This window comes from Vanessa cardui, chromosome 8, assembly GCF_905220365.1.
Source record: "Vanessa cardui chromosome 8, ilVanCard2.1, whole genome shotgun sequence".
NCBI classification, from domain to species: Eukaryota; Metazoa; Arthropoda; class Insecta; order Lepidoptera; family Nymphalidae; genus Vanessa; species Vanessa cardui.
Genome location: NC_061130.1, coordinates 5,324,176 through 5,571,374, shown reverse-complemented (window position 1 = coordinate 5,571,374; position 247,199 = coordinate 5,324,176). Strand labels below are relative to the sequence as shown.

The following is a 247,199-nucleotide window of genomic DNA, read 5'->3' as shown; positions in this document are numbered from 1 at the left end:
CAGAAGTCCCATGAGTATAATCGGCCCCTGTGTCTTATATGAGAAGGCCTTTGACTCGGTTGAAATCTGGGCTGTTCTGGAGTCCCTCCAGCGTTGCCAAGTTGATTGGCGATACATCCAAGTGATGAGATGTCTCTACGAAGCTGCCACCATGTCCGTCCGAGTACAGAATCACCAAACAAATCCCATACCATTGCATTGAGGAGTGAGACAAGGGGACGTTATTGTTCACTAATGCAATGGAGGATATGTTCAAGACGCTGTACTGGAAAGGACGTGGCATTAACATCAATGGCGAATACATCTCTCACTTGAGATTCGCAGACGACATCGTCATCGTGGCAGAAACGCTGCAGGACCTACAACAAATGCTGAACGAGCTGGCTGATTCTTCTATGCGTATCGGCCTACGGATGAACTTGGATAAAACCAAGGTCATGTTCAATGAACATGTTCTACCGGAACCGACTACGATACACCGTACCGTCCTCGAAGTTGTTCAAAAATATGTGTACCTCGGGCAGACTCTGCGATTAGGTAGAAACAACCTTGAGGACGAGGTGAATAGAAGAATTCAACTGGGTTGGGCAGCGTTTGGGAAGTTACGTCGAATCTTAACATCGTCGATCCCACAGTGCCTTAAGACGAAAGTCTTCAATCAGTGCGTCCTACCCGTCATGACATACGGAGCCGAAACGTGGACACTCACGACAAGGCTGGGACCAGCTAAAAGTCGCTCAGCGTGCTATGGAAAGGGCTATGCTCGGCGTTTTTTTAAGGGATCGCATCAGAAATGAGGTGATCCGTCAAAGAACCAAATTCATCGACATAGCCTACCGGATTAGTAAGCTGAAGTGGCAGTGGGCTGGTCATATTTGTCGTAGAACCGACAACCGTTGGGGAAAACGTGTTCTAGAGTGGAGACCGCGTCTCGGCAAACGTAGTGTAGGACGTCCTCAGACACGGTGGAGTGACGATATACGCTAGGCGGCAGGCAGGAGCTGGATGCGAGTAGCCGGAGAAAGACCACAGTGGCATGCACTGGGAGAGGCCTATGTCCAGCAGTGGACAAAAACGGGCTGATGATGATATGGGATTTATCAGTTACAATTATTAACAATGTATTTGTCGGCTCCTTATATAGCTATCATCTTTAATAAATGTGTACAACCTGGTTTTTTTCCTGATATGTTAAAATTAAGTAAAGTAATCCCATTATTTAAATCCGGTGATAAAAATGATCGAAATAATTCTAGACCGATCTCTATTTTGCCAGTATTGAGTAAAATTTTTGAGAAAGTCATGCTTAATCAATTGCTATTTATTATACTTTAACTCAAATAAGCTATTACATCCTCAACAGTTCACTAAAGGTCACTCGACTACTGATGCGGGTGTAGCATTTGTTGAGCACATTTATGATGCGTGGGAAAAGTCACAAAACGCTATTGGAGTTTTTTGTGACTTATCGAAAGCTTTCGATTGCGTTAGGCATATTCTTCTAGAAAAGCTTAAACATTATGGTATCAGGGGACCTGCATTGAAATTCATTTCCTCCTACCTTAATGAAAGAGTTTTAAAGGTTGTGGTTAATGGTGCAAAATCAAATGACGCTGTGGCGCAAATGGGTGTACCACAGGGTTCAAATTTGGGACCTCTATTGTTCTTAATATATATAAACGATTTACCTTATTTTGTAAAAAATACTTGCGATATTGTACTGTTTGCAGACGACACATCCCTTATTTTTAAACTTGACAGAAAAATAAACAACTATGACGTTGTAAGCAGTGCTCTGACGCGGGTTCTTGGTTGGTTTGATATAAATAATTTAGTACTAAATGCCATAAAAACTAAATGTGTTTTGTTTTCCTTGCCAAATGTCAAATCAAATTTTCTGCAAACACTTTGAAAAATGAAAGGCTTGAGTTTGTTGAGTCAACGGTCTTTTTAGGGATAACCCTTGACTCCAAATTGCAGTGGGGCACCCATTTGTATGCCATAGCAAGGAAACTAAGTAGTGCCATTTATGCAATAAAAATAATTAGAAAACTTACGGACATAAGTACTGCTAGACTAGTTTATTTTAGTAATTTTCACAGTCTTACGTCATATGGAATGTTGTTATGGGGTAATGTGGCAGACATTGAAGTTGTTTTTATTCTACAGAAAAGAGCTATTAGATCTATTAACAATATTAGCTCTAGGACATCATTACGCGAGAAATTTAAAGAAATTGGTGTATTAACGGCTGCTGAATGCTGTGAATCTTAACCTACATCAGCTTCTTGTAATCGGTATTAAAAAAAAACCGGACTACTTGCGACAATATTTTGTTTATTCCACTGCACTGTTACCCAAAATATGTGTCTATAAGTCGATAGGACAATAATATAATTATAATCGTTGCCACATTCATCGCTGACTTTATAATATGCAGGCTGGCTGTAACTGCCGATGACTATGAAATCTCAAACGTCTATCGAATCCGTAAGGGCAGGATCCACTGAATCTTACGAGGTATTAATTTGTGCTTAAAATTCATCTTGGGTTCGACAGTCTTAAATCTCAAGTTAAAATCATCTTCAGCAACACACATTGGAGCAGTGCGTTAGCCTCAGGGCCGCCGTAAGCGGGGGTGCGACGCGTGCACCGCACGCGGGCGGCACGTCCAGGGGGCGGCAAATTGAGTAATACATCACGTACCTAATTCAAGTCATTATTATAATTCCCACAAATCCTTAAGTAAAATAAATTATTCAAAGCATCGAAAAATATCGCACTCAGTAAAGTTAAAAGTACGTCGTCTGTAATCCTATGAAAAACAATACCGTCGAAGTTAGGAGAATCCCCTTTAAGCTTCCTTATCAATTGGTAGATTAGGTATCCGTTACTTGTAGTAGGGCGTTGTCGTAGGGCGGCTTGAAGGGTATCACGCCGTAAGTTATATTGGTGGTCGCTCGAAATAGCAGAGCTACGGGCACCGTTAAACCGGGCGCGGAGGGCATACGTTCGCTGTCGCAGGCGCAACGTGCTCAACGTTAACTTAGAGGTACACCTGTGGGCTGCACATCGTCAGTTGAAAAAAGAGTTAGAAAAGGCGTTAAGTAAACAGAGAGCAAAGGGGCGCCCCTATCGTGGTTTGCGAGGGAAGCTCCGAACATACGGCGCTCCTGTTACGGAATAACTGCCAGATCTCCTGCGACTGATCGGGGAGCTATTTCCGGGAAAAAGGGCGGGTCATTCAACCATCGATGCCCTAAAACACCCTGAAGACCCGGACAATGGAGGCGGTGGTCCAAGGATACGTAGACCTAACGGTATCACCGGACGTGGCGAACGACTTCAATAGTCTTCCTTTCTTTTTTTCTTAATTTAATTTACGGCATCCATGGGCTCATAGGCCCATGCCTTTTTTATATTTTACATTTATACACTTTGGCGTTTTATACTTTATATTTTTACTTAACATCAGCAGATATTCGCTAGACTTCAAGCTCGCCGTCTTCCTTTCGAGACCATAGGACCATTTCGATATCACGAGTTGCCTTCCTATCTCAGAAGGCCGTTGGGGTATACCTCCAGGATCAGGTGATCCTTTGGGAGGGGGCAATGGACGACTTGTCCGGCGTTTGAAGTTGGTTTGACTGGCTCCTGCGGGCACCGACCTCGCCCGGGATGGGTGTGTTGTGTCACGGTGACGGGGCGAACCTTTCAGATGGCGGCCCTAAAGTCGGAGTGTCGCTCACGGTGGATCGAATCGAGATGCTGGTCTTGATGGTTTCTCTAACTAAAACGGAGGGCCTCCTAATCCACGGTCCTTCCTGAGGTCTCCTCGAGGAGCGTCTACCGCCCTCCAAGAGACGGCAATTAAGGCGCAGACACATATGAAGGATCAGGGCCTCATCCTGGATGGAGCTTCGTGCAATATTTTGTCCAACTCAGCCTAAAGCTCATCAATGCCAACGTAGGAGGTCCTCCTACGTTGGCATTGATGAGCAAACCAAACACCTTGCCTGCGTGCGCTCTATGGCATTGTATTTTTTATTTATTGTAAATAAATAAAACTAATCTATTCCAGCCCATTTCCGGTCACTGCTGGATATCTCCAGTCCTCTCCAATTGCACGCTACTGAGATCGTTCTTGGGCTACTCGCATCCAGCTCCTACCAGCCGTCTTGCGTAAGTCGTCACTCCACCGTGCCCGAGGACGTCCTACACTACGTTTGCCGAGACGTGGTCTCCACTCTAGAACACGTTTTCCCCAACGGTTATCGGTTCTGCGACAAATATGGCCCGCCCACTGCCACTTCAGCTTATTAATCCGGTGGGCTATGTCGATGACTTTGGTTCTCTGGCGGATCGCCTCATTTCTTCTGATGCGATCCCGCCGAGAAACGCCAAGCATAGCCCTTGCCATAGCACGCTGAGCGACTTTAAGCTGGTGGACCGGCCTTGCCGTGAGTTTCCACGTTTCGGCTTCGTATGTCATGACGGGTAGGACGCACTGGTTGAAGACTTTCGTCATAAGGCACTGTGGGATCGACGATGTAAAGATTCGACGTAATTTTCCAAACGCTGCCCAACCCAGCTGAATTCTTCTATTCACCTCGTCCTCAAGGTTGTTTCTATCTAATCGCAAAGTCTGCCCATGGTAGATATATTTTTGAACAACTTCGAGGACGGTACCGTGTATCGCAATCGGTCCGGTAGAACATGTTCATTGAACATGACCTTGGTTTTATCCAAGTTCATCTGTAGGCCGATACGCATAGAAGAATCAGCAAGCGTTTGCAAATCTTAATCTTTAATCTTAAGTGAGAGATGTATTCGCCATTGATGTTGATGCCACGTCCTTTCCAGTTCAGCGTCTTTAACATATCCTCCATTGAATTAGTAAATAATTTGGGGGAAATAACGTCCCCTCGTCTCACACCTTGATGCAATGGTATGGGATTTTGACACCTATTTGGTTGGACTCCCTTAATGCTCGTAACAAGGCTCTTATCTTACGGGACCGGGGGAACAGTGCTGCTGACCCGCTTCACCAAAGAAGACCATTAGAAGGAGTCTTCGCTATGGATGTCTTCTCCTCCCGCCATAAGTGTCCCGGGGTTAACGGTTTCTGTACCCTGAGAACTCCTTAGGAAGTGGAACTCCGCAGAGGTGAGCCTACCGTTAGGACGTCACGGTAGTATGCACAAAAGATTTCGTAACATCCTCCAAAAAGACAGAGTGGGTCGCATACGTTGGTTTTTTAGCAGGTATACCTACACCTCGCCCCCCACCTCATGTGGAGGAATAGTGGTATGCGTTTTTGCAGCAAAAAAAGGGTGGCATAATAGGTATTGCACGCGGGCGACAAAACAGCTAGCGGCGGGCCTGGTTAGCCTTTTAAACTTCTCCTCAAAAATAGGCCTTATTCTTCAGATATTCTGGCAGAGTGATATTTGCAGGTTGTCTCAAGGAATATTTTAGCGTAATCAATAAAAAAAAATATGCATAATAATATTCAATAATAAATATTCAAAAATAAAATAAAGTATGAAATGATCAGACGTGGCGATATCTAACGAATACTTTTCATAAGTACTACGCGTCAACGCGCATGATCCCCGTGACCTGCGTTCGCACAAGAAACAGCTGATAGTTGGTGATTACTAGTTTTGTTATCCTTATATTCTTCATATTACCTGAAATAAACAAAAAACTTATAAGTATAAAATATAATGAAACCTTAAAAGTTAAATTATTTCACACTAGCCGCCCGATCCAGATTTGCGTCCACTTTGCTTTGCTATTGCGTGGGTGCAATTTATTAAGAAAGATAATTCATTCAATACCTATAATTTTCAATTATTGCATTTTATTGTATAATATATATTTTACTTAGTAACTATAAACAGAAGACCCGTGTCAATAAAATGGCAATGATTTCCAAGGCAACTATATTGTTTGAATCAAAACGAGCTAGTGAGCAGAAAATGGATTTCTGTAAACGAGCGCCAGTCCATTAAACGTTTATATATTTATGTATTTGTGATGATAATATAATTAATTTTTGTTACATTTTAGGTATAGGGAAAAATGATACGATAAAATGAATCTTTTTTTATTATTATTCTATGATGCCTGTTCATACTTTTAATACAATGAGGTTATCTGCATGTATAAGAATCTCATATATATAATAATAAAAACCGTGCAAGTCAGGAAGTTTATAAAACTTTTGAATGTTGTAATGCAATGCGATCCCAGGAGCAAATTAATCATATTTATGTTGTGAACACGCGTTTTTCATCATTTTTGTAATTTTAACAAAATATACTAAGTACTATATTTCAACTATTGCTTAGTAGTTTTCTAAAGAATAGCATAAGTTGTGATTGAGAATACACTCAGAAATTTACCTTTAGAAATACAACCACAGCAAGTTTCTGAATATAAGATCTTATTATTAGATTTATCTTATACCGTTTAGGCGTTTAAAATTTTGAAACCTGAAAATTCTTGACCCTTTTTTATTTCAAATAACTGATTATATTTTTAGTATTATAATTATGAATTTATATATACATACAAAGCATACTTATAATGATTTTTTTTTTCAATTATGTGATAAAGTTCTCAAGAAGTCAAAAAGTCAATCTATTATGAGCTCGCTAATATGGCGCGCTGTATACATCCGACTTTTGTTGCAGCATGTGTCATTTCAATTTTAAAAAGGAGAAGTATTATTATCAAATTACACATTAATCTTTTTTTGTTTCATGGGAAATAAGATATATCGATGGTCTTCTGTTACATTTTATTTCAGTGCTGTTGTTATCGACACTTACTAAATCCGCAGCAAACATCATAGTACACGAATATGTGCCCAAACATTGCACCACTCTCACCAAACCCAATGGAACAGGAAACCGACACGATGGGAGATAGATCAGACACAGGACTAACGGGCATCATATGACGGAATTTGTTCTCAGAGATACGCACTTAAATATTATATAATCATTGTTATACGTATATATCTAAGACCATAATTGTTTTCGTTTATTTTGATAAGGCATTAATTAAAAATGACAAAAAAATCACATTTAATTTGCGGTAACAACATTGTTCTGGTTTATGTATTGTGATAAAAAACATTTTTATTGTAATGTTGATTGATGTATCATTTCCATAACATTTCCTTTATCCTAAGTGGAATTAATACGAGCACCTTAATCCTATGTAATTGTAAGTAATTGTGTGTTGTATTCCTTTTATTCTTAGAAAAATATTTTATAATAACTTTGCCATAGCTGTGCTCAAAAATCTAAAACACACCGTTCACGATATTAGTAACATTAAAACAAATTGTAAATGTATTCAATCTGTTTTATTCCAACGAAATAACATATATCTTTCATATTGAACACATTATGAAACATATCTAAAGACATAAGTAGTACATAATAATATTTTAATTGTTTCAATTGTCGTCCTATAACGTTGTTAATATATATTACATAATTTTCAATTTTACAGGTCGCTATTTGAGTTTGCGACTCTTCGTTTTTTATTACTCACTGTCATTATTATATATTGCATGAGAATACCTTACCTATTGGGTGTGTCAGGAATTTCATAAATTAGACCAAAACTGGGAATGGAAATAAAATATCTTATGTACTCTACAAGTATAGGTGTCATTTAGACTCATTTACGTACCTATATAGATACGGAACAGGACAAGGACGAAATGATAGAAAAATTATTTCGTATCACCTTAAAAATATTTTTTTTACTAAAGTATCGCTTTAAATTTGTGGATTTATCAAATATAGTAGGTATTAAAAGTAGTATTGCGCCCCTAGAGATAAACATGACCTGCAGAGATAACGGGTGGAAGGGTCTCGAGCGGGCGAGCGCTGGCGATTGCGAGACGGACGGTGACCGGCCGGTGGACTGCTCTGGATAATCACGCTTCACATCCAAGAGGCTGTATCTTAGCGTTTAACCCATACTTCCAACAATATGTTTATTGGTATAACATCTAGTGGAGACAACGTCAATTCACACTACGATTATTTGATTTGAACAACAAATACAAGGTAAGCATTCATACTTTATTCTTATCAGGGGTCGTTTTCGCCATCTTCTCAACAATAGTTTATAAATACGTATACAGCTATTGATAGCGAATGATACTGTAAGTTTGCCATACGCTAAGCTTTTGTTTCGTCAGCGGTACGGCGATATGATACCAGTGCGAATATTATTATGATTACCTATTCAAATAAATAATATTTTACATTTTTAAGTACATATGTATACCGCAAACTAATATGTTTTAGCTAAATAAATTATTTCGTTGCAGATATCATTCATTTAGGATAATTTCATTTTTACTTTTAACTACTTGAAATGGCCCTGGACTTCATAGCTGGATGCATTGGAGGTAATTTATTCTATTTTGTACCCACTTGTCGTCTTCTTAATTCAGATTTTGCGCCTATTACAAATTATGTAACATTAAATAAACAATTAAATATATTTTATAATACGCATAATTTTTAATTGGTATTATTTCAGGTTGTGCTGGAATTATAGCTGGTCATCCACTAGACACATTGAAGGTCCACGTTCAATCGGGTAGAGGTAGCGCATTGGAATGTGCTAAAGTTCTATTTAAAGGAGGAACACTTTCCAGTGCTTACCGTGGAGTGGGAGCGCCTCTAGGAGGCGTAGCAGGAATAAATGCAATAGTTTTTGGAACATATGGCAATACCAAACGGATGTTACCGAATCCAGACTCTCTGATGTCATACGCAATAGCTGGTGGGGCTGCAGGAACGTTACAAAGCTTTGCGTGCGCTCCAGTTGAACTTGTAAAAACGCGACAACAGCTTGCTACCCCTGGACAAGGAATGCCAAAAGGAGCATGGGCCGGAGCGCGCCATATTATTCGAACAGGAGGATACAGAGCACTTTTTCGAGGCTTGTCAATAACGATAGGTCGTGATAGCTTATCATTTGCGATTTACTTCACATCATACGAAGCTATGACTCGTGGACACCAATCCGCAATGAAAGTTTTCACAGCTGGTGGCTTAGCAGGAGTATTATCATGGGTAATTTTGTACCCTGTAGACGTTGTCAAATCAAGAATTCAAGGTGACGTAGTAGGACGATATACAGGAGCATGGGATTGTTTTGTGAAGTCGGTGCGAGCAGATGGTTGGCGTTGCATGGGACGTGGGATCGGTGCTGTAACAGTACGTGCATTTATAAGCAACGGGGCTTGTTTCACAGCTGTTGCGTGGACGGAACGCGCATGGCAAAGAATTTTATCTGGCGAATCTTCGACAAAATCCCTAGTTCAGGCAGCTACACGAAACGAAGCTGTAAGGTGTGACACCACAGAGTATCAATACGATATATAAACTAGTTACATAACTAATTTGTAAAATGTGATTGTTTATAAAAAAATAATGGAAAGTATATGATAACACTATTTTGATTCCGTTACTAAAAGTCGGTGTACGAGTATATATTACAGTGAGTGTACATTGGTGACAACTGAATTGTAACGTGATCTTTTCAAATGGTACAAAGAGATAATTTTCCAGTGATTATAGAATAATATATTTAATACTTAATCTATGTTGTAAAAAATATTAATCTCTAAATTAAATGAATGTTATAACACGATGAGTGCTAATTGTGTAGGCCCAACTTTTATTAGCAACATTATATATTTTTTTAATAATATACTTATTGTTATAGGTTTCCTTAAAGAAATTAAACTATTGATTTGTCAATAACTTAAGTATTTTATCACCGGTAACTTAAACTATATAAAATTAGGTATTTAATAAATTTACTGTTTAATTTTGAATATTAAAAAAATGTTCAAACATAACATGTTGCACGCCGTACGTAGATAAGACGAATCTATTGCCGAAAGAAATGGGTACATTTTATTTCTTTATCTATACTAATATGCGAAAGTTAATCTATTTATCTGTCTGTGAGTCTGTCTCTATCGATGCGTCTGTCTGAATATGTCTGTTGCTCTTACACGGTAAAACCAAATTAAATTGGTGAAATTTGGTACGAAGCTCCAAATAACTTTTTTTATGCCTTTTGCCTGATGACCAAGCCTTAAGCGCGTAAAGCCATATTTATTTATAAAATATATATTTTCTTATTAATCATAACGATTATTTATAACTTTGTAATTATGTTCTCATTAGTTAGTTACAAATTAGTAGCAAATAAACTTATTCGGTTTTGACAAATAAAGTCAGAGATTACAAAATAAAAGATAGATAAAAAGATGTTGTATCGTTAAATATGTTGTAATGTAACATTAAATAAAACGACAAATTATCAACTTAAAATCGTATACTTGTCCGAAAAATTTAAAACATTTAAAAAAAATACTCCAAAATACAGAAATGATTCACATTATGAAAAGTCATCATATTAAAATATGCCAAAAGCGCTAAATATGTGTAAATATTGTATAAATAATAATCTTTAACATCGTATTAATTCCACAAGAATTTTACTTATTGATTTCTAAATAGCTTCATTCCAACTTCGAACTATTTAGGTAAGATATTTGTATATCGATATGCTAGGTGTGATCTGTTGAAAAATATAGTTTTTAGCATTAAATATAAAAAAAAACTAAATACATACACTATAAACTTCAAATTAAACTCCTGTAGTAGTAGAGTCTGATTTGGGTATAATAAATATTTAAATAATTCATAATTAAAATTTACGGTTAATATTTAATGGCGTATTAATGCCTATCCTGCTCCATTGGCTGAGGGGGTGGCGGCGGAGGCGGGACAGGTACATCGTTGTTAGCTTGGTTTTCTATCAGTCCAAGTTGCTCCAGCATATCATCATTGTCTTCGATCAGATGTACCTGTCGAGTATATCTTACGTGATCTTTATCAATCTTCTAAAAAAAGTTTTATTAATCAAGTAAAATAACAATGAATAACAAGAAAATTTAAGTTTTATTTTTAATTATCTTTTTACTATTATTCTTTTAGGAAATTCCACGAGCAGAAAGTAGTTGTAAGATAAAAGATCACGACGAACATTATGTTATGTTTTGTTCGACCTTTGGAGCAAATTTATCACTACGCCTTTGTTTAATATTTATAATAACAAACATGATGAAGACAAATCATAAATCTTACATAAATATCATACTTTTTGTGTCTGAATGAGCAAATAACAAATAGAAGTTACAACGTTGAATAGTGCCTATTTTATGAATAAAGGTTGAGTACCTAGTCTACAAAAAAAAAAAAAACTAGAGTTAAGAGTACGTATTCTGTTTATATATGCGAGCTTAAAGAAATAAATATGTCTAATATTTAAAAGAAATGATAAAACTGAGACAATTTTTATTGATTAGGATCTTTGCCTCAAGAATTCAAAACTAAACAAAACAAGTTAAGTAGTCAAGTTTAAAAAAAATCAAGTCTAAATTTTTTTCCTTGAGTAATGATACTCTTAAATATATTAATTAGTAATCCAAGCAGCAGTAAATCAAGCAGCTGGTATGCAAATACGGCTATACTCTTCAGAAATTTTGACAACAATAATTGATGTCGCTTACAACGCATTTGATTCTTGTAGTCGGGACTTAGATGTTAAAGTATTTTTTATTTACTTTAATGAGGATAACTACGTTATTATTACTACCAAAATGTTTACATTGTTGTTCAATAAAAATAACAAAATATTCTAACATCGGGTAATGCGGTGCGGTGCTGGCCGTGGCGAGCGGTCTCTGACAGTAAGATCTTCTGGCGTTTCTCCTCCATGAGACGCTCGCGATGTTTGTGGATGTAATCATAAACGTTTGGAAGTCCCATGATCACACATGCTGATAGTGCGGAGCGATAGATATTCATATCAGTTGCTTCATACCTACAAATATTTCATATATCATTTAGTTTGTAATCAGGGATGTTATGGAGCTCTATGTCATGTGTGACCTCAACCGGAACTATCGGATATCCGATAATGAGTGTTTTTTACTTTACTATTTCTGAATAATGTCATAAACGTAACCGAATTTATCAGAAAATAATCGGATAATCCGTAATAATTTCGTATCTGAAACCGATAAAATATTATATCTATATATACGTATCCATATTCAGATCCGAAATGAGATCCATAACATCCCTGTTTGTAATAAAACTCATTAAATATGTTTTTTGAAAGCATAATTGCTTCAATCACTACTTGCACAATCGACCGAAAAGTGTAAAGAAGGTTAGCACATTAAAATTGATTTTTTATACCTCAACCGTGGAACGTATATTTTTGCGATTGGGTTAGGCACACCCTACGATAGGACGACCCTATACGACCCCACGGTGACGACACAACACCCTAGGCTCTAAAACTCACCATTCATTAGTTCTCTCATCGTAACACTCGACGTGATAAATAGTGGTGACTCCATTGAACCCGCCAATAGCGAAAATCATATCGTCAATGACTTCGATGGCGAAGTTGCTTCGTGGATTGTACATGTCAGGAACCGGAGACCATGTGTTCGTGTTGGGATCGTACACCTCGCCGCTGCACATCCTCGAGATGCCATTGAAACCGCCTATCACGTATATCTGTTTAAGTTATATATCATTAAAATATAAGATTTTAAATGAAAATGGTTATTTTTATTAGTATTACAGTTGCTTAAATCAGGACATTTACCATGTTTTATATTTTTATTTAAGAGACTCTAGACATTCGTAGATAATGTAGAAATATCGAGCTCCATCAAATTAAAATAAAAAATATGATAAATATCCCGTTTAGAATAACTGTAATGTAAAATATTTTTTGAATTTGCCAAAATTTTTCAGGAGGCAAATGACGTTCTATTTTGTGGTATTCTTGGTCAGTCTTTTTATTCTTTAAGTACGATAAACTTTCTCCTACGTATACTTACTTTTAAACTTTTAAACTATCTTATAATCTAGTCTTATAAAATAGGGTATTACTGTGTCAAAATACCTTATTGTGGTAAGCAATACAAGAGACGCCGGAGCGGCGCGAGCGCATAGGCGCTAAGTTTGTCCATTGATTGGTTTCAGGATCATATACTTCCATGCTGTTCATGCAATCTTGGCCATTAAAACCCCCCGTTATATAAATTTTATCTGTAATATTTGTTGTGTTTATTGACATTGCAATAGGGATTTTTATCAACCAATAATAAGGGTTTTATACTATTAGATCATGTGGGATACTATAACAATTTTTCTATGAAGATTGTCCTGCACTTACCTTTCAGTTTAAGACAATATTGGTCTCCCAGGGTTTGATTTGAACCCTGCCAGACCAATTTTGTCAAACTACCAAACAAATCAGAAATAGGTATATATCAAATCACAAAATTAAATATTTATATATACATAAGTACGTCTGTTAAAGCTGGAGATTGGACTAAAATAAATAAATTCTAATGATTTTCAAGGCTTATTTGAATTAATAATCAACAGACTTATATTTATAACGTATTAATAAATTGAATATTTTCAAAACTAAATCCTTGACTTTGTTTGGTTACTCTCACTATCTAAAGCTGCTGCACTCGCATCTGATCTCTGAGCATTCATGGGCGCCACCAATGACCACTGATTGGTCCTGTGATTGAATCGTTCTGCTGTATTCTGACGATGATGACCATCATAACCACCCATTGCGTATATCGTTTCGCCCAGCACTGCCACAGACACGTAGCAACGACGCGCATTCATGGGTGCTACCTAAAATATATTAACTATATAACGATTGTAAACTTGAAACCAAATTCAAATACAATATTGAAATAAGATGTTTTAATTGAATTTGAAAATAATCAATCTCGTTCATGTATTTCCGATTAGCCTAAAATATGTCTGTTTAGTAAATATCATTGGACATTTAGTTCGACTTAATGTTTTCTTAAATTTTCGCGATTATTACACATTTAAATAAAACTAGTTATAACGGATTTTAATCGCGTATATTAATTATATATACGTGGTCAGTCTACCCGTGACCACGAACGCTGTAAAGTGCTCGAAACGGGATGTCCAAAATAATTAATATACGCGATTAAAATCCGTTATAACTAGTTTTATTTAGTTCGACTTAATTATATTTTTAAGTAATTAATAAATCAATCTTGCTATTAACCTCTCGCCAGTTTTTGGTAACGGCGTCAAAGCAACGACAAGAATTGAAGTAGTCCATTCCGTCGAATCCGCCTATGACGTAGATACAGTAACCCAACACAGCAGTGCCGTGGTAAGCACGAGGACCAGCTGGGTCCACTTCTTCTACCTTAAAAATATACAAATTATATGAGTTCCAACTTCCATTTGGAATCACTTAATAAAAACAAAACAAAACAAAACTGTCCTGTTAACCTAATTGTTAAAGAATTACGAAAGATAAATAAATAAAATATTTTAGTGAATTCCATTATTAAACATTAATAATAGCGTAGAATGAATTACACACCATTCGTTGATTACAAGACATGCAAAATGATAATGATAATTAAATAATTAAGTCGAAATAACGTAATGACCCTAATTAAACAATCATATGATTAAAAATTAGGTAATAAAAGCCCCCGCCCACAAAAAAGTTTATCAATCCTTCTATGGAATAAAAATGATAAACTTGTTTGTCAATATAGAAAAGCAAAGAGAAATTAATTATTTGTTGTCCGATAGTATCAAGAATTGACACAACAACAACAACAACAACAGCCTATAAATTCCCACTGCTTGGCTAAAGGCCTCCTCTCCCTTTGGGGAGAAGGTTTGGAAAATATTCCACCACGCTGTTCCAATGCGGGTTGGTGGAATTGACACGATGATCGTCAATACTCGATCGACATCGATGAATTGACTAGCCAACTGACATATACTGGGCGCTAATTCTACTAACAAGTTGTAACGTTATCGCAATCGAAACGAAATTTTATTTTTGCCATCCAGCCCTTTTCTTATACTACGAACACAACGACGTACTTGCCGTTCTGGTCGAATCAAACATCGATTGACCATTATTTAAAGTGAATTCTCTATGAAGTTTACTTAATATATATCCGATTTATTAATATATTACATCATCCTGACCAAATTATCGCCCATACACGTGATCTTTTTAAAATCTACGACAATAATTAACCTTAAGACGATTTACGTATTTTTTAAAATTGGCACGTGGTTTGAACCTTGAGCATCAAGGTCTGCGGCATTGAGCTAGCCGCTAGATTTAATATAATCTTGCAGATCATTACCTTTATCCAACGGTCTGCTCTAGTGTCATAGGTCTCAATAAAGGCCGTCGGCGACCCGCCACTCCATCCGCCAATTGCAAACAATACCTAATAAATAACATTCATATTGATTTAATTTTACATTATAATTACTATTATAAGTATTTTACAAATGGGGCACTTGCAGAAACATAAATAAAAAAAATCAATTGGTAAGTTATTCAAGCGATGCCCTTGAGTATCTACTCCATGATGCAATGCACTTGATGGACACTTAAATGAATCTTTGAGACCAGAATAAAGTCTTTGTCTTATCTTATCTTATATAAATCTCTCGTAGGTCAAATATAGTTAAAGGTGCTCTGTTATAGAGATAAACTTTCTGATTGAAAGTAAAAAGCCCAAATTTCCGAGAAAACAAATATAATAATATTCCGCCATTAAGTAATCTATTCAAATATATTTCCATCCGCGTCAAATTTAACAAAACATATTTAAAAGTAGCATTTTCCTATCCACTAAAATCATTTTGAAATTTTTGAAGGATGAATGTTTTTAAATAACCTCATGTGGAACTCGCGGTCGAGCAATTTCTGGTGTCGCCACTTCACCGTCTCGCTGAGCGATCATTTCTAAGTCGTAAAGGAACTTTAGAGTTTCAATAATAATAGGGCGTGAGCTTTCATTTCCCGTCACATATGGATGATCCTTAACGTTTTCTAAAAAGAACTGAAATAAATAGCCTCCATTAGTTATATAAAAGTGATCAGATGAATTTATTACTCAATTTCTCACTTGTGTATCCAATAAGCCAAGTCTAATGCTGCCCATAAGTTTAACGGTATGATGCCAACGTATATCAGGATCATAGTTGACCCAGCGTAACACAGCTTCCCATACAACCTCCTCGCTCTTAACATTCAATTCATCCTCAAGTATGATACTGTTTAGTTCATCTATTGGCAGATGAAGGAACTCGTCGCTCTGGGTCGCTACAGTCACAAAGTAACGCAACAAATATCTACGAGAATCGGCCTCTAACTTATAGCAGAATACCCGTCTGAAACAAATAAATAATAAAACAATTAGCTCTACTGTGTTCACTTAATTTTAATAATATTCCTGCAATGGAATAAGTTTATTAATATTTCATCACGATTAATCAGTAAATGCAGCTAAATTAATGCAGCAGGGCAAGGATAGCTTATTTCAAAAACATACCGCATACTAAAATACGCCAGTGTCTCAATTTACGAATAACAAATAAAATCTACAAAAAATATCAAACCTGGCAAACATCATAATACCCAGGCAATTTTTAGGGTTAAGAGAGCCTCTGAGATGATCGCAACAGAGCTGAAGCACTCCAAGGAAGGCGAGATAATCGGCTGTCATGAGGAGCTCGTACACGTTGATGTCAGTAACTTCAATACGCCGAAGGTAAGCGTATTCGATCAAAAGTAGAAGAATTTCTGAACCCACGCCCGATATTAGCACATCGCTTTGCTCGCGCGAGTGTAGGGTTGTTGTAAAAAGTGCCCTGTTGGTATAAAGATTAATTTTTAAAAATATTTCAGACCTTTTCATAAAAAATTTATGTTTTTATATTTATTTAATTAATTATGAGACGTAACCCCTTTATAAATATTAAAAATTAAAAATTGAAATCGATAATTAAATGAGCACAAATAATCACATTTAGGGAACATTAATAAGTAAATTGAATAATGTATGGTAATTAAAGGAAAAGAAGAAAAATCCTAACAAAAAGTATGGACTGCAGGCCGAGAGTATGGCGCGGTGGACTGGAAAAGCGGCGCCGTCATCCGCGCGCACTATCGCGTCGCACAGCAGCCGGCACTCGCGCAACCGGTGTAGCGCCTGCATCGCAGCCACCGACATACATCGCCCAGTCTCGCGACCCGCCGTCTTAACATTTACCAAATATGCCGAAAAAATACAATGCAATGAAAAATATTACACTTTAAGCAGGCTTCGCTTCTGGTTCAATACAACGGCCTCTCCAAAATACTTTCTACAAAACAGCTATACCCGCTGAGAACAGTAACAAAACTCGCAACAATTACATAAACAATTTAGAAAACTACATTCATGTTTAATATAAGAAACTTAAATTAATGGTCTTTGGTTAGGACATAAAATTGTGTTTTCACATTTAAGTTTCAAGTGATAATTAAGATATCTGACAAATTATGCTTAAGTCGAAAAGTTACATTCCCTACTCTAGTACTTACTGTGTTATTCGGGTCGTTTTCCATTTTATTATGACTAACGTAAATTCATCATTAAAATATTGTCGCCCGATAAAAAATATAAATGTTAAGCGATAGGTGTCGCGATACAAACGAGATTTAGTGTAACGAATTTGTAAAATTACCGTAAAAAATAACTAAAAAAAACAGCAAAATCAAGTCATTTGATAAAACATTTTAGGTTAGCAAAAAAATGATATATGAATGACAAACATGTCACACCTTTTTCTTCCAGGTGACATTACTGGATAACAATATTTTCATATTAGCGGTTGTCTTGTGGATATCAAAAATATTGCTCATAATAATTTATTATAAAGGCTTTACTATCCATAGCCAATAAGTTTTAATTTTGTAGTGATAGTCAAACTCCTTGATTGTTTTTAAATAACTTGAAGTCACATTGCAAGTACTTACAAGTAGAATATGTGTATGTGTAAAACATTTTTCTTTTTTTGTTCATATTAGTATTAGGTATACTAAAATAAATAAACACAACTATTAAAATCACACTTTATTATTTTGTATCACAAAAACAATTTCAATGTTCACATTATATTAGTACATACATTATGCCTGTTTTTGGAAAGTTTGATAACTATTTTCTCCTCCAGCTTAGCATAAAGCTTGTCTGAAAATCGGATATTTCAATAGCACAATAGATCAGAAATGAGGTTCGTACCTGCATTTGTTATATTTTTATACGACCCGTATACCATTGAGCTATTGGAGATTTAAGCTGTTTACTTAAAACTCTAACATATGTATAATATAGTATTGTATTCCAAATCACTTCACACATTACATCCCTTAGTTCACGCACTTTATAATTTAATCGTGTGCATTTCACCGTACTACGTCATATCTTATACAAGATTTGTAATAAATATTAACATAAAATACTATTAAACATATAAAATATATAAGTTTAATTAGTTTTACTATTCAGTCAGTCAACTTATATCGATTAAATATGTATATTATTTAACACTTCAGTTCAAAGGCCTGATAACTTCTTTTGCTGTGATACCGTCAGCTCGTAGCCTGGACAGAAGTGATTTATATACGACGGGAGCAAACGGCAGTACGACACCTCTTTGTTGAATTTCCCCTGAAAATAACACATATTAACATATAATACAACATTATAGTTGGTTTTGAAGTATAACTTTTATATTGGTATAAATTAAAACAAGTAAGTGAAATTAAGGAAGGTATACCTCTAATCGAAATCTAACTTTGTACAGGAAGAGAAAATAACATTGTATACCGTACATACATTTGGTTTTAATTTGTAGACATTGTGTCAAAATAAGCGACCACAAGCGAGATGGCCCAGTGATTAGAACGCCTGCATCTTAACCGATTATTGCGGGTTCAAACCCAGGCAAGCACCGCTGATTCATGTGCTTAATTTGCCTTTATAATTCATCTCGTACTCAGCGGTGAAGGAAAACATCGTGAGGAAACCTGCATGTGACAAATTTCATAGAAATTCTGCCACATGTGTATTCCACCAACCCGCATTGGAACAGCGTGGTTGAATATGTTCCAAACCTTCTCCTCAAAGGGAAAGGAGGCCTTTAGCCCAGCAGTGGGAATTTACAGGCTGTTGTTGTTGTTGAAGCGATCACTAATCTAACGACAATGGAGTCGTTGTAAGTAATCGAAATAAAAGCCAGAATAGATATCATTGTTAGGTCTTACCATCGAGCACCATCTTCGCAGCGATGGCGGTGGGCAGTCCTACGGTCCGCGCCATCGCGGTGTGCGAGGCGGGGTCTCCGCGAACGGTCATCGTCACCTCGCGTCGTTCCTTCCTGCCATCACTCCATGTCACACCGATCTCGTGTCGAAGGACTACGAAGTCAGTTTCGTCTTTTTCTGAAAAAAAAAAGGTTTTATTCATATTATATTATAACAGACATAATTCTTTATTTCCTTTTAATAGAAACGTCTCCTGTGGCCTATATTATTATTATCATTTATCATCGCAAGTATTATTTCACTTTCATATAATCTTCCCATTATATTTTAGGTCACATGCAAAAGAGAAGTATATCGAGAGAGCTGGTGTGTTACCTAATTGCAGCTTCTTCCCTAGGTAATGTGAGACGGTGTCGAGAGGCGAGCCGCGCTTAACGACTGGCTCATCGTCTAACAGGCCGAGTGACTCCAGCGCTTGCGCACCCGCGCTGCCGATGCGCTCCGACAGGCGAGTCCTAAGATTCCCGTAGAATATCGACGAGTCCATCAACCCGAGGAGCTCACATGCAAATTGCCGCTATGAAACAAATACCAAGATTAGTTTCCATAGAAATCCGTAAAGTATACGTAATAATGATACAAAATTTACCCATGTTATTTGCGGTCCTTCGGGGTGTAATGTAGGATGAGGATTCGGATCAACGAATCCAAAAAGTTGCATAGCTTTCATCGTTTCGGCGAAACCTGAAATATCTTATAATTAGTATTTTCCCTTAAATCACAAATTTATAATGAAAAATAAAATTAGAGTCTTAATTTAAATAACGATTTCTTTACAGTAAACAAATAAACAAGTAAACAAATTGTACTCAAACAGACCTTTGTAGCGAAGTGTTCCTCTAAACATGGTGTGAGCATCTTCAATACCATACAGTGATGAATATATGGTGCTGTCTCGGTTGGGAAAACCTTCGAAAGCAAAACCTGGTAGGAAATCAAGATCCCGCGCGACTGACATCAACTCGCCTCCACTGAGAACCTCCACCACCTAACGAAAACCAAAAAAATATACTTCATTATATTTCTTCATCAAGACGCATTATGCATACAGTTATGGCAATACTTAATTATAATTGATGTTTTAATTTGATACACCTAGTTATAATAGAGTTTATATTTTTTCAAATTAGCTATTCGATCTTTTACAATCTTTAAAATTAATAATTGGCATAACTTTTTCTATACTTTTCGATGAAAGTTTTTTTTTTTAATTTTCATCACAATAAAAAACATATTAAGAAAATAAATTAAAATTATATGTTACCTGTCCTTTGCTGAGGTACTTGGCCCCAGAAATAGTGTTAAGTAAAACACCACGTGGGCTCCAAGAGAATTTGTATCTCAAGGCATTATCACTGTATTCTGGCGCAGGTAATCCTTAAGGAAAAATATTATCCCATTAAAAAATTATAATGTCTTAATTTTTAATACATTATTTATTTTTAAGTTCTCACCTCCACAATATGATACGAATGAATCAACTCTACCGCCATGGTTCTGTACATCATGTATGCATTCCAATGCCAACAAATGGTCAATACCAGGATCTAAGCCTACTTCATTTAGCAATGTCACTCCGGCATCCTTAGCACTGTAAAATGTTGATGAAAAATTAAGCAAATCTTACATTTAAAAAACGAAAACATGTATACTATATTTTTTTATTGAAAATAACATTAATATATTACAAATGAGACTTAATTTAAAAAGTACTAAAAGATTAAAACCAAAAATGATACACATAAAATCGATACGCCCAATAAAATTATCACTCATTAAATAAATTATCTCTGTGTCAATTAAAAGCTTAGGTGTACATTTATCGCGTTAGTATCGCTGAGGTGCTAGAAATATTCTTATCAAATCTTATCACAGAAAAAAAATGTAGCTAATGTAAAAATGTCCAATTAAAATAAAGCGATAGAACTCACGCCTCATGCAGCTCCTGCACCTCAGGGCGCACGTAAGAGGCCGTGACGAGGTGCACGCCGGCACGCACACACGCGCGCGCCACTGTTCCGTGCAGGTCATAGGGCAATAACGACACCACCACGCGAGACTGGGAAACCAAGCTATTCAGCGCTGACTCGTCGTTCGCCTCCAAGTACTCCGACCGGATGCCGTACCGCTCCGCTAACGCGTCCGCTTCTTCTTTAACTTGTGACGCTGCACATCATCATAATTTAATAAATAAGTATTACTTCTGTTAATTTACAAAAAAGAAATGGCATAATTGTAATATAGATTTTTGGATTAGTAAATCTTTACTAAACTGTATTATGAGAATGTGTTTTACTAACCAATAGTTACGGCGACATTCTTGTCTCTTGAAAGATATTCAACTACAGGCGCGGAAACAAGACCACTGCCCAAAATCACAACTGGAGATTGCTGGTCGTTTCCTTCCACCTTATGGCGTGAACGGCTAGAATAAACAAAGTTTATAAGTATATAAATGGTATATATAGGGGTTATTTTATTACGTTTTAATTTTTATCAAGAACAGCTAACTTATAATAACAAGCTCTTAGAAACTCACTTATTTGCCATTCGAAGTTCGTTGATGTATTCAAATGAAGATGTAAGTTTTCCGTTGCTGGTAATGATAGCCTAAAATAATAAATACATTTTAAATAAGTTCAATGGAATCTTTTTTTTAAATAATAAATGGACCGAAAGTGAGATCATGTTTTTATTGACTGGTCAATAAAATTATGATAAAAACTTACTCCTTGTACAACAGGAGAGAAATTATGTTCTTCCAACGGCCGAGTTGCATCAGAACTCATAATATCTTCAGCGTAAGGGTAGAGCAAATCACCAAAGAAGTCCGTCGATTCACGAGGTAGTTGCGTGGGCATGTTGTCAATAGAACAAACTAGCACACCCGGCCCTTTGAAACTGTGGAATATTTAAATGAGCATACTCACGTGTTTATCTTGAGAAGACATAATGTCCTATGATTTTATGTTCTTATGTCACTGCTATTTTCAGCGAGTTTCGCTTTATTTATGAGTGTTATTTATTCTATATTACTGTGAATAGTTTATTACGAATGTAATTATTTGTTCTTATTGTTACAAGAATTCAATCTCGTGTGTTTATAAATACTTTGCATGTCGGAGCAAATATTCAATAGCAGAAAGATAAAATATGCCCTATAAAACTAATATTAATCGGACGATAACCTCACCACTTCACCTATTATCTTTTGATGTACTTGTTATTAAGTAACCTAAAGTATATCCATCAAGATATTTAAATTGCACTTCATATACACATGTACGCGAACTATGTGTGTGTGAGATAAATAAAAAATATATTATCACATACGATTTATAAAAAACTTCAGCTGAATATCTCGTTATGGAAGTACAAAAAACGTTAAAGATGTGTCACCTCTTTGTGTCCTTATTTCTGTCGGCGTCGTAGAGACAAAATGGTGTGTCGATAGTGGTGCACTCGTTCATAAACTCGATGGAACCGCCGGGGTCTGCCGAGATGTCGCAGATTGCCAGCATTCTATCACATCAAATAGCTTTTTCATAATCAAATAAAATAGTCATGGGACTTCTTATAATTTACACAATACAAAATTAAAATCAAATATTGTATGTACCCCACTAAAGCAAGTTTCGCAAACAATCTATTAATACCCTACAGCACATCGAAGGAAACTTACGTATGTATATCTACGGATTGTAGTCGAAGTTCTGAGTGAAATTCTGATCCGTATTCAAATTCAAAGACAAAATTTTTAGGTGATTATCATTCTTAACGAATACTAATCAGCTATCAAAAGTTATTATAATGCCTAAGTGCGTAATCCTCCACTGGTGCTTTTTATTCTGTCTTTCATAATTCGATGGAATCGCAATCAAACACGATCAAAAAGCGTTCAAGAGAATCTTTTTACGCAAACCGACTTGTACAAGCCGTTCGGGTCCGGATCATTTGAGTGTAAGCATATATCGTATAAAAAAAAAACAATTTATGTAAGTAGAGCGTTATAAGGTAGCTATAGTAGTATCGGGAAATTAAAAAGAAAATAAATGAGTAAGAATTTTTTTTTTTCTTAAAAATATCGCCATTACCTGTGTGGTAGAGCTGGTGCGCCAATACTCTTAGGCAGCCACGGGGTGTGTGATGGCATAAGCAAGTGCTTAGCATCTGGAATCGTCAGTAGTTTAGGGCTGTCCACAGCCCAGTAGATGCAGTTTACCAACACCGAAGTGTACGGAGCTATCTGTTCAATCATATTGAAATATTTATGTTATAATTCTAAAACGTAGCCATAGTTAATCCGATATATCGCTAATAATAATAAAATGTTTCCCGACTATACCATTTTTTATGAATAAGAATAGTTAAACGTTTTTCATTTTTAAATTTAATACTTTTAAAAGTAATGGTAAGATATAATACCTGTATATATGTTATTGTTATTGTTTATCATACTGTATGTATTATAACAATTAAAAGTAATGAAAACCCATGTGACAATTTTCTTTACCAAGAGGAAAATATTATGTATTTCAAGATTGAATTGAGATTTAAAAACAAATTAAGCAAATTCACTTTTGTGGCATTTGCTTCAATACGAAACCTTCGGTTAGGAGTCACGTGTTCTAACGATCAAGTCGTATCTATATATGTATGTGTCTTTCGTGGTATTGAAATTAATAATTAGGCATTTAGAAATTCTAAATTAGCTAAAGGTTAGAGTTTAAGAAATAAAAAATCTTAAGAAGAAGTACTCGCCTTTTGTGCGAAAACAGATATGTATCGTTCTGGGTGCTCTTCATACTCCTGAGGGTCGTAACCTCCTCCATTTTTTCGGACTAAGTGGTGCCGTCTTCGAACCTCACAACCATAAATTTTATTGGGACCTTAAAGAAATAATTGAAACTTAAATATATAATTTCAATTATAGCGCATGCAGCAAGCATTGTACTTGTACACAATACGAATTTTAATAAATACTTTTGAATAGAACACAATTAGCATTTCTGTTTCATCGAAACTCACTTCGTATTTTTATTCATTAATTTGTAAAACCTACTCAAAGCGATCCGCTGATCACCATATCCTCAAAGATACTTAGATAGACTTTAGGTTTATATATGAACATTTTAAATGAAGGTTTAATTTATGTAGATAATTGACTTTTACACTTTTTCATTTAGTTTTACTATAATATAATAGCTCAACAGATGAACTAATAAGTAGTAAGCCGGAACATTAGTGTTTTATTAATTAACATATATTTTTAAATGGTACTTATAATGCGATTGTTCTGATATTCAATGATAATTGCAGTTAAGGAGTCTTTACTATGCTATTGGTTGGCGGACGAGCATATGGGTCACCTGATGGTAAGTGGTCACCACCGCCCATAGACAATGGCGATGTAAGAAACATTCATCATTCCTTTCATAGCCTATCTACCACCAACCTTAGGAACTAAGATGTTACGTGCTTTGTACCCGTGTAGGTTACACATCTTTAAACCGGAACAACCAAGTACAAAATATCTGAATATATTTGGTATTGGCAGTCAAGTTTTGAATATAGGTACTTGGCTTTGTATCAAATAGAAGTGTCAATAAGGATAACGTTACAAAAATAGAATCATTAAAACAACTATATAAAGAACTTTTCCATGACTTGAAGCTTTTGGTTGAAGATATATTATCGAACAATGGTCTTTCTCAAAAAATAGTTCTTTTTCTACCTTATGATTATAACCTAGATAAATAGATTTCAATATACTAAAATTGTAACACCCAATGATTTTTTTTATATGTACCTTATAATAATATACAGCGTGAGTTAAAAAAAATAATATAGATATTATATAATAAGGAAATCAATAATTGTAACACTAATCTAAATCCTTATCAAATGTGCCATGATGTATATTTTTGTTATTCTACTTATCACAGTTTTATCTAAAGATTAATTGGACTGTTTTCTTGATTTGATAGCTTTAACTTACTGCCGTGCTCCGCAACTTTCCTTAACATTTCGGGTGGAACGTATTCATGCGGTAACTCATGAAATATTTCTTGACTGCCCTGAAAAAACAAAATACATTTCTTCCTATTATAAATATGATTAACAATTTATAATTAATTTTATAGAAAGCTTAACATTTTAGATAAGATATCGATAATATTTGATTAAAAGTAAAGTAACAGCCTGTAAATTTCCCACTGCTGAGATAAGGCCTCCTCTTCCATTAAGAAGAGTTTGGAACATATTGCACCACGCTGTTCCAATGCCGGTTGGTTGAATGCACATATGGCAGAATTTCGATGAAATTAGACACATGCAGGTTTCCTCACGATGTTTTCCTTCATCGCCGAGCACGAGATGAATTATAAACACAAATTAAGCACATATATATAGTGATGCTTGCCTGGGTTTGAACCCGCTATCATCGGTTAAGATGCATGATGATGTTCTAACCACTGGGCCATCTCAGCTCATATTACAATATTTGATTAATATTATTTTAAATATATGTTAATGTAATATATATATATATATATATATATATACTATACGTAATAATCAAAAACAGTTTTATCTTAAATAAAAACTAAAAACAATATTCGATAACAATCTATGATTGATTGTTGGTGTAAGTTTTTCGTTCATTCAATAATTTCTTCTAGTATTAGAGTTAATTTTATTATGAATAATCCTGACCTGAGAGACATTTCCTGATCCAGTAAAGACGAAAGTAAGCGGTCCAAGTGACTTGGGCATCATACCAAGTGCGACTTCGTAACCTGCGTCTCGAATCGCTTGACGAGCCATGCTTGAGCTCCGGTAGTTGTGGGCCGGACCTATATGCTAAATCAAAAAGTTTACAGATAAAATAAAATAAATAAATATTGGACAACATCACATACATTACTCTGATCACAATGAAAGTAGCTAAAGCACCGATTATACGCAAATACAAGGTGTATTTAGTATTTAATTTAAATATAATATTAGCCGAAATAGTGATGCTTTTCCTAAAAAGGTTGGACTGAATGCCTGAATAAGAGGCCTGACTCCCATACCCCCTTATACCTCTTCATGACCCTTAATAAATATATTAATTCGTAGCTGATATTTTATTCGTTAATTAATATGTTACGTTTTTTATACGAGCAATTGATAGTAATAAATTAAACTTTATCTTTAGATACACTATCTCTTTTTGAAACTAATTTTTAAGTCCCGATTAAAATTCTAACTATTTTTATAGGTTTTTAATCCAAGAGAGATCACGTAGTATATTATTAAAATGATAGATGATAGTTGGAAACACTTATCTATTTTTTTGTCTATGGTGTAAAATATTGAAAGTCAAAGAATATTTAATAAAAAAAAACATGATACATGTACTCTGAGGCCGAGTGAAGAAGCATCTTAGGCATTAGGTGACTAAGGTACCGAAACGGTAGAAAATATTAAAACTTTTAAAACATACTACAGAAATAAGCAGCGCTGTCTAGACCGATCGAGTTTATTTATAGATATCATTGTAAGTATTATTTCAAGAACCATAATAATTATTATTTTTATAGTGACGTTTATAATATTTATATTACTGGCGCTTAAAAGGCAGTGTATGGCGTATGATAAGATATACCGATACAGAGTAAGCTGACTGGGGTATGGTAGATAAAACTTGGCCCAATAGATACTGATTTGTACTATTAACTCAGGACATTCTTACTATTACTGATGCAAGAATTACCATGAACGGTGTATGATGTCCCAACGCGAGCAACCGTAATCCAAGTCCGTGCAAGATGTTAATCATACCGGCTACTCCGGCGTACTTTCCAAATGCTACGACACGGTTACCCGCGTCATCCATTAGCTTCTCATAGTCTATTAAACGGATGTTCTGAAATAAAGATAAAGGACTATGTAAAACATAATTAATTTTCAATATAATATATGGAAGTGATAGCGTTTAATTTTGCCATTACTGTGCCCCAAAAATGCCTTTTGTCTAAATTATTAAGTAACAAGTTATATTAAAAAAAGATATTCTAGTAAAAATTAAAAATATTGATTAGTTTCGTATTCACTATTTCATAGTAAAACCTTACCTTAGCCAATATAGCATCCAACATTGGCATGTTTGCTTCTTGAGCCTTGATTGTGTGTGAAAAGAAGCAATAAGTTTTATTAGGAATCAGAAGGTCAATTGGGGTTTGTTTAACACCAAATATTACACTGGCTTCGCTGATGTCTTCTCTGACTATTGCTCCCGCATTTATATATGACTAAAATCAAATAATTATAAATTACTAATTAATACACGTACTAAAAAAAATCATAATCATTTTACGCATAAACGGTTTAGGATAAATAGGAACAATAGATGTACTTGTTACAGAGGGTCTTCAAAATTTGAAGGTGATATGCGAATGCTTATAGTGCATTCTATGAAAAAAGAAAAACATTATTCCGTAACATAATCAAAATGGTAAATTAGGATTACCTTTCAACGTACTGCATCACAACATTACGAGTTTTCAAAGTGTATGTAGTCGATTAGTTTTTGTAGATATATGTATATGTAATTATTTATTTTTTATTTTATCATACTTATTTCGTTTTGTAATTAAACTAAAAGAATCTATTTTTAAAATTCCGTAGCATATAAACACTACCAATTTTAGCTTTTGACATAGATCTCATTTCATTTAAAAATTGCTACGGAGTTATTGAATGCCTAATATTATTGTAACTAAATACTAAAATACTACTCCTGTGATAATATTTTGACAAGTAGATGAAAACACAAAAATTCAAATTTTATTGGTTTTCTTGTTCAGTAAATAAATGTAATTCGTAAATGTATGATATCGTTGTTATAGCGTTACATACGAGATATGTTTTGTGAACCTACAACGCATTTATACATACGCAGTAATCAGTTTGTTTGAGTTTATTTAACAAGTGAAATACAGTCTTGTAAACATAATATTTACAAATGTTCTATTAATACATAGCCAATTAGTAATATAGGACGTAATAATAGCATTGTCATAGTATATTGGTTGTTTTATTTGCTTAGTTTAATAAAGTTATTTCGTTTTTTTTACAATAATAATAAAATGTATATGTACTATTTAATAAGACCTATAATAATAATAATTGAATCTACCTGCATAGGATACGCTCTCCGATTGGAAGGCTGCACAATAACTTTAACGCCATTTCGGACTAGACGATTGACATTCGACGGTGAGAACGGAGCTCTCCTTTCCCACACTGATTGATCTTCTCTGCGAATTGCTATTATTCTTCGATGCTATGAAAATAAAATGTTTTTAAATTAAATTTTACAATATTTAAAAACAGATATTTTCAATGATATTCTAATAAACAGATATGTTATATCCATACTAAACAACAGAAAAAAGTGTGCCGCGCCGGGGACCGTTTATTTTAGTTTATTTTTACATTTCGTTAAAAGTAAAAAGGATAGCTTGATAAAAACAATAAGTAAAAGGGATAACTAGATGTTTTAATTACGCAAAACGTATTACTACGTAATTATGATGTATTATAACGTATTACTACGTAAAACAACTAAAGGCAAACGTCCCAATTAGGACGTTTTCTAGTCTTCTTTCTTATCTGTTTACTACAATATCATTGGATATGTTCTAATAAATTCATACTATCATCATAAAAAGGTAGCAAGATATGATGAGTAAATTTCTTAAAGTTTACATTCCAGACTTCGATACCAATTTCACTGTTTACTTGATTAATAAGTCACGCCTCATCTCACCTATCGTATCTAACGATCTTCGAGTACTTAATAGATAATTCATTCATTCCATTCATTCAATTTTGATGTCATGATAATAATCTTTTAAAAACTTTCGTACGACGGAGACACGAACATCACCACCAACCTTTGAAAATAACTAACTGTGGTCACCCACATTTAAGGAATGTTTACAAATAAGCAATGTTTTTTGTGCTAGTTAGTAACAACCCGAATATGCTGAGTTCTCTTTTGTCGTGGAAGAAATGTAGAGTTTTTTTTTACTATTTGCTGCTACATTAGGGGTAGTGAATATAACTGGCGTATTCTCCGAGACTCAAGAAGATGTGTAACAAACACTTTTTGGTTTTTTTTTATTTCCGTAATTTTATGCCACTAATTATCTTGAATATTAAACAGAGTCTAAAATTGTGCTTTAACCAGAGAAAGTTTGTATAAGATATTTCTTACATCGACCTAAAAGTTAGAGCAATATGAGCTTAAAACTTAGTGGTTCACGCTGTTTCCTTAATTTTCTAATTAGGAGGAACTACATTTTTACCACTAAAACAAATATTAGTTTTGTGTAAGTATAATCAATTTTTTTTATAAAATAAATAATTTGCCCCAATCTTTATGATTATAATATTGAAATGTATATTTTCAAGTATAGCGATACATTGTATCTGCCAAAGGTAGGGCATATATATTTTTTTATATTATTATATTATATTATTATATTATACCTTTCGTCAGAATGGCGACTGTTAGTAATGCCGAGCTGACTGAGTCGTTCACGTAGCTGCTATATTCATAACGGAATTCTTAAACTTTGTAAATCTACAAAGCTTAATCAATTGAGTCTTGCTAGTATTATAAGTGCTCCTTTTATTACGACGTTTTTTAAGAAACTGATATAATATTAATCTATTGCACATTTGGAGATCCATCATAATAGTTCGTAAAAATAACAATAATATGTTTTTTTATTGCTTAAGTGAAACTAATTGAACATGAAATTTACTTATCATTAATCAACACTACATATGGCATAGGTGACAAAATTGCATCATGTAGGTAGATCTTATCATCTACATCTTCATGATACAATTTGTAAATAATTACAAGAAGTCGATTGTTTTATTCGTCACTTTTCATAGTGACAAATCCATCAAATATGATGAATTAATAAATGAGACTGTACGCATTGTTTTTGAGAATGCTTAGAATATACTCTTTGTAAATTTATTTATAATAATTTTACTATAACTGTATATAAATGTACCTTATAATGTTATTTATCAAATAATAAGCGTTATGATATGAATTTTATAATAAATGAATGAGTTTAAAAATACGTTAAGTTTTGTTAAAATATTAATTAACAAAACTTAAGCTAATTAAAAAATCGTTTCAAATTCCCTTTATTTTAGGAAGTTTCGAAGTCTTGAGTAGCGGGCCTTTGAAAATATCACAACAGTCCGGGACTCTACTCGAGACACACTTGATTCTAAGAAGTGAAGTTTAGTTTTTAAATAACCTTTAATAAAACTGCTAATACATTTGTAACTTTCGGTTACGCATTACATAATTATGAATTATTTTAAATTACACCTGAACGACGTTGAAGACCATAATAATAAACAAAGATAAATGCTGATTAAATAAACTATTGTTGCCATCGTAATACGTTTTTTTCCTTTAAGTTAGGTATTTATATTATTAAAAGATAACGTGTTTGAAATTATTACTGATTAATTATATTTATCGTCTTATCATTTATCAATCGTAAGACATAAAGTATCCACGTTATACAGTAAAGCATGGTGTTGCTAAAATATATAAGAAACTACAAATCACATGTATATATATAATATATATAATTCCCAATACATATATACCATATGTATTGGGAATTTTTTTATCAAGCTTAAGACTGTCGAAATTATTTTGTATTATAGCTGGAAGAACAACTTGCCCATAGATACTCCAGTTATTGCTATTTCTCATAAAGATTTAAACGCTGGATTTTATTGTCAACTGTAGCTTACGCTAAGTATTTTTACAACATTAATTAAGTTATTAAGTACTTATCTTTTAGTTCATGACCCACTTTCCTTAATCTAACATTAATATTGCAAAATATAAGCACTTATTTAAAATAGAAAATTATTTTCTATTAAAGTAAATTATAGCATAAAAAGTTAATTTATAGTTCTATAAATTTCTTAAAATACAGATTTACAAAAATATAAAATAAAAAAATACGCATTCTTCGTTCTCAAATAATTTAAAAAAACCTATGTATAACGATTTAATTTTTTATATTGTACCTATAATAAATATCTTATCTTATGATCGGCTATTCCATTTTTATTTAAAAAAATCCTTTAACGTAAGTTATGAAAAGAAAGCACAATGAGTAAATAATACGTACCCTTGAAGTTGAATAATAGGCGAAGTGCTTTACTACCTGCCATTTTGAACGCAGCGCTGCAGTTTTATAAAACATTTTATTTACATATATTATAATTCTCGATATAAATGCTACTTAATTATAAGAAAATTGATAACAGTAAGAGACGGCCGTTACACTCGTAATGATGTATATGAGTAATCTATTTGTGTTTTATCGTCCCGATATCTTCTCATTCTGAACAGCTTTCTGAAAACAATCGTAATTTCGTTTATCTGTACATGATTAAACATTTATTATTTACTACGCCTATTAAGATTATTTTGTTGATAAAAGAAGAATCAGTATTTACCTTATTGATTTTTCACACCCACTTTATATACATACATATATGTTACAAAACAGCTGTTACCCGCGGATTTGCCCGCGTAGTAAATGTGAATATATTTTCACAAATTAACATAAAATATTACATTGACGTGAGATCTCTTTGTTTACAAAACTTTTTTCCAATTGAAAAGTAGCCTATGTCCTTTCTCAGGCTCTAGACTATTTATGTACCAAATTTCGAGTTACGATATTATGTAAGTATTGATGGATGTTCGCGAAGTTAAGACACTTAAAGATATAAGTAGAATTATGAAGAATAAATCTTTATGGATCTCAAATAACAAATCCATACTGAAAAAGTTAATAGCGAATTATTATTTAAAGAAAAAATTTAAAATACTGCTACTGAAAATGTTCTGGAATGGGCGTACATATTTCGGCGGCGGCTTCTAACACAGGACCTCATAATCAGTAGATAACTATGCACGCTACCCATTAGACCCACGAGACAATTACTATTAAATATAGACAACAGTCATGTAGCGCGACCTCAAAACTTAGTCAAAACAGCGAGTATAAGAATAAAAACTTTAATATGAATATTTAAAATAGAATAACTAAAGAAATACTAAACAGCTAGCTATAGCTTATAACCCAATACTGTACTTTGATAATGTACTTAGTATTTACTACGTCATATCTTTGTTTAAGTATGTCTCTAAGCCCAAAGATATATTAGGTAAGTACAAAATATAAATGTAAGGACAAATTCTTACACGCTAAGGTCAGAAATCTATGTACCCTATGTACAAATTAAACAAATATTACTATTAATTAGTAGTCTTTTGAAATCGGATCAATACAGTCTAAGATTGCAAAAAACATAAATATGTAAATTATTTTTTTGTGTATGTTCTAATCCTCATCATCATCATCTTTGCGTAAAACTGTTATTAGATTTAATTTAGTGTCAAAAGGTCGGATAGGGGCTGAAATTTAGCCTGTAAATGTGTCCTATAAACGTTATCCGTTCTAAATGCATTGAAAAAATATATAAACATCATTATATTTTTTTAAAAACCATGCTTTGACGTTCTCACGTGCATTGGTATAGAAAGACAATAACTGAATAGAATTTTAATGCATATGTAGGCCTGTCGACGATATTTTTTTACACAAATTGAAAATGGTGTAACATTTACAAATAATAACTATCTAATATATTATTCTAAGTTGACAGAATATTATAATTTATTATTAGTGACACAAGGAATAAAACTTGACCTAAAATTAATTAATTAAAATGATTGGAGTGATTTAATGGAACTTTCAGCAGACCTTTAAAAAGGTAGTTATTCTAAAATAAATATATTATATATATATATCTTTACGAAAGGTCATGATAATGATAAAAAATTGATATTTATTATTTATATTCCTTATTTTGTATTTGTATTTTCTCTAAACTAAGTACATGAGATCAAATTATTATAAATCATTTATTATTTTTTTGTTGAAATTATAAATTCACTATATAAACATATTGTTTATGGTTATATAATACTTTTCCTCAAATTAAAAAAGAAATAGCTTAATTCTCAGTGTCAGAAACGATTTAAAAAAAAATACGAAAGTCGAAAATCCTGACAATTGTGAACTGACACTTGACAGATCAATATGACGGTGGTCGGTGACAAATAACTCACCCATGTAAAAAAGCTCTAAGGCTAGTAACAAGACATGTATAACAACGTTCAACGCATTTAGAACGGATAACGCAAGTAGTATTTATTGAATATTCAGTGCTTCTATTTCGTAGTTCATACTTCATAATTTAAACTTAATTGATAAGTAGTTTGAAGTCCAATCGTAACAGTGGTAATGTCGCTACTTGGAAATGACTTGTTAATATATTTGTTAACACAAAATTAACTACATTTATGAAAGAAATATCTTCAACTGCATAGTAAAATCGGTGTATTTTACGAAGAATTTGTATCTTATTATTTGAAATGGCTCGCTTCTTATCAAGGGATAAACTGGAAGGGTTTGAAAAATACAAGGTTAGTATTTTCTTTTATTATTATTATTCACCGAACATACATTTCATTTTCTTATTTTTTATTTAAATTTTTGTTTTGAAATATATGTTTATGTTTTGAAATAAAATGTTAAGAAAACGGCAAAGTAATTTATACCGGCTCTGAACCTAACCATGTTTGTGCATTATTAATTTTTGGTTATACATTTACTAATTTATTTTCTACTTTCAGTATAACTCAATTGATACAAGCATATTAAGTAATTATGTGATGCACCCCTTTTGGAACTGGTGTGTTCAGGTAAGCGAAATCATTTCATATTATAAATAATCACATTTATTATATAGTTCTAAGTAATGTTATTTAAACTCTTATAAAGTCTTTTTTGATAAGCAACATATCTTGCAGATCTGTTTCAATATATAGCATTAAGTTTTCAAACTAAAAATAAAATATAATAGTAGTAGAGTACTTATGCTCATACTATAATTCACAAATACATAGCCAATAGTTGATTTCATTAACATGTATTGTATTAGTGTTAATATTATATTTAGTGTTATCAGTATTAGATTAACACATGTCGAGGCCTAGAAGCTATATTTCAAGGCCTCTCTTGTTCTAACTTCCTTACATGTATATTTTACTGTATACAATTTTTCTGATAAACATTTTTAAATTAAATTTTTTTTCATATTTAGAAAAGATTTATAGCAGTTCATACCCATAGTCAGTTTTATATATTATTTTTTTAAATGATTGATCTTGTGTGGCAGTATTAATTTGTGACGTAAGTAATATACATAATTTTAAGTGATGTTTAAGTTCATTTTATTTTTACTTTTGTAGTAAAATAAATGTAGCCGCATGTGAATGTATTTAAATAAATATTAACACAAACTGAAATGTTGCAGTTTTGTCCGGTGTGGGTGGCACCAAACCTTTTAACATTTTCTGGCTTCCTACTGACAGTCCTTAACTTTTTATTGTTCTCCTACTATGATTATGGATTCCATGCCCTTACAAAGGAAAATGCCACCAATGATCATATACCCAGCTGGGTATGGGCAGTCTCTGCAGTTAACTTATTTGTGGCTTATACACTTGGTGAGCATTATAATTTTAGACATTATTATTCCATCTAATTAACTATACAACATGAATGAATATACATAATATATTATTTTATTACACATTAATGATGCTATTAGTATTCATGATATTTATAAATGTGATATATATTTTTGAATTCTTTTAAAGTTGTGTTTTTTTAAAGAAATTTACAATGACAAATAAAATTCATTGAATGTAATCCAGATTCATAAAAAATCTCATGCTAGTATTGTACATATACATATATTATTTTTAAATTATGTGTGCATAATGAACCCTTCTAAAATTGAAATACTACTATTATGAAAGTATGTATCAATGAACATATAGACCATGAAGAATAAACAAGCAATACAGTTACACTTATTTACCAATAAAATTTCATATATTGACCAAGTAATAAATATTACATTGTTAGAATAATCAATAATATTGCTCCAAAGTAATGTATTTGTCTAATAAGGCAATCTCTCATTCTTAGTTGCCCTTTGTTATCAACATTATAATGTCTTACATTGATAACTATAGTTAACAAAACATTGCATCCTCTTCCAGTTTTGATAACAAATGTTACTAATACATATTAAACACATACTAAAATTGATTTCTTGAAATAACTCTTCTTATTACAAGAATGAAAATTATTCTTTAAACCAATATTTTTGGTTTCTTTTATTTATTAATGATTTTAAAACTACAAGACGAAATATTTATTGTAACATTTTGAATAATATTTTACAATATTATAAAACTTATGAATACATTTTATGATGAGATTTAAATGTGTTTATTTTCGTAATGTGCAATACTCTATTCACACATTAATATTACAAAGATGCAAACATATATGACTTACAAAGTATTATTTTAGCCATGTCATTAAAAGTTAAAAATAAGAACTGACCTTTATAAGATCAATAAAATAATTACTATAAAAAATAATACTTACAAAATCTGGCTTGATCAGTTAAATAAATTATTTATTTTGGTCCATTAAAAAAAAAAACATTTTTATTGTCAGGGATGGTAATTAGTTTTTGACGACTAAGATAATCAAAATATAAACATTTCAGATGGTATTGATGGTAAACAAGCTCGTAGAACAGGCAGCAGTGGTCCATTGGGTGAACTTTTTGATCATGGTCTTGATTCATACTCTACAGTTCTGATACCTACATGTTTATACAGCATTTTTGGAAGGTATGACCAAAAATTATATACTTTCATATTGATTTTTTTTTTTTTTAAATGAATTCTGATCTTTAAATTTATATTTGTCTTTGTTACAGAGATGAGCTGAGTCCGTTAAGATTTTTCTTTGTAATATGGAATATATTTTTGAACTTCTATTTAACTCATTGGGAAAAGTACAACACTGGTGTTATGTTCTTGCCTTGGGGATATGACTTTACAATGATTGTAAGATATCCTTCTATTGTTTAAATATTCTATATATATACTCTTCTTTTGTTGCTGTTATTAAAATAATGAATTCAAAATTATAATATAGTCTATATATAAAATAGCCGAAATGGTCCAGTGGTTAGGACGCGTGCATCTTATCCGATAATTGCGGGTTCGAGCCCAGGCGAGCACCGCTGTTTCATGTGCTTAATTTGTCTTTATAATTCATCTCGTGCTCAGCGGTGAAGGAATACATCGCGAGGAAACCTGCACGTGCCTAATTACATAGAAACTCTGCCACATGTGTATTCTACCAACTCGCATTAGAACAGGGTGGTGGAATATGTTCCAAACCTTCTTCTCAAAGAGAGAGGAGGCCTTATGACAGGCTGTTCTTGTATATATAAAGCTAATGGTATCACATTTTTTCAACTTTGAAAAATTGACTATGTTGAAGTGAGTGTTGATTTAATCAGTCCATATTAATGTAACGACACATTTCAGGGCTCCTGCATCCTGCTATTGGTGACGTCGGTGACGGGACCCCGTGCGTGGCACGTGTCATTGCCGGGAGGGATCACTCCTGGAATCGTATTCGAAATTGTCCTCTACTTCTCTGCGATGATTACCAGCCAGACTATCATATTGTGGAATATTTACAAGTATGTTTATTAAAGATATTGGATGTTTAGTATATTTACAATATCTTTGTAATGTGTTTTTTGTTTTTTTTAACTGTTAAAAGAAAGATACGAATACTCGTTATAAAGACGACGGTCGCCATTTTTAAATGTATTGCGTTGATTTTATTCTGTATTTTTATCGATGTCTTGACATGACCAATAAATTTAAAAAAAAAGTAATGAATTGTATAGTACTTACACAATAGCCATCCGCGTTCATAGGTCATACGTTATAAAATATATTGCAGTTTCGATTTCGAAGTGTTTAACCCACTTACTTACTCCATATAAAAAAATAAGGGAAACATTAGTATAGTAATATTAGTAATCTACGTGATTCCACCAAGTCGCATTGGAACTGCGTGGTGGAATATGTTTCAAACCTTCTCCTTAAAGGGAAAGGAGGCCTTTAGCCCAGCAGTGGGAATTTACAGGCTGGTGTTATTGTGATTCCTTGTCAAAAAAGTTAATTAATATGAATGAATGAATGAATGAAATATACTTTATTGTACACCAAGGAAAGTACATAACATTTTAAAACAAAAAAAAAAAAACAATGTAATAGAGTATACAATCGGCGGCCTTATCGCTAGAAGAGCGATCTCTTCCAGGCAACCGGTATTAATATTCATAATAACTTCTATAAAATAAAAAAAAAGAAAATTACTACAACATTTTTTCATTGTTTTTATTTATCTTCTTTGGGTCAATGTCGATATGTACTGCCGCGGATTATACCACAAAAAACAACCTTTGTATATAAGATATGTGTATTGCTCATTGTAAAGTGAACTGTAAGGTTCTTTATGGGTAATAAAGTTCTTTAACCTGAAATAAGTGTTAGAGACATCCGGTCACTCCAGTCCCAACATGAAGCATACAGCATAAATATAATTATTGTTGTGTTAAATATTAATTAAATAATTTAAGATACTTAAAGTGGGTAAATGGTTATTAAAATCAATCATAAAACTAATTAATGTTATTATATAGATTTTGTTTATCAAATATTGTGAGGGTAGTAGTAACTTATTTTCTGGGTGGGACGATTATCAAAAGTTATATAAGTTATTACAAATTAGATGGAGTTTAGTTCAATTTGTTCATGGAGTGCTTACTAAGTAGAAACGCTGTAACTATAATTATAGTGTAATAAAAGTAATAGAAGTTTGTGTGGACTGTTTTATTGGAAAAAGAACTTAAAGTGAACAGTGAGAAGTGACATTTATTAACATAAGAGTTTTCGTTCCAGATCGTATCGCGACGGTACCGGCAAGATGCGTCCGTTCATGGAGGCTGTGAGGCCGCTCGTACCGCTGGTGTTTTTCTTCTGCCTGAGCACTATATGGGCGTTGTACTCGCCTACCGACATCCTCAGTCGGAGTCCGAGGCTGTTTTACGTGCTCACCGGGACAATTTTCTCCAACATAAATGTGAGTTATCATTAGCATAAAACCAGAGTCGGATTTAAAGGTGTGGAGGTCCCAAGGCCACAAAGCAGTGAGGGCCCTAGACAAACAGAAGCGTGAACACCCTAATAATTATATTATTATGAATTAATTAGTTTTATTTATTTCAATCAGTAAGCTATGAATTGTTTCGTATTTGTATCGGTAACTTTTAAAATATTAAATGGTAACATTATTATAATTTGACTATATCTCAGTATTTGTTAACTTGCTGAAAACTGTGGCCCCCTCTCATGTGGAGGCCCCAGGGCAGTTGCCCCGGTTGCCCTCCCTTAAATACGGCCCTGCATAAAACAAAGTTGCATACTACTGTCTGTCCCTATGTATGCTTAGACTTTTGATACTTCGCAACAGATTTTGATGCGGTTTTTTTTAAGAGTGTTTCTAGAGGATGGTTTTTGTACATAATACACGGTTCGCGGATATATATCAATCGATTTTTTCTTGTCTTCTGAAATACAAATTTTGTAGATTTATGTTTACCCTGGCAACACGTAGCGAAAAACTATAATTCAGAATAATTTAGATTGTTTCCCAAAATGGCAACCTCATTTAAAGTAGGGGAAATTCCATTTAACTTACCAGTACGGCTAGCTTTTTATTTAAAAAAAAGGTACTTGTTTTTTAAGTGTTCATTAAAATTTTCTGTCTCAAATAGATAGGCACTTATTCCTTTGTTACTCTTTTGTAATAAAAAATGTGGAATTTCAACGCTTGTATTTCACATTTTTAAGTGTTTACAAGATGAAATCCGCTTCGTTTTCTTAGCCTGGATATATATCTGATATATATCCAGAAAACGAAGATGATATATCGGATTTATATAAAAAAATCCTATTTTTCAAACCCTGATATAATATATTAAAATATAGTAAAATAATACTGATAATTTTCGAAGGCTCTAATGTGACGTCGTAAATAATCAAATTCTGTAGCATATTTCGTATAAGCATTGCATCCTTGCGAAGCCGTGCCAGGGCGCTAGTATTAATATAAAATGATTTTATGATTTATTGACGGTTTATACATACAAAATACAAATGTATAGCCATCAGGCTACAGATTATAATAAGAATATAAATTATTCTACTGCCAAACACTGCCTATTGAAGGAAGAGTTAGCCAGGTTTACTCTTATTATAAAATCGTACAAGTATCGTACAAATATATAGTTGTGAAATCAATAAATAGCGGACAATTTGCTTTAAAGAACCTTACCTAATTAATAATGTATAGTACGACACAACTTAGATGTCGCATCGGCAAATTTCGTAAAACCGATCACATCCGAATTAAGTACGCTATCCCAAATTATCAATATTTATTTCTCATGCGAATATGATCTTTGCACAAACGTAATAACTTGTAATATCATATGACCTAATATATTCGTCAATTTGACGCGTCGGTTTACATGCACTTGTTTTCTCTGACTCTTGAATCTATAGCGACGAATAGCGTCGAATGTCGCGATAGGGAGCTATTTGTATTGGTCGTGTAAATCGTCAGTAATCGGTTTTATTTTCATTCCATTGCATTTTCCGATGCTACATCTAATTTGTGTCGTACGACACAATGAATACGACAAAAAGGTGACCATTGAAAATCAGCATTGGGTTTTTTTTTTAGGACCCATATTTCGCTGAATGGTCCGCCTGTTTGGGACACGGCATATTTGCAGGCTTTCTATGTGTACATGTCTACGCACATAATTGTTTTTGGATTTATTGTCATAGTTTTAGTTAGTTCGTAGATTTTTTTTGTTTCTCTTGTTCCTTCTTTATTGTAATACCTGTGCCTGTGTTTCAAATAAATACATTCTACATTCTACATTCTACTATAGTCATGTGTACATGTCGAGCTAAAGCTATATCGTGAGCGATATCGTCGGCAGTGCCGTCTGATCGTGTCGCAAATGAGCGACACGCGCTGCGAGGCGTTCAACGGGCTTTTGGTGCCGTACGCGCTGGCGCTGTGCGCCGTGCTAGGACTGCGCGTGTCGCCCGCCTCCGAGCTGCTACTGCTACTGGCGCTCACGGCAGCCGCCTCGCTCGCGCACATCAACTACGGCACCAGAGTGGTGAGCACACACGCCCCTCCCTATAATAATAATAATAATAAATTATAGACATAGCAGTATGCAACACACAGAATCTCCTTAATACATACACTGAAAAGATAACAAAATACTTAGAACTGGCTAGTGAGATTAAAAGGCAATGGCAAGTAGATAACATAAAAATCTTGCCCATTGTGATATCTACAACGGGCGTTGTCCCGAAAACTCTATCGAATAACCTAAATGCCCTGCAAATGCCCTCATCCACCATCAGACTCATTCAGAAAGCAGTTATCCTCAACACTTGCCGTCTCACTCGTAAGTTCTTAGCATTATCAGATCCTTAATTTAAAGGCCGATACACTTGGCTTAGGCTCGTGTATCAGTTCCACTACCCCTCTAAAAGGGAGAAAAAACAGAAGAGAAACATAAATAATAATAATAATAATTTATTTCAGACCATAATTTACATATACTCTAGCCACATTCGATCTGGAATTTTAGTAAACAAACCATGTGTCATCATAATTAGGGTTGATACACTCTTAATAAAAAATAATAATTATTATAATTACAACTATATTCATTATAACACAATTTCCTGTTTCAACACAAAAAATTGAATTTAATACAGAATCCAAAAATTTTATTTAGCCGGTCAATACATAATTTATATGAAAATTAGCTTAAAATAAAAGTTTAAAATTTTTTAATTACCACTATAATATTACTACAAAACTAACAACCCTATATTTTAAAACTGACGTAAAGAAATCGCAGGTTAGTAACATTTGGAGTATTTTTTAAGCAAGTGGAAGGTAAAATATAATAGCGATACAAGCTCTTCGTAATTGGTGGTGTATATTTTTAGTCGTATTATAATGGTAGTATAACCACAACAGGTTAAGAATTTTAACATTACACACAACGTTTCATTACACATAGATTAAAAAAAGACATCTTGTTTTGGCTAGCATAAATATAGCACTAAAATCACTGTTTCAAATTAATCTTAATGAGTCCTGTCGTTTGGGAGGCGATAGATAAAGTTAATAAAGCGAATTATATAACTACGAGGTAATTTCTGATATCATTTTAAAATTGGAGGTATTAATGCGCTTAGTCCTTTGTCTTAAATATTTTATTATTAATCATCAAATTTAATTTTTATTAACATCAAAAATAATTGTTGTACATATTTCTAAAAATGTTTTGAGCATCTGTCTGACATTGGTTGCTAAGCAACGCTTTGTTATTAAACATTCCACATCGAATTTGGCTGGAGTATAGATCCATATAGTGTTAGTAAAAATAAATTAATTAATCTTAATACCTAAATTGGTTAGTAAGTTCACAAAAGCAATTTTACTTAATTATTTATGTATGACATTTTTTTTAAACTAATTTTAAACTATTCTACTGGATATAATAATAAATACTCTTTATTGTACAAGGCAAGTAAGGCAAATGGGTAACATGTTGAGTAGATGTACAGGTGTCTTATCGCTACGGTAGTAATTTCTTCCAGACAAACTTTGAGCATAGGACTGAAAAAATAAATGGAAGCAGTTTGGATGCGTACAAAAGTTATAAATTATTTCTGATAGCCAGCTATTCGCAGGGCATTTTGGCAAGTGTCGTAAAACTACCTATATACACTGTTTAAGAGCTCCACTTCTTGGATGGAACGTAATACAATCAGTTATCTGTCCCTCATTTAGCTCGCTCTAGTTTAATGTATGTATTATACACACGAAAGAAATACGTATACTCTTAAATAAAACTAATTATAACGGATGAATCGCGTATATTAATTATTTTTAAACATCCCGACGTTCCGAGCACTTTGCACTTTTTTTTTCTCACGGAACGTTACTCAAGATATCAATTGAGAAATCGTTGGCGGTAGTTGTTAATAATATTTCCTTTGTTCTTCAAATAGACAAATGTCATATTAGTCTACCCGTGACCACGAACACTGCGAAGTGCTCGAAATGTCGGGATGTTTAAAAATAATTAATATACGCGATTCATCCGTTATAATTAGTTTTATTTAAATTTATATACACTGTTTAGGAGCTCCACTTCTTGGATGGAACGTAATTCAATTAGTTATTTGTCCCTCATTTCCGATATTTTGCTTTAGTTTGACGTATTATACACACACAAAAGGAATACGTATACTCCTCTCCTACCGTAGCAGAAAGAGCCAAATAAACAGCATTTGATAATAATGAAAGTGGCTATAAGAATTAAGATATATTGATCATAAACTCTTACTAGTGCAAGATATAGCCGAGTTATTAGCAAATCGCTTGAAATACGTAAATCCAAGGTTTGTTTACCTTTATTCCCACTTCGATTTGACGAGACTATTAATGACGTATGTGTATTATAATAATTAAATGTAATGAGCGCACTGCAACACTTTTATATAAATGACTTATAACGCCTATAAAGCTCATTACACAATGAAAATAAATAAGATATAAGGAACAGCGGAATCCAGCGATGGCAACACCGTTATTCAATTCATAATTTAAAAAATAACGAATAATAAATCCTTATTCCTTAATAAGAATAAAATTTCCGTCGCGGTCGGAATTTATTTCTTATTTCTAATAGCCAGCTATTCGCAGGGCATTTTGGCAAGTGTCGTAAAACTAACAGCAGCACCTAACTAGTGGCAGGTATTCAATCGCTGTGATTGGTTGAATATTGCAGCCTATCGCGTATTGTGTTTTGGTTGCTGTGCTATTCCTTATCTCTTATACCTTATTATTTTCATTGTGTAATGGGCTTAAGAGTTGCATGTTAATTCTGTTGCTGGGCTGATTTTGAGGATAATGAAAGTCACTAACTGGTTCACGATTTATTAACGAGACGGTACAATTATACGGACTGTGACGCACTTGATAGACACTCTGTTTTTCATATGCAATGCTTCGACTTTTATACATGATATATGCCAAAGAATGTGAGATACACAGATGTGAAATATTTTAGTCATAGAATATGTAACTTTACTAACTGTTTACTTTAATACCTATATATAATAATTTATTGACCTAACTCATGCTATGTATTTTGTTTCAGGTGCAGGAAATGTGCGAACACTTTAAAATCTCATGTTTCCGAATCAAGCCAAAGATAAAATAAGGTTAAAATTATTGTTTTTACATTTAATGGAATCTGGTCGTAAATTAAATTATTATTACTTTTTTAGATCATCTGCTATATGATATATAAGATGATTTGATTTGTTTAAACAATTAAGTAAATTATTTATCAATAAAAATGAAATTTAACAAGTGAACGCTTTGTTCGGTTTATTGTTACAAATTATTTTATTTGTAGACTATGTAGTCCTACTGTAATATGCAATTATTTTGTGTGTCAGATTTGCTGCGAGATCTATCAGTGTACAACTGGTACACTTTGTTCTATTACGTCTTCGAAGCAATAAAAACGACTTCCTACTAATTAGCAAAGTATAGATAACGTTTACCATACCAAATCAAAAAATGTAGATGTTTCATGTGTGTCGTGGTAGATTTGATGTTTTTCTTAATGTTATACCTCTGATAAGAATCTCTGCATTTAAAAAAATCTATGTGTAAATGATAGTTATTTAACCACTAGTCATATGTATATATACAACATATCATAGACATTTTTTTTTAAGAAAAATTTGTATATTAAACTTGAAACCAAATAAATAAGTGATTCCGGTGTTTTGTTATATTGTGATTTATATATTTTATTGTTATTTATTATATTAGAATATGTCAGGGCAAATGGAGTATTGTTTAGAGAAGCAACCATCTATGGCAGCTCAAATTGTATAACATTACATTAACATAACTGTGGGAAATACTAACAATGATACAGTTATTTGTATTTTGATGCGGGTTTATACGTTTTAGGAGAATATTTAAAAAGAAAATGTATAGCAATACCATGTATAGCATCGAATTTGTATGACCATGAAATAATTAATTATTTGTATTACATTTTTAGTATTTTTTTAAAACCAACTTTTACGTTTGATTTACTTGTAAAGTGGTAACATCTTGCCAACTATATGTAGCCAAATTGTAAAAGGTAAAAATGTTTTATTTTTAAGTTACTCTTGCTTGACTCTAAACATCCAAAATAGGGGTCACACTTTTAACAACTAACTTATGTATAAATATGAAACTGGTTTTATTATATTTTTATAGACCGGATAAGTTATAAACTAACATATCCAGTGTTTCGTAATATTTTTGTCAAAGCTGGACACATTTACGAACACTTATATAAAAAAATCTGGAAAAGGTTATTGTTACAATTTATATTATGGCTAGGGAGCTGTTAACTGTCTATGTCTATTAATGATGTCCGATAAATTATCACATGCTAGATATAAAAACCCTTATTTTAGAAAAATGAAACAAGAATCCGGGGATTTCTATTAACTGTTAATCGATAACGCAATGCTGCCATGCCAAAATAACGGTCCTAAAAGTGTTCCCACACGAGGCAATCGAGTCATTCAAAATTTGCTCGCCTGCTTTATAATCACTAGATTCTAATTTTTATGTTTTTCAAAATTTCTTAGTTGATGTAGTTTTAATATTTATAAAATTTATAAACCTACATTAATCAAGACTATCAAAGATTTTTTCATTGATTTGCCACTCATAAATGTAAATATTTTTTTCTGTATACAAAACAGGTTAGGGTACTAAAAGTGATTATAGAACTATTGACTTTTTTTAAGTAGATGCCAATTTTTTTGTAACCATGTTTTCTAGTAAATAATGTTAATATTAAATAGTAAACTTAATGTATAACCTATTTTCTAAATTCTATATCATGTGCAACTAAATAATTCAGGGCATTTGATTAAGTCTTCGAATATATAAATTTTTGAAATGAGGGATATTAGTGTTTTCTTAATAAAGTGTATTATATTCTTGAAAAGGATTTGGGGATTTTTGTGTGTTTTATAATATTTTACTGGTGTTTATTCGATGCTCTAATTAGAACTCTTAGCTTTTTAAGGTTAGAAATGGAAAAAAGGTCAGAGGTCGCCATGTGTTTTTCTTTTCATATCTTATGTTTCAATATATGAATATTTCGATGTATGAATATCACCTTGTTAAACTTTTAAACTATAGAAGTAATGACAAAACTGTTTTTAAATGTAAAATACGTACGAAACGTATTGTAACGAAAATAACGCTGAAAATGGTGTAACAATCGAAAAATAAAAATAAAAACACATAGCGACTTTTGCAGCAGTAACGACGAAATGTATTTTGATTTATTTAAACTTTATATAATTTACTGGTTTCGGTTCAAGCGGTGATGTATTAATAATATTATTAATTTAAATTTTAAAATTCATTTTCATATCCAATTAACCTTTAGAAAGATACATTTTGTATAAACTGTAGAAAACTACTTCATATACTTACATGTAAAAAGTATAACATTTTTACGTTATCGCTTTGAAAGTAAAGCCGGAAAAGACTGTCATTTGTTTTTAAGAAACAACTTGAAGCTGATTGTATTCGTAATTCAATTTACACTAAAAGCAACAAATTGACTATATTTTAATTACAACAGGCCATTTCAAATTGTTAATGCACAAAAATGACAAGGATTTGAAAGTTTTGGGAAATATTACTGATTACTTTTTAATAAGTTAAATGTTAACAAATATGCAATGGCGGGTTACGATAAAATTTTATGTCGATATGATCGGGCCCATCTTGCCCAATTCCGGAGCCCTAGAAGTTATTTAAATAAACCATTTTTTATTAATAACAATTCAAAAATAAATTATATGTAATGACACATAATATCGAAAAAAATTATCTTTGATACCCACCCTTTTCTTACTTTAAAAGATATATGATTTACAAAAGTGAGGTTAACATATCCTTAACAGGTTATTTTATCCTAAGCTTTAGAACGCCCTTTAACTACCCGATCTGGCCTTACGCCGCTACTGCAAATAGGTGTCTTTTTTAGTGTATGCTATTGATCATATGCTCAATATTAAATGTACCTGTTTATTTTTTAAGATTTCTACAAAATATCAAAAGTTATGAAATTCTGTATCTTGTGCTTTAGATATAAATGGATTTTCATTTGTAAATTATTTCCTAATACCTACAGATTAAACAGTTCCTAACTTGTTTGCTGTCAGTCTTAGTCTGTTATTATTGTTCATAGAAGCAACTTTAGGTAAATTTTGGTGTTGATTAAGTATACTCTAATTTAGTCTTACTAGATAGTACCTGTATACAACACAGGTTATCTGATTTTGGTAATCCATTAATATACGTACATGATGTTATAAAAAATCTTTTCTTTTTTTATTCCTTCCTATCACAATTTAATTTTCTTTGACCTCTTTATTAAATAAACTTATAATTAAATGTTTTGCATTACTGAATTTGTATACTGAATTTCAATAAATTCTGTAATAACTGGTTAATTTTATAGTTATACAACAATTATGGTAACACATAATTAATCCCATCTACAATTGAACTGCTGGCCATATCTTCAATTAGTGATTAGACTTTGTGCAAGTATCTGTCTAGGTAACCCCTCATCACATATTCAACCCTTATCAGCAATATTTATTATTTTTGGGCTCCAGTTTGAAGGGTAAATGAGCTAGCCAGGGGACATAACTTCTTATTTACAACAGTTGCTGGTGCATTCGTGAATTAAATACAACCATCCCTGGTTAAATTTCAAAAGTCTAAGAACAGTTATTTAGTAATAGCATTATCAGAAAAATAAAGATAATTTGTGACTTCAAAATTTAGTAACTCACAAATTATACACATGAATCTGTTAAATCTTTAGCTATCAATTCATTGGTATGTTTTTCGAATTGTTTTTTACTTATCAGTTTTCACAGATGGTCTTAATTACTGCATAACTATTTTACAACAAATTATTTTAGTAATTATGGAAACAGTTTTCATAAGAATGAAAGAGAATAGAATATTAAATCATTTTATTTTTAACATTAATTGAATGGTTCTTCTTAGCACATCGAACTAATAGTTTCATTAATTTCATCTGATAATGACAAAAGTTTCCGCCACATATCAGGTGTCATGCTAATTCCTTTTTTTCCTGGTAATAATTCCCCATTCTTTTCATAAAATTCTCTTATATCTATGTAAACTTTTCCCTTAAATTCACGAATTTTTACTAATTTCTTTCCTTGTAAGACCCAAGTTGGTTCCTTATCATCTGTTCTTGAACCCATCTTGGCCTTCTTCTCTGGGGGTTGATTTTTCTAAAATCATTACAAATTAAATTAAAAAAAGAAACTAACGAGTTATACGAGAGATTCACATTATTTGTATATAGTAAACTGATTAAAACTAAAATTTTAGGTTACAAAAACTACATACGTCAACCGGCCCATCATCGCTATCACTGCTGGAACTTTCTGCTTTTTTCTTATTTTTCGGCATTTTTGTTCGTTAAAAATAAAAAATGCAAATAACTAAATGATAAATTTACACAAATATTGACTTATTAACATATTATTTCAAAATACAGCTGAAATAAAATTCTTTACTGTTATGTTTTCGGCTTTCCGGTTTCACATAAACTTCACTTAACAGTTTTTAGTTTAGACTTGTCATTGTCAACGATAAAGAGGGTAGAGACAAAGTATATAAACTTCAGCATAGAGTATATTATAGATAAACGAAAAATGTAATTTCTGCATAAAATGGGCATCCTTCATAATATTTTAAATTTGTATTTTTTTTTTATTCCAATGTTTAAATTCGAATTAATAAATATTAATTTCAGGTAATACTTCAACCAATGGCACCAATCTAGGAGTTTATAAAACCCTATCTAAATTTAATTAGATATTGTAAAAAAAATAGCTCATGGCAGCCCTGATTTTACAATGTCAAACTGTCAGTTACATACCACAGCACAGAGTTCCATTGTAGATTGTATTGCTGTATTAAATACTTTTAAGAATATCAAAATTCTACTCCGAATCAATTACAATTACCAAATGGAAAGGAAATAAAGTATTTAATTACAAAATTGTCCAGGAACAAGATAAGTATTTAGTAGTAATCTTGCAGTAAACATGTAATCATAATACAAGGGCTTTTTTATGTACGGTGTTATGGAAAACATCAGTCATGAAATACTTTTGTATAATTATTCTTTTTGTCGTCTCACATGAAAGTCAGTCGTCGATTTTTAATAAAACGGATTCATTTTCACTTCTTAAATCAAACTCGTCCGATCAAAAAGGATGGATCATAAAACTTGATATCTATTTCGCCAAAACACTTCCTACAGTGTTACAAAAATTACCTGGAACTGACGTTCGCTTTAAATGCGAGGCAATAATGAATTTTACCAAAGTAGAAAAATTTACTAAAAACAAAGAGGGTATAGAAACATCTTTAAAAGAATTTCCTCCAGATCATATTCAAGAAACTTTGATGAAGAATGTCAAAGTATATTGGTTGAAAGATAACAAAGTTTTGTTAGAAAATCAAAGACTCAAAATTCTTACTAAAATAGACAAAACAAATGGCACCATTGGTACATATCTTAGATTAAAAAATTTAAGCCCTGATGATACAGCAAACTACACTTGTGTTATTAAACAAAATTATGAAAAAAAGTTGTCAACAAGGCTGATTATTGAAAATGATACTTACAACCAGTTGACATATCCTGCAGTTCCTACAAGTGCTGGCAACAACAATGAGATGGTGTTGAATATCAAAACAACACCCAATTTAGTATCTGAAGGTATGATAGCAGAAAATGAAAATAGTATAACTAATATTACAGCTATTCCTCAAAAGCTAGAGCCAATATGTCAAGAATATGTGGGAACTGTTTGTAGTTCTCATTTGAAGGGTCATTTCGTTTACATTCCATATGGGACTTCTCAAGCTGCTCTTGAGAACAAACTTATGAAAGCTTTTCAGGTGACAAAATACTCAAATGATATAAGCTCCAATTGTGAACGGTATGCTCTTCCTAGTTTATGCTATTCCACTTTCCCAATATGCAGAAACCCTATAAAAACAAATGAAAACTTTTTTAAGGAAGTTAACAACAGTTTTAAAGCATACACTGAAATGAACAAGCAACAGATAGAAAACTCAGATAGTCAAAATGTATCTAAAACAGCTGATGCACAAACATCTCGTTACATACAAGTACCCCTTATTTTAAATAATTTATCCAAAGATTTATTCAATTATCGCTACAATTCCACAATACTGCGACGTGTATGTAAACAAGATTGTGAAATATTAGAAAATGAACTCTGCCAAACAGAATATGCCATTGCTAAAAGACACCCCCACATTGGGCAACAGCTGACATTGGAGGAATGCCAGGATCTGCCGGAGGATGATCCAGATTGTCTTAAGATAGGCATTGGCAGTCTGATGGTTTCAGATGATGAATGTTACTGGGAAAATGGAGTTGGATATCTTGGTAGAGTGAGTGTTGCTAGTTCTGGTATGGCGTGCATAGAATGGTCTAAGCAGCTGTATTTAAAACTATCAGACTATCCTGAATTAGCAGGTAGACATAGCTATTGTAGAAATCCTGGTGGAATCAAAACCCAACCATGGTGTTTTGTTGATAATGATGGAAAAACAGATCAACTATGTGACATTCCAAAATGTGCTCACAAAATATGGATTTACATTGTTGTAATTTTTCTTCTTTTGTTGTTACTGGTTGTTGGATGTATAATTTGCCTCTTCTATAGACACAAAAATAAAGGAAATGCTGCTACTATTAGGGATATTAATCTTCCAAATGCTGATAAAAACATCTATGGAAATTCAAGATTGAACTCACCTATAGAAATGAATGAATTACTAACTAATCAAAACAGTGGCAGTCAACCACATCTCACAACTTCAACACGAGGAAATGGTATCCTACGTATACCTCAATACTCATTATCACAAATCAAATTCTTGGAAGAATTAGGTGAAGGTGCTTTTGGTAAAGTTTATAAAGGAGCATTGAAAAAGAATGGTGAAACTCAATATGTGGCTGTTAAAGCATTAAAAGAAAATGCTTCTGCTAAAACAAAAGCTGATTTTAGAAGAGAAATCGACTTAATTTCAGAATTAACACATGAGAACATAGTATGTATTGTCGGAGTAGCTCTCAGAGAAGAACCACTATGTATGCTGTTTGAGTTTATGGCCCGTGGAGACTTGCATGAATTTCTCATGGGCCGTGCACCTCCTTCTGGCAAGGGCTTGCCTTCAATGAGACTACTAAACATTGCCAATAATATTGCATCCGGTATGCAATATCTTGCCTCACATCATTATGTGCACAGAGATTTGGCTGCAAGAAATTGCCTTGTGTCTGATGATTTTATAGTAAAAATATCAGATTTTGGACTTTCTCGGGATATTTATAGCTCTGATTATTATAGAGTGAGTATTTGTATATAATGGTTTTTGTTTCTTGGTGATACTAGACTATAAGATAAACTTAATAATCCTTCTCCTCGTTTAGGTGCAATCTAAAAGTCTACTACCGGTAAGGTGGATGCCCCCAGAGTCAATACTCTATGGTAAATTCACTACTGAAAGTGATATTTGGTCCTATGGAGTTGTATTATGGGAAATCTACAGCTATGGATTGCAGCCTTACTATGGGTAAGACTAACATTATAATACTGAAATTATTATTATTATTTTAATTATAAAATCTTTATTAACAACCAGCTGATGTAAAGAATGATTTAATTTTTAATTCCTTAATGTTAAACCATATATGCAATTCCTAATCACTACTTATTTATAGATATAGCAATCAGGAAGTGATAGCAATGGTCCGTGCCGGTGAACTATTGATGGCTCCTTCAGGATGCCCAACAGCCATGTACACTCTCATGATGGAATGTTGGAAACATACACCTCAAAGGAGACCAAATTTTGAAGAAATTGTTATGAGGTACACATGAGAGTCATATTTATATTTAATCTTGTATATCTATTTGTATACATGTTCAAATGAATATAATATCTTTATATTGTAAATTATATCACTCATTGCGTTACGAAATAATTTAAATTAACCTTGGTGAGCATGCCATTTGAACCAAAATATCCATACCAAAATTTATTAAAACATGGTCAATATCCCATTAGGATGGTATAATTTTATGATGACTTCCTCCTAACCGATTTCTATCAAAGCTATTCTCAATGGAAAATTACCAACTGTGCTGTAGATGTTATGCTTTAATGTTTTTATATATACACGACCTTAAATCTTTTGCCTGAAATGACCAAATTTTATTATTTAGACTACAGGAATGGATTCAAATGGGTGGATGTCCAGACACTGCTCCTTCTGAATCTGGCAGTAGTTGCGGGCACCGACCTACAACGTCTACAAAGGAATTCCAAGAGCGAGTCCCTCTTCTACCGCCTCACTGTTCCTCCTCAAACGGCTCACTTGCAACTGGCAGCCTCAAGAAATTCAGTGCAGCAGGATCTAGTTCTAAAGTGACAGATGATAATTTCTCCACGTGTAGCGAAGTACCACCTCTTGCTCCAAAGACTAAAAAGTACAGTTCTGGATCCCTCATAGACACGGATAAAATTGGTACCAAGGACACTGTTGTTAGAATACCTAACAAACACTACGGCAACGAAATATAACCACTGCTTAGATATTACTAGACATTTGTTAAGCTTAAAGTTTGCTCTCTCCTTGGTGAGTATTAATATAGTTGTAAGTAAATTATTGGCACTGCTAGGATAAGTAACATCATGATAGTTATAGATGGCTATGCACACTCCGCCTTATTATTTATTAAAAGACAATACATTTTATTTATTGGAAGAAATTTTAGTTGTTTTGTTATTTTTGTAGTTCAGGGTAAGTAAAAAAATATTTTGAAAGATGTACATAAAACATATTTGCTCAAGGTCTTCAGGATGTATCGATACATTATCGTACATATATCATAAGTACATGTAGATGTGATTGATGATATAGTTGCAGAAAATTAGGTACTTTTTGCTTAGTGCATACTAAATATTTTGAGTCTTTACTGAATTTTATATGTTCCTTAACATAAAATTAAACTTGATAAATATTTAACACGTTCAGTGCCAGCGACACGCCTAGCGTGTTCATGCGAATTTCTTTAGCCACGCCGCGAACACGCTAGGCTAGTTCTAAGAATTTCAGTGATATCTTAAAAACTAGGCTAAATTATTCATTCAAACTAATTGTGTGCAATCTTCAAGCGATAAGCTACTGAGTTTTTAAGTGGCCCGTTAAAAATAATATTTTTTTTTTATTTTACAAAAAAATGTCTTTCGTAATGCCGGCGACACGCTAGGCTTGTTCACTTATTAAGGATAATCATAGATTGTCAAACTGTTTTTTCAACAAACCACATTTTATTTATGGCTTATTACCAATTTGTTGAAAATTGAACTAATTTTGTTATTGTTTTCTCAAATTTGCGGAACTTTGTTACATTTTTTTTTTGTACAAATATCTATTATTATAAAAATTTTTACACCTTTGTAGTATAAATAAAAATTTTAACAAAAAGAAAAACCGACTTCAAACAAAACACTATTTTAAAACAAATTAATATGCAAGAAAAAGTAATAAAAATAATTGCGTATTCAACATATTTTTTAGAGTCTTCCTAAGTTAAATGAAATGAAAAATATTAGACTACTTAAAAGTCGATTTACGATTATATAATGTAGTTATAGTTATTGAATCGAATTGATAACCTCCTCCTTTTGGAAGTCGGTTGAAAACTATATAAGCCGTAATTCTGCCATTCCTATTTAATGACAAAGTTTATACTAAATTGTCTTACTTTGTGTTATGTTGATACTGATTATGTATTACAAGTACCTATATGTTAGTTCGATTAATCATTAACTACCACATACATACACCAAATATATAAAATTAAACACTAAATAAGGCTGATTTACCTTAAAAATATAAACTCATGTCAACTTCAAATTCGTGTTACAAGAATTGAAGTAATGAAACAATAAAACGAGTTTAGCTTACAAGAAGCTTGATTATTTTTTAATTATTTGTTTATTAATTATTACTTATTTAATTGTTCTTTATTATTATATCAAGACATGTGCACCGAATCGATATCCTATGACCTTTGAACATTTCTAGCAACTAATAAGAAAGTGAACGAAACAAGTGAGATAAAAATTGATTTTAGAAATTAATAAGTATGTATTTGAGAAAACAAAAAAAGAAGGTGGATTTTTATGGACACTTTATGAAGCGAAATTTAAACTCTGTTTTAATTTGTATTGAAAGTTCTATTTTATTTTATTTGATTATACCTTGCTACTTTCAAACTGACCCGCGTCCTTTGCAGGGATACAACAGTAGATAACAGGTAACAGTATATATCATGAACAATTTTTTTATTGAAATACGAACTAAATCATAACGCGATAAAAAGTATATATCAAATTCGACACCAATATAAATATGATATGTGGGAATTTATTAAAAAGTTTTACAACCACTGATTACATTATGATGTTTACTTACCATAAAAGCGGTTTTTTGTCATAATTCCAGGATAAAACACTGACAACATTATTCTAAACACCTTAATTATTGCATAACACAAGAAATATTAACTAACAAAGACCGTTTTAAGAAAAAAATGATAATTTTTTTGTTCCTGTGCCAGTGGACACGCTACGCTTGTCCATACAATTTATCTAGCGATGCCGGGGACACGCTTACCGTGTTCGCGGCATTATGTATGGCGGCATCGCTATGAGCATAGGAAAAATTTAGGTGGCAGTGAACGTGTTAAGTAACCCTTATATTTATTTTTTTATTTGTTACAAATCAGGCAAATATATTGCCTTAACTAAATTAGTTTATTGTCTATGCCAATTCATACAAGTTTATTTCACCTTTAGTGTTGATTACTATTCTTAATTAATTGCATACAATTTTGTATAAGAACCTTGCTTTGTTACGATTTAAAGTTTTGTATTAATTTTAACTTTTAGCTTAAATGTATCCATTACGTAATTTAAATAACTAGATACTTTTGTGTAAAATTGTTTTTAGATTTTTTTTAGTAAATTCAAACTTTTTTGCAAGTTATTACTATAAAGTTAAGGTTTGCGTAAATATAAGTAAATAATTCATATCTAGGAAACTTTTTGAAGCTTTATAATTTTGTTAGAGTCAACCTTCGTTCTGACAAGCACTAGGGATATTTTAGTTCTGACCAGGTTATATATTAGGACAATAAAATATTTGTTATTTCAATCAAATATAAATAGCATTATTATCCGTCTGTTACCTCCGTTTTATAGACACTTGCCAAATCTTTACCCGATTACAATTACTTGCGCATATTAAGCATTTATCACTTTCTTGAGTAATTTATTAAAAAAAAAATTATTTATTTTTCAATTAGTACCTGCAATTTAATGTAGGACTAAACGATACTTGCCTAAGTTTTTACTAAAATTTGACACTGCCAATTTAAAAATTTGTATTATTATAAAAAAAAAGTTTGTATCTAAGTATTTAAAATAAGAATTTTTTATTCACAGTATTTATCAAAAGCCATTTATTGTTTATTATTTTCATAGAATACAAAACCCAATCAATGGCATGGACATTCAATTTCGGCGATAAAAATTAAGAAACATACATTTCTTAACCGTTTATAATCTGTAACTGCAAGATTTTGATACCAATTTTATATATTTCAAAAATCTTAGTCATAAGAAAAAAATGTTAAACTAATTTATTGCTGCTCCGAATGTCCAATCTTTCATACTAATTGTAATTTTAAGTCTATGTCTATGATTAAATTACGTTATAAGCGGTCGAATGCACTTTAAATAACGGTCATAGGTGTTTCCCAGCAAAAGATGTAACGTTTCCATACTAATAAAGCATTATCAACTATTTCACAATACATATTTCTATATCGACCACAGCCCACATCTTTCTCAATTTAAAGTAGATTGCTTTTGCCTTTAATCCGTTACAATAAAGCGGCATTTAGTTATCCATATTTCGCTGTGACTTTTTATTATTTGGTTCAGCATTCGTGTATTCAAGTGTGTTCGACTCTTAATAATAATCGATCTATTCACCCACGAAGGCACCTCACCTCTTTAAAAGTTAAATTAATTATTTTTAAAAATTAAACTTTGTTGTTGTAACCACGTGTGTCACTTATTCATACTAATGCACGAGAATAATCGATCGTGACGGGTGCGTCTTCGCGAATGAATAGATCTATGTCGATATCGATTCGATAATTTTATCGATAAGATTTGTTACCTCTTTTACGAGTATCAAGTCACTTTAATACAACTTTATTATTTTTTTAGGATCCTATAGTACATATTCTGTTGTACTTGCCAAAGACTTTTTTGTATGTGATATGTTTATTTACTTTTTTACTTGAATGTAAACTGTATTTCTAAATTAAACAATTTAGGTATATTATTAAAGTGTTTTATTTTCAAAATAATGACTTTTTTTTTTCATTTGTAACATTATGTTACTGCATGCAATATGTTTAACAATAACGATGTTGCACTTTATTATTTTTTATGCCAAATGAGCAATACTTGGCTTTGTTACCAATACAAAAATAAATATTATGAAGTATTTCATTCATATCACCAGCTTACTATTCGCCTTTTCTACATCGTTTTGAACTTTTTTCGCAATCACGTATTCACCGTGAACACGCATGTGTACTTTGAGATTGTTATTTCCAGTAAAGGCCTTTTGACATATTCTACAGACATATGGTTTAATACCTGAAATTAAAAAAAAAAAACATTGCTTTAAAAATTTACTGTTACATTCAATGCGATAGGTCTGTTTCAATTGTTATTAGGATATAGCGTATTCGAGTTTATGTTTGGGGTCAAATAAACAAACAAGAAATAGAAAAAAAATGGAAATTAATTATATCAATTAAATATTGTAGTAATCACATGTCTAAAATTAAGGGGACTACAGGAGCTAATTGCCCTTGAGAATCACGCGCACACATACATACACTAACGAGTCTAACGACAAAAACGGCATGTCCCCCCGCGCACTACGCTTAGCGAGGCGGCGAGGTTACGCCTGAATATTCCAATAGATGGCGCCAAACCGCCGCGCGCCGCACCGAGCGAAAGCGAAGCGAAGTCAATTCTATCAATTCTATCAATCATAGATTTCATAAAAATAGACAGGACAACAGAATTATTTTAATTTCTTTGTGTCATTTAAAAAATTATGATAAAATTAAACAGAATTAATTAAACTTAAATTATTATTATTTTATGTACAAAAAATAGTTAATTTAAACATTTTTTTCTTTAATTTTTACTGTATCAATTCAATTAGTTGTAATACTAAATATTAAATCGTACCTATTTTTAAATTTTATAAGTTTGTTAAGCGATTTATTAAATAAAATTGGAACTGTTCGTAATTTGTACACTGACAAAAAGCGTAGAGTTTGTTCATTTTACTAATATCGGTACACAAAGAAAAAAAAATAAGTTAAAAAAGTCAGCATCAAAAAGTTACTATAAAAATAATATCGTCAAGTCGGTTTAGTAGAATTATTGGTTAACTCGGTCAATCACAGTGGGTTTAGTCATAAATCTCATAAAAATAGTTTGGATATTAGAATTATTTGTATTGTTTTTGACTGATATTTGAAATAAAACTGATTCAATTAAATTCAAATATTTTTATTTATTTTTGGTTTAACAAAAAAACAAATAAATTTCGTTTCAAGTTTTTTATTACAATATTTTTTTTTTAATTATTCGTTCGTCGTCGTTCGTTATTAAAATATCTTGGATACTTGCAATCAATATTTCACCCACTTTCACTGAAGCTACGAGCTAAAATTTTTCAATTGATACTATTTCCAATCTTTAAAAAATATTGAATTACGTATATGACACTTCTAAATATTTTAGTTCTTTGGTTCACAAAAATTACATATTTCAAGATGGCCCAGTGGGTAGAACGCGCGCATCTTATTGCGGGTTCAAACCCAGGCAAGCACCACTAAATATTCATGTGATGTGCTAATTTGTATTTATTTATTTTTTTTATTATTAAATTTCATCCATACATAACTATATTTCCTATTATACACAAAATTGATAAAATTAAACTCTAACGTAAAATAGCTTCCGTGTTATTTTTTTTCGATTTTCTTAATTCTGAAAAAATAAATGCATAGTTGTTAGGAATTAAATTTTAATAATTATAAAATATATGCATATATTTTTAAATATAGTCCTTTAAAAATAATAAAATTTTAGTTCAGAGTGCGGGGATCGAACCCGCACATTCATCTTGGACTTGCTTGCATTGACCAAATACTCCATGGTGACTGTAAGAAATCTGTCGAAAAATCTGATTCTATGCGAACTAATTGCATTGTTTTTAATAAATGTTTCCAATAATCATTATTTATAATATATATATGTTTACTAATTAAATACTCTTACCTTTTCATATTATCTTTCATATGTTCGGCTTTTTAATTTATATGAACGTTTTTTAGTTTTCTTCACAGATTGTACTTTATTTCCCATGTTTACAAAATTAAACTTTATAAAAAATAACTTAACAAAAAAATAAATGGCTAACTACAACTAGACTATTTTAACTTAATATATTTATTTACATAAAAGAATAATATTCGACAATTAATTTACAATTAAAATGACACAAAAATAAAATCTACGAGATTTTATTCGCAACGATGCGGTGAAAAGAGCGACACGTCTGTATAGCAACAGGCCTCGGCCGGCAGTGTCTGTACGAGGCGCTCACGCACACATGCTTACGCATTTTGGTCGAAAATAAGAAAATCTGATTTAAAAAAAATCTATTGATTTTACTAAATAATTATGATAATAAATTTTTAGTATATTGTTTGTAGAATAATCTGACAAAAGACCAAAATTATTGAAGGTATATAAGTGTAGTTAAAAAACAAAAAAAGACTTTTTTAGAGGTAACTTTGCGATTTTTTTCTATCGTACCAAATTAATTACATCATGTTTTCAACACAATTAATAACTAGCGTCTATCCTGAAGATTAACATATATTTTTTTCATTTGGTTTATTGCATTGGATTATATACTTTTTGGCATTTTAAAACTTGCATTTAGCTCATGTAGTCCCCTTAACGATGACACAGTTAATACTTCAAATGGGAACAAGGTGGGTATAAAAATGAAAGTATCAATATTGAATAGCAATGTCGAAAGATAAATATATCTTATCGTTTTTCGTGGAAAAATATGAAACACGAATGAGAATAGTTAAAAAATATGAATCATCAAATTCTACTTTACTCATGACAATCTCCTTTGAAAAAAAGGCATGTTACATTATCATCAATTTGCCTATTGTATATTATTAGTTCTGGACAACAAACCAGATAACAAATTGCCTTAGATAATTTTACAGTAGTTCTTACACTAGACTATTATCTGGAAGGCAGGCAAACAACTCTTGGAGGTAGAGGGCTTTGTGCTAGTCCGCCTGGGTAGGTACCACACACTCATCAAATTTTCTACCACGAAATAACTGTACTCAGTATTGTTGTGTTCCGGTTTAAAGGGTGAGTGAACCAGTGTAACTGCAGGCACAAGGGACATAACATCTTAGTTCCTAAGATTGGTGGCGCATTGGCGATGTTAGGAATGTTTTAATATTTCTCACAGCGCTATTGTTTAATTTGTTATTTAAATGTTAAAAAAGAGTAACTACTGAGTTTCTTGCCGGTTCTTCTCGGTAGAATCTACTTTCCGAACCGATTCATTTAATTGTAAAATGACGATTCAAAATTGCTTGTAAAAGCCTACTTGAATAAAGTTTATTTTGATTCGATTTGATTTGTCTATTGGTGATGGTCCATATGCTCGTCCGCCAACCTACACCTAAAAAGACATGAATTTAAAGGTCATGCGAGCTGGTCTTCACTTTGGGAATGAAACGATCGCCTCCTGGCTATTTCTAATCATATACTACTATGTATCTTATTAATTTGACAAAAAAAAAAAACCCGCTGAGTTTCTTTCGCCGGTTCTTCTCAGGTCAGGGTGTTCCTTTTTCCGAACCGGTGGTAGTGTTTATTTGACAATCAATAAGTAAGTGTAATGCTTCTATATTGAATAAAGGAGTTTGAGTTTGTGCCATTGTCTATTGGTGATGGTGATTAATTACCATCAGGAGGCCCATATGCTCGTCCGCCAACCTACACTTTAAAAAAATATTTAAAGGTCGAGCTGGTCTCGTGCGTGTACCCGTGTGCGTGCGTCGGTGCTTGATGAGCACGGATGTGGTGTAGAAGCTCTTGGGGCAGTACTCGCAGCGCTTGGAGCGCACGCCGTCGTGGCGGTCGCGGTGCGCGCGCAGTGCGTCGCGCGTGCGGTACGCGGCCGGGCAGCGCTCGCAGCGGTGCCGGCCCTCCGCCTCGTGGCACGACATGTGCCTGCTGAGCTACACCAGCATGTTGACAACGTTTATTTATTTATTTATTTATTTAAATACTTTAATGACCAACAACATAAGTTGTGACAAAACGCGGACTTAATGCCTGAAGGCATTCTCTACCAGTCAACCTTCAGGCCAAACAGAAAGTCATGAAGGCGGTAACAATAATTTTTACAATAAATACGATAGTAATAATAATATAACAAAAACACAGATAAAATATTATATATATGCATGAGAATACAAATCTATAATTATATATACATATATGATATAAAATAACAGAGACGTAATAGAAATTTTAAAAACACAGCGTAATGAGAAAAAAAGGAGAAACTTAATAGAGGTTTTTAATAAGATGATCCTGTAAACGACGCTTGAAAAATGCCTTAGTAGGAGCCTTTCTAATTTCAACCGGAAGTTTATCAGAGAAGTGACTGGGAGAAGAGAGAAGGAGAGAATCAATAGAGCGTATCTGTCGATCGTGATTGTCAGAAAGAAATTTGAATTTATCCTTTAAGTAAACAGGGGAAAGAGGGTCAAAAAGAATAGAAAAAGGAGAACACAGTAGCCGTAAATCTCTGCGTTGGCGGATAGGGAGCCATTTAAGTTCGGCCCGACAGTGGGAAATGGAAACGTTGTGTGCTCGTTTGGGATAAGTCATTTATGACGTAAGACTAATCGCTAATTTGTGACCTCTCCCCCCAATTACAAGAAAAATAAGAATAGGCCAAACTCCACATGCGCATCCCCTTCCCTCCTCCTCCCATTTGCGCATTTTTTTTATCAAACGTAAGAACTATCGAAACTCATTCCCACGCCCTTGTAAGAAAACATAAGACATGGTCAACCCTCTCCCCCCTAAAACGTGTTACGTAATAAATGTAAGGCCCCTTACCAGGCTTAGTGAGTGAATTAAAATCATATTACTTGCCTTTGATATTTTGAACATATTTCAGATTTTATAGTATTACTAGCTGTGCCCGCGACTTCATGCGCATTTAAATTTAACAAAAAAAATTATGTTGTAGCCGATGTTATTTCTCATTACATAATCAATTTGCCAGTAAAACTCCCGTCAATATCGGCAAGCCGTTCCAGAAATTAGCCGGAATAAACAGAAAAATTTAAGAAAAAAAAAGATTTTCGTATATGTATTGCGTACAAAAAGGGACACTACAACTTCATTATATGTATAGATATAATATTAATTTAAATTTCTAATATTTGTCCCCAGGGCAATGGTGATGAATGTTCCTTATCCCATATACTGTTCTCCTGCCCCAATCTCATACATCCTATATACGACGTTCTCCCTCCTAAAGTCCCTCGCCCTATTAACGTTGAATGTTTGTTAATGTTTGTGTTTAGTCCATTTTGTAAATTTCTATGTAAATGTATTGAACATAATAAGATTAAGTTTATTTTGTGATTGTTGTTATGCATTTTAATAGTAGTTGCCTTATTTTATTTACTTTTTATGTAATTATTATTGTTGTGTTGTTTTAGGTTATGGGTCTCCAATTCGTCTTGCTATTATGCCTTTAAAATTTATTTGAGCATGTAATCTCGACCGAACCGATCAATCTCCATCGTGTCTTCTCCAACGCACGTGACATTGGCGAAATAATCTGTGCCTTTTTGGCACAAATAAAAGCCACAAAAAAATGGTGATGAATAAATATGGAAGAATTCAACAAGTATGCAGATTTGTTTCTTACACAATTTAATCGTGATTTCATAACTTACCTGCCTAGACCCTTGAAATGTTTTACCGCACGTCGAGCACACTAACAACATCTGGACACATTTATGGTTGTCATGGATGAGCTGGTTGCCGAAAACTCCATTACATTTATTACAATTAACTCTTTTAGGCGTGTGTCTCCTTAATTTGTGTCTCTAAAAATAAAATTACAAAAAACATCATTGTGTGCTGTGCAGGACAAATTGTAGTTAGTCCATAATATGGACTATATATAGTACGACACAAGTTAGATGCATCATTGAGTACGCTATCCCAAATTATCAATATTTATTTCTCATGCGAATATGATCTTTGCACAAATGTAATATCATATGACCTTATATGTTCGTCAATTTGACACGTCGATTTACAGACACTTGCTTTCTCTGAAGCGAGAAACTATAGCGACGAATAGCGTCGACTGACGCGATAGGGAGCTATTTCTATTGGTTGTGTAAAACGGCAGTAATCGGTTTTAATTTCATTCCATTGCATTTTCCGATGCTACATCTAATTCGTGTCGTACTTATACCTAACTGTACCTGCATGACCACTTAAAATTGTACTGCCGAATTTCGCAACATAAGTTTGCTGTTATATAGCTTAATTCAGGGACGCAACTAAAGACTATGCTATTAAATACTTTAAGTAGATCATATGTGTCTAAAATTTGCGCAAAATTTGATCATGTGTTAAATTAACATCAAAATTAAAGATGGCAATGTCCTCCTGACTTGTTTATTTATTTACTTACACCGCCATTATGCAACCTATTTTGGAAACAGTATGTTTTGTCAGTGTTACCACTGGCTTACTCACTCTTTAAACCTCACTCAGGAACACAATCAAATGGTGAGTACCCTACAACCAACTAATTTAGCATGGACGTCTTGAGTTAATTCGAACATTTGTGTATCATAAAATAATTTCCTGTAGGTACTCACTCACATTTAGATTTCCAATAAATTTACAAGAAAATTCACATAGATCACAAGCAAAAGGTTTGTTTTCCAGATGCACCACCATGTGTATCCTTATTTGCTGTTTACTCGTGAATCTGTAAAGACATTCATTATTAGACCGGGAGATGATAATGACAAAATATTTGGTCATTTGTACCAGTATGGCGGTTCTTCAGGGGTCTTATCACGTAAAGAAAAAAAAGGAAAATTATGGTCGTAGCACTCGCACCGGCGCCCCACTCGCGTGGGCGTTAATCAAACGCGTCGGAAAAATAACGAGTGTCGAACGATTTGTTCCACAAAAATGCTTGTATTTTCAGATAGTCGAAAAAAAACGAAGTAGGCGGTAGCGTATTGCCATACTTCTCGGGTGTGGCTTACTGCCCGCCATACCGACGCGAATACGTCAATTTTAATAAAACAATTCAACCATTTGTACCAATTTTTGCATAGCTTATTATCGTCGAGGAGCCATTCACGAAAATCACCTTGCCATACTTTTCCGACTGTTCCCAATGGCCGCCATACCACTGCAAAGGAGTATTTTTTTTTTATCGCCAAACGATTTGTACCGCCCTGAAACTTTTTTTTACTGGTACAAATGACCAAATATTTTGACATTATCATCTCCCGGTCTGCCAATGTGTCAAACATTTTCTTATCACACTAAATGTAAAATACATCGTGTATCAAAAATATTTTACATGTATTACATCTCAGAGGAATTTTAAACTCAATAGACACAATGACAAAATTTTACTTACTCTTTGGAACAGTGATCACAGATAAATTTCTTATTGGAATGACATCCCCAAATGTGTTTTCGTAATTGCCTTGGTGTATTATAAATTTTGTAACATTGAACACATCTTAACTGAGTTTTCTATAAAAGATTAAATGACATATATATTTCATATATATAATAAGTATGTAGGTATGCTTAAATTTTGGGATTGAAGAAATATAAAATTGAATGAATTGTCAAAATATATCTGTGGCCTGATTTTAAAAGGTCCAGTAAATTTTTGAGTGAAATATAAGCCTCTTTCATTATTTGCAAAATCTTATACAAAATGCATTGTCCATACTTTCTATTCTGATCACCAAAAAGAAGACTCGCCATAAGGTAATGGCCGTTTTAGTACCAGCCCGCACATATAATATAAAATTTGATTTTTAGGGACTAAAAAGAATATTTATCCAAGATTTACCTCATCAGGTGAGTGAGCATCTTTGTAATGGTGCTCCAAATAGATAGATGATTGAAATCTTTTGTCACAAAGGTGACATGTTTTGTCTCTCCAAGGCAAATGTTTCAGTCTATGAGAAAGTAACTGCTGCCAATCACTAAATCTCTCTGAACATAGTGAACATATCTTATCATATTTATTTCTATGTATATCTAAGTGATTCAATAAGATACTTCTATCAGCAAATATTTTAGTACATAAACCTATAATACAAATAACTCTCAGATTATTGTGTTTTAAAAATTAAGGAATTAAAGTAAATTATTATTATAAATGGATATACCACAAGACAAACTGGGTACACTGTGACCGGTGACTTCTTTTTTCTCCTTACTAACATTAGCTAGAAAAAAATCAAATTATTAAAAATTACATGTATCAATAGTAACAGGGCAAATTTTAGCAAGATTGCTCTGACTAGGTTTTAAAGGATTTTCTGTAACTAATAAATCATTATAACTTTAAGTAGGACACATCTAGTCTGCAGTTGATTATTTTACTTTATATTATGTATTAAGTTTCCAAATATTTATACAGACTTTCCATGTATTTATTCAAATTCAACATACAGTATGCATTTCAAAATTGATATAAGTAGCTAACTAACCCAGATTATTTATATTGGTTTACCTTGGATATTTTCGCTTTTTATGACTGTTTCAAGTAGATCATTTACTGAATGATCCTCTAAATCTATACGATCGTGTGGACTCTCGTCATCAGAACATATATCACGATTGTCATCTGTTTCTATTTTAATATTATTTTTGGTTAAATAATTTCTTTCATCATTTTCGTCTTTATATTCGTTTTCGATTTTTGTCTTCTGTAATATTTAAAATGCATATTTAATAAACCATTATTTTTATAGTATGAATATTAATAGTTATTGAATACTTTACCTCTTCAAAAACATAGTTATTTTGGAAAGCACTATGTGCTTCTATGCATTTATTTCTAAAATCCACGAACAAGTTCAACATTTCGAGGCAATATTCACACATTTGCTCTCGCATAACATCACAAAGTTGAATCTATAAACATATATTATCACGAAGCATTTTTATTTAATGTTTAAACTTTAAATGACTTTAGTAAGTAGTAAACAATTATGATTTTTTACCTTTAAATTGGTTAATAAATTAAAGTGTGATACATATTTTTCATTAAAATAAGTCATTTTCAGCGTATCGCTAGATCTTCGACAAATTTTGCACTTTATCATAGTTTTAGAAATATTAAATATAGATTCCTTCAATCCTAAGTCCTAACTCCAAACAATAATAAACTAGGGTTGGCCTAATTTATCGATATATGAAAATAATGGTTTTTTGAAGCTCGATATCGATATTTATCGTCATTATTGTAATCGATACATTTATTTTTTGTTTAAATAGATTGTTTAAATATAATGAACCTTAATAACACTTAATCAAAATTGATCGAAAACTAAGACATCGTTACATTTTTTACAACATATTCTATAAAAGCATCGAAATTTCTGAGTGGGTATGGTTAGGGTACATCATATCGAACGACATTTTAAAGTCCGAAATTCTGTAATATTAAATAACCTGGGCTTTTAATAAACGATTTCGGTCCCAGGTTTTATAAGAGGTATTGAATAAGGGTTAAACAAAGGTAAATTGAGCATGAGGTACTATATATTAAGCTCCTGAAACGTATTTGTGGAAGTTCAATGTCGAACAAAAATTGATATAATAGATTTACGAGAATTTAACCTAAATATAGAAATTTAACATCAGGCTCTAAGAAAAGGCAATAACTTAATGGGCTCCAAATAAATGGTAGCACATCAGTCTACCGACAGATGCGAAGCCGCGTATTAACATTTTAAATTAAGCAGTTAAACATCATTCAGCTCCGACCTCCGGGTGTGGCCGTAATGCCGTGGTAGCATGATTTGGAACCCCACGTTTTCTATTTCAACGGCCCAGAGGAGGACATAATTCGGAATGGTCTCGTACTGCCGTACGCACTAGGGATGCGTAGTCTGGACCCCCGTCTCCTTCCTCCCCAAAAGAGAGCTCCGCTGAGCCACGATCCGTGCAGTGGTACGGGAGGCTGCAATCCTGAACACTTGGTTTTCTTTGTCAGGTTATCTCAGAAATCTCAGTTGCAAATTGTATTTAACCTAAAATTCTAGCAATTTTTTATAAAGTTTGCCCGCCACGGAAAGGTCAGATTAGTTTCACACTAAAATTACAATTAACAATCAAATATTTGGTGGGCCGAATTGTTATGATTGAAACAAATAAGCCAAAATTTTATTTATTTAAAATGTTATTTATACAGTTATTTATTATATATATGTTATTTATACAATATCAACAACAGTTGCGAACTTCAAACGAACGACAATTGTTTTTATAGCCAAAATTGGAATCATCTTTGAAGTTGGGCGATTTATTTAATTTTTGTAATAAAACATGAATATATATTTTTTATATTTTTATCTCCTCGATTCATTCTTAGTCAAACACTAGTCATATCTGTCATGTGAGTCATTTACCTACATAGGTATCACTATTTTACAGTGACAGACTGACAGTCTGACAAACCTACACAAAGAGTATTTAACCACTTATTCACTTGTTTGTTTCCAGTTTGACAGCTGATTTGACATTACAACATATGATTACATTTGTTACTTTTTAACTACACTTACATATTTTGTCATATTTATTAAAATATGTGTAATGTAGAGCAAGTTGCTGATTGTGGTGATATTTTAACACTAGGGAGAGCTCTTTTCATTCCCGAAAAAGAAGGCAAGCGCATTTATTGTTGTTTTGTAATTTATTTGTCTGTTGTTACGGGCTGATATTTTCGTGTTTAACAATAATTTTCTGTCTTGTTCACGTTTAGATGAAACCTGGCTCTCTAAATGTTCAGTATCATTGTCATCTTGTGGGAATTTGTTGGCTGTAGGGTATAAGAAACGTCTATGTTTCCTAACTGCTCAATGGATAAGTTCTATTGAAAGTAACACTTACTTAGTTTCATGGAGTGGTACTCTTCCATCGGAAGTAACATCTGTTTTAGCTTTATCCATTTGTCCCTCACAACAGTCATCTCAGGTAATAATTTAAATTAATAAAAATATTTTAATATTTCTCCTCAACTTAAAACACTTAAAGCACTAAAGGAAAGAAACCAAATTTGTGATGTGATCAATTGTCCTGTGATATTTTTAGACAATACATAGATTTATTCCATTTTAAGAAAAGTTAAACCTCAAAAAAATATATTAATAAAAGGACATTAAATGAAGATATTTGTATAATATATACTTTATGCATTTTTTCCTATTGAGTTCTTAAAATAAAAAAAATATTTCAGTTGGTAGTTATTTTTGGCATGCTTTTTATAATTTTTTTTTTATCTAAAAATTATGTGCTATATAAGATTATTAAATAAATGTGTATGTATTGTTTTGTAGAATGGTCCTGATTGGTTCTGTATAGTTGTTGGATTTATAAATGGAAGTGTGGGATTTTACACCAATACAGGGCATTTATTATTACTTGAAAAGCTAGAGGAGAAGCCTGTTTTGAAAATATCATGCCATACAGGGACTTTTGGAACACTGCCTGATGATATACACATATTCTTTCAAAGTGCTGTTTGTCTGCTCTCTGGATCAAGTTTGTTTCAAACACTAAGAAATGCTAAGGTTCAACTAGCTAAAGGTAAGATGTTGAAAATAAATTCACATTTTTTTATAGTCAAATAAGTCCAATCTTTTATTGTAAGATCAAACATACAACATACAAGATGATTATTATAATATCTCTATGTAATGCAAGTGATCTTTTTGTAATTGCTTGTTTTTATTTTTTAGTTCAAGCGGGTATCTTAAGTGAGTATTCTATAGATAGTAAAAGTATCCAAATTCGAAAATGGATTTTTTCTGAACAAGAACAAATTAATGATGCTGCAGTTGTTGGCCTTGATTTAAAAAATTCGTATGAACATTTCTTAGCGGCTTCAACTTACGGAGGATATGATACTTGGTATACAATTTGATTTTACTTTACTTTTAACAAACAACTTCCCTTTTCATTGGCAGGTTCACATACTATTCTGATCTAGTTTTCTTTTACATGACCTATTCTATATTTTATCCTTTGAAAATATATATGAGATGTGATCTAAAGCATATGAAAAACTAATAGGTTTATTTTGAAAACTTTTTTTTTAATAAAAATCAATCTTCACCTAATGACAATACAACTATTATTATGTAATTATACTTACTTTTCTAAATTATAATCTATTACCTTTCTTTCAATTTTTTTTATTTTGTGTATACTAAAATGTAACAATAATAAAATTAAAAAACTTTTGCTTATTGTTATAATTTATCCTTATTGTAAACATTTTAGGTATCGATCTATTCCTCCATTAAACACTTTAATTCTTGCATCTGGGATTGTGCCTTATATTGGATTTCATTATGCTGTGGAGGGTGGAACCACCCCTCCACTTCAAGATGTTGCTAGAGCTGTTGCCAATAAAATTAAGTCTGCTCTACCGTGAGTGTTTTTCTACTAACTGTAGCTAGTGGAAGTTTCATGTTTGGTGTTGCTATATAACTTATATTAGCCAATATTACTGGCAAACATACAATTAAGCAATTTTTTAATTTTTAAATATTTCAAACATAATAAGTATTTGTGCAGTATTCTTATAGCTATAGTTTTTGTGTTATAATGTTAACTATCTTAATGTTTTGTAAATAATCATATGTAGATTAATGTAATTTTAGTACCTATGTTAAACTAAGGTTTGATACTTACCAGAACCCTTACAAAGTGCAGGCATTTGTGAATGAACTGTAAGAGGAAGGCAGCTGTGTCTGTAACACAGTTCATACTAGTACTGGACACAGACATTCATTCTGTCTCAAAAATGTATATCCTACCTATCAAAATGGTGTTTTATTGCAAATTGAGAGGGTCATATTGTAGCTGGTTGAACGAAATAAAAAAAATATGACTATTATATAATGTATAATAGAATAAGCTTAGAGGATTAAGTAATGGGTATTATAAAGCTTTTTACAATTTCAGAGGATGGCTTGGGGGTTCGACTGAAAGCGCACCATCGAATACTGAGCCTGTTATAAGAGCCGAACAGCTGTCTATGCGGAATGGAGTGTTTGACTCGCAAAGACAAGGCACCTTAGTTGCGATATCCCCGGACCGCCGCTTAGCAGCTTTCACAGATAATTTGGGACGAGTGGCTGTCTTGGACGTTACGAAAGGCTACATCATAAGAATGTTCAAAGGCTGCAGAGATGCTCAGTGTGCTTTCATACAAGTATGTTTGTTGTTATTATTCTGTTTTTAATTTTTTTATACTGCACTTACTACTACTCTCCGCTGGTCAGGGCTGCCAATGTGTATTCACCTAATTCCCCAAAAATCGTAGCGAAATTCCCCAAATTGGGAAAAACAAATGTCCCAATTCCCCACACAGAAATACAGGAAAAAAATCATGTTATTGTATGTTTGTTTTTCATTTCCTAACTAAATTTCGTCAAATCAGACTACTCATGGTTACTTGACGACTTTTTTTTTCGTTCAATCAGACTAGTCATGGTTACTGTCTATATATAGTGTGTATTTGCTACCATGCTAACTAATAATCGACTACAATTTTAATTTTTGTACCAACTAAACAACGGGTAAACAATCAATTACCGATCGTTTTGTTATAAAACGCATAAGTATAAATTCCCCTCATTTTCCCCATATACGACAATCCCCACACCAATCATAGATCGACTTGCCCCGCAATTTGGGGGATTCTCCACACATTGGCAACGCTGCCGCTAGTACTGCTCCAGGAACATATTTTTTGTTACTTGTCATTATAGTTGTATCCAAAGGATAATTATAAATATGTATAATTTGTAAATTTTTAAATCATTCGTAAATAAAATTTTTATTGCACTGTATATATAGATTTCGATAATGACCGCCATACATTGAAAATAAAAAAATTATGGTTCACTTTATGGTCATTTGTCATAGTTATGTAAGTCTATAGCATAAAACGGGACAATTAAATGCGGCACAAAACACATAAAATGAGAATTGAGGAAATACTAAACTATTATTTTAGTTTTTTTGTTTTTAAATTATATTTTTCCATATTTGCCGTAAATATTGTGTCACTGGCTGAATGCATGTACTCGAATGCCTCTTATTGTATATAGATCGCTGGATATTTCTCTTTAACCATTTCCCTACGGTACATTTTATATCACACGATCGATCACACTAATTTTTTCCTTTATTTCAATTATTAGTGTTAAATCCAGTGCCATTCGTTCACTCAATTTCAATTTTATTAGAGTCGGCTCTAAAATACAAATATTTTATAAAATATATGCCTTTCACAAATCTATAAATATATAACATCGAACTGCATATTTGTTTTGATCGGGACAAGCGCATAAGCAAACATTTAACATATAATAGGCTATGAGAATAAAGACTAAGAATAAAGATCTCATTCCGCATATTTTATTAATAACTGTTTTTGATTTTAGATTTTTGATGCCGAAAATAAGAAACCTCAACTTTCCATGGTTAAAGAAATGCGTAGAGCCATATTTCTTATAATCTATAATCCAAAAAAGGGTTTAATTGATATAAGATTAATGCAAAGAGGGACTAGAGTCGCAGTTTTCACAGCGACGAAAAATGGGAAACTTTTGTACAATACTTGCGGTTTAATAGGAGCGGAAAAAAGTTATACTCATAAGAAGCTAAACTTGCCCGAGTTTCAATGTGTACTCATTGACCCCGATGGTAAATTAAAAAAGTTTAACATTCCATTCTACTACTCGCTTGGAGGTGAACATTTGGAAAGGTCAAAAGATCTCCACGTACTAAGGAGCATCCGTGACGTCATCAAAAAGACAACAAAATTATCAGAAGAAGCAAAGCTAGAAATTATAGAAAGTGTTGAAAAATTAAACACTCTCGAGATAAAGAAACATTGTTTGGAAATGTTAATTAAGTCCTGCGAGTCTGATATACTGATCGCTTGTCTAGAACGGATTTGGGGCAGTTTGTCAAGTGATGACGTAATTAACCAATATAATGAAAAATTTAAAAATTACTTTGGAAATTTAGCACTGGTAACACTTTTTCATAGACGTATATGTAGTGAAGATGTTGATGACATGCAAGATTTAGTTGTTAAAGTACGTGAAGAATTCGACGCTGGAGATAAACTTGATGACGAAACCGACGATCAAGATGAGAATCTTGAATTTAATCTTTTGGAAGATGACAACTGTATATTAGAAAGATTATTCATTTTGGCTCAAGAAAGAGACTTTAAAGAGCATCAAGCTAAAGTTACCTTCGCTGATAATCGTATCAGCACGTACAAAGATTTTGTATCTTGTTTTGAATTAGAACAGAGAAATAGATATATCTCACTGAAACAAGATATACCGACTGAGAAATTCAATAATTTATCAAGCGATATTTTTAAATCTATTATACGTTTAAACGATTACTCCACGCTGGGTAATTTCGTCAAAAGCAGTAAAGTCGATCCAAAAGAAATCGTTAAACTTGTCATTACACATTTGATGAACATGCCACTTGAACAAATCAATGTAGATTTAATCGAAAAAATCATAGCAATTCTTTATAATCTGTGCAGCGCTACAGAGGAAGCGACTAATATAACATACAATGAAATATCACCATGGTGGGAGAATATTCGCATCATGTTGGTGGAACAACCGTGCCCCTTAAGGAGCATGATAGTTGCGATGGCATGTAAGGCTGTTGTTAAAATATTTGAAACCAAATCATCAGAAAAGGAAGACGCGTGGGAGTCTGTGACCAAAGAGAATGCTAAGTGGGGCATATTAATTGGAAAATTAGAAGATATATCAATTTTAAGCATAGTATTGTTGTTTAAAGCTGAGTTTAAGGGCCAGTCGATACCAAAATTGGCTTTCGAAGACATCAATATCAACTTGAAATATATTTATTCTAGAGGAAAAGGTTCGATAACGGAGTTGATCGCTAAGTGGCTCTGTAGTATGGGCGTACCGCCCTCTTCAATAGCAGCTAATGAACTGATGGAAAAGTACGATTCAGTTTTAAATTCAGATCCAAGTTCTTTAGAGGATGATGATAGAGCGGAAATTCTGTATATGGAAAATCATCGCTACTTAATTGATGATAATCCGCAGATATTCAAATGGCTGTCACTCCTACGTCGACAATTTCCCCTTAGCACGACAACTGACTACATAATTGCCAATATGTCGTGGGAATATGCCATGGAGTGGCAGAAATGTATGAATAAAACTGATCATTTGGATGTTGTTATACAATGCTTGCAGATCATAACGAACGTGCGTTTAAGGTTGGGCATGTATTCGATTGTTTGGTCAACATATATAAAACACGTTTTTGAAACCTGTTGTCGACTAGTCAATAAAGTGGGGAAGTTACCTAAAGATCAATTGTGCTTACAAGAAGTAGGATTTAAAAGTGAAGCTTTATTGAGTTTTTTAAAAAGTTGTACTTATTATTTAGACGAGTTTTATTCTTGTTCTATAATGTGTGTTGATGCAGAAAAAGAATCTATTCAATATGAAAAAATATGGGACGAAAGCGTACCATCTTTAGTAGAAGTAGCACAAGACACGAAAAATGACAACAGTGAAGTATTAAAATTGAACTACCAAATATCTTGTACTCTGTACTACCAATGCCACTTTAAATTAAAGTTTTCGAAGCCGTTGGACATTCTTTACGACATCGACTATCAATATATTTTGGAAGCCCTGACTGGTAACGTCGTACACCGAGATATTAGCGCGAAGGGGTCCGAGAAACTCATGAGTCCAAGAATGAAGTTTTTAACTAAGCTTATTCGTCATGCTATCGAAACTATAAGCTGCGAGGAAAACGATGATAAGCCAATATCATATCACGATGAGGAATGTGTGCTTTGGATTCAAAAAATATGCATACTCGCCGAAGTATGGGACATAGATAACAACTTTGTATTTCGACAGGAAGTAAGTGTATTATTGTTTTCTAAATTATCATTTTAATATACTTAGATATAGTACGACACAAATTAGATGTAGCATCGGAAAATGCAATGGAATTAAAATAAAACCGATTACTGACGATTTATACAACCAATAGAAATAGCTCCCTATCGCGCCATTCGACGCTATTCGTCGCTTTAGATTCTCACGTCAGAGAAAGCAAGTGCATGTAAATCGACGCGTCAAATTGACGAATATATTAGTTCATATGATATTACAAGTTATTACGTTTGTGCAAAGATCATATTCGCATGAGAAATAAATATTGATAATTTGGGATGGCGTACTCAATTCGGATGTGATCGGTTTTACGAAATTTGCCGATGCGACATCTAAGTTGTGTCGTACTATACAGGCTATTTACTCAGGACTAAAAACTGTTAAAATTCTTTAAAATAGAAATTTTGATTACAGGTAATTGGCTTATACCACATGGGTTATGATGAGATAGCAGTGACTATACTGAGTATGATTAAAGAACCAGAGTTGGTGTTATTACCAATTATAGCGATCACAATACAGCGCCTGAAACGAAATTTGGAAAACTCTAAAAATCAAGCAGAATGGATTGTGTCAATGCCACCACAGCTTTACAAACGACTACAAAATACGGTTTGTATTAATGAATAAAATTAATTTCATTCTAACTTGGTTTATACTATAGGTTAATGGCAAGAAGTAAAAATAAAAATATACCTTAGAATAACACATTACATGTGATATGCTAATAACTCAAGTATTGTTATCCACTACAAACAGTTCTTGATTATAGTACGACACAAATTAGATGCAACGGAATGAAAATAAAACCGATTACTGCTGATTTACACGACCAATAGAAATAGCTCCCTATCGCGCCATTCGACGCTATTCGTCGCTATAGATTCTCGCGTCAGTGAAAGCAAGTGCATGTAAATCGACGTGTCAAATTGACGAATATATTAGTTCATATGATATTACAAGTTATTACGTTTGTGCAAAGATCATATTCGCATGAGAAATAAGTATTGATAATTTGGGATAGCGTACTCCATTCGGATGCGATCGGTTTTACGAATTTTGCCGATGCGACATCTAAGTTGTGTCGTACTATATCTATATCTTTATTTAAAAAACATCATCACTTCCGGTTTCCGTTGATTACTTCAAACTACCGATAACAATTTGGCTGACATTCAAAATGTTGTATTTTCAGGAATCCATAATTAATACCACAGATCTTATAATATCTCGACTATGTCATGTCAATTCAAGGCCGAAATTGTTTATTTATCTTTACTCCAGCCATTAGAATAGATTACTAATCTTGAACTTGACATCATCAGCACAGATAAAAAACGCTGTATGTCACATTTTTAAAAATAGCTTTTGGCGTAATATGTATATTATTGATAAGTGAGTGTGTTACAATTATTCTTCTCGGAATTAAAATTGATAAAAATAGTGACAGCTTTGTTGATTGATCTAAGTAGACAATAAATAAGATTTTTTTTTTTATTGTAAAGACAAAGTATATTAAATAATTTTACTATTTATTAATATAACGTGAATTTATATGTACATTAACAACATGTTTGTGCATGATTTATTTACTCAAATAATAAAGTTATTATATGTAATATCAAATTCGATATCAAACATACATTTTCGAAATAAATTTTGAGAACCACAATCACCAAATCACAAGTATTGTCACATTTTGAACTTCCAAAGGAAAAACTGAACTTTTATTAAATATATGCATTATTTTAAATTGCAGGTTTTAGACACATCGATTCCGGCTAATCCGTCATTGGCAACAACGATACTCGTTTTACAAAAAGTGTTGTCCGAAATCGAGAAAAAGTCTAAAGAAACGGAAGATCTGAAGCAGAACGTTAAATTGACTCGACTTATTATTGAAAGCTGTGAATTATTAATAAGACGTAAATTATAATAAAGTTATACATATTTATAAAACGGTTAACTATGATATTTGATGTATTTAATTAGAATGTTCTTGTATTTATTGTTATTTTATATCAGAAAATGTTTTCTCCATAGCCAATGAATCGTAAAATGATAAGTTTGGATAAAATCCAAGTCAAACTCAATTTGACATCAGTTCTGGTATGTGATTACAAGTTGACATCACTTCTGTTACTATTTTTTTGTTTGTAATATAATTTCATTTATAAAAAATAAAAGTATTGAATGTCAAATTTTTGTTAATTATTTTAAAATATGAAAGTATCGTCTTTGGAAAAGTAATGACAGTTACTCGCACATACGGTAATAAAGATAAGCCTATCCGTAAAATAGAACAATGAACAGAAAATTTTCGTTGAAAAAGCCTTAGTTCGTATTTTATTATAGGACCACTGCGAGGCTTTAAGTCTCTGAGTACCTATTTAATTGTTAAAATATATTTACTACTTGGGTTTAAAACGAAGAACAGCTAAGGTGGCCCAGTGGTTAGAACGGGTGCATCTTAATCGATGATTTCGGGTTCAAACCGGGCAAACACCACTGTATATATATGTGTTTAATTTTTGTTTATAAACCTGCATGTGTCTAATTTCATCGAAATTCTGCCACATGTGTATTCCACCAACCCGCATTGGAACGGCGTGGTGGAATATGTTCCAAACCCTCTCCTTAATGGAAGAGGAGGCCTTATCTAAGCAGTGGGAATTTACAGGCTGTTACTTTACTTTACTATACCATAAAACGAAGTGACTGTATTATTTGTATACTTTTTTCATGCTTAAAAATCATTTAATATAGGATTGTAGCCATATATAGTATTGTTAAAAGGGTTCAAAATAATTTTGATGACAATTACTTTTCACGAATGTCAAATGAATGAAAAAAGAATAAATAAATATGTTCAGTAGAATCTCGCTAAAATACAGCAATACCATGTTTTATAAATGCACCTTCACCTGATGAGTTTGCTTTTTACTCTATGATCTATCTTCTTTTTTATGTCAAAATGAAACTTCAATTGACAATTTGACAAAGAGATCAACTCAACTAATTGTTGACTTTTGTTTACAAGTCATTATTTAAAAATATGAAATAAAATAGAAATAATGCATAAGTTTCTTCGGTAATATTAATAGCCTAGCATCTGGCATCGAATACTTATATACCATTTGTTAAATAAATTGATTTTATTAATCTATCGATAATTTGCAATAATAGAGCGATTCATGATCTTTATATTTCAGATATCTTCTACTATAAATATATCCTACGATCTTAAAAATGGGATGTTTTCAAAGCAAAAAAGAAACTACTGATCTACATCCGAATGTCTTTCGTGTTGTTAACATTGATGAAAATGGATCCGATTTATGTTCAGGACAATTGGAAATCACGGAATCAGACATAATTTTATACCGTGAAGGCAGAGAATCTACTGTGTGGCCGCTTCATTCTTTACGACGATATGGTTTTGAAGGAGAAATATTCAGCTTTGAATCAGGTATTTCATATTTTTATTTTACTTTACACTTTCTTAGCTAGTTCATGAAATTGTGTTATTATGTGTAATTGTGTGTATCACTACTTCATAATTCAAACGTAAAGGACTTGTTAATATAATTAATTATTATTTATAATGGCATTCACTTCATAAATTACATTTAAAAGAACATTTTAAGTAAATACACAAAAGAAACATTTATTTCATTGCATCTTAGATAAGATCTAGAATGTCAAATTCAATACGACATATGGCTGCTATAAATTTATCTTTATTTTTAGGAAGAAGATGTGAAACTGGTGAAGGCATATATGCATTTAGATGTAGAAGAGCATCTCTTTTATTTCAAACATTACAGCAACAAATACAATTAAGGAATGTCGTTCATGATACTGTTCCTTATCCCGTAACGAGGCTATCACCATCATCACAAGGGAGACAGACATTGCAAGCTAGTGTTGTCCATCGTTCCTCAGTAGACAATGGTCAACCCGATGCAGCAACAGCTTTCAATAATAACCTGTCAAATATGGCTGCTAATGCAGGAGGAGTTCCACCAATATTAACACAATCACCTCGCTCGCCCTCCAGTGCCGATATATTAGAAGTAATGCCTCTGTATCCACACTCACAAGCATCTGATAGTCATGTAACAAATATATATCAAGTAAGAGATTTTAAACGGGAACATAATAATAATAATCAAGCAGAAATAGGAACTGACAATCGACATGTCTATACTAATGATTTTAGTAGAGACTTAGCAATACTAAGAAATAATTTACGACAAGAAGCTGTTTTAAACACCATAAGGGATATTGAAGATGAAACAAATTTTCTTGAGAATAGATATGTAAATGAAAATGTACCGAATAACTCATCAAATCATGTCATTTCCCCTACAATGAGTAATTCAAGTGAGCACTATGCTCAATTAAGCATGGAACAACAGGCATTGTCGAGATTATATGTTAACATTCCTGCCAGTGACGCAAACACTTTTGACATTAACAAAAATGACACAACACCAACAACACCAATAACACCCAAACAAGTTGAATATTGCAACTTGTCTCTTGGAACAAAGCCTGAAATAAATGTAAATACATATGCAAACCTAATGTTGGGTGACATCGCCGACAGTGTTAAAAATGTAAAATCAACTTTTAGTACATCTGAACACACCCAGAAGTTTTCGGAATCTGACACCTTCACTTCCATGTCACCAATTGAAGAAATGGAAGTCAATTATGCTATTTTAGACATTGATTCTAATAAAGATACTCATATTAAAGGAGCTAGAAGTCTTATATCGCCAGAAAGTCAATCAAACAGTTCGAAAAATGAGAGCACTGCTTTATGTTCCTCACAGCCACATGGTCGGTTGCTCTCTCAGACTAGTATTGATCAATCAACAGCAGGAAATGCATCCAGTACACTTCCTTGTACTAGCATTGGTTATACAACTATTGATTTTGATAAAACGGTTGCATTGACATCTGTAGCCGCAGGAGCAGAGCTCAATATGGATAGTTGTAGAAAAAATAGACACAATTCCTGTGGAATTTTATGTGGCAGCCCCAGCAGTAGTGAGAAAAGTAAAGGGATCAACTGAGGTTTAATATTCCCTATGTTCAAAAGGGGAAACCATTAGCAGTTTGAACTTTCCAAAGTAGCACAAAGACTATTTAATGTTTATTTCATACTTAGTTATGTAAGATTGTGCAGTGAACTTTTCACAAATCATTTTCAATGTTTTAGAAATGCTAAATGTAATTTTTTTTTTTTGAGTATTGTAGTGAAACCAAAACATGAATATCTAAAGCCAAATGTTTATATAACCAAAGCTTTTTAATTCCATATATTTCTTCATGTTATTGCACCGAAGAATATCTGTAGAATCTTCTTTTGAGATACTCTATACTTGATGGATGACATCTTTTGCAAAAATGTACATTTATTTATTAATTTAAAAACCTAAAACAAAGAGGTAGAGACTGAAATGTATAATATTGTTTAAGAATATTATGTTTTTATTATTTCAGGATATGAAACAAACAACATCGAAATTGATAGGAATGTAGGGTATTTTATATTCCTTCCAAAATTATTAAAAATGTTTGAGATCGTTTTATGATATATACATGATTATATCTTTTATCACTGCCTGGTGAGATTGCCTCTTATTGCCTATTTTATGTAAGTTATAGTTTAATATTTTTATTTTTTTACTGTTTTTGTCAGTGATTGATGTAGTAAATTATTATTTCTGGGCTGTCCAAGAATTTCGTCCATTAGACGAATATTTTTCGGTACGAATATGCTCGCAGATGTTAACAACAAAATTGTTACGGTGCAAGTTAATATGATAACTAAATGCTAAATAATGCTTTGTAATGGCGCTATTATATAGTACATAAGGTTTGAGACAGTTAGTCTGACAAAGGGTGGTGCAAATTTTCTTTTAAGGCTATGATTATCTATAATAATATAAGATGTAATATACACTATCAAAATACGCTACGCATATGCTAACGTAGTTATGTATGTTTAGAACGATTAAAATTGTAATTGAATTAATGTTTATAATTACAATATTGGTACAATGAGTAGTTTTGTAGTTAAATGTTACATATAGGTTCGTCGTTAGCCATAGACTACATTATATGTGTATAGCTAGCTTAAAATATATTAAATGTTAATTATTATCACATAATATCATGAAGTCATCATCTCATCAAATCCTGATTTCGGCCTGAAAATAGAATAGGTATTATATTACCGTAAAGTTCCTAAAATTATTCCATTTTAGATGATCCATATGTTGCCAATCAGATGTTAACTTATGTATTGTGTTATAGTTGTAGACTTTGATTTTAAGAATGTATACCAAAACTTTACACGTAAGGATAATTCACATTTTACTCTATTTATTTCGTATTTAAATTAAAAAATAATAATTGTGAGCTTTCCTTTTAGAGGCAATGTTGCCTGAATTATTTAAACTGATTGTTTACAAAAAAATGTAATACTGTGAAGGTCACCTTTCTTTTAGAAGGGAGTGGTTAGAGTTCTTTTCACCATACTGCTCCACTGTTCAATTTATGGTTAGATTTATATGTTCTAACCAATGTACCGGCCATCTTGGCCATTTCTTGTAAATAAATACAAATCTAGTTTATATATTTATATACAAATATCAATTGTTTTAAATGTTAGATATAAAAAATAATATTACGAAAATTAAGATCAAGACAAATGTACCGACTTAAATAATAAAAAATACCAAAGAATATTTCTTTAAGAGATTACGAAAAAAAAAATAATGAATGTTTATCGCAAGATTAAAGGTTAATAATGTAAAGATATTAGTGATGTTAAATATAATTTTAACGAAATAATAGTGAAAGTACATGAAGTTATTGTAAAGCATGCCACAAGCAATGAGTGTTTAATTAAGTATGTATTTAAAAAAAAAACGCTGCGCTGTTATCTAAGTTTGTTTTATTTATGAAATGAAATTAATTAAATATTTGGACAATTGATGAACTTATATTTTGTTTCATTTATTCTTTCGATTATCCCGATTAGGATTGACCTTAAAGTCAATCGAATATTGACATGTATTATTTTTTAGGGACACAGCCATGACGCCTTTGAATAAATGCACTAATACACTATTAAAAATATAACAATTACGATATTTTAAATGAAACTCTTGAAAATAAACCTAAGTTATACATATATGCTACTCCGGTATCCTGGATAAAGTCCAGACCTACAAATATCCCAGTCCGAAGCTATTTTTCATGTGTTGTGTAATTAAAAAAATAAATAAAAAATAGAACAAATTAAAGTTTAATAAAAATATTTTACATTACAATAATAAGTATCACATACAAAGTTTAGTTTATAGGCAGAAGACGAAAGTAAAAGCAGCTATGACTAGAAGTAGACTCAAGGCAGATCCGTGCTCGGCTTTACCTGAAATTAATTAATAATATTAATATACGTTGTCACATAAATAGATTATGACTATATCATTAAATCGGGTTTTTATTTCCAGGGACAAGCGTGGTTAGTCAGAGTAAGAGCCTAATTAATAAATATAATTACAAATAATTATAGGTATGCATAGTATGATAATAAAAATATATTCAGGATTTCATTAGTAATTTAAATAAATTGCCCTAAATAAACCTAAAAATAGAAATATATATATATATATATGCTTCTATTCAAGGTATACTATAGGTCATGACAATGTGGGTACACAGAGTAAATACATTCTTGATACTGTTGCACACTATCTCTACAAATACTAATAATTATATTTAAAGACCCCACGCATCAGAAAGAGATAGAAAATAACATTATATCATATCATATCATATCACAAATATCAGTCCAGTTTTAGTGATCAAATATAATATACATTACTAATTACATACATTCTAAGTATTTTAATTATATATAGCTTCAATGCATTTAACAAGAAATGCTGTTATTATTATTTTTTTTACCACAAAAAAGTATTGTACATTAAATTAATTCTTGTATAATTGTAGACTATGAGCGATATATGATTTTATATTAAAACCTTTAGATATATACATTTTTAAAGATAGATTCTGATTATATTATGTCACCGCATTAAAGTATGTAATAGGCCTGCCATTAATACAAACTTTTCATTTAGTATCGGATAGCTGAAACTTTTTAAACTACTATCGATATTTGCATTAATGTTCTGCTATTTGAGGGGGGTCTAAAAATTTTCATACAAATATTCAATATCAATTTGACATAAGATGAAACTTTTAATAAGTTTAATTGAAATAATAGTAAATAAACAGGTCATTAGTACAAACTCTTACATGTAAATGAAAAAAATAAAAGCATTTTAGCTCTCCGAGAATTAATAGCACAGATTCCTTTATAGGCCACTGTTGCTTAGCTTATAAAATAATCTTTCTAATGTAAACGTTTCTTATTATATATGGACACATTATTTGTGCAAACCTTAAGTTAATTTCATTTAAAAAAATGTATGTATTACTGTGGTGTTAGTCTGTATCGTTTTACATATATGTAATATTGATTAGATATATAAAACATGATGATATAAATTTAAGTAGTTACTTCATGAAAAATCTTTTTGGCTAATACACACTAAACAATATTACGAATATCTTTAAACTTAAATCGTAGAAATCGTAAATTAATTGTATAATTATAACGTAAAACAATAATATACAAGCATGAATGAAGATAAATATAAATGTATATTATGTTAACATACTTTAATATAAATATAAATAAATAAGTATATATGTATAACATGAAATAGATAGTACTTTATTTTTTACAGTTTGGAAATAAATGCGTTCAATATATTAAAATTATGAAAGATTTTATTCATGAACGTAGATTTTTTGACAAGAATATAAATAGTCGTTTTTTTATTTACGTAAATACTTCAGTTTCTATTTCATGAATCGGGGATAATACCGGGGTCAATGGACTTACTAGTGTATTGTAATGGATCTGAGGTAGCTTCGGTCGTGAAGGCGTCCTCGGCATCCTCCGTCGTGGTCAGCGCTGTGCATCGATAACCAACGCCAGTTAGTACTTACAACACAAGCCAAATTACTACTAATTAAAAAAGAAGAGCGTATTGTAATGAGTCTCATTGTGATGTATTATTGTAAAAACCAATCTGTTCCATAAAATGTTTATAAAAAATAGTTAAGGTTGAAGGATTTTTGAGTCAGTGATATATTTTGTTGTTTTTGGCATCAAAAATGCTCAATATATTATTTTATGCATTCACAGATTATTAAAAAGTACCTACCCTAATAAAAGATTTATTTACTATCGTAGTTAAATGAAACTATTTATTGTTACTATATACTGGCGCATTGACAATATTCGAAATAATCAATTTAAAAAAAAATTTACTATTAATTACTAATTGTTGTATTCTTAATATTTAAAATTAAGCTCATAAAAACTGTATATCGCGCTAACTTTTGCTAGTTATGGTCTATACAGGCGATTCATCGGGTCCGTGATGTTTAAATGACCATTTAATTCCTTCAAAAACATTCTGATTAATTTCTGAATGGGGCCATGCCTTTATTAATTAAGAAGATTTAGAGGGGGCGACCATGTCTTATGTTTTCTTACAAGGACCTTCCTAAGATCAAAATAATATGCAAAGTTAAGTAATTTAAATAATTATGAGACTCATTTAGCTCTTATTATTAAACAGCGGCAGCACAGCGTTGCGTTAAAAGGTTTTACCATTATAATTTTTAGTCACGCAATGAGAAATAAAAGTTTCTGTTTGAGTTGGATTTTAGTTGGATATTTGCGTGACGTCGAATATCATGGATAACCTTTAAGTATAATACTGTTATGTGTAAGCGGAAGCAATAATTAGAAAAGTCCAACAGACACGACATCTAAAGCGATGGCATTGTAATTAAATTAATCTAGCGCACAAAGATATGTCTAATAAATTGTGTAAAGTTGAGTCTTATGTAGTCATTAAAAAATCAATATTTTGTGTATACATATTTTCTTCTGCTCATTTTTCGTTTCGTTTTGTTTTGTTTTTTTTTTTTCACTTTTTTTGTTGTAGCGAGTAATAGTAATTAATAGTTACATTGGCATGTAGTGTTTGCTTTTAAATTATTTTACATAATCCAATTGTATATTTATGTTAGAATGACAAATGTAAAATCGCTAGCAAACCCAATAAATAAATAAAAAAAAAATACGGCAATTTGTTGTTTTAATATGGAGCACCTGGTCTATAGGACAATATAAGGGTTTGTTGGCACCTAAATAGATAAGTAAGATCGCGTATCAGAACTAGACGTTAAATAGAGATATGTTTGTGTAATAACTCAAAACGAAAATAAGAACCTCAACTAATTATCAAAGTGTTCTTATCATATTAGGTATGACTAGTAAGGTAATATAATACGTTACAATTTAAATGTAATTGGACTACCATAGATGCCTCACTGCCCTTCATATTTGGGACTAATAGAAAAAAGTTTTACAATTTCCATTTCTGATGATACAGTTATGTGACTAAACAAACAAACGCACTGCGACATCTAACTATAAGATATTTTTTATTGCTATTTCCATGTGTGTGTACGAGTGCATTACGTATATAAAAGTCTTACCGGCTTGGTCAATGTAGAAGGTCTGAGTGTCGACGTAAGGCGAATGTGTGACGTTGACATCCCTATAGTACAGTTCGCAGCTGATGTCAACGCCGTCCGCTTTGTCTTTGGGCAGTACCGTCCAGGCGTTTATATTGAATGTACTTCCATTCGACGAAATAGATTCATTTGTGGGAAGAATCTCCCTGAAATTATAAAAAAATAAATATAGAAAAATCACAAATCGATTTACATCCAAAAGTACTTACAACTATTCAACGTTTTTTTTTATGGTATAGGTTGGCGGACGAGCAGATGGGTCACCTGAGGGTAAGTGGTCACCATCACCCATAGACAATGACGCTGTAAGAAATATTAACTATTCCTTACATCGTCAATGTGCCATAAACCTTGGGAACTAAGTTGTTATGTCTCTTGTGCCTGCAGTTACACTGGCTCACTCACCCTTCAAACCGGAACACAACAATACTGAGTACTGTTATTTGGCGGTAGAATAACTGATGAGTGGATGGGACCCAGACGGGCTTGCACAAAGCCCTACCACCAAGTTTATAATATAGCTAAGCCGCACAGATTCATTTACTTCAAAATTGGAGTATATGTAACTTTTCACACACAAAGACGCGCCCTCGGCGTTAAATTATGGCGTGCCTTATTATCAGATGAAAATGTCTTAGTGTGCTTGTCGTAAATTAGAATAATGACGGCAAAAAATACAAAATTGACTATATAATAAATATTATTATGATAATTCAATGTGGGCATGCCTTCGTGTGATAATAAATAATAATAGCATACCGTAAAGTAATATACTAACTCAATTAATTCACTTTTGGACGCAACACAAACCTCGGTTTCACCCGTTACTGTTACGTCCCGTGAATCATAGCGTGACGTAATAAAGTCTGTACGTTTTAATCCAAACTTTTTCAAGTAACTAGCTATCTTACGCACATATCATGAGATTAGCTAATAATACCTACATTCTTATTAATTCAAACTAACTGGGATAGTCTTTAAGCATATATGTATATATAAATCACTTTTAAAACGGATAATTTAAGAAAAAGATATTTGATTATAGAATCGAGATTTATGTGGCTCTAGTGAGTTGCAATGATAACGAATAAAAGATCGCAAAATAATAGATATTTATAAATATAATATAAAAAATCAAACTCGTATCTATCTTTCAACTTTCGTTATCTGTTGTAAACGTCAAGACCACTGCGTCTATTAATAATATCTCACACATATCTTACCCATTGGCGATAATGACGAGGTCAGGATACGGCGCCACGTCAGTGGCCTCGCAAGTCACAAGGACATCGTCCTCGTCGTCTGCGTCGGGTCCGTCGTCCACCAGAGTGATATTCAAGTCCGGACCACTCCCCATCGCTGTTATATACAAACAAAATGTTATATTAAGGAGATGTTGATGCGATCTGAGAACGATCGATAGAATTGGAAACATGAGAATTTACTACGAAATATTTTACTATATCACCGATCCTGAATTATATACAAACGTTTCAACACCAGAGCCGAGATGGCCCAGTGGTTAGAGCGCGTGCATCTTAACTGATGATTGCGGGTTCAAACCCAGGCAAGCACCGCTGATTCATGTGCCTAATTTGTCTTTATAATTCATCTCGTGCTCAGCGGTGAAGGAAAACATCGTGAGGAAACCGGCATGTGACAAATTTCATAGAAATTCTGCCACATGTGTATTCCACCAACCAGCATTGGAACAGCGGGGATATGTTCCAAACCTTCTCCTCAAAGGGAGAGGAGGCCTTTAGCCCAGCAGTGGGAATTTAGAGGCTGTTGTTGTTTCAACACCAATCTTATGAGTTGTAGCGTGCTATTAAATGCTATATGACGTGCTTCAAGAATCGAGCCAAAAACTGGCTAACACATAAGCTCTATTAAGTGTTTAACATGTAAAATCAATGCTGCTTGCCAGGGTTTTAACCCGTGACCATCGGTCGTCTATGTAATGAAATCATCTCGGATCATGGATTTGAGGATTAAAAAATGATGAAAGCAAAAATGACTTCTGGTCTGTGTTATCTATGAACAATGACGACGATGATGACTGACTTCGGTCGCAGTGGCCGCGCTTAATAGGAGCCAATTGCAAAGGACATATTTTATCGCTTAAGCATAGCATACAGAAGGTCGTCTGGTACCTTTATACCTACTTGATAAAAAAACTTACTAAATACAAGAAGTTCAGCATGTTTGCGGACCTCGTCTATGTTTGAAACTTCGCATTCATACGTTCCAGAATCTTCTGGAGTAACGTTTAGAAGTAGGATGGAATCATTTTCTTCTATTTCTGAAAATGAATTAAAGAGTTTGTAGAAAATTACCTTTTATATAATAAGGATAAGTTACAACTTTATCATATTCATAAAATATATTCTTTGTTATACTTTAATAAGGTTCATAGTTTTAAAACGAACTTGTTTACACTGGTTTGACAAAGCTTTTGAAGCTTTAAAGCGTAGAAAGAATTTTATGGTCCAAATTATAACAGTTATACAAATGAAAATACAAAAGAAATCAAAGAAAAACGCGTTAAGTCCATAAGTTTCAAAAACAGACAATTTGTTATATAGCCGTTGGTAACTTTATAATATGTAGTAGTAAGATTTTGGTTCGTTAAATAGGTAATGCACCGCGTATATTGTAATATGACTAGGATTTTAATAGCAAAACAATGCTTAACTATTAATATAAAAAATAATGTCATACTGTACTATGTTTTCAAATGATGATTATAGCTAATATCACTTGGGGTATTGTAAGTTTTCAAAGGATACCCCATACCTGCATCAAAATCATTTCAAGCATGTTAAAGTTATTGTGACATAAACTCACTTATCACAAACAAACAATTATACAACAATTTTACTTAATCGGATGAATGACCAAGAAAAAGAAAGAATACGAACATAAACAGTCCAATTATATATGTTTTTTTGAGTCATATTCTTAATAAAAAATTACAGCACCGATATTCCCGCGTAGAAATTTGTTCGTAGCAAGAAGTTTTTATTACGCTTTAATTAGGCAGAACGTGATCGTAAAAATACTTAAAAATAAATTCCAGTCACTTTTATACATAGAGCTGGTTCATATTATTTTATTTATATAAAAAAATATTTGCTGCTGTAGAAATATCATTTGAGGCCTGCCCGAAAATTTGTCAAAGTCCGTAGTTGTTAATCGGCCCGTACACCAATGCACTATAGAGGCTTTAAATAAGATGACGATTATATATACAATTATCTGTATATAATGTCGTCATCGAGGTTAAAAGGATAAACTCATTACGCCAAGTTTCCTAGTTTGCAAAGTCGATAAATCCTTTTTGGGGCAATAATCCGTATTCTATAATAAAATTCGATAGATATTTTTAACTTTGCTGTTTCATAATCATAATGTCAAATCATTTGTAAAAAATACATTGGCAAAGAAGGCATTCAATACAAGATTATACAGACGATAAATAAGCGCATTACATACGTTAAGGTATAATTATAATTAACTAACTTGACTGTATTTTTAAATGATGAAAAAGAATAACTAGTAAATTTCTGGCCGGTTCTTCTCGGTAAAATCTACTTTCCGAACTGCTGGTAGCTCCACTTAATATAATTGTTAAATGATCATCGAAGTGCTTGTAAAATCCTACTTGCATACAATAGACTAAAAATTTTCTGACACCTAATCCTACTACTATTATAAAGGCGAAAGTTTGTATGTATGGATGTTTGTTACTCTTTCACGTAAAAACTACTGATTGGATTTGAATGAAACTTTACCACAATATAGCTTATACATCAGAATAACACATAGGCTACAATTTTTGAGGTTTCTAATGTGAGGTCGTAAAAAAAGACATTTTTTGCGCTTACATTGCAAACGCTGACTGAATCCTACAAGATAGATCAAAACAATGTACTACAGTATTGTACAACTTAAAAAGGTCTACAAAAAAGTCCGTGATGGTATATGTTTATCTCTAAGGAATAACCCACAATAACCATTTTTTATCCTTTACTTTGTACGAGAAATAATGGCTTATTTACGAAGCGATTTTAAGCGATTACTAGACTAGACGGGACGAACCTGAAGTACACGCGAACGAAGTCGCGGGCAAAAGCTAGTACTATATATTATTATCGCGTAAGAGTTAGGTACAATAGTATAGACAATAAATTACAAAAAACTATAAATTAAAAAAAAAAATAAATCTTACTAATGTCATTATGTAAAGCCACAGCGGGGTGACCGGCTATTCTCTGGTAGAGCTGATTCCGCTCGTCGCTGGCACTGTTCAGAGGCGTCCACCACCATTTCACGAAGAGGGCTTTATCAGATTCATCCGAAGTCAGTTCGTATTTGCAATTTAGGCGGGCATCCTCACCCGATTCAACTGAGTTTGGTATCGAAAATTCTGTGATAGATAATTGGCGACTACCTGGAAATGGAAGGATTAATTTTAACTTTAAATATTTAAACGCTCACTTAGAGAATTTATATATGAAAACTAAATCGTTTGTTAAAAGTAATTTTGCGAAGAAATTCAAAAGGTCATCAAGGATCAAGAAAAACTTTGTGAAGTTCGTTAGATACTGTCCCTCTGCCAAGTAAAGACTTTAAATTCTTGTAGAGTTTGGGCCTTATACTACTTTGCTTGAGTCAGAATGTTTTCACATGCGTCAAATATTATATCCTCAGATAATGAGATTCAGACAATTAATATTCTTAATACCTTTATATTTCTAATATGGAATGAGTCATAAACACATAAAAATTCAGTGGTACTTGCTTGGATTCGAACCCGCAATCTTTAGTTAAGATCCACGTGTTTTATCAATTGTACTTGCATAATGCGAACAATCTTTGAAGAAACGAACAACTTCTTTAGTGAGTCATACTCGTATTATGTTAGTCCTAATAGTGTAATAGAACATCATTCCTATATTAAATCCAACAAAAGTATGCCATTTAACTATTTGAAACCATTATTCAGTCCACCTACAATGACTACTAAATCAAATTAAATATCATTGTGACGAGAAAAATTGTTATTATATTTAAACAAATGATTGTAGCGCATTCAAACGAAAATACTCCTCGTATTTTCTTTTGATACTTTGAAGATAGCATAGACATTGAACTTACAGAAATGTTCAGATTTGTATTTAAACTTGGGAGATGCGATAAACTTTAATCACCGCATCATGGTAACATCAATGAGATTCCAAACGTAAGGGATCCTATTTATAAGTTTAATAGAAAATTAGGTCATATCCGAATGAATAAGCGACTATCTTAGGCAACCTTGAGTTGGTCCGGGAATGTTAAAAATACCTCCGCGATCCACGGCGACCTCAAGTGTGGCTCGCACGCGCCGTTTATTCAAATTATTCGATAAATATAATGTCAGTATTTATCTTATCCTGCGTAACGGCTCTTCATTCACAAGCATCAATGAAATAATACTTCCAAGCTTATAACTATCAATTTAACTCGGACGATGTCTATCTATGTACATACAATATACAAATACATATTTATATTTGTTGTGTTGTACATAATCATAATCGCGTTTGCTATTGTTTTATTACAAACCGATGATTACACATACATATGCATAATGACTAGATACTCAGTTATTTTGCAATAAATTGATAATTTATTGAACATAAATAAATGCACACAATGTAATCCTCAATTCGCTATTATTAATGCAAGTAGTTGAATAATTAAAAGTGCGTTACAAGGATATTAAGAAGTTATAAAAACAAGCGATTGGTAACAATCGAATGCGTGTTTACATAAAACAAGTAACTGTTAAATACAGTTTTCGCAGTCTATGTGACAAACGCAGCGGTTATTTGCACGTTTGGAACAATCCCAAAAATCATTAATTTAATGACACTAGAATTTGCAAGAGAAAATTAATAACGGTTGGTCGTGTGTCGTGTACTTTTAAATGTTACATTACGTTTAAAATTAAAAAAAAAAAGACACAAATATATATGATCAGAATTACGAATATATAAAGATAAGGTCAGATTCGTAATTAAATCAATTTTAAACAAGAGATATTTATTTAGGATCAATGTAGAATTACACCACACTAAATAATTTAATACTTTGTTTATAATTTTTTTTATATAAACTGTAAATGTCATAAAGATAATAGATAAGACAAGTGAAAATAATAAAAGGGATGAATAAATATCTGACCTGTAACGAAGTACAGAAGCAGAACAATGGCCCACATCGCTCCAAACAGCGCGCGTGCGACTGACTGCCGCCCGCCCTTCTACCACAAATTGGTCTTTAGTTATCGCGAGATAATCGCTCCGCACAACTACGGCGTTACTAACATCTTTAACAAAACTTCATATAATAAATATATTTCACACGATCACTTTATTACAGCCAGTCTTGCTCACTCTGACTCTGCACGTGATTTTTTGCTATAAAAATAATACGGCACGATTATGTTTGATATTCGCGACATTAATTTTTAATAGCAAACCGATGTGGCGGCGTAGGGGCCCGCCTCAATACTGAAGAAATATTCTCGTTTTCTGGAGCGAATTCGAGTTATATCTTGGAATAGATCCATTATAAATATTAACCCGAGTGTATGGGGCGCTAAATGGTATGCTTCAAATTAAACTTCAATTTTGTGTACGGTTATACATTTTTATTAATATTTTGTTTTTAACATAAAAAAATAAATACGAATTTTATTGAAATATATTGTTTAGTTAGACATTTAATTCAAACAAATATGATAACTATTATAATCATATGTATGATATAAATTATAAATAATACTAGAGTTACACATTTGGCGTGGTCGGCCGGACGACCAGAGTTGTCAGGTGTCTGACTTCACGGGGACATGTTGCATGTTTGTCTGTTTACGGGCGTATTTGGCCATATGTTTAGTATAATTATATCGGCCTCACTCCGATAACAACAAAAACAACAACAGCCTGTAAATTCCCACTGCTGGGCTAAAGGCCTCCTCTCCCTTTGAGGAGAAGGTTTGGAACATATTCCACGACGCTGTTCCAATGCGGGTTGGTGGAATGCACATGTGGCAGAATTTCTATGAAATTTGTCACATGCAGGTTTCCTCACGATGTTTTCCTTCACCGCCGACCACGAGATGAATTATAAAGACAAATTAGGCACATGAATCAGCGGTGCTTGCCTGGGTTTGAATCCGCAATCATCGGTTAGGATGCACGCGTTCTAACCACTCGGCCATCTCACTCCGACGTTTGTGTTTAATGCCTCACAACTCTAGTCCTGGTACAATATAATCTTATTAAATAAATAATAAACATATAATTTTTATTTTATTTCAAACTATCTCGTGACAAGCGGTGCTGGGTCAGGACACGGCGCCTAGAGCGTGAAGTGCGCGACGAGGCGGTCTGGTATAGTACGACACAACTTAGATGTCGCATCGGCAAATTTCGTAAAACCGATCACATCCGAATTAAGTACGCCATCCCAAATTATCAATATTTATTTCTCATGCGAATATGATCTTTGCACAAACGTAATAACTTGTAATATCATATGACCTAATATATTCGTCAATTTGACGCGTCGATTTACATGCACTTGCTTTCTCTGACGTGAGAATCTAAAGCGACGAATAGCGTCGAATGGAGCGATAGGGAGCTATTTCTATTGGTTGTATAAATCGTCAGTAATCGGTTTTATTTTCATTCCATTGCATTTTCCGATGCTACATCTAATTTGTGTCGTACTATACAATATAATCTTACGAGAAAAATAATAAACATATAATTTTTATTTAATTTCCAATTAGTGTGACAAGCGGTTCTGGGTCAGTCTTCATGCACGCGAGGCCTAGAGCGTGAAGTGCGCGAGGAGGCGGTCTGGTACAATATAATCTTACTTAAAAAATAAAAAGCATATAGTATTTATTTAATTTCCAATTAGTGTGACAAGCGGTGCTGGGTCAGGACATGGCGCCTAGAGCGTGAAGTGAGCGAGGAGGCGGTCTGGTACAATATAATCTTACTAGAAAAATATTAAACATATAATTTTTATTTAATTTCCAACTATATCATGACAAGCGGTGCTGGTCTTACTTCAAAAATAAAAAGCATATTGTTTTTATTTAAAATCAAACTATGTCGTGACAAGCGGTGCTGGGTGAGTCTTCATGCACGCGGAGCCTAGAGCGTGAAGTGCGCGAGGAGGCGGTCGTTGAAGGTGATGGAGCTGAAGAGCTGCGGCAGCGCGGCGTGCGGCTGCGCGCGCGGGCGGCGGGCGGCGCGCACGTGCGCCACGGTGTCGCGCACGTGCGCGCGCGGGACGTCCCCGCGCAGCGCCAGCAGCCGCACCAGCTGCTCCTCGGACACGTCCGGGCACTTCTCCAGCAGACCGTGAAGGTCCAGCGACAGCATCTCGATGTCTTGGCACCGCAGCACCTGGGTCGAGACTCGGGTTACAGGGCACGTGTTTATTTTGTATGTGATCCTTAATTATTATTATAAAATACATATATAAAACATACATCTAACTTAAATAAAATTGCTAGATTTTAATTAAAAAAAAATACTTCTTTCATGTCTATCTTTGACTGATATAGTTGACTATGTTTATATTGAGGTTCAGACTGCTTTTGAAAGAAAAACCAGAATCAGGACTATGAAATTTGCGAATAGGGTATAGGAAGGTTAAAAATGATCTTTTTAACCTTCCTATACCCACGTATTGTTCTGTCCGACCGACAGTTTAAAGTTAATCAAACAAAATGGAATAAAACTGCTCCGTCAATGATATAAAATGCACTACTTGCAAGAAATAATTTTGTATGGAACATGCAATTATGGTGTGCTCTGACTGCTATGGTGGACCATCAGAGGAAAATATTAATTTTCAAGATTTAAGACTTTTTTTTTTTGTTAGATTTCAGAAGAGATATTTTTTGTTGTATTAAATAGTTTATAAGAATAAGTACTGCTTTTCAAAGGCTGTAAAAAAAGACTTTTAGTTAGTAATAAACATTATCATTGCCAAAAGTTTAGTTTATATTGATTGTGTAAAAGCCCTAAATTACATTTGTGTGGTTAAAAGATAGCAATTTATTTAGTAGACGTAAGAACTATCGGTCCCAGTGACCGACACGGGTATATGTGTTAATGTACGACACGGGAATAGGAAGGTTAAAGAAATAAATTATTGCATATGTAAGTCCCTATTGCCCATGTAGACCGGAATTGTCTAATTTGTGAACCACAGAAAAAATATGAGATTTTAAATTTCTAGAAATGTTCAACGTTGCGACGTATATTGAGTCACATGTTGGCTGGGGAACTTTTACATTAAGGCCCATTAGTGAATCAAATCAAATAAAATCAAAATAAACTTTATTCAAGTAGGCTTATATAAGCACTTTTGAATCGTCATTTTACACCTGAAGCTACCACCAGTTCAGAAAGTAGATTCTACCGAGAAGAACCGTCAAGAAACTCAGTAGTTACTCTTTTTTAACATTTAAAAAATACAACGTCATGTTAATTAAATACAATTATTTAAATTAATGTATCCTGCTTGGAAGTCAACAGGTATTAACTCCACGCTTATTTATCATCTATAAAATCTTGTATTGAATAATATGCTTAATGAATGAATGAGCATGAATCCGACCCTGAAGAATATACCCGTGGGAATTTAGCTGTAAATAGGATGATCCTGAGTGGCCAAAACAATATCTTCAGCTGGACTTTTTTCAATATTGGAAAAAGGCGATTCACGTGACATACGTACGAACCTATGCCATGTTATAGAAATTACGTATCTATGTTAATTATATAATCTGTGTTTGTTTTTGAAAATGTCACAAACATATCGTTGCTCATTTGTTTTTAAAAAATGTCTATATTCTTTTGTAATATCTAAAAAGGAAAACGGAACTACTACTTCTTAATATATATTATTTAATAAACAAATTAGGAAAACAGCACATCATTCACCGGATTGAAACAAAATTCTATAGCCATAACAATGTCCTTCGAACTATTTTCATTTATATGTTAAAGTTTCTTGGTGGTAGGGCTTTGTGCAAGCCCGTCTGGGTAGGTACCATCCACTCATCAGTTATTCTACCGCCAAATAACAGTACTCAGTATTGTTGTGTTCCGGTCTGAAGGGTGAGTGAGCCAGTGTAACTACAGGCACAAGGGACATAACACATCATTCCCAAGGTTGGTGGCGCATTGACGATGTAAGGAATTGTAATATTTCTTACAGCGTCATTGTGACCACTTACCATCAGGTGGCCCATATGCTCGTCCGCTAACCTATATCATAAAAAAAATTACTGTAAGTTAACTCACCTCGGCCAAAACACTGATAACTTCAAAGGGCCAATCAACGTTAACGCCCTCTGCATTCAACGCAATCCTCCTAAAGAACGATCTGATCTGATTCGCTTCCTTCACGATCTTCGTGGCGGCCTGCTGGGCTTCCTCGACGGTTTTAAACGTTATTTTCTTCGATAACATCGCCGTTATGTACTTTTTATAGACGAGGTTTTGCGCCTCGTTTATGACGTACTCGAAATTCTTCTCCCTCAAATGATTGTAGTCCTGGAAGTAATCTTCTAGAGTGACGCAGATCGTGTCCACCGGTATACTCGAAGTGAGCCACTTGGTCGTGAAAAGATCGTCAAAGTGTTCCTCCAAATCCAAGAAAGCCTCCTCCAGAAGGAACTTGGCGGCTTCGTCTCGCAAACTCTGTAAAATGGAACTTCGGTAACTATAATAGGCTATTTGACAATGCGAAAAATAAAATGTCAATTATTGTAATCAGTGTATATTATGAGTTTAAAAATGGTTATCTACTAACGAAACTTGAAAATAATACTTAATTTATTCAAAAATCCATAAATAAAAATGCATTTTTTCAAACGTTTGTCACGTGACACAAAACGCTCCTGATTGGCCGGGCTTATGATGAAGTCACTTTCATGTAAACCTTGCTTTTCTACAATATGTACTACAGATTAAAATACAGCAAAGTGACGTCACCGACCCCATTGCAGTGCCATATTGTCCAAGTAGCGTTTTTGCGCGTTATTTAAATATGGAATTTTTAATACGATATTTTTCGGCAAATATGTACAAGAAATAAAAAAAAAAAACAACTTCTACTGGGTTCCTTAACCTCTACTAAATAATATAAAATGGATTTTAAAAACTAGTCAAATAGCCTATTTAGATTCGTTAAGTGCGAATTCAAAGAAATTAAAATAATGACTGTCACTTCACAATTTTTTTTGATAATGTTATGTACGTAAAAACATAAATGATATTTCCAGAAATTGTGACGTACATTATACATACTAGGATCAAGAATAAACTTTTTTTAAATTAAAATGGTTATTTTTATTATTAAAGTTATTCATTTCGGGATATTTAGCATGTTTTATTGTCTTGTTCGTAAACAAGACATTTCTAAAGTCGAAATATCGCGCTCCACCGAACAAAAATAAAAAACATTGTAAATATCCCGAAATGAATAACTTTAAGAATAAACTTGTTACTCCAACCAGATTTCACAAATTAGTAACTATTTTGTGGGGCAATGTGTACGTTTATACTAGGGTTTCGTGTATAAGAGGAATTTTCACTCGCAAATTTAGAGGATGAGGATATTTTTCGAGGAAGAGGATGTGGATGAGGAAGCGGTAGAAAAAGCGGATTAGGATTTTTTCCACCATAGAAGATTGTGTTCATGCATATTAATTCGTTTTTCCTTAATGTCATTATTTAATAGTAACTTTAGTACCACACACCTATCTATTGGTAAACTTTCATTTTCATCGTCACTAATTGGTTCAGAGGCTAGCATTTCGGCTAACATTGAATCTACAATCTTACCCGAGGAAGCGGTAGCTGTAGGGTAGGATGTTTTTACTACAGCTCCAGATTCCTTATAAATTGCTCTTAAATTTTGAGGAAGTGATAGCGGAAGAGGAATTTTTAATTTTCATTTATGAGGATGCGGTATCGGTTGAGGAACCCAAAATATTGCGGAACTTTCGCATTATGAGGATGCGGTATCGGTTGAGGAACCCAAAATATTGCGGAACTTTCGCATTACGAGGAAGCGGAAGGGGAATCCTCAGCAAGCCTAGTTTATAGAATGGCACCTGGAAGGTGTCGAGAAGGCGCTGGAAGCTGCGCTCGGCGGGCGGGTGGTGCAGCGCGGGCGGCCAGCGGCGGCTCTGCGTCTGCTGCGCCAGCCGCACCATCTGCTCGCTGTTGTTGACGATGGTGATCATGTGGTGCGTGAAGTACGCCACGCGCGACCGGTCCGCGAAGTGCGCGTTCTGCAACAGCCGCCATTACTTCAGCCGGCTCTTTTTTTCGGCCTCGGACGTCACTACTAGCGACCGCCCCGGCTTCGCACGGGTGCAATACTGATACTATAGTTGCGGCACGCTATGATGGCCGTTTTGACGTTTCCCCGCTCATGAAGTTTCGTATTTAATAAATAATAACATCAAAGGAGCAAATTGTTGTTCTTTATTGTCGATAGTGACGTGCAGTTAGTCATAAAATTTATCGAATTTCATTTCTAAACTACAAATGTTAGGGTACCGCGAAGATAACCTTTTTTTGTGTAAACGTGTACATCACACTCTTACACTCGACCTCGTAGTCGGTGTTATATTTGTGTTGACAGTAAAATTTTATCTATTTTATAAATATATGTTTATTGTAGAAAATGATAATAGAAATAATATTAGTATTCAGAACAGGCAACAGAACGTTATTTAAATTGATTTCGTTCGAATATATTACTTAAACTTATTTTAAATTTTTTTTATTAAACCTTTTTAATCAGATACTACTTGCAAAAAAAACAAAGATTTGAATATATTATATCGATAATAAATTCAGCCATTGTATCTTGCCGCTAGAATAAATATTGCTTATTTATGACGTCATATTAGAAACTTTTAAAATTATCCGTGTTTCTTTAGTGTATTGCCAATATACAAAAACCTTCCTCCCGAATCACTATTAAAAAAAAATGCATTAAAATTCGTTGTATAATTTGTAATGATTTTAAAATAAGTTTACGAAAAAAATATGTAAGAAATTTGTAATGTTACATTAGTTGCAAATTTAATGTTTAATAAATGATGTTTAATAGAGGCGGGGCTATACCACCTGGGTCTATAGGATAGATCTCACCTTGAACTGTATGACGCCCTCTCTGTACATGTTTCCAAAGCGCGTCACTTGATCAATACTCAGCAGCAGGGCTTTGAAGGTGATCTCCTTGCTTATAGTCTCGGTCACCTAAAAACAAAACAAATTCATTTCTTATATTTCCTTTTCATTTTTAAGACAACAACAGCCTGTAAATTCCCACTGCTGGGCTAAAGGCCTCCTCTCCCTTTGAGGAGAAGGTTTGGAACATATTCCACCACGCTGTTCCAATGCGGGTTGGTGGAATACACATGTGGCAGAATTTCAATGAAATTTGTCACATGCAGGTTTCCTCACGATGTTTTCCTTCACCGCTGATCACGAGATGAATTATAAAGACAAATTAAGCAGATAAAACAGCGGTGCTTGCCTGGGTTTGAACCCGCAATCATCGGTTAAGATGCACACGTTCTAACCACTGGGCCACCTCGACTCCATTTTTATGAAGTTGTCTGTTTTTGAATGTTACGAATCCATAGAGCACGTCGTGAGTAAAATGGAGATTGTAAATTCCGTATCGCCAGGACCACATATTGTGCAACTAGTAGCGAATCTCGGCAAGATTCTCTCTCTATTTTTTAGTACAGGGCCTGATTTTGTGGTTCTTGGTCCTAGTGTAACAAACAAGTGGAGGCCTTATTATTTTACGACTTAACTTTGTCATCAGGCAGATTCATATACAGGGCATCATATTCATATACGTATTTTTTCTTCCTCCTTACGTATGAGAGACTTTCAAAACAGTTATTATATATTAATAAACGTCAATAATTGTATTATAGTACTATACAAAAGTTTTAACTCGTGAGAATAATGTATTCCTATGTCCTAGAAATTTCTAGAATAGACCTGTAGGTTCTGGTCGATCATCTGGAAGATGATGACGGGCGCGTGCGTGTGGAAGGCGCTCGTGTGCGGCTCCACGTCCGGCGAGCGCTCGCCCGCCCACTCGGCGCGCTCCGACTCCAGAGTCTTCTCCATCCACTCCATGTAGTTAGACTCCATTTTCTGCAAACGTTTTATATATAGCGCACGAGTCGAATGCAGAGCTCAGGAATTCGATAGTGCTGTGACCTAATTATAATTGACGACCGAAATACTCATTATATTGTGAGTAATTAATATCCATAATTTTATTTATTTATTTATTTAAAATACTTTATTGCACAACACATTACACGACAATGGGTAACAGAGAGACAAAAAACAAAAAATGGTGCGCAAAGGCGGTCTTATCGCTTATAGCGATCTCTCACAGACAACCTTTGGTGACAGGAACTTAAGACGAGAGAACAGGTAAGTGCAAATAGAATTAAGAGATGATAATAATTTAAGTAGACTAATATTACAGTATAATAATAAACTACACACAACTACATCCAAATAATACACATATAATAATATAATATATATTATATATCAAAACTTACTAGGTTAGCATAATGAAAAAAAAGGCAAAATAATACCGATCATACATTTTTATTAATTATTTCACAAAACGAAATAAAAAAAAAAAAACACAAAAATGTATTTATTATTATTATCATCAGATTCACACATGGTTGAATCGGTGGTCATTATTCAAATAAAAAAATAACACTACTTCAACAATAATAATGCGGTAACACGGCAAGCGTACGATAGCTGTCAAGGATGGAACAACACTAGACTGCGGGCGAGCGAGGAGGGGCGTGCGGACAGCGGGGGAGGTGATCCCGCTCTTTACCCCACGCCCCGACTGCATTCAACTCGTGCTCTATCTATACTTATATATAGTACGACACAACTTAGATGTCGCATCGGCAAAATTCGTAAAACCGATCACATCCGAATTGAGTACGCTATCCCAAATTATCAATATTTATTTTCTTACACAAATATGATCTTTGCACAAACGTAATAACTTGTAATATCATATGACCTAATATAGTCGTCAATTTGACGCGTCGATTTACATGCACTTGCTTTCTCTGACGCGTGAATCTATAGCGACGAATAGCGTCGAATGGCGCGATAGAGAGCTATTTCCATTGGTTGTGTAAATCGGCAGTAATCGGTTTTATTTTCATTCTATTGCATTTTCCGATGCTACATCTAATTTGTGTCATACTATACGCCACTCGCACTTCTGGAAAACCAACCAACAACCATAGCATTATCTGTCTCACCTGCAGATATTCATCTTGCAATTTTTGCATGACCTCTTCGCTCAGAAGTGGTGGTAATACAGAGACATCTACGTTCACCTCCGGGCTGCCCATCAGCTCTGTACCGGGGTACGTGTTCAGAATCCAGGACAGTAGAGTAACGTATTCATTACCTTCTAGGCCGTTCTGAACTATGTCTTGCAACTGAAACAACAAATATAATAATATAAATATACTACATACATTTTAAATATACCGTGTTTTTTTCTTTAACGTCGATACAAAATATTTGATTTTTTTTTAATTTTTTTGCTAAAAATAAAAAAAGTTAATTTTGGAACAGTATCAGTGACCAAACGTTTATAATTAATTCATTACTGGAACTTTACTTTTTTGCGCAGAGGATCGGAATTGCGATTCAAAGCGGAAACGCTGCTAGCATTCTTGTCAAGATTTATACAGTAACTAGTTTTAGTTCATATTTGTATATATATATATATATATATATATATATATATATATATATATATATATATATATATATATATATATATATATATATATATATATATATATATATATATATATATATATATATATATATATATTTAAGCATTTAATGTTGTTAATTCTTATGTTAGTAAAGATCTTACTGGAACATTATTTGAAGATAACGAGATACTTACACTAGAGGACAAACATGTATGATACATATTAACATATTTATTGACGATATCGTAGTGCGGCGGGAAGCACGGAACGCATAGCGTCTTGACGACCCTCAAGTCTTCCAAAATCAGCTGCCTCGTGAGCTCGAGGTAGCGTATCAGCCACAGCTTGTTGTCCTCTCGCTCGTCCACGCGAGTTCCCTCTACGCGTTGAGCAACCGCACACTCCAATACTTCGAATGCCTTTGTACGCCAGTTCTTTGGTCTCCCGGGTGGCATGAAACCAGACTGATCTTGTTGCTGAAAGTTATAAATATGAGACAACATCAAATTACTCTGATATCAATGTAAATAGCTAAAGCACTTGTGTTATGGAAAATCAGAAGTAACGACAATACCACAAACACCCAAGACAATATAGAAAATTAATGATAATCTACATCGACTCAGCCCAGAATCGAACCAAGGACCTCGGAATGGTGTACCCATGAAAACCGGTGTACACACCGCTCGACCACGGAGGTCGTCAGAGTTATTAGTCGGAGTTATAAGTTCTTATAATTGCATACGTATTTTGGTAATGTTTTATTATCCACAGAATTAAAAATACAAACATGTTACAACATATCAATCCTTTCTTACTACTTTATATAATAAAAAAAAACATTTACTGAATAAAATTGAATAATGATCATAATATCATCTCTTATTTCGCCTTATAATAAACCAAACAAAAGTAAATTGAATAAAGTTGAAGATAAATGTTATTATACTACATGTATATGCACTTAAGGCTTAATGCTCTTTGTACGGGCTTAGAAAATTGAATTGCTCGGGACGTGGTTTATTGGCGACTGTATTAAAAATAATTTAAATCTATTAAATGCTTACACACACTAACGCATACATCTCACATTCATACGACAATGTTAGTGGTGTAAACACTACATATTTAAAACATTACCTGTATTGCCATTTGATCCCTTTTTTCCTCCCTCTCTATAATTCTAAGAGCCGTCACAATCACGGTTGGCTCCTTGCGAACCGTGTTCAATGTTCTCGCTAGAATAAGCTTAATCTGCTTCTCGAGCAAGTTTGAAACCATCTCAACATCTTCAAAGTACGCTTTGAGCATAATTTTGTCATGGGATGATTGATTGGGTAATCTATGCAGTTCATATAGCAAATCATCTCTCGAGTTTTCCAGGTCACTAAGGCACTGCAAATTTGTATAAGTTATTTTTTTATTAGAGCCAAGATGGCCTAGTGGTTAGAACGCGTGCATCTTAACCGATGGTTTCGGGTTCAAACCCAGGCAAGCACCACTTTATATATGTGCTTAATTTGTGTTTATAATTCATCTCAAGCTCGGCGGTGAAGGAAAACTTCGTGAGGAAACCTGCATATGACTAATTTCATAGAAATTCTGCCACATGTATATTCCACCAACGTGCATTGAAACAGCGTGATGGAATACGTTCTGAACCGTCTTCTCAAAGGAAAATTACAGGCTGTTGTTGTGTGTAAAGCTGTTCGTTCAGCTATCTTTATACGTTTGAGTTTGGTATATATACATTAAGTAATTAATTAGAATTTTTTCAAATGTGCATTCCACCAACCAGCATTGGATCAATGTGGAATATGTTCCAAGCTTTCTCCTTAATGGGAGAGGAGGCCATTAGCCCAGCAGTGGGAAATTTACGGGCTGTTAATTTACTTTACTATTTTTAATTTATACATAAAACATAAGACATTAATTACAGTGATAGAGGCACAATATGTAACTTGAGTTCTACAAATACAAATAATTCGCCTAATCTTTTTACATTGATAATGATTCTATATTTTTTTCAAAAATTTGACTGTTTTCTGTACACATATTTCCATTAGTTACTTATTATAAATTGAGCCAAAATCTATGCTTTTTTAATAAAATTTCTAACAACCTAACGGTAGTCTTCAGTGTCTAGAATATATGTGCATTTCATGCCTTAAATGCCTTATATCTAAGCAAGACAATGCCATCTAATTAAATGAATAATATACCTGATGGGCATGCAATAGCTTTCCTTCTCCAATCCATTGTTTTGTTTTGGCAACACTTTCAGGAACTGTAAAGATATGTTTCAAGCTATCCATGGCTGTAACATACTGGGAATGACGTGAATCTTCCTCCCTTACTGCTTGCAATGAGGCCACTAACGGTGGAACACCAGTTAATAGGTCTTCTAATTCATCCATTCTGGAATAATTTACAAAGACAATCATATACACAATTATAAGCCTTGGCTACTCAGTAAATTGATGGGGTTACTGAATTGTCATGTATGTAAGATGTGTTATTATTCATCTCACATTTGGCACAAAGACAAACTCTATGAGTTGTGTCATGATATGCATCGAATGAAATTCTGCAGTATTAACCACACTGCTTTGGAGCAGCAAGACGGAAAGTGGTCTTAATGATCAACTTCCTATTTTTTATACATAGACTTTAGCTCAGCATGAGAACATTTCCCGGCTTTGATTTACAATTTTCAGTTTAAACTATTATTGTTTTGACAATGGTTTTAATAAATAACATTAATTTGACACTACTTACAAAAAATGAGAGCAATTTAAAGATGATTTAAAAATTTATAAAACCTTATTTATTATTGAAATCTACATAGATTACTCACTTCAAACTGATTTGTTGTACATCATCCAGACATTCTTGTAATTGCCTTAAGCCAACTCTAACTCCATCAAGTTTTCCTTGAACTGCAGATTTCAATTGTGCTTCAATTGATGCCTTCTTGTGTGTTATTCTTTTTTTATATTGTTCCACCTAAGGAGAACATTCACATGTAAATTACATTACAATATTTTCCTAAAAAAGCTTGGCATAACTTATAAGGATTTTTTTTTTTATTATATACATGATGTATGATTTTATTATATTATATTGCCCGGCAGAGATCTGTCTCCACATAATATCAACAAAATTATTAAAATATAATGTTTAATAATTTTTGGTATTCCAAATAATCTCTTATATACATATATCTTAAATAAATATCATATTTTATATCTACACCTATCAAGTTCGATATTGATATAAACTATATATAAATATGTATTTTAAACTATACTGGTAGTTTTAATATATACGCCCACATACATACAAAGTAAATTATGGGTACATAATAATGGGTTAATTTATTAATTAAAAATGGTTAATTTATAATCAATTTATATTTAAATATGAAGTTAAAACACCTCTCAAACCACAATTAAGTTTACTCGAGATTATTCAAATTGTTTGAAAGTAAAAACCCTACTCACCTTTTCTAACTGTCCCGGTCTTTGCATCATATTCATAACCATCTTTTCAGCGGCAGCTCTTGATTCCTCCTCAATTTCATCCATTGTGCTCATATTTATTATAAAAATATAGCTATTAGATTTTTAAGCCTAGGTATGTTGATAATTTACACCTACTCTTGTTATGTGGTTTTTACTCTTGTATTAAGTTCATTTATAAACAAATTTAGTATTTCACATATTATACCTAAGGATATTCTTATATTATAATGTAAATTATAGATTTTAATATTATTATTATATTAAAATGTTATTATATGACTAACAACTATTTACAAAATAATATTTAATGACATTAAATTAAATATGATTTATGATTTAGTGCTGCCAGTAATAATTTTATAAAAATCATGTAAGTTCATAAAGGAATAAAAATCTTGCAAAATACAAAATATCAAAGCAAATATAGCAATTCTCTATTTTGATACTGATTTAATTTGAATAAGAAAACTGTAATAGTATGTTTTTTTAATTAATCGTGTAATATTACAGCCTTGGTGCATACGCTTTGTCCCTAAATATAGAACATGGCATTGTTATGCTTTAATGACGTAAAGTTTTTGATAATTTATATTTTCAGCATCGAATAAGACCTAGCTCAGGGAAGTGTATCCAGTCATATGTTGTTTAGTCAGAATGTCTTTTATTATAATTCCAATGCATCAGAGCCATCGATATCATAGACAGCCGAGAGGAAAACGTTTTTCTCCACATTATTGAAAATCAGTCGCTGTTCGTTGCAATCGCCACTCAGGGGACGATTTTAGCAATCGAATTGTCACAACCATTCCAACAATAAAACTTCAAATACAACACACGGCTTTTATTTTATTTCTGACAAGTGAACATCGACGACAACGGGCAACACTATTACTGACGTTTGGTGATAATGATGTTATGACTTCTGACTTGTGATAACAATTTGAATGTCAAATATGACAAAATGTTATTTTATCGTGTTGTTCTCGATAAAAATGTATTATTAAAATATTTCTTAAAATGAACGATAATTTATAAGTTAGGGATTTATATGATAAGAAAACCTTGATCATTAGAATTAAGTACTTTATAACTGCTGAAAGTTTAATACAGAAAGATGTGGTCAATCATAATTTTAATATTTTTATCTATTGTATCCTACCTTATAACTGACGAGTTAATACCTAAAATTAAAAATCTTTTCATAAATGCTGGATTATTTGGTATTGATCTTTGTAAGGTTTCTAAAGAAAAAATGTATGTCTATATATAGATAAATAAGTTACTGCTACTGCATATAAACAGAATATTTATAACTATTAAATTTACAGACCTGAAGCTATCGGAGTTGTATCAGGATGTGTTTTCTTGGTGACAATTTTTATGTTCATACCAATTGTTTTTGGGAATGATCTGATGGATCGAGGAAATTTTCCTCATAATGAGGTAAAGTCATTTTAAACACTAATTTAAATATAAAACATTAAATGTTAAAAAAGTGTAAAATTTTATGATACCCATACATATTATAATTAATATATTTTAATGTTTTTTCCAGTTTGCAGAGTTATTGGCAGCATTATTGTCAATATGTTGTATGTTGCTGCTGGGATTTGCAGATGATGTATTAAATTTGAAATGGAGATACAAATTACTTCTTCCAACAGTAGCTTCTTTACCATTACTAGTTGTTTACTATGTAAATTTTAATTCTACTACTTTCATTGTACCAATACCTCTGAGGCATATTTTTGGAAATTCTGTCAATATTGGTTAGTAAACATTTCTTTATTATAAGAATGTCATAATTGTAAATTAATTTAAGGTTCAAAATTTATTTTTGAAGCATGATAATATTACATATATTTTTGTTTAAAATAATTTACATTTATTACAGGTTTCTTGTACTATATTTATATGGGTATGTTAGCAGTTTTCTGCACCAACGCTATAAATATATTGGCTGGAATAAATGGTCTTGAAGTGGGTCAATCAGCCATAATAGCATTGTCTATAATAATTTTTGATATAATTGAATTAAGAGGTGATCAATTCAAAGCTCATAGCTTTTCTCTTCATATTATGATTCCATATCTTGCCACCACACTGGCCTTATTAAAACATAACTGGTAAGTTTCACTAAGGTATTATAACAACTACTACTTATATTTTTATTAATAATTATAATATTTATTTTTTTGTATGATTAATTCAAAATGATAAAATTACAATTGTATGTTTCAGGTATCCATCAAAAGTTTTTGTGGGAGATACCTTTTGTTATGTATCAGGCATGACCTTTGCAGTAGTTGCCATCCTCAGCCACTTCAGTAAAACTGTTTTATTATTTTTCCTGCCTCAAATTATCAATTTTGTGTATTCTGTGCCACAACTTTTTCATATCATACCTTGCCCAAGACATAGACTTCCGAAGTATAGTGCAGAAACAGATTTACTTTATCCAAGTAAAACTGTAATTTTGAAAAAAGATATGAGTATGTTACATAAGAATATTTTACAAGTATTGACATTGTTTCGGCTAGTTGATAAGCAGGAAGATGATGGCTCTATTATAATTAACAACATGACACTAATAAACCTATTCTTGATAAAATTTGGACCAATGTCTGAAGTTCGATTAACATCAAGTTTGTTAGTATTTCAAGTTCTGTGTACATGTATTGCATTTTTAGTAAGATATCCAATGGCCTCGTATTTTTATTGATCTTCACCAATTTTATTGAAATTTTATACAAAAATATAATTATATGTATAAAAGTGATGTTAAAAGCATTTTTATTTAGAAATTCAATACTGACAAGATACATATGAGTTAGGTGAAATTAACCAGTCTTAGTAAATTATGTGCTATTTAAATAGATCTATTTACTAACTAATTGGATCATAATTATAAGTATTAATGAAATTAACAAAAGATTATTATATTACATCAAAACAAATCCCTTTTTTTGTATATAAAATAACCGAGAATATACTTGGACCGAATAAACTTGTAAGTTGTAATTTACTACATAAAAAAAAATGAGGCTGTGAGATGGACCGACCGATGAAATGATTAGATTCTAGCCAAAGTTTTGGTAAGAATATTATATAGAAATATGAAATTGATATTGTTGAATGAAATAAATTCAACATTGTTATAATATTGTTTTATTTCTCTTTTCTGCTGCAACGTTACAAATCAGAGTTATAAGAATGTATCAACCATACGCTATCAGTTAAAATCATTTACTCCAACCAGTTTATATGTATTATCTATGCCTCCAACCATATAAGGATAAAAGCTAAATGAAATGAACAACATTGACAGCAAATCGATGCAATATCATGGTTGAGAGCTTGATTTATCTATGATATTCATTATTCACTGTAGGTTGGTGAAAAAATGCCGCTTTGAACATCGACGAATCTGTTATTGGAATTTTGGAAGTAAATTAAATGGATATAAGTAGGTAAAATAATAGTGTTGTACCTATACATATAGTAAAATTGAAGTGTCTGTTTGTAATATTAAAATAGGCCTTTTTTCAACAATGCATTTGTATGTATACACGGTACATATACTAAAAATAACTTTTTTTTAATTGTTGTCTGTTTGTTGTGGCTAATCTCTGGAACGGCTGGACCGATTTTGACGAGACTTTCACTGACGGATAACTGATATATAAGGAGTAACTTAGGCTACAATAATTCGTCGCAGGCACAGCTAGTTTTAAATAAATATATAGCAATCATAAATCTTTATTAGTGCACAATATAGCTAAGTAATTAGCAATTAGCAAATCGTATGAAATACGTAAATCTAAGATTTATTTATCTGTATTCCAACTTCAATGGGAATGTTGAATGAATTGAAAATAAGTAAATTTGGAACAATTGAAGTAAAACCGATAAGCGGAAAATACTACCTTTTACATTTACTGCCTCGCTTGGTCCGTTGCATAGCAGTCTAACAAGACCAGAGAAATATAAGATCTCAAAAGAAAGGTGCTTGATTGTGCTTTGATTTGGAAGTAGATAGCTAAATCTAGACAAATACCAAATATTTTAAAGAAATTTAAATTTTCGGCGCGATCTGGGTTTTAAGAAAAGCCCTAATTGCAGTGCAGACAACACAATATTTATAAATTATACAATATTTATAAATTGATAGTGAATAATAATAATAGATTAATTTCTATGACTTTAACGGTATAGTATTAATTTTTCAAAGCATATCCAGTTTTCATTAAATAATTAATTTTATTTAGAAAACAAAATATTAAATATACATATTACATTTAATAATTTTCAATCTGTTTCAAACTTAGATCACTCTAAAGCGAAGCAATGCTATTGACACAATTTTAGAACCCGTTGCCTTATCTGATAATCAACCGACTTCAAAAAGGAGGAGGTTATCAATTCGTCTGTATTTTTTTTTTCTTGTACTCAAGATGAGCGAAAATTTATTTGTCTTTAAATAAGCTAGATGTCAGCAGCCCTACTTATTAATAAATCGATACACTACAAAATACATTTCGGTATATATATTTTTTAACATTAAAAAATATATTGTTAAAGGAATCATAGTAAATATTGAAAGAAAATCATTCAAGCATACACCACTCTTCCTCACGTCATTTAATCTTTTACTGAGGAACTATAGAAACATGAATATTTTATTTACAATTATTTTAATATGAAATATGCAACCTATGTACACATTTATTGATTATATTCTAATATTTAAAGCCTTACGAAATAAAGGCTCATGTAAAAGGGAATGGTAAATAATTTATTTTCTAATTACATTGAGACTTAAATATAAAATCAAATATAAAAATTAAACAGTAAGATCAATTTATTAAACATGTATATTTAATCATAATTAAAAAAAGGTAAGCATGATGCATTACTTTTATATATATATTTTATTATATTAATTGTTTTTTCAACAATACGACATTTATTTATAATTTTTGATAATTTGTATTTAAAAATTAATTTCAACTAAGTTTACAGTGTAAAATGCTATAGTAATTTAATTTGTTAGTTTAACCAAATGTCATATAATATATTATCATTTTCGGTATCATTATCATTAATCACTCTTAGAGTTTTGAGAGTCTGTAAATAAAAGGTTAACTCGGAGGTAACGACACCATGTTGAGGGCTACCATTCGCAACTATATTCATCTTTGTCAATTGTTCTCTCAATTTGTCTTTAAAGTTATAATGTACTTTCATATATATATTACTAATTTGTTCTAGTGGCAAAATATCAATAAGAGCTTCATGAAGTTTTACTAAATGTTTTGATATATTTCGGAATGTTTGTGAAGGAACGGGAGGTTTGGCTTCCCAGCCTCCCAACTGAGAACCTAGCATATTACTTACAATCAAGCATATTTTACTTTCAATTTCTTTTTTATGTAAAGTTATGTCATTTTCTAAGCTAGTAAAACCATTTAATGAAACCTCTTTTGAGTGCATTTTTTCCAATAACTTCATAATTAAAGGTAAAAGCCATAGAATAACTTGTAAAGATCTTGACACTAAAGCCAAATTTGATGTTGATATTGTTTTCAAACCTGCACTCTGTATTGCTCCAGCACCTAATACTAGCTGACAGCACCGAGAATTAAACATTCTAATAAGTTCTAACATACAATGTACCATATATTGAACAATATCTGGTGATTGCTTGGTTGCATCACAGTATTCAAGTAAGATTTTAATTAGTAGTTGCACTGTAGAAACTACAGCATAGTTTTCTTTGTTGATAATTAAATATTTTCCATCAGGTTTTCCACTTTCATAATTTAGTACAAGAGGGATTTCCCCAACCTCACATATATTATTTATAACACTTTGTAGCTCACATGGTACATCTGCAACTTTCCATCTTTCAGCATTGAGAGCAGCTGTAAGTTGTGATCTTCGTTCAGAATGCAAATTTTGAATGTATTTCATAGCAAAACTTCTTAATGCCAGTTTCATTGCACTACTATAATGTCCTGTTATTTTCGCACATTCTTTCGAAAAATGATCTATTAAGTCAGATAATTTAGATAATTGTGATAGATCTGTTAATGCATATTCCTTATCAGTCTTTGTGACTATAAGATTGGCACATCTTTCATTACTATAGTCAGAAAGAGAGATAATAACTTTTTTTACTTTTTCTTCTATTAAAAGCAATTCTTCCTGAGTCCAAATTTCTTCATTGTCATTTCCTACTATATCACCCATTTGGCTTATATCTAGAATTAAATTGCTTATAGATAAAATTCTTTTAAATAAATTTACTAAGTTTGGTGTAACTTTCTGAAGAAAGGTGATGCCCTCATTACAAAGTAGCCATGTGTCGCTATTTGAACCCCTCAATACAATTTCGGTGCTTCCATCCCTCTCTGAAACAATTTCTACCAGACATTGTTTAATAGTAGCCTGAATTGAAGTCATTGCTTCTGTTTTAAAAATGTCAAGAAAATCAAATTCCTTTAAGCGAAGAATTCCTGATACAATAGATACTACTTTATCTCTTTCTGGCAAATCTGTTTGATCTTTGAGAGGTCTATTGAGATCGGATACAATAAATCTTAAAAATTCATTACTTAACATTTTGTGTATTAATCTTTTCATTTCTGTCAGTTGAGGAGATAAATGTCGAAAGGCTTGAATACCTGATAACCGTGTTGATAATACTTTTTGTGTAGAACTGATTAAGTCTAGAGCTGCAACATAGTCTGATGTACTTAGAAGAAGTTGTATCATTGGTTGTGTTTGTTGAACTGTACCCATTAATTTTAAAAGATCATGCACATTATTAAGATTTTGATTTATCCTTGTCAAACTAATTAATTTCAATGGACTCTCGCTGAGGTTTTGTTTGACATCTTTAATATCTTTTCTTGTATTTTGGACAGTCCTAACAGCTCTCGCCATTTGTTCCATAATAGTATCATGTGAAAGCATTGCATGGAAGAAAGCATCTGATTTCTGTGCAACTTGTTTTGATATTTTCATTTCAACTACATCCAGGTATGTGCTCAATGTTTCTTGTAATGACCTTATAGTAGAGTTAATGTCTTGTGTATCAGCAAGACCAGGAAATACTTTACAAAATACCTTTGGATCGTTAAGTGCTAAGGATTGATCATAAAAAATATTTGGTACTTCACAAACATTTTCTACAACAGGTGTTCTAGTTTTATTCGGCAAATTTTCTTTAAGTTGACAGTGTCTTCTATATCTTCTTGAAATTTTCTTACAATATGACTCAAAATGTAATAAACTTATTTCTGGTAAATATGGACTAGGATAAATTTCTACTTTCTCTATAAAACCATCACCCCATGTTTTTGTAAAAAAGTTACTTTGTTTTCCTCTGTTTGGATCATTTAGAACTGCGGGCAGATTCTGTGATGATGAGTAAAATGTCCAATCATCATTGGTATTAGTCTTATAAACGTGGTATTGCCTCACATGATATTTAAAACCAGCTTTTCGTAAATCTCCAAATTGTAATGCTGAACATATGCCATTTTGTCCATATTGACATAATATGATGGTTCCCTCTTTAATACTGTGCTTTTCTTGAATATGTCTAAAATACAAAGCGTACATTAAAAATATGATTACTGATTATGTTTGTGTTTTTATATAATAGGTTAATTAAAAAATACGTGTAGTATTCGTTTTATTTACAAATAATACTCTATTTTATATATGTAAAGATGGTGAGCACATATAAAACTCTTAGACAATATATTTAAAATTAATCTACATTTTTAAGAACCTAATCATTTAAAATATATAAAATATAAACCTTTCGAATTCCGTGGCAGTATCGAACAGCAGGTTTGGGCAATGCACACAGTTTTGCCATATTGGCGTCTTATTTGAGATGGACTTGTCCTCCATAACATCTTTGTCCTACTTATGAGAGTAAATGTTTTATGTGTTTTTAATATCATCTGAATATTAAATTAACAGAAATTAAAGTATACATGGTATGTTGGTGAAAAGTACATATAGGCTGTCAGTATGACTGGTGACATTTAATTTTGGCGTTTGACAATTATGACAACTTAAAAAACAACAGTGCAGTTACGACGATAGTTTGATGTTGTAAGTTTAAAAAATTGACTATAGAATAATATTATTTTGGTTATTTTTTTTCAGTATTTCTAAAATGCAATAAAAAAAATTCGGACTTTGGTTTATTCATCATTTTGTTTATTTGAAATCCCAATTATTTTATATAAAAATATACAAAAGGATTGATTTCCACGATGGGTCTGGCTAACAAAATCAAATAAATCGAAAAATATTAATTAAATTTTTAAAACATAAACATACAATTACGGGTCTAAAATCAGATAATGCTTAACTCAGGACTACGTTTTTATCGCAACTAAATTATAATTCAATTATATTTGGAACTAATTCAGCTTGCTAGATTGCGCTTAAACATACATTGGAAGTTAACACTGCAAGACTTAACAAAAAAAGAAAAACATTTAAAAAACAAAACTAATGTAAATCAAGTTTGCCAATGCAGTGTAAGTATTACATGTTTTATCTTTTAAATCTATATCAACAAAATTTGAAGAAGAAAATACGCGTGGCCAGATTGCTAGGACTCTATAAAATCAATTACAATTATATTCGAAAGTGTTTTGTATAATTTTCGTACGACTTAAAACGACCTTTCAGAACGAAGACATGCTCGGTTCTCCAGGTAGCGATAGTGCATATTCATGACTATGGATACTTGAATTGAATTGGCCATGGCGCCGCCATCGATGGGTGGCCTTCTCAAATCAAATAAAATCTGCATATTTTTAATATAACATCCTACGCTTGAGAATAACCATTTTTAAAATACTTTGACAAAGTTTCATATGTTACTATGTTCTAATAATTTTGCACGGTAACAGCTTGAGAATATTAAATAAAGATATAAAGATACAATACGTTTCTCTTAAATTTTCAATTACGTTTGCGGTCAGATTTTAACTGCTTATCGAATACTATTTTAATAATAGGGAAGATGCAATTTTTTTTATTTTTTTGTTTATTTTAAAGAACTCCATATAGGATACACGAGGAAATTAAATATCTAAAGCACTGTAATTTACTGCAAAAAATGCGCTTTTGACTGCACTTTCTGATCCAAAACAAAGATAAAAGTGGTTTCAAGTTTTGACAAACCTAACTTTAATTCGAAAAACGCCATTAATTTTCGTTTCAATGTTCACTTTTTTACAACTATAACCTCAAATAAGAGGTCATAACAGGTGTGACGTCACTGAACGCTTATAAGTGTTTTTGAAATACGTTCTGTTTCACGTTACTTTAATTCGTAATTATTGGTAAAAAACAAAATTATATCAAATATAAACCTTGCAGTGAGCCTTCTCTTATATTTTATTAACATTTTAGTAGCAACATTGTTCATTGAACATGTTCCCTATTAAAAACAATTTAAGTATTGCCAATTTATAAAAGAGAAAAAGAAACGTAAAAATAAAAATAGGTATTGGAATCATAAAAAATAAGGATTATGCTTGGGATTTTAATATCCATATGAGCACTCTTATTCTTCTATGGTGTAATGTAGGCATTTTTCCTACCTTCCAACTTTTCTGGACCTACTTATATACTAAAAGGTTGAAAAAGTTAATTTTTAATTCATTTTTAAGAAGTTAATTTTTTTTAGCAAATGTTATAATAATGACTCAAATTGCAAAATAGTTGATGTAATTAATGATTTGATCACTAAATTCATTAAAATTATATATGATACTTTTGTTAAAAACAAGAACTTATATGCTTCAAAACATATACGCATTCGTTGAATTCGATACTAACAGTTTTAATAAACATGTGTGATGATGTCGGCAGAATATAATAATAAATACTTTTTGGTCGATATGTTTAATTGTAATAAGTCAAGGGAAAACCTCAAATTAATATCGTTAAATTGCAAGTTACATTTCGTTATTTACAGTTTCATACAATTATATTAATGCATAATTAACGTAATACATAAGTTATAATCTATAACAGTACAATAATTGAGATTTATTCTTTCTGGCAGTGGTAGCAGGCACAAGAAACAGCCGACTTAAAAATTAAATTTCTTTCTCCATCTAAGCACAATACTTTTACTGGAATCTGGAACACATAAGAAAACACATTAAATAATAGATAGGACTTATTATACAGCACAATAAATAAATGATTCCTTTAATTAAAGGACATGAGCTTTTTCTTCTAGTAAAAGAAACTACTTTAACACAATATTCGGTACTTTTGAAGGGGTGTTTGATTTTAAATGTAGATATATGTAGTGCAGGGTTGTTAAGGGTATCAAACTTACGTCTTCAGATTCCATAATGTTACAGCATTGCCCTAAAGAAGTAACCGGATGTCGCTTGAAACCAAACATGATACTGGGCAGGGACCATGATTCACAGTATCCTCGGCAGGCATTTGTCGTTATCTCGAACTTGACACAATCCGGAATAGTAATATTTTTTTTATGACCTGTCAATACATAATAAATTATTATGCTCAGTGCAATTATTTTGATTGATTAGATCAAAAACAATTTCACGGAATACGAAATGATATATAGTATCAATATGTTATACAAACCCCTAATATGGCAGCCAGGTTTTTTCCATGATTCTGACGCTAATAAATGACTGATAGATAACAGAAATATTAAGACTCTAAGAAACATATTTTTATTTTTCTTCTGTTCCACACGAAGGAATGATAGTCTTTCAAAATGTTTCCCTTTATATTTCGTTTTTTGTATTTTATTACAGAGGTTGTTAAACGTTGGTATCTGTATAATTTCCAATATGTATAAAGTATGGTAATCAACATCGTGCTAACAAACATTAATAGGCATTATACTTAAATACTATAATGTCTTTATCTATTTTACTGCGTGTTGTTATTTATTTCTATGTTATTGTTTATGGACTGAAATTTCATCTTTTTACGTTTAACAATCATTAAATCAAATCTCAAATCAGAATGCCATATTTTCATTTAAGATGCATTGAGCTTTTATATTATATACTACATTAGCGTGCTTTTGGAGAGGCCTATGTCCAGCAGTGGACAAAAACGGGTTGATGATGTGATGTGATGTGAGCTTTTATAGACTCGAGTTGAAAGTTTAAAACTAAAGTAGAAACTAATTTCAATTTTTGCTGAAGGTTTTAAGAAAATGTAAAAATGTTTACAACCGCTGACAGATTCCTGTAACAGAATCTATGTAAATGCATCTAAGAACGAACCGTTAAGAACGATTCATTAAGTTAAATGGTTAAGTTTTATGAGATGGATGTTAACGTGCAACGATCTGAAATAATTCGACTGAATTAAAACCTTCAACGTAAATAGAGAAAAAAAAACGTTCTGTTAATGGTCGTTTTTCTTTATCATGGGAATGAAATAATGTTTTGCTTTTGTAATCAAAAGTATTTTCTAAAGAAATAATAGATTACCGACTTGTTAGCAAATAAAAATAAAGCAAACAAATGTAGCAATAAAAGTAGCAATTCGTTACGGAATCATCCATACAGGATAGGTATAAAAGTATCTATCATGCAAGAATCTACTGAGAGTATCTTGGTCGTAGCACCTGCAAGATACTCAGTTATTGATTGTTCTTTAACAATCACTATTATCATATAAACTATCCAATATGTTATTATTACTACTAGGTATAGTACGACACAACTTAGATGTAGCATCGGCAACTTAAATAAAACCGATTTCTGCCGATTTATACAACTTATAGAAATAGGTAGCTAGCTCCCTATCGCGCCATCCGACATCTACATCTAACTTGTGTCGTACCCAGAATTATATCAACTCTTGTTTTCAAAAATTTTATTATTTCTTTTTCTATTTCAAACATACTAATCAATATTTTCATGCGATAGTATTTCGTGCTCGTAAGTCCAAAGCTCTAAGAGCTCGTCGCGCGGGGCCGTGCTCGGAGATCGCGACGCTTGCTAGGAGACAGCGACGAGCTAGGGTCATGTCTCCGGTCGACTGTGGAGCATACAGAAAGTAAAATTTTAATTAGTTTTGATCTCGATGTCATAGAAGCATTTTAAAATGTAAAAATGCATTTACAATTTACGCATATAAACATTAATCTAAACTTATATAAATTTAAGATTTGAAAAAATAAAAATTACATACCAATGCTACGTGCGCTAAATTAAACCAAATATTAGAACATGTTTCTGGATTCGCAGCGAAGTAAAGCGCCTGCCTGAAGCATGGCAGCGTAAGATCCCATTGATTACAGTAGAGACAGCAGAGTCCGAGATTGTTATAAATCTCGGGGCCTGGAGGATTTGTTGCTAACAACCTCCTGGAATAATATTTTAACTCAAATACTCAGACCAATTTACCGCCAAAATATTTACCTATACTCCCGGTAAATTGAACCTTTAAATTATGTATTCATTTAATGGTACTTGATAGATCATCGTGCAAGCTGTCTAGGTGGGCACCACCCACTCATCAAATAATCCAAACAACAATATTTAGTAATATTGTTTTGAATTTTGAATAACCTAGTGTAATTAAATTAAGGGCACATAGAACACCAATCTTGGCGACATATAAAATAGTTAGAAAGATAGACGATGTTTATAGATTGATGGTGACCATTTACCATCAGCTAGCCCATTTGGGGATCCACATATCTTAAAAAAAAACTCTATGGACTCAAGCACATTTATTTTTGTTTGTTATTGTTTATATATTAAAATAAATATACCTGTAATATCTTAACGCTATTTCTGGTTGGTCATTATAAAAATTATACATAGCGATATTTGCGATCGCCTCAACATTAGAAGGATCTTCAGTTGCTACGATACGGTAATATTTTACAGCTACAGCACTGTTGCCCATATGTTCGTGAATACGGGCTTGTTCCAATAATAATGACGTATTGACGTGAAATACTAAGAGACCTTGTTTACAAACTTCTAGGGCTGAAAGAGGTTGATTAAGACTGACATACATTGCTATCAACCGTAAATATATAGTTACATGTTTGTTCTGTTTGAGTGCTTGTCGTAAGCATTCCTCGACATTTCTAAACATTCCGAGAGATTCGTAACAACGAGCAAGAGAAAAGTTCCACCACCAGTCAGTTGTATCATCTACTTTTACTGCTTGAAACGCAACATCCATGGCCTGAAATAAAAAAAAAATAGTACACTTTATATAAAAAAGGAATTAATTTAATTATCGTATTGTAATTCCTAGCAATATACCTTGCGAACGTTGCTTTCACAATAATATATGTATTCAAAAAGAGTTTTCGACGCTGGCATGAACAGTTTGTCATTTCTGTCTATTAACCTTAATGTAACGGGTGCGTCTACATCAAACGAAGTACCACCGGCAAGGGCAGTGGCAGCTCGGGAAGCTCGCGATGCTGTTTGGAGTGCGGTGCGAGCGGTGCGATTGCGAGCTGTACCGGCTCGGGGTATCAGTGTTGCTGTTGAGGGTGGTCCTTCCTATAACGATTGTCAACCAAAAGTCAGCTATATCGACGTTCAAATTAACGAATATATTAGATCATATGATATTACAAGTTATTACGTTTGTGTAAAGATCATATTCACATGAGAAATAAATATTGATAATTTGGGATAGTGTACTCAATTCGGATGTGATCGGTTTTACGAATTTTGCCGATGCTACATCTATCTTGTGTCGTACTATATCAAGAATTATATCAACTCTTGTTTTCAAAAATTTTATTATATTATTCAATACTTTAGATTTTACTAAATAGTATAATATAGAATGTATTTCAAACATAATAATCAATATTTTCATGCGACAGTATTTCGTGCTCGTAAGTCCAAAGCTCGAAGAGCTCGTCGCGCGTCAGCTGTAGAGGACATACATATTAAATAATAATAATAATAATAAACTTTATTGAAAAAACACAATGCTTACATAATAGATTAGAACATATGGCACAATATTAATCTTCTTAAACTTAGCTTAAACGATTACAATGTTTTAGGTGCATTATGGGTTTAGCAATTTTAAAATGTTTGATTATCTTTGGACCCCACACTAGGAGACCTGTATCGTGGGGCCAAAAAAATTTAAAATTTCTATAGTTACGCATTTCGCTAATAACTTGTACCCGTGTAATGTGTAATGTCGTAATATGTTTTAACTTACTGAATGTATATTGTGTGCTGTTTTGACCACTCTTTGAAATGTTGTTCCAGGACGTGGTGTTTTCGCTACTGATGTTGTTGTCCAATCGTCTAATTGTGGGAAATAGTTAACTTCTTCGTACCCATTACCAGCTATTTTTGCAAGAATAGTCATGGCGCGCATCCGAATGAACTCTATCATACGATTACTTTCGTTTTTTAATGTTGTGTTGCATAATATTAGGCATTCATTGTACTGCCTCGTTACGTACAAGTTTAAGATTTTATAATCCACTTCTATATCCATTATTGGACTTACAAAGTGTACTTTCAGTTTAAACTACTTGCAGTTTGCTTGTGATTCTATTTATTGTTTGCATTCATTGGTTGCTATGCGACATAACGCTATGTAGAATTATATATACTTGTCTGCATATCTAATTCATATCCAATTCTGGATACTCATGATGATGCTTGATAAACAATCGGATAAAAAATTGAATTAAAACATTTAGTAGGTATAACGTCAAACAAAATTATAGTTTTTATAATTTCAACCTAAGGTGTCGAGATTTGCTAATGATTAAAAGAGATAAAATAATATTTAGATAAGTGCAATATTAACTATAGATATTAATTGTATTATTAATTTATAAAAGAAAAAGGTAGGATGATACTTTAAATTTTTAGATTAGATTGTTATGTATAGTTACGTTCTAGGATAGATAGTATGAAATGGTGCTCTTAATTTTATGGTATTGAATGATAATGGGTAACATATAATTAAATAAAAAAATCTAAGTTTAAAAGTATATTTAATGCGAGTTACTTAAATATTTTTAAAGTGTTTTATCGTAATAAAATTAAGTAATCATCGATTGAAGGGTCATATGATTCCATGTTTCTTAATTCTTCGTATTTAAGGGCTGCTAAGGAGTCCAATATAGGTTCTGGGTGACTACGTTGAATGGTTTTTACTTCTAGTTTTATTTCTGTTTCTGAAGTGATACGAGATAAATGGCGTGCTTTTATCTGAAAATGTCATTATTTCAAGTAGTTTTGTATGTATAGGATATTTTTTTTATACATAATTTTAAATTATAATGTCATAATAGGTAGTTTAGACAAAAATATACGCGCATTTTGTTCAAAAGTGTATACCTATTGGAAAATAGACCAGTAAATATAACAAAAATGTAAAGAGTGGAAAATAAGAAAATTAGTTCTTCATTAAAATATTTTATACATTTTGTCTGTTAAACCTATCTGAAGTCAATGTCAAACTTTTTGATCTTGACCTTTGGCTTCCTAATTTTATGATATACATAGGTTGGCGGATGGTACGTGGTCGCCACCGAACATTCTTTACAAAGCCAACGCGCCATTACTTTGGAAACTAAGTTGTTATATCCCTTGTGCCTATAGTTACACTGTCTCACTCACCCTTCAAACCAGAACGTAATAATACTGAGTACTGTTGTATGGTGTTAGAATATCAATGAATAACCTACCCAGTTTGCCAGCTTGCACAAACCCAAATATGTCAGATATGTGAATATGAAAAGATCAAATATCTTCAGGGATTTTATTTGCTTGCGATGTGTCTAATAAAATAAATAGAAATATATATAATAAATCTAGAGAAAGGTACATTGATAGACTGCATTAAAATTCTTACATGTTCCAAGGTAGACTCCGAGACACCGATACTCTCCCATGAATCTGACCCCTTAGGTATTACTAAAGGCTTCATAAAGTTTGTGTTCTTTTCTTTGAGGGTTACATTATTACCAAAACCAATGGTATAAAACATTTCTTTGGCCTTTCTGAGTAAATTAGATTCTTTTAATGAATAAAACAATAGATTAGCATTGTACACCAAAGAAACACTTCTCATCGTTGTACATATTATTTTCTTGATTTCACTGTCTGAAAACGATAAAAATTTGTTGGTATTTATAAAAAATAATATACAATTTAATCTGATCACATAATAAATGTTTAGGTACCATAATTTTTAAAAATGTCGTATTTCCCTCCGATAATTATCAACTCGATATCATCCGACGGTTCATTATTTTTTTCCTTGATGGCTTTAATGCATGTTTCCAAAGTATTCCATATTGCTTTAATTTTGCTTAAATCTACCATAACACAGTAGAAGAATTTCCCTTCTATTGGAATAGATGTTAAAACATCTTTTAACATTTCCAATTTGCCGCCATATTCCCATACGTGGCAAATAGTTTTATCAATGCTTTGCTTCTGGGAAGATTTTCTACCAAATGAATACTCTAGTACTAATGTTTCTCTTGGTGTATCAGTTTTGTCAAGAAAGTTGTGCAATAAATTAGATTTTCCCTAAAATGTTTTAATTTATTTTATAGATAATAGAATTTACTTATGTAAAAACGCTTTTTAGGTACCAATTATAATACGCAAGTGACACGTAAGGCGTCTTCGTAATTATCATAACTGCTAGACTAGAATCTAAAAGATTCTGGAAACTTATCACCGTGTGTGAAGCAAGGTAACAACTTTTACATGTTTTGAGTGTAAATATTTAATAAGGGTTTCTACTGTAATTGGAGCTATGCCGCTAAGTACTTAACAATTTAATTTCAGCTGGAGTCAGGATTAAACCTATGACGTCTCAGCTACTGGCCTACTTTTGGTATTGAGGTGTCATAGACTCGATCACTTACAGTTTACTACACACACATTAATTTCTAATCAAGATGGGCAAATTTATTTACCACTGATTTACTCCCGACCAAAATAATAGTACGCGCATTATCCTCGCTTGATTTAGAAGAATCATTTTTCACCATTTGTGCGGCTATATCTGGTATTGACATTTTAAAATATTTAAAAATCAAACTTATCGAAGAAGTAACAAGTCGGTTTAAGTTGCTTTGTTATTGTTTTGGTTGCTAAGCAACAATGTCGGTGTCATTTCAGGAGGTACTGGTTGACAGATGACACTAATGGCTTTTTCTCATAACAGAGTCATACTGTGGTAAATGAGTAAACAGTTTATATTTTGTTAGACACTGGACATATAGCCCAAGAGCCAGTGATCGGCAGACTTACGTTGTAGTGTCAGCTATACTGCTTCATCTGCTGTTGGTGAAATGGCGATTCACTATTCATATATTATGTTAATATGTTAGTTAATAGAAATAGTAATTGTCTATGGAATTATCTTTATACCCACGATGAGATGTCAAATACGTTACGTAGTCTTAGAAGTATGTTCTTTTTTAGTATACAACTAACTTTAATGATAGCATATACACGAAAACAAAACAATATCACCAATATGTTATTGCAAACGTTTTATCTTTTAATTTAGTGGGTAGTAATACAAAAATACCGTCAGTTAAGACTAGTAACATACTGGTAACCGATTTTTTTTTAATTTAATGAATAACGTAGGGCCAGTTAATACTGATATGTGTTTATATAAAAAAACTACATTTTATTGATTGAAAACATTATATTGGTAATCGTAAGTGATATTTTGACATTGAGCCATAATAGAATATCTGATAAACAGTAGACTGAGAGATAAAACGTCGCAATTAGAAAAAAAGAGCAGCTCTCGAACATCAAATGATTTAAATCTTCTTATCGATAATTTATAAGCTTGTATGTTTCCAATTTAGAAAATAAAATGATATATGAATCATCAAACATACAATGGCAGTTAACGTAGAAAAAAGCCGTGCATAGGACGAGCAATGCATGCCTTTGTATACTCAGCGTGGTATTAATAGCGTAAATTTGCACGTTGTGCTTATAAATAAATTATAATTAATTGTAAATAAAATAAAAAAAATGTTATTTTCAGTAGTCAGTATTTACAGTTATTTACAGTATTAAACTCTATATTTACATACATACAACAACAACAACAGCCAGTGAATACCCACTGCTGGACTAAAGGCCTCCTCACCCTTTAAGGAGAAGGTTTGGAACATATTCCAACACGCTGTTCCAATGCGGGTTGGTGGAATTCTCATGTGGCAGTATTTCTATAAAATTTGTCACATACAGGTTTCCTCACGATGTTTTCCTTCACCGCTGAGCACGAGATGAATTATAAAGACAAATTAAGCTCATGAATCAGCGGTGCTTGCCTGGGTTTGAACCCGCAATCATCGGTTAAGATGCACGCGTTCTAACCACTGGGCCATCTCGAATCTATATTTACATACCTAAGTATTTATTATAGATGTAGTTCTGTAAAATGAAGTTTCAGGCTTAATTTTGTATATTTAGTGAAGCTACCGTTTCGGAAAGTAGATTCTACCGAGAAGATCCGGCAAGAAACTCAGTGGTTATGTTTTTCAACATTTAGAAAATAAAAAGTCAAGTTAGTCAAATACAATTATTTAAATTAATATATCCTGCTTGGAAGTTAACAGGTATTAACTCCTCGCTTTTTTATCATCTATAAAATCTTGTATCGAATAATATGCCTTTTTTAACAATGTATTTTTTATAAACGATTTAAATATACCAAACGGCAATTTTAAAAATGTCTGCGGAATTTTATTATAAAAACGGATACCTTACCCCAAGAAGGATTTATTGACTTTGCGAAGTCGGAAACTTGGCGTTATTAGCTTATCCTTATTTATACATACAATGAGTATCACTGATTTTATCAAAGTGATCAATGCCACTGTGAATATACATAATATTGTTGTTAATATACTGTGACGCAACAGTGACTATTCCTACTTTGTTAAAAACATCCCCAAGAGAGTCTCTAGCTCCAAGATTATAAATAGACCGGATTGCTATCTTTTGTAAAATAAAGACAGATTTAATATCTGCCGTCACCCTAAAGTAATATGCCATATGACATAATACTGGTTATTTTCATAACCAAAATATACTAGACGAGCGGTATCAACAACAGTTAGTTTAACTTTAGGGCTGATAAATGAGGACTCCACTGAAGTTTGGAATCCAATTCTTTTCCCAAGAACACCGTAGTATCAGCTACATCAAGACAGTCACCGTTTAAAGATATATTATAATTTTGCTTTCTTACATTGGGTATGGTAAAAACTACACATTTTGTTTTTTGAGCATTCAAAACTAAATTATTTTCGGTAAACCAATCGTGTATCTGTGATAATGCAACGTTCACATCGTCAAAGTAAGTTTTTTTTCAACCTTAAAAATCAGTGAAGTATCGTCAGTAAACAACATTATATTACAAATACCTTTAACATAGAAAGGAAGATAATTTATATATACTAGAAATAGAAAGGGACCCAAACTTGAACCTTGTGATACTCCCTTTTTTAACCAGAAGACTTTATTTCATTAATGAAAACTTGCTGGATTCTTTGAGTATGAAGCAATGAGATCAACAGCTTTACCTTTAACACCGTAATACTTGAGCTTATAAAGAAGCGTTTCGTGTTCTACACAATCAAGTGCTTTTGATAAATCACAGAATACTCCAATAGCATTCTGTGATTTTTCCCAAGCATCGTAAATATGATTGAGAATTACCACTCCTTTTTTTTCTTCGAAAACTATAAGAGAATATATTTTCTTTATCAATAGACTCTAGAGTAGACAATCTGCTCGTTTGTATAACTTGGTTCAGAAAAAACTTTCAACTAATTTTTATTGTTATTTTTCGATAATCCTTATACTTAAAGATAATTTAAAATCCTTATACAAAAACCATTTAACTTCAATAACATAGGGTTTTCATACAAACTACCATCCCATTTTAACCTCCAAAATGGGCTTTATTTCTAAAAATACACATTATCAGTACACTTCCACAATATTTATAGAGCACCATTTACAATTTATAGTGTCCCCCTTCAAAAGACTTTCATACAAACTTTCTCCAAACTCCGTTTCGTCCACTTGGGGAAGGAATTTTGTAAAATATGTTCTAAGCCGATGTCCGGAAGACAAGGACTATCTGCCCAATTTTAAGATGGTAGGTTTCATAATTTCTTGATTTATCAGTGGGTAGTATTTCAATTTTATGAAGGTATCTAGAAAGGTATATAGAAAGATATGGATGTAGGCATCAAATATACGTTACGTTACGGTACGTTTCTTGAGGATACATTCTATTAAAAATTCGACGACCTCCGTGGTCGAGTGGTGAGTACACCGGTTTTCATGGGTAGGCCACTCCGAGGTCCCGGGTTCGATTCCCGGCCGAGTCGATGTAGATTATAATTACTATTCTATGTTGTCTTCGATCTGGGTGACTGTGGTACCGTCGTTACTTCTGATTTCCCATAACACAAGTGCTTTAGCTACTTACATTGGGGTCAGAGTAATGTATGTGATGGTGTCTCATATTTATAAAAAAAAAGAAACTAAACTTTTGTATATTTTTTTTGTTCAAATAACTAATAAATATATGGGCCACAAACCAAGCTAAAAAATTCAAGCTAAAAAATCATTACATTCAAGACTATATTTTGAAATAAATTTTAGTACCTATATATACAGTTAAGGTTACTATTACTAGACAAATAAAAAAACTAATGTAGGTAGTTACTCTTTTTATTTTTAAATCAATTTTGGATATTAACATAGTGTGCTAGTAAAAAAATATAAGTAGAGTCAGCATCTTACTCAAATATTCAAAGTTTATCATCATTTTACAAACAGTTTTTTATGGGATAAGTTTGTTGAGTATAGACCTCTTTCTTACCATGCTACTTGTCTATTAAGAGAGGTCAAACAACTGTCTCGGTCCCGTTATGGGTAACTCGTCTTGCACCTTTTAAAAATTTTGTTAAAACTTCTTTGACGGGAGGCTAATGCAGTGTCTCTGACCATTTATATAAATGACTGCAAATCCAACATATCTAAACTGGTTTGTCGTCAGATTTTACGGTTACGAGCTTGATTTCGTTTCCGCCCATCGTCGGTTCGTCCATCCACAAATCCTGTAAAGCACCTCTTCATATTAATTATTGCAAACCCAATGCAGCCGAAACTGATTTGTCATTGGATTGTAGGGTTATGAGCTTGGATGTTGACGCCAAGCATTGATTTATCTATTGCAACTGAGAATGTATTAGTTAGTCACAATATTATGTAATAATGCATTAACTTTATTTTGAATAACCATATTAGTAAGATCATACATAATATTTCATGGAACGGTAATTTACAATTTTGCCCTGCTTACCAATATGAACGTGTTTTAAGAGTTAAGGTGCAGTCACTAAAGTAAAAATATGTTCTATGTACATTCTACTTAAGATATAGAATAGTAACTTTGTACATTATATAATTTAATACTGACCTTTAAATATTATATTTTAAGCAAAGAGACTAATATCAAGATAAATAGGAATAATTGAGATTATATACATAGATATTATTTTTTAACAAGGAATAAACATATTCTTTATTTAGAATTAGACTTTAACTTATGATATTCCATTTCTTTCATAACTATTTCCTTATTCAATGTTTTTAATATGTCCTGAAATCTTTGTCTTAAGGTCATATTTTCCATCCTGGATATTTCGAGTTGAGTTCTTTGTCTCCTTTGTTTTAATTCTTCTAGTTCAGTTACAACTTCTTGTAATTGCGTACTTGAGCTGTTGTAACTAGTTGATTGTTGCTGAATATTATCAAATTCATAAGAAGCACTAGTTTCATTCATCATTGAAGTACTACTTTTATGTGGATTAGATTTCTTCTTTTTAGTTTCAATGAAATCTGGCTTTGTATCTGGAGTTATATGACAATTTCTCATTGCTTGTAATCCAAGGACAGAATTTACATCAGACAATGAGTCATCATATGCTGATGTTCTACTGTCTTCTAGATCGACATTCACATTTTCATCATCTGCATCGCTGTCACTTAAAGCTCCTCCAAATATGTCTTCAACTTTTGATGGTTGATTCGGAATAACAGTTGAGTTTTTGTGAGACTCTTTCTTTACTTTTGCTTTCTGAGAATTTGCAGCAGATGATTCCTTTTTAGGAACATGCTCATCTTCCTCCTTAACTACTTCCCAAGTAAAACTGACAGCCTCATTATCAGCTCTTAATAGCCTCTTCACTTCCTTCTCTATTTCAGGTGACTCGGCACACTTTTTTCTTAACGTTTTTCGAAAACGTCGCCTCCTTACATTCTTTGTAGGTGGAGTGATTCCATGTGGCCACAGGTACTTTTTATCAACTTTTAATGGATCCTTTTTTTTATTTTTGGTAGGTGCCTCATCTTCTGTTGTGTCATCTAATTCTTCCTTACATATCATCATTTGACAAATATCAGCTGTTTTATAAAGACTTTTTCTGTCAATTGTCTTCCATGACTCTACAATGGTGGGTAAATCAACAATTTTAGTATGCAACAACCAATGATCAATTCTAAGTTCACCGTGCCGCAAATCATCGTGTATTTGTATTTTTACTCTATTTTTGAAATTTTCGCCAGACGTTATTAATTCCCTTAAAACTTTTGCAGGTTCTTCAGGCAATCTGATTATAAATTGAGTTTCTAATTGTACTGGGTATTCAGTTTCTCGTTTATCCCGACTCATTTTAAGAATATTAAATGTAAATCGATCAATTTAAATTCTGCCAGTACATTAAAATTCTTAAATAAAGTATAATTTAGTATAAATTGAGTAAATCACAATGACAATCGAATTAAATAATGTTTTATTTTCTTTAAATTTATTAATGAAAAATAATTCACTATCCTCGCTATCAATTTAAATTTTTGAAAGAAATTGTCATTTAGCATTGGCAATTCTCATTTGACAATTGACAATAGACACTAGATAATTCTAGAACAAGATATTGAATATTAATAGAAAATACATTTAAAAATAATAATTAATAAAATTTGTACTTAAATAATTTTATAAATTTTATGACATTAGATTTCCTCTTTCCAATTATATCAATCATTTTTAATCACAATAGCGGACAAACTGCCAAATTATTCTGACTAAAACATTTAATCAAAAAGTCTGAATTATTTTTTATGAATAAAATATTTTATGAGCTACCCCAATAAATTTTTAATATAATTTTTGCTTCAAAATGTAAGTTTAATCATTATTTAATTGTCTCTTTATTTTATGTCAGTGTGACTATGGCGAAATATGTTTTAGGAGTTGGCAGCCTTGTGACAATTTCTGTTCATTTTCTGTGGATTGGTTTTGTGAAATAAAAAATATGTGAAAATTGAAATTAGGCTCTACAAGAAGTAAAAATTGATTTACGTGTAAATGAATTGTGTTACAACAATTATAAAGGAATATTTGAAAGTATTAAAGAAGTGATTAATGGATGCTTAATTGAATATAAAAATAACAATTTAGCGTCATGGCTCATTGAGTGTAAGTGGGAGACATTGTTAAGCTCATTAATTTGTTTTAACTATTATTTTGTAATTATTTTGCAATGATAGTTAAAATATGTCTCAACTGTGATTTGCATGTGCTGCACTGTTTTCAAGCAAATTGGGTTCCATTTTTTAAATAGGTGCTATAAAAGAGAAAGGCATCATTCTTCATAATATATATGGGAGCAGTAACCTACATAACAGTTGTGATTGTTTTCACTTATCTATATTTTTATCCATAAATTCTAATATTTTGTTATTTATTTTTAAATAATATATTATTATTGTAAGATTTCATTGATGATTCATGAATAACTTGATTAAAAGTTATAGATTAAAGATTAATGCGTAAATATATTTTTGAAGGCATTTAGAAAGATTTTTGTGACTATTAATTGACATACGTAATTATATTTCAGATATAGTAAAAATCACTGAGGCCTAAAGGTATCGTAAATAATTCAATTAATATTTTGTTATTGTTATATTCTATGAATTGAAATAACATTGTAAATTATTTTAGATGGCTGAAGTGGATCCTGAAACACTACTGGAGTGGCTGCTGACTGGCCAAGGCGATGAGCGGGATATGCAGCTTATTGCTCTTGAGCAGCTTTGTATGCTGTTGCTCATGTCGGACAATGTAGATAGATGCTTTGAAAGGTATAACCATAAAGAATAAATATAGAAATTTGTTTAAAAAATAAAAGAGTTAATTATTCATATTATCTTTTTTGACTGAAATGTATATTATTTGTTTCAGTTGTCCACCAAGAACATTTTTGCCTGCATTGTGTAAAATATTTCTGGATGAGTGTGCACCGGATAATGTGTTGGAAGTAACGGCGAGGGCAATTACATACTATCTGGACGTGTCAGGTTACTACTTATATCTGAATTATATGTATAATACCTTTAGCTCTTTATTTTAAGGTATTTATATTTTAAACATTTGTTATTGTTTGTTATCAGCTGAATGTACAAGGAGAATAGTGGCAATCGAGGGTGCAGTGAAAGCTATATGTAGTAGATTACTGACAGTAGATCCAAACAACAGAACAAGCAAGGATTTAGCTGAACAATGTATTAAAGTGAGTAAGATTCATGTTGATTGATATTTTATTAATAAATAACTATTTGTTATTATGAATAATCTCCAAAATATTACTACTAGGTATATTTGATATATAAATGTGTTTTTGTCTTTAAGGATATTTGTATACAATTTTTTTTTTCTTGATATTTGATATTTTAATCATTTGCTTAAAATATGAAAATATATACTAGTATCTTGTTATATTATGTTTTATATCTTAGCCTCTATCTATCTAGGTCACAATTAGTTTTTTTATATATAAATTATTGACCTACTTTAATAATGCTATGTATATGTGTGCTAGATTTTAATATTATATATATAAAACAACCGAACATTTGAAATGTTAGTACCCAATGATTTTAGTATAGAGAGAATAAATATTGAAAATAATTCACAAATTTTTTAAAAGTTTAAAATTGGATAGACTTATTATAATACAAATTTTATTGTGACATATACATAGTATTGGTATATTTTTGCTAATATTTGTCATTAAATTGTCTATAAATGTAATATTTTCATGAATCCATAGACTATTCAAGAAGTAGACCCAAATCATCACTTTAATTCAAAGCAGTTTAGTTGTCTTTAATTCTGTTGTATTTCAAACTGTAGTCTTAATGATAATAATTGTAAAATTATATTATGGCATTTTTCTTTTCTAGGTGTTAGAGTTAGTATGTACTCGTGAAGCTGGAGCCGTATGGGAGGGCGGTGGATTGCCATCTGTATTACACTTTATAACCCACCATGGAACATCTGTACACAAGGACACTCTTCACTCTGCTATGGCTGTTGTGTCCAGGTAAATGTGTGATGTCTTCAAATTAAACATTATTACTATATTACTGCTATTCATACCTGCTATTAATAAATATTCCTTTTAAATATGTTAGATTGAATGGAATATGACAGAAAAAGGATTTCAATCTTACTAAAATGTAATATTATTGTTATTTAGGTTTTTCCAGTTAGTCTAAAAGTTTCCCGGTAGAGAATGCAAACTGGCATTAAGTCTACTTTTTGTTCCAACTACTATAAAGTAATCTATTCAATAAGGTTTTTAAATCAATGAATAATATGTTGATTTACCAAGTTTTAAATATTACATCAATAAATAATAAATAAATATGAGACAACATCACATACATTACTCTGATCCCAATGTAAGTAGCTAAAGCACTTGTGTTATGGAAATCAGAAGTAACGACGGTACCACAAACACCCAGACCTAAGACAACATAGAAAACTAATTGTAATCTACATAGACTCGGCCGGGAATCGAACCCGGGACCTCAGAGTGGCGTACCCATGAAAACCGGTGTACACACCGCTCGACCAAGGAGGTCGTCAATAGACATGATCTTTCACAATTTTGTATAATTATGACATATAGATATTGAATAATTTGTACAATTGTGAAACAAATGACAGCTAGTTTCTTATTATGTAAGTAAACATTATGCATACATAACAATTTAATTGTATTGAAATTGTAGAGTATGTGGTAAAATGGAGCCGGGCGACGCTCGGGTGGGGGATGCGGTGTCGTCGCTGTCGACACTGCTGCGACACAACGACGCGCGTGTAGCTGACGCCGCGCTGCGCTGCTTCGCTTCTCTGGCGGACCGCTTTGCGCGTGCGCACGCCGACCCCGCGCCCCTCGCTGAACACGGTTTGTATACTATAAATATATATTATTCACATTTTGTTATTGTTGATTTCCATGGACTTTTAAATAGTTTTGTTATATAAAGTTCGGTTATTATAATCGATCTTATAGTTTACTAGATTTCGTCTGTGGTGTAGCCCGCGTTTAAGGTGTTAGGTATTAAAATAAGCTTTCCTTACTCTTCCTTATAATATTATTTGAACTCCGTTTGGTCTATTCAACAAAAAATCTAAGTTAAAAGAAACAGGCTTGTTTAAAAATTGTAATGTGTATCCATATGTATTGGATTTTTAAATATTCACTTAATTTGTTTTTATTCCAGGTCTTATTGAAGAGCTAGTTCGTAGATTAGGGTCCACAGAAAGTTCCGATGAGAAGTGTCTAATGCCTTCGGTTTCTACCACCGTCAGTTTATTGTCAACTCTCTGCAGAGGCTCAGCACAGATCACACACGTAAGCTTGCAATATTTAATTCATTTTTTAAGTTTAAAAAAAAATTAAATATGAAGAATAATCGGTGCACTATCAGAATGGGTTGCAATTTCTTTTTTATTTTAACACGACTAAACTAAAGGAAGTTTCATCTCATTCTGATAGTGCGTGAATTGTATTAATTGTTAGTAAATATATAAGATATTATTTTTTATATAATGTAAATCTAAGATTATTGTCATTCGTTTAGGACCTAGTGCGACTGGATTTATGTTCGGCTATCGAGGCTGCTGTACAAGCGGATGAGCGATGGTGCCTGGAGTGCATGCGACTCGTAGACTTACTGCTCGTCCTACTGTGTGAAGGACGACATGCCATACAGATGTAAGATGAAAACTTTCATTTAATTTTGTAAACATTGAAAATTAGTTTATTGAGTTGGAATTGGATATTAATAAGCACAACGCTTTTATAGAATTAAACTAACTAAATGTATACATATTTATACATATATAGTGTTAAGTTTACTATTATTCGTAATAATAATTAGTTGTATAATGTACGAGACGAGATGGCCCAGTGGTTAGAACGCGTGCATCTTAACCGATGATTACGAGTTCAAACCCAGGCAAGCACCGCTGATTCATGTGCTTAATTTGTCTTTTTAATTCATCTCGTGCTCAGTGTTGAAGGAAAACATCGTGAGGAAACCTACATGTGACAAATTTCAAAGAAATTCTGCCACATGTGTATTCCACCAACCCGCATTGGAACAGCGTGGTGGAATATGTTCCAAACCTTCTCCTCAAAGGGAGAGGAGGCCTTTAGCCCAGCAGTGGGAATTTACAGGCAGTTGTTGTTGTGTAATGTGCGCTTATTCTTCTGCAGCGGCACCAGTCGTAACGGAGCGGCGTCCAGTAGTAGCGGAGAAGGCTCGAGCGGCTCGTCGTCCACGCCGCCGGCGGGCAGCCGGGACAAGTCTCACCGGCAGCTCATCGACTGCATCCGCGGCAAGGACACGGACGCGCTCATCTCGGCCGTCACCAGCGGCGCCGTCGACGTCAACTTCACCGACGACGTCGGGCAGACGCTCCTCAACTGGGCCGCCGCCTTCGGTACCCGGGAGATGGTCGAGTTTCTATGCGAAAAGGGTAAGATTGTTATTCTATTATATATAAAAGTAAAAGTAAAGTAACAGCCTGTAAATTTCCCACTGCTGAGATAAGGCCTCCTCTTCTATTGAAGAGAGTTTGGAACATATTCCACCACGCTGTTCCAATGCAGGTTGGTGGAATGCACATGTGGCAGAATTTCGATGAAATTAGACACATGCAGGTTTCCTCACGATGTTTTCCTTCACCGCCGAGCATGAGATGAATTATAAATACAATTAAGCACATATATATAGTGGTGCTTGCCTAGGTTTGAACCCGCAATCATCGGTTAAGATGCAAGCTTTCTAACCACTGGGCCATCTCAGCATCTACTATATATATACCGTGTGATATGTTCTGACTAGAGGACACCACGATAAGTAAAGACGCAAGGGGCATCATTACTGAATTTCCAAAGATATAGCAGGTTGTGCATTACTAAACAACCAGTGTGTAAAAGTGAATGTCATTGTGTATGATTATTTAAAAAAACATTCTCAATTTAAATAAATGCAAAATTTGTATCAATTATAAAACAACCAATAAAGTTGTTTATTTATTTAGGCGCCGATGTAAATCGTGGTCAACGCAGTTCGTCCCTGCATTATGCAGCTTGTTTTGGCAGACCCGCTATTGCGAAAGTGCTGCTTCGTTATGGAGCCAACGCCGACCTCCGCGATGAGGACGGCAAGACGCCATTGGATAAAGCGAGAGAGAGACACGATCAAGGTATAATAGAATAAGTACGATGCATATTCATGTCGTTTCTTTGTACAAATTTGTGCTGTGTTATCGTAAATATTAAATTATCCTTCACAGGTCACAGGGAAGTAGCGGCGATATTACAATGCCCAGGGGAGTGGCTGGTCGTCAGCAATCAAGACTCACCAGTATCGAGCAACGACGAGGACTTCCCAGAGACCGGCGACAAGGAGATGGCGGCTATCTACTTAGAGTGAGTAGCACTAGACTGGCCCGGCCGGGCGCGCCCGCGCAGCGCTGGAGTAATGGCCATACACGTTAGGGTTTGCAGTATGGTTATAACCGTACATGCTTAACCGACATGCAAACCCTAGTGACATAAAGCACATACACGTTAGGGTATGCATGTACAATTTTCAAGAAACTCTCAGTCATAAATAGTTGCAGCTACGTGACGGTGTTTTGTAGGACGTTAATTTTTCTAACGACATCGTCTTTTGTAGCTTTAGGTTCCAATTCCTTTAGCTTATTTATTAATTTACCGTACGCTGCCGATCTTTTGTCTCTGTCGTGATAATCTTTGCACTTTACGCGCCAAACACAAGGTTCGGATTGGTGGATAGCAATAAATTCTTCTAGTATGGCGTTGCGCTTGCGACTCGCCATTTTGAATTTCAACGTGATGGTGAGCGCGCGCGACCTTCCACTGCCACTGGCTATAGGATACTGAGAAAACTGCACATGCAAGCACGAGCGGGCGCTACACACGCTCGGCTATGCATGCGCGCAAACATAACCGAGCGGCAAAAAATATATTTTTTGATATTCGTTAGGTTGCATGTACATGCACCGATAACTGTACAGTTTTATAACATACATGCTAGGGTTTGCATGTTGGTTAAGAATGTGCGGTCATAACCATACTGCAAACCCGTAACGTGTATGGCCACCATAACGGCCCGTCCCCCGCAGGCGGCTGGTGCCGGTGTTCTGCGCGCGCTACATCGGCGCGGGCGGCGCGGGCGTGCGGCGCGCGTGCCTGTCGCTGGTGCGCAAGATGGTGCACTACGCGCCCGCCTCGCGCCTGCGCGCGCTGTCCGCGCCGCGCGCCGCCGCGCTGCTCACGCGCCTCGTGGCGCAGGTGCTCGACACGCAGGTGGGCCCCTCTCACTGCTCTGCGACCGGACCGCCGGCCCGCCGATGTGAATGTTCGACGATATTAAGTACTTTAATGTTGAGCTACCGTGTGAGCCTTCGCTTCGGTCGGTCGGTGTCTCTCGTTGCTCGTGTTGAAATTGAAGCAATGCGTGTGCGCTCAGGGCACGGACGAGCTCGCTCCGCGGCGTCCGGCGGCGCGCGTGCTGCGCAGCCGCTATATCCGCCCGCCCGCGGTAATGTTCCGATGGTGTGATCGTTGATACTTCGTCCCGCATCCCAACCGACGGCTCTAAATCACTGGACGCACCCATGTCGATTGTATTCGTAATTCCGGGCGGGGCTCGCCGCAAGTTACCGGAATCGGAGCAGTCTACATGGACATGTGCCATCCACGCTTTAGAGCCGTTTTGTTTTTGAATAACGAATTTGTGTACTCGAGTAATTTGTATTTAATCAAATAGAACTCGCGATTCATCCTACGATGACATTACGATGAGTTTCCCAAGAGTTTGGCATTGTTGTAAATAATAATTAAAGTATAGTTTGTTCGTGCGAGTTGGTGTTTCACGAATAGAATTCACCCATCGATTTGCGAAGTAATCACGTTTGTTCACAAGTTCATATAGTTTGTATACCAAATACTCTCCATCCAATTTTACTCTGTTATACTCTTTCGAACAAACTATTTTGAAAGGTACACTTTTATTACTAATTTAAGCGAGTTTGTTGTATTCCCTCTGAGACTACTAATAAACACTAGTAGTTTAGAACCAATTTATATTGGTAGGTTAATTTAACTTATTTAACATCATTTTAAATTATGAAGCATAAAATTAATCTTGTAAAAAGTCACACCATCGAAATATACCTGCATTAAACTGCCCCGTCCATTCCTTCGTTTTGTTGTGCAGTGCTTATTTTTTAGGATTAAGTATTTAAATAAAATAGTAACAAGAATTTTGTGTTCTCCGATAAAAATGTAAAGGAAGTCGCTATGAAATTAATTAGCTCGGATGTACTTTGTAAGTTGCGTGTAGTTTACCTGTGATCACCATGAATTTCAAGTAAGCTATTTGACAATGCGAAAAATAAATGGTTACTTATTGTAATATATACAGTGTATATTATGACTTTAAATATGGTTATTTATTAACGAAACTTAAAATAATACTTAATTTATTCAAAAATCAATAAATAAAAAAGGAATTTTTTCAAACGTTTGTCACATGACACTAAACGCTCCTGATTGGCCGGGCTTATGATGAAGTCACTTTCTTGTAAACCTTGCTTTTCTACTATATGTACCACAGATTAAAATACAGCAAAGTGACGTCACCGACTATAAGTCAACTTTTACTGGGTCCCTTAACCTCTACTAAATAATATAAAATGGATTTTAAAAACCAGTCAAATAGCCTATTTTCAAAAATTCTTTTAAGTTAATAAGATCTAAAATTTCGGAGATTTCGCTGTTTTTTTAATACGATTTAATTTATCACCACACCACAGTACTATTCTATTAATTTAATTTCTGTGATTTGGAACACAAAGTTCGTTTACTTATTAACCTTTGATATGTGGTATTTTAATGATTTTGTTGCTTTATTCGACAAATCATTTATGTACATTGATATTATTAATACGTAATTATAAATGTGTCATTGATAATTTATCATTGAAATACCATTAGGTATCTCAATATAAATAAACAATTTTATTAATATGTGAATAATAATTTGTTTGTTGTATGGACCTATTAAGTATAGTGTTGGTAAATAAAATAGCGAGTTATTCTAGATTTCAAGTATTTGTCGAGACGTTTAGGACTGACTGTTTGGATGGATTTTTTGAGATTTGTAAAAATAATAAACTTTTTACACCAGAAACTAACCATATATAAATCATGCGACAGGATGACGACGACGGACACTTGACAGTACTGGGAATCGCAGAGGAGCTGATGGTGAAAGCGTCGGATATTTATTTGGAGCAATTCGCGCGGCTCGGCGTGTTCAGTAAAGTGGAAGCCTTAGCGGTCTCGCCGAACGAGCAGCTCTCAGCAGACGGGGAGACTGTCATAACCACAGGTTTTTATTTCTAAGTCAATTACAATCAACGAGTCCATTACGATTGAATCGATACTATTCGTCCTATAAATTACATATAGTACGACACAAATTAGATGTAGCATCGGAAAATGCAATGGAATGAAAATAAAAACGATTATTGCCGATTTACACAACCAATAGAAATACCTCTTTCTCGCGCCATTCGACGCTATTCGTCGCTATAGATTCACGCGACAGAGAAAGCAAGTGCATGTAAATCGACGCGTCAAATTGACGAATATATTAGGTCATATGATATTACAAGTTATTACGTTTGTGCAAAGATCATATTCGCATGAGAAATAAATATTGATAATTTGGGATGGCGTACTCAATTCGGATGTGATCGGTTTTACGAATTTTGCCGATGCGACATCTAAGTTGTGTCGTACTATAAGAAAGATACGATAGTATAAGAATGAATTTGTAAGGCCCCGGCGAGGACGCCACGAGCCTGTGCTCGGGCTGCGCGTACTGGTGGGGCGACTGGTCGCTCTGCCGCGGCCGCGACGCGCTCTACGTGTGGAGCGACGCCGCCGCGCTCGAGCTCAGCACGGGCTCCAACGGCTGGTTCCGCTTCCTGCTCGACGGGAAGCTCGCCACCATGTACTCCAGCGGCAGTCCCGAGCACCAGACGGACAACACGGGTACGCTCATTTTAAGGAGGAAATTATTTTTCTGCGCTTTCAGTCGATGTTGTAATCGGTGTATTTAATCTAGGTAAACGTAGTAATTTCGATACTATTTGCAGAAAATCGTGGCGAATTTATCGATAAGCTCCAGAGAGCGAGAGCGTCAGTTAAGAATTGTGTGCCTCAAAGTATTCTTTCAAAACCTGGGCCCCACAAATTGATCCTCGGCAACTGGGTGATCCTTTGCAAAAAGTAAGTATACCGAGCATCAAATTTGTGTCCTTTTTATTATTTAAATGGAATAAACATTTAATAACTATTCTCCTCCAAGGGAAAAAGAGCTTCACATACATAACACAGATGGACAGCAACAGACTACGATATTGCGAGAGGATTTACCCGGATTCATCTTCGAATCCAACAGAGGCACGAAGCACTCGTTTACTGCCGAAACATTTTTAGGTAACAATAGATAATCAATATGTCGATTGGAACGTAATTAATTTGGCGATATATTTTATTACAAGTTTCGACTCGACACGCAGGACCGGAGCTGGCCAGCGGCTGGGCGGACCGCAGGGCGGCGGCGCCGAGTGGCGGCAGCGCGACGCAGAGCCGCAGCCGCCTGTCGGCGAAGAGCGAGGCGCAGCGCGCGCAGGTGGGCGAGCGCGCGCGCGCGCTGTACTCGCGCCACCTGGCCAGCGCCGCCGGCCGCCAGCCGCGCGCGCCCGTCGCGCGTCTGCGGGCGCTGCTGGCGCGCCTGCAGCGCCTCGCCGTGCAGCCCGCGGGTACGTGCGTCTACACTCGCCGACGTTTGTGTCTCGAAATGGTTAAATGTCTCTCGCGTCAGAAAAGTGACCAGCTGTTAGATTTTCTTTACAGTTCATTAAATAATTTTACAAATGATACCTCGATTTTGTGAAGATTTCCCGTTAATTGGATAATAGTACCGTGCATCCCAAACCGATTTTAGTTATTGTAGCACAATTGAGTATGTTTGAAATTGGATAAGTGTACAAAGTATAGTACGACACAAATTAGATGTAGCATCGGAATATGCAATGGAATGAAAATAAAACCGATCACTGCCGATTTACAGAACCAATTCAAATAGCTCCTTATCGCGCCATTCGACGCTATTGGTCGCTATAGATTCACGCGTCAGAGAAAACAAGTGCATGTAAATCGACGCGTCAAATTGACGAATATATTAAGTCATATGATATTACAAGTTATTACCTTTGTGTAAAGATGATATTCGCATCAGAAATAAATTTTGATAATTTGGGATAGTGTACTCAAGTCGGATGTTATCGGTTTTACGAATTTTGCCGATGCGACATCTAAGTTGTGTCGTACTATACCTTTTCACTTATTACTTTTCGGCCTTTCTGTTAATTCAATAGGCGAATGGCACGGCGAGCTGCGAGAGGCACTAGATCAATTGACGGAGTTGCTATGCCGCGAGGAATTACTATCGGCTTACGAGCTACAGTCTTCCGGTCTCGCCCCAGCTTTACTTCATGTTTTATCACCTCAGCCGAACGGTGAGTTCATATTTTCACATTTTTTATGCATTTTACTAAGAATACTATCATAATATTAATAACATAAAAAAGTAGCTTGGGATAATCGAAAATAAATTGAAATAACTTTTAAAACCTATGTATAACTATTCAGTGTCGTAGTCAATTAACTTTGTTAAAATACCAGACAAACCGGGGCAACTGGCGGAGCGGGAGCGTATCGTGCGGTCGTGGGTGTGGTCGGGCGCGGACGGCGAGGGCGAGGGGGTGGAGGGCGCGGCGGAGGGCGAGGCGGGCGGCGCGGTGGGCGCGGCTCTGGCGGCGCGGTTGGTGTCTGTGTTGGAGAGCGTGGAGCGCCTGCCCGTGCTCACGCCCGCGCCCGACGCGCCGCCGCACCAGCCCGCCGCGCTGCACCATCTCACCAAGCGGATCCGGTCAGTTGCAAACACGATACCAGCGTACTGGCTCCCTAAAATATTTACAATTATATGTGTGTAAAGAAAAAGTATTTTCTTTAATTTGAATTCCACGTATGAACTGTCATCGAACGCATCATGACAACTAAATTTTGTTAGCTATAAAAATATCGATAGAGAGTACTTAGAAAAGAAAAGAATTTTGTAATTTAGTACAAAGACATTGTTAATAGTAACATTAAATGTCGTTTTATAAGATTTTATTTTATTTTACAGAGAAACACAATTTTGTTTTATTAACCGTGTCATCCTAGTAAAAAGAATAAAATCTTATATGTGTAGTACTACACAACTTAGATGAAGCATCGGCAAAATTCTTAAAACCGGTCACATCCGAATTAACTACGCTATTCCAAATTATCAATATTTATTTTATGTATATATGATCTTTACACAAACGAAGTAACTTGTAATATCATATGACCCAATATATTCGTCAATTTGACACGTCGATTTACACGCATTTACTTTCTCGGTTTGAACCGACGCGAGAATCTATAGCGTCGAATAGCGTCGAATCGCGCGGTATTTCTTTTGGTTGTATAAATCGGCAGTAATCGGTTTTATTGAATTAGCCGATGCTACATCTAAGCTGTGTCGTACTATACGTTCGTAGTTAAATAAATTAAAATAAGTTATTTGAACGAACATGGTGTTTATTCTTTAGGCTCCGAGTTGAACGCGCCAGCGATGAAACTTCAGAGGAATCCGTGATAAACAATAACGCCGGACGTAATCTAAAGGTTGAGGCTCTAACGACGGTGCGCCAACTTGAGAAGTTCCTGGCGAAGTCAGTCGCTCGGCAGTGGTACGATATGGAGCGGTCGACGTTTCATTTCGTCCAGAAGATTAAGTCGGAAGCTCCTATTAACTTTACATATGATGTAAGTTGTTAGATATAAATTTGAATACATATGCGTATATTGAACTGTATGTTCTACTGTGTATAAAAATAATCAAAATCAAAATATACTTTGTGTGTTTTTGTGGGCTTTTTCAAGCACTTTTGAATCGTCATATAACAATTAAGTGAAGCTACCACGGGTTCGGAAAGTAGATTCTACCGAGAAGAACCGGCAAGAAACTCAGTAGTTACTCTTTTTCAACATTTAAAAAAAAAGTACAGTCATGTTAGTTAATACAATTTTTTAAATTAATATATCCTGCCTGGAAGTCAACAGGTATATGTTATGTATATATATGTATATGTATATAATATGTTTGTTTTTCTTTTGTAGCATGATTTTGACGAAAATGGCGTCTTATACTTCATCGGTAGTAATGCCGGTACATGCGAGTGGGTTAATCCAGGGGCGCATGGGCTTGTAAGCGTGTGGTCATCAGATGGTCGTCAATTACCGTATGGCCGCGCTGAAGACGCGCTCTCTCGATCTCCGGAGCCTTTGAATGTTCATACAAATGATGACAGACGGGCTTTCATAGCAGTCGATCTTGGACTTCATATTGTTCCATCTGCGTATACGCTTCGACATTCTCGTGGATATGGTCGCTCTGCGCTGAGAAATTGGTTATTTCAAGTAAGTAAAATGTATTACGTGATTATATTTTATAAAATCATAAAAAACTATATTTTACAAAAATGTAAAACGACGGTCCGATGAACTGGATAACATAAAAATAACAGCATTGATATTCCTTATTTCACCACTATAGTATATTTTTTATAGATCACGTTTTCGTAAACTGAATAATATTTTTATACACTCTTAAACAAGTCGCACATTTAGAGTAAACAATTTGTTTTTATTTTTGACTTCGCTTCGCTCTAAAGTTAATTTTCTATAAAATTTGTTCCTATGTATAAATTATGATTATTTATTATGGCACGTTTGCAGATGTCGATGGACGGGGTGAGTTGGAGTACGCTGGTGGCGCACAGCGACGAGCAGGCGCTGCAGGAGCCCGGCAGCACCGCCACGTGGCGCGTGCGAGCCGACGCGCCCTACCGCTACCTGCGGGTGCAGCAGAACGGGAAGAACGCCAGCGGACAGAGCCACTACCTTTCGCTCTCGGGCCTCGAGATATACGGAAAGGTGCGATCGAGTTTCGACCCCGTGAAGTTCTAATATATATATATTTTTTTATGGTATAGGTTGGCAGACGAGCATATGGGCCACGTGATGGTAAGTGGTCACCATAACCCATAGACAATGACGCTGTAAGAAATATTAACTATTCCTTACATCGTCAATGTGCCACCAACCTTGGGAACTAAGGTGTTATGTCCCTTGTGCCTGTAGTTACACTGGCTCACTCACCCTTCAAACCGGAACACAACAATACTGAGTACTGTTATTTGGCGGTAGAATAACCGATGAGTGGGTGGTACCTACCCAGACGGGCTTGCACAAAGCCCTACCACCAAGAATGTAATAGTAATTTGCATAAAAGTTTCGAGTTGAGTGCGCATGAGTATTTATCATAATGGATCGACAACAATAGGTGGTGAGCGTGGTGGAATCTTCCCCTCGGCAAATGGGCGGCGCGGGCGCCACCGCCAGTGCGGGCTCCGGGGGCGGGGCGCGCGCGCGGCGCTGGTCGCGCGGCGCGCGGGGCCTGTGCGCCGGCGCGCGCGTCATGCGCGGCCCCGACTGGAAGTGGCGCGACCAGGATGGCTCGCACCCCGCCATGGGAACCGTCACATCGGATCTGCACAACGGCTGGGTGGATGTGAGGTACGGGCTAGATAGAGTACGATTACAGTGGTACGCAAAGCAGTATGTTGTGGGTCAATACAAGTCTAGTCGAGAGTCGAGATGGCCCAGTGGTTAGAACACGTGCATCTTAACCGATGATTGCGGGTTCAAACCCAGGCAAGCACCGCTGATTCATGTGCTTAATTTGTCTTTATAATTCATCTCGTGCTCAGCGGTGAAGGAAAACATCGTGAGGAAACCTGCATGTGACAAATTTCATTGAAATTCTGCCACATGTGTATTCCACCAACCCGCATTGGAACAGCGTGGTGGAATATGTTCCAAACCTTCTCCTCAAAGGGAGAGGAGGCCTTTAGCCCAGCAGTGGGAATTTACAGGCTGTTACTTTACTTTACTTTACTTTACTTTACTTTACAATACAAGTAGCTCATATTGTAGGTGGGACCATGGCGGGCGAAATTCCTACCGCATGGGCGCCGAGGGCAAGTTCGACTTGAAGGTGGTGAGCGGCGGCTCGAGTGCAGGCGGCGCGGGCGAGGGCGCGCGCAGCTCGCGCAAGAGTCACTCCACGCCGAGTCTGCCCGACGCCACCGCAACGGACCAACAGGTCCTGACGCGTTTGATCTTGTATCAAGTAAACTATAAGTGTCATGGTTTATAACAGCACGCAAGTCACGCAAGTGCGACTTCATATTTGGAAATTTATATAAGTTCACATTCCTCACTAAATAATTTCAGTACAATCTGAAATGAAAGTTATGGATCCTATTAAATGAATGTTTTTAATGCTGTATTCTCGCCTAACAGGTGTCGGTGGCTTCCACTGAACAGGCGTCGTCAGCGGATAACATATCGGAGGAGGTGGGCGGCAACATGGCGCGGCCGCGCACGCACGCCACAGACCTGTCCGCCATAAACACGTCCACGCACCACATTAACACCGGTATTGTTGTTGTCTTTGTTGAACTGTATATTAATATATAAAGAATATAACGAATTTAACCATAATATTAAATTTGGACCATAATATAATTTATAACAAATATTTTTTATGATATATATTCGTTCCAGATTTAGCGACGATTGTTGAATCGCTCACACTGGGAGCAGAGGGTAACAACTGTATGGCAGATTTAGGAAATACATCATTTACAAACATGGAAATGGGTCCTACGAGTATTACGGACATTACCAAACCTTATCCAGCCAAAGAACCTCTACCAGATTCAGCCCCTCAAGAGGTAATATTTAAAGGTTTTAATAATTTTGCATTCTCAGCTCTTTTTTTGGGTTCTTTCTGAAAATTTACTCAATTTTAATATTTTGGAAAAGTATGCCTTGTAAATAATTAATATTGTAAATAATTTTAGTATTGACATTTAACTAATCCCTCACTTGTTTTTACAACATTTTTTATGTCTGTCATTATAACGTTACATTACTGGCTTTCAAAGTTTTCATTTTAAACCCTCTAACCTACGAGTCTGTCCGATCCAATTCGAAAAGTTTTTGGCATCACGAGTAACAATGTGCCAAGACCGGTCCGGGTCGCAAAGTCGTTGGGACGCGGTCAGTAAAGTGGGACGTGTCGTGTGCAAGGAGAGCGAGGCGCGCTGCTGCGACGGCGACGCGATGCGAAACAGCGCCAACGCGCTGCTGTCCAGCGAGCTGCTGGCGCTGCCCGCCCTGCCGCCCGGCCTGCTGCACACGCTGCGCAACAACGCCAACCGCCTGCACATACAGGTAGTGCACACACATATCCCCTTCCTCTGTGAATATCCGGCTCAGTCAGGACGCGCATGTGCTCTCTCTTCCATTATAACATTTGTAGTTCTGAAAGAGATAGTCCTCTTGATTGGAGGCACTGTCGCCTGGTCAACAATATTATGTGTTCCATTCCACTGGCGGGGAGAATAAAGATAAGCAAACCTTAGTAAAAATATTCCATGTAATTTCATAGTTAATAGTTATAATATATTATATACTACATATATTTATTGATTAGTGAATACCTTTGTATTTATAACCACTTATTTTTTTTATTGATTGACATAGCAAACAATTCAAGGAGATAGAAGTGACAATCTAATGAGCTATTTTTATTTTCCTCCAATGGAATGGACTATAGTTTTATTTATATAATTTGATTACTGTATTTAACTCATGAATGAAATGAGAATAAACTAAAAATCAATAATCTTTTTCATCAGTGTGAAGAGAACGAGAGCAGTGAGGGTCAGTTTGTCGAGCACAAGAAAGACGCACAGGCTTCCGGCGCCATGAGTGCCAGCGAACCCGATCTGACGCAGCAGGTGAGTATCAGATGGTGAGGGCGAGCCGCACGTCGTCATTAGTCATTGGCCTGTGCACGCGTGCGCTGTGTGCAGGGCGCGGTGCGGCTGCTGGAGTCGCTGGGCGTGGGGCGCGGCGCGGGCGCGGGGCGAGGCGCGGCGCAGCGCGTGGCGCGCTCCAACCACTCCGCCGGACTCTTCCCGAGGTCAGTCCCGGCCTCGCACGAGCATCCGCGCCTCGCTTAGGCGTACCATCTGATTGACCTCTCGCTTTCAGCTTGGTGCGACTCGCGCTGTCCAGCAATTTCCCCGGTGGGTTGTTATCGGCGGCGCAGAGCTATCCGTCTCTAGCTCCGAATGCCCAAAATGCGTTGACTTTGTCTCTCACTTCAACGTCGAGTGAGAGTGAACAGGTATGTAATATATTTTTAAATGATCTACTTTAAAATATTGTTAGAAGATTAGAATTTCGTTGAAAGTAGTTGTGAACTATGCTTGGAGTTGTATTGAAAATAATTATCGAATAAGAAAAAATAACAGTAAAAAAATGAATTAAAGTATCGGCAAATAAAGATAATTTCATGTGTACAGCTGTACAAAGCTCTCGCGAGATGAATTGCACTTTATTTAATAACATATTTTTTTCTTGATTACTTCTCAAATCATTAACAAATATTTATTTTGTTAATTTATTTGCAAATAAAAATACATCTCAATTACAGGTTTCTTTAGAAGATTTCTTAGAATCGTGTAGAGCGCCCGCGTTGCTCACGGAGTTAGAGGACGACGACGAGGGTGACGATCCGCTTGACAGCGATAAAGAAAACGAGCCAACTTACCAGGAAGTAGTGAGTAGCAGCTATTACAAAAACTACTCTCAAAATCATAATAATACCATAGGAATAGTAATAGGCTATTTGACTGGTTTTTAAAATCCATTTTATATTATTTAGTAGAGGTTAAGGGACCCAGTAAAAGTTGATTTTTTTATTTCTAGTACATATTTGCCGAAAAATATCATATTAAAAATTCCATATTTAAATAACGCGCTAAAACGATACTAGGACAATATGACGCTGCAATAGGGTCGGTGACGTCACTTTGGTGTATTTGAATCTGTGGTACATATAATAGAAAAGCAGGGTTTACAAGAAAGTGACTTCATCTTAAGCCCGACCAATCAGGATCGTTTTATGTCACGTGACAAACGTTTGAAAAAATGCATTTTTATTTATTGATTTTTGAATAAATTAAGTATTATTTTCAAGTTTCGTTACTAAATAACCATTTATAAACTCATAATATACACTGATTACAATAATTCACGATTTATTTTTCGCATTGTCAAATAGCCTATTTTTGATCTGACCACTCGTCCTTTCACCTTTCACCATCAGGTGTCTCGCAACCTGCTGTCGCTGATGGAGGAGGAGGCGCTGGAGGCGGTGCGGGGCGCGGGCGGCGCGGTGGCGTGCGCGTCGCGCTCGCGCAAGCCCTGGGAGGACGACTTCGTGCTCAAGCGGCAGTTCTCCGCGCTCATCCCCGCCTTCGACCCGCGCCCGGGCCGCGCCAACCTCAACCAGACTGTCGGTGAGATGTCGTCACCTTTTTTTATTTAATATTTCACGAAGAAGTAATCAAATCGCGTCTCAAACGATGGCGATGATGTCATAGGCTGGCACGGTCGTTCTCAGAACTGCCTGTTACAGGACGAACTAAATTATATATTAATTTTATTAATCAATATCATCAGTTTAATTATACTTGTCAACTGCGTTCAATTAAAATTTTTGATCTTTCCTCCTCACGCTTAAACTACATTTTACATGAAATTTCAAATGGAGTTAGTTTGAGTCCCCCGGCAAGAACATCGACCAGTTTTAAATCTCTACGTTGTGTAAGTCGCAAAAAATTGTACCCAATATTGGTAAAGTACTGAAAATAGAATGATGTACTCGCTTCGCAGATCTCAACATATCGCTGACCGACGACGCCGATGGCGAGGGCGCGGCGGCCACGACGAGCGGCGCGGCCGAGCGCGCCAGCCTCACGCCGCCGCCCGCCAGCAAGCTGCCCGCGCTGCGCCTCGTGCTGAGCGCGGCCGGCGTGTCGCTCCCTCTCGAGCGCCCCTCCTGGACCGTCTACCGGGCCGTGCTGGCGCTCAACTCGCGCCTGCCGCACGATGTCCACAGGGATACCACCTACACGTGAGTCCTACGTTCTTGCCGACTGATGCTATTTTATCAGATAGATACAGTTACATTACTGTAACTAGTAAGTAGTAGTAAAGTCAATTTGATGTAATTATAACACGGGAGTGTTCATACTTCAGACTGTCAAACTCACTGTCAAACGGGCTCATATCCAGATTATTAATACCAAATTGTTTCAGGCTGTCATATAAAGAAGTCGACGGTAATGAAACGTTCGCGTGTTCGAGTGATAGTGAAGACGATGAACCAGGGGATCCAGGTATGAGATTATCTTTAAAACGGCATTGCCCACTGCATTTTCTTTTTTATGATAATAATGTCAAATTCAATTAAATATATATAAACTGTATTAAAATAAGATAAAGTAATAAACAAGTTTCAAGCTCAAAACCTTTTATATCATGAGTTTTAAGTAATAACATGCCTTATAGTTTTTTAATGTAAAATAAATTTATTTCGTGTTTATATATTTGAGCTTTATGCTAATTCACATTGCTCTGGTCTGGTATTAAATTTTCATTTGAGAATGATTTTGAACGGCATATATATATCCTAAGCCCAGTTTTAATTCAAATTTATGAAGATGAATTTGGCTTCAGCTTACAAAATTTTCTGTATTGAAACTTTTTGAAGAAATGAGTGACGTGTGACATTAAGTATTTAGAGTCATATGCCTGTTGAAGGCTTCACTACTAGCGTTTGTCCTCCCAGAGCGCGGCGTGGCGGGCGCGTCGGGCGCGGAGGGCGCCATGCTGTCGTGCTGCGTGCGCACGCTGCGGCGCCTGCGAGCGGCCGCCCCCGGCCTGCCCGCGCACGCCTTCCTGTCCACCAAGCTTACCAATAAGCTGCACCATCAGCTGCAAGACCCGCTGTCGCTGGCAGCCGCCGCCACTCCTCGTTGGTAATGCACCGTTTACGCTTCCTTATATGATATGATATTATATGACACAAAAGCTGTTACGTCAAAATAAACATTTAATATTTTAACGTAGGTGCCAGCAATTGATAGATTGGTGCCCGTTCCTGTTCCCGCTCGAGACGAGGCAAATGTTCTTTGCGTGTACGGCGTTCGGTACCTCACGAACTATCGTGTGGTTACAAGCACAACGGGACCGTGCGCTGGATAGACAGAGGTAATAATAAATATTTTTAATAATAAAATATTCAAATATTACACATTGTAGTGTAGTATCATAGAATACATTACAGATATTAATGTAATGTCTTTGTTACAGAACGGGCAACACAGTCTCACCAAGGCGTGCCGATTTGGAGGCCACCGAATTTCGCATGGGACGTCTGAGGCACGAGCGCGTGCGAATACCGAGACATCCCAATTTGCTGCGCTCCGCCATGCAGGTCACTATAGATTAAATTCAACCATTCCTGGAAACCACTGCCATGAAACGTGTATTTTTTTTTGCTTTTATATTTATTCTTTTCTTTATTTACTTGGAGGTAGGGCTTTGTGCAAGCCCGTCTGGGTAGGTACCACCCACTCATCAGTTATTTTACCGCCAAATAACAGTACTCAGTATTGTTGTGTTCCGGTCTGAAGGGTGAGTGAGCCAGTGTAACTACAGGCACAAGGGACATAACATCTTAGTTCCCAAGGTTGGTGGCATATTGACGATGTAAGGAATAGTTAATATTTCCTCCAGCGTCATGGTCTATGGGCGATGGTGACCACTTACCATCAGGTGGCCCATATGCTCGTCCGCCAACCTATACCATAAAAAAAAAAAATTATTCATCGTAAGTAAGCTGGCGGTGTTCGTTCGCAGGTGATGCGCGTGCACGCGGGACGCAAGTCCGTGCTGGAGGTGGAGTTCGCGGACGAGGAGGGCACCGGGCTGGGCCCCACGCTGGAGTTCTACGCGCTGGTGGCGGCCGAGCTGCAGCGCGCCGACCTGCACATGTGGCTGTGCGACGCGCCCGCACACCACGACGACTTCAGCCCGCTGCCGCTCACGCTGCCCGACGGTAGCCGACACGCCCGATACCTCTCTTCGCGTGCTACCGACACGTGAACGAGATAGTAATAAATTATCTGTGTGTTTCAGAAAAACCGGCCGGCTACTATGTAATGCGGGCGAGTGGCTTGTTCCCCGCGCCGCTCCCGCAAGAGTCTTCTATCTGTGATAAAGTTTGCAAATATTTCTGGTTCCTAGGGGTATTTTTAGCTAAGGTAAATTATAATATAACTTAATGTTGTCTTAAATTTTCGCGATTATTACACATTTAAATAAAACTAGTTATAACGGATTTGAATCGCGTATATTAATTATTTTTGACATCCCGACGTTTCGAGCACTTTCCCTACGAGACTACCCTAGTCTACCCGTTACCACGAACTCTGTAAAGTGCTCGAAACGTCGGGATGTCAAAAATAATTAATATACGCGATTCAAATCCGTTATAACTAGTTTTATTTGAATATAATATAACTTATTTATATTGTAAAATACGAATAGATTCATGTTTATTTTTTTGTGTTTCTCTATAGGTTTTACAAGACGGGCGATTGGTTGATCTTCCTCTATCTGAGCCTTTCTTACGTATAATGTGTGGGGAGGAGTTGTCGTATGACGACTTGAAGGAGATCGACCCCATACGGCACAAGTAAGTTGTAATATTTTTTATCTAAATAAAAAATCTTACTGTACTATCTTTGCCGCAAATTTCAAATGTCTCTATTTGATGTTAACGATTCATCTTAAAAAGCCTACTCTTAATGTTCTACATTTACTCATTAGTGACATTGCAAATTATATATTGCATTGTGTATAGGTAATACATTGAAAAATTTCGGGCGTCAACTTATTCGATCCTCTTGTAGAAGGTTTAACCCCATAATTTCAAAAATACTTGTTCAAAAGTACAAGTCACAAAGTGCTGGACTTTAGGTTCTGCAATTTCAATTAGAAAACAATGCGTAATGGTCAATGTTTTATGTATACGTACATATGATATCCAATCGTTATTTTTCTACCAAACTGAAATGAATATTAAATTTGAGATTCGAGTCAACGATGTTTGTGTTCTTGGTCAGATCTTCGAACAATATAAATTATTCTTTCATATTATTATATTTATAAGGCGTTTTTGTTGTTCGTAATTTACTAAAAGGTATTATACCATTTTGAGCTGAGATGGCCCAGTGGTTTGAACGCGTGCATCTTAACCGATGATTACGGGTTCAAATCCAGGCAAGCACCACTATATGTATATAAGTGCTTAATTTGTGTTTATAATTCGTCTCGTGCTCGGCGGTGAAGGAAAACATCGTGAGGAAACCTGCATGTGTCTAATTTCATCGAAATTCTGTCACATGTGCATTCCGCCAACCCGCATTGGAACAGCGTGGTGGAATATGTTCCAAACCCTCTCCTTAACGGAAGAGGAGGCCTTATCCCAGCAGTGGGAAATTTACAAGCTGTTACTTTACTTTACATTTTAAGGTTCCTCGAGAGCGTATTGGAGGCTGCAAATGAGTATGACTCAATACTACGCGATACCACGCTTTCGGACACGGAACGGGAGAGTCGCGTAGCGGCGTTAACGGTGGACGGTGCGACATTCGACGAGCTCGCGCTCACTATGACGCACGTCGGCTCTAGTACGGCTCCAGAAATCGCCGTGCATCCTTTATGTGATGGCGGGGAGCATATTGAGGTGAGCCTACTAAAACATTTAAAACAACTATATAAACTGTGAAGCTTCTATTTCAAAATGTTTCATACAGAAAGTAGATCATTTGCGCATATAATTCTATTAGTAGAAAAGGTACGGTTGCGATCCGAGGGTAGTTAGTTTTATTTTATTTAGATATTCCTATTATATTCCTAATAATACGCCGATGCTGGCGAATGAGGCCTCTACTCGACCAGCAAATGACGCCAGTATTGTTTATTTAATCGAATGTTTTTTACTCTTAAAAACATACCGATTATGTTTCATATTCGTTACGTTACATAATTTGACGTGAAGTAAGTACAGTACGACACAACTTAGATGTCGCATCGGCAAAATTCGTAAAACCGATCACATCCGAATTAAGCACGCTATCCCAAATTATCAATATTTATTTCTCATGCGAATATGATCTTTGCACAAACGTAATAACTTGTAATATCATATGACCTAATATATTCGTCAATTTGACGCGTCGATTTACATGCACTTGCTTTCTCTGACGCGTGAATCTATAGCGACGAATAGCGTCGAGTGGCGCGATAGGGAGCACTTTCTATTGGTTGTGTGAATCGGCAGTAATCGGTTTTATTTTCATTCCATTGCATTTTCCGATGCTACATCTAATTTGTGTCATACTATACCTAGATCATTTGTGCATATAATGCTTAGTAGAAAAAGTACGGTTGTGATCCGAGGGTAGTTTGTTTCATTTCATTTAGATATTCCTGTTATATTGCTTATAACACGCCGATACTGGCGAATGAGGCCTCTACTCGACCAGCAAATGACACCAGTATTGTTTAGTTCATCGAATGTTTTTTACTCTTAAAAACATACCGATTATGTTTCATATTCGTTACGTTACATAATTTGACACAATAACTATTAGTCCATTTTTCCAAACATAGTTTGTTTACTGTACGGTCCTATGTTTTTTTTTCATTTATTCATTTTAAAAAAGCTTTCCAATACCAACAAGTTTAAATACTAAATATATTATTATTATGCATATTCGTTACGTTACATAATTTGACGTGAAGTAAGTAAGTTACGCGTGTCGGCAGGTGGGCGCGGCGACGGCGCGCGCGTACGCGGAGGCGAGCGCGCGCTGGATGGTGTCGGCGGGCGTGTCGCGGCAGACGGCGGCGTTCCGGCGCGGGTTCGCGGCCGTGTTCCCGCCGCGCCGCCTGCGCGCCTTCTCGTCGGCCGAGCTGCGCCTGCTGCTGTGCGGCGAGCGCGGCCCCGCCTGGACGCGCGACCACCTGCTGCAGTACACCGAGCCCAAGCTCGGCTACACGCGCGACAGGTGTGTACGGTTGCCGACTAGAGTCTTGCTCGGATGCGTATTGTTACATCTTTTACTGCTTTCCGAAACGGTGGTAGTATTTGATTATTGAACATTCAAAAACGCTTCATTGTGAAGTTTACTTGAATAAAATTGATTTGATTTGATTTGATTTACGGAATGATTCGCTTGCAGCCCCGGTTTCCTGAGGCTGGTGGATGTGCTGGTGGAGATGTCGTGGCGCGAGCGCAAGGCTTTCCTGCAGTTCGCGACAGGCTGCAGCAGCCTGCCCCCCGGCGGACTCGCCAATCTACACCCGCGACTCACTGTCGTGAGAAAGGCATGTCTTTTTCGCCACTATTATTCATGTACATATAATGTGAGTCGAGATGGCCCAGTGGCTAGAACGCTTGCAACTTAACCGATGATTGCGGGTTCGAACCCAGGCAAGCACCGCTGATTCATGTGCTTAATTTGTCTTTATAATTCATCTCGTGCTCAGCGATGAAGGAAAACATCGTGAGGAAACCTGCATGTGACAAATTTCTGCCACATGTGTATTCCACCAACCCGCATTGGAACAGCGTGGTGGAATATGTTTCAAGCATTCTCCTCAAAGGGAGAGGAGGCCTTTAGCCCAGCAGTGGGAATTTACAGGCTGTTGTTGTTGTAATGTGTAAATTTAGTGGCTTTCATATTAATGCATAAAAGAATCCTCTCGATTTAAGTTTTGCAAACAATGAATACGATATAATAATAATAAAATAACTTTTGTTTGTTGAGTTGCACTAATTAATTAGTTATGCATTCCGATTTGTAGGTCGATGCCGGTGACGGCTCTTATCCATCAGTGAACACGTGCGTACATTACTTGAAGCTGCCAGAATACTCATGTAAAGAAGTACTACGCGAGAGGCTGCTTGCTGCAACAAATGAGCGAGGTTTTCATCTCAATTAGATCCGGTTACGATTTTACTGTTTTCATAAATTAATAAATAAATATATAACACAATATGCCGCTTTCGTAACTGTAGTTCGGCACTACTTTAATATTAATTGATATTGTGCACGTTGTAATGCTTATTTCATACACAGTAGGTGATTATAACTGTTGAGAATTTGTATATGATTATTGATGATTTGTTGTTTCTGATTATTCATTAAATAATATGTTATTTGTAGCTACTATCTCATTTATATGTAAGAAGTATACGCAATAATTTCACAGGAATCGGTTTTATTCGACAATATTCAAATGTAAACTTGTAGGAACATGAAAGAGGCTTCCCTATTCGAGCAACTCGGTGTGATCTCGTCATTGTTTAAATGAAACAATATACTGACTAAACAAATTTTTTTGAAGGATTTTATACAGAAAAAAAAAATCAAATATAAAAATATCTTTATAGTTTATAAGTTTAAATAATTCTTTATTACAGCTATTATGAAATTTAACTTTATTAATAAAGACAGCCAAAAATTGTATCAAGATGTCAAAAAAATTATTTATATTTTGAATCTTATGAAATAAACCAGGTGAAGTTTGTATGATTATGTAAATGGTTGGCTTATTGATCAGGAACTAGGCTCCGTTTAGTTATAACAATAACTATTAGTCCATTTTTCTAAACATAGTTTGTTTACTGTACGGTCCTATGTTTTTTTTTCATTTATTTATTTAAAAAAAGCTTTCCAATACCAACAAGTTTAAATACTAAATATATTATTATTATGCAAAGAGAACTATCTATATTATGTTGCAATTTTTGGACTGAAATATTAATTGGTGAATATTATTTTTATAGTGTGTAACACTTGTTTATTGTGTGAAATGATTAGTTGTATGTGTTCCTTTAATTAAACATTTTTTGTCAACTTAAAGTTGGTATTGTGATTTATGAAATAAAATATATGAATAAAAATATATTTAATTTGAATTTAATAGGGTTTAGAATAATTAACAAATATTGTAATATGTAATCCATTATTTTGTTGAAAATTGATTGAATAAAGTAAGGGAAATATGAAATGAGTTTTTATTTCCGAACCCATCTTTGTGCTTTTTGTCTAGCTCCATTTTTTAGTACTAAGTTACTATTATAATATTAATAAAATAAATATACCAATTTAATTAAGTTACATTAAACTGCAAACTACACGATTGGGCACTAATTTCATTCTTTTAAAATAATAGCCATCGCACTATTATATCATATATATTTTCAAAAAAATATCTATAATATAATAGTGCGATGGCTATTATATTATACAAACAAACAACCGATGCTTATAATCGTATAAGCATCGTTTGTTTGTAAAACATACTACCGAATTTGTGTTCAAGTGCTTGGCATTGACAAATATTACTAAAACTATAAGAAATAATAAATAAAATACATTTAGCGTGCAGAGGTGAAATGGATGTAAAAAAGACGAAAATATAAGTAACTTTAATCAATTTACTAATAAGCCAAAATACTGTAATGAAATTGTCTTAATAAAAATATCACCAAATCATGTCTACATATTGAAGTAAATCACTTACTTAACTTAAAAGTCTCTTGATATTGGCGGCAATATCAATAGAAGAAGAAGAAAAAGAAGAATTGATGGCGGTTTAATTAAGTAGTAAGTTTCGCGTGCTTTTGTTTTTTTTTTTAATTTTTTTTTGTTCTGCTAGTTGCATGGATAAAGGAATCTCCTAAATATACTATTATTAAATCACGATAACGCCAAGAGCTACTCATTTTCATTAATGACATTTATGCAAGGCTTTTTTTAAAATATATACATATATATCCGTGCAATTATAACTTATTGTCCCCCGGTGTAATAATACTTACGGTAGGCAAACCATACCTTATACCAACATTTAATAAAATCTAATATAACATTAAAAAAAGCTTGATGTATATTTTGCAAATATTAAATAATTAACACAATACATGGAACACCTATATACACTGTACTAAACTATGTTACTCTTTCTTTGTCGCTGTTTTGTTTGTTGTTTTATATTTATTTTATTATTATTGTATAAGTGTTGACAACGAATACCGATGTACGGATAAATCCAGTGGGGTTTTTGTTACATCGTTGTCTGTATAAACAAAGCATGTATACTCGTGTTCAATAAATCAAATGAATATTTGCGGCAACGACTCTTTAACTTTTTTTTATAAATAATTATCCACTTCGACTTGACCATAGTATGAATTGTACGTTACTATTGTTGATAATACTATGCCAGAAATCTTTAGGAAACAAACTACCAATAACGGTACAAAGTTTCTATTCTATCGGTTGAACCGATCGTTCATCCGCAAACGCATAGTTGGAAACAAAACTAGCGTTATTTACATAAGATGACAATAATATATTATGATAAATGCCTAATAAAAAGTTTAGCGAAAGGTATTTGGTGACATACTTCCAACGACAATACGCCACAAAAGCGCTCGTAACAGCTATTTCTTTTAATTACATTTATGTTTTAATTCGATACGGTCAATATTTGTAGGTACATACTGAGGTTTTCAATTAAGAGGGTTCACCCAAAGAGTATTCATATATAAACTTACGGAAGGGTAAGTCATTGCTTGTGGTGTTTGAAATGTGCTTTATATGTATGTAATGTGTGGTTTTGAAATGTTGTAGTATCGTTTATTGGTGTTTATTCTATTTCAATACAACGTTCATAACGGTTAAAGACCTTACTTTTTTAAGTATTTGACATTGTAATACTATAAATTTTCCATTAAGAATCTGTTGTGTTTATTATTTTATGTTATGTTTATGTCTTATAAAGATAATTTTAGCAAAAGAATATGTTAACAACAAAATTGGAGTTTGTTTATTTTCACCAACATCGTCATTACTCAGCGTTGGATATTGGTTGCGATTCGAAACTTTCGTAAAGTCTTTGATTGAAGCGCTGCCGCGTAAGATAAGCCATAATGCTGTTTGTAGCGGAATGAGGTAAAATTATAGATATTAAGCTCATAAATATGTACGAGAACATTCCTCAAGTCGCAAGCAGCGATGTATAGTTGCGTTATTAAGGAAATCGCATTAAATGTGAAGCGCGTTTAATTCAAAGCGGGTTGTTGTTCAAAGGTACAAATCATTGAGTACTATTATTGTCGTAGTATATTATACAGATCCAAAAAAGAATGAATATAGATAAAAAAAACTTTAGATTTATGTATTGTTAGAGAGTAACTCTTTACGAGTACGGTGTTATGTGATTTGATTCTACATCACATCATATTATTATAACGTATTATTATTATAGCAGAGCTATTGAATTTACTTTATTATATACAATTATTATTGTACAACAACAACAACAACAACAGCCTGTAAATTCCCACTGTTGGGCTAAAGGTCTCCTCTCCCTTTGAGGAGAATCTTTGGAACATATTTCACCACGCTGTTCCAATGCGGGTTGGTGGAATACACATGTGGCAGAATTTCTATGAAATTTGTCACATGTAGGTTTCCTCACGATGTTTTCCTTCACCGCTGAGCACGAGATGAATTATAAAGACAAATTAAGCACATGAATCAGCGGTGCTTGCCTGGGTTTGAACCCGCAATCTCTCGCTTAAGATGCACGCGTTCTAGCCACTGGGCCATCTCGACTCGAATTATTGTAATTGATTAATAATTTGTACAACTGTAATTAATACTATTTATACAGCATAGCATTTAATACTGGCATATAACACTATTTCTTATTTCAAAAATGGTTGAGCTGTCACTATTAAACAATTGGATGATTGCGTTTGTAATAAAAGATAGAGATTGGAGAATCATTGTAAAACATTATTTTATTTTGTCATCCCTACTACTGAATTTACAGTATTTTTTGTTGTTTGCGAAATATTTCAGCTATATTGTAATAGTTCTCGGTTTATATGTCTTTATTTCAAACGTAATATTATCATATTTAATTACTTATATTTATTCACTTGAATGTAGCACTGTTAAGTTCCGATAACAGTTTCGTCGTCGTTTAAAACGCCATTTCTTTGCAAATCCACAACGAATGTCATAGATAAGTCAAGCTCTCGACCGAATCGAATGATACGGCATCAATTCAATGCCAAATATTGTTTATTTGGTGTTTATCCTATTGAGGCTGGAATAGAGTATAGATCTATTTACTTACGTAGGCGCGTTCCTCCACTTAAATTATATCGGCGCGCATTATATAATTTGTATTTTTAGCTATCCTTCTCGATGTCGTCTCACACACACAAAACAACTTGTGTGTGTGTATTTTTGTCAAATTATTTTATTAAATCCAATATGACATTTATCTGCCCACGTTGAGATGGCAATGGTATTCATTTGCTCTTTTCAATATTTAATTTAATCTTGTTAAATGACGATTCGAAAGTTCTTCTAAGATGTTACCTGTATATAAAAATTTGATTTGATTATAATAATGTGAGAACGCTTTTATTAGAATGTTTTCAATTTTTTTTTGTATAGTCATATAAAAATAAATGTTTTTTCGATATAAAAGTTTTACACTAGCTTATTGATAGTTAAAAAAAGCGGTTTTTTTTAGGGAAACTCGACGTAAAATATTTATTTATTTTAAATAAAATAAAATGTTATGTTGTTATTTATGGTTAGCAACGACATATAATGGGCGGGTACAGTTAGTATTTGAATAAACGCATAAAAAGAGAATTATTGCGTGCGGTACCATAAGCCTAAGCTATGACAGTAAGGGCGGGTATCGATTGTATAAGAATAATTATACATACATACCTACATATATATAAAAAATATATTTGGTTATCCTTATTTTAAATTTTCAGTCAGAACTATTAATTTTCACTTAAATTATCTATGATATTAATGCTTTATCATAAGCTTCTATAATGTAATTGCAAATATTTATTTTGTAATAAATTAATATGAATGCGTCGCAAGGCGTTACAATCTCGGCTACTTGGCTTTTTGTTATACGAATTTGTAGCCGGGTATTGAAGCAAATAAAAAACTTCACAGAAAAACCTTAACAAGTACATGTTTATAAATCACATTATTTTAGGGGAAGTACTATGATAGATATTGTTATATTATATTTTAGTAAGTGTGAGTGTCGGGATGGCCCAGTGGTTAGAACGCGTGCATCTTAACCGATGATTGCGGGTTCAAACCCAGGCAAGCACCGCTGTTTCATGTGCTTAATTTGTCTTTATAATTCACCTCGTGCTCAGCGGTGAAGGAAAACATCGTGAGGAAACCTGCATGTGACAAATTTCATAGAAATTCTGCCACATATGTATTCCACCAACCCGCATTGGAACAGCGTGGTGGAATATGTTCCAAAAACCTTCTCCTCAAAGGGAGAGGAGCCCAGCAGTGGGAATTTACAGGCTGTTGTTGTTGTTTGTTGTTGTTGTAAGTGTGAGTGTTGTTTAAAGTTGTGATCAACATGTGTAAAGTTAAAACATACCCAGTGGCGACGTAAGTGCAAAGGGCCTCGCGCCCGAAATTTGAAAAAGTACAACATAACATTGGGATCAGAGTACTGTGAAAAAAAAGCAAGGGCCTCGCAAAATGTATCTTTCCCACATTAAGATTCGATCTTGCGCCGCCATTGAATATACCGTGTCTGTTGATGGACTGTCATTATAGAGATAATAATTACATTAGTAAATAATAAATAAATATGAGAAAACATTACATAAGTTACTCTGAACCCAATGTAAGTAGCTAAAGCATTTGTGTTATGGAAAATCAGACCAGACCCAGACCCAAGATAATATAGACAACTAATGATAATTTACATCGGATATCGGGAATCGAACCCGGGACCTCGGAGTGGCGTAGCCATGAAAACACACACACACTACACACCACTCTATCACGGCGGTCCTCTAATCAACGGTAATCATCTATACAGAGTATGAAACAAAGTCGCTTTCCGTCGTTAGTACGCTCAGTACTTCTGTGTGCAGTGCCGGCCATATTCAAAGAACAATAGACGCATGATGTTCGAATATTGTGACATAATGGTCGATTTACAAAAAAGAGAAAACAAGGCAGACTGTTCAAAAGATGGAGTGATGAAATTAGAGAAATAGCTGGAGCATTTTGGACGAGAGTGGCAAGAGATAGAGATAGCTGGCAACATTTGGAGGAGGCTTTTACCGCAAAAGGCGGCACCCTTACATAGAATAGAAAGTATAGACGTTGAAATATAGACGCAAGTATAGACGTGAAAAAGAAGAATAAAATAAAATCAATTAATTAATATACGAACTTATAAAATAAACTAAAATGCTAACCTATAAACGATTAAACTATTATAAATATAGTAGTTATAATATATGTATTATAAACTAGAGAAATAAAGCTTTATTATTATTATTATATGTCACATGATCACACAACACAAGAGGAACTTTAAAAGTGGTACCGGTAACTGACAAATTATGTGGAAGCCGGCTATCACGATGCTGGAATGAGGTCCATGTTATGAGGAAGATCTCGAGAATGGATATACAGGTAGGGCAGGACTATAGTAACGATGTGAAAGACAAAATGGCTGGGAAGAATGTAACTTGTGAGATGACATCAGACAGAGAAATATGCAAGAAGACGTGCTGTCCCGATACGAAATAAAATTGGGATATGGTCAGGATGACGATGACGATTTTTTTTGTATAAGTAAATATATAAGACAAGAGTAGTTAGCAAAACTGAAAACTAAACTTTGCACTATATTAAATGTAATGTTTGCTTAAATCTAAATTAAAAAAAAAACAAAAAATCTCGATGCAGCTTGTTCAGTTTAACGAAAAAAAGCCGTGTCATTGTCTGACGTAGTCTCTATTTAATTTATACAAATATTTACTTGAGCAATGTTGTATTAAATTGTAAACAATATTATAATTAAGATCGGTGTAATGGCCATTCGATTCAGAATAGCAGTTTTTACCAATACTTGGTAATCAGGAGAGAGCTGCAGCGGCGACGCAACCACCGGCTCAGTGATAAAGCTGAGGCCTTGGAACTTCTCATTACACAAGTTTTAACTAAAGCAGTTATTTAGTATAAAATGTTAAGTGCTATCGGTCAAATTATCAGTCACTTGTTTCCATTCCAGCGATACAGTGGAAACATGAGGAGTTTAATTCTATGTGGTGTCGTATTAGCGGCGCTGACCTACGTCAGCTGCCGTGAAGTGTCACGAGAAAAGCGCGACACCGACTTAGAGGAAGCCGCCAGCCATCACGGTGGAAAATGGGACAAGGGTGGAGGCCATGAGCATCATGAGCATCACCACCATGATCACGGTGACAAGGGACACAAAGGTTACAAGGGCCATCATCATCATGAACACGGCAAGAAGGGCCATCACCATCACGAAGGACACAAAGGTCATCACGACGAGCACGGTGGACACAAGAAGCATCATCATCATGATGACGGTCACCATCATGAGCACCATCACGGTGAAAAGGGCCACAAGGGTCACGGACACCATGAAGAAGGACATTATCATAAGGGACATTCCACTAAGGGTCATCATGGCGTACACAAGCACGATGAATTCAAAAAGGAAAAACACTTCCACGATCACCATCACGATGGCGGACACCATGAGCACCATGGTGGACATCATGAGGAACACGGACACAAGAAGGGCGGCGGTTTCCACAAAGGGCATAAGCACGGTGGACACCATCATCACGAACACGGCAAGAAAGGTCACCACGAGAAGGGAGGACATCATCACGATCACAAGGGTCATCACGATGAGGGCGGTCATCATGAGCATCATCATCATCATCATGACCATGGAAAGAAGGGCGGTCATGAGGACCACAAGCACTGGGGTTACAAGAAGGGACACAAATAAGAAACTTGATATGCATATTACTGATTTTTGTAAAAAAAACAGTAAAGCCATTAACTAGGTTTGTTTAGTTAAGCTCACCTTTTGTTAAGTTTTATTGCAATTTATTTTGTTGACTGTGATGTTTTGTTGTTAATAAATTTTTATATAATACGTTATGCTTTGTTTAAATTAAAACTCTATATCAAATATAGGTAATTGGTCTTAACACTGTAAAAAAACTGAATAAGTTTTTGCAATACGAAGTGTGAACTAAACAATTTCAATTCTCGTTCCGTTTCAACACAAAGTTACATAAAACTATTGACCGCGGTTTACTTGCAGCATTTTCCGGCGGAGATCTGTAAACCAAAATATTGAGAAAGTAGACCAGTGCCCGAGATCGGCCTACTTATCAGCCTTGGCAAGAGTTCGCGATCGACCGTTTCCTATAGAAAACACTTGCATTCAATCTGAAATTAATAACATTTCTCAATAGATCTACGTTCAATAAGCCACTTTCATTGTACTTGAAGTCGGTACAAATAATAATATCCGATCCTTACTTACGGTTAATATATCCGTTGATATTGACAATACAATATAATAATACAATGACTGATGCATTTATTTAAAAAAAAAATAGTAATATATTCAGAGACATAATTAGGCCCTGGAACAACAAAGAAATGGAGGCCCCTAATTACCAAACAAAATGCTTTTTTTTAGCTGTTTATTTATTTAGATATATTATACAAAGAAATTACTTTATTAACATAAGAATTAACAACATTAAATGCTTAAATATATATACAAATATGAACTAAAACTAGTTACTGTATTATTGTATTACGATTTACAAAGATGAATATTACTATGTATAAATACAGTTATATAAAAGTCGCGTCCTCGTCGAATTAGATTTATTTTTATTGTTAACTGTTGTGTCTACTTTTGTTAACCCCCCAGGGCTCATGTGTGTGGGTGGATTTTTTATAAAAATGTTTATATCCAAAATTATAGTCTGAAATATTGCATTGCCTTTTGGTGCTAGTGACAGTAAAAGCATTATGCATTTTTTTAAAATAAACTTCTATACAAGCTGATTTAAAAGGTAATATTTTCATTTACATTTTTTAAATATTATAATAATGATAATATAATAATGATTTGTATTGATAAATTCTGGTTATTATTGAACCAATTAAAAAAGTTTTGTCTAGTACCTGTATGGCATTTTTTTATCTATTTCAAAAAGATAGGTGGCTTCAAGCAATTAAGTACACACGTACATAATTGTTAATATACGAGATATCAAAATGCAGCTCTTAAAACAGTAATTGCAATATTTTTTGTAATTTGTTTCGTATATCTTTAAAGCTAATTCAAGTTATATCGTCAGCGAACTTCACAATTAAAACTCTTTGCCTAAATCAATAAATTTAAGCTGAAAAAGTGTAACGTATAAAATAAATAATAAAAACAAACCGACTGCTAATAAAACAGAAAAGAGGCGAACAAACTTTAGTTTCTTGATTGAGAAATGTTAGTAGCAGTAGGAGGCATTATGCATACAATTCTCCCTCGACAGAATTAACTAGAAACTAAATAGCAACCCTCATACTTTCAACTTCCTTAACGTGATATTTTCTAGTTTTTCAAAATAAAAAATCTAATTAAAGACTTTTCGCAGACCAAATTTCATGTCATGTAGTTAGTTAGTACATTTACAAAATTGTTTGTTTACAGCTCGAAAACTTTACTACGATACGAACAATAATCCGAATAAAAAAGTGACATCTGACTTTTTCGATGTTTCTTCTCCGTTAAACTGAACATTCCGATCTAATGGTAACTTTACAAATTGCCAGCATTACATTAAATTAATCTTATAAAATTACAATACAAAAATGCATGTTTAAATTTTTACATAGCTAAAAGAGCATATTTAAATGTTTGTTATGGTTAAATAAAAAAATTAATTACGAAAAATAAACATAATTTCATTTGGTTGAATCGGTTAGTGATTTTAGTTGATTAAGTTTCTATTTTATTTGCTTTAAATTTAGTCGAAGAAGGCTAGAATACCCAAGGATCTTTTTTTTCGATACTTCACTAAAGGTATGTCCAAATGAACAATATGAATTATGTTATTGACATAACATATTTGGGTAAAACAAATATATTTGACTCAAATATGTTATGTCAATAATATAATTCACATTACTTATAATAATTGTATGATGAAACGAAAATCTAATTTCTAGTATGTATACTCAACAAACTGGCTACTGTGTATACTTTTTTGTAATATTAAACTAGCTTTTTTAAATATATTTTTATACATTTAACTAAGTTAGGAAGGAGGTATTATGTTACATAGTGGTAGTGCTTTATTGGGTCTATCCAAACGGGCTCAAACACATCGCTATTAGTGGTACATCATCCAAACATCCTATATTCTACCATCAAGCAGCAATACTTAGTACTGTTGTGTTCTAATAAGATGTGCTATTGAAGTGTAACTTCAGGCATAAGGGACATTACATCTTAGTTCCCAAGGTTGGTGGTGCAGTGACGATACATTAAATGGTAAAATTTTCATATAGCGTCAATCTCTATGGGCAATATCCACTTACCATCAGGCATAACATATACAAATCTATTTACCAATCCTTCAACCTATGTTAGAAAAAAGTGATACTTAAATTTAATAAAATTAATTTAACATTTTTGCTCACTAAAGTAAGAAAGCTTAATGGTAATAGTCAAAAGCCTTTAGCGACGTAAAAGACGCAGGTTCTATCTTAACACTGACACCACTGACAATGATCTAAAAAAATAGAAACATTGCATACTTTTTATATATAGTGGTATATATTTATATTTAAATTATAATTCATAACATCGCTGAGAATAAGCGGTTGTACTTTTTTGTTATTATAATAGAATATAAATAAAGTTACAATACACTTAATTTTCTTTTTAATTTCGTCACATTGAAAACATAAATAATTTAGTTTAAAATATAAAATATTATATGTGAAATGAAATTCGAGCAAATAAGTTAAAACTTTTTTACGTAACTAAAAGTTGTCAGTCTTAATTATACAACGGTTATTAATTTACATTGATATATCTAATAATAAAATCTACCAATAAGCTGCTAGTTTCATGATTTTTATTAAACAAAAAAAAAATTACTTAATTAAAATTAATTTACAGTTAAATTTATGGTTTCTAGGTTTTATAGTACATTAAAGAAAATTATTAAAATATTGAAAATGTTATCACTTAATCAATTATAATGTTAGCATTCTCATAACGTAATTATTTGGATATTATATAAATTAATTTGCTGTATACAAGCTTAGCACAAGGAATCGGTTAGTATTCTTGCAACAAAACCATTGAGATTGTCTCGCGACGCGTCATTTGACAAGGGTTACACAATTCCTTATATAAAACTGCTGCGCTATCAATAATATCGCCAATTTTAAGTAATAAGTGAACAGTACGAGGCCCTCTCAGTAAAATCTAAACATGAGGCTAGTATTATTGTTAGGTTTAATTGTGATAGTTGTCGTTGCAGAAGCGCGTCGAATACCTTCGAAAAAAAATGAGAAACTTCAGAAGAAAGAAGAGTTAGCTGATCAAGAAGATGCGGCGACGGAACATAAAAAGGAACACAGCAAAAATCATGAATTCAAAAAGGGCGGCGGAAAAGATCATCATGCACACCACCACGATGAACATGGAGAAAAGGGTCATAAAGGTTATAAAGGTCATCATCATCACGAAGAAGGAAAAAAAGGTCACCATGATAAGGAACACCACAAAGGTGAGTATGATGATCACGGTGGTCATAAAAAGGACCACCATCACGAGGATGGTCATTATGACGAGCATCATAAAGGGGCTAAGGGCGAAAAAGGGCATAAATACGAGGAAAAAGGACATTACAATAAAGGACATTCGACAAAGGGACACCACGAAATACACAAACTCGATGAGTTTAAGAAAGATAAACACTTCTTTGATGAGGACGGTGATTCCGGCCACGAGGAGAAACACGGGGGCTATCACGAAGAACATGGTCATAAAAAAGGCGGGCATTTCAAGAAAGGCCACCATCACGGCGAACATCATGAACACGAGCACGGCGAAAAGGGACACCATGAAAAGGGCGGACATCATCATGAGCACAAAGGGCACAAGACTTCCGCCGGCCATGATGAACACCATCATCATCATCACGACCACGCCAAGAAGGGTGGACATGAACATCACAAGAAACATGGTTACAAGAAAGGTCATTGAATATAATGAGTATTTCGGAACGTTACACTTAGATCTGCTTCATTTGACTCGGACTATGATTTTACTTGCCCATTGTCTGGCCACCTATTTATTTATTATTAATAGTAAGTTTGTTAAAACTTTGGAATCGTATCAAAAGTTAAGTTTAATGTTTTTGTACCTTTGTTAGGAATAAATGTTACATTAATATTAAGTATTTAAAAATAAATAGATAAAAAAGTTATTTAATTACCTACTCGTGTTATTATTTTTTATGTATTTAAAATGGTAGATTTAGTTAAACAATAATCTCCGAATTTGATTTATTCTTAACCTTACATTGACATAAAAAAACCATTGCGCAAATCTAATTAAAACTATGAATAATTTAAAAGTTTCCCCGATCCCAACTTAATTGAATTCGACGACTAATTGTTTTATTTTCAATTGTAATATCCTAGCTTATTGCATTAAATTAGTTCTTGTATTGTTAAGATCAGGTTGAGCAAAAATTAATTACATTAAGCAATTGCTGAAAGCAGTCGGAATAAAAAACTCTTCTTAGTAAATTAAGAATTATATTAATACCAAATAAACTTATTTTTAAAATAGATAAATGATTTCAACTGATGTCACAATAAAAGTATTAAAATGAATATAATTTATATTGATCGATTGATTTATAATACAGACGACAAAACACTTACTTGTTGTAATACTTCAATAATACTCTGTCATAACAAGTAAATGAATGAAATCATTTTCACCGGTATTCAAGTAAATATATTATTTATTGTTAGATAAGATAGTTTACGTAGTTATTATACGAATATCTCTTCCGATGGATTCTCGTAGAATATAGTAGAAGCTCAACCTGGGAGTTTCAAACGTCGAAGTGTCGAATAACATAAGAAGTGTTAAGCATCGGCATCAGAGGAAGGCAATACTACGCCGATCACCAAATAAGTGGGATAACCAACTCATAAAATATAAAACTAAAATGTTATTAACAGAAATTTCTTTGCATTTCAAATATTATGTCTATTATTTAGTAAAGTCCGTTATCTAATTTGTTTTGAAAGTGGTTTAATTTTGACTGGGTCGAAAGAGGTCACAGAACAGGATCAAGAAAACACAGAAGTTTCTAAATGTTCGTTAAATTTGTGGATCTGTAAAGGTAACCAAAACAAACTGTCTACACAAAGTTAAAAATAGGACAGATAATACTTCAAGCATGAACATTAGAACTATTCGAAGTTTTCTTATATCTGCAGGTTTAATCTTTTGTTTGTAATTTACTTTTGAAGTAGGTACATTTAAACATGAAATGTTGTATAAATAAATGTTTAAATAGGTATTATAGGTTATTCAAAATAAGTTAGAAATTATTCCCATAAGATATGGAATAAGGCAGGGTTCCATATGCCGTTGGAATACTTTGTCAAATATAAATTTGATCATTTAGGTTTTACAATAAAAAGAAATAATAACATCATTTTTTTTAAGATTTAGCCTCAATAGGTGTAGTAAGACTGACCTAACTCAGTAAGTTATCTAATCTTAATATTTGCATATGGCAATAATTTAATTCATCTCTTTATGTAATATTCGCAGTGATGTTAGGTCATATAAATCTAGTCTCTGCTTCAGACTCTCGTTCACAACATCGAATCTGTGAGCAAGTTTTCTTTTGGAGACTGTGCAAACTTTGAAGTAGTTAAGAGTTCTGGCTCAATTCTTGTTTACTTATGTACGTACCTTAATGGTCTATTGATTCCGGAATGTATCCGTCATTGTAATCGCACTGTGCTTTGCACAAAATTTGTATCTCACAAGTATCGCATAAAATGTGCACTAACTATTTTATAATGAACACTCGAAGAATATTAAATTTTTCATATCTATAATAAAATGCGCCGAGATGGCCCAGTGGTAAGAACGCGTGCATCTCAACTTGAATGCGGGTTCAAATCCATGCAGTGCAAAACTGAATGTTCATATGCTTAATTTTTGTTTTTATTTTATCTCGTGCCCAGCGGTGAAGGAAAACATCGTGAGGAAACCGGCATGTCATATTTCATCGAAATTCTGCCACATGTGTATTCCATCAACCCACATCGGAACAGCAGCGTGGAATATGTTCCAAACCTTCTCAAAGCCTAGCTTTAGCCCAGCACTGGGAAATTTACAGGCTGTTGATGTAATGTAAACGAATTTCGATCCAAAGTACTATTTAAAAATTCTCAAACTAAAATACTCACTATTGTGACAGGTATGGTTAAGGCAAGTTCAGCTACCATGTTCACAAAATAACATCCTGGTAATATTCCGTCGATGAGACATGTTTATATCCGAATACTGATTTCCTTTCGCTGAAATTGAAATTGATTAAACAAGCACATTAAAAAGTAAGATTTCAACCTTCAATTCGGCTATAGTGTACTCAGTTAATTAAAATAATTTTAGATATAATTAAAAAGAAAATTGTTTAACATCAGTAAATATAGTGTTTAAAGTAGGTAAAGAGTTTTTTTTATTTTATAAAATAGAACATGACCGGAACATACTAAGCGATTATGCAATTAGCAAATACATATCCCAAGGCTTTAAATCACATTAGCTTCAAAAGACGAAGGATTTAATGTGACACTAGATGAAGCCATAAATCTAGTGCGAGGTGTGTGACATCGCTAAGCCCCATACTCGCTCATTAATTAGTGCAAAGCTTTATCAACGGAACGGATCTTACCAATATTTGAACGTGATAAAAAAATCTTTCGCCGAGCAAGGACGATTAATTGAGCAGTTTTTTTTAAAGTTAATCGCTCTCTTAGTGCAATTTTCGTTATAAAATTGTATTTGTATAATTCATCTCGATTCTATCCATCTTATCGACATCGTCTTTTTTGAAATAAACATAAAATAATGGTGTTTACTTGGTATCTCCCACTGATTAAGTACTCTACCGCCAAACAGTGATGTAGGTGGGAGAGTAAGGTATTCCCACACTCGCTTAGTAGGTGAGGGTAGTCCGATCAGTCCCACAGACATTCTCGCTTCATGCGTGGGAAACGCGGTAACGTGTTTTGCAGCGGCTTCGCTCACGTGGAATACAGCTTGTCACAAAAATCGATTACCGTCGTGCTATTTTAACGTTCGTATTCTAACAGTTGTACTCCATCACAAATTATTGATCTCAGATCGGCTCGCACATCGCAGTCAGCCGACGTTCTCTTGCCTTTGATCAGCAATGAGCTAGCCCAGGACATACTTTGCAATATTGAAATGATGCATATATTCAACATTGCTATATATTAATTTATTATTTACTTAATTACTTATATAATGGTTAAAAAAAATTCTAACTGAAAGGAACCTCGTCCTCGTTAGTATTCACAACAATTTTAATGTTTTTTTTGGTGAATTGAAAACGTTTATTAACAAAATTTTAGATGTCATTAACCTTCGAGATTGTTTTGGATTATTTGGTTCCATCAAAATCAATAGATTAACTTATTGATAGGTTTAATCGCTGAATATCCTGAAGGCTAACTAACTTTCCGATGTATCTCGTGTAACTAGCCCAATTATCGAAACTTTGTGATGATTTAATTGTTTGGTAATTAGTTATCCACCCGGCTTATCTTTACTCGGAATATTACCAATATGAACCAAATATCATTTAGCTAATGACTCGAATAATAGTTAGCGTAATTATTTAATATGTCATGTTTTGAACAATTATATTTGAATTAAATTTGAGGAACTACTTGGTGACATCAAATGAAAACCATGCATTTAAAAAATATGTAATTTGTTATTCTTTGATTCTAATAGTAATACTTGTCGCCTAAAGTCTACTCTTTCGAACTTGTCCGGGGTAAATTGTAATATATTATAGTAGATAACGGAAATCAAAATAAATATTTTTATAGACCCTGTTGAATGTTTTTACTCAAGAAAAATCAAAATCAAAATACACTTTATTCGGGTAAGCACTTTTGAATCGTCATTTAAAAATTAAGTGAAAGTACCACCGGTTCGGTTTTATAAGCTTATCCTTATTTCTTGTGCACATACAATGATTATCACTAATTTTATCAAAGTGATCAATGTTACTGAGAATACACATAATATTGTTGTAAATATTTTGCAACGCAACAGTGAGTATTCCTACTTAGTTAAAAACATTAAGATTATAAATAGACCGGATTGCTCTCTCTTGTAAAATAAAGACAGATGAAATATCTGCAACAATACCCCAAAGTAAAATACCATATGACATAATACTGTGAAAATAATAGTTGTCTAACTTTTCTTACCGTGTATGCTGCGAACTGAGTCTTCCTATTAGGGATAATAAATATTCCCAAAAACACGGTACTATCGGCTACATCAAGACGGTCACCGTTTAAAAGATATATTATAATTTTGCCTTCTAGCATTGGGTAGGGTAAAATCACAAAAAAAAATTTAACATGCAAAACCAAATTATTTACTTTAAACCAATCGTGTATCTGTGATGATGCACCGTTCACATCGTCATAGTCAGTTTTTTTCCTGTCAACCTTAAAAATCAGTGAAGTATCGTTAGCAAACAATACTATATCACAATTATCACAAATACTACTTTTAATACTTTTTCTTAATAGCCTTTATTATTTATTAATTATTTAGAATAAGAATTCAAAACTATTTACAATAATGTTTATTAAAGTGAGAAGTCATGTCAATAAAAAACGTCAGATAAACGTTTAAAAACTGTATATCTATCTGCTTATTAATTGTATAGTGAGGCGCTCATTCTATGTTTTCAACCGACTTCCAAAAGGAGGAGGTTATCAATTCGTCTGTATTTTTTTTTTATGTTTGTTACCTCATAACTTTTCACTGGGTGGACCGATTTTGATAATTTTTTTTTGTTTGAAAGGTAGTGTTTCCCGTGGGGTCCCATTTTTTTTATTTTTTTTTCCGATGTTGGTATCCATGTGAAAACGACATAAGTCTTAAATTTGCATTATGTATATGCGCGACAAATAGGTGAATAACTGAAAATCACGTTAAAAAATTTTGATAATTTTTTTATTATAAAATATATACTTTAAGGGTAGTTTGGTGAAAGTTTGGTACGGTTCTGAGTACAGGATCCATGACAAATTAAGGCAACGGGAGGGAACGGAACAATTCTGAGGAGCACGTTAGCAATACTCGGTCGAATCTTTTATTTATGGGTTACTTGGATAGTTGAATCACCTTCCGGAACGTGGTTATGTTCATGTAATTGTCATAATCGAATATTATAATCAACTAGCGACCCGCCCCGACTTCTCACGGGTGCAATACTGATACTAAATATTTAATAAAACCCTACAGTATATCTATCAAAAAACAATACGAGAATACTTTAACAAATATATTTTTTACAAATTACCTTTTACACTGGATCAATCAAGGGGCTCGTATCGCTTCTTTCTTTTGATTGTTGGGGCAAGGGCACCGTGGCTGACACCGGCTCCAAATATAGCAATAACTATAACTACATGATATAATCGTTAATCGACTTTTAAGTAGTCTAATATTTTTCATTTCATTTAACTTAGGAAGACTAAAAAATATGTTGAATACGCAATTATTTTTATTACTTTTTCGTGCATATTCATTTGTTTTAAAATAGTGTTTTGTTTGAAGTCGGTTTTTCTTTTTGTCAAAATTTTATTTATTCACTGTTTATTTGTAGATACAAAATATTACATAGTGGATACTGCGTTTTCCACTGTCGAAATTTTAATTGACGACTCCAACCACGGAATAGTTTTCATTTTAATGTGTTTAATTCCTAAATAAAAAAGAAACTTTATTCTAATTAAAAATATGTATTAAGGAAATACAAAAACTAAATCTTATGAGCACGTATTTTTGTTGATACGCTTACACGTGTTATTGTTAATAATTTTACAGAAAACAATATAATACATCATAAATATTTGTTTTAGGAATGAGTTAAGCTCTCTCATCAAAACTTTCACCAAACAATTAACAAGCAATATTATAACATGACGTAATTGAGCCGGAGATGCTAATGTTGCCCCTTGAAATACTTAATTTTTGATTAAAATCAATTATTCAACACTTAGATATTGGAAGGACACACTATTGGATTATTGTGGTCAGCTAGCTTTATGCCGATTTGGCAAAACAACTTTGAGATATGATAGTTAGTTAGATATTTGATTGATTAAAATACAAAAATAAATACATTTTTAATTTATAAAAACAGCAATAAAAGTTGATTAGTACATGATTTATTAAATATATAATATATATACACTTTGATTTACCAAAAAAAAACTAAAGCAATTATGGCGGGCATGTAAATAATAACAACGGTTTGACTGATTTCCACTTTACTGTAGTTAGTAATCAATAATTTAATAAACAAATGAGATAAACCTAAAAAATTAAATGCGCAAGAGCAAACGCTATATTTTCTTACTCGTGTCCCGACCCGACTACTTTAACGTCCCGTTCACGGTAACGGGCCGTTGTCGCATGGGGCGCGGGCGACTTCCTGGTTCGTCCGCTATACAATCTATATAAATAATTAACACGGTTTCTTACGTTTTTTATTCATATGTATTGTTGTGTCTCTGATCTGGAATTAATTGCAACACTTAATGAAATATATACATATATATTGAATTATATATAGATATACTAGCTGACCCGGCAAACTTTGTACTGCCACAATCGAAATACTTAAATAGTCCAAATGTGATGAGCATAGAAACCATTGCACGCAGCGACACTGGTGATCTAACAGTAACAATAAATAACTGATACTAACATTAAAAGCGACCCTATCTATATTTTTTTCTATATTTTCAATGACACAGGAATCATGAGGTTGTGTGATAAATTACCATGTCGCTATAATTAAGTCCTTACAACATAAAGTTTGCAAAATCCATTTATTGTAAACTGGCCATACATATAGTTTTAATTTGAAACTCATTTGCAATACAAATCAATATAATATCACTAAATACAACACAGATAAATAATATAGGTGGTCAAGTTTTATTATGATGATGTTGCTTATAATATTTTGAAAATATTGTCTGATTTATATTGCTCATAAATAGTCACGTTACAAAAATTAGATACTTACATAAATTAAAATTTAAACAAAAAGAAAAACCGACTTCAAACAAAACAATATTTTAAAAGAAACTAATATGCACTATAAAGTAATAAAAATAATTGCGTATTCAAAATATTTATCAGAGTCCTCCTAAGTAAAATAAAATGAAAAGCATTAGAGTACTCAAAAGACGATTTACGATTATATTAACGTAGTTACAATTATTGTTATTGTTGTTATCGAGTCAGTATATTATCGTATAAAACCAAGCCAGCCAAGAGCTGACACCGACTCCAAATATGACGACCTCCGTGGTCGGGTGGTGTGTACACCGATTTTCATGGGTACGCCATTCCGCGTTCCCGGGTTCGATTCCTGGCCGAGTCGATGTAGATTATCATTTGTTTTCTACGTTGTCTTGAATCTGGGTGTTTGTGGTACCGTATTTACTTCTGACTTTCCATAACACATTGCTTTAGCTACTTACATTGGGATCAGAGTAATGCATGTGATGTTGTCTCATATTTATTTATTTAATTGACCTTAGTAAAAAAACTTTGCAAAAGAGCTAAGATATGTCGTACATCATAAGGTCACAAATCATATTGAAATGCAGCAACGAACGTAAGTACATTAAAATTTTACTAAGGACAATAACCCACCTACCGCACCCTGAAGCTTTTTAGAAGTTGCATTGATTATCATATTCGACTATGACTTGTTGTTGTTGACTTGTATTAGTTGAACGCGTTACGAAAGGTAACTCAAATGTCCAAATAACCCATATAAGATTCTGCCGAGTATCGCTAACGTGTTCCTCAGACTTGAAGAGTTTCGTTACTTTGGATCCCATGCTCAGAATCTAACCAAACTTTCACCCCTTAACAGATAACAGTACCCTTGAAGTATATCCTTTCTAATAAAAAAAGAATCATCAAAATTGCTATTTACCTATTTATCGCGCACATGCATAATGCAAATTTAAGACTTATGTTGTTTTCATATGGTATTCATTCATCATCAGAATTGGATAAAATTAAAATGGGACCACATGGGACCACAGTTTCACTGCGTGTAATGGTTTAACATCTGCGTTTTTTTTGCCACTGGAAGAAATTAGTAAATTCGAGAAATAGATGAAACGAACTCATATGTAGCTCACCGCATGAACCATGTTTCATATTTTTAACGACAACGTGAAATAACTCTGGATCAAGAGTTTGATCTGGAGTTTCAGCTGATATAACGTTATCAATTTGATCTGGAGCTATTTTAAGTAACTGGCAAATTAATACATTTGCATTAGGGAATCCCCTCTTTTGCTATTCAGTGGAGTACATATGGCACCTCTCCAAATATACATAATTTTACAGTTAAATCTATAAGTGCTTTCAATTTTTGCCGAAAAACACGTTCTGTTATTTCATGATGATCAGTTGTCGACTGTTCTTCAAATAAATTGTTTTTAATATCATCCCACTGCGGATTACATGTAAATGTAATGAACAGATCCGGTCGACCATTATATGATTATGTCGACCACATAAGAAATTTCGTCTTGTGCATCTTCGTTCATATGCTGTGGGCAACTAATGAACGAAGATGGCAATATAGTCAATCGCCCGATGTCATTTACATTAGCATCATTCGCTATCGCATCTTGCAAATGAATATATTCTTCGGATTTTAATTTTGCTTTGTTAACGATTAAAATTAAGACGGTCAGTTTCTAATTTGGCATGCATGTCAACGATGTACTGATGATATAGTTTACCATATCTCGAGATATAATTTTGTGCTAGTGGACGAACCATCAATCGATACGAATAAAAATTCATGGCACTAACCTTTTTCTGCATATTTAGACATGAAAATAAATGCACACACTGTACGTTTAAATGTATTTTTTTTTTTTATAATAATAAATTGAAATTATTCGTATTACCTATTGAAACTGGTGGATCAGTGTACTAATTTTTAATTAATACTCACTTTTATTTTGACAGCACAATTCCCCGTCTAAAAAATGTCCATTAACAAAATGACCCGCCATTCATTGAATTCATTTGTTACAAACAATGTGATAAATGAAGAACCACTCTACCGATTTTGTGCAAACTTCACATAAACCATCTACTAAATAGTCCGAACAACCCCTGAAAATTTGGTTTGGATAGGTGAGCCCGTTCTTGAGTTATAAAGTGACATCGAAAATGCCACTTATTTTTATATATATAAATTCGAAAAATTTATGTAACGATGATGTAAATAATGCAAAATAAATTTTAAAACATCAATGTTTTATCGTCTAACATCGATAATCATAGAAAATCAATGATAATCCTCTAATAAATCTATTTCTAAGGAAAAACAATTTTGTTGTTTTTATTATATTCTTAGCATTTTTATCATACTTACTTACCTTCTAAACCTTCCCTGGACTTCCACAAATAATTCAAGACCAAAATTAGCCAAATCGGTCCAGCCGTTCTCGAGTTTTAGCGAGACTAACGAACAGCAATTCATTTTTATATATATAGATTGGAATTTAGTTTCGGATATTTATCATATCAAATAATATATCCCGGTTCAAAACACATTATCTGATATCTAAACTTGAAGGTAAATAAAGAAAATAATGATGGCATAAAAAACTGTGCCAAAAATATATAATGATCTCGACACCCTCCGCTCTGGTTAACTGAGTCTGCGACGGCTAGCTCTCACAGCGCATCGCTGACCGCCATAATTATTTTACTCGAGAGTTCTTATTTTATACCAACTGCTTATATATTGAGATAATTTATACAACGTAAGGAAAAATATGTTCTGTATTACATATTATAAATAAGGTTATATTTATTTGTAAATTAGCATCAAATGTTTTCGCTAAAAATATTTGTTTTTGAAAATTTAAAAGATAAATAAGTACACTGTGAGTTATCCTTCCTTAGACACTTGATATTAAATACTGAACGGACTTGAGACATTACTTTTGTGCAACTCTTACTATGTACGCAGAGTATGGATGCTTTAAAGATGTTTTCATTGACATACTTAACGACATACTTCCCGAAGTCTATTTTTTTAATTGTAAAATATATTTGTTGTAAATCTTTTGAAATAAATGAATAGAGGTGTACGTCTAAGAGAGCAGAGATGGCCCAGTGAAGAGCAGAGATGGCCCAGTGGTTAGAAAGAGCAAAATGGCACAGTGGTTAGAACGCCTGCATCTTAACCGATGAATTATTGATTTAATTATTAAAATTCAATGGAACCCACAATAAACCTAGCGTTAAAAGCAATTAAATACAACAATATGCGAGTAATAATGACAATTTACTTTGTAATCGCTTAACATAAAATATTTTTATACTACTGTAAGGGGTACTTCTATGTGGAAATATCTAAATTACAAAGGGTAATAACCTTAACCTATAATTTTAGACGAGAAATTCCTTCGTCGCGCGTTACATTCCAGACACTTGGCCAGATTGAAAGCTACGCTGAAATAGGTATAAGAATTGCTCCGTCACTATACCATTGCTACAGTATGTTTACAAGAATATATATATATATATACAAGTCGACCCATTTAAATAGGATTTATTTATTTTTACATTGTACAGTCGGGGTAAGAAAAGGTTCGTCACCTTAAGATCTATTTTCGTGTGCCCAGTATGAGCGATAATCTGCTTTACCGATCGTGAATGACATATTGCGTCGTAATTATTTAATGTTTAGATTCAAAAAGTACTAAGAGTTTAAGTCTTTATAAAGGAATTAATTTGAAAAGTGACGAAGGTTTTCTTACTCTGAATGTACATGCTGGCGACGCCAGTATGAAATGTACGATAAAAATAATCCTAATTGAACTTTTTGATACTTCGATATATATTTATATACATAATTAAGGATATACGTGTATTTTATAAATTTCAAACAACTATAATTAATGTCAATTTTATTAATATTACTTATTTCTTAACGATTATTCATATATTTTATTTATTGAATGAATTTATATAGCGGAAGGAACTTCTCCCCGACCAGGTTTCCGATACCTAACATTTTTATTATTTCGAAATAAATAACAGAAAGGTAAGGACTGCGCGATGCGAATAAGTTTCCAAGCTGTGAAATTGTAACTAACAGTTCCTGAAATAACTCACACGGCAAAGCGGATTTAAGTACAAATGTTAAACGATTTAGAAGGCGTAAGTTAAAATGTATCATTGTTAATATTTTACAGGAAAATGGTTCGTGGATATTGAAACAAATGAAAACTATTAGCTCAATTATCATCTATTTCGTATTAGCATATTAACCGGATCGGAAACAAATAATGTTTGTTTTTAAATAAAGTTTTATTCATTTATATGTGTATTATGATAGTGAAAGAAATGTTAAAAACTGAAGAATCGGTAATACAAAAAGGTATACTTTGAAAATTGATAGTATTTGTCATTAATATTCATATAATACTTGTATTATATATTATATATCTTGTTCGTGTAGCGGCTTGCTTATTCCTTATATGGGCGTCATGAAGAATAGAAAGAAAATGAAGACGCTCCTTATAGCTCTGGGATTAAGGGCTGCAGGCTTAAAAGGTCCACTTGGTAGTTAAAAAGCATCGCGCAGTGTTTACTGATGCGTTATAGTACCCTCTTCGAATGATTCTACCTTTGCATCCCAAAAATGTGGTAAATATTCCATTTAGCTAATTTTCTTATGACAGGCGCAGAAGCAAAACGCCCGTCATATCGTGGACGCTGATCGTGGCAATTTATAGTTAATTTGTCCCATCGAATATTGAGACATTTTAGTTAAGTACAAATTAGTAGTATTAAACTATCACTAAAGTTACAGTAATTATAAAAAAAGGCTAACTTCGCACATCTAATTGCTATGAACTAAAGAATAGAATTAGATTTAAATTTAACAATGCTTCTTGTAAATTTCAAAATTTAAATATAGAATGGTGTAAAAGTGAACGTTGTATTTCGAATGACAGATGAAATCATTTGACTACATTGTGTCTAACGTAACTATATTGCTTCCAATACATTCCGGGACAACTCGTGCTCGGTGGGATTGCTGTTTAAGCAGGTCTAATCTGAAGGTTCATATTTTGGCAGGTACTGAATATTCATGCCTTTAATTTCTTTTTGTCTGTTTCCTCGCACATTCTCTCCTCGAACTGATCTTATTTTTCGACCGGACCTTCTTCTTCTTCGTATTTTCTTGTTTCCTTTTTTTTGTAGACTCGATTTACACAATAATATTTTTGGGAATCATTAATTTGATATCCGTCTTTGCATATATTTGGAATAATATTTCTGGATTCTACTAGCGCCGTTGCAAGCTCTTTATAATGTCACTTGAATATGCGTGTACAGGTTACACTTCTTTTTAACTTTTGAAGCAATAGTGCACATCCACTTATAAATTAATTCACTCATAAAGGCGCGCCCATCGGTAAACTACACTCTATAAATAAATAAATAAAATAAATAAATATGAGACAACATCACATACATTGCTCTGATCCCAATGTAAGTAGCTGGAGCACTTGTGTTATGGACCCAAGACAACATAGAAAACTAATGGTAATCTACATCGACTCGGCCAGGAATCGACCCCGGGACCTCAGCGTGAACCCATGAAAACCGGTCTACACACCACTCGACCATGGAGGTCGTCGTCTCTTAATCATCTTACACACCAAGATATCTTAAAAGCAGGAACGTTACTTTATACTAATGAACGCCAATAATTTAAGATGGGAAGGCGCGCCTTCTCGAGTCAAAAGGCTAGTAGCCTTAGATTTAATCACAGGCAAAATACCCTACAGAGTGCTCTACTTCTCATGGGTTCAACCTTCGTTTACACTTTATTAGACTCATTGTTATTAGCGTTTTAAATATGATGATACTTGGCAGCATAAGATACAGCAATTGTCACACGGTGAAAAAATGTTTTAAATATATACTGAATTAGGTATTAGCTTATACAATAACATTTTAAGTTGGTCTATGAAATATTTAGTAAGTAGTATAACCCTGTCTTTAGAATATACTTTTCGACAAGTCTAAATGTAACGGTACATTAAAGTTTTTTATTTCTAAGAGTTTTTATACTGTTACAAAAACCCAATGAAAAACAAGAGAGCTATGACGAACCCAGTAATCATGAAGTGTGTTGATTAAAAACTAATTTTTAAATTTAAATTAATATTCTATAAATGGGATAAAAATACGCAATAGGTATGACTTAAAATTGAAGTTAAAAATAAACAATTTTAGGAAAAGTTGAGTGTTCTATTTACAAGTGCTTTCTTAGAAATGTAGACAATTTTTAACAACGTATAAAAATATCTTTAACAAATACTGTCACATCTCACAGGTCAAGTTTAATGGCCCTTCTTGAAACCCCAGTGCTTGTGATCATCGTGACCTTCTTTCTTGCCGTATCCGCTGTGGTGGTCGTGGTGTTCGTGGTGACCACCTTCGTCGTGGTGGTCCTTATGTTCGTGATGGTGGCCGCCCTTTTCATGATGGCCCTTTTTGCCGTGGTGGTGGTCGTGATGACCATGGTGCTCGTGTCCCTTGTGGAAGTGACCACCTTTCTTGTGACCGTGTTCATGATGGTGGCCTCCATGACCTTCTTCGAAGCCTGATTCTCCATGTTTGTGATGGAAGTGCTTATTCTTCTTAAACTCATCTAATTTATGAACACCGTGGTGTCCTTTGGTAGAGTGTCCCTTGTGATAATGTCCCTTTTCTTCAAATCCGTGTCCCTTTTCACCTTTTTCGCCGTGGTGGTGTTCGTGGTGATGACCGTCCTCATGGTGATGGTGTTTCTTGTGGCCTCCGTGACCTTCATGATGTTCTTTATGGCCGCCATGGTCATGATGTCCCTTTTTGCCATGTTCATGGTGGTGGTGTCCTTTGTAGCCTTTGTGGCCCTTTCCACCATGTTCATGATGATGATGGGCATGATGTTCTTTGCCGCCACCTTTTTCATGATGATGGGAAGCTGCTGATTCGAGATCAGCTTTATCGTTTTCCTCTAGGGTTCGTGCACTTGTAATGAGAACAAGCGCTGCAAAACAGCCCAGTAAGAGAACCCCCTTCATCGTGATTGTTTCCTTTGCTGCTGTCTGTGTTTCTATGGAATATTATCGACAACAACCATTTATAAATACTGGCAATCAATTTTCTCAGCACCTGCGTTGGGCAACGATTGCAATGGCCGGCAAGAGTTTGCATCTACTGTACTGTCAAGGTCAGATATTTAATTGGTATTACTGTTATGCTTAATAAATATATTTTATTATACCTTACTTCTCATTTGTAATTTACAATATTTTGAAACTTTCGGTGATTTGTCGTTCGATTTTCGAATTAATTTTTTTTTAATTTCAACCTAATACAGAATTATTCCTAGTTTAAATCTGCACACATACTCTTTACACACTATACTGAGTTAAAAAAAAAATGGTAGCATTAGATAGCATATTATATGTATATAGCAAATTGCTAGATTTTTTGCTCAATACGTAAATAGAGTTAAGTGAATACTGGTCAATGATCTGCAACGATCTACTATTTCTGTATTGGCGTTTTACATAAAACTCGAAAAATTTATAATTATAATGTAATTATTTTAAGGAAACTCGATATTAACAAAGTACATCGAATGACAAAAATGAAATGATGCAATTTCTATTCTCTACGATAAAAATAAATTAACAAGAACAAAATTAATACAATTAAAATTAGTGGACAATTTTAATTTAACTGCAAAGGATGTCATTCATTCGTAATAATTATTTTATGTACTCATTGTATTCTATTCTATTGAATATAATTACATGGAAAAGTTCAAATTCGCTATTATGAAACAGATATTTGACAAACGTGTAGTCGTTTTGGTAATACCTATGTTTTCGATTGGTACACTTCTAATTTAATAATCTTTTTAAGTGTACTGATCAGTAAGTTTTTTTGTTGTAATTTATTTCAGAACTGTAAAAGATTTTAACATAATATGATAATAACAACATAAGTGTGAAGAGATATCAGATAGTCTGTAAAGTCGAACGAGACTTCCCTGCTAATAGTTGTATCTCCATAGGTTCCTCAAACCGTAGCGTTCTTCTGTATAGGTCTTACCTTCATGCGCTACAAGAAGATGGTGGAACGAGGCTAGGGAGAGACCGACCCTGTTTAGTGGAGACTATGTAGTCGTCGTCGTGGTCCTAAGTAAACTTGGTTATAATAACATAATTATTTTTATTTTAATATTGCAACTATTTAATAGTGTGTTTGGTTTAACAATAAACATATTTAGGTAACCATTACCCATCTGTTAGAATCACCCATTCAGATGTATGTAATACGGCTTCGGACTTATGCAGTTGCTATTTCACAGAGGGGGTCCAATCAATGGGTAATTGGATCGGCTAATGCGTACAATGTTTGCACTTTCGGTAAAACCGCAAGTAAGTAACGTTAATCTGTGAAATTGAATCTTCGTTGACAATAAAGAAATGTTTCAATATGAAATTTTGTTATTGACATATTGTGAGCTAGCTACCCACCCATTAATATAATAATGAAAGGAATAGTTATTCTACCGCCAAATAACACTACTCAGTATTGTTGTGTTCCGGTTTAAAGGGTGAGTGAGCCAGAGTAATTACAGGCACAAGGGACATAACATCTTAGTTCTCAAAGTTGGTGGCACATTGACGATGTAAGGAATAGTTAATATTTCTTCCAGCGTCATTGTCAATGGGTGATGGTGACCACTTACCATCAGGTGGCCCATATGCTCGACCGCCAACCTATAAAGATTCATACCGATACGTTCAGTAGTTTTTCACGAGGTTTTAGAACATTTGTAATTTTTAATACATCTTGTTATTCTTCTTTGTTTTATTTTAATAATTAATATTTAAAAAAACATAATTGTTTAATGTTTATGTTAATTGATTTCTTAGAGTAGTTGCTGAGTATGATTATGAATCACTTCCCTACATAAGGTTTCGGCTCCAGTGGGAACCTGAATAGTAGAATTTAATTTATTTTCATTTTGTACAAATACATTTTCTCATTAATATATTTTTATTTTTCAGCTGAAACGGTATAAATCCGATTATCATATAAAATAATATTATACACATAGCATCACTTTTCTCGTAATGTATGGGCTGTCACGTAGACCGTTGGTTACTTGAGTTCGCTATGTAGCGATTAAGTCGCCAAAATTGTATGCTTCTCTTATTTAGGTTGTATACACGTTCTCTTTGTGGTGTACAATATACTATAAAATTATAAAATCAAGTGTATACTTTTTGACTTTATACATAGTAGTGATCCAGATTTTTTTTTTAAATGAACAGCCTGTAAATTTTCCACTGCTGGGCTAATGGCCTCCTTTCCAATTAAGGAGAGGGCATTAACATATTCCACTACACTGTTCTAATGCGGGTTGGTGGAATGCACATGTGGCAGAATTTCAATTAAATTAGACACATGCAGGTTTCCTTACGATGTTATCCTTCACTACCGAGCACGAGATTACTTATAAACACTAATTAAGCACATATATATAGTGGTGCTTGCTTGGGTTTGAACCCGAAGTCATCGGTTAAGATGCATGTGTTCTAACCACTGGGCCATCTCGGCTATAGATCCAGAATACAAATATAAAACCATAATTTTAATCGTTCATGAATATCATTATTAAAGAAGCAAATAAATGTAAATTATTATTATTGTTTTCTATAAAACAGATAGAGAGATCTCATGAAGATTAATATCTTCATTGCTGCATGTCCGCAGCTGTTAAAATGTTTGATGGTTGTGTTTGATATATACTACCCGTACAAATACGTCAGTTATATTTACAGAGTTAGAACATGTGTATAAGTTAGAACATGTAACGAATCAGAATAGCGGTTGGATTTTCAACGGAATAATTTATTAACACATGAAATTTAGAGATCATGGATGTCGTTAGTATGTATTGTGATTCCGAATACTAAGGTCTGTGCGAATGTGATATTTGATACGCCTACGAGTATAATTACGTATTGTACTTGTTTGTCCGAGTTTACTAAGAATTGATCCAGTGGTTTTGTAGTCGTTTGAGTCGTCGTATTCATTAACATATTTGGCAACAGAAATAAAACAAACAACGCAGTTTGGGCGTGTTGTTTTTAGATGGAAAAATATCTTGATTTCTTTTGGCACTTGGTTTAAGTAAGACGACATTGTAAGGCCGAGGGAAACATCTATCAATTACAGGATATTTTTAGACTAATTACGTGACTAGGATTATGTGCTCTTAAAATCAGAATAACAAAAATACGAGGGCAACTCTTTTTCTGTTTTATGTGTGTGTCATACAGACTATATATTTTATAATGGTGCCTTTAATATGGATAATCATTAACAAATTCTCCTCAAGCTAACAAATTTGCTCTGTATCAAAAACATTTTTGTCACAGGGATTGATTTCAAGAACAGTTATTATGTTGTATTGAGTTTGTTGTTATCATAGGAATGGTGCTAATTGAAATCAATCGCTTAGTATTTTTTAAGGTTTCTAGCAGACAGAAAATTAAAGAGAAAATTGCATTGTTGATTTACGCAAACAATAAATCTTTATTTAAAATACTAAAAATCTATTGTTGTTTAGACGACGACGCAACAATGCTGCTTAGATTTACGATATTATATGCATTTTATTTTAAAATTAAATATTTAGCTCTTCGGTCGCTTACGCAAATTGTGTGATGGTAAACTGTCACCACATTCGTAACGTTGATATTGATATGTCATATGTGTTGGAGTATGTAAAAATGTTGTATCTCTTGTGTCTTTAGTTACCATACTGTTAACTCATCCTTAAAACTAGAACATGTTACTAACTATTGCTGTTTGGCTGTAATATGTAAGTTGGTGTTACCTACATTAAAAAAACAATGATTTCGACAAAACTGCTATAAATTTATATGAAAACACTCTTAGGAAATTGTGCATAATATTACAACGAATCTCAATAAAAATAACTAACTGTAATATAGGAAAAATAACTGTTTCTTTTTCTATAGCTTCGATTTTAGACAGTTAACCTTAGGTTATTTTTCCTCTTAGCAAAAATTTAATGCTTAGGTGAGATTATACAGATTAGAGATTATTTTAATCAAACATTAATTTGTTATAACGAGATAATTATCAAATAAAAATTTACTGTCTTAGCAATTATCAATAAATTTAAAGAAATTTATTAATTTTATCATCAGAAGATGTAAACTTGTTGCTGTATTTTCCATTATATATAAATTATAATATATTATGAAAACGAAAGCTCTGTATTGAGTGGTTTTTGCTTAGGAACATAGAATATTGAAATAAGTATAATTTTTACAAACTGAAATCTTGCTTAAGCATAGGAATGTAAAAAATAATTTAGGAATTGAGTAAATAAGTGTGTATTAGGTACAAAACAATTTTATTTTACGTAGTAAAAACATAACAAAAAATATATATGTAATAAGTCAACAATTAACAATTTGTTTGGTAATTTGTACATGTTAGTGATGAGACTTGTGTCCCCAGTGCTTGTGGTCCTCGTGGCCTCCTTTCTTGTCGTGATCGTGGTGGTGATCCCAGTGCTCATGGTGGCCACCGTCGCCATGATGTCCCTTGTGGTGGTGGTGGTGTCCTCCCTTTTCATGATGACCTTTCTTTCCGTGACCGTGCTCGTGGTGGCCACCGTGTTTGTGTCCCTTGTGGAAATGACCTCCCTTTTTGTAACCGCCCTCATGATGGTGACCACCGTGGTGGGAATGGTGACCCTTTTCTCCGTGATGGTCATGGAAGTGCTTATCCTTTTTGAATTCGTCGTGTTTTTCAACACCATGGTGGCCCTTAGTGTCGTGGCCCTTGTGGAAGTGACCGTGCTCCTCGTGGCCATGTCCATGTTCTCCTTTTTCACCATACCCGTCGTGATGATGGTAGCCTTCATCGTGGTGATGGTGCTTCTTGTGGCCACCGTGCTCGCCATGATGTCCCTTATGCCCTCCATGATGATGGTGGCCGTGCTTACCGTGGTGGTGTTCGTGATGTCCCTTGTGTCCCTTGTGGTCGTGATCACCGTGATCATGATGATGATGCCCATGATGCTCATGGCCGCCACCCTTGTCCCAGTGATGACCCGAGGCTGCAACCTCGAGGTCGGCTTCCCTCTTTTCCCGGATCTCCCTAGCGGAGACCGCGGCTACGAGAGCCACCAGCCCACACAACACCAGAAGACTTCTCATGGTTGGTTAGACAAATTGCAGTTGTTGAATGATATCTGCTTCAGTACCACTGATATTTTATACTATTTAACAAGCACGGTTAGGAAATTTTTCGTTTTCGTTAGTGTCAAGGTTGTAAATATAATGAACAGTAACTAAAGATTTCTAGTTCCAGACTACTCAGCTATTCACTTGTAAATATTGTTGTGTTTTTATTCATAAAATTCGTAATCAAGTCTCCGATAAGAAATACAGTTAATTGGAATTTGTAACGGGATCATATTTACACAGGTTTGCTTTTAAATTTTGCTCCGAGTATGACTTTGCATATATTATTATTACATAATATTTCAATTTCAATAAAAAGATAATTTTATTGTTCGATACTATTTATCTTTTTAATTGTATAAAAGGATCAGAATTATGTAATATTTTTAATGGTTATTGTTGCTTAAAATGTGTTGTGGCTTTCGGAAGAGTAAAAAAGAATGACCATATCTGAAAATGTGGTTTCCTCCGTAAGTGTACTAAAGAATCTAATACGAATCAAAGCTCTCGCGAATTACACGTGAGGCAAAAAGTATGCACCATTAATGCGCTTCCAAAAATGAACTTATATGAGACTATAAAGCGCTCGTCTAAAACTGGTCTAATAATATAATTTAATATAAAGCGCTTTCATTGCTTTTTTATTTAAGGACTTGAACCGTGAAATTAGCCGTGATATGATGATGATGGTAATACCACGGGAGATAGGGTTAACAACAGCCCCCTCGGTATTAATCGAATAAGTAAAATAAATACGAACAAGTTGCCCAAATTTATTTACTTTCTGAAACTAATGAAGAGGAATCAGTAACTTAATATTTTATTTTTAAGTTATCTTTACTTGGTAACTAACAAAGTTATTTTAGAAATAAATCTAGATTAATATATTTTGCAACAATAAAATCATTCTTATTCAGATGACAATAATCATTTAGGTATATAAGTGACTTGGGGCTGAACAAGGCGGTGGGAAGTGAAACTGTATAATGTCTTCCTTCCGTTCGATTTGGGTCATTTATTTTGTCAAACTCCAATTGTCTGTTTTTAATTTAATTTTATTTTGGTATTTTTTTTATTCAGATGATTTTTAATTATGATGAAATAGTTTGTAAAACAATAAATGTTATGACATAAGTCACATATAATTTTTATTATATAAAAGATGGTTTTTTCCATTGCTCAACTTGCCCTTTTCCTTTGCCCTTGCGTGAATTTCGGTTTGTCTGGCCGTAGATACCTGAGAAAGTGAACTGATCTCATAAGGTTTAATTTATTTTTGATTATTTTTTTATTTCAAATGACTTCTAACAAATGGTTTTTGAACACGAAGAGAATTTTCAGAGTTTAATTTAACAGAAGTTAATGAATACGGTAGATATATTTATTGACTCTTCCACTTAAAATAAAACATCTTTAATATCGGCAACGTTCATATTAATTGTAAGTTACTTGTTTTGTATTATTGTAATTAGTGTTTTTATTAATAAATGCTTATTATTGTTACTGTAAAATTATTTTGCACTTTAATACCTGAATCAACTGCCTTAGCTAGACAAGCTCCTTTTGCTACAGTTACTTAGTATTGTTTAATGATCAGATTTTCTAAACTAAGAGCTACGTATCGTGTGAGGCGTGAAAGTATTATTAATATCAAATAAGTAGCAGTACACTTCTTTCCTTTATGGACTTATAGTGGAAATAATTTAGTAATAAGTGTATAAGTAAAAATTTATATATACATATTTATATATATTAAGCATATTTCTGACGAATATGAAATTTAACAGGTCCTATTTACTGCGAAATCATTATAATTCAAAAATTAGACTCATCACCGTGGAGCAGACACAAATACATGACTTTGAGAACTTATTTTAATACATTCAAATCTGTAATGGTAAATACTGGTTTTGTAAACAAAAAAAAATTCCAAATAGTTATGATTTTTTTTGTACATGGAGTTTGTTAATTCATTATTTTTGAAAATTATGTACTCGTATTATTTGCTCATTGACGATGAGAATACACAAATTTTAATTTCAATAATTCCTCCCAAGCTCATCCCTTATCATAAGTATTGATCAAATTGATTTAGAAGAGTAATTTTTAAATTAGATTTTTAATTCTGTCAAAATGCAGATTACCTTTGCTTAGTATTAAGCAAATTATTTTTGTACTTATTTATTTACCTATTTCAGAATGTCATGAATAATCAATTGATTAACCCTGTTGTGATGAGTAAATTAGTTGAATTTTAGGTTTTTTCCATATAAGTAGGTTCAGTCTATAGATTTTCGCTATTTTTCAAATGATTTTAGCATCAGATTTCAAATGATTTATGACATAGTATTTTCTGTTTTAATGAAATTTTGGGAATAAAATCGAGTTGAATTTCTCTAAATTATCTCCATCACCATTTTTTCCGTTAGATAAACCTATCTTCACAAACTATGTCTCCATTAAATTTGATTATTTAGAAAGGCAATTATATAATTGTTCAATATGCTTATTTCTTCTAAATTTTCTTCTAATAAAATAACAACTTTAATGATAAAAGTAGTGCCCTGATATTAGGCGGAAAAGAAAAACAATTTTATAATATTAATAAATTAGCAAAATAATTATTTATTTACATATCACAAAATATTCAACAATAACAAAAGCTTCTTTTATTCGTTTCGTTTCACGTAATGTCTATTGATTAACTTTAATGTCCCTTCCAGCCCCAACCTTTGTGGTCCTCGTGAGATCCTTTGCTACCGTGTTCTGCATGCTGGCCCCAGTACTCGTCGTTGCCACCTTCATCTTTATGACCTTTCTCTTCGTGGTGATGACCTCCTTTTTCGTGATGACCTTTCTCTCCAAATCCTTTTTCGTAGAAGTCACCTACACTGTGTCCTTTATGGAAGTCGCCTCCCTTTTTGTAGCCACCTTCCTGGTGATAGCCACCGTAGCCTTCATCAAAACCTGATTCACCATGTTTGTCGTGGAAGTGTTTGTCTTTCTTGAACTCGTCTAATTTATGGATTCCATGGTGACCCTTAGTGGAGTGTCCTTTATGAAAATGGCCCTTTTCTTCAAAGCTGTGACCTTTTTCGCCTTTTTCGCCGCTATGATGTTCGTTATAGTATCCATCGTCGTGGTGGTGGTTCTTTTTATGACCTCCACTTTCTCCAAAATACCCTTTATTTCCCTCATGAAGGGAGTGACCTTTTTTACCGGAATCTTGGGCATGGTAGCCCTTGTAGCCCTTTTCGTCAGATCCACCTACTTCGGAATGATGATCGCCATGGTGCTCACCGCCAGCTCCTTTTTCCCAATGATGTGATGCCGCTCCTTCAAGATCAGCTTCCCGTCTGTGGCGTACATTTTTAGCGTGCACCGCCGCTACCACCACCAATAAACCAAATAAGGCAATTGCTCTCATGTTCCTGTTCTCCTGGGTGCTGTAGGCTGGTTGCCAAATGATGCATGTTGCTTATTTCTTGCAGTTTATATAGTATTGCCAATACCACACTGCGTTGTCTTTAATGTCAGGGTAACTTGAAAATGACGGTCACGACGGAGCGAGTGACCCAAATCATTGACCACACTTTATTATTATGTATTTTAACATTAATCTCATTTCCATTGTTATGTACCTTCTTAATTGAAATTGGTATTGCTTTTGTATGAATTAATTATAAATATAAAACGAATGCCGGTGTAAATTTAAGGTTGCTAAATGTAAACATATTTCATTTGCTTATGTTTAAATGATTTGAATATCTCATATCGTAAGGCAGATTTTAATTCTAACATTAATATTTATTTTAATTAAAAAGTTGATCTAAATAATTAGAAGTTGCAGGTTAACTTGCCTCACGGGATATATATTTCATTGTAATAAATTATATTTAAGCTCAAGCAATTGATACAATTTGAGATCAATATAAATATCGCACTTTCCATATGACTTAACTTTTTCAAACAAAGATATTCCACGTCTAATATAATTTAGTACTATTTAATACTAACTTTAGTAATTCCTGTAACAAAAATTTCAAATATAAATCAAGAATTTCAACATATTATACTATTTTTTTGTGTCGTTATCTTAATTTCTTGAATGTATTTTATATTCTATGATTCACATAATGACCATTATTACTGATGGTAAAAAAGTATTTGTTTAGTATTTTTTTTTAATTTAAAAAACCTAAACTTAGTTGGTGCAATTTAATGTATCGCCTATATTAAAAAACGTTTTTTTTTAATCTGTATCAGTTAATCTCTCGGCCAATGCTTTCTGTGTTATCAAATGAACATTTTCTTTTAATTATTATTGATTTTTATTATCATTAAATCAAAGGAATAAAGCTTTATTAAGGGAATTCGTAATGGATTCAATAATTATTTCAAAGGTTTGTAATAAATAATAATTTAATCTAAGCGTAACTCTTTTACTTTCTTATGTACCTAGTAGTTATCGATTCTATTATATTTTATTCACATAAAGTTATACACAAACAAACGGTATATTTGTTTTATCATTTAATGGACAAAGAAATTCTCGGTACTAATATGAAATATAACTTTACAATACACTGCAGTAATCATATATACTTCATATGCATTTTTCTTTTGACATTATTTGATTTGATTCAAAATAGACTTTATTTAGACTTAAGGCCAGTGGCCAGGCCGCCTTTGAATTGAAGAATTGTATCAAACGTAAATCTATTAGTATAGTGGGATAGAAAAGTAGTTGATATATCTTTATACACGAGTTTTAGTCATTCCAATTAATGAATTGTAGATTTTTTTACACAACAACGTGATTTAGCACGCTAGGAAAATTATTGAAGGATGTGTTGATCGTAAAACATATCCTCTATTAATGGAACTCCTTTTATATTTTGGAACCCATGTGGTCAATTAAACATGACCAATATAAACCATTCTTCACTTGGATTTGCACAGGACCGAAGCAATACAACACTTCAACACTTTAAAAAAATACATTATTAAACATTGCAGCCCATCTAACGGATAAACGAATGTTCAACTTGCTTCCGGTCCTCTCACTTAATCAAATTTTCATCATCCTCTGCTAAAATATTGCTGTCTGATTTTAGGCATCGCTGTTTGTCTTCAGCAGTTAATTAAATAAAATTATTAAAAAAGCCGGCTACGATAATATATATGAAATAAAAAAATGATAACCCGGCTTATGTTTATTACGTTCAATACAACCTGGTATTATGCTTTAAAGAGGTTTTATAACATTTTATGTATCATAGAGAATCATGTTTTCTTCTATTTTCTGAATGCATGGAGCTAATCGTATAATTCTTTTGTGTCAATCTATATAACGTTGAACATTTTAGAAAAAAAATCTTAGCGCTTTTAGCAATATCTACTTTAATTTCAATGATTCCGGTTTTCTTAATATTACGAGTGCAGGGACATGGTTGAAAATAAACAACTCAAATAAAATACGTGATCCATTTTCTTCATCATTTTGCTCTGTTTTTTTTTTTCAAATGTGGTTTATTGGTTTGTTAATGAAAGAGCGACAGACAGGCAGACACAGATACTTTCACATTTATAATATTAGTATAGATATTGTTACCTTTAAGTGGTCGTCCCTAAGTTATTTGAAAACGAATTGTGATATGTGTACGCAATAGGCTATTTGACTAGTTTTTAAAACCCATTTTATATTATTTAGTAGAGGGTAAGGAACCCAGTAAAAGTAGATTTTTTTAATTCTAGTACATATTTGCCGAATAATATCATATTAAAAATTCCATATTTAAATAACGCGCGAAAACGCTACTTGGACAATATGGCGCTGCAATAGGGTCGGTGTGTCATTTTGCTGTATTTTAATCTGTGGTACATATAGTAGAAAAGCAAGGTTTACAACAAAGTGACTTCATCATAAGCCCGGCCAATCAGGAGCATTTTGTTTCACGTGACAAACGTTTGAAAAAATGCATTTTTATTTATTGATTTTTGAATAAATTAAGTATTATTTTCAAGTTTCGTTAGTAAATAACCATTTTTAAACTCATAATATACACTGATTACAATAATTCACAATTTATTTTTCGCATTGTCAAATAGCCTATTATTCAGATCTCGTTGAACAAATTAAATTAGGAGCTCATTAACGTTTCAGATCTTTTTTTATTATAGCACGGCCTTCTTTCCTTCACGAATGCAAGATTTCACACTTTAAGAAGGATGTATCATTTTTCACCATCAAAATTGCAACTTCCTTTTACTGTAAATCACGAAATACCTCGTTAAAAATGTCCACACAGCAGTTTTGTTTACCATTTAATATTTTTGGTTTTTGGTGTGTAAAAAATCCTTTTGATTTTTCACGCAAAGCCATAAATCTGTATATTTATTATTGTCTGTAGCCCTTATGCTATTATTGCTTAAATGATATTTAATTAGTAAGAAATGTTTCAGGTCTGTACAAACAGCTGTATTATTTTATATATACCGGCTGTCTATTTTTATCCAATAAAAAATACAGACAAATTGCTAACCTCCTCCTTTTTAATAAAGGAATCACTTTTTTTATACGAGTAACTATTTCTGTAGTAATTATAAAAAAAAAGAAATGACAAATAATAACATCCGATGGTAAATAAAATCATTTCATTTTATCGAATGATTGTTGTTGTTTTTCTTGTTACACATTTATCTTACAACAAACTAACAATGTGTATTTTAAGCAACATAAAATCGAGTATATAAAAAACTAAAAGGTACAAAGGAAAGGTTTTTAAAATTGTCACTAGTTTTGGTTTCTGCAGTCGCTGAATTTGCAGAGGACGAAAATAAAGTTACTAGAATTTGAAAATGCATTTCCGTTTTTAATAAAAATGAAAAACAAAATGCGACAGAAATAAACGACAGTGGAAAAAATTGTAATTTCTCTTTAAAATGTCAAAATCATTGAGTGTTGAAAAATAGGGATCAATATGCTTCGTAGTTTTCCCTTTATATATTATTTACCTTAGCTTATACTTAGTGAAATTTGCATGCAAAGTGTTCTCTCCAACAGTAGTTATCTATAATATTTGCAATGTTATAGGAGTTACTAGTGATGTAGTGTTAAAGGTCATCGAACTATGTTATTCTAGTGACGTCAACGAGAAGTGGGCTGGGCTCTCTAAAAAAATCATCATAAATTATAACTATATAAAGCAATTTTACATTTTCAACATATTTTCTAAAAAAACCATATGATTGATTTTAAGTTAATAATCCTGTAAAATACGGGATGCTAATTAACGGATTTCCCTATTAAAACTTTACGTACTACTACGTAGGGACCCGCACCGGCATCGAACGGAAACGTCTTAAATTTTATCAGTGTTATTTTACTGTATTGCTCATCAATAATACATATAAACCTTCCTCTTTAATTGTTCTATCTATTTAAAAAAAAAAACTCATCAAAATCCGTTGAGTAATTTTAAAGATGTAAGTATACATAGGGACAGACAAAGGTAAGCGACTTTGTTATTATTATGTATGTAATGGTTCTGTATGTAGCCATTATCTCATCGCGTATGTTACTAGGTATAGGACCATGTAATTGGAGATACGATATTAGACATAATTCAAAGATTCTACGGTCGTTATCGTGTTCCTTTAGGGAACATAAAATATAATTTGGTAACATTATAATGTACTAAGATCCGATGTGTATGGATTTTAACATCAAAATATTAAATTTTAAGCTTAAAGGGATGAGACAAAGCGTTTTCTCCCAAGTCAAGGCCGTGCCGTGTCAAGGTGAGGTTGTGAAGGCGTCGCCCTCGTCGTTTTCTGTTTTATTTAAGTAAATTCTTTTGATAGATTTCTTGCGCCACTGTTTCCGCTAGAGCGCACACGCTGTCCTAAGTAAGTTGGACGCTGAGACACGCCGTTAGCGTGGATACAATGCGAATGGTTTGTTTTTTTTTTGTTTTTAATTTAATATAATTGACTATTTAGTTTGTAAGATATAATTCGACTTATTTTTATTTTAGCTTGTAACAAAAGTTATAATTTAATTTGAATGATGAAATCAATGGGTGCATTTATGTTTGAGTATATGCAAGCGTTCCATAATTAATTACTTATTTCTCTTTAGATCTCCTACGAGAAGATATTCCTTGTAATTTATATAATATTAATATGCATATTAAAAATGAACACAGGTCTTTCATTTCACCAAGGAGTTAAAGTGGCATTTTTTCAACCATTCAGTACTTGACAGGAAATATGTTTATTATATAACCTATACTAATATTATGAATGGCGAAGTAACTCTATCTATATGTACGTCTTTTTGTTACGATACTCACGGCCAAGCCGCAGAACCGAATCTGATGAAATTTGACATGAATGCTCAAACTCCAAGGAAGGACATACGATAGGTATAATTTTTATACCTAACCTAACGATCGAACATTAAACCGCTAGCGCCGCCTCACGCAAAACCTAGATATAAATATATACTTTTTTAAATAAGATATCCAAATACACAATTCAATTCAATTCTTGGTTTAATGGATTTTATTTGTGATCCAAATATACAATTCATAAAAATGAAATGTCATTGACAGTTATGACAAATCGAACATTAACGGCGATCATGAGATATTTGAAAGTGGATTATTGATTTATTTAAAATGGTAAGCTAACAGATATTCAAAAGGTCTTAACTCAAACTATCTTTAATCGTATTTCTATATATATGAACAATAATACTAATTATTAATTTAAAGAAGAAATGTAAATAGCATACTTGGTTTTAGAGATTCGAGATGTCCCAGTGGTTAGAACGCGTGCATCTTAACCGATGATTGCGGGTTCAAACCCAGGCAAGCACCGCTGTTTCATGTGTTTAATTTGTCTTTATAATTCATCTAGTGCTCAGCTGTGAAGGAAAACATCGTGAGAAAACCTGCATGTGACAAATTTCATAGAAATTCTGCCACATGTGTATTCCACCAACCCGCATTGGAACAGCGTGATGGAATATGTTCCAAACCTTCTCCTCAAAGGGTGAGGAGGCCTTTAGCCCAGCAGTGGGAATTTACAAGCTGTTGTTGTTTGTTGTTGTTACTTGGTTTTTAAAATTTCAAGTAATACCGGATACCGGAATAGCTGCCGGCTAAAATATCTGATATTGAGTAAGACAATAATGTTTCTCGCACAGATAATATTACGGAGGCTTTTCCAGGTCGAGTTGTCCGAGTAACTCATGCAATTTCTTTGTACCCATGGATTGCCAATATTGTATACAAAGAAGATTTCACTTAATTGAACTTAAGACAATCGATTGACAAGGGTAAATATATTGGTTAAAGTAAAGTTAAGTTAAGTATCAGCCTGTACATTTCCCATTGCTGATATAAGGCCTCCTCTTCCATTAAGGAGAGGGTTTGGAACATATAGCACCACGCTGTTCCAGTCACATGCAGGTTTCCTCACGATGTTTTCCTTCACCGCCGAACACGAGAAGAATAATAAACACAAATTAAGCACATATATATAGTGGTGCTTGCCTGGGTTTGAACCCGCAATCATCGGTTAAGATGCTCTTAGTATATTGGTTATAACTAATAAAATATCATTAAGATTAATTATAATAGTACCGTTAACAATAACACTTATCCTTAAAAATACAAATAAATATTAAAAAAACAACAATAAATAAGTGCTAAGTAATCGTAGTTTAATCTCCTTGCAGTATAAATGTTTTATAAAAACAAAATTGGCAGTTAAAGGGACTGCCGATAGACGTGAAAACTTAAAACTTTTGGTAATAACATTAAAAATTTCCTGATGTAAAATTAAATTCATCAATATCAATCTGGTTTTCACAACTATTCACTCTCCGAACAACTATTATATGGATTTTACTATTTAATTACCTATCTTACGGGCTGTACAAGATGATGATGAAATAACATAATAAAATACAGTCATATTATTTGTGAATAGTATGTGTTTTTGCACATATTACAATAAACATGAATTGTAACATAAGTTTAATTTTTTGCAACATTGCCATCATTCATATCAACAATACTTAAACATTAATGACTTAATTATGTTATAGTGTTCTAAAAAGGTTACAAAAGCTTATGGTAACTTAATAAGAAATTAAAATGTTTGATTAAAATTTATGTTTGTAAAAACCGTATCAATCGTCGTTTTATATATTGTAGTACTGTATTGTAGTTTATATTTCGGTCATTGGATAAATTTAAATTAAGTGTTTCTTTTAGAAATTCAATTTATCCTAGTATGCATTTGAAATCATCGGTACATTATCATATTTTTCGCCAAATCTTTTTTCGAGTACTTCATAAACTTTTTTTGTAATAAATTGCAACTATTAAAATGTATTGCCCATTTTTATAATTGCACTGAGCAACGAACATTTCGCCTTTATCAGAAATATTAGTATCAATGCTTCTAGTGAATTTAGTATGTCCATATATGAAGTAATGTGTAACTACAGGCACAAGATACACAACATCTTAGTTCCCAAGGTTGGTGGCACATTGACGATGTATAAATAGTTAATATTTCTTACAGCATCATTGTCTATGGGTGATGGTGACCACTTACCATCAGTTGGCCCATATGCTCGTCCGCCAACCTATACCATAAAAAAAATAAAATAAGGTGTGACTATAGAGAGTGTTAATATCTTTAAAATTGTGATAAATAGCTACTCCTACAGCTAGAACTTCAGGTCTTTTACAGCCTACAACTACATTTTCCTCGTGTAATCTTATAAATTCCATATTTTCACGAATGTGTGCCTCCTCATGAAGAAATGGAATGTGCAAAGTTACCATTTCTCTTTTATATTCGTTGGAATCACTCACATCATTAATTTGATATCATTGGATCAAGAATCTATAGAAATATAGAAAATAGATATTTAAAGTAATGTTAATTCCATTATAATATTTTTTCGTATTTCTAAGAATAAAATCGTGTTATATAAAATATATGTATATCATTATGCCAAAATGGTGCCTGGCACGGCTAATGAAGCTTTCATTTAAAAAAGCAAAGCATTTATACTAGCAATATTTTAAATTTCATAGGTTAAATTAATAAATAATGATAACGAAATATTAAATTTCTTAAAACAAAAAATCTGGAACAGAAGAGCATTTTTCTATTCATTATTATTCCTCTATAATAATAAAATAAATATTTTAATAATAATATAAGGACTATAATTTAACTGTCTATTAAATGATTTTTACATGTGATAGCTTTTAAATTTTAAAATCCATTTTTTAATTGTAATTCTTTTGTAATTGTATATATATAATTGTATATATATATAAATATGAGGTTTTCTGTAAACATACATACTACGACAATGGTTTTTGTAACATTGTTTAGCGGATGTTTAGTTAATTTTTCTTTTTCAGTCATCAAACAGCCTGTGTAACTAAACAATGTATTATATTGTACTTGGTGGTAGGTGTTTGTGTAAGCAGTGTTGTCAGAGTTAGTCAATGAATCTACAGGCATGTAACTTCCAAAGGAGGCGGCGATTTAGGCTATGTGAGGAATGCTAATATTTCTTTTAGAGCTAATATATCTCGGCGATGATGACCACGAATCATCAGTAGGCATATTTCGTACGCCGTCCTAAAAAAAAATAGGAAAACGTTAGAAATAGAACTTGACCCCATAACTGTTTTAATAGAGATTAACTTGCAAGGAGAACATTTCGACCTCGCTGACACAATAATGCTTAAGATACACCTGATCGGTTTTTCGGAAGTTAGTATGCTTATTTATTCTTTACTGAGAAAAATATTGTGTATATATTATGTATTTGTAGTGGTTTAATGTGGTCAACATCCGTTGTGTTTTGATTCGTGATGTATTTGGATATTCCATCTCCAGTCTTGTCAAAGATTAGATAACCTCTTATAAGGAAGCATATCTTAAAAAGGCCTGGTTCAATTTGAAAGTTTTGATTGTAAATTTGGTAAAGAAAATCTAGTTAGTTATCCGAAGTAATCTAATATCTTGGGAATCTTGGAAAATACTTTGGAATACAGACAGTTTAGAAGCTGTATTGACATATCGGATGACCGGTGTGATAAATTATGAATATTACGGAAACGTGTAAAAATGGCGTTTTCAAATGGATATAACTCCTTTAGTTCAACAGTGTTTAAAACTATATATAAATATGTTAATCAAGAACGTTTCTTACATATAGACTTTATAACAAATACCTAACTTATAATAGGTATACAAATTTAAGATTCGTTTAGCTCTAAGTTATCGATTGGAATAGGCTTTGAGTATATTAATTCAGGGCTTTTGTAATTGTTAGAATTTGTATTGTCTTATAAAATATTCTATTTCATTACTTATGCTTATTATATAAGTATTCTATTTTATTTTTAGAATTAGATGGTATTAAAAAGATAATAAGTATTTCTTCAATTTAGGGAATAATTGCGTGGGTAAATTCGGTCGAAGAATGCTTCTTTTTATACACTATAGAAGCCATTATCATCTAAGTTTACACTTTAATAAATTTGTGTTAATTAATTATCTTATTTATTTACTTACATTCTGATCTTTGCTCGAGTCTTTTAAGTGCCCTTAAAGATATTTATGTCGAGGTGAATTATTAAATTAATTATATTTGCTTTGATAAATTAATTACTTAATGAAAATATGTATTAAATAAATTATTTTTGAAATACCTGTGTATTTCAAAAATAATTTATTTAATAATGCAAAAAAAATTTACGTGTATGATAATATATATCTTTAAGTTTATGTAAAAATATTAAATGTAGCACCATTTATTTTTACTTAATATTGAAAGAAAATAAAAATATGAATATACTGTTTAAAGAGTTTATATTAATATATCTCTAAAAAGTCTGCGGAAGAAGTGAATCGGTAAATACATGTATAATGGAAGAAGTTTTCTCCACTAAGAAACAGATGGCGCTACTATTAAGGTATGAAGTAGGTAGCAGTTTTTTTTTCATATTATATAACTAAAACTTATGGGCATTATTTCTAATGGATATCACTGGGGGACTTATATTTAAAAAAACAGTATGTAATACATTTTTTTATTAAAAAAAATACGAATAAACATAAAATAACCCAAATAGCGGTCGCAATTGAAAATAACCATAAAATAAACAATTATCTAAAATGTATTTTTTTATGGTATAGGTTGCCGAACGAGCATATAGGCCACCTGATGGTAAGTGGTCACCATCACCCATAGACAATGACGCTGTAAGAAGTATTAACTATTCCTCACATCGTCAATGTGCCACCAACCTTAGGAACTAAGATGTTATGTCTCTTGTGCCTGTAGTTACACTGGCTCACTCACCCTTCAAACCGTTACACAATAATACTGAGTACCGTTATTTGGCGGTAGAATAACTGATGAGTGGGTGGTACCTACTCAGACGGGCTTGCACAAAGCCCTACCACTAATTAGTATGTATTGAATATAATGAAATTTTTAAGCAAATAACTTTGCTCATCTTTTCAGAAGTTACCATTAAGATAATTTTGTCTCAATTCCTCTCACGGCGAATTATAAACCGTCTCGAAAATGAAGACCACAAGTTAAATTTACCTATCATAATCTCTCAACTAAATTAAATTGCGGCTTCGCTTTGTTTTATCTAGAGAGTATTTTCATACAGATATTATAAACGAAATCTCGTTCATATACAGTTATATAGATTATACATCTAATTTCTGAACGTATCCGGACTATTTTTATGATATATGTAGGCAAATGGACCTGATGGTAAGTGGTCACCGACTGTATGTCGGATGACACTGTAATATTAAAAATTCATTTATATTGTCAATGCACAAACTACTTTTAGAACTAAGAAGTTATGTACATTGTGCAACTATTTATTTAAATATTTGTGTAACTATTTACACGTGCTCAGTCAACCTTCAAACCAGAACTCAACAATTCTGAGTTCTGTTGTTTGGCGGTAGAAAATCTGATGGTGCCTATCCAGTCTTTATGGTGTACATTTTTGAGCGAAAACTTGCTTATAAGGTTGTACAAACTGAGTTTCCGATTCCAATCGAAAAAAAGGTTTGTTAATTTTTTTTTGTGTTAAAATTTTAGATAGCAGAACGGAATTTGTTAGTTGACAGTGTCGATTGATACACTGCCGTGCATTGGGAAGTAAAACTGCCGGTTGCGAGCCTGAGCGCTCTCCAGACGAGTCGAATTGCTGTTTCTGGCTTCGACTGCACCTGGGTTTATGTGTACAATAAATATTAATCTTCGTATAGTCTCTTTTGGTAGTAACCACATTGATCGCTATCAATAAGAAGTACATCAAGACATTATATATTTTTTAATTTTCTAGGTTATATTATATCTAATATTGTTTCACGATATCTGTATAAAAAATAAACGGGAATAGAATATTTTATAAACAAGTGCCACAATTAACAATACTGTGATTTAAACAAGGAAAATAAAATAGAACTTTAAGTACTTTAACTTCGATTATCCATTTTGGACACGATAAAAAGGAAAAATAGTAAGAAAGAAAGATCATGATCACGAACGGTCATGTGAAAATAAAAAGGTGAAAGTTTGGCAAAGTATTATTAAAACAAGATTGTTTCAAAATGTAAACTGTATTAATCTTAACTTCTATTAACAAAAATGTTTTAAGATGAGATTATACAAATGTTTTTGAAATCTCATTCGTCTTACTTTTGTAATTTTCATAATCCTCCGTCGTCGAATGTCTTCACAGTACAATAACGGCTTTTTTCTACTTAGGATTTTATTTATCGCTCATGACTGTGAGCTATTGTCTCCGAACTGTGTCTCAAGTCGTAGTAGATAAATCAAATTAAGTGCTTTTAAAGTATACAAATGTTTCACAGCAGTGATTCATATTAAATTGAAATATCATAACAGCGGTTTGCCATCATGATATTTTCTACGCGTGTCATCTTTTTATCTAAAGCGATTTATGTCGGTACGTCTCAATTTTAGTAGAAAAAAATTTGACTAGTTGGGCTCATTCATAGATTGAATATCAGCATTGGATAGCGAGGAAGTATATTCAGTGATAGCTAACGAGCAATTCAAGGAACTTCAAAACCGGAGGCAGGCCTTTGCGACGGAAGCGATTAATAAAATTTGAACAGCAATGCAGAGATGCTTTGCTGTCTTCCTCAATTGATTTCCATAGACGGGAATTGTCATTCCGGTTGAGAGGCGCACTCGAATCCTCTGGGTCGACAATAGTCGTGATATGAAAAGCAGGTGGATCGACCGCTCGTGTCTAGAATACTAAATGTCTTGTTATCATCTCATTCTCGACGCCGACGAAGCTCGAAGGTTAAATTATCTCTCCAATTTCCCCATCGGATTTTTAGACGTGCCTTATTTTAAAATTTTTACAGTTTTATTTTTGCATAGTAAAATAAGATAGACGTAGATAAATGGCGTTACGGTTTCTGCGCTAGAATTAAGAAGCTCGTTACAAGATAATTAATTATTGCGTGCAATTTTATTAAAAAATTGCAGAAATATTTCATTAATTAAAGTAAACCGTATGGGTATATATATTATGAAAAAGGTAAGTGGACTGACAAATTTTCCAATTGATGACAAATGATTACCATTCACCATTCATTCACTATATATAACCAATGCGCTACCAGCATACTCTTTTCCATGTACCTATAGTGACATTGGCTCACTCACCTGTTTGGCGTTAGAATATATGATGAGAGGGATGATCCAGCAGACGAAAATGCACAAAGCCACCAATTTCTTGAAATTGTTATTCGCTAAATTAATTCAATCAGAAATCAAGCACATATATGTTTACTTACATATCTTTTATATATGTTTGGTTTTTAGAATCAAATTTAAGTTGTTCGACATAAAGATTTTACATAATTCAGATCAATTTCAACAACGCCGTATCATTTGTTAGATACTTTGGAGTAGATTCCTGTCAAACAGTGTTCGTAAGAGCGAACGGATCACAAGCCCTGCATTTCGCAGTTCGTTGACTCGGAAGTTACAATTGATTCGAATGAATTCGACTAAGGAGAAGTTTGATCTTTCACGTGGAAGTTCTTATGTGGCGTCAGGTGATAAGTAAATTTTACCTACGTAATTGCTTAAATTTGTTTACCTAAGTTTGTTTTAATTGATTTGTAACGGGTTGTTCAACTTTATATATAAATATTAATTATTGTTTTCGTTTGTACTGATCGAGTATCATTAATACAATTAAATTGAAACTTTTAGATACCATCGATACTTGCATAGAGGTTTCCGCCACGATAAAATTAAAGTATAATACTGTCTTCGTAATTGAAAACACAGTAACTTAAGTACAGGTATAATTCAATGTACTTTGTTTTTAATTACAAGGAGCGAAAAGATAGTCGCATCGTACAATATACGGTTAACAAAATTAAATAAAGGTATTGCAACTATGCGGGTATTAGCTTGTATAAAATATACAATAGTTAATTTATATTCCAGTTAAATTATGCTAAATTATTATCGATTATTCATATACAGAATTCATTTGAAATTGATGCAAATCTAGTAACTGATATTTAATGGTTTATTTTGATTCTTTTAACATGTGTACGAATAATTCAATTTGTTTTCAATTCAATGAGTTTATACTTAAAAATTAAAAATAGAAGTCGTACAAATCAAGAGCCTTTGGAACGTTGGTACGAATATTAGTAGCATTTCTCCGTTCAATCGGAATTCCGAAAACAAATCATTCTGTCGCCAGCGAAGGCAATATGACTGGATATTTTGCGTTAAAATAATTAATAAACACAAAGTCGATTATTAAGAACAAAAAATACAAATATGAGGAAAATAAAGGATTCATTTCAACCAACGATATTCTAATAAACTATAAACTAAAATTACTTTACATTTCGTTATAAGTAAAAAGGATAGCTTAATAAAAACAATAAGTAAAAGGGATAACTAGATGTTTTAATTACGCAAAACATATTACTACATAATTATGATGTATTATAACGCATTACTAGCATAATTATGATGAAAACGACTAAAGGCAAACATCCCAATTAAGACGTTTTCTAGTCTTCACTTTTTCGCGTTAATGACATATCTGTTTACTACAACATCATTGGTTTCAACAATAACTGGTACGCGTTTATTGATGGAAAGGTCTGATATATATTTTATTGAGAAAATAATCACTTAAATCAAGGTTAACTCTCATTGACGCCGTGAATCACTGAATTACGGTACACACAGGAAGTAATATATTGTTTGCAATTGCTTTATTAAATATGTAGTTACGTGCAATGTAAAATAAATAGCATAAAATTGAATGAGAACAGGGAAGCTTTTAAAGTGTTTTTAAATGCATGTCTTTCTCAGGTGTAGAGATGTTCTGCAGAGTTAATGCACCAAACCGCTTGACTACTTCATAGTTAAGATATATACTAAATAGTTGCTGCTTAACTGCCAGCTTCAACTAGCTTGTTTGTGGAAAATACTTTTGTTAATTATAGCAAAGTTTTCATGAAATGACATAAATAACCAGGTCTGACGTCTTAGGTTAGGCATTAACACTGATGCATTAAATTGAACCAATTTTTTTTATGACTTAGGTGCAAACTTGCAGGAGGCTCACCTGATGGAAAGTGACTATCACCGGCCATGGACATCTGCAACACCAGGGAGATTGCAGGTGCGTTGCCGGCCTTTAAGAAAGGAGTATGCTTTCTTCTGAAGGTTCCCATGTCGTATCGGTTTGGAAAAACCGCCGGCGGAAGCTGGTTCCACAAATAGGTTGTGCGAGGCAGAAAATGTCTAAGAAATCGCGCTTTTGTGGATTTTCGGACATCAGGTGCGGGTGATACTTCGAATTTTGACGAAATGTCCGAAGGTGAAATTCAGCAGCCAGGGTTAATCCGAACATTCTCCGAGAAAAAATCAGTAGAAGATGCAGAGTGATCCAACATCTCTACGCAAAGCCAAAGGATCAAGGAAATCGGAAAGGGCTTAATCGTCGATAACTCGAGCCGCTCTACGTTGGATTCGGTTAAATAGAAGAAGCTGGTACTGGGGAGTACCCGTCCAGAGCACAAATGTAATATATGTCGATAAGTATTTACACGCCAGATTTTTATTCCTTGTTTCTTGATTATACTATTATTTAAATTAAAAATGTTATTTGGTGATGGAACGGGATGGAAAATTTTATGGTCACAACTTTTTATCGGATGATCCATTTGTCCGTCCACATACCTATATTGTAAAATATATGTACACATACATAAACTAGGTGAAAACCCGGGGTTGAAAAATAACATTAATAATTATTATCTACACAGCTTTCTGAACGCACCTGTAAACATCAAACATGGCCGCCCGTTGAACCGTCATGTCATTGAATATCATGGATTTAATATGGAAATATCTCGATTTTACTAATATATGTTATTGACTAAAAATCATTATTCTATAACGATTTATAATTGGACAGGTTTCGATCAATGTAACAAATGGTTATTTTTTGATTTTTTCAAAAAGCGCTGAACCTATTCCAATAAAACTTATACGGGACCACTTCTGGAGCATGATATACCAAACAATAACATAACTTAAAAAAATAGAATGTTTAGTGAACCTGTACTTCTCTTTATAAAAGCTACGAACAGGAGTATAAATCCATATATTAAGGTTGAAAGAACTATTTCCTAACTCCTAGTAATTGAGGACTTACACCTTCCATCATCAGCTCAGCAGTATAACATTATGATTGCCCGAAGCAAATGCCAATATAACTTCAGAGAATATGTAAAACACGGTACATGTGCCTATAAAATTTGAGGGTTCCCCTCGATTTCTCCAGGATTACATCATCAGACTTTGATATCCTCATCATGGTACCATTCCAGGAGTATCTTCTTTCTACCTAAAAAAAAAATCATCAAAATCGGTTCACAAATGGCGAAGTAATCGGCGAACAAACATAAAAAATATATATATACCGGTCGAATTGGGAACACTCCTTTTTTTAAGTCGCTTAATAAAATTAGTATAAAATATTGTCAGATGGGCTAGCCAGCGACGACTTTGGGGCCTTTTATTTATTAAGTAAGACGATTTTGAGGGGAAGGGGTTCTAAAAGGTCTAATGTTTTTTTTTATAAAGGAGTGGGAAGGAGTTTAGATACATAAGAAATTTACGTAAGAACGTAAGATCAAAAAATGCGCAAAGTTAAAATTATTTGAATAAGCGCGGCAAACTGTTCGGTTGCCGAGGTTCAATCGGTTCTTTAGAACCTTTAAATATCAAAATAATTATTTAAAAAAAATGTTATGTGCTTTAAAAAATAGATATTAAAATAAACCAAACGTGTATAAATTTTTTCCTTTAGATTCTTACGTAAAAATATTAAACAGGGCGGGAGAGTGTCGGCATATTCTAATTATTTCTTAGAATTTCTCGTAATAAAAGAATGGCCCCCTAGTTACCGACGCCAATAGAGTTTATTGTATAGTAAGTCTTTGGGTAGGTTACTTTACAATAAAGTAAGGTCGACCTTCCTTCCTACGACAAATTTACAAAGAAACAAGTCCACAACAATGTTGAAATTAAATATATAAACCTTTTTTCACTAGATACCAAATCCAATGGTTTTTCCAGATCATGTGTTTCAATCTTTGTACCAGTTTAAATAATAACAGCATTACGATAACGCCCTTCAGTGCTCAGTAACATGTTACATTTAAATAACTATCTAATAATTGAATAGATAATTGATTGAAACCGAAAATATTTGAGTGTACATTACATTACGCAAATTATTTAATACGAATCATATTGCAACAAAATGACAAATAACATATTTGATTAAATTCCTAGTATATGTTATTAGCATAATATTATATTATTTGTGATGTCGACGGGCAAAATTTTCACCTCATAAATGCTTAATGAGAGTTAAAATCCTAATAATAATGAGAACATAAAATGAGTGCCCCAGTGACCGGTAATTTCAGAATTTACTTAACTAAAATTAGCATATAAACTGCCTCGATAATAGTACTAGAATGTGCTACAGTAAATGAACGGAATTAAAACTGTATAGTTATTAGTTTATTATTAATATTTATTACTTACAACATCGAATTTAATTAAAATAGGCCCCTATACGGTTTATTATTTGTTTATATTATTGTTTTTAGTATATTTGTACCATAAGTTCATAAATAATTTAGAATTTTGCCTAGAATTGACAATAAAATGCATAAATTTAATTATAAATAGTATTTATGATTAAGTTAATAATAACTGTTCGAGAGAAATGCGTGTTGGATTGCTGTTCCAATGTAGATTGCATTGCAACAGCAATCTGATACGAAAGAGTGAGGTCATGTCCAGAACCAATGAGTATACGCCCTGTATACCCATACGCCCTAAGGGAAGGGGGTGTATAATATATTTTGGTCATGCAAAGTAATGAAATCATAGCAATTTCATGATTATGAGTGTCGTTACATCTGAATCATCAGTCAGTTAGTTCATTACTATGATATCATAACCTGACTGACTCTAAGTAATTCAATACTAATGTACATATTTCAGATCAGAGTAGACATCACTCAGTTTTATAATCTCATTTGTGTTACTATATTATTTAATTTATTAACATAAGGATTAATAACATTAAATGCTTAAATATACACAAATATGAACTAAAACTAGTGTCTGTATAAATCTTGACCGCGTGGAATGGTGGCAAGAATGCTAGCAGCATTTCCCCGTTGAATCGCAATTCCGATCCTCTGGGCAAAAAACGAACCAGCCCTCCTGTCACCAGCGGAGGCAATGAGGCGAGGTGTTATACTTTTGATGAAGCTTTGTGCACCACTACTCCAAGGGCCAAGCGACAGCAAATTCTCAATATAAATTTTTAGAAAATTTTATTTGTGTTATAATCCACTTTTAACTTACTCACGTTTCGGGGTCAAAAGAAAAAGATCATTAAAGTTTATCGTGCTTAGTCGAATTATTTTTACTATATACTATATACTTATTTGAGCTGAAATACTATGTTTCACATTTTAGAGCCATATTAGAGCAATGCGACGTAAAACCTTCCAGAAAGATCATGACGTTTATTAACGGTCAGCAATTGCACAAGCATCTCAAATATATATATATATATATATATATATATATATATATATATATATATATAGATATATGTCCATGGTTGATAGTCACTTCCCATCAGTTGAGCTTGCTGTTAGTTTGCAAACTATTAAAAAAATCGAGCAATATACTTAAGGACCAACAATCAAACTGTTTGAACTACAAGATGTTAGAAGCTTTTCATTTAGAAGATTATTGTAATGTAAAAGGCAATTACGAACTATTTTTTGCGACATTTTGATTTTCTAATGGATTGATTGCTCAATTTTCAACATCAACTATCTGTGCAAAGTATACTTCTTTGTTCGTTTCCAGGATTACGAGTCGATAAACGAGTCGCTTTGGAAACGCCTGAATACATATATAATTCAATATTCCGAGAACTTACACTTACCGGGTAGTGTTGGTTATTTTTTATTTGTTTGTAATCCTCACGATTGGATTTCATTTACGTGTAGACGGTCCAGTGTGTTTGTTTCTCTTGCCATCTAGATAAGAAAAACGCAATCAATAGACTACACCATGACTAGATTGTCATATCGACTTATACAATTATCAACCGACTTCAAAAGGAGGAGTTTATCAATTCATATGTATTTTGTCTGTAGTTTTTTATCCATGACAAAGTAACGGGACAGAAGGGAATGGAACAAGTCTGAGGAGCACGTTAAGGATACTCGGCCAAATCTTTTATTTATAGGTTATTTGGATATTTGTGTCACCTTCCGTAACGTGGTTATGTTCATGTTATTGTCATAGTCGAATATTATCATCAACTAGTGACCCGCCCCGCGCGGGTGCAATAATATTTGTTTATTTACGACATCACATTGCAAACTTCTAAAATTATTTGTGTTTCTTTACTAATTTGTACATGTATTATATACACAAACCTTCCCCTCCACTGGCATCGACACTTGCTCCAAATATAACAATAACTATAACTACGTTATATAATCGTAAATCGACTTTTAAGTAGTCTAATATTTTTCATTTCATTATACTTAGGAGGACTCTAAAAATATGTTGAATACTCGATTATTTTTATTAGTGCATATTTATTTGTTTTAAAATAGTGTTTCGTTTGAAGTCGGTTAAAATTTTTATTAATACGATACACTACATCGTGACTAGATAGTCACTCGACTCAATTCTACTCGAGTCAGTCAATGATGAGAGAAACATTTTAACTACCTAGATGGTCAGACCCATTTGTACTATTATGCCTAGTCATGGTATAGTCTATATAGTATATACTTTTGTCTTGCACTCATTGTCATCGCGAAATCAGAGGATACAAACTTCAATAAAAACAATACACTCATAACTGTCTTCTTCTCATATTTCATCCATTGTCCATACCACGATTTATAAGTCAGATAACAGATTCAATCTCCACCTTCATTACCACTGATTTACATCTCATCTTTCAATTTCCAATGTTGGATTTAAATTGTAATTACGTTTGCTACGAACTTAAGAAACTTTTGTGAATTTATCGTTATAATTTATACATGCCAATTACGAATTAATATATTTCGGATTGTGGTTTGTTAACATTGTCTAATTCACTCAAGCTAAATCAAAACCAGTCGTATTCATTTACGTCCTAAATTTATTAATCAAGCAAACATTTGATATTCAATAATAATTAATACCAAACTATTAATTATTAAAATAACATGAACAGACAAAGCTTTTACAATAAATTATCTATGTATACAAATATAATACAGTTTATTATGTATTAAATATTATATTATAAAGAGAATTAGTGTGATTTTCCGAACGTCATATGTCAAGCTGACAGATGGCTTTTAAAATTCTTTCTCTTTTTGGCGGGAGGTGGCGCGAAATACGGTCAGGCGTATCATTGTTTTATTGTTTTTGTTTGAAGTATTTGGTAGTTAATGATATTATTTTATATCATTGCAATAAATTTGTTATAAAAGTAATTTTATTTTGTTAATAATATTTTATATTTGTATTACATGTTTCCTTCCATATGCGATTGTCATTATATAGAATCTGTTTATTTTGTACATAGTTTACTTTTTTATTCAATCAGGAATGCAGGCTATCATATGTGCTATGTAATAATAATTGGTTACTGGTCGCAGTGGTGTTGTCAGAAATGTTAATCATCACCATTTCGACCGGTACACGACAATCCTAAGTATCTTAAGTGTTGCTATTCGGTGGAATAATATATGAAGATGGTACTTAGTAAAACAAGCTTGAACAAACCCTTCTATCAAGTAATTTTCTTTCTCTTCTTCATCGGCGCGACTGCGAAAAATTTACACAATACGCCTATTGTAAAAAATTAAATGATGGACAACATCACATACGTTACTCTATCCCGATGTGAGTTGAGTGAGTTCTGGAAAATCACATGTAACGAAGGTCCAACACCCAGACCCAAGACAACATAGAAAACTAATGAACTTTCTACATCGACTCGGCCGGGAATCGAACCCGGGACCTTTTTGTTGCGTTAGGAATATATTTTTATGGGCAATAATTATATTAATTATTTATAAATACCTACAAAAACTGTGAAGTAGGCTGCATACATACAGAAGTCCTAAAAGAACGAAGCGCAAAAATGACTATGTATAATGTTCTGATACATTATGAGTTTCTCATTTTCTAGTAATAGAATAAGTATCACAGAATGTTTTCATAATTATATTTGTGGTAATTGTACTTTACGCCATAGTCAAAGTGGTCGTCAGCTCACTGTGTAATAGCAAAAGTAGCGCCGCCTCGTCGGGTAATTAAAGGAATATTAATTGTATACGAAACGCACGGTAAAAGTTGTAAGTTGGAGAAAAAAAAATTAATAAGAAATAAGTTTTTATCATTTTTATTGAAAACATTCTGTTATCTGTAGAAGTTGTTAATTATATTTTAATATCTCGCGTGACTCCGCAAAAATAGGCAACGGAAAGTTTCTTCTCCGTAAGGTTTGAAAGGACATTTAGTTTTTCTCTTTCAAAATAAATAATAATAAGCGAATTGTAAGAATCATTAAAATTATGTGTATATTTATTGACATACTACATCCATTTAATCCTAGATAGAGTACATTTAAAATTATTCAAAAAAATTCTTGCCAGATCTGAGAAATGTTTGTTTCTAAATGATTGCTATATTTTTGACTGTCAATAAGCAAGTGAAACATTTAACATAGATTCTTGACATAGGAATAACCAATTATATTAAATGTAAAGAAAGTTAGAAATATGTAAGAGTTACTTGTTAAAATTATAAATATTTTTGACTAATGACTCAGGCGATTGAGATGTAAGATATAAGATGTTATTTTTCGACATTAATTTTCATAACGTAGAGTTTAGCGGTAGTCATAAATTATGATCTAATTGAGCCGCCATATTTGATTTCGGAGAGCACCTTAAAGTGAGCGTGGTAGGAATAATCGAGCAGTACGCGGTGTTAGGTAATGGAGGTTAAACTTTGCAAACTCCCGTTTCCGTCGCCATTTGTCAAACAAAAAATATTGCTCAACTTTCAGGTCAAAAGTGTTGCCAGACACGACGTATATAAATAACTTCCTCGGTATGGTTAGTTTAAGGTCCATTTATATAAGATTTATTCCATACGACGTAAGTTATTCTCAAGATTTTCTTCTTACTTTTTATAAAATCGTTTCAGTATTATTCTAGAAGCGAGTAAATGTGATGTTATATAAAGTATATTATTGTAATCGTCTAGAAAAATGAATCTTGAAATTTAACGGTACTTGAAATAATATTTTTGTTTTTTCTTTATTTTATTATGCGGACTGATGAATAAATATATATACGTAGTGTAAGGTACGAAAACAAATAAACACTGGTTTTGGGAGATGTCTGCGTAGCTTACATCGTCAAAGCGCTGCCAACAAGGGATATATCGAGTTATCAGTCTTGTACTCATAATTACAGTGGCTTACGGCCACACTTCAAACCAAAACACAACAACACAAGGCATTAATGATTGCGGCGAGAACATAAAGTTGATACTCTATCAATAGTCAAATTATTATCACGGAATATTCAATGTACAAGAATAATAATAATTCGTAATAATATAATTCGCAAATTTTAACCGCGAGAATAACCTTTCATTATAATATTTAGGATTCCAAATTATATAATTGTAAAATATATCCTAAAATTCCCTTTGACAATTAAAAAATAAAATATTGTTTTGGTAAATATTTGTTTTGTATTTAATTTGGGTAGAATTAAAGTTTCATTAAAATTGCATTTCTTATAAAAATATAGAACTATTAATGCGTGTAAGTCAGTCATTATTATACTTAATAATCGTCTCGATCGAACAGAACAAGGTTCCTTGGTTATAGATCGATACCTATATAATTTTTTGAGTTTATTTATCGATATATTTCGCATTTATCGTTCTATGAGAGATGGAGAGAAAATAGTCAGTGAACATATATAAATATTGTACATATATCCGGCGCATATTAATCGTGGGCATTTAATAATATTGTCATTACGTACCATATATATTTAACGTTCGTAATTTCTTAAGAATCAGAACATGAAATTCTGTTCAATATAATGTTATGCTAAAAGGTTGTATAAAGTGTTAAGTAAAGTAGCAGGCAGTGCGCACGTGGGTATTTACACGAACGTTTTTGAAATATAAACATTTTTGTACATATGCGATTCAAATGAGGATCTCGAAAAAAATAAGATAAAAATAAAATGGCTGTAGCGTGAGTAAATATTTTATGATGTTCTGTAAAAATAAAATATATACAATCTTGTATAAATATGTTTTATTTGATTCAGTCAAAAACTAAAACAAGACTCAAAGAAAACATTAAAGTTACGACGAATAGTTATTATATCTATATTCCAAATTGAAAAAAGAATGTTTGTTAAAAATATAGACTACTCTAGTTTTACATAAATGGCAAAGTACTAGCCCATTTTTAAAATTAATTCTAGCCTTACTTGTAAATTAAGGCATTCTTATGTAGCTGAATGCAAAATATCTGAAAAGGCAATTGTCAATTTTAAATAACACCTATAAGTTTAGATACCAGTGATCAATATGTATACAATAATAATTAAAATTCATATGAGGTCATGTAGACCAATTACGGGGTACGTAGCTTATTGTTTTGAGATAATAGGGTTTCGTAAAGTATCGAAGTTCAACATGATATGCTGGTATTCTAAATTTAAATTAAAATATAATGAGCTGATAGCAGTAGAAATTTAGAAAATAGTCACATGCTTGTAGATGTGGGTGTGTGTAATAGTTTTAAAATTGTATTCGCCATTAGGAATAAAATATTCGTTCAGATGAGAATATGTGGGCTGGAATGGAATATCATCTGTACCATGGCGGGAAAAAAATGTAGTAAGCTGTTGGACCTTTTCAAAATATAAAAAAAAACCAGCGATCTAAGTAATGACCTGTTACTTTTGAAATTTCTAAGTAAAGTAACTTAAATATAATATTACCTTCAGAAGATGCAGAAAGCAATGAAGCAGGATTTTTATGTAACACTAGCTGTGCCCGCGAGTTCGTGCGTGTTTGAATTTAACATAAACGTTATTGTAACTTATTAGTTCAGTATTAGGCCTTTTGTTATATTAATTGGTTGTTGGGAGGCGCGACGTGTCGGTGGAGTGGAGTGGCATATTCGAGGACAGTGTGCGGTACCTACTGGACAATATTTGAACACTGCACCGTGATTATATTATTATTATTTTATATATAACGGAGAAGGGTGTCCGAGCCCGTTTTTAAACAACATGACGTCAGAATCGCTGACGTCACTAGTGTCAGGGTTTCGTCCTTAACCATCCTCGGTGGTATAAAATTACACTCAGGAAATGATAATCTCTGATTCATTCCAATATGAGAAGGTCTGATCGCTCCGACGGCTCGAACAAGCCAGTCGATAACGACGAGTGCTCGGCCTTTATAACAAAAATATGTAGGTAGACTAATCAAAATACACTAAAAATTATTAATTTAACAATCAATCAGTCTCAAAATAACAAAATAATCATTTCTGGACATGTGTTTTTCTTAAATTCGTGGTTTCGCGCCGACATATATTATTATAAAATAAAATTAGCCAAGTTACTCCTTATCACATTAGCTATCTGCCAGTGAAAGTTCCGTTAAAATCGGTTCAGCCGTTCTAGGGATTAGCCGGAACAAACAGACAGACAGAGAGTAAAAATCGGTTCTTTTAATACTATAAACAGGTAATTCAATTTTATTATTTGTAATAGAAAAAGAATAAATGTATTATGTAACAAAAGAAACAAATGTTTGTTTCTATAAAAAAAAACAGAGCGGAGAGTAACGTTACAGCAATATTCACATAAACTTTTCTATAAAAATCCTAATATACAAATACCATAATTATTTTAAGGAAAAAATGTCAAGAAATCTCTAGGGGCTCCGTAAGTATCCGGGTACCTCCAGGATCTTGATCTCTTTTTCCTGTATATAAAATATTATCTTATATTTATTGTTTGCTAATGACATTTTGAAATATCAAGACTATACGATAATATTAAGACATATTAAGAATCTATATAGAATGCTCCATCCCAAAATAGTTCTTTGGTTTAGTGTTGACCAAAGTTTCACAAAAATCAATAAAAAATAATTAAAATGTAAGCCGATTCTTAATTAGTTATTATGAAGGTATTTCAACGTTATAAAATTAAGAGAACTAATGACTAATATCGTTTTATTGTGTATTTAATTAATAGCATTATTTATGATATGGTATCGAATATTGATGAGTTTTATATAGCATTTAATTTTTCACAATCGCTTGGAAACGGATTCATTCCCTAATTTATTAAAATTTATTAAGTTATTACCAATATTATAAATGTGACAAAGGCCCTTGGCGGTAGGGCTTTGTGCAAGTCCGCCTGTGTAGGTACCACCCACTTATCAGATATTCTACTGCTAAACAACAGTACGCCGTATTGTTATGTTCCGGTTTGAAGGGTGAGTGAGCCAGTGTAACTACAGGCACAAGGGGCATAGCATCTTAGTTCCCAAGGTTAGAGGCGCATTGACGATGTAAAGAATATCAATATTTCTTTCAGCGTCATTGTCTATGGGTGATGGTGACCACTTACCGTCAGGTGGCCCATGTGCTCGTCCGCCAACCTATTCCATAAAAATAAGGCGATTTGTGTAATTAAGTGCTTATTTTCATACTGCCGTTGATCGAAATGTTTAAAAAAATATATTACCTTATCTTTTGATTTATTTTGGTGTAAATACTATTTGTCATTGTAAGATCAACAACTGATAATGGAATGATACTTAGAATAAATATATATAAACGATTCATGGGAGAAAATACAGATTGCTTTTATAGTGTTCTGTGATTTATCCAAAGCATTTGATAATGTAGCGCATGAAACGCTTTTGTACAAGCTAAAACATTACGATGGTAATGCTAAAGCTAGTGATCTTATCTTAACTCTCTATACTTGAATCGAATAATTCATAAGTTCATTTAATTAAACATTTTTCTGGATTTTTATTAAGAATGGGCATTCCATGGGGATATATCTTGGGTCCTTTTTATGTTAACGTCATACACTCGTAATATATTGTATTGTACCTATACTAATAATGATACCTCATTACTTTTTAAGATGATAATAGTATAATTCATTAAATTTTATGTATTACATATAAAAATCCAATTTTAACGAAACAGCCGGTCAAAGAAACCGAATTTATATTTTCCAATAACAATTTAATTTCTAACATTAGAAATGATTTTAATAATAGTTTCGATATATGTACCTTTAACTAAATAAGAATTGCGTATAAGTTCACAGTTATTGGTGACGATGCCACGTGACTACAGTCATTCCAGCCGATTAAATAACCTTCTTTCTTTAAGAATGACGTAATGAGTAGCAATAAGGTAAACTTGATAATGAGGGAAGGAATCGTAGGTAACATTAATTAATTATTTATTAACATTTCATTACTGCAAATTAGTAGGCAATTAAATGTTAATATAATTATGTCCTCTTGTACATATGTACAAGATTGAGAACTTATAAGTATACATAAGATATTTCGTAGAACAATTAGTTTGTCACGTTCAAAGTAATTGTTCGGGGATTTTTTTTAACAAAACATTTTTTTTAAATATTTCTTATTCTTCATTTTTTATCCAGTTATTATTTTACTTAATTATTAAATTAAAAGTAAATAACAGGTTGTTAATGTCCCACTGATGGGATAGGACCTCTGTTAAATAAGGTTAAGACTTTATTCGACTATGTTGCTCCAATACGAAAAAGATTTCTGACGTAGTTTTTCTTCACCGCCAACTACGAGATGATTTCGCGGTTTTACGTTACGACTGTGCATTAATATTATAGGTCAATATAAAATTTATCAATAGCACTATCTATCGCACGTAAAAATTATAAGCCATTGTTATTATTTAAGTACATTTCTATCTTTGGTTTACTAGGAACAATGAGGGACACGAGTCTAGGACGCTACAAATGTTGACACTGGTCTCGTCTCATATCAGAGAAACAAAGTTAAGAGCCGGAACAGCTGCGGAAAACGCTGAAGCAAACAAACGATCCAAATAGTCGAGCCTTATTCCAAATTATGTTTTTGTCCCATTTGCTGTTGAAACACTTGGACCTTGAAGTAGTTCTTCATTAAAAGTTACTACTTCATACGTTTATACTTGCACCTCACTTTTTGCCCCCACTGGTGGCAGGAGGGCTCGTTCTTTTTTTCCTAGACTCTAGAGGATCGGAATTGCGATTCAACCTATAAATGCTGCTATCAAGTCAAGACAAGTCTATACGCTATTATGATAAGTCCACTAACTTTTTAAAATGTAGGTATATGTACGTATAATTAAGGACTTAATGTTAATAAATAAGGTGTAAATATAATAACTGCTACACTGAACTACCCAGTCGGAATTTCATTATACAAGATAAGTATGTTAAAACAACAGTATTGTATCAAAATTGTTTATTGCGAACTGATGGTGTTCCATCTCATTATTACAAATACGTAATCGTATTATATATATTGTTGAGAATTTAATGTTTATTTCACAATGATACGATGTAATTCGTAGCTGACAATTCACGTCACTTAACACAACAATTTCTGTGCGAAAAATAATTTAACCATAAAATATTTATGTATCGTTTTAATTACAGTTGATATTTAATCGATCGTTGATTATTAATATCGTCGGAACTGATTTGTTAGCGTACAATCACTGTTTATTATATTTTGAATCTACCTCTAATCCATTACGAAATCATACTAGCCATACATTAATTTTAAGTTAATTTCAAAGTGTCAATAACAACTTGAAACTACTTTTTTAACGAATCCATTTTGAATCTTGAAGTTACCAATCAATGATATGATGTCAACGCAAGGTCAAAGTTGTTTATCTGACCTTTGAAATTGCCTGTATATACATACATATTGTACAAATCAATAGATACTTTAGTCAAGTAGACTCGTAATTACCCAATATTGTAACGTCATATTACATGGTAGGATTACATTGAAATAAGCTTTTATTGAGCCGAGATGGCCCAGTGGTTAGAACGCGTCCATCTTAACCGTTGATTTCGGGTTCAAATCCAGGCAAGCACCATTAATTTGTTTATAATTAATTTCGTATGTAGTTTCTTATTTATAAATTTAAATATGAAAAATAACGATGACTAACTTTAAGCGTTTTGATCATACTCGAGTACGATCTATTAAGTGATAATTTCTTAATATAAGATATAAATGTATTCATAGACCAAGTTATATATAGTAAAGTAACAACCTGTAAATTTCCCACTGCTGGACTAAGGCCTCCTCTCCTATTAAGGGGAGGGTTTTGAACCACCACGCTGTTCCAATGTGGGTTGGTGGAATGCATATGTGGCAGAATATCAATGAAATTAGACACATGCAGGCTTCCTCACGATGTTTTCCTTCACCACCATGAGATGAATTATAAACACAAATTAAGCACATATATATAGTGGTGCTTGCCTGAATTTCTAACCACTGGGCCGTCTCAGCTCTAGTTCCAAGTTATATATGCGGAGTTTTATTATAGAATCGATTAGTTCGTCCCAGAAAGGAAGTATTGACTTGGACGTGGGCTGTGTGAATCTTGACAGTTGTTAAAGACATTTCTTTCTATCAATTAAGCTCTAGACTTTTTCTTTTTAGTCTTCGAGTCAAAATGTGCACTCGGAAATAATAATAAAGTTGAATATTTGCTTAAAATACTTTATAAACTGTTTGTCGATCAATCAGAAATTAAACGCAAATTAAAAAAAAAATCTTAACATTTTATATGCAGTACTTTCGAACTTGCGACGGCAATAAAAAACTGATAACTTTAGTGTAGTCAGCTACTTTGCAATTTACATAATTTATTTTTCCACCCAAAAGGATCGGAGTTGCAATTTAACGGGAAAATACTGCTAGCATACTTACCAACATTCTCGTTATTTCGTTCTGTATAATATACATTTAATGAAGTGTTATCACAATTGTTTCATTTGCGAAAAACATTATTTAAAAAGGATTAAATTATTCAGCGATTCACTTTAGCAAAACATAATTAGGCCAAAAAATTTTTGTACCACACATTTTTTTTATTAATTATAATCAACTCGTTTCTGGACGGTAGCTCTTAAGTTTATCAAAAGTGTAAAGTGGATTATTACGTCATTTTTATCCAAAAAATTCAACAATTAACAAACAGACTGAAAAACTTCAAATTGAAGGAACTTCTGGAATATTTCCTTTATTATTCTAACTGAATTAAAGGAACGGACTCAGGATTATATTGTTACATTGCCTTAAAGATTACCTGATCATAGAGCTGCAAATCCTTGAGTCAAATATCAACAACAGTTTAAAATCAGAAATATTGCAACGCTACATACCCGTGATATATGACTAATAGGGGTGTTTGAACAAACAACTTATGCACAACACATAAATTTGAATCGACGACCTCCCTGGTCGAGTGGTGTGTACACCGGATTTCATGGGTACGCCACTCCGAGGTCCCGGGTTCGATTCCCGGCCGAGTTGATGTAGATTACCATAAGTTTTCTATGTTTTCTTGGGTCTGGGTGTTTGTGGTACCTTCGTTACTTCTGATTTTCCATAACACAAGTGCTTTCGCTACTTACATTGGGATCAGAGTAATGTATGTGGTGTTGTCTCATATTTATATTTATTTATTTATAAAAAAATATTTAAATACTTGTAGTCACCCGCATCTTTACTCGCGTTTTAGTGTGTTGGTTGTAATGTATCAGACAAAAAAGTGGTCTATATCCTTTCTCGGAGTTCTTGTTTGCTTCATAAGAAATTTCATGGAATTTGGTTCAGCAGTTTCATCATGAAAAATCTACAGACAGACAGACAGACAGAATCACTTACAAATTTATGATACGTATTGATATAGTAGTAACTGTAGTTCCCAAATTGTTGTTCAGTCATATTAAATTTCCTTCGACAGCATGTATATTATTGCTATTCGTAAAATTTACTGAACGAAAACATTACAAAAGTAATTAACGAGTTAACTTTGGCGATCAAACGGTTATAAATCGAAATAACAAACTTTGTTTGAAATGATTAAGGAATAAATACAGAACGACAGAGTAAGTAAAGGAGACGATTGGAGTTTGAAGGAGACACAAATGTAGATATCAGGGGTATCGTATTTCCGAAGGTAACGCCTTATTTAAGATATGATGACTACTGAATTATCCTTACCTTATAATGTACATAGTATAAAACAAAGTCGATTACCGGTGCAGTCTCTATGTCTGCTTAGATCTTTAAAATTGCTGAACGGAATTTGATGCGGCCTTTTTTAATTAGATAGATCGATTCAAGAGTAATGTTTATATGTATTACACATGGCCAATATAGTAGATAAACATTGATCATTTTAGAGGTTTAAAAGTGATTTCATAAATAAACACATTTTTTAGTATATTTATATATATTTATATTTATTATATCAGAATTATACTCGTGCGAAGCCGGAGCCGGTTGCTATATCTAAAAATAAAATATGTTACTAACTTATGTAAGTAAACAGCAATTAATAATTCTTGCAATTCTATACATGTGGTTTCATAAAGTATTTATTAATTCGTGTTAATATAAGTTCATTGTTCATAACAAACGTCAATAGAAACTGCGGTTACAATATGTTAACATGACAGCGAGCACGTCGTTCTCCACACTCCCACAGTAACAAGCTCAACCATCAACAACTTGTTCGACACCGATAATGTACAAAGTTCATTATGTTCGGTGCTCGACTCTGAGTATATATTATTTAGCACAAAATGTTCACAAATATGTAAGCCCGCTTTACTAAATCGAAATATTTATCCAATATTATGCGAGAACTAGCGGGTCTAACTTCGCGTTTATTCAAAATGTTTTGTTTTTTAAATTTCGAACATTATGACAGATTTTATTTTGACTTAATTATATTATAGATTGCATGTCAAATAGTATGTAATGCTAACCGGAAATTTATTTTTCCTCTCTCTAAAATTAATTCTTTGTTAAAACGTAACAATTTTGTAAATTGCAATCTAGAATCCTCTTTATTTTTCTGCACGGCTCGAGCTCTTCAAAATAAGACCATAACGGATTTTTATGTCAAGCTATCGTGTCAGGAGGGGACAAGCTTGTGCTATTAATATACATATAAGAAGATTTGCTAATCGGAGTCTAAAAATTTGCCTTAGAACTGAGAAGAACGGTGGAACGGGGAAGAAACTCAAAGGGTTTTTAGTGTAGTAATGATTTTTTCATTTTAATCTGTATATAGTTAAAGCATTAATGTAAATAATTCTTATGCAATGTAATGCAATAAACATGTAAAAAATATTTGCCTTTGAAAGAAAGAGATAGTGATTAATATAAATTTGATGATAATGACTTCGCATATAATTAATATTGTGTAATAAACAGAAATAGTTATTTTGCCTCTACCTTAGAACTAATCTCGCTGTTTCTGTCTTCCTTTGTATGAGCTACAATTACTACTTCATTTTCTAGTACATCGTTATGATGTATCTTCTAATATTTAGCCAGAATGAAATCGGCCATTACGTATTAAAGTGTTTTCAAATTATACGTACCTGATTTATCAGTCTTTCTATTAATGAAAACCGTAAGAAAGCTGAGTCGTACAGCAATAGTGGGCTGAGAAATAATTAAATGAAAAATGTTTAGCCTACGATAAAGTTTGAAGAGACGCGAGAAATGACTATACTTTGGTCATGAAATTTTCTTTGAAATCAGTTTTGATAGATACACGAAGAATTGTTCTTGGAATTGTTAGTTTAAAAAAATAAAGTGTCTTTTTGATGGAATTCGACGCAATTTTTGTCAATTTCGTACTTTGACGTTGCGTAACGGTATAAATCATCTTTGATTCTTTGATAATCTTTTGTTCGTTTATAAATACTTATATTTTACCATATAATATACCTGATACACTTGAATATAATACATGTATCATGTTTATTATAGTCATATCAAATCGGTACAAACATAAGAATAGTAGGGAAAAGTAACATTAATCAGAAATAAGCTTCATACATCCATGATACCAACGGATTATTTACTAGATTTTGTATTATACATATTAATCAAAATATATTTACATATTATTTATAATATGTAACATTTCATATTCAACAAAAATTGTTCCCAAGAAATACCAGAATATTTTTGCTCTAACATTGATGGATGGAAAAGAGTAACGAATGTGTACAGTCAAAACTTTGAAAGATTGAATGCAGTAAAAGTAGCCCGAAAACATGTAAAAGTTAGCACATATTTTGCGCTCAAAAAGTTTTAATTAAAGAACATGATTTAAGAACATTGTACCGACTGCAACGGCTTTAATGTTGAAATACTGGCTTATTTTGTAAACGTTTAGTTTTTTGTATTTTTAATATAATTCAAGACTAAGTCAAGACTTCTTGGTACGGTACGTACGTACGGTACGTACACTACGATTGCTTTTTACCTCTTATCATTTAAAAACAAAAAAAAAATCGTGTACGGTCCGCTCCTGAAGATGACGTCTACTAAATGACATGGATGATCGAATGGTTCTGCAAATATTTTAAGCTTTACTTATAAAGAATCACTACACTCAAGATACGGTGCTTGATTAACCAACGCAAGAGAGTCAGAAAATGCGACGGCATAACAAGGGATACAATAATTGAAGTAATGATAATTTTCATCCTCGTTAAATACATAACAAAAATTAGTCAGAACTGTTCTGTGACCGTTAGAATAACAATTTTCTTCTTATTGATAAATATACCTATATTTGTATATGTATCTGATCGCTTTCTAGGCAATAGGACCCATATCCATTTGGGAGTATTTGAATCCTTTTGGGGAGCTAAATTCCCCTAGATTGAGTCTGACGAGTAGCGCTGCTATCGGAAACTATAAAAAAATACTATTTCACCATGAAAAAGTCAGGTCAGGCCGATGTTTTTAATAAAAATGACCACCTATTTCATACAATCACATAAAAATATAACTGTAAGTATTATAATAACAAAAAAGCGAAGAACGTAAAAATACTATAAAATATTAGAGACAGCAGACAGCAACAGATGATGTGATCACTGACAATGGCAGCTGAATAGTACAATTAGTAATTGGCATAATTGTTTCGAGTTTTAAAATATGAATATATTGTGCATGGTACATACAAATATTGTTTCATATTACCTGTAGTTAGGTCATAATGGAGGGCTCTTATATTAATGGAAGCACTCAATTAAGTTATATCAAGAGAGCCGTCGGAAACGAAGCGCGGTGCTGCCCACTTTCCGAACACGCAGGGAAGACTTCAATTATGGATAATGGAATATATTTTAACAGGAATTGATTTATTTTATTCGATTCAGATTCATTTGATTTACCCAAATATCGAGAGCCGATCAAAATATTCAACCAGACTTCTACGTGTATTATAATCGTAAAGATTTATAAATTATGTACAAAGTATTTTTGACCACACCGGCTAAAAGATTTCCGTGGAAGACAATATAATTGATTTTCCGTATAAACATCACGTTGGCCAATAATAATTTTTCGAAAGTAAATTTCTACGAAAATATACTGATACGCGGTAACAAGATATTATTTTATAAATTGAATAACATATTAAAAAAATTAACATTTTTTTTATAAAAATGATATTTTAAATGAATTTAAAACGAATTTGGTGACAGAACCCAGAACTTGTTGGCGCATAAAAGAAGACATAATAAAGTAAAGTGATATGTGAAAAGTGAAAAAAAATTAAGGCTACATTAAACATATATGTATTATATTAAGCATACATAGCACATGAGATATTATCTTCATTAAAGACTGAATTAAAGGTGGTTGACTAGTACATAACTAAGGATATAAACTCGAATCGAAAATGACACAGAAATTTGCAATGTTTTTTGATAAATAAGCTATTTATAATATTTTATATAACAAAATAAGTAGTGCGATTCTGCTATCATTCACTTTATTTCTCACTCGTGAAATTTTGGCAACTGACTTACAGTCATACATCATTTATGCGCCCATATCCTCTCTACAGTCAGACATTCCACGGCGACCTTGGTTTTCTTTTCACGGGTAAGCGAATCGTTGGGTCACCAACCATCTGCCTTTCGTCTGTGTAAAATTGAGGTTAAAGATCACTGGTTGTGTGACTGTGGCCTTGACGAAGGTTCCTTATCTCATATACCGTTTTCCTGACCCAAACTCCTCCTGTATTCGACGTTTGCCCTCCTAAAGATCCGATTAATGTCCGTTCTACTAATGTCGAATGTTTGAGTTTAGTCCACTTTGTAAATTTATACGTAAATATATTGAACGTAATAAGATTAAGCTGTCAATAGTTTTGTGATTGTTCTTATGTTCTAATTATTATTGTTGCGTTGTTTAAGATTATGGGTTTTTAATTCGTCTACTACTATTATGCTTTCAATTCAATTGACCTGTTATCACAACCGTACCGATCAATCTTCATCGTGTCTTCTCCATCGCACGTGTCATTGGCGTCTGTCTTTTAATCTGTCTTTTTGGCACAAATAAAAGCGATACAAAAAAAATAGGCATTTCACATTATTACATTTCTTGAGATCTGCAATGAGTTTCGAGTTTTTTCTTAACTAATACTTCGACGGAAGAAGAAGATAAGTAATCATTCTTCAACCAGTAGTTGCGACCTAATTTATTACATTTTTTTATGGTATAGGATGGCGGACGAGCATATGGGCCACCTGATGGTAAGTGGTCACCATCACCCATATACATTGACGTTGTAAGAAATATTAACTATTCCTTACATCGTCAATGTGTCACCAACCTCGGGAACTAAGATGTTATATCCCTTGTGCCTGTAGTTACACTGGCTCGCTCACCCTTCAAACCGGAAAACAACAATACTGAGTACTGTTATTTGGCGGTAGAATAACTGATGAGTGGGTGGTACCTACCCAGACGGGCTTGCATAAAGCCCTACCACGAACAAGACATACGACAAAACAATTTGCGCATTTAAATAAATATCTAAATCTTTTGATGCTGTGTATACGAAACGCTTTTATTAAAGTTCTAATATTAGTCCCTTCAAGATGAACTTGATCTCATTTCTTTTTATACTTGAATCAAAAAGATTTCACAAATAGAATTACATATTATGGATCCGTACTAAAAATAAGTGATCCATTAGAAGCATTTTAGATTTTTTTTTATTGTTGATAAATATATACGACCTTTATTTAATTATATTTCAAAGGTCTTTGTGATTTTATGTTGCTGATATTATCTCTATATAAACAAAAAGGATAATGCTAACCTTGTCTTAATTAAGAAATACGTATTTTAAGAAAATAACCTCAGTTTAAGTAATAGTATATTTTATGACTATCGTTATAGATTCATAATTTTACTGGAATCTACATTAAAAAAAACAGAGAGGAAAAGAGTTCTGTCGAAGAAGAACAAAATGGAAGCTTAACAATCAATGGATACTGAAATTGACTCTATATTCGATTTTAAAAGCATGATATTATTTCTGATAATGATGATTTTACTTGTTGTAGCCCGCAGCTTTGCTCGCGTTTTAGGGGTTGGTTGATAGGCAAATTTCATCAAATTCGGTTCATTGGTTTGCTCATGAAAGAACAATAGACAGACAGTAAGAGTTACTTTCATATTTACAATATATGTATAGATTCAAGCAGGCTTTTACAAGCACCTTTGAATTTAAAACTACCACCAGTTTGGAATGCGGAGTGTACCGAAAAGAACCGGCAAGAAACTCATTAGTTACTCTTTTTCAAAAATCAAATATACAAAGTCATGTGAGTTCATTTATTATTTTATATGTATATAATACATTATGTCTGGAAGTCCACAAGTATTAACGGAACGTATCTAATAGTCTTCGGTATTTTGACATATTAGATAACAATTTGATTTTAGAATACTTCTTTTCATAGATTTACAAAAAAATATTTTCAAGCTAACATATATAATGCTGTGTCTTAATTAAATATATCTTTATATTAATCGAACGACGCGTTATTAAGAATATTAGTTAAGATGTGACGGTCTTCGTAATAAGACATCAGAGGAAATTGCGTGACGATCGTCGTTCGTACAAAAACCTATTATTATATCTTATTTACTGGGTCGTTCATATAATGGTTAGCTTTGAGTAATCAATATATAAGTTATGATAGATTGAATCCAAGGTCAGGCTACTTAAAAAATATCTCAGAAAAAATTATCTCATTTAAAAAGCTCGCAGATAATGATCTAAGATATTATAATGTCTTCGTCGTCATCGCTGTAAATATTTTACAAGTCTACACATACATAGCTGTTACCCGCGGCGTTGCTCGCGAAGAAAATATGAATGTATTTATTAATTAACTTAAAATATAACATTGATGACCTCTTTGTTTACAACACTTTTGACCCTGGATAATTTTCTCAGCAAAAACCCAGCTTTCCGAAGTTTGGACTTCATTTTATCTTTATTCACTGGACTATGAATAGCGATTGACAACTTATTTCAATTACTCCTACAGTCTAATCTAACCACCAAAGAAATATGCAGACAAATATTGGTCGTATAATAAAGTGGTAATAAGTAGCGTTGTACTTTATGCAAAGATATAATCATCCAGCACTGTGTTGTCTTAAATTTTCGCGATTATTACACATTTAAATAAAACTAGTTATACCGGATTTGAATCGCGTTGAACTTGAACTTGGCGGTAGTTGTAAATAATATTCCTTTGTTCCTCAAATAGACAAATGCCACCTTAGTCTACCTGTGACCACGAACGCTGTAAAGTGCTCGAAACGTCGGGATGCCAAAAATAATTAATATACGCGATTCAAATCCGGTATAATTAGTTTTATTTAAACATCCAGCACTGTCTGTAGTGCATAAAATAGCAAAGCTATAAGCAAATTGCATGGAAAATCAAAATGTAAAGTTATCTTTTTCAACCGACTTCAAAAAGAAGGAGTTCCGGCTTCAAGCACCGGCTCCAAATATAACAATAACTTACGATTCGATTATATAATGGTAAATCCACTTTTAAGTAGTCTAATATTTTTCATTTCATTTTACTTGGCTCTGAAATATATGTTGAATATGCAATTAATTTTATTTATTTTTAGTGCATATTTATTTGTTATAAAATAGTGTTTTGTTTGAAGTCGGTTTATTTATACTTTATAAATATAGAATAGACAAACAAACCGATTATTAGAACTTCGACGTGTGTCTGCTAAATTTATTCTCTCCTTCAACTGACTACAAATACACACCAGTCAACACTCGAAACTACAATCGATTCCTGAGTTTGACAATGAGCGGTGATCAAATATAGGATAAACTAATTGTTTCGCAGCGGTACTACGTATTGAGCTTCGTTCAGAGCATAATTATTTTAGCTAAATTATCATGTCAGAGCTCAGACGTTTCAATATTTCTCACTTATTATAATTTGCTTCGAACGTGTATTAAAGGAGTGTGAGTGTGTGTCATGAGTCGAGATGGCCCAGTGGTTAGAACGCATGCATCCTAACCGATGATTGCGGGTTCAAACCCAGACAAGCACCGCTGATTCATGTGCTTGATTTGTCCTTCACCGCTGAGTGTGAAGGAAAACATCGTGAGGAAACCTGCATGTGACAAATTTCACAGAAATTCTACCACATGTGTATTCCACCAACCCGCATTGGAACAGCGGGGTATTCCAAACCTTCTCCTCAAAGGGAGAGGAGGCCTTTAGCCCAGCAGTGGGAATTTACAGGCTGTTGTTGTTGTTTGTTTGTTGCCGTAGATGGATCAAGATAAATTGCTGATTCAGTTACCATTCCCGATATACTTTCCAATCTCTTTTCTTCTTTTCAAACTGCGCTATATTAATATTTCTTGATAATCACTACCTATACGCCTATATGTTGAGCTAGATCAACTGATGTATTTGATTCATTTTCCAAAAAGGCAGTGTACAAAATAATTAGAATTTCTATATATGGCAATTATATTTAATATATTCGGAGTTGAAAATATTTAATCTGTTTGGTTTTACATATGATAAATATACCATAGCAACGTTGTAAATACAGGTTGAATGTTATCGTTTAATAAAATAATTATATAAAGTAACGACCGTGAAGTAATGAAAGATTAAATCTGTTTTATATATTTTTTTCTCAGATTTCCCACCACTCTAGTGAATTTCCATAACTTATATTACAGGAAGTGCTCAATTATCAAGACTACCGGCGTCCGGCGCGAGACTGATGGACTCCACTTTACCATTGTTAAACCTATAACAATGTTTTACTAAAAGGTATTAAAACACATATATTTTTTACATTAATACACATGCCCTTAAATATTATGGTTTATAAATTAATAAGTCACATTTTGTGTATCTAATCAAAAGTATTTATAAAAAAATCGGTCTATATTCGCCTGTTGCTTTATTCGGTGTAATATAAATAAATAAATTATATAAAAAAGGCTTTAATTCTTACGGGACATTGAGTGTTAGTGGTTAGTATAGTTTGTTAGAAGTTGTTATTTTAATTATTACAGTTATTAATTTTTGTTCGGTAGAGATCGATATTTCTTGTTCACGACACTGATTTATTTCCTATCACTCAAATTAAATAATTAAAAACATGGTAAATATCCCGTAATTAATAACTGTAATAATAAAAATAAGCATGTTAATTTAAAATATTATATTGTTATTTAAAGTTCTTAGCACTAAATATTAATACAAACACTATTTAGTTTATATATTTTTTAATTAGCTTTTTCTAATCAAATTAGTGTCTATAGACCATTTTAAAGGTAAAGCCGCTGAGTTTCTTTCGCCGATTCTTCTCAGGTCAGAGTATTTTCTTTTCCGAACCTGTGGCAATGTTTCAATTGACCATCAATAAGAAAGTGTAATGCTTCTATATTGAATAAAGTTATTTAAGTTTGAGTTGAGTTTGAAAAAAAGGCTTTCACCAAATTGTGCCAATTATCTCTCAACTTTGCAGTTTGCATACAACATTTGAACCCTCTGTGACAATTTCGTTCTCTCATCTTTTACGAGCTAATAGTATGTTTATAAAAAATTGTTTTGTAAAAAACGAGACATTGCTGTGCTAAGGCTTCCTTTTGACTTCCGCATAAAACATTATCCACATTCGAACCAGAAATAGTATACCTGTACCAATAATCCATACTTCATTCCAAGCGTAGTAGGTAATATACACATACAAATAATTTGTGGGTGCAATATTTGTATTCACCTGTATTTATCTTTAAATATCTTGGCATCAGTACCCCAATTCATGCACCTGTTTTCAGATATCTAGCTGTACACATCTAGCTTACGAATGAGTAGTCTAATTCAACTCAATCTAAACCAAAAATCATCAAAATCTTTTAGGAGGAGTTCAATTACACACAATATTCATGATATTTATATTACGAGAATGATTCGAAAACAAAATTTAAAGAAACCAATTATTTATAATTATTACCAAATTATCAAAGTCATCGACATAGCCCACCGGAGTAAGCTGAAGAAGTGGCAGTGGGTTGGCCATATTTGTCGCAGAACCGGTAACTGTTGGGGAAAACGTGTTCTACAGTGGAGACCGCGTTTCGGCAAACGTAGTGTAGGACGTCCTCGGGCATGGTGGGGTGACGACTTACTTTGGCAGGAGCTGGATGCGAGTAGCCCAAGAACGATCTCAGTGGCGTGCAAATGGAGAGGCCTATGTCCAGCGGTGGACATAGCCCATGGAAATGGGCTGATAGATTGGATTGGAAATTACTTATAATTATAAGACATTTCTTTCAGATCACTCGTGATAGAATTAATAAAAGGAAAAACTATAAAGTAAGAGACATAGACATGTACAGCCAAACAAAACAAAAAAAAAATACAGTCGAAAAGGAAAGGAATTAAAAAAACGAGACAATTAAGTAGTGTAGCGTACCCAATTGCTAGTTTAAATTGTAAAGGACAATTTCACCGACGCTAGGATTTCGTGTAGGCGCTTTTCGCTGACCCCTAAACTATTATTCACCACGAAGTAGCATAATGTCCCAACGGATTTATTTATAATCTTGGAAAGTGTCCGTTTCTATAGTAAAATTCAACAGACATTTTTATCTTAACCGTTTTATAAATTTAAATCATCTATAAAACTACATCGACAAAGAAAGCTTATTATTCAATATAAGATTATGCAGACGATAAAAAAGCGTGGAATTTATACTTGTTGACTTCCAGGCACGATATGTTACATACATATGCAATTGTAATTAAATAAACATGACTTTTTGTTAAACAAGAGTAACTACTAAGTTTCTTGCCGGTTCTTCTTGGTAGAATGTAGTTTCCGAACCGGTGGTAGCTTCATTTAATATAGTTAAATGACAACTCAAAAGTGATTGATTTTGATTTTTTGGATGGAACGAGTCAACCAGTGTAATTACAGGCATTGGGTCATATCAAGGCATTGAACATAACGGTGACAATGTAATGAGTGGTCAGTATAAATTACAGGTTGCCCTTTAAAAATAAAAAAATGCGTAAGAAAATCTGCATATAAATCACCATAAAATTGTAAACACCGAAAGATTATAATCCATCGTGAACGTTTATGTAACGATTATTAATATAAATATTTTAAATGTACAGAATGTGAAGAATACAATACAGTCTTAATTTAGTTGTATATTTTTATTACTTCATAAGTTCGCCGAGTATAAACCGATTTCGTTCCATTTAAATTTTTAGAGGAAAATTAAAGTCAGTGAGTGTATTTTTGTACAAAAAATATCATATTTAAAATTAAGAACTATTTATTAAAAAATTATTATTGCTAATGGAGTTCGAGTATATTGGTATATGCCTTTAATTTATCATGAAAATTATATACTTATAAAGCCATTTTGATTAATTTAATCGTGTAAGTATTGTATATTATTTTAATAGTACGATGTTTTACTTCACAATTATTGATACCAATAAAGATCGATTAATATCTCTTATATATTTTTAAAGAAATATATTGTAATTTTAGCTACACTGTAGAAATAAACTCAACGTGAATTGTCAAAATATTAATATCGTAGCATTTCACGGTAAGTTACGAAATGAATTCTTTTTCTTTATTCTATATGAACTAATTTTGTATCTGCTCTCCTGTACTATATACAATAAAACGGAATACATTAATGTTTGCTAGTATGACAGGTTAAGTAACTTTCATTGTTCCTCTAAAAACAGCGTATTAAGGATACGTCTAACACATTTTAAGCCATAACAGATAAAACAGCAACTCCTTTTATGAGTTAATTAAATAATCTAAGTTCTGATAGCAGTATAATAGTAATGTTCGTCGTTTTTGTCCATTAAAATTTTTATTTATTTTCCGTTATAGAGCTCAAATTTTGAAATTTGTTTTATTTGTGTTCACTTTACCTGTCAGATTATTAAAAAAATATCAAAATATTCTTTATCCAAGCGGTATTATAAAAGAGTTTTAGAATCGACGTGTCACTGTGTCGAATTAAATGTAAAGCTACCACCGGTTTGGAAATTAGAGTCTACCAAGAAGAACCGACAGGCAACTCAGTAGCTACTCCTTTACACCAAATTAATTACAATATAATTACAGAGTATGTCCGTAAAGTTCAATTACATTTTTAAATAACTTGTCTAAAAATCAATAAATATTGAGTACACGCTTTTAACTTAATTTGACATAAGCCTACAATTTTAATAGGTCAAGATAAAAATAACTCTCTAAAAGAAATAAATAAATCCTCTCTTGAGTAAAGTGCCTTATTTGTCAATGTTTTTTTGACCTGAGTTTCAAATTTTTAATAGGCCAAGTCTAAAATAACTTTCGACTCTTATATAGTAACAAATCCTTTTAAAATATAATTATATTTTTGTATACTAATAAGTTATAAATGTTTAATTGCATAGTTCGCTTAAGCTTGTACACAGATAAACAAGCAATATTATCATGTTAAAATACAAAACAAACAAAAATGTCACCAACAAAATATTAACTGGGAAAAGTCTACTTTAGGCTCGGCATTTTTATTAATGACATTTTCTTATAAGAAAAGAAATAAAACAATGAACTGTGAATAAGCTGATGATGAAGCGGTAATCGCGTAAGATCGAAGATACGTCTACAATCTTCCGCAATTATTGAACATTATTAATTCAATACAGATATTTCTACTTTAAAACAAGTCAAAGTATTATTCAGATTTTAATACTATCATATAACCTTTCACGTGTTTTTTTCTTTATAGGCTTATTATAATCCTATTGGCTATTATGTTATATGTGAGTACCATTCCTTACTTGTATGAAGTAAGTAAGTATACTGGTCACCATGTTTAACCAAAAAAATTCATAACATCATATATAATCGCTTTCAAATCTTGACATCGCGATGTAGAAAATACTTATTTTGACTTAACGCCATCTAGTAACTGCAAGCTACATTAATTACGTGTACATACAGATTATCATAAATAGTGTCACATCGAATTTGCATGCTTGCTTTCATTGTAATGTTTACTAATTTACTTTACTTTTATTACAATAGCAGATAAACACATACTTCATTAAAGACACAACCATTAAAATTGAAAAACAAAACATAAATATGGTATCGCAATGCTTAGCGTAGGTGCATTCGATATTACATTATTAAGAAATAATTTGTATAAATAATTAAGACTGTACGTATAAGAAGTCGTTATTGAAATAGAAGAAACGCATTTACAATGAAAGGATTAGCTGTGATTTGATTACTTACGATTAGCCCGTTTACGCACAGCTAGGCGTTAGTTTCAACATCTGAGTTATCGAGCATGTTCCAGAAGGATGAACTCGGAGGATCCTCTCAAATCCAAAATCTATCTCTCTCTTAGTATAATTTCTACAAGCTAATATATGTACGTCTAATATTTAATTTACGGAAACATCGCATATAAACTTTACGCATTAACAAGCATACTGCATATCTTTGTTGATATTCGCAAAATTCATCTGCAATGGTTATCCATAGAGTCTGTTTATTATACAGCTACTTTAATTTCATGTGTGTGCTAGAAAGAAAGTTGTTTATGTTGAAAAAAAAAAATATTTTTTTTTAAGATATAGTTGGTAAACGAGCAGAAGAATCGCTTGGTGGAAAGACACCAGACAGGGCTTTCAAGTCACGAAAGCTGATCAAATCAAATCAATTTTATTCAAGTAAATTTCACAAGGGAGCCTTTTTGAACCGTCAATAATTAAATACTAGAATACTGTGAGAAGAAACGGCAAGAAACTCGCATTATACAGAATGGGTATGCGAGAACTTAAAAAATGCGTTGTTATATATTTTGGGACATTTAGTTAATGCGGACGAAAGAACTTTTACGCGATGTCTGATGGTGAAATCAACAACCGTTGATTTTAAGCCCTTAAATATATACAAATATGAATTAAAAATGGTTACTGTACAAATTTTGACCGCGTGGAATATTGGCAAGAATGCTAGCGTCATTTCCCTGTTGAATTGCAATTCCGATCCTCAAATAACTAACCAGCCCTCTTGCCATCTAATAAGGTAATACTAAGGTGTAATACTTTTAATGAAGCTTATATAAATTTTTATTGAATCACTCTAAGCGTTGTTACCTTCTCCTATCTTATCTGGGGGCACAGTAGTGCCCCAGCCAAGTCTCGAGCAAAACGGGCACGGCCGTACTATCTTTTCTCGAAGCGATTCGCGACTGTTTCGCCCCCCCCCCCTCCCCTATACAAAGCTAGCTTTGTCCATGTCGAAGATAGAATATAGGTTTTCGGTGAATAATAGTAGGCATTAGAACAAGCTTAAGTTTGAATTTAAATGCTAATTGAATTAATAGTTTAGGATTTACGGTCGATCAAAGTTACACCATTTTGTCACTCACTGACTCACTGACCGATCATCAAAAATCTAAGATACTGCTAGCAGACTTAGAAACTTCAAATTTTGCACCAAGATATGTCATTAGCCTCAAATAAAGGAAAAAATATAAAAACATTAAAAATTATATACATAGAAAACAATTTTATATTTGCGATTTGGCAAGAACATTTTGTAAGGATTTTGACTGTATTGTTAACTTTGTTCGTTGTTTAAGTGTTCAATTGGATGAATATGTACATAGAATAGAAAATAATAATAATAATAAATGTAATACATAGACTATAATTAATATTAATTAATACATAAAGTTCATAATTCTTTAAATTAATAAATATAAAACTCCATTGTATATCAATAAATATTCTATGCGCTCTCGGGCTCAGGAGACAGCAATGGCTGAATATAATATAATTGACTCCGAAGTATACATTGGCCGGACTTGTCTACCTTAGAAGTAACGTAGTCTCAGAGAAGAAACAAAAGAGATAGAGATAGAGAATGGGATCTAAGTAAAACAGTAGCTGAAGGTCAGCAGTAGGTCAAGGAAATTATGAGGTCACCTAAAAAAGAAGAAAGGACAAGGAAGGAGGATACACTTACAAAAAATAAATGCGATCCCACCAAAAATGTTAAATGTAAAAAAAGCCAAGTCTCTCGATGCAGTCTTTCCATCGTAAAAAGTTTTGAGATCTCATAGAAGCGAAGTCCTATTCAAATTATTATGTAGTTATAAATCAACATTTAGTAATTGTGTCAATAGTTTTCTTTATATTATAATTATATTGACTTGGCAATGAAAGACTGCATCGCGAGACTTGGCTTTTTTTACATTTAATGTTTTTGGTGGGATAAATTCTCCTTGCTTGTATTGCCATATTGCTGGTGTTATTTCAGTTGTTGTCTCCAGTATTTAAAAAAATATCCTTAACTTATATTATATTAATTTAAGACATTTTCCAGATATTTGAATTATATCTCCATCATTCCAAGCTTGGATATTTGCTTGTGAAGGGAAGCCTGATACTAGTGTTAGTGTTACGGGTAAAAAAAAGTTACTTATTTGCTTTTCTAGACTATGATCTATCTCTGTTTCACAATTCATCCAGATTCAGTGAAACAGTGACCGAGAAACAACCGTCTATAAATCAAACAATTGCATTACGTTTATAATGTTAGTATTACTTTCAATTGCCGTTGTTTTTGAGAAATTAAGGTGCATTCATTACGTCGCATGTTCGGTATTAAACCATCACGGTATATGAGTTCATATTTTGATCTCGTCGGTGGCATTCAGCCGGCTCGTTGAATGCCTTAATTAGTCACCCCACAATCCGACGCAGCGAACACGTCTCAAATTTAACGCCCATATTACATACGTACGTAAATCAATTAAATACATTTGCACCTGCATATTTAAACAATATTTCCATCAACTAATATGAATATTTCATATTTATAAGTAAAAAGAAATTCTGAAATAACTTTACACTTAAAAAGTTTAGTTCACAGAGCTAAGAAAGCAAGTTTTTTATTGTTAAAAGTTATAATGAGGCATATTTATACAAACAACAAATTTCATAGCGTGAAAAATATTTTCTTCGTTAGCTGGCATAGGAGGAAAGTTCTAAAAATCTCGTGTAACTTGTTTAATAGCGCCCGGAAAGGAAACCTTGTCGATTACGATTCCGTAAAAATATTTCCAACAATAAACAAAAATATTATGTAAGTCTACCGCATAAATCTTTCGTTACAAATTCTCTCAATTCATTCAAAGTTTGTTGTAATATGTAGCCGAGATAGCCCAGTGGTTAGAACGCGTGCATCTTAACCGATGATTGCAAGTTCAAACCCAGGCAAGCATCACTGAATGATCATGTGCATAATTTGTGTTTATAATTCGTCTCGTGCTTGGCAGTGAAGGAAAACATCGTGACAACACCTGCATGTACCTAATTTCATAGAAATTCTGCCACACACGTTACACACAAATGTTAGGTAATTTCCATCTGGTGTGAACCGATGAATATATATGTTGGCAGTAGTAGGTAATATCTGCCTGCCAGTCCTTAGGGGTACAATACATCTATACAATAAATAATGTATATATAATAACATATATACATTATTTACCAGCAAACATAAATTTTCTGTATCTCTTTACTTTTTTAATTTCATTATCAGTAAATATTAACAAAGATAGCTCACAATTAAAAATATTATTTTATAACTATTTGTTGAACGTATTTAATGATTATCATGACACTATTTACACAGGCAATAAACATTACTCAATACGTATATATTTATTTTAATCTGATGTTGATGATGTATTCACTAAAAAAATATCGCGGCTTTATTGAATTGAAAATAATGTTTTCCGACTTCTATTCAAATACGGACTTCAAAAATAATATGAATTATATTTCCATTCGCTTTCTAGGATTATCTTTTAACGTTTCATTTTATTATACTATTCAAATTTATATTAAAATTCTCAATGTACTTACCAGTATTTATTACATATTTTTTCACCTTAAGATTAAATTTTATTTGATTGAAAAATTATTTAAAAAAGATAAATTATGTGTAAATAGAAAAAGTGAATGTCTTACATTATTTATCGTTAACGACGATTAATTTTAGATACTATTAATAAAATTTTAACCAGTAAAAGTATTTTGCATCTCACTTTTTATAAACTTGTCGCCTACGGCTTTGCTCGTGTTTTGAGAGTTTGGTTGTCCTATGATAGGCAAAAAAGTAGCCTATGCATTCCTTGGAGTTCAAATTTGCTTCATAATAAATTTCATCAAATTCAGTTCAGCGATTTGGTAGTGAAAGAGCGACAGACAGGCAGACAGAAAGAGTTACTTCCACATTTGTAAAATAAGTATAGATTAAATATTAAATAAAAATACAATTCATGTATTTCTAAATACATATATACATGATAAACAGGAGCGCATATCTACAAAATACAAAATTTAAATTTAACTGACATCCATACTAACACAGAAACAATGGCCAGTCCATTCCATCAGAAAGCTAATTATACTAACAAATATTGCTGCTGATCAAGAAATTATACTCTATGATATTTTTTTAAAGATTTCTCAGCTGAAATTTACGGTTTGATTATTTTTTGTATAGTAGGTCCTACTACAAAGAAAATGTAAAGGCACTTAAGCAAATTTTACTGTTTTCATTTAACTTTTAAAATAAGAAGTCTTTAGGTCCCTCCATTTAAGTACAGGATATGGAAAAGACAGTATTAAAGATATTTGCTTTACAATATAGAAATGATATAATATATCGAAACTGCGAAACATTACTGATTGATAGAATAAGTCAAGGTGGTACTAAATTAGGGCTTACTTTTCTAAATCCTATAATCGTATTTATATCCCATATCTATTTATCAAATTATTTGTATCAGACAATAATTATAGCATGGAAGTTGAAAGTTGCATAATCCGATTATTGAATATAGCGACGACCACCCCGGCTTCGCACGGGTACAATGTGGATACTAATTGGTTTGAATTTATATGTATAGTACGACACAAATTAGATGTAGCATCAGCAAAATTCGTAAAACCGATTACTGCCGATTTACACAACCAATAGAAATAGCTCCCTATCGCGCCATTAAACGCTTTTCATCGCTATAGATTCTCGCGTCAGTTCAACCCGAGAAACCAAATCGACGTGTCGAATTGACGAATACATTAGGTCATATGACATTACAAGTTATCACGTTTGTGTAAAGATGATATTCACAAAGAAATAAATATCGATAATTTGGGATAGCGTACTTAATTCGGATGTGATCGGTTTTACGAATTTTGCCGATGCTACATCTACGTTGTGACGTTCTATATATAAATAGAGAATTTGTTTATTTACGACATCACATTAAAAACTTCTAAAATTCTCAGTATTTCTCTACTATATTGTCCATGTATTACATACAAAAACCTGCCCCTCGTGTTGAAAAAAAAAACTGCATCAAAATCTGTTGCGTAATTTGAAAGCTCTAAGCATACTCGTACATAGGGACAGACAGCAGTAAGCGACTTTGTTTTATAATATGTAATGATTTGTATCACAATAAAATATTAATACATGAGAGACAAAAAACTAGGACGCCGCCTGACAATGATGTTCGAATCTTAGACTATAGATGACCCGGAGAGTCGCTAAAAAATGTTTAAGGGGAGGAGATCTTCTGTACCTATTAGATATATAAACATAAAATTTAACTTTGGTTGCAAATGTCTATACTATGTGTGGCAACACGGTTTTTTCTATGGATCTTCGTCGTTGTAACTAAATGTTCTTGCTGTGAATTAATAAGTTTTCTTAACGTGATTAAAGAATCGTTTTAATTGAAACCCATAAACTATCAGTTTGAATTTGAAACACAAATTAAGAACATGAAAATAATTGGTGGTCTGAGTTTGAATCCGCAACCAACCACTGAGTCCGAACCACTGAGTCATCAAAGTAAAAAAATATGTACATATATACTAAATTGAAAAATAATCATAATTACGTTTTACATTGTTTACAACGCAAATCGCACAATATACATACATTACCCAAAAATGTTATTCTTTATTAAATTTCATTGCGGCGCCGGGGGACATCCTTGACAGTTAAATTCTGTTTACTCGATTTCGACCACATAATCCTAATACAACAAAGCTAGTATGTGGATGGAACTGAGGTATACACTCGGTAAGCAAAATATAAAGTAATATTTGTCGGAACATATTTGAAAGACAAAACAAATTAATATATATGTAAATTCAAGTCCAGTTAAATTAAATTGAATGTTGCGTACATCGACTTTTTCATCCACTCCATATTATGACGAGCTCACTTTTTAAAATAATATGTATTTTGAATATTAAACTACACAAAATATAATATGAAAGTTAAATATTAATATTTGGGTAAATTATTTTTATTCGTAGTCGACAAAAGCGCACATAGAAATATGCTCGTCATATTCGAAGCGCGTATTATGACGCAATATACGCAGTTAGATATTATTATCAGTATATTTTTATAGAAGTATTTATGAAATAATAATTATAAAAACATTATAGAAAAGTTTCTTATAAGGTAATCGATGCTTAGAAAGTTAAATTTTAATATAAATGACTTACAAAACAAAATTATGCTCAAAATCTTTGGGTTTTTGTTATGTAATACATTGTAATTTTGCTGCTACATACAGAATGTTAAACATTATAATGTACTTTATTATTATTGTGATGTCATAAGTATGTAAGCAATTACAGAATGCTCGCTTTTCCTTCATTCACATTCTTCAATGATGTTACATAAGACATGCCTATTGCCCACAGCGTAAAGTGGTTCCCGAGGAACTGTGTGTGTGACTTTTACAATGAGGCAATTTAGCTTTATATCAAACAACACTCGAGTAGAAACATTTATGTATTATCATTTAAAATTCCCAGCTAGATGAAATTTTTAATGGTACTAATCTCCTGTACCGGCAACCAGCCCGCTGTCGACAAGTAGGTATTGTGGAATGATTAATTGTTCTGTAAATTGAATTCACCGTGATAAATGAAATATCCGCACAATAGGTAATAAATTACACTGACCCTCTCGGGCGCAAGATGAAACGGACTAAAAGTACCTACAGCCGTATATATCCGGCTAATGATTATAAAACACAGCACACGTAAACACCTGCCCTCAACGAATACTGTAGCGGTTTTAATGTATATATTTCAAGTTTTATGTTTACGGCAAGCGTTTATCTGTGTAGCAATAAGCAATAAGGATTTCCATTACTAATTGGAAAACTATTCGTTCTTTAAACAATCAGCGTTAAATTCAGAAACAAACGCCAACTATTAGTTAGATTTGTTTATTAACAAAACGCATTAGCGTTTATTTTTGTCCATACAAAAGCGTGCAGCAAAAACGTTCATTTATTAAAAAGATTTTGAAGACGTGTTAGACATTAACGCACCAAATTTTTTAAATGTAATTTAAAATTACAAACAATTTGAATCGAATCTTTTTCGTATATAATATGTTTTATCTAGTATATCAATGTTATAATTGGGATAATAAATCTGTCAGTCTAAATTTGATGAAACTTAGTATAAACAAAACCTCCTCTCTTGGAGTTTGGTCTTGGGTCTTGGGTCCCCAAGGAAGGATATTTTATCTAAGACCACAAGGCCTCTTAAACACGGGATAACCAGTATTTAGTAAATATGTATATCACTAACCCGTCACGAGATGGCCAAAATTATAGCACCAATTGACAGGGATTCTTTTTTTAAATTTAATCTTTAAGAGCAAGAATTTTGTATAAAGTCAGGTCGGGCAGCTAGTTCAATTCAACAGAATGAACACAAACCGTAGCGAATATAAACGGATTCTAGTAATATTGTGTTATAAGCCGATTTTGTAACTTGTTTAAAAAACATATTTTCATTCAATAATGCCGGGAGCGAAGTATTTAAACAAAACAATTATACTGACAATCATTACTGTTTCATAATTGGATATAATACGATATCAGATTTATTAAAATCCCACGCTCGTTCTGATTCCTACAGTTTTATTGTCTTCAATAAAACAACAACACTAAATCGTAAATAAAATTTTGTTTTCGACACAATAATTGGCACCGATTCCAAACTTCAAACAATCATCAAAATGTTTTTATCATAACTACCATACTGAAAATCGTGATAATAATAACTATTGTTCTTCTTCTTTACATAGTATAAAAATAGTCGCTTATCACTGTCTGTATATATATAATTGTCTGTCCCTGTGTACGCTTAGATCTTTAATATCTCTTTGTGGTAGGGCTTTTTGCAAGCCCGCCTGGGTAGGTACCACCCACTCATCAGATATTCTACCGCTAAACAACAGTACGCAGTATTGTTGTGTTCCGGTTTGAAGGATGATTGAGCCAGTGTAACTACAGGCACAAGGGACATAGCATCTTAGTTCCCAAGGTTGGTGGCGCATTGACGATGTAAGGAATAGTTAATATTTCTTACAGCGTCATAGTCTATGGGTGATGGTGATCACTTATCATCGGATGGCCTATATGCTCGTTCGCCAACCTATTCCATAAAAAAACAATGGATTTTGATGCAGTTTTTTTAATAAATAGATTGATACAAGAGGAAGGTTTATATGTATAATACATGTAAAATATAATACTGATAATTTTAGAGGTTTCTGAAGTGATGTCGTAAATACACACATTTTTGCGTATGTCTATCTCTTATATATCTCATAATATATATTTTTTATCCTTTTGTAGTATATTTAATATGAGTATTGAATGCGAACCCGAGGGGGGCGCTAGTATATAATAAAAGATAAAATCACTTAGTCTATCTGTTACGCGTTCACTGAAATGATACACAACTAAGTCGAATTTGATGACAGTTAGTGTGAAGCGAGCGTCGAAATAAAACCTCCTTCCTTGGGGTGAACCGTGAAAGGAGGTTTAATATTAGACCAATGAAAAACTTAATAGTGCGTGAAGACGCTTGCGAATACAAGTTCTTAATTATCAAAAAATATCGTTATGTTCGTTCTCTTTGGGCTGGTAAACCATTCATACAGTTGTATTGACGCTTTGATGAGTTCAGTGTAAACCATAGAAAATACAAATATAAGTTTTTTCTATGTTTGTATTTTAATTAAAAAAATCTATGAATGTATCCGTGCGAAGCATGTATAGGCGTATAATAAAAACACAATGTCAACGTAGTGTTTTCATTTACTAAAGTAATTGAAACGCTTATCGAAAATGATTAATCAAAAATGCATTTATTATAATTCATTCAGCGATGTGTATCGGTTACTAACACATTGGACTTACACGCGCGCATCGTAAATAAAATAGCAAAGACAGTCACGATACTAAATGTGTCACCATTACAATAATAACAACAGCCTGTGAATTTCCCACTGCTGGGCTTAGACTTCCTCTCCCTCTGAGGAGAAGGTTTTGAACCATTCCACCACGCTGTCCCAATCCTTCGCCGACCACAAGATGAATTATAAACACAAATTAGGCACATGAATATTCAGTGGTGCTTGCCTGGGTTTGAACTTGCAATTATCTGTAAAGATGCACACGTTCTAATAACTGGGCTACCTTAGCTTACACCTTGTATTAAAAAGGGGTCAGAAGTTAACGCGATTTATGTATCATCATCATTACATAGTAAAATAAAATTTTAACAAAAAGAAAAACCGACTGGACTCAAAAATATGTTAAATATGCAATTATTTTTATTACTTTTAATGCATTTTAATTTGTTTTAAAATACTGTTTTGTTTGAAGTCGGTTTTTCTTTTTGTTAAAATTTTATTTATTTTTTGATTTTAAGTGAAGCTGATATAGACTAATATTTTTTTCTTAATATGGATAGATTAAATTTTGCCCCAGATCGCACCCTAACTGTAAGCTGTTTAGGAGTTCCGTCAATACATACTTAGTATAAAACAAAGTCGCTTTTTCTGTCCCTATATCTTTAAAACTACGCAACGGATTTTGATGCGGTTTTTTTTAATAGATAGTGTAATTCAAGGGGAAGGTTTGTGTATATAATAAATGAACAATATAGTAAAGAAACACTAACAATTTAAGAAGTTTGCAATGTGATGTCGTAAATAAACAAATTCTTTAGTATATTTAGTATCAGTATTGCACCCGTGAGAAGTCGGGGTGGGTCGCTAGTTGATTATAATATTCGATTATGACAATTACATGAACATAACCACGTTCCGGAAGGTGATTCAAATATCCAAGTAACCCATAAATAAAAGATTCGACCGAGTATTGCTAACGTGCTCCTCAGAATTGTTCCGTTCCCTCCCGTTCCCTTAATTTGTCATGGATCCTGTGCTCAGAACCTTACCAAACTTTCACCAAACTACTCTTAAAGTATATCCTTTATAATAAAAAAAGAATCATCAAAATTGGTTAACGTGATTTTGAATTATTCACCTATTTGTCGCGCATATACATAATGCAAATTTAAGACTTATGTCGTTTTCATACGGATACCATCATCGGAAAAAAATAAAAAAATGGGACCCCACGGGAAGCACTACCTTTCAAACAAAAAAAAATTATCAAAATCGGTCCACCCAGTAAAAAGTTATGATGTAACAAACATAAAAAAAAAAATACAGACGAATTGATAACCTCCTCCTTTTTGAAGTCGGTTGATAAAACAAAGTCGCTTACCGCTGTCTGTCCCTATTATGCTTAGATCTTTCAAATTACGCAACGGATTTTGATGCGTTTATTTTTAATAAATAGAGTGATTCGAGAACAAGCTGTATAGACGTGAACATATAGTTAACGAAAAATAATAATTTTGAAGTGTCTAATGTAATGTCGTAAATAAATAAATTCTGTTGTATATTTAGTATAAGTATTGCATGCGAAGCTGGGGAGATTGCTAGTAATATTAATAATTTTAAAATATTAAAAACGTCGCTTAAATTTAATATACTATAGTATTATATGTAATTACTTTAATGTTGATCAAAAAAGCTGTATACTCTAATATAATCTTTAAATCATGCTACAGAAATACATCATAAATTCATAACCCACTCAAACGTATATCGCTTCTATGCGGGGTACAATTCGTTTTATTTCATTTCGAATATGTATTTTTTAAAGAAATATGTATACATATTTTTTAAATTTACAATACAAAGAGTCGTTATGTAAAGAATGTAGTACACGTATATGACCACAGTGTACCCGTTTTAACGAGCGAAATACACGTATCCTAATGAGCGAAAACGTAAAACGGATGCTAGAAAAAATGAGGCATACAGCTATATACTTAAAACGCAGCAACTAACGTTATAACTTATTTTCTAATGAGACATCGCATATCGCAAATCTACGTTTAGTAGCTGTCCATTGGAGTTTATATTTCGAGGTTATAATCTTTTACGCTGACACAATAATATAATTGCTAACTTATTTTAACTTATCTGTTTAAACAGAAGTAAAAATGTCAGTTTCTTTCCTAAAAACTTCAGACTGCAAAACTACACTTTTCAAAAAAACTGTAACCTTTTTTTAGAAATAGAATAAAAGATGAAAAATTTTTTAGCATAAGTACCAGAAACCAAAGAGGTACTATATAAGAAAAGGAAATCTTAATAATTTCATTTCGTTATTGTTACAGAGTTACCCTAGCCTTTAATACGGTGTTATGACATTTGATTCTATATCATAATTTGTATCACATTATTATGGCACAGCATTTAATAGTGGCATATAACACTATTTCTTATTTTAAATATGATTGAGCTGTCATTAGAAAACAATTGGACGATAGCGCGGCATTCTAACAAAAGATACGGAGCTTGGAGCCTCATTGTAAAACTATAATATTATTTTGGCCATACCGAACTACTGAAATTACATTATATTTAATTTAGCATTAGAATTTTCTCAAATGTTATATTTATTAATAAATATCTTGTTCACAGGAACAATATGTGTAGTTATTATACAAACAATTAGTATTTAAATTTATTAGAGTCCATTTAAATTTTGAAGATTTGGCCTATTTTGTCTGCACAATAATGATTTCGCAGACCAAGTCTTGAGAGCGCTACGAACTACAAGTGGAAGTGGAACTCGTGTCGAAGTGCTCACAATTGTATCCGTTTGGACATTTATATATAACTATGATGACTTGAGTAAATGTCATAAAGTTTAAGCACTTGGAGCCAGACTACTAGACATTAATTTCATAATCTATAAGACACTTCTCTTAACACTAAATAAACGCATGAATATGATAAATGATAATGATACTTTTGTATAAATTTAAAATTAGCAAGTTTGGGTTAAGGAAGAGGAGCTGAATTTCCTTCCGATAGTCAGCCAAGTATTTGTCCTCGCACATAGAGACTTAATTGTAAGAAATGCAAGCCACATAAATATTCATTACGTCACAAACCATTTGATCTCAGATCGTATCTACCTAGTGCCTCTAATTACATTATCTTACTCACCATCTAAACCGGAACACGTCAATAAAAAGGAATTTCTGCTGGACGAGAGGATAACTGGTTAGCCTTGTTATTTATTTATTACAAGACAATGAGTAAAATGTTCCATTGTTCGAAATTTGAATACTTTTGGCTTTAAAAAGGTTTTAAGGAGGAACGTTTTTTAAGTGCCACAGCGCAATTAAGCCCATCATGTCCTATCTCAAAATTCTACTGTGTAAACCTCCGTTATTACTGCTTATCTGACTGAAGATAAGGCTCATAGTTATTGTTACGATTTTACAGTATCTTTGTTGCGATTAATAAAATAAAACTCGAGTCTCAAATATTTACGACTGCAAAAAGTATTTTGTTACGCATAAATTTTTTTTTTCAGAAATATTATTTTTAAAGTTCTCATTTTCAGAATCTTAACTTAAAATATAATATACGAATATACAATACTTACTAATAAATAATAATAATATATATTTAGCACGTGTTTTTTTTTTTAAATCTTGAAGTGAAATGACAAATATTTTAATAATAGTTCAGAAAATAGAAAATAGTCGTGAGTAATAATTTTTCTATAAAAATAAATTGATTACACATTATAAGAAAGTGTAGAGAGGCAATCTATACGCACGTTTATTGGACGAAGCGAGGAGGCAGCTGTGCCAAATTGCCAACTCCTCGTAAGCCAGAGGCGTTTACTGAAGTTAACTTCAGTTCATTATTTATCGGAATAAGTCTACACTTATTCCTGATAGTAGGAATTGCGGAACATTTCAAACACAAAAAAATAACCTAAAATGATTTTTTTTTCATCGTCCTTAAGTAGTTTAAGTAATTTTTGGGCTATATCATACATTTTAATGATAAAAAAGCCGGGAGACTAGATCTGCAACTAGAACGATAGCACCCGTACTTGATCCTAAGTTATTGGGTTCGAACATCGGTGTCTTCACCAATAAAAGGAACGTTTTTCTATATAAAAAAATCCTAGTTTTAGTCTACAAATTGTCAGTGTTTACACTAATGTGAAAGCGCATAAAGCTGTTGGTTCTCAGCCTGACTTTTCTGGCATTGCTTTATTTAGTGTCATACGGACATTATGCAAGAGCCATCTCAAAAATAGAGCACTTGAGCTCTTTAATATCTCCTGCACAGTCGGAGTTTCTTCCTTGAAAATGTATGCCATGTCCGAAATCGGCAAGAAGGATTGTTTACATAATTTATACAAATTTCTAAATTATTCCTCACATTTAATTAAAAATTTACCTGGTTACGTATGATTCATGTCTGAGACGTGGTGACGCTTGATTCTTAAAAAAATGTCTTATTTGGAAGCTGACCCTAATTATAACAGTATTAAAGCTCAAAAAGCAAGGCACAATTTATGAGAAAATTAAGAATAAGTTACTTTTTATTTTGGTATGCTCAGGTGAAAATGTTGTGAGAAGTGTGCGCGACAAATATATACTTTAAAAATGTTAATAATTTATTCACATAAATTGAAATTTTAGATTTAAATTAAAGACTTTTATAAGGCCGTGAGGCTCTAAGCGTAACTTTTGTAAATTCCAAGCCAACTCGCTAAAGTAATTAGAATTTTTCCAACGACGCCATTGTACTACGAACTCTGCTCACGCAAACTTTTAATGCGACTTAAATTCAAATGCTATTTTACAGTTTCTATTTGTACATTTACTATTAATCATATATTTAGGATACTGTTATTTTATTTTGATACATTTCAGTTTATTCCTTTCGCAAATATAATAACTTGTAATATTATATGACTTAATATGTTCGTCAATTTGAAACGTCGATTTATATGCATTTGCTTCCTAGGATTGAACTGACGCGAGAATCTATAGCGACGAATAACGTCGAACAGTGCGATATGGCGTTATTTCCATTGGTCATGTAAATCAGCAGTAATCGGTTTTATTTTCATTTTATTGCATTGGCCGATGCTACATCTAATTTGTCTTACTATAACTGCAAAAACCTCTTTTGGGAGAAATCTCGGCATTATTCCATCAGGCTGTACCAATGCAGTTGCAGTATCGGGGTGTGCCTTGGGGACCACATTCTGAGCCTATATTGTTTAATGTTTTTAGTAACGACATTCGGTTTTACTTTATTGGTTTAATTTTTTTATTTGAAAAAATAATTGAAGCATTTTCAAACGGGCTTTAAAAAATAGTTGTACCATTTTTAATTAAACTTTAATTATATTTAAACTTATTGAAAATAAACCTGATTCCGCTTAATATAATATGGAATAATCGTTATTACAAATTAATTATTAAAAACAACTTCGCCAAAATATTGCTGCATTGACGATTTAATTTATCAGATTTAATATATCAGAAATAATCACATCCCATCTAGTTTATTTCTGATATTTCATGATCATTTCAGATAATCAAACTATATTGATTAATTGGAGAGTAGAGGTGGGTGATTCAAAACTAAGTTACGTATTCCAATTGACAAGATATAATATTCCAAGATTTTTGTTGGACTTTGTGATTAAAAAAAATAAAATTAAGTTGCTTACAAAAGCCTTGTTATACAGACAACAGTAAGGTCCTGGATGGATAGAGTATCCTTCGACAATCAGGTGATGCCACTATGATAAATTTTTGTCACATTAAAAATAACTCCAATAAAGATAAAAAAAACCATCGCCACAGATGTGCATCATGATATATTTGAATAAACCGTTGGTTCTATTTTTAAATAAAAATATGAAAAACAAAAGTTTGTCCACAATTCCAACCGAGATCCACAATCTTCGAGAACACCTCTGCCTGCAACTGTTCGAAGTGTTAATTCCCCGATCTCAAGACCGTGTTAACTCTAGAACCAGGTGTGTTCATTTCTTGACGTTCTCGAAGACTAAATTCATAACTTTAGAAGTAATCTTATTAAGAACTAAAACGATAAATAGTTAAAAGTATCACTTCGTATTTCATTAAACCTTTTTTTTAATTTTCTTTTTTTATTTTTAAGTAATGTCTAATACTTTGATAATAATTATTTTATTGCGTTATTATTCTGTAATAGACGATTATAAAACTAATAATTAAAATAAGATTGGATAGGTACACTTACTTCATAACATAAAGCTGTGAAGTAATATCTTTGTTAGAAAAAGATTGTGGGTTACGTTGGTGAGTATAGAAATTTGAGAAATTATACATTTAAAAAAAAAATTAAAATGTTGTTTCAGATAATACTAGTTGCCAACTAAGAGTACCTGACCGCAGTTACGTATTCATTTGTTTTTTTCATAAAGGTTATTGGTTCCTTTATATTGCTATTATATGGATTATGAAAAGATGAAAGACGATAAACAATAAACAAAATATGAATCTTGTAATTTTCAAATATAGAACACCATTGATACCAAACTTGAATGGCATTTGAAAAGCGCGAATTCCATGCAAATACGAGTCATCAATCGAAAAGGCTTTCTATCAAAGACAAGGGATAAAGGGCCATTCTGGATTTAGAGTTATTTGGAAGATGTATTTCAACGTCTATGATAAGAACGACTTTACTCAGAATAATTTATTATTGAGCAGACATCAGACTACGAGTACGCTTTTACTAGGTGTGTTATATCTTGTAATTACATAATGTTCCTAGCAGCAATGAACCAAATTAGTTTTTCCCTTTCGTTTTCAACTAATCGCTTTTTGAGTGTGGGGACGACAATAACTCAAATATTAGGATCGATTCTAAGCTAGGCGGCCTGTAAACGTTTCAAAACTGTGCAAGTTCATCTAGGTAGGTACCACTCACTCATCAAATATTCTACCGCCAAACAGTCAAACAAAAGATTATTGTGTTCCAATTTGAAGAAATAATGTAACTACAGCTACAAGGGACGTAAAGTCTTAGCTCCAAAGGTTGGTGGTGACCACTTATATTATTATAAGTAAATAATAATGTAGTATAATATATAAAAGTAAAATATACGACTTAGGTATGTAACTTTAACGACTGATATTGTTTAATTTAGTAAGGTTTTCTTTAATAATTGCCGGATTGTGAGGTCGTAAAATGTTTTTATCAACTGGTCATACTGGTGGCCGTCTTGGAGAACAGAACGCGGGAAGCGTGATTTTGAAAAGTCTGTTTAAAGTATATTTCGAAAAATAACATCGAATCTAAGAGCAGATAATAATTCAGACAAATAAATATTCTTCTGGGCGTAAATATATAATTTTCTTTCTGTTCTACTCTTTAATTTTATAAAGCACGCTCGCACGTACTGTTTCCTTAGCACTTGTTGCTTAAATTGTTTTATGCTACCTGATAGGGCCTTATCGGCCTTATATTGAGGATATCGGTAACTCTGCTTTGTTTGTGTAAACGAAGTTTTTTGAATTTGTTATTAATGCGTGCGAATGGAAAAACTACAACTTGCTTTTGTGTTAGCGCTAAAAACTTAAGCTTAAGGAACAACGTAACACACACATTCATCACAACACAAACGTACATAAACAATTACTTTAAATGACAAAAATAATGAGTTTATTATTAACATTTGGTCTCTATAAAAGCGAGTGATTTCATTTACTATGCCTCTGAGTAAAGTAGACATTGAATGAGATTCAATCTGTATACGTGTATCAAAGTGACTTTGGTGGAAACGAGTTTAGTCACGTTGAATTAAAACTATTTCCAAATTAAAATGTTTAAATAAATATATACCTAACTAAATTGTAGATTGTTTATCTTAGATGGAATAACAGCCACTAAAGATTATGAGATATAAATATTATATGTTAAATATTTAAAACGTAATCTTAGTAAATATTGCTAAAGGCTTTTTATTTATGATGAAGCCTTTTCCTAAGATATAATAGATGTAATAAATAATGCGACAAGCTATTGTTTAAATCCTAACATAGTTATTTCTTTTTGAAACTTTGTAAGTATGTACATATGTATTGACTTTTCTTATTTTATTTATTTTATTCGACTGGTCAAAGCATGAAACGACTCCAGTTATAACATGTCTTTTCGAAATTAAGTGGAATTAATTATTTGACGTATCTTACACAACTATCATTTAAAAACGCTCGTGCAAGCCTACTTAATAAAGTGTCATTTATATTATACTAGGCAACCCGAAACGTTGTTTTGCCATATAATTTATTTCTAAGTAATTACTAGTGTAGACAAAAATCACTAACTTATTGTAAGCTATATATAATACATATACGTTTTTACTTATACAGTTTTGAAATAATTAGTTTGAATTTATGAGCTGAAAGTTTGAAGAGTGAGTGAATGAATGAATTGAATTATTAATAATTATAGCAAAATTGATAGTATTATGAAAAAATGTTTAAACAATACTTGTAAAAAATTAAAAAATTGTCTCTTATAATTTTCTATTGCAACATCCATCGATTTTTTCATTTTCATTTCCATCGATATTTTAAAATAATGATTCATAATAAGAAAAAAAATGTTTAGGGTGGACAATCCTTATCACCAAGGGGCATGAAAAATAAATGTTGGCCGATTCTCAGACCTACTCAATATACTCACAAAATTTCACGAGAATCGATCAAGCCGTTTCGGAGGAATACGTTAACGAACATTGTGACACGAGAATTTTATATATATGATTTACTTTTCGTGGAACATTTAAAATTGTCATTAACGTTGTGAGTATCAAACATTTATATTTCCTCTTTAGGTGTTAAAAACCAAATGTAATCATTCTTTAATGTCATACACAAAGCTCAGTCAGCAGTATTAATGTTTCGAATTTCCAACGTGTACCTATTTCACACTAGTCGCGCTGTAACAATTTTCACACTCACAGACTGTTAAGATACTGCGGCGTAGTTTTTTTTGTTTGTATTCTTTTAACGTGGCATAGACATAGAATACACGTGTATTGATTGCCAGGTGACATTTCATAATGATTTTATTTCACGAAATATAAAGCAATCCTAGTTTTGCTGATAAATAACTAAATTTAAATTATTATTTTTAACGATCAATAATTTATAATATTAGTTTCCATCTACCGTATTCCTGCACGAAATATTCTTTTCTGAACGCACCCGTAAAGTTTAAACATGGCCGCCCGCTAATCTTCATGTAATTGAATTTTATGGATTTATTATCGAATTATCTTGATTATAAGAATTTTGCGGATCTGTAGTTTCGTTTTAACAATCTATAATTGTGGACAGGGTTCAATCGAGTGTACCTTAGAGCTGCACTGCTGCTTCTGAAAAATTCTGTGATATTTTTACCTTCTTTCTTTGATTTCTCCTAGAA

General features: G+C 33.0%; 23 protein-coding genes and 1 long non-coding RNA gene across 31 annotated transcripts; 10 read left to right on the top strand and 14 right to left on the bottom strand.

Moving 5' to 3' along the window:
* The first annotated feature begins 7,907 nt into the window (after window positions 1–7,907).
* LOC124532106 (mitochondrial basic amino acids transporter-like) lies at window positions 7,908–9,968 on the top strand. The gene is made up of 3 exons (XM_047106790.1): window positions 7,908–8,096; window positions 8,363–8,443; window positions 8,578–9,968. Exons 2-3 carry the CDS (start codon window positions 8,410–8,412, stop codon window positions 9,426–9,428), a joined length of 885 nt encoding a protein of 294 aa, XP_046962746.1. The 5' UTR covers window positions 7,908–8,096; window positions 8,363–8,409; the 3' UTR covers window positions 9,429–9,968.
* Window positions 9,969–10,337: 369 nt separating this feature from the next.
* On the bottom strand, window positions 10,338–18,044 carry LOC124532104 (kelch-like protein 10). Of its 3 annotated transcripts, XM_047106786.1 has the most exons (13): window positions 17,566–18,044; window positions 17,076–17,239; window positions 16,599–16,850; window positions 16,106–16,370; window positions 15,875–16,039; window positions 15,332–15,418; window positions 14,215–14,361; window positions 13,604–13,802; window positions 13,048–13,193; window positions 12,436–12,653; window positions 11,766–11,946; window positions 10,779–10,927; window positions 10,338–10,638 (listed from the first exon to the last, which is right to left on the bottom strand). In XM_047106786.1, exons 1-12 carry the CDS (start codon window positions 17,587–17,589, stop codon window positions 10,799–10,801), a joined length of 1,977 nt encoding a protein of 658 aa, XP_046962742.1. In that variant the 5' UTR covers window positions 17,590–18,044; the 3' UTR covers window positions 10,338–10,638; window positions 10,779–10,798. The 3 variants fall into 3 exon arrangements, with proteins under 3 accessions (XP_046962742.1, XP_046962741.1, XP_046962743.1); XM_047106785.1 differs by having other exon boundaries at window positions 10,338–10,927; window positions 17,566–18,043; XM_047106787.1 differs by having other exon boundaries at window positions 10,338–10,927; window positions 13,610–13,802; window positions 17,566–18,041.
* Window positions 18,045–18,082: 38 nt separating this feature from the next.
* On the bottom strand, window positions 18,083–31,791 carry LOC124532101 (alpha-aminoadipic semialdehyde synthase, mitochondrial). Its single transcript, XM_047106783.1, has 20 exons — window positions 31,584–31,791; window positions 28,535–28,681; window positions 27,471–27,647; window positions 27,110–27,262; window positions 26,065–26,211; window positions 25,349–25,427; window positions 24,112–24,239; window positions 23,445–23,596; window positions 22,750–22,872; window positions 22,080–22,251; window positions 21,890–21,960; window positions 21,651–21,775; window positions 21,282–21,516; window positions 20,805–20,941; window positions 20,615–20,727; window positions 20,170–20,338; window positions 19,940–20,034; window positions 19,666–19,867; window positions 19,291–19,467; window positions 18,083–18,694 (listed from the first exon to the last, which is right to left on the bottom strand). Exons 1-20 carry the CDS (start codon window positions 31,656–31,658, stop codon window positions 18,576–18,578), a joined length of 2,796 nt encoding a protein of 931 aa, XP_046962739.1. The 5' UTR covers window positions 31,659–31,791; the 3' UTR covers window positions 18,083–18,575.
* A 1,784-nt stretch (window positions 31,792–33,575) lies between these two features.
* LOC124532105 (ethanolaminephosphotransferase 1-like) lies at window positions 33,576–44,695 on the top strand. Its single transcript, XM_047106788.1, has 9 exons — window positions 33,576–33,955; window positions 34,166–34,234; window positions 34,849–35,041; window positions 36,121–36,247; window positions 36,337–36,466; window positions 36,956–37,113; window positions 38,387–38,567; window positions 40,498–40,683; window positions 43,759–44,695. The coding sequence occupies exons 1-9, from the start codon at window positions 33,905–33,907 to the stop codon at window positions 43,819–43,821; spliced, it is 1,158 nt and encodes a 385-aa protein (XP_046962744.1). The 5' UTR covers window positions 33,576–33,904; the 3' UTR covers window positions 43,822–44,695.
* Window positions 44,696–47,674: 2,979 nt separating this feature from the next.
* Window positions 47,675–48,344, bottom strand: LOC124532107 (RNA polymerase II transcriptional coactivator). The gene is made up of 2 exons (XM_047106791.1): window positions 48,096–48,344; window positions 47,675–47,977 (listed from the first exon to the last, which is right to left on the bottom strand). The coding sequence occupies exons 1-2, from the start codon at window positions 48,156–48,158 to the stop codon at window positions 47,720–47,722; spliced, it is 321 nt and encodes a 106-aa protein (XP_046962747.1). The 5' UTR covers window positions 48,159–48,344; the 3' UTR covers window positions 47,675–47,719.
* Window positions 48,345–48,614: 270 nt separating this feature from the next.
* On the top strand, window positions 48,615–52,821 carry LOC124532100 (tyrosine-protein kinase transmembrane receptor Ror). Its single transcript, XM_047106782.1, has 4 exons — window positions 48,615–51,146; window positions 51,229–51,371; window positions 51,520–51,669; window positions 52,025–52,821. Exons 1-4 carry the CDS (start codon window positions 48,855–48,857, stop codon window positions 52,380–52,382), a joined length of 2,943 nt encoding a protein of 980 aa, XP_046962738.1. The 5' UTR covers window positions 48,615–48,854; the 3' UTR covers window positions 52,383–52,821.
* Window positions 52,822–56,056: 3,235 nt separating this feature from the next.
* On the bottom strand, window positions 56,057–65,038 carry LOC124531759 (zinc finger protein 28-like; the record flags this gene model as incomplete). Its single annotated transcript, XM_047106273.1, has 8 exons — window positions 56,057–56,543; window positions 60,061–60,256; window positions 62,000–62,152; window positions 62,946–63,054; window positions 63,724–63,842; window positions 64,171–64,412; window positions 64,493–64,552; window positions 64,840–65,038. Coding segments are annotated over 8 exons (1,227 nt in total), but the record flags the coding sequence as incomplete, so codon positions are not given.
* Window positions 65,039–66,807: 1,769 nt separating this feature from the next.
* Window positions 66,808–75,534, top strand: LOC124531710 (rab3 GTPase-activating protein regulatory subunit). The gene is made up of 9 exons (XM_047106213.1): window positions 66,808–67,001; window positions 67,099–67,310; window positions 67,673–67,922; window positions 68,075–68,246; window positions 68,619–68,768; window positions 69,306–69,555; window positions 70,793–73,300; window positions 73,751–73,948; window positions 75,096–75,534. Exons 1-9 carry the CDS (start codon window positions 66,923–66,925, stop codon window positions 75,270–75,272), a joined length of 3,996 nt encoding a protein of 1,331 aa, XP_046962169.1. The 5' UTR covers window positions 66,808–66,922; the 3' UTR covers window positions 75,273–75,534.
* Window positions 75,535–76,330: 796 nt separating this feature from the next.
* LOC124531835 lies at window positions 76,331–80,358 on the top strand. Its single transcript, XM_047106375.1, has 3 exons — window positions 76,331–76,427; window positions 76,549–76,805; window positions 77,087–80,358. The coding sequence occupies exons 2-3, from the start codon at window positions 76,586–76,588 to the stop codon at window positions 78,418–78,420; spliced, it is 1,554 nt and encodes a 517-aa protein (XP_046962331.1). The 5' UTR covers window positions 76,331–76,427; window positions 76,549–76,585; the 3' UTR covers window positions 78,421–80,358.
* A 289-nt stretch (window positions 80,359–80,647) lies between these two features.
* LOC124531834 lies at window positions 80,648–90,611 on the bottom strand. Of its 2 annotated transcripts, XM_047106372.1 has the most exons (7): window positions 90,278–90,611; window positions 88,278–88,499; window positions 86,229–86,348; window positions 85,270–85,405; window positions 84,008–84,192; window positions 82,335–82,406; window positions 80,648–80,789 (listed from the first exon to the last, which is right to left on the bottom strand). In XM_047106372.1, the coding sequence occupies exons 1-7, from the start codon at window positions 90,312–90,314 to the stop codon at window positions 80,716–80,718; spliced, it is 846 nt and encodes a 281-aa protein (XP_046962328.1). In that variant the 5' UTR covers window positions 90,315–90,611; the 3' UTR covers window positions 80,648–80,715. The 2 variants fall into 2 exon arrangements, with proteins under 2 accessions (XP_046962328.1, XP_046962330.1); XM_047106374.1 differs by lacking the exon at window positions 82,335–82,406 and having other exon boundaries at window positions 90,278–90,610.
* Window positions 90,612–92,221: 1,610 nt separating this feature from the next.
* On the bottom strand, window positions 92,222–103,776 carry LOC124531899 (exocyst complex component 3). Of its 2 annotated transcripts, XM_047106470.1 has the most exons (12): window positions 103,460–103,776; window positions 102,814–102,962; window positions 102,179–102,374; window positions 101,097–101,351; window positions 100,151–100,432; window positions 99,486–99,668; window positions 98,167–98,325; window positions 97,300–97,407; window positions 96,249–96,428; window positions 94,432–94,830; window positions 92,392–92,520; window positions 92,222–92,340 (listed from the first exon to the last, which is right to left on the bottom strand). In XM_047106470.1, the coding sequence occupies exons 1-12, from the start codon at window positions 103,550–103,552 to the stop codon at window positions 92,266–92,268; spliced, it is 2,208 nt and encodes a 735-aa protein (XP_046962426.1). In that variant the 5' UTR covers window positions 103,553–103,776; the 3' UTR covers window positions 92,222–92,265. The 2 variants fall into 2 exon arrangements, with proteins under 2 accessions (XP_046962426.1, XP_046962425.1); XM_047106469.1 differs by having other exon boundaries at window positions 92,222–92,520.
* A 628-nt stretch (window positions 103,777–104,404) lies between these two features.
* On the top strand, window positions 104,405–106,641 carry LOC124531985 (UDP-N-acetylglucosamine--dolichyl-phosphate N-acetylglucosaminephosphotransferase). Its single transcript, XM_047106590.1, has 5 exons — window positions 104,405–104,734; window positions 104,809–104,923; window positions 105,036–105,249; window positions 105,375–105,606; window positions 105,722–106,641. The coding sequence occupies exons 1-5, from the start codon at window positions 104,595–104,597 to the stop codon at window positions 106,200–106,202; spliced, it is 1,182 nt and encodes a 393-aa protein (XP_046962546.1). The 5' UTR covers window positions 104,405–104,594; the 3' UTR covers window positions 106,203–106,641.
* Window positions 106,642–108,090: 1,449 nt separating this feature from the next.
* Window positions 108,091–111,557, bottom strand: LOC124531810 (vacuolar protein sorting-associated protein 54). Its single transcript, XM_047106339.1, has 2 exons — window positions 111,312–111,557; window positions 108,091–111,089 (listed from the first exon to the last, which is right to left on the bottom strand). The coding sequence occupies exons 1-2, from the start codon at window positions 111,404–111,406 to the stop codon at window positions 108,530–108,532; spliced, it is 2,655 nt and encodes an 884-aa protein (XP_046962295.1). The 5' UTR covers window positions 111,407–111,557; the 3' UTR covers window positions 108,091–108,529.
* A 1,866-nt stretch (window positions 111,558–113,423) lies between these two features.
* On the bottom strand, window positions 113,424–114,410 carry LOC124532038 (thyrostimulin alpha-2 subunit). The gene is made up of 3 exons (XM_047106663.1): window positions 114,149–114,410; window positions 113,871–114,037; window positions 113,424–113,665 (listed from the first exon to the last, which is right to left on the bottom strand). The coding sequence occupies exons 1-3, from the start codon at window positions 114,234–114,236 to the stop codon at window positions 113,573–113,575; spliced, it is 348 nt and encodes a 115-aa protein (XP_046962619.1). The 5' UTR covers window positions 114,237–114,410; the 3' UTR covers window positions 113,424–113,572.
* A 1,034-nt stretch (window positions 114,411–115,444) lies between these two features.
* LOC124532066 (tetratricopeptide repeat protein 8) lies at window positions 115,445–118,045 on the bottom strand. Its single transcript, XM_047106703.1, has 5 exons — window positions 117,736–118,045; window positions 116,812–117,053; window positions 116,307–116,731; window positions 115,721–115,895; window positions 115,445–115,567 (listed from the first exon to the last, which is right to left on the bottom strand). The coding sequence occupies exons 1-5, from the start codon at window positions 118,022–118,024 to the stop codon at window positions 115,445–115,447; spliced, it is 1,254 nt and encodes a 417-aa protein (XP_046962659.1). The 5' UTR covers window positions 118,025–118,045.
* Window positions 118,046–118,558: 513 nt separating this feature from the next.
* LOC124532039 (cytoplasmic dynein 2 light intermediate chain 1) lies at window positions 118,559–120,625 on the bottom strand. Its single transcript, XM_047106664.1, has 4 exons — window positions 120,474–120,625; window positions 119,727–120,078; window positions 119,396–119,646; window positions 118,559–118,749 (listed from the first exon to the last, which is right to left on the bottom strand). The coding sequence occupies exons 1-4, from the start codon at window positions 120,573–120,575 to the stop codon at window positions 118,567–118,569; spliced, it is 888 nt and encodes a 295-aa protein (XP_046962620.1). The 5' UTR covers window positions 120,576–120,625; the 3' UTR covers window positions 118,559–118,566.
* A 4,479-nt stretch (window positions 120,626–125,104) lies between these two features.
* On the bottom strand, window positions 125,105–126,456 carry LOC124532012 (transcription initiation factor TFIID subunit 7-like). The gene has a single exon (XM_047106629.1). The coding sequence runs from the start codon at window positions 126,281–126,283 to the stop codon at window positions 125,135–125,137; it is 1,149 nt and encodes a 382-aa protein (XP_046962585.1). The 5' UTR covers window positions 126,284–126,456; the 3' UTR covers window positions 125,105–125,134.
* A 399-nt stretch (window positions 126,457–126,855) lies between these two features.
* LOC124532149 lies at window positions 126,856–127,978 on the top strand. The gene is made up of 4 exons (XR_006966626.1): window positions 126,856–127,090; window positions 127,515–127,542; window positions 127,619–127,758; window positions 127,859–127,978. It is a non-coding gene; the product is annotated as an uncharacterized LOC124532149 (long non-coding RNA).
* An 86-nt stretch (window positions 127,979–128,064) lies between these two features.
* LOC124532148 (E3 ubiquitin-protein ligase Ufd4) lies at window positions 128,065–151,485 on the top strand. Of its 4 annotated transcripts, none has more exons than XM_047106862.1 (41): window positions 128,065–128,186; window positions 128,860–128,999; window positions 129,694–129,869; window positions 130,189–130,319; window positions 130,549–130,682; window positions 131,187–131,449; window positions 132,017–132,181; window positions 132,272–132,407; window positions 133,127–133,310; window positions 135,225–135,399; window positions 135,852–136,067; window positions 136,172–136,304; window positions 136,384–136,514; window positions 136,598–136,840; window positions 137,459–137,599; window positions 137,766–138,012; window positions 138,722–138,938; window positions 139,293–139,592; window positions 139,911–140,108; window positions 140,518–140,750; window positions 141,171–141,339; window positions 141,540–141,675; window positions 141,804–141,973; window positions 142,332–142,475; window positions 142,943–143,044; window positions 143,120–143,229; window positions 143,301–143,436; window positions 143,746–143,871; window positions 144,421–144,613; window positions 144,990–145,230; window positions 145,416–145,495; window positions 145,948–146,137; window positions 146,229–146,369; window positions 146,472–146,595; window positions 147,021–147,219; window positions 147,300–147,424; window positions 147,743–147,858; window positions 148,698–148,911; window positions 149,997–150,238; window positions 150,413–150,557; window positions 151,038–151,485. In XM_047106862.1, the coding sequence occupies exons 2-41, from the start codon at window positions 128,983–128,985 to the stop codon at window positions 151,173–151,175; spliced, it is 6,681 nt and encodes a 2,226-aa protein (XP_046962818.1). In that variant the 5' UTR covers window positions 128,065–128,186; window positions 128,860–128,982; the 3' UTR covers window positions 151,176–151,485. The 4 variants fall into 4 exon arrangements, with proteins under 4 accessions (XP_046962818.1, XP_046962817.1, XP_046962820.1 ...); XM_047106861.1 differs by having other exon boundaries at window positions 143,087–143,229; XM_047106864.1 differs by lacking the exon at window positions 142,332–142,475.
* Window positions 151,486–158,359: 6,874 nt separating this feature from the next.
* LOC124532122 (histidine-rich glycoprotein-like) lies at window positions 158,360–159,107 on the top strand. The gene has a single exon (XM_047106826.1). It carries the CDS (start codon window positions 158,367–158,369, stop codon window positions 159,105–159,107), a length of 741 nt encoding a protein of 246 aa, XP_046962782.1. The 5' UTR covers window positions 158,360–158,366.
* Window positions 159,108–162,626: 3,519 nt separating this feature from the next.
* On the top strand, window positions 162,627–163,403 carry LOC124531638 (histidine-rich glycoprotein-like). Its single transcript, XM_047106101.1, has one exon. The coding sequence runs from the start codon at window positions 162,627–162,629 to the stop codon at window positions 163,401–163,403; it is 777 nt and encodes a 258-aa protein (XP_046962057.1).
* Window positions 163,404–176,938: 13,535 nt separating this feature from the next.
* Window positions 176,939–177,664, bottom strand: LOC124532079 (histidine-rich glycoprotein-like). Its single transcript, XM_047106718.1, has one exon. It carries the CDS (start codon window positions 177,662–177,664, stop codon window positions 176,939–176,941), a length of 726 nt encoding a protein of 241 aa, XP_046962674.1.
* A 4,470-nt stretch (window positions 177,665–182,134) lies between these two features.
* LOC124532078 (histidine-rich glycoprotein-like) lies at window positions 182,135–182,863 on the bottom strand. Its single transcript, XM_047106717.1, has one exon. The coding sequence runs from the start codon at window positions 182,861–182,863 to the stop codon at window positions 182,135–182,137; it is 729 nt and encodes a 242-aa protein (XP_046962673.1).
* A 2,734-nt stretch (window positions 182,864–185,597) lies between these two features.
* LOC124532161 (histidine-rich glycoprotein-like) lies at window positions 185,598–186,317 on the bottom strand. Its single transcript, XM_047106885.1, has one exon. It carries the CDS (start codon window positions 186,315–186,317, stop codon window positions 185,598–185,600), a length of 720 nt encoding a protein of 239 aa, XP_046962841.1.
* Window positions 186,318–247,199: the final 60,882 nt, after the last annotated feature.

Bases quoted from the DNA above. Each gene is read 5' to 3' on its own strand.
- LOC124532107 (XM_047106791.1), bottom strand. From the start codon at position 48,158: ATGCCGAAAAATAAGAAAAAAGCAGAAAGTTCCAGCAGTGATAGCGAT. The intron at 47,978-48,095 runs GTATGTAGTTTT...TAATGATTTTAG, and splicing joins GCGATGATGGGCCGGTTGAC to AAAAATCAACCCCCAGAGAA.
- LOC124532101 (XM_047106783.1), bottom strand. From the start codon at position 31,658: ATGTTTTATAAAACTGCAGCGCTGCGTTCAAAATGGCAGGTAGTAAAG. The intron at 27,263-27,470 runs GTAAGGTTTTAC...TCTTTATTTCAG, and splicing joins TGGATGCTATATTGGCTAAG to AACATCCGTTTAATAGACTA. The intron at 25,428-26,064 runs GTCAGGATTATT...TTGTTTTTTCAG, and splicing joins GATCAGGAAATGTCTCTCAG to GGCAGTCAAGAAATATTTCA.
- LOC124532012 (XM_047106629.1), bottom strand. From the start codon at position 126,283: ATGAGTCGGGATAAACGAGAAACTGAATACCCAGTACAATTAGAAACT.
- LOC124532078 (XM_047106717.1), bottom strand. From the start codon at position 182,863: ATGAGAAGTCTTCTGGTGTTGTGTGGGCTGGTGGCTCTCGTAGCCGCG.
- LOC124531638 (XM_047106101.1), top strand. From the start codon at position 162,627: ATGAGGCTAGTATTATTGTTAGGTTTAATTGTGATAGTTGTCGTTGCA.
- LOC124532105 (XM_047106788.1), top strand. From the start codon at position 33,905: ATGGCTCGCTTCTTATCAAGGGATAAACTGGAAGGGTTTGAAAAATAC. The intron at 36,248-36,336 runs GTATGACCAAAA...TCTTTGTTACAG, and splicing joins TTATACAGCATTTTTGGAAG to AGATGAGCTGAGTCCGTTAA. The intron at 40,684-43,758 runs GTGAGCACACAC...ATTTTGTTTCAG, and splicing joins TCAACTACGGCACCAGAGTG to GTGCAGGAAATGTGCGAACA.
- LOC124532106 (XM_047106790.1), top strand. From the start codon at position 8,410: ATGGCCCTGGACTTCATAGCTGGATGCATTGGAG. The intron at 8,444-8,577 runs GTAATTTATTCT...GTATTATTTCAG, and splicing joins CATAGCTGGATGCATTGGAG to GTTGTGCTGGAATTATAGCT.
- LOC124531985 (XM_047106590.1), top strand. From the start codon at position 104,595: ATGTGGTCAATCATAATTTTAATATTTTTATCTATTGTATCCTACCTT. The intron at 105,250-105,374 runs GTTAGTAAACAT...CATTTATTACAG, and splicing joins TGGAAATTCTGTCAATATTG to GTTTCTTGTACTATATTTAT. The intron at 105,607-105,721 runs GTAAGTTTCACT...TGTATGTTTCAG, and splicing joins GCCTTATTAAAACATAACTG to GTATCCATCAAAAGTTTTTG.
- LOC124532122 (XM_047106826.1), top strand. From the start codon at position 158,367: ATGAGGAGTTTAATTCTATGTGGTGTCGTATTAGCGGCGCTGACCTAC.
- LOC124531810 (XM_047106339.1), bottom strand. From the start codon at position 111,406: ATGGAGGACAAGTCCATCTCAAATAAGACGCCAATATGGCAAAACTGT. The intron at 111,090-111,311 runs GTTTATATTTTA...TTTGTATTTTAG, and splicing joins ACTGCCACGGAATTCGAAAG to ACATATTCAAGAAAAGCACA.
- LOC124531834 (XM_047106372.1), bottom strand. From the start codon at position 90,314: ATGTGGGCCATTGTTCTGCTTCTGTACTTCGTTACAG. The intron at 88,500-90,277 runs GTCAGATATTTA...TTCCATTTCCAG, and splicing joins GCTTCTGTACTTCGTTACAG to GTAGTCGCCAATTATCTATC. The intron at 85,406-86,228 runs GTAAGTTTTTTT...TGTATATAACAG, and splicing joins TGCTGAACTTCTTGTATTTA to CGATGGGGAGTGGTCCGGAC.
- LOC124532104 (XM_047106786.1), bottom strand. From the start codon at position 17,589: ATGGAAAACGACCCGAATAACACA. The intron at 16,040-16,105 runs GTGAGAAATTGA...TATTTATTTCAG, and splicing joins TTGGCTTATTGGATACACAA to TTCTTTTTAGAAAACGTTAA. The intron at 13,194-13,603 runs GTAACCAAACAA...CAAATATTACAG, and splicing joins AGCAGCTTTAGATAGTGAGA to ATAAAATTTATATAACGGGG.
- LOC124532148 (XM_047106861.1), top strand. The intron at 136,305-136,383 runs GTAAGTATACCG...TTCTCCTCCAAG, and splicing joins TGGGTGATCCTTTGCAAAAA to GGAAAAAGAGCTTCACATAC. The intron at 141,340-141,539 runs GTCCTGACGCGT...CTCGCCTAACAG, and splicing joins CCACCGCAACGGACCAACAG to GTGTCGGTGGCTTCCACTGA.
- LOC124532066 (XM_047106703.1), bottom strand. From the start codon at position 118,024: ATGGATATAGAAGTGGATTATAAAATCTTAAACTTGTACGTAACGAGG. The intron at 117,054-117,735 runs GTTAAAACATAT...CGTTATAGGAAG, and splicing joins ACACAATATACATTCAGTAA to GACCACCCTCAACAGCAACA. The intron at 115,896-116,306 runs GTATATTTATTT...ATATTATTCCAG, and splicing joins ATAGCGTTAAGATATTACAG to GAGGTTGTTAGCAACAAATC.
- LOC124532161 (XM_047106885.1), bottom strand. From the start codon at position 186,317: ATGAGAGCAATTGCCTTATTTGGTTTATTGGTGGTGGTAGCGGCGGTG.
- LOC124531835 (XM_047106375.1), top strand. From the start codon at position 76,586: ATGGGATGTTTTCAAAGCAAAAAAGAAACTACTGATCTACATCCGAAT. The intron at 76,806-77,086 runs GTATTTCATATT...CTTTATTTTTAG, and splicing joins AATATTCAGCTTTGAATCAG to GAAGAAGATGTGAAACTGGT.
- LOC124532079 (XM_047106718.1), bottom strand. From the start codon at position 177,664: ATGAAGGGGGTTCTCTTACTGGGCTGTTTTGCAGCGCTTGTTCTCATT.
- LOC124531710 (XM_047106213.1), top strand. From the start codon at position 66,923: ATGTGTAATGTAGAGCAAGTTGCTGATTGTGGTGATATTTTAACACTA. The intron at 67,923-68,074 runs GTAAGATGTTGA...TTTATTTTTTAG, and splicing joins TAAGGTTCAACTAGCTAAAG to TTCAAGCGGGTATCTTAAGT. The intron at 69,556-70,792 runs GTATGTTTGTTG...TTTTGATTTTAG, and splicing joins CTCAGTGTGCTTTCATACAA to ATTTTTGATGCCGAAAATAA.
- LOC124531899 (XM_047106469.1), bottom strand. From the start codon at position 103,552: ATGAGCACAATGGATGAAATTGAGGAGGAATCAAGAGCTGCCGCTGAA. The intron at 98,326-99,485 runs GTGAGACAGATA...AAACGTTTGCAG, and splicing joins TGCAAGATGAATATCTGCAG to AAAATGGAGTCTAACTACAT. The intron at 97,408-98,166 runs GTCTATTCTAGA...TTTTGTTTTTAG, and splicing joins TGATCGACCAGAACCTACAG to GTGACCGAGACTATAAGCAA.
- LOC124532039 (XM_047106664.1), bottom strand. From the start codon at position 120,575: ATGTCAATACCAGATATAGCCGCACAAATGGTGAAAAATGATTCTTCT. The intron at 120,079-120,473 runs GTAAATAAATTT...AAAACATTTTAG, and splicing joins TGGTCGGGAGTAAATCAGTG to GGAAAATCTAATTTATTGCA. The intron at 119,647-119,726 runs GTACCTAAACAT...TATCGTTTTCAG, and splicing joins CGACATTTTTAAAAATTATG to ACAGTGAAATCAAGAAAATA.
- LOC124532100 (XM_047106782.1), top strand. From the start codon at position 48,855: ATGAAATACTTTTGTATAATTATTCTTTTTGTCGTCTCACATGAAAGT. The intron at 51,372-51,519 runs GTAAGACTAACA...ACTTATTTATAG, and splicing joins GGATTGCAGCCTTACTATGG to ATATAGCAATCAGGAAGTGA. The intron at 51,670-52,024 runs GTACACATGAGA...TTTATTATTTAG, and splicing joins TTTGAAGAAATTGTTATGAG to ACTACAGGAATGGATTCAAA.
- LOC124532038 (XM_047106663.1), bottom strand. From the start codon at position 114,236: ATGTTTCTTAGAGTCTTAATATTTCTGTTATCTATCAGTCATTTATTA. The intron at 114,038-114,148 runs GTTTGTATAACA...ATGTATTGACAG, and splicing joins ACCTGGCTGCCATATTAGGG to GTCATAAAAAAAATATTACT. The intron at 113,666-113,870 runs GTAAGTTTGATA...TATGTGTTCCAG, and splicing joins ACATTATGGAATCTGAAGAC to ATTCCAGTAAAAGTATTGTG.